This window comes from Dromaius novaehollandiae, chromosome 3, assembly GCF_036370855.1.
Source record: "Dromaius novaehollandiae isolate bDroNov1 chromosome 3, bDroNov1.hap1, whole genome shotgun sequence".
Lineage (NCBI taxonomy): Eukaryota > Metazoa > Chordata > Aves > Casuariiformes > Dromaiidae > Dromaius > Dromaius novaehollandiae.
Genome location: NC_088100.1, coordinates 58,945,597 through 59,233,954, shown reverse-complemented (window position 1 = coordinate 59,233,954; position 288,358 = coordinate 58,945,597). Strand labels below are relative to the sequence as shown.

General features: G+C 40.5%; 4 protein-coding genes, 2 long non-coding RNA genes and 1 other non-coding gene across 20 annotated transcripts; 3 read left to right on the top strand and 4 right to left on the bottom strand.

The window, feature by feature from the left end:
- Nucleotides 1-63,797: 63,797 nt before the first annotated feature.
- TRMT11 (tRNA methyltransferase 11 homolog) lies at nucleotides 63,798-97,064 on the bottom strand. 5 transcript variants are annotated; one of them, XR_010388361.1, is made up of 14 exons: nucleotides 93,826-94,003; nucleotides 90,141-90,206; nucleotides 89,329-89,402; nucleotides 86,932-87,013; nucleotides 86,745-86,837; nucleotides 85,458-85,592; nucleotides 83,595-83,751; nucleotides 79,389-79,469; nucleotides 78,481-78,645; nucleotides 76,721-76,793; nucleotides 75,900-76,031; nucleotides 73,348-73,468; nucleotides 70,751-70,822; nucleotides 64,245-64,376 (listed from the first exon to the last, which is right to left on the bottom strand). XR_010388361.1 is itself a non-coding variant. In XM_026105074.2 (13 exons), the coding sequence occupies exons 3-13, from the start codon at nucleotides 89,364-89,366 to the stop codon at nucleotides 64,245-64,247; spliced, it is 1,209 nt and encodes a 402-aa protein (XP_025960859.1). In that variant the 5' UTR covers nucleotides 89,367-89,402; nucleotides 90,141-90,206; nucleotides 97,045-97,064; the 3' UTR covers nucleotides 63,798-64,244. The 5 variants fall into 5 exon arrangements, 2 of the variants coding, with proteins under 2 accessions (XP_025960859.1, XP_064365017.1); XM_026105074.2 differs by lacking the exons at nucleotides 70,751-70,822; nucleotides 93,826-94,003 and adding an exon at nucleotides 97,045-97,064 and having other exon boundaries at nucleotides 63,798-64,376; XM_064508947.1 differs by lacking the exon at nucleotides 70,751-70,822 and having other exon boundaries at nucleotides 63,798-64,376; nucleotides 93,826-94,001.
- On the top strand, nucleotides 94,145-101,635 carry LOC112986029 (uncharacterized). The gene is made up of 2 exons (XR_003259900.2): nucleotides 94,145-97,578; nucleotides 97,857-101,635. It is a non-coding gene; the product is annotated as an uncharacterized LOC112986029 (long non-coding RNA).
- A 1,389-nt stretch (nucleotides 101,636-103,024) lies between these two features.
- On the bottom strand, nucleotides 103,025-111,127 carry HINT3 (histidine triad nucleotide binding protein 3). Of its 2 annotated transcripts, XM_026105023.2 has the most exons (5): nucleotides 110,821-111,116; nucleotides 109,532-109,649; nucleotides 108,007-108,076; nucleotides 106,949-107,075; nucleotides 103,025-104,852 (listed from the first exon to the last, which is right to left on the bottom strand). In XM_026105023.2, exons 1-5 carry the CDS (start codon nucleotides 111,013-111,015, stop codon nucleotides 104,805-104,807), a joined length of 558 nt encoding a protein of 185 aa, XP_025960808.2. In that variant the 5' UTR covers nucleotides 111,016-111,116; the 3' UTR covers nucleotides 103,025-104,804. The 2 variants fall into 2 exon arrangements, with proteins under 2 accessions (XP_025960808.2, XP_064365019.1); XM_064508949.1 differs by lacking the exon at nucleotides 106,949-107,075 and having other exon boundaries at nucleotides 110,821-111,127.
- A 2,087-nt stretch (nucleotides 111,128-113,214) lies between these two features.
- NCOA7 (nuclear receptor coactivator 7) lies at nucleotides 113,215-217,261 on the bottom strand. 8 transcript variants are annotated; one of them, XM_026105098.2, is made up of 17 exons: nucleotides 217,177-217,261; nucleotides 214,294-214,591; nucleotides 190,234-190,365; nucleotides 169,203-169,456; nucleotides 144,197-144,276; nucleotides 143,199-143,306; nucleotides 141,772-141,873; nucleotides 141,168-141,293; nucleotides 138,648-138,832; nucleotides 136,127-137,193; nucleotides 134,312-134,480; nucleotides 123,355-123,502; nucleotides 118,624-118,749; nucleotides 118,003-118,155; nucleotides 117,379-117,474; nucleotides 116,597-116,670; nucleotides 113,215-115,509 (listed from the first exon to the last, which is right to left on the bottom strand). In XM_026105098.2, the coding sequence occupies exons 3-17, from the start codon at nucleotides 190,281-190,283 to the stop codon at nucleotides 115,374-115,376; spliced, it is 2,874 nt and encodes a 957-aa protein (XP_025960883.1). In that variant the 5' UTR covers nucleotides 190,284-190,365; nucleotides 214,294-214,591; nucleotides 217,177-217,261; the 3' UTR covers nucleotides 113,215-115,373. The 8 variants fall into 8 exon arrangements, with proteins under 8 accessions (XP_025960883.1, XP_025960882.1, XP_025960889.1 ...); XM_026105097.2 differs by having other exon boundaries at nucleotides 214,397-214,591; XM_026105104.2 differs by having other exon boundaries at nucleotides 136,541-137,193; nucleotides 214,397-214,591.
- Nucleotides 217,262-217,348: 87 nt separating this feature from the next.
- TRNAE-CUC (transfer RNA glutamic acid (anticodon CUC)) lies at nucleotides 217,349-217,420 on the top strand. Its single transcript has one exon. It is a non-coding gene; the product is annotated as a tRNA-Glu (tRNA).
- An 11,481-nt stretch (nucleotides 217,421-228,901) lies between these two features.
- Nucleotides 228,902-240,524, bottom strand: HEY2 (hes related family bHLH transcription factor with YRPW motif 2). 2 transcript variants are annotated; one of them, XM_026105154.2, is made up of 5 exons: nucleotides 240,287-240,524; nucleotides 239,083-239,161; nucleotides 238,894-238,977; nucleotides 236,141-236,222; nucleotides 228,902-231,107 (listed from the first exon to the last, which is right to left on the bottom strand). In XM_026105154.2, the coding sequence occupies exons 1-5, from the start codon at nucleotides 240,367-240,369 to the stop codon at nucleotides 230,428-230,430; spliced, it is 1,008 nt and encodes a 335-aa protein (XP_025960939.1). In that variant the 5' UTR covers nucleotides 240,370-240,524; the 3' UTR covers nucleotides 228,902-230,427. The 2 variants fall into 2 exon arrangements, with proteins under 2 accessions (XP_025960939.1, XP_064365014.1); XM_064508944.1 differs by lacking the exon at nucleotides 240,287-240,524 and adding an exon at nucleotides 239,912-240,197.
- Nucleotides 240,525-241,729: 1,205 nt separating this feature from the next.
- On the top strand, nucleotides 241,730-277,906 carry LOC112985980 (uncharacterized). The gene is made up of 5 exons (XR_010388360.1): nucleotides 241,730-242,625; nucleotides 248,263-248,440; nucleotides 269,914-270,174; nucleotides 272,062-272,220; nucleotides 274,338-277,906. It is a non-coding gene; the product is annotated as an uncharacterized LOC112985980 (long non-coding RNA).
- Nucleotides 277,907-288,358: the final 10,452 nt, after the last annotated feature.

Here is a 288,358-nt window from a genome sequence, read left to right as displayed (position 1 = left end):
AGTCCAACGCTTAATGAAAACAAGTACCTTATGTGTATTGTTAAAGGTGACTTAATACAAAAACTTACCACCTTCTGTCTGCTCAGGCTCCTGTCATCCCTCTCTTGCAAGATCAAGGTGAAGCTTCACATCCTTCTGCTTTCTGTGGTCACCTGCATCTATGCAAAGCAGATGTAAAACCGAACCATTTTGAATACTGAAAAAATTAGGTATCCTGATAATATAAGGCTGTAAAAAAATGGGGTTAGAGAAAAATTAGATATTTTTCTTATTTCTTCTTCTGAAATCTTTTTCTCCAAAAGGCTTTAAATGGTTTAACTGCATGCAGAGAATCACACACAACCAAACTAAACTTACAGACTCAAAAAAGGAAACAAACTCCTGGGAAACCCTGTTGGAGACCAGAGTAACCAGGAAGTTCCCAACTGCTTTTGGCAAGAGCACATTACCTGTTTCTTGAGTTTTCTTTGTTTACTATGATCTGAAAGCAGAAACAAGATTTCAAAGTTTTCACGTTGTGAACATAGTATGGAAAATTTTAAAAGAGATGGTAGATCATATGGGAAAAATAGACCTTTACCTTCTTGCTGTTCTGCTGTTTTAAAGACTTTCACCCAATTTATACTAATTGTTTGACTCTTAAAAATTAAGGACCAGTTCCACAACAGCTAGTAAATTAGTGCAGCACTCCTGAAGTCAAGTCAAGTTCATTTACAGGAGTTCAGGACTGAATTCTTTGTTACCTTTGGGTATGTCTTTTGCAGTAAGCAATTCCCCCAATCTGATTAGTCACTTTAGAGTGTTAGGATGTTTTTGCACTCTATTAATGAGATTAGCTTTATTAGATTAATCTTAAGTTTCAAAAGATGATGTCATTTTAAATGACTATAGCAATAAAATCAAGGAAGTTTTTTAAAAAAAACCTAACAAGTTTTCCAGCATCATAAGGTGAAAAAGAAGCAGTCAAAACTGGCAAAAATTCAGTGTGGATAAGGCAAATTAAACAGGTTCTGATTGTGAAATACGGAAAATTTTTTGTCCAACTGCATAATGACTTAATAAAAATACGTATTTTACACAGTGCAGAGTACTATACCACCATTTATACTTGTAAAAACAATCTCCTTTTATCTCTCAAGGCTGTGAAACATCTGGTAAGCAGCTTCCACTCTGCATTTTTTGTTGCCCACTAAAACTTTAAGGTTTGAGGAAAACCCATTACACCACTTGCCCCTAAAAAGAAATACTTTAAGAGATCCACCAAAATGTCTGATGATAATTCACTTATTTATGGGCATGCTATTAACTTTATAGTCCAAGCCAGTTTTGCCTCAAAGGTTCTGCATCTGATAGCGGGAGGCCTGTTTTTCATGGTAGCTGGATGGGAGGAAGGACAGCTCATCTCAGAAGGAATGCTTTTAACAACTTTTTGGAACGGAGCTTTACGTGGCAATGCAATCAAATGTAGTAAGCAGGTCTGGAGCATGGGCTTGTTGAAAATATTTCTACCACAACTGTCATTGGAGGGGAATTTTCTCACAGGTGATGTCTCTCTACGTCATTTTTGCTCATTGAAAAACTAAATGCCTAAAATCCTCCTCTCTGGCCTGCCCTGTCAGTGTATCTCAGGATGACTGTCCTCATCCTCATTTCCTTCAGCTGATGGTGCTCCCTTCACCTCCTTTCTGCTCATACCTGGAAATGACACCAGGAGAGCTATAGGGCAACCAGGGAGCTGAGCTTCTGGTTGGAAACAGAGGGTCTCCCTAGGAGTTTATCCTAACCTTGTTAAAAAGTTGGACTTTATGGTGGAGGGCAGAGAAGTGGAAAAAATACTATCCAGCCTGTTCTAAATCAAACCTACCAGATTTAGTGTGCTCTATTACATAACCCCTCAATATTTTTACATTGCATTCACTCCAGAGCAGCAAGTTTTGAAACAGTCATATTTTTCCATGACTTGACATTTGCCCAACATGTTTCTAGTTCACAAAGGTGAGCTCAATGCCATGAGACAGCTGGAGCAAGGGACAGCTCTGCAACTCCACTGCTTTCCAGCCGTGCTGCTGTGGCTGTCACTCAGGGTCAGATTCCTCACCAGGCTCAGGAGGAGCTGAGCCCAGGGTACCTGCTGGGGGCTCAAGCAACATGGCACTCAGACCTACCCATGCCCAGCTCCTTCTAAAGCAGCCATACAAAAGCCCATATAGGGAATCTCAACAGGTTTGGGCTCTCCCCCACCTCTATAAATTTCTAGGGATGGGCCTGGCTCTGCACCAGCGCTAATTTCTAGTGGTAGCCTGAGAAAGAGGTATATGGGTTGATCTGACTGGAAAATGTCAGCATTGCTAACCATAAGGTTCTGTATAAAGAGCCTGGATGGGACAGGCCAAGCAACAGTATGGTCCTAAGGATGAAAGGCAATGGGGTTACATCACTTCTAGACATTGTAAAAGGACAGACACTAAAGCATGAATCTGAAAAGTTTCGCTTCAAATTAGCATTGAAAACATATGCACAGGGCCCAAATTGAGCTCTTATGGCTTGTACGATTTGTTATACTGGCGCTTCCCGCCCCTGGCTTTGTTTAATCTTACCCAGATGTGCAGTACTACTACAGAGACCCGCACATAAGACATGCACATTTTCTGTTCCACCCCACCCTTGCAAACTGTCCAACAGGTGGGACAGCTGAAGAGCTATATATTCTGGTGGTACTGAATGAAGAATAGAAGGGAGATGGTCTGGGTCAACAGGAAGATACGAGGCAGCGGAAGGAAGTTTTACTTGTTTTAACAATAAAGTGGTGGGGTTCACTGGAGGGAGCCCATAATGCCAAAGGGAAGGTACAACCCTCTCTCATGACCTCCCTCCATTCCCCCACCCCCACCTCAACTCCATCCTCCTCCCTGACTTTGAAGAGGAGAAAGGAAGATCTCTCTCTCGTTCTTCTCATGAAACAGAACTCTCCCTCTTCCTTCTGCCCTGCCCTGTGGATGAAAAGAGAGGAAGAACCCACAACATCCCCTCCTCTGGGGCTCCAGGGCAGGGCAGGGGGGCACGGCCGGCATGGATTTAGTTATTTAACTTTAGGCACATAGGATTGCATTTTTGTCCTTAAATTTTAGCCTGTTTCTTTTTAAGAGAACATACTGGATAAAAGTCATTGCTTAGGGCGAAAAAAGACACTGGGCTTTGAGTTTCATTCAACTTATTAGTCCAAGCTGACTTGTGGTATAATTGTAATTGTGCCAGCTATCTGGTAAAATGTCCAGCTTGCTCCAGTTCTGTGATTGTTTCTCCTCGGAGTAGCTTGTAGCCTTGCAAAAAGGATACAAGTCTTAGCATTCAGAATAGACAGTGAAAACTGTTACGGTTAAGTCACGGTTTTGGTATTTAAAGTGCATTTTGGGTTTTGTTTTTTTTCAATCTGCCTATGCTGTTCTTAAAAATCTCTCTTTTGCAATTATTCCTTCTAAATGACCTATTGAAATCTACACAATAAAAAAAGAAAAATCATCAGAGAACATCAACAACAGCAAAACACTTCCAGAGAAGTAACAATTTACTGGCATGAAACAAAAAAATAGAACACCAGAAAATGGGATTGAGATAAAAAAATAAAGTGAAGTATTAGCTCACATTTAGCATGAAACAATTCTACAAACTTAGAAGAAGGATTCTTGGTTTGTTAGCCTAGCTACTAAGAAAACAGCAGGTCTCTCTGCAGAGCGAGAACTAGGCCACTCCGTTTCCTTGCAGAGCCAGGGTGGAGCTGGTTTCCCTGTAGCACTGCTCTCCCTTCCCAAACCTCCAAGAGGGTTCTCTGTGAACTCAGATGGTGGTTTTCAGACTTTTCTCTATCTGCAGACCCTCTAAAATGTCATGCTGGAAAGGCAGAGTACATGATACTGCATTAAATCCTTGACACTAGGATTGTTTTTCTTAGTTACCCTTTACTGACCTTTTCAAAGCACTCTACAGACCAGAGGCTGAAAAACACTGCTTTTGGAGCCCTGCTTGTGGTAGTAAAGAAAGGCAGAGAAAGTGGTAAAACTAAGAAAGGACATGCATCCATCAAAAGCAAAAAATTCAGGATGTGCTAAAGCTTTCATAAAATCCGTGCAGAACTTGCCATACCCAGGAAGATTGGGGGAGTGTCCTGGAAGATGCATAGGCTGCTTTTATGCCAAGAGTCACTCTCTTAGGAAGAGCAGAAAGATGGTAGAGTCTGTAAGAAATGCCAAAAGACACCATACAGAGAGTCTTGTTTCTTCTTGATACTGGAGTTCTCTGAGGTATGAGGCTGAAAAAGCCTTACTGTAATGCAAGAAAAGATCTGCTCTCTTCTGATGACAGGAACCATGGACAGTTTTGCTCAATTTCAGCCCCTCCTGAGATAGAAAAGATTGGATTACCTGCACATATGTGGCATAACAAAGTACCCAGGAAACATAGGAAGTCAGAAAGGGTTCATTGCTCCTGAATTCAATGGAAGCCAATTCCACATTTTCAATGAAAGCAACAATAGCCCTCTTCAAAGCAGAAGTGTCTCTCCAAGTGCCCACAAGGATGTTCTGACCAGGCGAGATGACTTTGTGATTCCAGGATCAGGCCCTCTGGGAATGAAAAAATAAAAGATTACTTTATGCTGATAATATTCTTCTGTACATTTCAGTCTCCATAATGCTCTGGATGCAAAGCATTTAATTTAATTAGAGATGGAACAAGAAGGCCATGTTATGGTTTTGGTTTTGAAGAACTACATTAGTCAGGTTGTCATTTGCAAAACCCAGATCAGGGATGGTTTAAATCCAGGCTCCATTTTTAGCCAAACCACCAAAGTCCAGAGGGGATAGAGGGCCTAGATAAAAAGTTTTGAGTTTAGTCGCATGTCTGTAACAGACAAACTGGAGTGGTTTGGGTTTGAATTTTGCAAAACCTCATCACTCAGGTTTTGGTTTTGCAAAAAGCAAAAACAATATGAGGGTGGTTTGGATGTCATTCGATTTTATCTGAATCATTAAATTTGGGGGAGGGGATGGGGTTGGTTAAAGGCTCCGTTTATGTCCCATCTCCAGCTGTAAAATAATTTTTATGGATTTTTTGCTGTGATTTTTTCAGGAGACAAAGCAAACTAGCCAAAAAGAGTAGATTACGAAGCCAATTTAGGACTCAGGCTTTCAAGATGCTAAGCAGTTCTGTAAGGTGTCGGGCTAGCACAGCTGCCAGCAGCTTTAGACGATGTTAAAAGCACACAGCATTTGGTAGGGGACTAAGCCCACTGGCACTTTATGGGTCAGACCTTTGACTGGTAGAGCTGTCACAATGCCACTGAAGCTGTATTAGCCAAGGATCTGCTCCAGTGAACCAGATTTCACTGTTGTAATCAAGCATGTAAATCCCATTCATGAAATTAGGCCACTTGAGTAGATGGAATTGGAACCCTGAAAGGATAGAGATTTAGGAATTCAAATAACATTCAATACTGAAAATCCACATTCTCTGAACTGAAAGGTATATTAACACTGTCCAGTATAGGACATGTTTTGGGAGTGATTGGAAGAATGACGTCTGATTCAAAACTAAGAAAGAAGAATTCTTCAAGAAGTCAGAATGGTGAAATGCTTCCTCCTCTGACTGTGAACACATATTCCCTTTTCATTTAACAATACTATCCACAGCATAATTCAGTCATATTTTACTACTCTTTCTTGTTTTTACTCTGTGTTGATTTTTGTCAGATACAAATTCATATGTAATACAAATCTCAGTCTGACATTTTCAGTAACCAGTCCTACTTATGCATGCTAGACCAACTTCCCCTCCACCTTTTTGATCACATTATTTTCAGAAAATGAAAACATAAAATATAGAGATATACAAAAATATAAAAATATAAACACTGTAAGTATTATTAAGAATCAGACTCAAGCTGTTAAATCTAAAGTATTCTTTTCATTTGAAAAGGAACAAACCTCAGTACAAGGCTCATTGAAGACACCCTATTTGCTTGAATAGACTTTGGATCAGTCCCATAGTCACAATTACATATCTGTGGAGCACTATAAACAAGTTGGAAGGTGTTAATGAAGGGTAAAACATTGCTGTTTCTTTTTCAGTTCACATTTGATCACTGGATCCATCTTCCAGTACAGCTACATCCAAACCCTTCTTTCATATCTGAGCCCTGCCTCTTCATCTTCTCAAAATGAACGCTTCTTTTCCTGGTTCCAAAATGTGGTGATTAATGAACAAACTAAGTGGTAGAAATGGGCTGACAGAGACACCTACTTTCCAGAGTTTCCTGTCCAACCTCCTCAATTCATCCAGGTTGCTGAAATGCCAGGGTCTGTAACAGAGAGCTCTGAAAGATAGAAGAGATTGGAGGCACCTTTTACTCCATAGCTTATCATTCATTCCTGGTCACTGTTAATGACTAGGTAATTCATTAATCAGTCTTGTTCTTTTTTGTCTTATATGCTTTCCAACTTTTCTGTGTCTCTGTTGTCTATACTTTACTCTTTTTCTGCTCTGTATTTTCTTTCTCTTCTTCCATTTTGTCTTTTTCACTTTTTCAACTACCTTCAGTCTATGCCCTTTTCCCACCATCTCCCTCTGGCTCTCAGCCTCCTCTGTGAACTCAGTTCACAGCTCCCGTGTCCCTTCTCTCTCTACCCATCCATATACCTACATGCTGAACATCAAGTGCCCATCTCAACCCATTCACTTGGACCTGTGACCCCTACACCAGTGTACGATAATAACAACAAATTACCCTAAGGAATCTGATGCCCCCTCCCCCCCGAGAAACCAAGGATTAGTGCCTGTGGCTCCCAAATTTTTTGTTTTGTTTTACATGCTGCATTCATCCCTACAATCCCCAGCAGTATACTGTAGAGACTTCCCACCAAATGTGGCTTTAGTGCAGTTTTCAAAGATTGCAAGGCTAGTATGATTTCACAGTTCATACATGCATCTAAAAATGTTTAAAATAGAAACATAACCTTATGTCTTTCCTGAGTGCAAAATAACTTTGTACTGCAGTTGCAAGCCCTGAAAACACCCTGCTTTTGCTATGAATGCACTCCTACCATATGTGCACCTAGCCTGTAAACTACAACTTTGAGGATAATGGGTTATTAGGCACCCTACACACTTCAACCTGAGTTTTTTCTGCCTGTACAACCAACACTGTTCTGTAGGGGTGTTAACTGAGACCCTACAGTTCCTATTGAGGTCTTCTTCAAATACACATGGAACCTTACAGTGCATTTCTGAATACAACATTGTCTGTTGTTAATTCCTGTATTGTTATCTGCCCTGTGGAATGAGGTCCAGAGGGGAAGCAGATTAACTCAAAAGAGCTGTTCTGGCTGTACTGTGGTCAGCTTCTGCTCCAGCAACTGTTCTTTTATCAAAAAAAAAAAAAAGAAAAAGAACCAATTTCCTGTGGTTGCCTGTTGTCTTTAGGCCTGAGACCTTTTTACTTTCCTGCCAGATGGAGATGAAGAATGAATTGTAATTGGGGGGGTGCTGAAAGTTTCAGACACTTTCCAAAAATCTTTCTCATAGAGAGGCATTCCCAGATAAACAAAAACATGACTGTGATAACAGTAAACTCCTCTCCCACTTAATGTTGTGAGAATTGAAGAAATTCTCATGAGATACTGCTTAATCTCAGTGCACAGATAAGGGCATGAAACTTTTCAGTAGTATGCATGCTGGGGACTGTCTCATTGAACGAGAAGAAGAGGATCCTGATGAACGCCAGGCAACGTGTGCTAATGGGAAAGGGGAAGTGGGAGCTGAGGTGGGAGGAACCATAGGTTTCAAACAGAAAACTGTGATACTTTTCTGGGTGAAAAATTCTCCTTTGTAATTCCCAAAGCAGCCCTGATGTCTACATACTCTGGCATAACTGACTTACACAGAATAAATACTAACTTGCATTTTTTAATTCCTTACCTCAGCCTCATCCAGACTTCCAACAGCATTCTAGGCTCGCTATTGAGTAGATCCAGGAAAAAAACAGGGTCAATAAGCTGCAAAAGCTTCATTTTACAGAAAGCAAAATCAAAAAAATGGAAATCAAGGGAGTTGCTCAAGGTTGCCCAAAACTAGCAATAGATCCTAGCTTGTAGGGTTCTCACTCCGTATCCTGAACACAATTTCACCTTTCCAGAACTCATGTTGAACCAGTAGCAGTGGGAAAATGACAGTGGCTGGAAGGGCATTGCATTTCCTCAGACCTATCCAAAAGAAAGTTTTACTCTCATTGTAGTAAAAGGTGATACATGAGAGATTTGTTGGCAAAAAAGTGAAACAGAGCTTTAACATGAAGGGGTGTTTGTTTGGCAAATTTTGTCACAAGGAGTTGTGGGAATTCTCTTTTCTGTCTTTAACTAAGGAAATGAAATGTAAACAAGCCTCCTTTATAATTCATTTGAGATTTTTAAGCACAGAAAACTCAAGAATTTCATTAGTAACATTCCCATGGCATCTGTAACTTGTCCATACTGCAAATGTATATGGCACCATACAAACTAGCACTCCAGACAGTAATAGAAGATTTCCGAACAATACTTTTGTAATATGGCTGTTACTGCAGAAATTAAAATGCTGATTTCCATCATATATGCTGTGTCAAAATGTCAGCCAGAAGGCTGAATTAACATTGGAGAGGTTTCACTTAACTGTTAAGGCTCTCTTTTCCTGGATGAAATTCTCCTAACCTCTGCAGCAAGGAAATCCTTGAACCTTCCCTACCTTCACTGGTAGACACACTGCCCTTGGTCACACACTGCCATCACTCATGAGATGAGAACAAATGCAGATTCGTTGCATGCATGGGAGGACACAAAAGGCTGGTACTGCACCATCAGGGATTCATTCCTGACCCCACTTCACAGCAACAAATCAGTGTGAGGCAAAGAACAGGTCAAAACAGAGGTACCACCAATCACGTTGGCCAACTATTCAGTCCTTCTTGGATATTTGAGATGATAGATCATTCTGCTACTCGAAAAACAAAGCTTCCCAGCAGGCTATGAGGTCATTTCCTCTCTGCTATATATGAATCCAGCATTCAGGGAAGTTAACCAAAGTGCTAAGCTTTGATGTTTTTTTCACATGGTCTCAAAGTTATGCTTAGCTATCAGTCAAGAAGTCTTTAAAAAAAATTTTAAAAAAACTGTCCGTAAAATTCATAGTGTATAATAAGTGAGCTGTTGTGATATAGTCTTTCAGCTCTGTGATAGCAGCTACAATTGTGGAAGCCAAGCTGAGTCAGGAGAAGACGGCTTTATAGTTGTATCTGTCCAAGAAGCACCATCTGGCACCCACAGTTGGAGAACTGCTGCAAAGCTTATCTTGGTATTGCCACTTGTCATCTGTAGGCAGAACAACCATGAAACACGTTTAGGTGACTAATCATTGTGCATTGAGCAGGGGATCTTGCAGGAACAAGAAATGGGAACAGCTTTAGGTGCCAACAAGCAGCAGAGGAAGGTTTGCCGGTGGGTATGGTGCACAGCTAGCATGGCAGCCTGCTTTTCCTGCACCCACGTTTCCACTTTCTTTGCTTTCCTTTGTCTGGAGAGAAGGGCTGGGGATGAAGCGGAGAGCAATTCATTGGCCGAGCAAGTCATGGGGGTGAGGGAGCTGGCAGTCAAGACAAGTCGAGGACATTGGCTAGGGAGCAAATGGAAAGCTGAAAATATGGGAGACTCCTGCTTCAACTGCATTCTTGGCAGCTAGGGGACTGTCATTGGCTCAGAGCACAGTACATGACTGGCACAAATAGCTATTTGGAGGAATGAGGGAAAGGGAACACTCTATATTTCACATACAATTTGACCCACCATAATCAAATTTGTTAATAATAACCAGCAAATAGCTGAGTGGTAATGAAATGATACAGAACATGTTCTGTGGAAATTTCTAGACAGCACCAAAACTCTCATGCTGAGTTCTGTAGAACACTGCCTTTTTAAAGAGGAAAGAAGCTATTTGAAAAACAGCCTTCCCATCCACGCATCAGTCAGATGTAGCAGATGGATTCGGTTATGGCTAAATCAGTCAAAGAAAGAAAGGAAATAAAAATAATCAGGTAGCTGAGCACAAATACATCCAAGCACTAGAGTCTAGGCAGCAAAGGAGGAAGTATTGCCAATGATGGGGAGCAGAGCAGGGAAAAAGGTCTGAGGGAGGGACAGCATAAGGCAAAGAAGGAATTTGTGGGAGAAAAATAATGAAGCAGAGCCTAGAGACAGACTGCCAGCCTTGGAGCTTCCCCAAGCAGCGCAGTGCAGCTCTGTTCAGTGGTACCGCGCAGGCGCTTTACAGCTGCTCATATGGAGAAACAGGCTTAATCAGCCTTGGCCATGAAACATGCTTAGGCAGATTCCTCTGGGTAACTCTGCCTCGTAAGGTACTGGACAGACAGAAGACCTTTGGTCTGAAGGTACATCTATGCACAGGGAGGCAAGAGGCATATGTAGAAAGGATTGAGGAAGACAAGTCCACTGAAACCAAATAAAGATTGTAAGTGGTGAGGATGGAGAGTAAAGCACAGCCCTCTTTTATGTCCAGAAAGATATGTTGTGGCTCCAGCAGTGCTTTAATAGTGAGCTGCATGGGAGCCATATTAGGAGGGTAAAGTAATGAACAACCAGGCAGTGGGGCTATTGTAATCCCTTTTTATGCTACTATTTAGGAAAAATCTTAAAAGATTTCACAGTACTTTTTCAGGATGTGAAAAAAATGGCTGCAAGCTCCAGGTCTCAGCAAAGCCACTAGTATGGAGGCCTGCCTGGGAGACGGTGCTGGTCTGCATCTCGGCACTTCATGCCGCTCAGCACACAGAGCACCACACGCGTTTGTCAGTGTAGCGCTGTTTCCTGACCTGGACACTTCGTGAATCTTATCTGCTGTCAGTGCATCACGCGGAGAGGATTTTGTTTATATACACATATGCATATGTGACACAGAACTCACTGCAGCTGCGTGCATTACAACCTGCGCTTTAACCTTTTCCCTACGTTGGCTTTGATCAGAACATAAGAGTTTTGCTAAGGACTTTCTATATGCAAAGTTTTTAGGACAGCATGATAAGGATAAAGCGGTCAGATGCTAGTTGAACAAACAAACAAACAAACAAAAAAACCCCAAACCAATTCTAAAAATTGAGCTGTGCTATCACATGATCCTATTTTGGCTTCTGTTTGCAACATTTAATGATAACCACACTGGTGGCTGAACTTGAACTCTCCAGCTGCAAATGCCCCTCTTTCACTGTGCTGTGTTCTTCCAGTTCATACCATGACCCTCAGTTCTCTCCTTCACATTATCCCGCATGGATCATTACATTTGCAATCATAATATTTAAAATTGTAGACACTGAATTGTTCATCTGCCTTTGCTGGAAACAAAGCAAATGCAGCCACTCCATCTGTGTGTGTGCTTGCCTGCCATCCTTCCCATCCATGCTAAGCAACTTTTGAACCTATTTTCCAATTGCAGGCAGGTCTGAGTGAGCGCTGCCATGGAGAAGAACTTTCTGTGAGGGTCCTCGAGGCCTTGGAGACGTGCCTTGCGCGAGGGAAAGGTGGCAGCAGAATTGCCCCCCTCAGCAGAGGTCGGCAGGTCCGCACTGGAGCGAGGTCCCAGAAATGCTCTCACCTTAGGAAGGGTTTCAGGCAGGGCTGGTGCCTTCTCTGACATGCAAGCTGCTCAGCCACAGGACACAAACCATAGCTAATTAGGGTTCATTCATTCCCGTCTGCAGGAAGCCAGCTGTTTTTGAAGAGAAATCTGTAGATGCCAGTCCTGTGCGGAGCGGCAGCAGCCCCGGCCAGGGTCATTTAGGGTGTTATTAGGGATGCAGTCACAGTTTGGAAACCTATCCTGGGATGACCTGAGTGCAGAAGGGGCTACGGGGAAAGGGCACAGAAAGCCTTGGCAAGGCAGAGGAAGCTGAGCTCCTTCGCTCTGCCTATGGCCACCTTAGCGTATGCTTGTTATCAGTGTTGGTTTGCATTTCCCCTGTATTTAAGAGTCTTGGTCAGAAATTGGTTAATCTTGTCACAAAAGGTGTTGTACAAATAAAAGTGAATGTTCCTGCCCCTTGTATGCATCTTTGTCACTCATCTTTGAGGTAGAGGTAATCTTTCTGAGGTATGGGCTTCCTTTCGATATGGCTTTTTTTTTTTTGTACAATAACTTGCTCAAAAGGCTCCAAAGTTCCTCTTAAATCGAAACAACAAATTATACCTACTCTGAGAAAACTGTCCTTGTGCCTTCAGTTGATTTTGCAGTTAGAAACTGAACACAGAGACATACCATTACTTTCACATCTTTTATTATACATCTGAAAAAGCAGTGACTGTCCAACTTTTTAAAGATTATTTCTCCTGAATTTAATTCTCAAAATGTCATACCTTGAAAATGAAGGGAAAGTCTGACAGACACTTCGCTATGAGCTCTGAAGTGTCCATCAGCCGGGAGGGCTGCCTTCCAGTTAAGGACTCCTATCTGTAAGGGGTTATATCACTGGCAAGGATGTTTCCTCTGGACTAAAATCTTGGCAAAAGAAGTCTCATAGCTCACACTTAAAAACAATAGATCTGAGAAGGGGAGGGGTCAGATAGTATGTTTTTTAAAATCTCTGTTATATTCCTAACCTCTACAGGCTGGCCATCTCCTGAAAGGGGAGGATTTTCTTTCACAGGCCTGATTGATTTAGATGAGAATAGTTATTCGGTTTTCAAGAAAGAGTTATTGCTCCCATGTGCAGCGATATTTATATGGCCAACAAAGCTTTGCGATGTTTCTAGCATATGGCGTGAGTGCATTTACTTGACAGCTCACTTTATATTTAGTCCAGAAGCTTGGTTTAGAGGTGGAAAAACACAAGCAGTGATTAGAAACTCCTTAGCTCTCACCTGGCTCTTCTCATTGACTCCCTGTGTGGCTTGGGATGCAGGACTAGAACAATATCTTTTTTACAAAGAGCCACTGAGTGGGACTGCTAAGCTTCTGGATAGTGTGAGACACTTTAGGCCTTCTCCTTACGTTGCAGATGACTAGTTTTATAAAAAAAAAAAGTTTTTTTTTTTAAAGTGTTCACCTAACAACTTAAGGACCTAAATGGTACTGAACATAAATGTCCCTATCAATTTCCCCATTTCTAAATTTGTTATGCTTATATTAATCTGCTTCATCAACACGGACTGAAGATCAACTATAGTATCTATACAATCCTCTGATGTTCACTTTGAATCCATTCATATCTAGTCCCTCTCATTTCAGCAGAGAATTAAAGTCAGGTTGAATTGGAATGTGTGTGTCCTCTGTTCCATTGTTCTATAACGAGACCTTCCTTTACTGGCAATCCAAAAAGGTCTGATATCAGTCCAGTTGTAATGTCAATTGACTGGAGCATTTATTGCAAGTCCAACAAGTTGCAGATGCAAGACACCACCTGTAAATGTGCAGGCTGGCTCTACATTGTAAGTGCAGCAGAACCAGCCACTTTTAGGCAAAGTGGCTTTTTACACAAGATTTCTGGACTGCTGGCAAACCCAGGAGCTGGATATCTAGCCAAGCAAAGTGATAAGGCAATAGGGAATTGCTAAAAATCTGTGATCTACCACCAAAGCTTACAGAGCTGGCAGGGGTGTAATAACCCCTGACTATATCTGTAAAAGGAAATTCTTCCAGGATAAGATATCACTGAATAAAGACACATTCTGATCGTTTCTACAGACAGCTTTTTACTTGCACAAATCACAGGCATTTCACCTTATTTCAACCGCTGTTGCTCTGCTGTCTCCAGAACAATAACAGGTTCATAAAAGGGCTGGTCAGTTTTCTTAAAACAAAGTGTTAATTGTCCAGAATGAGACCATTTCAGAAACGTCTGTTGGAAAAGCAATCAGCAGCTCATGGGTGACCAGCCACATGGAAATGCTGGCTGCTCTAAAATACCTCAGGTGCTCCCCAAGGCCTGCTTCTCTATGTCCTTGTCTTGTGCCTGTTGGCTCTCAGGTGAGTGATATTTTGCCCTCCCTAGTTCAGGGCTTATTTTTATATGACTTAAATTTGTCTGATGAAGTCTCTAAGCCAGGTCAAGATAGCATAGCTGCATTTCTCCAGAGTGTAAGAGAAGAGTGAAAGTATATGAAACTTCCAAAGACCATCTTCATCGGCACTGGTTTAATACTGGGGGATTTTATTAATTCTTCCCTATTACTTTTAGTTCCTGGAGAGGGCATTGCTTGTCCCTCCCCATGAAAAAAGCATGGTACCACCCTTGCAATAGTTTCTGAGCACTGGGCTGCTACATGAAAGAGAGGAGGCCTCTCAGCATAGTTTGTGAGAAAGGGCTGTTGTAAGCCCGCAGCTGTAAATGATAGTGCAGCCCCTGCTTGGTGCCTATAGCGCTGCTCCCTGCTCTTCTACAGCTTTCTGTAAAACTTACCTATGCTGTGATGTCTGCACACAACTGCAGCCTTCTTCTGTGCCATACCCAGACTGTTTTAGCACCTCACCCCCCCGACACATCTTATTGCACACTTTGTCCAGTGCCTTCTGTGTTTCCAGCATTATCATTCTGTACCCTAAATGGCAACTGGATTGGGAGAACCCCAGGGCTGAAGCCTCCTTGCAAGTCATCATGTTGGACTCTGCTCCTTGACTGGGATTTTTGGTGGGCCTGAGATGAACTAAAGAGTCCTCGTCCTTGTCTGTGTCATTACACAAATTATACACTTTCCACAGAGGAATTTTTAAAGAAAATTCAAGCAGTAAACCTGTATATGAAGATGTTTCATCACATAATGTAGCATAAAGACAAATGCCAGATTGATTATCTGATGATATGCAGCTGCTTTAGCAAGTACCATGCTGTTACAGGCTGCCTGCTGTTGTATTCCTAAAATTGCGAGGATCTCCTTAAATGAGACATGGGTGCTTCACATACAATTGCCAGTTTCTGAGTAAAATTTTCAGAAGTGCCTCTGTTACTAAGCCCTGTTGACTTTGAGTGGTACTTAGAGATCAAACACATGGTCAGGTTATGGCAACTTGTCCAGCCAGAAGGTACCAGAGGTTGTGCACACTGAGTGGCAGTAAATGTCTGTGTGGATACAAATGCAATGTAATTTGACCTAATTTAAACCTCTCGTATTATGAGGTAAGTTCAGAGCTGCCACAGACTGAAAACAGATGCACAGAGAAGTATTGCTCTTTAGCTGACACATGGTAACCTATTATGCTGCAGTAGCTGAGAGGTTGAGCTGGGCTCTTAGGTTCTTAAACCCCTTTTGAAAATGGAACTTAGGCACTTCAAAAAATGTCACAAATCTCACTTGTATGTTGACAGTATAAACTCTGCACTGTGAGTGCCATGTAGTTTTGAAGACACTTTTAGAAATGGTTGCTACTAAAGATGATAGCGTTCTGGGGGGGAAAAAAAGCTTTAAAAAATAAAAAGCAACTCTGATTAAAGTCCTATAGGAATCTTGCAATGATGGCTTCTGACTCCCACACAGAACACGACAGTCTCCCTCAAATAGTTGCAGTGAGGAGATAACTTGGTAGTGGAAAACTGAGTTACCATGTACTTATAGCTTTATTTTCAAAGAGGTTTCTGATGAAGTTATCATGTAATTTCCATAACAAAGTGTGTAATTTTTCTCTTTTTTATTGTGGAAATTTAATATTGAATAGTAGCCTCAGGTCCATTGCTAAACCACATGCTACAGTAAAGCTGTTTTTTTGTTTGATTTTAATTCTTAGAGCTAACAAAAGGACACCCGAGTGGAGCTCATTTAAAGTGGAAAATTGGCTACATCCCTTGAAGCTCAAAGAAAATACAATTTATTATACAGGCTTCTCAATATCTTCATAAGCATTGTCCATTTTCTGGAAAACAGCATCAATAAATCAGCCGCTAATTGTTGTCTGAAGGTCAAGCTAAAGGTTTTGTTTTTCTTGCAGTTGACTTCTATAGGTGAAGAAACATTTGGCTTTATGGCTAGGCATTCTTGGAATTAATTTTCCACCAGCTCTTGTGCTACTGAATGTCAAATATTTCTGCCCTTGAAACTCTGTCACATCGTTCTGAGGAGCTAAATCTAATTGTCACCTCTGAAATATTTCTTTGAGCATTTATGTGGGTTTTAGCTTTCGTCTGTATTCTTTCCTTTTCTGCCTTGGGCACATTTTTCTTGATCCAAATACCCTTCTGAATCGAAGCGCCTCGTTAGGATCCAGGCTAAAAACATAAAAATTGCAAGTGAAGCATCATGGCTGTGTGCTGACCTCCTCACCGCCTCAGAGACAGGGCTGCCCTGCCCAGCAAGGCTGCGCAAGGCCATGCGGGATGCTGAGGGCAGCCACAAGGCTTTGCTTCATGGTTGCAAAAGTTTGCATGGGACGGGGTGCTGGGCCAGCTGGCTGTGCAGCTGCTGTCCTTGCGCTCCGCTGGGAGTCACGGCCGAAGGCCATTGCGTCGCTCCTGGCATGCCATGCCATCTTTTCCACTGCTGCCAGTGAGCCTCATCACACCTCCTATTAGATGTCAATAGATGTCTGCACCTGGACTAGTTGCCTGAACTCACTTTATAGTTAATGGGGAGAAACAGACACATCGAAAGTACAGTTGACCTCTTCCTAAGGCAGACATCTTAGACACGAAAAGCTCTCCCAACATAACTTTTTCTTTTCTTTGACTACATTGACTATATATTTGACTATATTGACTATATATGGTTGTGGACTCGGTAAGCCTCTAAAATTAGTTGAAATGAATCCACTCTGCATATCTATGAGAATTATTTCTAATTTTACAGTGTCCACATGGGCAATATATGTTGGATTTTTGCTTCTTTCTACTATTTGTTCTTTTCCAGACCACTAGCTCTGTTGCATATTTTAATCTGTTTGTCATTACTAAAGGTACTGTATATATTGTATGCATGTATTATACATATATTTCCACTATTTCTATTGCTTTCTTATTGCTTTGTTTGGCTACTTGATATCAGCAACATGATTAGGTGCCAGTTCCACCACAAAATGTTTGCTCTGACTTCACTGACCAAGCAAAAGTAGATCTCCCTTTAGCTGACATTTCTGCCCACTAAATTCTCAGATTTCAAGGGAAGAGGGGTGTAGAGACCATTTACAACTAACCATTTTACACAGACACTGAGTTTTCTTGCAGTACAATGGATCAAGCAAGTATGCCACTGTTCCACAGCTATATTTCAGAGCTTGCATTCAATGTCATTTCTATTTCAGCTGCTGAGGTAACAAAAGTTGCAGAACTGCAGTATATTGCCCCAATTGCAGAAGTGAAGCAATTGCCCCAGCAGAGCTATTTTCTGTAGCAACAACTTTTCATTCACATTGCTGCAGGTAATTTGATTACTTTGGGGTGACATTTCTCTTTATCTTCCCCAAAGTGCAATTGCTCATCATAGGAAAGCAGGGGCAGTTGTACCTGCTGCTACTGCCACTCTTTCTGTTACCATTGCAGAGACCTTCCCTGATGTAGAGCCATCCCTAGGGACTCCTGCCCACACGTACCTGTTTGCACCTCCTTGCATTTCAGGTTGGTGAACTCAGTATGGTAAGAAGCTATAGACATGGCATTAAACCTTGCCACTGGGGCAGTCATGTACCTTCTGCTCTTTAAAGCAAAAGCCCATACCAATGTGTCTGAAATAACAACGTGTCCTGTATACTCTAGGGTGTAATTCATCTCACTCAGCTTTAAACATTTACATTTGGCTGCTAACCTCAATCTTCATTCAAGAGAAACTGGCATTTGTGGGGCACAAGTTACCTCTCCCACTTAGATGTTTATTTTGAGATGAGATAAATCACTGCGTCAAAATGCCCATCTCTCTCGATTGAGCATGAGGAGTTGCCTCGCTGACTGGCTCAGCTGTTCATGGTGTAGATGTTGACATTTGGTCTGAGGAATCCTACCCTAGGTGAGATTTGTTACATGCAGAGCCTGGCCCTAGTGCAGTGCTTCATAAACATGCAGCAATTCCACATCTTTTCCTGAAGAACTAGTCTTCCAACTAAGAGAGACAATCAAAATAACAAGGACCGTGCCTGGGATTGGGAACAGATGGTTTTAGAACAAAGCTGAATTTTGGACAGGAGCACTGGGAGGTGTTGGATGGAAAAAAATATCTGGGTCCATTTTTCAAAGGAAGGAAATGCAATTGTTCCACAGAGACAGGAACAAAGACTAAAATGAGAGGGGGGGGGGGGAAAAAAAAAAAGAGCGTTAAGAATATGAGTGGGGGCAGCTTGGGGAGGGTACCTATAAATCTCTCTCATCTCCTGCTCCACTGCAATGAGACCTGATTTTAGAAATGCCTGGCAGCACATTTCTTCCTCCTGCCATATCTGCCCTCACCCAGCTCATGGTGTGGCCCCTGCCCACGTGGCTGAGGAGAGAACCTGGCCTGCAACAGCAGCCAAGGCTAAGGGCGAAGAGGGAAGGACTGCACAGCAAGATGTGAAGAAACTATTCAGCTCTGTTCAGATGGGAGGGTTTGGTACCCTACTAAGATCTAGAAAAACAAGTGGAAATTGTAGCCATAAGTTTTGAATAAATAAAATAAAATAAAAAAACCCCACTTCTGCAGTTCTAAGGAGAAAATAATATTTGATTAAAAGACAAAACATGTACAGGGTAACTTTTTCATTTCCTGTTCATGATGAAGGTATTACTGACATTATTTAAGCTGTTTTGAAGACATATAACGAGAGTTTAAGCAGATATAAATGTTCTTTTGGAATGTTATTTATAGTTCCTTGGTACCCAATGCCAAACATTAATAAGGTTTATGAGAAACCAGTGGAGACTGTAAATTGTTAGACTTCTAATTTAAATCATGATGCTGACTCCATTTGTTTCCTACACATCGATCTGACATTCAGATACAAATCTGATAAAATTCTCCAGGTTGGAGCGAGATTTGTTTTCTGTCAGTGGGAATCTAACTATTAGAAAGACAAGGAGTGAGCTTATTGGGAACAAAGCCACAGGCAGTAATATACCGCACTTGAATACTTCTTTTTTATTTATTTAAATGTTGCCGTATTTGATAAATTGCTTATGCAGCCATTTAACTGACTCTTCTGGAAAGTGTTTATTTGCAGTCACCTCAGTGTCAGCAGTGAAATGAGCTGGGACTGAAATTTCATTAAGAAAGTCATATTTCATTATTATGGCCCCAGAGATCATCACTCTGTGTACATTAAGCATAGAACCTATAGGATGTTTAAATAATAATATGGCTATGGCAAAAATTAGGCATGAGCCAGACAGGAAATTCACTGTTAACGCACTGGCCATACCAAGAGCTTGGGCATTTGTGGGACAAATAGCTGGAAGAGCATGTTGACCTTAAACTTTGAATTTCCTTTGATTTACCCATTTGAAATTGCAGCCTTAATTTTCCATTAATGCAAAGAAAACCTCAAGGTAGTCGCTCTGTGCCAAACTGAACCCTCCTGCTGTAAAATCTGAAGGAGGAGGCCAAAAAGGGAGGGAAAAGTTACTAGGATCCCTCGTAGGATGCCTACTCCAAATGCATCCCTCAGGACAGGAAGAGCTCTCCCTCCTGTTGAGAGGTGATAAGGTAGATCAGCCCTCCCCCCCCCCCCCCCAACCCCCCCCCCCCCATCCTCTGGATAACCCGAGAGCCACAGGAGTCGTGCCAGGAGTTAGGCAGCCCTGCTCAAAACACTGGGTCCTGAGCCTCGTCCACCTCTGCTCAGGCTTCTGATCGTCCCCTTCTGTTCACCCCAAAACCTTCTCATGAAAAAGGCCTCCACTATATAAAATGGAGGCGGAAGAAATGCACTGTGGCCCCAAAGAAACTGAGTGCAACTTGGAGGGTGATGGCTTGGGACTTTTGGAGGTTCAAAATCAATGCCTTGAGCTATCAAAGCATCCTTGTGTGCCTCTGAGTAACTTCAGTAACTCCCCTGTGCCCCAGTCTCAAAACAGGAACGATTCTGGTTTCTTACCTGATGGCCAAAAGGGAATATTAATGCCCGGTGTGGATGAAGCTGGTCCTGCCTGCTGATGTGTCACACACTGAGTGAGAAGAAAGCTGTGATATTTGCATCAGGCCATGTTATGAGGGTAACTATGGATTTAGAAGTCTCATCTTGAGAAAACAGTATCTGGAAACCTGGCCTGTTCTTTATATGTATTAAGATACCATCTAGAAGCCCAGTCAAGAATCAGGGCACGTAGCATTTTATAGGCATATTTTAAGACAGTCTGCATTAGAGAGATTAATGATCTGTGGAGTTTTATTCCTATTTTGCATCAGTGGGAAAAATCCTTAAGGAAACTAGGCACACAGAAATAAATACAGTTTAGATACAGTAAAAAATCTTAGAAGGTAGGCTTTTTGCTTTGTGCCTTTGAATATACCAGGATGAACCAAGTGAAGATCAAAATATCACAGAAAATGGAACCAAAGGGACCTGGAAAGACAAGCAGCTCTTAGACAGGTTATCTTCACCCTTCCTCCCAATGGTGTGATTCAAACCCTGCAGAAGTCAATGTGTGTCATAGGCTTCAGTGACTTTAACTCAGCTCCTCAGTGTTTTACAGTCCCTTTGGAGGATGAGAAATCTAGCTCACCTCCTCCCATACACCACATAAAGTTTCCAAAATGGCACCTCTGCCTTGCTGACTACACTCTTTTCTTTTTAATTGTGCACGTGTATCCCTGAGAAACTTCACTCCAAGTTCAGGATAAACTCATGTTTCGTCTGCTTGCCAGAAGAAAATGAAAAGTAAAGCCCCATCAATTTTATTGCTCATAATTGTGGATAAAATGCAATGTATTTGGCTCATATAAATTTGCTAGCAAATTATATTCAATAAAACCCTGGTGAGCAATTTAAAAGCATAAATCCCCCTATGCTGAAAAAAAGCTCATAAATTATACAAGAAAAAGGAGTGATTTCATCAAAGAGCCAAGCTCTGCCCCTGGAATGTTTCAATAGTACTGGATTTATAGTTTTCTAAGGGACGATTTATGATCCCTAATTTTCTGCAATAAAAAGCTCAGCAGGGATTCTATGAATGAAATATCTTTTAACAAAGAAATAAATTAAAAAATCCATGTGAGAGTGAATGCAGACAATGCCATTCTTGGAGAGCTGCCCCTTTCGTGTTCCTGTTCCAGAATTAATCATGGAAGACCCTAATAAAGATTGCATAGAGAGAAAGGAAAGGAAGGCCATTAGACTTTGAAATAAATGCATTGCACAGTTGGAGAGGGCATTTTTAGTAATAAATTCACCTGTGACACTTCAGAGCTGTTGCCTTTAAATAAAAATAAAATGATCAGATGGGTTTAAAGGAAAGGTTAAACATTTCTCAAACACACAGAGATGATTGTATTATATAAATAACCTAGAGGGGGAGGTTGTGTGTGAAGTCTGTGTGTGTACATGAAGCATAATCACAGCTAGATGCACAGAGAGATTCACTCACTTGCCCTATTTTAGGGCTCTGATTCACAGTCCTTGACAAATTTAGTGGCAGTGGCTGAAGAGGTTACCGTTCCCACGGGTCATCAGTCACCAGGCAGCAGAGACCATGAATCAAAGTATGCATCTGTCACAGGTCACAGACCAGGGCATTTAGGTAAAGTGAGAATGACATGTTTTAAGTTAATATGCCAGGCTGTGAATTATGACAGCTGAGGAGGAGACTTATTGTCTCTTCCACTGATAAAGGGATGGGATAGAAAAATCCTAAGTCACCTTTTAAAAACTCCCACATAAATCACCAAGGTTGTGACCAAGAACTTCTGTTTTGAGAATCTGCTCCTGGATGTTATCAGAGAGAAGCTAATAGGCTGGATGGACATTTGCTGTAGTACAGTATAGTTGTTTTTCAAGGTAAGATGTTACTATTCCCACTTTTTACAGATAAGAACTGAGGCATATGAAGAGTCAAGGTAAAGACCTGTGTGCAAGATTGCCCAGGTACACTGACAGAACTGAGGACTGAGCACATTATCTTACACACTGGATTGAGGACTGTCCTCCCTCAGTACCATATTGCTCACCCATACACAGTCCATGCCCCCAGTACATGGTGGCAACCAGGATGGGTGGGAGTGGTGTGAGCACCTACATGCTGAGCACCTGCATTGCTGGGCTCAGCAGCAAACAATCAAAAGCTGTCACTGTCGCTGCAGACTTCCAGAGCGTTCAAGAAGCAGAGAAATGATGAAGGTGTAGTTCAAACAGCCTTCCCATTTCTAACCACTGTATTCTTCTTGTTCTTCATTTCTCCTGCGTTAGGGCTCCAACCTCAGTTCCCAGGCTTTCAACTTCCGTGGCAAAAATACCCACACATGCAGATAGGGGGCTCATCCCATGCCCCCACAAGCCCATAAATGAAAGAAATCTATTGCCTTAGCTGAGCATTAGGTTGAGCCCTTGCCTAAACTCACTTAATACAAATGACAAGGAAATGCTCAACAACATTTTGTTTTAACAGCAAACAATAGGCAGAAAAGGCTGGTTAAGATATTTGACTGACCAGTCTTTTTCTCATCAAAGTTTATTATGAAATAGAACAAGAATTGCTGAGAATGCCTTAGTTCAACTAACTTTCTCTTCTAAAGCACAGCAGACTTAGTTAAAAGACCTTCAGGATAGAGGGATAAGAAAACTGCAGGAAAGAGCAGGACTTTTCAAGAAATTAATTTAAACTCATTGCAGCTCTGGAAGACTACCAGCTAAGAGTGCTGAGGCAGAACAGCTGGCTGAAAGGAAGAAAGTGTGTCTTTGGAAAGGTAATTTGTAAGTATTAAGCATGCAAGATTTGCTATCTATCATCTATTTCTGCTCCAAAACATTTTACAAGCATTGGGCATTTTGCCCATGTCTGTCCTGCAGGACCTGGGAGTGCTTCCTAGCTCCTCTGTGTAGGTATTCATGCCAGCTACATCCAACACTGTCGAGCACAGACCCAGTTGCAGAGCACAGACCCCATCCCGTGCAGTGGAAACCCGGGTTTAGGGCCCAGAAGCGAACTGCAAAGTGCCCCTAGAGTTCCCCTAAACTGGACAGGGAGTATGTGCCTGGAGCTAACTTGCCCCATACTCTGCAGACAATATTTGTGACTGAAGCAGACCAGGAGAAGGCATTTATAAATACTTCATTCATTCTTCTCCTAGAAAAAAGTAATCTGCACCTTGATTATTCATTACTTCTACAGTGTTGAAGCTTTTCTCTGATGATTCACTGCATTTCTGATCTGTCAAGAATGCAAAATAAGACTTTTTTGCAGGTATAAGTGTTCTAGATATCTATAGATATTCCAGTAAAGACAATTATAGTATTTTTATTCAATATTGATACAAGAACAGAGACTTCAGGAAACATATACATGTAGCCATATATACTTGGCATCCCAGTGTACCAAAAATGTAGCATTTTCTGATGCAGACAGTGGTATCTGGCTTCTACACCAAATAGCAATAACGTTTATTTGACATAAGTAGAAACATCCCTACAAAACAACAGCTCTCCACAAAATAAAGGCATTCAAAACTAGAGCTCTGCAATCCATTCAGTCAGCTGGCTAGATTAAATTTCATAGACAAAATGAAATGGCTTTTCTATAGATCTGTGAGAGAATTCTAACATTTCAGTAAATGAGACTTATCACTGATGTTGCAGTTTACTAGTCTCTCCTCTGAAATACATCAGCTGGCTTATGTAGGCAGGAGCTATTCCTACCATGTGATGAGGAGAAACACTTCTTCCTTTTAAGCACTACTTCTGTGGATCTAGCTAGGACTTTGGCACAAACAGAAAAAAAAAAAAAAAAAAAAAAAAAAAAAAAGCCATCTCAGTTATTTATCTCAGTCATTCTATGGGACAGTTACAAACCAACTTTCCAAAGTTCATATAGAGACTCAGCTGAATAAGGATGGTAGTTACTCATGGCATTACTATTCTTACTGCATTAATACAGGCTTCCCAATGATATGTAAGAATAAGCATAGGATTTTAAAACAATCCACCCATTATTATTGCCTAAAATAGCAAAGCTGGATCTCTGGATTAAGTTATATTCGGAAACATGAAGGAACCCTGCCTGAAAGCTTTCCCTTGTTCTTGTTCAGTATGATCTAACTGAGCTATAGTTGAGACCTCTCCATAATAAAAAAAGCAACTAAGGGATAAGATTCCTGGAATCAAAATATGTATGAGGACATCCAACAAGAAAGAGGACATCCAAACAAGAAAAGGAAATAAAATAAATAAAAGCAAAATGTGCAGTAGGCATAATGATTCAGAAGCATCTTGAGTTGAAGAACACTGCCAGCATGTATAGACTAGAAATGGTCAGGAGGAATATAGGGGTCCAGCTAGAACAAACAGCCTCACAAGCAACCTACATAAAAACCAGGGTAACATTTTTACACAGTGTGTTCATCCTAGTATAGTAAGATCATAAACATCCTAGAGGCTGGAAGGGATTTCAAGAAGTCATCTACTTCATCCTTTTGCTCTGAGGCAGGCTAAATACAGCTGAGAGTGGTCTAATCTGTTGTCTAATGTCTAATGTCTAAGCTGTTCTTAACACCTCTAATGCAGGTCCAGTCAAATGAATTCAAAACACACTACCTGCCTTACAAGAGGACAGATTTCCCAAGCTGACCTACATGTTATCTGTAAACTTGCTTTAATGAAGCAATGAACTACGCATTTATTGGCAATTACAATCAGAAGTACGGGGGTGTTGGGATCAGGTCTCCAGTGCTAACACTGGGTTCCCTTACTTTCTCCAGAGGAACTGGAAGAGGATAAGGAGGAAGTGGGAAATGGCCCCTTTGAAGGAGAAATATACTACTATTTGCACGAGAACAGGTGAAATATCTAGGTACGACAATGAGTTGAACCTAGATCCTGACGATTCTTCACTGTATCTGGGAACTTCCCAGAGTTATAGACCATGGCGCTGACCATAAACAACTCATGAGTTATGATCTTGAAGTCAACTTCATCATGGCCAAAATGTTCCCACATCATTCAATTAGATTTATCAAATGGATTATTTAAGAAAAGTTTAATAAATATAGGTTATTTTTGTTTGTGATTGCTTCTGAGAGCTGAAGATGTAGTAGGCTCTGCCCAAAATTTGTGAAGGTATGATCAACGATCCAAGTGGCATACAATCAAAATTCAGCAGGACTCAACCAGACAGGCTTGTGAGAGGAAAAGAGGGAGAGGAGAAGAGAGGAGAGGAGAGGAGAGGAGAGGAGAGGAGAGGAGAGGAGAGGAGAGGAGAGGAGAGGAGAGGAGAGGAGAGGAGAGGAGAGGAGAGGAGAGGAATTCCTGACAGTAAATCAGGTGCTTACTAAATAAGCCATGAATGAGCCAAGGGACCTCTAGCCTAAATATCTTGGTGTAGTTATTTCTTTGTCCATTATTTTTAGACATAAGAAGGCTGAAAAGGAAGACAGAGCAAGAGGGGACTGCATGGTCTAGTGAGGTTTACCTCTAGGATTCCTATGTATAGGAATTAACAGAAAGCAAGAGAAAAATACCTGGAAAGAGTGCACTAAGCTGCCTACATGTCCTCTGTGGCAATCAGATATCTCACGGTGATTCTGGATTACAGTGAGACAAATAAGTGCTGATGTTCATGCCAAGCCACAGATACCGTACTCAATTTGTTAGGCAATAATCCGTGGCCTTTCCAGCAAAATATTCACTCCTTCCCTATCCTGTCAGTGAGCAATATGGAAAAACTTCCATCTAATGGATGAGTGCTGTGTCCTAAAACAAGACTGGGAAATAGCAGCTTCTACTTCACGCATGAAAGTACTGGAAATTGAGAAACTCAGCTGGACCATCTAGATTGTCTGGTGATGAGGGTAGAAGCTTATTAAAAAAATGTGGAGGAATTTATGCTTTGAAGTTTACAGTTGTTGCCATTTCAACCATAAGGCCAAATTTACATCCGTGACAGCCATAAAACGCAGTACAGAATCCAGCTTACTAATTACATGACCATTTTCTACCTTTTTGAGGGAAGCTTTTTTTGTTTCTTTCTATTTTAGTGGCTTTTTCAGGGCAAAAGATGATTCGCTTGGCACCCCAGGAAAATGAAGCCTTTTGTTATCCCCCAAGAGGTGATAGCTGGGACAGGAGGAATGTCTTGGAGCAGTTTCAGTCTCATTTGGGTGGGAGGCCAGGTCATTTTCAATATGAGTGGGATTTCTACACTCTCCTTTCCATAATGCATTCCTCCCTCCACATTCACCATAAATCTATATTGAAAAAGTATTTCTGTCCCAGGGGAGGGCCTGAATGGGTATCAACTAGAGATGAAAGAGCACTTTAGTGTCTGTGCTTGTCTTCTTTCTGAGTTGCCTGTTAAGATCCAGCAAAGACTCTGGAGATGTGTTTTTCTTGTGATCTGGATACAAAGCTTATGCTCTCTAGCTTCTGCAATGAGACTGTAGCACAGTGCATTTCACACAGCCCATTGAACAGATGACAACTGCATTCCAGTACTTTGATTTTATATCCTTGATTAAGCTAAGCTGCCTATCTGTACTTTACCTCAGAGCTGGCTGAATTGTTCACTGTTGTTCCAAAATCAGTGAAACAAGATCAAAATCATCCAAGAATAAAACTTAACATTGCCACAGGTCCCCAGTTCAAATCCATTTAACAAAACCTTCCTGAAAACATCCTTGAACCTATAGATGGCTTAGTCTGAGCATAAGAGCATAGGTGTCAGGATAGGTGTTCTGTTCCTCTACATTAATCATGCTGTGCCATTATAAATATGATGTCCTACGGACAGCTAGATGTGTGATGGACAAGGAGTAACTTGTTGCATTTTTGGCTAGGTAGTGTGTAGGATAATGGACACTCTGCAATAATTTTAACAGTGTGCGTTGGACTAATAATTGTTTATTGCACAAATATTTTGGTAACTTTAATAACAGACTGTAAGGAAAACAATCAGAAGGGAAGAAAAATGGCTTGAACTCAGCCAGCCCTGCAGTTTATGCAGGACAATGGGAAAGTCATGGGCTTGGAGGAGTCCAGTTCAGCTTCCTGCAGGGCCTACTGAACTGGTTGGCGGAAACGGAGCCAAAAGTCTGACAACTGAGAAGAACAAAGGAGCTCTGGCTGCAGCAGCAGGACTCTCTTTTCAGAGCCATGGAGATCTTGGAGAGCTGTTCAGGGGCACCAGACTGAGACTCAGGCACTCATCGTAGTGTCTGCAGAAGCTAGAGCTGCCTTATTTGCCAAAAGGGCAGCGCTTTGGATAACTTGGAGGATGGGGGAGAGTTGCACATTTTCTAAGTGCTTATTGGAAAAGGTAACAGCACTGTGGTTTTTAGAAAGAGGTTTCATCATTTTCTGGGCACCATTTATCACAACATCCTTGAGGGAAAGCCCATGGGCATCCATACATGGCTGGACCTTTTGGTGAAACCTTTTCTCCTGTACTGCAGCCCCTGGCAACTCAAGGATAGAAGAGACCCAAACTCCTGAAATCTCTCCCAGCTGGGCAAGGCTCAGTGCCCAAGATGAGGGTCAAGACCCTGTTCCCAGCAGCAAACTCTGGTGGAACTGCCGATATAGCAGTCACCTTGTGAGCTCCACAGCCCAACTGGTCCTCGTTCACCTTGGTCCTGCTCTACCAGTTGGCTTCTCCATGTCTCTTCTTTCAAGAGCATCAGATACTGCCTAGTGTCTGAGCCAGCTGGTTTTCTTCCCCCGTTGTGGGCTTTGCCCGATAGCTGAGTGCACACCAAAGGGGCAGAGGCATTGCTAGCCTTGCAATCAGCATGAGTGGGTTCCAGTTCAAACAGACTCACAGCCCAGGCTTGTACATCATGAGATATCATTCACAATTGTTGCTGAAGTAGCCACCACATCTTGCTAGGACATAGGAACTCTTGTTGCACTGCAAAGTAAGTGAGGTTAGTTTAAGTCACCTGAAATCATGTATAATCTATTATCTTATTCATTATTTTGCAGCACATTTGCAATGCAGTAGGCGCCAGGCCTGGTCAGTTCCTGCCTTCCAGCTCCAGGGCAGCAACAATATGCACTAATGCATGTACTCCTTATGAACATTTGAGCGTATCCTCACAGTACTTTTCCATGCTACATTTTAGGACTAGCAGTTGTCCTCTTCCAAAACCAAACTGCTTGTTAAGACAAAATTTCATTGAGATTTCAGTGGACATTATAGCTGTGCATCAGTAAGAAGTACATAGTCCTTGCTGGACAACAGTGAGCGCTCACTGCCTTATGTATATAAGGACAAGTGACTGCTAGGTCATATTTAATTTACCCTTACCACACTGGCCATAATTCTATCTAACCAGAAGAAAACATTGCATGATAAGGCAAAAAGGCAGACCACAAACTAAGTATACACTATAAAATCCAGTACAGCATGTTGAGTAAGCAGATGCCATTGGAAAGAAAGTACAATACTGTAAGGTACGGAAAACTTCAACTGACATCTGCATTTCTTTATTTCTGTCTAAAGATCTCCTTTAATAGCTATTTTTTTATCCTAATTTTACTCTTTCAGATACACTAGATCATTCTAAAATTCTGGTAGCTTATATCTGTGATTTTTTAAAAGACACTTTTCAGCCATTCAGAAACTCAGATAGATAGACTTCTTGTTACGGTATGGATGAGTTAACATTACCTGTTAGGTGATTTCTGTTTAAGACTGCCGGGTTACTTTAGAAGAAGCCATATATGATCATTCATTAAGAAAACATTTAGCTGGAGAAAGAATCAGCAGCAAAAACATAAGGTTGTCAGCCTTAAAAAATCTAAACATCTTGTTACTTGGCTGTGAGCTGGTCTCGAAAAACAACAGTAACAAGGGGAGAACTTGCCTGTAAGAACGGCAGCCTTTCCTCTTCTGTCTGCAACTGTTGACAGAGACTAGAGCTCCAAATCTCAGCAGTGACTTGGATGCTGAGTACCTCATGCTTTGGATGCACAACTTGAGATATATTAAAGGAGTCCAATTTTAAGAAGTTCTCTCAAAAATCTGGCTTTGTTTTGGACATCATAAGCTACTTGACATCACTAGTCAGTTTTTAAGATCTTGGCTAGAAAGTATGTCTTCCCCTAAGCAGCATGCACATCTTCACAACAGGAACCCAATCTGCTATTTGTAATGCTTGGCATTCTAACCTCATGTAAATACACTAAGTAATCTGCAGGATATGTCTCCGAGCATGCTTACATGGTAATAATGATGTTAAAGTAGAATGTCTGTATGATTTATTATGCCTCGTGAAATAAAGCAAAGCCAATCTCTTCCCACCATGGGAAGTACCATCACAGCAGAAAATGGAAACAAGAAAAAATGAAATAACACCCAGGCCTGGTTCAAACATGCAAACTTTCTAATAAAATATCAGAACCAGATGCTGCTAAAGATGAGTGATAATTAAAGAAAATGAATTAAAGAAATGTTTTTCCAGGGAATGACTCTACTGCACACAAACTGTTTCAGCGTGGGGAAAAAATATAATAAAATTAGTGCTGTTGTCTGTTTTCAAATTTTTCCATTAATGAGTCAAGGCAGGTTCCCTGCTTAATTCCCTCATATATAAGCTCCCTCTTTGCCTCTGTTGGTTTAATCTCAGTGTGGTTTAGCAGAGTGAACACAGGACTGAGTGCCAGGAACTCCATTCCAATACTGACTCACTGTGTGGGCTCTTCTCTTATCTCATTTTCAGGGCAGGTCAGCCTTGGAAAGCAAATCTGTAAAAATGGTGTTGAAAGGTCCAAAGTCTGATGGTCTCCCCACTTTCCATATCAGATGAGAACTGTTCATAAGAGGTTTTCTCCTAACTGCCAACCCAGCAAAACTGATCTCAGGCTAAGCTGGTGTAATGCGATTTTTTCAGTCTGATGTCTCATCACAAGAAATGAGTACATTCAAAGCCAAATTATGCAGACACCTGTGCAAACTCACAGCGTAAAAAATGGCTAGAGCTCTATAGATGAAGGGTGGATGTAGCAGACCCTCTAAGACCACCCTGGAATTTTATGTTCCTGTGTATAAACTCATCTAAGTCCAGGTTGTTGTTAAGTTTCATCTTCACTAAACACAAGATGATGTTTAAGCCCCCAAGATGATGTTTAAGCCCCTTGAAAACTTTTAATATCTTTAGATTTCTCTCACACAGAAAAGTGCCTATCCAATTGCCATAGGCATTTTCATAGCAAATAAAATAACGTGCCACACAGGAAAAGAAAAAGAATAAAATGAAACCATGTAAATACATGGCCTAGTTCCCTTTCAACCACATGTGCCCCAGGCTCATAACCTCTGTAAATGCCTGTGAGGAATAATGTGGTTTGCAGTGTGCCTTAAAGGTCAACAAATCTGGCCTATTTCAGACTGAACAAGGGCTCACACACATGATCAGGTTCCCATTGCTTAATGGGTTACCCTGTGATGACTGTCTGTGTGAGCACTCTTCATACACGGCAAATGCAAGGTAAAACACAGTGGCTTTAACCACCTTCACTGAGGTTTAAATAAATTGATTTTTGTCTGACATTTCTCATGGGCTAAGAGCACATGTACAGCCAGTTACTGCAATTCAGCTGATGTATCCTAGCTCACTAAGCCAGAGTAACTGAACTGTGTATCTCAGATTCATGAAGAGCATCAGGCTGAATCTATGCACACACATGCGCGTGCGCATGCACACACACACAGACTGTGAAGAACAGAGAACAGTCTCTTGAGTGTTCAAGCTCCAAGCTATTTGCAGATGTTTTAGTTAAAGCAGAGAATTTACACTAGATTTGAGACTTGGTGCAAGCTCAAGCTGTCCACAGGCTGCTAGTACTAGTACATGATGCTTGGAGTCCAACTATCCACATGTAACATCAGCTGCATTCCGCACCTTCTTCTTCTGAACACTTCTAAGGTGTAGCCTCCTTTGAGCTCTCCACAGTAGTTCAGTCACAAGGTGACAAAAGCACAGATGACAGTAGCTAGCTCTGCTTCCAAAAAAAGAAAAAGAGACCACAATTCTCCCTTGATCCCCTGAAAGGTACCCCTTGCAGAGTTTCGAACTTGAAATCAGAAATTTTGGCCACACATCTTCTCGTAAAATAATCTCTCATAATCTCTCCTAGGTCTCTGATTCAGTCCCACATGCCACCAGCACTTTAGGGTATCTGCCCTGAAGTCAAGCTTCTCCTGTAGGCCAGTCTCACTCAAAGATACCCAGTGCAGGAGTCTGTGGAAAGGGAAGAGAGAAGGGAGAGAGAGAGAGAAGGAAGGGGTGAGGCAAGGAGCGAAGAGAAGGAGAAAGAGAAGGGAAGGGAATTAAGGAAAAATAAGGAAAATTAAGGAAAAGAAAAGAAAATTAAGGAAAAGAAATTAAGGGAAAGAAAAGAAAATTAAGGGAAAGAAAAGAAAAAAGGAGAAGAGAAGAGCAGAGCAGAGCAGAGCAGAGCAGAGCAGAGAAGAGAAGAGAAGAGAAGAGAGACATGGATCTGGGTGTGTAATTTATATATGAGAGAAAGTTTAAACCAGTGTGATTGGCAAGAATACAACGTTACTAAAAGCCACAGACATTCTAATTGGTGAGTCATTTTAAGTAAACCCTATTGATCTTGTGATTTTGCCAGCTTTCAATTTTCACTTTTGCTTGAAAACAGCTCAAAAAATAAGACTTAACCAGAAACTCATGATCGGTGATTTTTTAATCCAATTTTTTTAGCAAATGTAACCTATCCATCTTGAAGGGTGCTTTTGTTTGATCAACAAAACAGTTACAGAGTGCTTCCCTTCACTCACCTAAGCCTCTCCCAGAGAGAGATGGGGATGCCCCTTTAGGATAGGTCAGGTCCTATATGCTTTCCTCCTGCTGCTGCAAACTAGGATATTATTTTCAATGGTGATCTCCACTGCAGGCAACCAATTTTAGGTATATCAGCAATAGCCATCAGACACCTCAACCAGGTCACTGCTGAAGTGAGGTGAATCCGAATGGTCAAAACAATTCCATTTTCTGTGTAGGCTCTTATACCTGTGCTCAGCATGGGAGCTTTGAAGTCTTTCTTGCAGCATACTCAGAAATTTGATGGACATCATCTTCGTGCTGATAGTAATGAAAGTGATTGACATCTAAGATTCAAACATGAGTTTGGTATGACAACTCAAATCCTGTTCTCTCTTCTCAGATAATATCTAGCCCTAATCAGCACCCTCTAGGTTGCCGCTGACTGGACACGAAGAATCAAATATCTTCTTGTTCCCAGCTCTGAACACAGGAAGAGAGAACATCCTTAGTAATCTTGAATAGGTGGATTACCTGCTGTATTTTCTCTTAAAATATGGGGGACACAAACAAAGCATGTAAAAGAGAGAGAGGAAAAAAAAAGGAGACACTCATATTCCTTTATCCCACTCCTCCTTTATTATTTGGGCTGTAGCTGAGGCAAACTTAATGGAAATGGCTAAAGCAGATATCCCTGGTTGTCCACCCTGCTTGTCTGTCATGGGTTAGAAAGGTCTCATCCTCTCCACATTGACAGAAAATGGCACCAGTGTGTGCTTCAAAATGAAAACTATAAAAGCAACACATAAATACCTATGCCTTTTGGTCACTGCTGTCCCAGGGCAGGCACCACTGGCAGAGGGACGGGCTGGGCAGCTGAGGAACAGTCCATACTGTGGCTATAGCCTCCTTGAAACAAGTGCCAGGGTCTCCGAAGAGATGCTGCACTGCCATGATATGGGGAAGGGCTCTTTTGTTCCTGTCAGAGAAAGCATCATTAAGCAGGCACAGGCTTTCCACATTCTTAAGCAAAATATTTACTTTGAAAGTGCTGAAACAAAATTTGGAAAAGTGAAGAGTAATATGTATTTTGACAATGTTAAATCACATTAAAGTTTATAGTGAAAATTAGATGCATGCACATATACTGAGGGCATTATTCATTAATCACAGGAACATAAAAGAACTGGAAAATACCCACCACCACTGCCACTAGTAAAGCTGGTCTGGACTAAATTACAGGCCAAAAGTATAATTAAGCAAGCTATTATTATCCAGTGTCTTAGCAGATGCTGACCTCATTTATGATGATTTGGATAAGAATTCAACTGAGGTTTGATTTCACAGCTGTATCCATAATGTCTTGGACCTGTTAGACTGCCCCAGAAATTCTCAGAATGTTAGCACTGGTGTCTAAATGCTTACATATCCTCCTTCTCTGCTGATTGGGGAACTTTTCTTTAGCTCCTTAGGAAAGAGGAAAATGGTTTTACTGATCTGTCAGCCAGGCTTTATATTTGAAACCTGCATTTAATTACTTTGAAGATTCTTTAATATTCCACTAATACAAGGAGGGAGGACCTTCCATTGCTGTGTTATACTCTTATTTTTTGTAGGTGTATGCTTGTGGCTTGGTTATTGAAATAATAATTCTGTTTGAAATGTCATTGGCATGAGAGATGAGCTGCCAAACTGTTATGGGCTCAGTAATTTGTACATGGAAATGAGGATCCAAGGAACAACATGAACATCAGTGGCCCGAGGAGTTAATGATTAAAACATGATGCTGAGCTTTTATGATTTCTACAGCTAATTAGCAAGATTTACAAGCATCTAACAAAAAACAAGGCTGAATACAGTAATGATGCTTATTTTCCATTTGGAGCAGAAAACTACTGTGTCCTAAAACAGCAGGAAAAGGAAGAGAGAAGCAAACACTTACGTCTCTGCCCACTTTTTAGCCTAATTGCTTTCCTCTGTTTTTGTAGGATGAGTGAACATCTCTCAGGTGGCAAGCATCAAGTTCATGACTTATTCACATTGCTGACAATACCTCATTGATTTAATAGAGAAAAGATTTCTTGCTGCTTCTTTATGGCTTTAGACTAACACTGATTTTGTTTTCCAGCAGCATTTGGGGGAAAGTGAGATGGCTGGAGAAGCCACTTCCACCAACATATACTTGGTTTATTCAGTTCCTCAGAGAAGAAAAAGGAAAAGGAGAAAAAAGAAGAAGAAAAAGGACCAAGCTAGTCCCTGTAGGGATGAACTGCTTTCGTCTGCAACCTCAGAGCTGCGAGGGCTGCCAAGGTCCAGCCAGGATTCCCAGATGGCAGCCCGCACATGAGCTCTCCGCAAAGTGGGGGGTCCCCCACTCCTCAGGTGTGGCTATGGAGTTGTGTGTGACCCTTGCATTTCCCTCAAGCATTTCCAGAAGCCCAAGTGTCCCCACATAGTCACAGACTGGAAAACCCATGACCAGTGTGCAAAATCCTTAATTCTGTCTGGGCAAACCTACCAGATAGAAAAGGAGATGTACTCCGAAAAACTTGATTGCATGGAAAGCTCATTGCATAGGATGATCCTTGCTCAAGGTATAGACAAAACAGATTATTATTATTATTATTGTAGCCACTGACAGAAGAATAGCTCCAATACAGACCCCAAGCACCTGAAGCCAGATGTGAAACCAGCCAAAACTGGTTGTTTTGAGTAAAACCAGCTAATGCATACAGTACAGCCAAGATTTCACCCAGAATGCAGCTGGCTGTTTTGGCCAGGGTATCACTTGCTGTGTTTTGACTTTGGGAGGTGCTGTTCTGGTCACAGCAGGTACTATCCTTTTTCAGTAGCTGTAGATACTTCTCCCATCTGTAGCCAGGAAGGCAAGGAAGGCAAGTGGGTTGGTGCTCTCACGCTTGGAAATCATGCAGAGCCCCCAGCGGCCTGGGCAGTGTTGCTTTCCCAGCAGAGAGCCGGGTGGAGGAAATAGATGCCTTGCGCACAGCCAGCCTTAGCATACTGCCCGCCAACAGACCTCCTGTGGCAGGTTGAAGGAAATTGCTTAGTAGCAAAAACAGCCCCTGCAGGTATTAGCATCTTCTAGCTGATTAGAGCTCTTCCCCTTGGTCATGGAACCAAATATAACAAGCAAAGCTCAGATTCAGCATGTCCCAGCTCCACTCCATCATGAGGAAGAGGAAGGCACTTTCACCCTAGGGATGACTTTAGAGTAATGTGCTTTGTTTCTTATAGGCTGTAAACAGCTGGTGGCAGACACAGCATCTTCCTGTATGCATGGAAAGTGCTTTACTCATTCTGCATGTCACCACAATATAATAATTAAGAATACACTATCTTATTACAGTTAATATGACCACAAAAGTCCATTCATAAAGTTCCATTTATTTATACTGGAGCTGTGATTGCTCAGCTTAGAGATACACAAATACTGTTATGCCACGGTTAATAGTATTCTAGTATTTTATTATTTTTTAATGAGCCACTGTCATCACCTCCTCCACTATTTTTTTTTCTTGTTCCTGTACTCTTATGCAGTTGGCCTATGCTGAGAATAATGGGATAATTTCCACTCCAGCAATGGTTTGGCGCTTATGTCAAACACTGTCTATAGCTGGAGCATCCTTAAGACATAGAGTCTGCTGGAGCTTATGGTGAGATCGCTAGAGTGATGCCATATGCTTAATTTTCATCTCCAAAAACAGTCCATTTCTTGGTGAAATGGAATGGGAAAAATTACACAGGAATATTTTGTGGGAGTCTCAGGTCTAAGGGTAGATAGGGAGGTTTAGCCAGTAAGTTTCCACCGATACCATGAAGGACTGTACTAATATTATTGCATTAACACTGGAGAGTCACAGTGTGGCCCCATTTGCTCCTGGAAGGAGCAATGTTTGTATTTTCATGATAGAAAATCAGAGGTAACCCAGGAAGAAGAAAATGGGTTTAGTAGGCATTGGAAACACATGAAAAGGAGGCTGAGAGAGGAAAAGTTTTCAAACTCTTTCAACATAGTGAATAACAAATTCCCATCACCTTGCCTGTGAGGTGGCTGGTTCAGGATCTGCTGGAAGATGAAGGGAGCTCAGCAGGTCACTGAGGGGAGAGGACGGGACACGGCTGGCAGGGGATCAGCCTGAGGACGAGGGGCTCCCAAACAGTCTGTCACAGCCTGCCCAAGCAGGGCTACACATGAACCCGGCTTTCACAGGGTTAATCACAAGGATTAAGCCCTGTTGGAAAAAAGAAACTAGGACGAAGGCCTGGACTCGGTGAGCGACATGGGGCAGCCAGCAGAGCCAAGCCAGCCTGCCAGAGAGGCTGGCATGGGGCGCACTGGCAGGCATAGATTTATTTGCCAGGGAGAGGCAAATAATAAATTTTGCCTGTCCTCTTGCCCACTGGGCCCTGCGGGCATTGCACACAGCCCTGTGCTACACCTGCCTTGGCCATGGGGACACAAGCTTTCAGAGCACCCTCTTTTTTGCACATTGCCTCTGCCCCCTTTGCGTGGCATTTACCTTGTCGTTCAAGGGAAGGCAGTATGTCCTATAACCTAGGGAAGGGTAAAGCGGGCAGGGAGGCACGTGAACCCCTGCCCGGTTTGGGTCACGTACCCCCAGCTCAGGCTTTGTCCCCACCTCGCCCTCGGAGAACACGCAGCACAGGGACCTGCTGGGCCCCTTTTACAGGTGTGCAGGGAAACGGTGGGGACAAACAGGCTCCTGGTGCTTTCTTCCCAAGCATGTGTGCTCCAGATGTTCCAGGAGTGAAATCCAGCCAATAAGGAATATTATTTATAATAATAATAATAATAACAATATTAATAACATAAGAACATCTGGTAGTGTTTTTTTTCCATCTACCATTTGGCTTAAAAGCAGAGCATACGGGGGACATGACAATTGGTATTTCTGTTTCCAATTTAGCCCAAGTTCAGCTGCTGCAGTCACTCAGAGACAGGCACTTGCAGGGATGGGTCCCTGGCTCCAGGGCTCGCTGGCCTCAGCAGGTGTCACTGTCAGGCAACAGAGCCAAAGCCGACCATAGACTCACTTAAAATAGATGAGTTGGGGTTTTCTTTATCATTTATTTCATATAAGATTATTTTTTTACACTTTCCTGGCTTCTTTCCATCCCGTCCTGTGAGAAAGTTCACCTGCTACAATGGTGTACAGTTTCTAGACAGAAAGCAAAGGCTACCTATTTTGAAATCAAAACAAAAGTGGCCATATTGTACTCTTCAAGCTATTGAAATTATATTTGACTAAATACACATTTAAAACATTTTGGTATAGGTCTGAATTTTAAGGCTTTCAAATGTGTTCAGTAATTATATCATTTCCCACTACAAAGATTTCAGCTTTTACGTGCAACTAACATGTAGCCCAAAAAATTAACACTGCGATTAAACTATAGCACTCCAGCTTTTCTTTTCTAATTATACTGACAGCAAGCTAAAAGCAAAATGACCATGGCAGCTGCAGCTGCTGTACCTAAACTCTATATAGTTGTAGTATAAATCATTTTACCCACATTGTTCATCATTAGTTTCTCCCGGCAAGTTATAAACTTAGGAGTTTATTTCTGAAAGAACTAACGCATACAGGATTGATTCCATAATCATGGAACAGGCTTTCATTTCAAAGCAGATAACATATTATGTACCAGACTCTCATCTGCTATAAATTTATACAAGTTGATGATAAACTTAAAATGTGCACTATTAAAACTTCATGTTCGAGAATAATGTTCATTTAAGTATTTGAACATTCTCCCTAAAGTCATTAAAGACTGAGATTTATGTAGAGCAAATGAAGAGGCCCACTTATGCCTTTGGATATATATATCCTGTTTCTGTCCTTGGGGTCAGCCAGAACTGCATGTACACTCAAGGACAAACTAGGCCCCAACGCTCATTATATTATCAAATTTGCATATGAAGCAACAAATTTGCTGATAAACAGAAAATCTAGGCCTTTGGCTCAGCACTTGTCCAATTATTAAAATCAGATGCTTTACATCACATCTTATTTTAAATGAATCCATTTTTTCTAATGCAGTTTACACACCACTCTGAATTATAGGTTAGATTAGATGTAAATTATGCAGCTAGACTTCTTAGCTTATGCAGCTGAATTATATTGGATTTACAGGACAATTTTATTTGCAAGCCTGTTCCAACCACCTTTGATTTTTAGCTTAATGATTCTTCAAATATATAAGATATATATATATACACAGACTATATATATAGTATATATAATGTAATAGATATACTAGCAAAAGCCAGGAAATATAGTTGATTCTACCTCCAGCCTTATTCTAACCTCCAAGACAGACCCCTGTTGTCACAAATATTATTACCGTATTAAATTTGTTGACTGCTAAAGTTTGGGGAGTTACAGTAATTAAAGAACTTAAATACCTTTAAATCTGATATATTTTATGAAGCAGATGCATATTTTATGAAGCAGATGTATATTACTAAGCTCCTCCAGTTTCAGTGCTAACTTACAGTAGCTGACAATCATCTTTTTCAGGAGTGGTGAGCTCTAGCTTGCAAATACTGGGCCAGACTCTGATCTCTAGGTCTGGAGAATCAGAGGATTCAGGTCCTGGCAATAAACAGGCCAGTGGAGGGTTTGACCCTGGCTCCAAGCATGTGTCCTAATCATTGGGCTGCTCAGTTTTGGAACTGCTCTGCCATTTCTGAAAATCAGGGAGCCACACAATAGTTGGGGCTGGAAGGGGCCTCTGGAGAGTCTCAGGTCCAACCTCCTGCTCAGGCAGGGTCACCTAGAGGAGGCTGCCCAGGAGTTGCTATGTCATGGCTTAGTAATTCAGAAAGGTGCCCCTTTCATTCCAGTGCAAACAGAAATACTTGTCATAACCAGCTGTTTTATTTGCAGAACTGAATTCAGGCCCCTAACATTAATCTTCTCATTATTTATGATCTTATCGGAATGTCTTCTACAGAATTTTTACTCTACAGCTCTCTATTTATAAAACTGCAGGCAATAGCTTTGCCCTTCACAATGCTGTTTCTCAAAAAGCAGAGGGGACACTCCCTGTCACCCAAACAAAACCCAGCCTTTTCACTCACCACCCTTTCCCTGATGCATCAGTCAAGGGGCAATCTAGCCTTTGCCTTTCTCTCAGGATGTCACTGCCAGCCCTGCGTGCAGCGATTACACAGCAGCACACAAACAGTAAGGGCATGTTCACTGCACAGTCATACTGGCAAAAGTCTGGTCCTTCCTCAGGCTTCCTGCGGTCCAAGGCCGCAGTCCCTTTTCTCCTGGGAAGCTTAGATTCTGCCTTGGCAGAAGAAGGTACCATTTCCATGCCAGTAGGTAGGACTATGTCTACTTGTGCCAGCTGTTCATGTGGCCCAGAGATAGGAAACAGTAAAAGTCAGTTTGTTTGCTTACAAATCTGGAGCCAAGGAGTTCAGCGCATGCGCACAAACACACACACACACACACACACACAAAATAATTGGCAGTCAAATAGCCAGAAGAGAGGGGAAGAAGCTGAGTGGGAAGAAGCAGACATGGGAACAAGAAACTGGAAAGGAAAAAAGAGAGAGATGTAATCAAAAATAATCTGAAGCAATACTGTTAATATGTTGTGCGTAACAATGTCCTTGATGACAGTCCAGGACTCATAGCATGGGCCAGGGAACTGTCAACTAGAAAGGAGTAAGTTGTTATATAGGTTTATACTACTAATAATGACAGTGCTCAGTAAATCTTACCTTTTGCGCTATAAACAAGTTTTATTCCTGTGGCTCAGGATGAGTCCTTCCAAATCCAGAATTTATTTGTCTTCCAGCTACACAGACCAGGGGTCCAGCTTCACAAGCAGAACAGAAACACTACAACACTGAGCACTGCCTTGGTTGCATATATTTTTCAACATAAAAAGGTATGATTCACCTTTCTCCTGCAAGAAGTTAAGCATCTCAGTTCAACTTCTGCCCTTCATACCCTACCACTCAGAAACATGGCTTTCCCTCCATTCCATAGGGTATCCCCTCGTATAAAAGCTCTTTTGCTACACATGGACTAAAGAAGTATTTGCTGAGGAAAAGACACCTGGAAGGGTGACAGCTGGGTTCTTGTCTCTGTCTGAAAGATTTGGTGCAGGAGGAGATGGGACTCCAGCTCTCCACAGTCTCTGGAGAGGTCTAGCAGCCTGGTGAGACAGCTTTGCTTGTTCTGATATTTCCTCTGAATGTTATAATTAAACCCATTGAACCCAAACACAATAGCATCAACAGGAAGACTGATGTCCCCCACCACAAAGCTTTCTAACTCTCTTCTCCTAGAAGGCAGGGTAACTACCTACACCCCCACACCCCCCGGTCCCTCAAACAGGGTGTCCCACAGACTGGGTAAGCAGCTAGAGCTGGAAGTGCCTAAATCCCTTCTAAGTCCTTTTGGGTCTGTCTTACTTTACTCTTAAAGTAGAAGCCAGCTAAGCAAGAAGCCAGCCATTCTCTGAATCCTGAGTCTCTGTTCAGTGGATGACTGTATACCCTTATGCAGAGGTGGTCTTCTCCCCACACTGGCATTTCAACAGTCTATTACTGAGAAATCATGAATATTATCACTGTTTTTCTGGTAAGATTTTCCTTGTTTCTTAATATGCTAGTGTAGAAGGCTGATGAAAGTTCCCCAGAGCAATGTTTGTTATGGTGTCAACATGAGAAACCTAGTGAGAATACCAGTGATCCACTCTCATATTTCTGCAGGCATGTCTTCCGAAAGAAAAGCTTATTTATGGCTGAGTATCACGCTATTACAGAAGAACAGAGAAATCAAGTAACAGGAGAGGGCACACACACTCCTACCCACAATAAAAAATATTCTAAGAATAAATACCACAATTTATTAGATACTTTTGTTGTTTTATGCCTTCTTCAAAAGGTTGGCTTTGATCTTCAGTCAAAGCAAGGCACCTTCTTCTCCTTCTGTCAAAAAAGAAAATTCTTTCTACCACAAAAGGTCTGGAGGGGAGTAGATGGATTCAACCTGGCAATTAAAATTTGAGAGTCTGAGTACTTCAGAATCTTCCAAGCAGCAATGCATACAAATTTCCTTGAACATTCAGACTTGTTTTCCAGTAGAGAAAAAATGTTAAGTAGATTCAGTCTTGATTTTCAAGAAGAATTTGCAAGGTCTCTGAACAACTGTTCACACACTTGAATACTTGACACTTTGATGTAGGTACTTCTGTGTTTAGACTACAGGACCACAGATTACTATATCATCTCAAAGAGAACACTTCTAGCAGTGAAGCTCCTGCTTGACACTAGGTAAGTGTTGCTGTTACTGAGCTCTGGGGGCCTGTCCTGTGAGGCAAGGACAGTGAACAACTCTTGGATTCATAAAGAGAGGACCATGCGGAGTTAATTGGAGGCAGAAGTGGAGACAACTGGTGTCATGCTGATTGCTGTCAGCAAGCCACTTGGAACACAGGCTCTTCCACCTTCTTTACAAGAAAGGAAAAAAGACTAGAGCTGGGGAACAGGAGAATCCATCCAACCGAGTGAATCAAGAAGCGCAGTCCCTGTCAGCAATCGGTAAATGAGCTGGAGCTGGAGGTCTAAGCCCACCTAAATTTAACCAACTTCTACTAATGTGGGATCTTAAACCATACATTTTGATCAAGAAACAAGAGTGCTACTGGCTGAGTTACAATGAACAAAATGAGCAGTAAAGTGACTGCACATGGGTAATAAAAGTAATGGTTGGTGGGATGCATGAGGAATCATTTAAATGATGCAAGAGAAAGGATATACATCTGAGTGTATGTTTCATAGGCAAACAGATGAAAACTGAGTCCCCCAGCAAAGCAGGGGTAGAGCCAGGGACTTAGATGTTGCAATGTTTTAATTTGTAGATTTCCTGTTGCCTAGCAGACTCCTCAGCCAGGATTTAGACAGTCAAGATACAATTCCTGGGGAGAATTAGGTGCCTCAGAATAGTATTCCTAGCAACTAGCACACTGAGCATGAAGTTATTTACACTGGCCTGGAGAAACCACAGAAGAACAGAACAGGACCACAGTCAGAGACATCAAAAATCTCTCTCCCTCTGCTCACTCTTGAATCTGCTCCTGAAGCTAGATGCTCAAGCCCATCTAACCCCTTGTCACAAAAAGATACTTCATTCTTTTCTTTGCCTCCCATACTGTATCTTGGTAGTTAGATCACTCTCCACAAAGAAGGGAAAGCTGTTTCAGATCTCTATGCTGCCCAATCTGTAGCAAGGATTAAGTCCTGACTCTCCCACATCACATGCAAGCACCTGCATCAAAACAGGTCTACCTGCTCTCTCTCCCTCACTTATGAGGGGAGAGGACTTTGCAAAGTCCTGAGAAAGACTCATCTTAACACATCAGTTAAAGCAGTGAGCAGAATGCCTATGGCAGATATGAGAGTATGGCATTCAAATGTTTGTTCCAACCAGCTGCAGTGTGTGAGTCTGCAAACACATCCCTCTTCTCAGATCAGCCTTCTGTATATTGGGTAACATCTGTCTGATGCACCCTGAAAAATCTGACTTATGGCTGCCTTGCAAAAGGGAGATTCAGTTTGACGATAACTACAAAGGCAATCCTACAAAATCAGATTTGTTTGAGAATTCCTGCAAGGACTCAGATGTAGATGGTGCTCTGAAAAGATCAGCCACGTGAAGACTGAAGTTGTGGTAGGCATGACAAAAAAGAGAAGTTTAGGTAGACAGCATGGATTTTGAATTGTACCTATATATTAGGTGCTTAGATCCCCTAAGAAATCTACCATCTGATACTAACACAACATAGTTGCGCATACTACTCATAGTAATGTGAAGATGCAGATAAGCTTTGTAAATGCTTCATGTGGAAGAGTTTCACATCCAGCTGTTTGTCAGCATTTTGTCACCACTGTATTAGACACGGAAAACTGACAGACAAGCTTGGTGCTATCTTTCCTCGTTCATGCTGCATTGTGCAAGAAGGCTCTGCTCTCCCTGAGGAACAGAAATGCAGCTGTACATTTCTTTTATATTGCATGCAATATCTGTTGAATCCTGCCAGAAATTTAGCTCCTCCTTAGGATTCCTTATGAAGTGTGTAAGAGTAATATTTATGTGAAATCAGCTCTAGGAGCTACATCCAAATAAAAACTACTCCAAAGAATATTAACGTGATTTTATTCAGCTAATCGAAAAATGCTATAGCTTCTGCATGAGCAGAACATATTTAGGTAATATTTTATTATGGACAGCTGTATTGTGCTTGCAGGAATCTCTCCATTGATTTCAACAGGTTGGTGTGCAGACCTTAAGACACTGAAGAAGCCTGCTTTAAAATAATTAAAACTACTATCCTCATTGTCAAATATAGAATATTATTTACACTCTAACCTTGAAAAATTGTTCTGAAATAGGTTTGAGTTATATATGCTCCAGACCTGTATTATGGATTTTATTATATTTAAGATTAGTGAAATGTGCACTCCAGTTATACTAAGTCATTTTCATAATGATGTTTGCAGTATGGCATTACTCCCAGTCTTTGGTTCAGTGGATTTCTATTTCTGTGGTTGCCAGTGAAACTTTACTTCCTTCTGTAGGCAAGTAATTTTCACTATTTTCTTATCCACCTCCATAAGAAAGGTTTCTCAGCTAAATACACCATCACATTTGAAACCACAGGAAAGCAAACTGCAACCCCCTTTGCCCATAATGACTTGATGCTCTTGAATAAATGAAAGAGCCTTTGAGTTAATGATGACCCATGCCAATAGCCAACTTGATTTCTGATAAGAGAATATTCTGGAGTAAAAGGATTAAGATAAGCAGGATTTGAACAGCAATGTTGATATGGATGTTTGATTTGACCGGTAAATCAGTTGGGCTAGAGGAAACACACTGAGTCTGACCTGAGTAAGAAGAGTTAAAAAACAGCTGTTTTTTCTGACCATATGAGGCCATCTCCCACCCAATAATACCCCATACCACTCCATTCTTATAATTAAGGTTATGTGGGGTGTTATTGGTGGCAAAACTTTGTCCAATAAATACAGCCTATTTAGCAATCAACTGGACAAAACAATAGCGAATAAACCATGAAAGCAATAATCTTGTGCTGGCAGAGATGGACACTGGATGATCTAACTGACCTTCTGCATTTGAACCTTCTCATCTTATCACTGGCTATGGGCTGCAGAAGAATGAAAAATGTGTAAGATGAAAACAGATTTAACAATAGAAAAAGAAAACACAACATGCATTATGCAAATGCAGAATGCAATACGATTGCTCAAGATGCAAATTATAACCAGAGCCAGGGACAGATTAAGAAATGATGACTATAATCAGAGGGCTACACTCTAAATAGTGGGTTACTGTAATGCCTTCTTTTTAACCCCATGCAGTCCCTTAGCTAGCAGTAAACTTCATTTGCAGACTTCACATCCCCTCATGTTCAAGTAGATAGAAATGCACATTCAAAGCTTCAATTTTACTTAGCTCTTTGGCACATTAGAGACAACAACCTTGCCCCCCTTTTACAATGGGAACAGTCCTTGAAAGTAGTTCTCATATGAGGCAGCTCAAGGCTAGAAAAAAAATGTCTGTGAAAGATGGTATAATTCACACATCACCTCTGAATACAGCTCTATAAACTATTATTTCCCACTTTTTATACTAGAGGCTACGCCAGCTATAGTGCTGCAATTAGCTGGGGTGGGGGCGGGGGGGAAGAAAAGAAACAAAAAAACCCCTTGGATTTCTACTATAATCAGCTTGAAAATCTTTGGTTTGTAGAACAAGTTTATCTGCATTGCTTCTGTTTCTGCTGACTTTTTATAATTTCATGCACATATTGCAACCTGCCTCATAAAAGCTAGCTAAGGCCTAAGCACAACGGTATTTTAAGTCCTTCTAAATGCTTTTGCTCTCCTTCAAGATGTAAACAAGAAAGCATTCTCTATTTCCCCAGGCTCATGCCAATCATCCCATCAGGCAAAATACAGGAAAAGAGACTGTTCTTCTGTTCTAAAATTGGTCTCCTTCCTTTGTTTAAGAAATGCTGGATTTGCTTCCCAACTCTGGGTTAGGTAGCAATTGTAATGTATGCCCACTTTGTCCAGTTGAACTTCAAAAGCACAAATTTTATAAAAAAAGAAGAAAGAAGGAAGAGTGCTTGTATGTTGTTAGGGCCCACAGCTCTGCTATCTCTGATCTTTGATACTTAGCTTGAAGTCCACAGAAACCCTGGGGGTTCTACAGCATCAGGAGGTGGCTGGTAACATGGCTACGCATTTCTTTAAATATACTCAGAGCTTCCAAAGCAATTCACAGGGAAGTGTCATTGCCTGCTGGACAGTGGGTTGGCAAGACCTATCAGCAGGCATAAAGTCATTTTCCATTATTAACATTTTTAATCAAATTGATTACAAGATTAAGTTATGATTTTGCAAAATAATTAGTCAAAATGCCAAAGACTTTCTTACTATTACTGACCCTTTTATCCAATAGAGTGGGATACAAAAAGGTTCTTGGATTTTTTATATGACTACGTCATTCTTCAATTAAGAAAGGCTGAGAAAGCCTAACTTTATTCAAAATATTCAAAGAGATTACAATGCTCTCTGCCATGATTTTTTAAGATAGCATAAGAAGGGAAAAATATAACCTTAGAAAAAGACAGATCACCCCCTCCCAAAATCTTAGCTTCATTAGAAATGGAGTTGGAAACATCTGTATGATTGACCCTTTATTTTTCAGTTTCAAATTTCTTCTCTTGCAATTAGAACTAGTCTAGGTTCATTCTATTCCTCAAACTCTTTAAGGAAAACAATTTCTGTCCTCCATCTCTAACAAAAGGTCCCCAATCTCAGTATTACCTGAGTGTTTCTAATACACAGTTCAAGTCTTCACCAAACAATTTCTTTGCAAATCAGATTGACACAGAACAATTTCCTTGGCCAAGAAAGCCAAGAATTCGGCCAGAAAAAGACGAAAAAAATCTTTCCCCTCAATTTTCAGGCAAACATACAACTGTAATAATATTTGAACATATTTTAACATCAAAATCAGCTACTTGACTCTTAAACAGCTTGTACTCCTCAGCCAACCATCCAACTAAACTGTTGGTCTGTCCAAATAATTAGTCATATTTTAAACCAACGATAACAGGCAAGGTCATGGTTTCCATAATAAATAAAGTGATCTGTTTTAGCAGAAACCATACCTTGTATCTATTTCGCCTACATCTATGTTATAGTATATACATCGATGTAGTTAATATTCAGGTGACAACCAATGGAGAATAGAAAAGAAACCAAAGCTGGCGTAGATCTTACTTCATCCTGAGTTTCTGCTTCTGGGACAGGAGTCAGGAAAATGGAAGGTCTTGGTAAACTTCATTCTGTCATAAGTAATGAATAGGAAAGAGGAAGGTGAACCCACAAAGCCACTAGAACAAGATGAGACCTTGGGATTTCAAACTCTTCCAATTCATATAAACAGAGCCTATTTCCTTGGGGTTTTAGATCCCTACCCCACCTTATTGCTCTACTGAGCATTACAAATAGAGATTCTAGTCATTTGCCTGATTGAATTACCACAGTATGTTCCCAGAAGAAGAACCACAATCATTAGGAGAACTCAGACTGTCAGAGGCCAGCACAGGTCTGCCAAGGTCTGAGACTGGCTGGTTTGCCACCTGCAGACTGGTGGGTTGTTTTACTGGAATGAAGCAGCCACATTTGGAGCCAAGCACATGTCACATTTTGGTCCTTTTAAACCCTGTGCCTCAGGGCACAATGTAATATTTCAACAGGAAAGGCATGAACAGCACAAACTAAAACAACACAACAGACCAACTCTGGCTTCCATCCATGATGGGGGAGAAAAGGAAAATGTGTGTCTTTTATAGCCTATGACACCCAGGCACAGATTTCTTTCCCTTTTAACAGCCCACCTAGGCATGTGCTAAGAGGAAACCCTTCACCTTTTCTAGGCTGCTGCTGCTTCACCTTGACAAGGGCTGGCAGGGGAAGAAACCCCTTTCTCACAAGGACCAGCTGAACCAAAGTCTTAGGACTTTCAGAGCACAAAGCAAAGGTGTTTTTTCAGGCAGACATTTATGTAACAAGGCACACCTGAACTAACTAAAATCTAAGTAAAGATGTGGGGAAGGGAGAGGGGGAGGAATGGGAAAAGAGTGGCAAAGCTTGGTCATTAGTAATTCCTTATCTATAATAATTTCAAAAGCTGGCTAAGCACCTAAGCATGCGCAAAACTGCACACACTGAAGTCTCCCTCTGGCTTACCTCCAGGACATTAGTTAGACTACCCAGTTTCAAAATTAAAAAATTAATATATATAATCATAATTAATGAGATTTAGATTTCATGAGATTCCATAGTTTCCAGCTCAAAATAAGAACAATAATTTGGAGGGGTCAGTTGCCCTTTCTTATCCAAAGGACTTGCGCCAGTGTAAAATTACTAAGTGCAAGGAGAATTAAAGCATGTCCCTGGAAAATGGACAACTTAAATCTCTGGAGATATACATTTGGTTTTAGAGTTTATTCTTTGACATTTTTCTTTAAAAGTCAGAAAAAAGTACAAGCAATTGAATACCAATTAAGCTCTTACAGCTTAAGTAAGTTTTTTTTTCTTTGCATTACAGGTTCAATAACCTAAATGAGGCATTTCAGTTACTTCTATAGAGTTCAGATTTACAAAAACACACACACACACACACACACACACACACACACACAAAGCCTTCTAATAATGAGATACCTGGCAGACAAGAATACTTTCCCTTGTGTATTCCATCCATACTTCATATAATCATATATTAAGAACTGTTGGAATTCAGAAGAAACAATGCAAATATGTATCTCATAAGACAGCCACCAGATAGTAATCATTAGGAAGAAATGCACCCCCTTTGTCCCATACAGAACAATTATGTTTTTGACAGTGAGTCAAAGTGAAGTACATAAAGCCATTGTAACTACAGAGGTGTCCGACACCACCTCTACCGTTAAGGCAGTGATTACTGCAAAATTACAGCACTTGTGATTTGAGTTATAAACAAAACAACCTGCCAGACGGGTACTTAATGTTTGTGATTCAACAAATACTCTTCACCGCGTTTTCAGAATTTAGGTATTGGCACAACAGATTATTGGTTGGACACTGCAAAAACAGTCCTATCCAACTTTCCAAATGCTCCAAATATATGAAGCAAAAAGCAACTGGTACCATAATAAAAGCTTTGGGTACCAAGCATACAGACGGGCAAAATCTTAAGCCAAAGAGGAACAGTTAGATTTCCTTCTCTCTGCCCAAACTATACAGAGGATGTAATATTTCATCATAAAAGATTGCCATGGAAGATATTTGCCTGCATTTTTTTAATACAGTCTATTTGGCAGCTACAGGGGAATAGGCCATTAGGTATTTTTCCATCTCTAACGTCTATTATTCTAATTTCATCTAGAAATAGCAGTCCAGTATCCATCCATAGCAGTGAAGCTAGAAAGGTAGAGTTAAACACAGACATAAAAACACAGGCTGCTGGAATAGCCAATATGATCAGTTGTCCATATCTGATAGGAATCTGATAGTCTAACTTCTTACCTTTAAGCCCGAAAATATCCGTCATCATAGAGTGGGAATTCATTTCTAGAAACAAACAAAAAACTTTGAAAATAATCTTCCAGGCATATGTTGGAGTTACCTCACTACCCTGTCCTCTCTTTTTGTGCTGATGTGTCATATCCTGTGAATAAGGCAAGACAGACTCTCTGAAATGTTGCGATGGTTTTATCTTCACCTTGTCAGAGCTCTGCTGAGTGATAGAACAGGTTTTGAATGGTCTATTCTCTCTGGAGTGAGAGAATAGTGTCAACACTGCTCTAGATTTCAGATCTGGCAAAACGTGCCTGAAGGTCACATGGAAGAACAGTAAGTTTTAAATGACATATCAGTTCTCATACGACTCCTGTGAAGGATTGCCATCAATAAGATAAAGTTTTCTTAAAAATTAAATGTTATTCTTGCATCTCTTATTCTGAATAACTCATCACAGCACTGAGTTAAATAAGGCAGGCATCTCTTTTAGATGTGGAGTGATAAGCACCAATTACCTTCCATTTCTAATGAAATGCCATGAGTACATTTTAGTCCTAGCATCAGAGGTGCTCACAGGCTAGCAGAGCTCCATAGCTGAATAAGCCTTTCTTGACATTAGGAATCACGAACATTCAGTTTTTCTTTGGAAAACCTAATGCACTTGTGTCTGTTGTGGAAAAAATCTTGCAGACAAGCTTTGAAGATAACCACTGCAACAAAGGATTAATTCTCTTAATTTCCCAGGTGTCTTCTGTAGTTCAGTATAAAATAAAGAGTATCTTCCCTACAAATGACAAGTCAGAGTGAATGAAACCAATGGTGCAGGTTACAACCTTTCAAGTTTCTCCTGAAGATCATACTAACTGTCCAGAAAAAATTAACAATCATTTAAAAATTAGCTTGAATGTTGGCTTATGGTACCAAACAGTTTACATAACTTGTTCAATGTATTTTGTTCAAAAGAATGTGCAGTATATTGTGAACACATATTTTATAAGTCACTTGGAATTTCCTCATTAATTTACAAATCAGTTTTTCTTTCATGTATTTTCAGTACACTGAACCACTGGATCTTTCCCCTTAGAAAACGTGATCTTTCATCCCAATAGCTAATACATGGATGTAAACAGTGCCCATGAGCATTAAAATATTAAGTGCTGCAATGGAACCCTGTAAAATGACTCTCTTTACATCTAGATCCAGCTTTAGTTCTACAGATCCAGAATGTTTTGCTTCTCATATCTCCTACCATGGAAAAAAAAATCTCAGTGGACATACTACTATACTACACTGTGAGCTGGTTGTGGTCAACCCCAGAAAGAAAGGATGGTGGGGTTGTTTGGGAGCTAGTCTGAGACTTGGAATATCTTCATTTCTTTGTATCACCACAGCACTGGATAAAAGGAGTGTTCATCTTGAATTCTCAAAGGCAGATGTTCCACGTGGAAAGGTATTCTCAGTCTCATGGGTGAACATCTACTTGCATTTCACACACAGAAAATCCCTTCAGGCAGGATATAAAATCTGGGGTACCCACTGCAGTCAGAACTACTGTCCTGTCACTGTTCTACCACTTTATCATTTCAATATGGAGTGTACAACTATCCCCCAAAGTACACACATCGTGTCTCATTTCAAACACCCTCCAAAAGTCCCCTGTGGCCAGCTGCTTGCCTGCCAACTGACTTAATCTGCTACATAACACTGCTACCCCTATACTATCCAGGATGGGTTTACCGAGTCAATGATTTCATACATTGAGTCTGATCAACATCCTGGCTACTCAGATCTTACCAACACATGCAAGGACTGTCTCACCAAACCACTCAGAGAACAAAAATACCAACACATCCATTTCATCATGGCCCTCCATCTCCCTTTGCACCAGCCACTCAGGCATGCTGCTCTTCAAAATACCTGTTTCAAAAAGCTGCAGCATGCAAAGTAAAGGAATCCCAGACCACACCTCATTTTGACAGACTGAAAGAACTGATCAGAAGCCACTGAAATGAAAATGAGTGAGACTTGATTAAATTTGTTAAATATAAATAGGACAAAGACCAAATCACAAACACACTATGCTTCAAAAGGGTCAGATTCACAGGGTTGGAAACAATTACGAGCCAAATCATGGAGAGAAAATTTTGAAAAGAAAACAAAAGCAATAATTAGGGGCTGTTTAAAAACAGAGCTCTGAACACCTAAAGAGCCACAGTCACACACAGAAAAATGAAGTTTATGCTGGTGGCACACAGGGAATGTGGCTGAACTTTTCTACACCCTGCAAGCCACCAGAATCTGAAGACAGGCTAGAAGTACTTCTGGGTTGCAAATCTCTCCACATCTCCCTAAGGAGCTGAATCCCATGGACCAAAAGCCTAGCTGTGGTTTCTGATCCTCATGCTTCCTCTTGGCAACACCATCACTCCCTCTCCAAGGATGACAACAAACATACCCACCTACAAAGCTTTGAGCAGAGTTTGCTAACACAACATAGCCCTTCATTTCAAACAAAAACACAATAAAGTATAAGCCACATGTGACTAAATATCCCCCAAAATGCAATCTCCTCACTTCAGTTCATCTTTTCTTTTCCCAGAGACATGGTTGGTCTCTGTTTAGCAAGGCAGCTAATGGCTTCTCTTCTTTAGCCTTCCATAGTTTTATGTTTGAGCAAAGCCTACTGTGACACAAAACACTATCAGCTCCTTCCCTTTTCCTTGCAGAAGGTTCTCTGGTGATTCAGCAAGGAGCTGCAGAATCTCCAGTGTCTGCCCATGGTCTGGGAGTGATGTGACAGAGACTACAGTTTCACGGGTATCGTGGGCTGATCCAGCAGCTCACCTCTGATGGAAGTAGACTCACTCCCCAGTGGTAATCTATCGCAGCAAAAAAAATAGGGAGTTTTCTGCTGGCTTAGTAACTTGAAATGGCACAAGGAAAGGTCCCGTAAGAACCAGACCCAGCACAAGAGTGGACAACTCAGTGGAACATGGTGTGAAGAAAGAGAGGAATAGAGAAGGGAAAACAAACAAAACCATCCCTTTCAGCAGAGCTGAACTATCACATTAGCTCCCCTGCTTGTGAAACCACAGGCTGAGAACTTGCTACAGGGCAATAACTCATCTGCAGAACCTCTCATAAAATGTAATCTGATATTCTCAGGTAGAACTCATAAGTCACCCATTAGCTCCCCAAAATATCACACATATTAAATAACAGCCTAGCTAAAGGGAAAGTAAAATTAGCCATAAAAATATTTAGATAACTCATGAAAAAAAGAGAAGTAGGCAGCAACTCATAGAAATCATAAGCCAGAAAACGGAGAAGGAAGGCAACACGTCTGAGGGAGGCAAATTCTGTGACTACCTGAACACACTAAGAAAGGAGAGATTTTGCTCTTCGGATGTTTGCTCTGAATTTTTGGGGGGGAAGGGAGTGTTGAATTCTTGTCTTTTTGCTATATATCAAAACCAATACTGGTCCATTTTTGGATAGACAAAGCAGGTAATAATAAAGAGGCAGAAGTCTTTTACAAATAGTCTTATCCAGCATTACAGAAAAAGCAGCTGATATGCATAAATAAAATGAAGGTGAATTAACTGGCACTGGAAACAAAGAATACCAGCCAAAAAATATATATTACCAACTGGAGACATTCTTAAATGAGCAGGTCTAGGTTGTGCACATCCAAAGGTTGTAGAAGAGCAGACTGACAAGTACTCTGAACTTATTCCTCTTCATTGCCTTAACATGACTGATTTAGATAGAAATATCTAACATCTAAGATTAGATGAGACAAAGCTGAGTCTAAGTATTGATTGTCAGTAAATTTCAGTGTGCTGCAGAAATACAAGATGTCTGGAAGAATGCTAATGTTGTGCCAGTCTCCTAGAAGGACAAAGCATTGGCCTGCCAACCAGACTGGTCTTATCCATCTTGATATGAGACCCAGTTAACAAAAAATTAAAGGAGATTAAAATAATGAATACGAGTCAAAACAGGTATCTGGAAAGCAGGCCTCATCAAACTAATGATATTATGAAATTCCATACTGATGACAAAAGATTTCTCAAGAAAGCACTTGACGTGAGATGTTGTAATATCTTAATAAATCAATCATCAGAATGATACAAAAACCACCTAAAACTCATTGAAGAGAATAAAAATACATAGATGAGAAGGCACAAAGGATAAAAGCATGAATAAGAAATAACCAGTGAATATGTTTCTAGTGCAATCATTCAGGAATCAGTTCTCGATCCTCTGATATCTGGCCTTCTAATTGGACCTTCTTCAAGCCATGGAGCAAACAGTACCATCCACGTACCCCAAATGAGGTATTATATTAGAGAAAGCAGGAGGCTGTGGTGAAAGTACAAGTGAATTAATGAGTTAGCATGGCCAAAATAGCTAATAGCTTATTATTGGGTGCCTCCACAAAGAACACTGAGTTGGAGTACAGCCACTGTCATACCACCATACTTGGCACTGATATGACCAGTGATGAAATATTACAATAGCTAGCTGCTGTCTAGCGATGCTGTCCACAATTCTAGGGGGATGCTTGTAGAGCATTTGGAGAAGAGCCACAAGAGGCATCAGAAAACTGTAAAACATCTTATGGTGAAAGATTTAGGAAGATCAGCTGATCTCCTTAGCTTATAAAAAGTAAGTTTCAAAGAGAGTAAGAGTGATCTGTATGATGTACATGGAGAACATAAATCTGTTCATAGGAACTCTTAAATATAGCAGAGAAAAAAAAGATTCTAATGGCCAGAAGTTAAACATGTTCAGAGTAAAAAAAAAAAAAAATTATGGTGTATTCCATAGGTTTAAATTCACTAGTAAGGGGACATTTTTCCAGTGGAAAAATGTTAGGGGACTAGAAAAGGAAACAAACAAAACCCACTGCCTTAATGCAACCAGAGTTGTTGGACTTAAAGCACAAATTAGAACAGGGAAATCCTGTGGCACATACTAAGCACGAGGTCATACCAAACAACCACAACAGTTTAATCGCATCTAAAATCTATTAATTAATATTTTAGGTAATCAATTGCCCTGTTGAAACTGGATGCAAAATTATGATTAAAATTTTCAAAAGGCTTTATTAGCAGTTTCCTTGAAGGCATAGATAAATCCGCCAAAAGTTTTTCTAAAATTTCTTTCAAGAACTAGGTCCATAAAGCCTTTCACTTGCCTAAATATGCTTTCACATTTGAGAATCTTACTGGTTGCCTTTTTTTTGGCACTTCTTAATTCTTGGAAGCCTGCTATTTGAAATTCTAAAAATCAGGGTATTCTATGATCAAAACAATCCAAATTTTGGAAGTTTCATTTCACAAACACATCTGATTTCATAAATCAAGATAGAATGAAGTATCATGGAAAACAGTGAACCACTTTGTCCAGTTCACTGGTAGTGAATTAAATGGATATCTCTCTTTAATTAGGTATACATTTCAAAGGGACAAATGATCCTTAGCAAGATGAAAAATCAAAGGGAGGATTAAAAACTCTTCCATCTCTTGTTGTTCTTGTAGAGTTGAATGAGCTAAAAACTTTTATCATACTAAATTAAAATTTTATAAAACATATAATTTACTAGGTTACTCTATTAGAAGCTTTAGCTTTTTCAGGGAGTTAGTTTCAATCCATCACCACTATAAGGATTACACCAGCCTTACTTTCAACAAAGAACTTCCTATATTATCTTTTACTAAAATTCTATTCTCCAGTAGGCAAGCATTATTACCACTGAATACAATGGGAATTGTTTGTGCAAAAATGAATGCCCTTTGTGCTTTATGTTATGGATCTTTGCATCCTGATATGCCAGTTTAAGAGTTATAATTTGATGGAAAAGTATAGCAATCTATTAAAATACATTTTTACATTTCAAAATGGGAATTTGACACTTGTTGATTGTTGATAATTACAAGTCGATTAAACAACATATCTTTAAAAGGAACAATGTCCAAATTCATGCTTTGTTTATGCATTAATAATACAAACAGGAACTGTGGTGAATGTTTTCAAGGGCACAATCTGAAGATAATGCTTTTATACAGATCTTGTTAGGAGTATATATTATGCTGAATAACTCTTTCTACACATAATAGGATGTGGAATAGAACCACTTGCTGTGACAAAAGCCCAAGTGCATTTCCAAAGCTGGCAGTCAGGGAAGAAGTATTCCCCTCTCACAAACTGAGCATATTTAGTACGGAAATATACAAGATGACAGACAAAAGTAGCCTCAGTGCTGGCTCTCTTGACTGAAAGATAGGTTGGACTTCAGCCAAGAGACTTCACTTTCCTCTTTTTGCCTCCATGAGACTACCTTCATCCCTGCCTCAAGGTACTCTGAGAGGGGAGGAGGGGAGAGAGAGCTCTGTCATTGTGCATTTCCCTTGCTCCTTTAAAATGGCTGGAAGGCAAGTTGAGAGGGTCTGACAAGCACTACCCACACGTGCTGAACAGCGAATGGAGAAAAACAGCAAGTAATAGTGGCAAGGGGCACACCCTTCTGAAAAAAACAAAACAACCCAAAACCTCAGGCAAATGGAAATGAGCAGAAAGGTAAGTCTCCTACAGGAAATCAGACAAGTCTGCATGGCTTTCAGTGCTAGCACGCACAATCTGGAGACAGAAGATGCTGCTGCCCACACAGTCCCCTGTAACACTTTAACGGGTCTCAGAGCAGAGGCTCTTTCCTTCACAAGCTTCAGATTTGCCAGAAATTGTAACTGGTTTGTCTGGAAAAAGTGTCATTGTTATTGTTCATAATAACTTCTAGTTCATTGGTAGTATAAACCATAAAAGTAATGGATAGTATTCATATTCCTTCTCATGTGTATACAAGGTGCTCTAGATAGGCTAGCAAAACTCAGAGCACCTGCAGAACTTCTAAGCACATCTGAGGAGATTCTACCATGCTATCTGGTAACTAGTGTTGTGTTCTGAGCAGCAGATGAGCAAATAACTGGGAGACAGCAGCTCTTCATCTCAGATCTCACTGGGTCATAGTACAGAGGAGGAGAACAGTCAGCCTGAGGAGTTACAGCAGAATGGCAGCCCCTTTCACTTCAGAGGCTGAAGATGCAATTCAGCACGAGGGCTAAGCCAACAGTTTGCTGCTGCCCATAGAAGCAGTCCAGCTCATGCCTCTCTCTTCTCCTCCCAACCACACTTCCAGCTGCATGATCCTCCTGCTTCCCTGGAGCTGCCTCTGGTACTCAGCTGACCCTTTGGAGAGCTGACTCAGCTCTACAAGCTGGCAGAAAACTCACCCAGCAGGAAAAAAAGAAAAAAAGGCAAATAGACTTTTGCCAGGCTATTGCTGACAGAAAATCCTGAGGGATCAGATGAGTGCCAGAACCTGTTGTACCTCCAGGCCTGAGGAAGAGTGAGGGATGTGGAGAAGTAAGGGGGCAGGCCTGCTCTTTTCAGGGGCAGCGACTCAGACCTTAGACTGACTCAGACATCTACTCAAACCGCACCTGAAAAATATGTTTACACTGAGACTACAGTTTCCTGGTAGCCTAAGCTAATCTAACCAGTGGCTGCTGCAGTTTTGCCCTCCCTCATAGGCCCTGCTAGCCTTATACCGGCTTGGGCACTTACTAGACCCCTTGAGGGCCTTTTTCAGCAAGCTGACCTGATGGAAAACTAACCACTTTCCCTCTCCAATGGAGTAGTTTTCTGCTGAATTAACACATTGAAAGGGTGCCATAAGAGGTCCAACAAGCTCTACAACCCTGCAGCGGAGAGGGCAGGAATGTGCAATCTGGGCAGGGAGAAAGGCGGGAAGTCAGCAGGCAGTGGTTAGATTGGCTTTGGTTGGCAAGGAGCCAGAGGTATGACTGCAGCTCACAAAGACAGATCCAAGCCAACTTGAAGTGAACCATGTCAGGTGCTGATAGCAGCATAGGGGCAATACTACGTGTTTCAGTTGCCAAGAACTTCCACAGTGTCCCCTGAGAGGCAGTACAACCTGTTTTGAAGGTGACACCATCACTGGGTATCTAAGCTAACTTGTTCACAAGTAGTTTTGGTATGTCTTCAAGAGTTGCAACCTCATATCTGGTTGCTTTGGTGCAGTGGACAGCCTCTTAAAAGGCCTCTTCTCTGACAGCAACAGTCTGTCAGCGTCACAGGAGGACAGAGCACTGGCTGAATTTAAAACACTACTTTTTCTCAGCATGGTTGTGAAGAGAGAAACATACTGAACAAGGTCTTAGTAAGCTCACAAGCTTCCAGAAAACTCTCCTGGAGAGACAGAGGAGGGGAAAGGCCACTTGCCAGAGGTTGATCTGTCCAATTCAAAGAAATTAATTTGTTAGTTGCAGTAGGAGTGCTTGCAGCTGCTGCCTCCTCAGGCAGAAATCCTGAACAGTAAGAAAACACGGCATCAACTCTCCTAGAATTAAATGAGAGGTAAGTGCCCAGCAGTCAGGTCTCAGAAGATTCTGTGGCTTCAAATCAATTAGATAACAAACTTAACATTCCCATTTGCTATATTAAATAGTTACTGCTCATAATGGCAACTCTGTTTAAAATACACACTGCATGTTAACATACAGGGTAGTTGGCATGAGATACCAAAACACTCTCAAGCACTTAAAAAAACCCAAACCTGAAATCAAAACTTCACCTTGCTAAAATCATAGGTCTCTCCTACAAAGCGCAGTTAAAGCAGAGAGTTCAGGCTGGTAGGAGCCACTTGCTGTGTGTGCCATGGTGCTGCACACATACTCAGGATTCCCGAGCCCATGAAGGGGAAAGAGAGAGCGAGTGCTAACAACTGTGTGATTACAAAACTGTGTTTGCTTATTTTTTCTTTTTTGCCTCAGAAGATAAGAACAGTTGGAGAAGTATATACTGTGGGGCCTCAGCAAATCTACTGCCAGGATTTGCTGTTTGAGGCTTTCATCCATGGAGTTTAATCCAAATTAGTAGGAGCTTCAGAAAAGGATTCTGGCAGAGTCACAGCTGGGAAGATTTTAATCATTAATTCTGCCAAGCATATAAAAATACAATTAAAAAAAAAGAAAAGGGGGTGGGATATAATGGTTCTTGGCACAAACACGTTTTGTTTATCTTTTAAAGTAAAAACAAAAAACAAAAGAAATTCTATATTTTATTAAGAAATGTTCTATATCTTTGTCTACTTTGTTGTTTTTATGTAAAGCTTCAAAAGCTATTCTAAAATTAATTTTTTACTGAAGTAGAAATTTCTTTAATTTTAAAAAGAGGGGCAGGAGGTTCCACTTCCCTTGCCCCAAAGACACAGGCCTGTGCACTTTCTTGGCAGGTCATTCCCTGTAGCAAACAGAATAGTTTATCAAGTTCAAACTGCAGCTTGTCAGATTGCTCCAGAGCAAACCATAATACTGGAACAGAAAAAATTTACACAATACTTGGGAGCTTGTGAAAATTTGCCTCTCTCTGGATGCTGTTGTCACTCAGGCAGACAAAACTGAATGGCCAACCACTGTCCATACCAGCTGCTTTGAAATTACATGATTGAGCAGATTTATCATGTTACTGGGTAAGAATAAGCTGCTTCCAGTAACCACTATCAAAGAACCATACACAGGTGCACACATCCCTCTGTGACAGCTCTTGTCACGAGCAGCAGAGACTAAAACATGACATTTTCCAAATGCCAATTCTGACAAAAAGTTATTCTGATTAAGCAAACCAGCCCTTCTCTTCTCACATAATTTCATTACTTTTTTCTAAGGAATGTTGTGTAAAGGAGTGACGTTCAAACAAAAGCATACAAATACTATCTGCTGTATACACATTTGGAAAAGAGTGGACTCTCCTAAGCTTTCCTAAATTGTTATGGTTTTATTTTTTTGCAAGACAAGAGGTTCTCCCCAAGACAGAAGAGTGCCCTCAGTGGGACTGCTTGTGACTTAGTTATTCAAGGCACAGTTACTGTAATAAACATATCGCATCTGCCTAGCACTTCTAATCTCAGGATCTCACAGCTTTATACAAACAGTTGCAAAACAAACCTGTAGAGTAGAACGTTTTATAATGGCACGAACTGCAGCCAAAGAAGCATTATTCCACTCAATCATGTACACAAGTAATAGGACCACAATTTAGCGCAGAAGATTCTCTGTGTGTAAGGACCTATCCTTCCAGTTGACTAGACCCAACTACCAAGGGATTTCATCCACATAAACAAAAGCTATTTTTCATCTCTAGCCAAAAATCACAATATTTTATGAACCTTCCCTATTACTTGCTAAGAACTTTCATAGCTATCCTATACTGAAATTACCCACTTGTGTTTCTTCCAATGCTGCATGCAGTAGAAGAAAGACAGATCAAGGATTAGTCTTGCTCCAAAAGGCAATCATCAACATTCCCAGTCTTCAGTGGGAATCTCTCATATCAGGCTCAGGATAAAGCAAAGACACTATGGGCTGTCCAGTCCTGGCACTAAATATCTGTCCTTAGTCATCACTCAGAGACATCACATCTTTTGGGCCAGACTTTTACAGAAGGAAGTATTACGTTTAATTGCTATGTGCTTGTTTTGCCAATGGTATCTCCTTATGGAGATGAGATTGTTTAGTTAAGTTATGTATTTGACTAGAATTAATTACTAAGCCCATCACATACAATAATATATGGTTTTTTGAACTGCACTAGTGTGTGAATCAATCTATGAAGAATAAACCAAAGAGATACTGAATCACTGCTGGTGAAAGTTTTAAATTACACTTTTTTATAGCAAGTAGCATTTTCACTGAAAAAGAAATTTGAAAAACAAAGTTTTAATAAAAAATAGTTTTGGAAAGATACAAAACAGTGATAATATTATACTGTTTATACATTCTTGGAAGGGAAGGTATTTTATTTTAAGTATTTTTATTTAAAGCAACAGAAATTTGGGATTAGAATCCCAAATGATGACTGACAATCATTTCTTTGCACAAAATATTCTCTTTCCAGCACCCCAAAATTGAATTAAATAAATTAACATTTGTGGAATAACTTCTGTGGAATTTTAAATAAAATGAAATATCCTGTTGCTACCCAATCATACTCAGAATACTCTGTCAAACTTGACACATAGCATAGAAGCTTCCTGTGCTTAGGTCTGCTATGGTTTGTCAGAAATTTATAATATATTTCCTGGATACCTTACTGAGTGTAGAGATACTTAATAGAATGTGGTTGCAACTTGAACTGGTTCAGCTCTATCACAGCCACGATACTGAATACAGCACAACCTACTGTCAATGGATTTATTTATTTTTCATCTGTCTAACTTGTTTTAAGCAACATACAAGAATTTAAAATGATCTCCTACTTAGTAAACCTGTCTTCAGGTCCAATATCCTTAGTGCAGCCAGAGGGACTGTCCTTTCTCTGGGATCTTGGTTGATGAGATCTTCTAGCTGATTACATGTCTCTCTTGAGAGGTGTCCTACACATCCACAGGCTCAGGAAAACTGCAACTGATCAGAGGAACTGTACAAAATGACAGCAGCCATGATAGAAAATTATAATGAAAAATATTGCAAGTGTACATACATTAACAGACATTTCTACAGTCCTGTAGGCCAACAAAGAACATCAGAGAAATGTATTTAAAAGGGTAGCATGAAGGCAGATAAGATACCATATTCCACTGTTTTAACGATACCTAGGTATCACTGAAAGCTGACCAAAATCAATGAAATAAGAGAACAAAGTTAAAAAACTACTTTTTTTTTTCCAAATAGCAAACAAAACAGAAAGCAAGAGAGGGATACCAGGCTTTTCATCCTTCTGGGTATCCACAACTATTTACTTTTTCAGGAGCATGGAAGAAACTTCCAGACCTAAAAACACCCTTGTTCAACTCCGGACCTCATTTTAGACTCCAGACCAAACTGTGAAAGGGTGAAAAGAAGGGTAAGCAAAGAGAAACATGGTTGTGAAGGGAACTTAGCAAGCAGAGAACAACCTCTGCTTTTTGGAGACTTTATCAGTCTCCTGACAGCTAACTCCAGAGCTGCTCATCATCTGACAGGGAAAGTAGCAAGCACAGTATGCTCCAGTCTTGCCCTCTCACACAGGACATTATTGTCTCTGGAAAACCTGTGGTTAGAGGACAGTGCACAGTCACAGGGTCACCTTCTCTGTGACACCCTTTTGCTGGTGGCCAGAGGCTGTGGAGCTGTCCTGGAGATGGTGGAAATAACTATTAACGAAGAGATGTCAAAAAGCAGCAACAGAAAGAAAGAGAAGGTCCAGAATTATTAAGATACTTCCTCCCTTTAACAGTTCTGTAGTTTCCTGCAATACCAGAATAGCCTGAGAGAAAGCCTGTACTTTTAGCTTCTAAGTAGCAATTTTCAGTATTTTTGGACAGGTGAACCTTGACTGAGAATTCACAAAAATTTGACTACCTTTTGCCAACTTCCACCTCCATGGATACCAATGGCCCTCTTATGTCATAATTCTGAGCTAAAATACTGTAGATTAGGTGCAATGGAAAGAGAGAAGAGAAGCCAAACAATTAAGGACTTCCTCTTCAATTTTCTAGCCCCAGTGAACAGGTAGAGAGGAAGGAAGGGTGCTGTGGAAACAATGATCTTGTTTTACTAGAGAAGACCTAGAGTTAGATATTCTTCCAATAATGGACATCAGTTTCTTAGGCTGGAGATGTGCCGAGGCCTACACTCTCCTTGGGATTTTCAATAACCTGACACACCTGCTTCACTCCTGGCATTAAACGTGCTGAAGACAAACTACTGATTTTGAGTTTTTGTGAATTTGTGTCATAGCTTGAAGTAGAAGTGGAAAGCTCAGTTGGGACCTTTACGTTCCTTCTAAAAAAACTTTGTTAGTTTTTTATTTGGGTCTTCTTGTTTCAAAGAGAAGATCCAGAAGATGCAAGACCAGCATTGATTGTAGCAGCAGCAATAAAAATTGTTAGGATTTTTGCCTCAGCGTCTTTTTCCATGTGGGTTCTCTGATGTTTAACGAGAGCTGAGCTCACACTACAGCCTTTTACTTGGAAGAGAAAGGAACTAGATCTCTCTCCTCAACACTTCCGCTGCTTTGGACAAGATTTGTAGATCCTGGTTGTCTGTAAGACCTTGTCAAACCTTGACCTTTTGTCAGACTTGTTCAAGCTGGCCAAGAGGTAAAAAAAGATTATTAGAGAAGGACAGGCAGGGCACACAAGGAATGCAGAGCAAATGTTTCCTCTATTTTTCTATTTCCTCTCCCTATGGATAGGTGGGAGGCTTGGCAGCCACAAACACTCCCATCAGGTAAAGGGGACTCTTCCCCTTTATTGACTCAACAAATCGCTCACTAGAGCGAGACAGCCTCTGCCCATATGACCTTGCATCCATTTTCAGCTCCTCCCTCTATCCAATTTGCTTCAGTACAACAAAGCTCTCCAAAAATAACATTTATTTTTCAAAACTGGAAAATGGCACAAACCACCCCAAAGGAGAGAATGACAACAGAGTGAGTGCAGCGTGGGCTCATAAACTGACCCTCCCTGCCAAGGACAGGAAACTGGAACTTTAAGAAAAGAGACTGAATGGAACCAGATTGAATGAAAGTGCCAGCAACCGCTGCGATCAATGGCCAAATCCTGCCGAAACACTAATTCGCCTGCATACAAGAGGGACAAAACTTGCACAAATACGAGAATCCTTCGCTATACTTTATCACAGCTCTACAGTTATACCTCTCTGTTTTGCAAGTCTGTACACACAATAGTCTGGAGTATGCACATTATATTAGAAATGTAGCTATCAGAAGTATTTCCAAATGATAGTCTTAATGTTGGGGATCAGTATAGTTTGAACATCTGATTTCAATTCTATATCGTTTTTGATTAGTGGATGTTGATGCAGTACCCCAAATATGCTTACAGTTTCTGTTCAAAATGGTATTCTTCAGCAATTATAGAGCAGTTACACATGAACTGCTAACAGAGGCCACACACCACTGCTGAATGGACTGAAAATTGGACTAGGCAGAGCAGAAATAAACTAAATCATTCTTTTTGAACAAACAGAGCTAGATTTGCCACTACCTTACATCTTGCATAGCCATTTAGATCATGTCTATGTAGGGTAACTTCTACGAAAATTAAGTTAGAAATGTGTAAAAAATCCATCTACAAAAACTCCTTGCCCAGGAAGACCAGAAAGTAATTTTAATTTGTAAAGTAATAAATGCTGAATGCCAAATTGTAATGCTAAAATTGAAGTCATAAGTTACATGAAGACAATTGTGCAGAAGCAGTAATTTTTTTGATGTAATATTTGAAAGTGATCAATTCAAATTCAGCTTTTGAAAAATTTTCTGAGCTTTGATCTTGCTCCAAGTTTAGTCCAGAACAACTATTATACGGCTGACATTAAAAGTCTCAAAACAAAGTGATTTATAATGGAATGAGAGAAAATAAATCACTATCTGAGAACCTCCTAAGACACCACAGATTAGATCCAGAAGGTCAGACAAAGTTGTCATTGAGTATTTGAGCTCTCCCTGCTGCAGCTGAGGACCACAACACATGGAAAAGTGAATTTAGTTAATGAACTAAATCAGATACACACAATGACTTGTGCCTGCCTAGATATCACTGCAAAGACTGTAATACGACCACAGTCAATAACCTTCAGCAAATTAGGAAGAAAGGGTTTATCTGGCTGGAGGAAATTTCACCAGTGCCCTGCTGAAGTATATTTGACTATATTTGACCACCAAAATGAGAAAAGCCATTAACATCCTGAATTAATGGGCTTAGTGGTTTTCAAATAAGGTATTTTCATGATGGACATGGTGTGGATTCAGCAAAGTTTTCCCTTTAACAAATACAGCTTCAATTTCAAAGATTTGATTAGGCTTAATACCATTAGGGAACTATTACTGATTTTATGCTGTTGTTGTTACTGCTCTAACTATCAGTTTCTGAACCAAAAATTGCAGACAGTTGGCTTGACCAAGAGTCAAGGTTTAGGAATGCAAGAACAAATCCAAGGTACAGATGAGCTTCAGATGTGGACAGGCTTCATAGGGTTTAATAGGCTCTCCAGAGTTTGTCAGGTCACAGAGGCTTTTTTGTGTATGCATTTGTTTCTTTATGTTTTCTGTTTGTTTTAAGCACTGCTGGCTTCAGACAGAGCAATTGGAATTCATATGAGCAGTTATTGCATGCAACAATTAAAAAAAATAGCCTCACAACAAGCTTAGCTGTTTTTATTGTATACCATTTACAAAAAAACAAAACAAATGAAAATGATCTTCTTAATAAGCAATCCTTGATCACCACCATGTGTTTCTAAAACAGCCAGATGTTCACAGCTTAAGAAGCCAAATAATACTACTACTTTTTGTAAATGTTAACGGTGAAAGAACAATAATAATGGTTTTAGTCAATCATCATTAGTACTTGAAAGTACAAATATAAATTAAATAAGGCTCAAAAACTTGTACAATAAAATCTGCTATAAACAAAGCTAATTAAAAAAAAACTGCTCTCAACCTGTGTTGTGGGTTTCATCTTGTTTTAAAATCAAAAGCAGTATTTATTTTCTGAAGCATCCAGATGAATGTTCACATCCAGATGTCCTTACAAAGAAACACGATCTTCATTCTTTCCTCATTTTTTAATCTGTTTATATTATATTTTACTTCTGGTTGTCTTTTTCTTCCTTGGCAATCCTCTTTGTCACACCACTGAAATACTTCTCACGAAAAGAATTGTGTCCCCTGTACGGCATATACCGACCATCCAACGAGTAAGAATTCTGATCGTGATCCTGCATGGTATCAAAAGGCAAGTGTTAGAATTTATGGTAGTAAGTTCGGTGTGTATTGCCATTGTTTGTCCTCAAAACTTTTTCAAGCAACTGCAAGTAAAATTAAGTATTTGCCACTGAATTGCAAAAATTAAAGAATTCCAAAATGATTAAAGAATTAAGATTAATTAAAGAATTCCAAAAATACAATGATAAGGTTTTCATTAGGATTAAGAAGAACACAGACATCCTACTGCAAACTCTAATACTAAACATAAATGAGAACTCATATGCAATAGATAATATGGCCTGTAACATCGACAAATACAATCTGCAAGCAGACAAGTTTTTTTTTTTTTTTTTTTTTTTTTTTAAGTATTCAAATTTCCATTATTCTACTCTGTGCAAGTTGTCAATATCAGACATTTGAAACTTGAAATATGCTGAATCACTGGAAACATCTCAGCTACCATTAACACAATTCAACCCTTCCATGAATGAATGGGAGCATAGGTACTATGCCACACAAACTTCTGTAATGGAAAAATCTACAGATTAGTTTCTGGAAAAAATACCACCTGTAAAATCCAATCACTCAGAGGTTTGTGGAAAGCAGATACAAACAGGAGAGAAAAATGAATGACTAACATGAGTTCCTACAAATACCGAAGCACTACAGAGGATATTTTCCTTGTTTAGCTTTTACCTACCTCAAAGTTAAAACTGACATTGTAAATCCTTACACATAACACCTATTTGACATCAGTCAAGAATACAGTTTAGAAAACTTGAAGGATTTAGTTTGTCACATACAATGGTTTTATACAATTAAATATTGAGATACTTGTCAACTATTGTTATCAATATTCTAACATAAATGATACATCAAACTTAAATTTCAGTGCTAAAGAAAACCGATGGTGACGTTAAAAACAGCTTAGCACTTACGGTTGATGTCAGTTTATCGCACTCACTAACAAGACAGAACTGATATAAACAGTCTCTCAAGAAAAATCAAACTGGGCAAAGAAAAAGATAGAAACATAAAATAGAACTAGAACTCTTCTCTGAAAAGTGTTTCTTCTCGATACATACTCATGGCTTACTGCAAGTTTTTACTTTAAAAAATTCAGCAACATAACAGATTGGTTCATTACTTAAGTTTACAATTCAGGGTTATTCATTCATACTTGAAAATTAGGTTGCTGTAGAATGCTTTAGCACAAGTAGCAATAACCTGGAGGTAAATAAAGTCTGTATTTTCATACATTACCAAACTAGTAAATACAAGTGTGAACTGAACTCTAGTGAACATCTCTCCCTTCAGCTATTTTGTAGCCTTTCTAAGCTTTCACCTAGCCAGATCAACACCAGATCCTGTTTTGGAGCATACCTTAAGGCACATACTGAAGGAGTGAAACAAAAACTGGTAACACAGCAAGATATTTGTGTGCATGTACAAGTGCCCTCTTCTGGGCACAGTGAGATATTCCTATGGAAATAGTTTTCATCTGCTATCCTATAGGATACCAGTGGTGTGCCGCTGGCTTAAATTAACTAGCTAAATGTTTGGTTCCATGCGGAAACCTAATGTGTAAAACATGCACATCACCATGAGGAAATCAGTTCCATTTAAATACTGAGAAATTGGAAAGCAGTAAAAGAAAATGACCTCATTAAACCTATTACAAACATAGTATTATCTACTGTTTTTCGATCACCTGTGAAACCAGCTATCTCTAATACCCTTTTCAGGCTCATAATCAACAGGCTTTTAAAACAACCATGGGAAAAATTACTACTGGGAAACAGAAAACAAGGAGGACTTAAGACACAAAAGACATTCTCCTCTCAGCCAACCTGTACCCACTAGTTCTCCATTATACAGAATGACTCTGAGGAAAAGAGCACTTGTCCTTCCCCTGAATTTGCAGGTCAATAATCCTTCTTCAACCTTGTGGCAGACAGATGAGTGAACTTCTGCCTTAAACATTTCTTGGTACATAAGGTGCAAGCAAACCATAACCCCGAACAAGCCATCTGTCCCTGGCGGAAACAGGACTAAGCTGCTGTGACCCCCAAAATGGTCTCCCTGCGACCACCCAGGACACACCGAGCCTGCACTGAACGAGACCACAATCGGGCAGAGACTTTGGGACCTGGACTGTAAATTATTGCCGTTTTTAGCACAACTTCTATAAAACTTGCTTAGCATGAGTGGCTAAATTTGCTGAAGCCTTAGGCCGCACTCCCTAGTTCAGTGAGAAAGGGCCCCAGAGCTGGTGCAGGCGGGAATGACAAAGGAGTTACCAGCAGTTTGCATTCCTGTGCACTGCTGAAACAGTGCTAATTGCTGGAGTTACTACCTCTTTGTCAGGACCTTGAGAGATGATGGCGGGACCCGAGGAATGAAAACACACCTGTCTGCAGAAACTGCAACAGTAAAGATGAGGGAGAAAAAAAGCAGCCTGCCTAGGAACAACGATGAGACCCAATAAGGAGCAGGAGACCTCAGACCCAGAAATTACTATTGGTCTGAACTACCACGTGGAGGGGGGGAAACTTAATTTGAAAAAGGTGTAATTGCCCAGGGATCTCTTTGTTCGGGGTCCCTCTTCGGAGGCACCCAACTCAAGCTGTAACCACTGCACGCGTGTCATTACAATTTATTTATTTAATTTGCCTTGATTTTGGCTCCAAGCTTTTCAGCGGGAACCTAGGGTCGGACCCTGCTCGAGTTGTAATTACTGCACATGCATCGCCAAAACTTACACCCAGGGTGAAGAGGACCAACCCACCACCAGACGGCAGCCCCCCCCCCACTGCCGAGACTCCCAAAGGATGAGGACCAACGGGACACCACTGGATCCACGGGTGATGATATCTTTTCCTCTCTCTCTTTCTCCTCTCTCTTTTGTTGAATGTTGGTAAGATCTGTTCAAAACGTGTGGCACAGGACTTGTGTAGCTAGTTGCAGTAACCGCCATTGAATTATCCTATTTGACCACATGAGTTATTTTTTGTGTTAATAAATCATAAAACTGGTCAGCTGGTGTCGTTTCACCTTAATTCAGTCCAAGGGCATCACGAACTTGGTCGCTGGTCCCAAGGGGAGGGAAGTCATCCTAAATGACTCCTTTCAGGCCGCAACAAACCTTAACATAAATATTTAGATATCTTATTTGGTAGATTGAGTGGGAATTGTTTTAATGATAATCCTATGTAGTTTACATGTTTTGAGAAACGGATGGGATATTTGACCCTGAAGAATAATGATATATGAATTAACAGTATTTTAACATAAAAATTAAAGCGTATAACCTCTGAAAGGTCACACATCTGTATACCATTCATTTTGATTCCTTAACAAAACGCTGATTCAGGATGAAGGGAGGAAGGAAGAAAGGAACTACCCCCCACCCCACCTCCAAACTGGTTAGGGCAGAGAGAAGATGTGATATGTAAGAGAATAAACTTTAAGTTAAAACACGGCTATAAGAGGAGCATCTGTATTTGTCAAATGGAAAGAGGCTTGGTGCATCACACAACTGCAGAATCCGCTTTATAAGTCCATACGTTACCCAAAGCTGTGCTTGCTGGACCAGATGACATTTGCATTCAGGCAGTGACTTCTTTTGAGAGCTTACACGGAGAGCTCCTGGCCCACATCATAATTCCAGCCTTAAGAGCTTCCATTTCCTATCTCTCCCCTATACTGGCATGACTGCCCAATAAAGAAGGTAATGGTTTTAAAGAAAAGGCATAGATTGGGGAATGCTTCTTAAAAATGGAAAAGAAGAAATTCTGAACTATTTGGAAATGCCACTCAATGCTGACATGTAGTAATTGAAATAGTTTTACGGGGAATACAAGAACTGAAAATAAAAGTAATTCTTGGATTTCAGAGTCTAATAAATTCTGAACAAATTCTAATTTCGGTTATCCATTCTAGTTATTTTGTACCTACACAGGGAGCTGAATGTGTACAATCTGAACACTAGTGACAGGCAGCATTTAACTCTATAGAGACAAGAATGTGTCAAAAGTTCTTATTCATGAAACTGTTCTGACTAATTGGATTAGAATTTTCTTGGGCATCAGGCAACAGTTCATGTTAATAAGGAAGCCCATCAAATATTCTCAGTTAAATTCTATTTTGAGGAGCATAAACTGGTAGAATATGCATTCTAAAGAACTGGCAAGAATGTTTTGCAGTAAGAGGGTGGGCAGGACACAATAATGAATAAGTTGGACCAAGCCACAGAGATGATTTCAATTAAAGAGCATACCAGTGTCAGTTCTCCCTTAAGCCCATTAACTGTCCGATGCACTCAACATACAAGCTTTTCCTTTCCCTAGTTCTTGTTTGTTTATTCATTTTTTTAAGATTAAACTCAAGGAACAGAGCTGAATTGCAGTGCTTGAAGGGAGATAGTCCCTTTCTTCCTCTTAACATGACTCACTGGACGATGAAGAGAGAGTATTGCTTGTGCTGTACAGCTTTATGTAAGGATGAGTAGAAAGCATAAGGAAGCCTTTGTCACTTCATTTCCTTTGGAACAACTGTACAATGTCAGTTTTCAGGACAAAGTTTGTAACTGGTTATTCTGCATAAAATAGTGAAACTTCCCAAGAAGGCACTTCCTTCAGCCATGTGTAAAGATTGATCAGCAATAATCAGCTTACTTCGCAGTAAATCAGGTGTTTCTGCACTCTACCAGCACTACTGGAAAACAAAGATTTCTTTATTTGTAAAGGTCAGAACTGAAGATGTTCTTTACCCACTGGTCATTCATTTTTTAATCATCCTTGGTTTTTACTTTGAATACTTTGAGTTCTCAAAACAGCAGTCTAACCACAAACAACAGTCTTCACATAAAACTTATACTCCCAAATGTTTTACAATGACTCCTGTGACAATCCAAAACCATCAAATCTCTTCTCAAAAGTGAAAGCTACCAAACTGCTTTCAGCTAATTTGAGTTTTCAACTTAATGTTTTTTCTAAAGACAACACTAAAAAAGGTGTCACACGTTTCCAATAAATAATAACAGAAGTGGAAGAAAGAGGAGGGAGCTTACAGAAAACAAAAGTGAATTTTGTTTTTATTTAAACCTTTGCAGATATTAAGTGTAGTTCAAAAGGTTTTTATGAATCTACAGGCCTCAGTTCAGCCTTAGGGTAATTACCCACATTCAGCTTTTGTTTAAAAATCTTGCCTTATCACAACTCCCTACTACTCTACATCTGGTGCTGGACAGTAGCTACAGAAACCATTTGTACTAACACTCTACAGCTATAAACAACATCATGTAGTTTCCAAATCAAGGACAGAAGGATCACATCCAGGAACAGACATGGCTAATTTCAGTAGGAAAAACTCAACACCGATAGAGATTCTTAGTGTGACTGTGTGATGTGGAAATTTTAAACCCATTCAGCTTTGTGGATTTTTAAGCCCAATGTGCCAGAGCCCTTTCCTGGGTAGTTATTTGTTCAGAATTTGCCCTTCAGTCAAGTTTTCTTGCCATATAATTTTTCTAGGTGTCTTTCTCAATCCTTGTCAATTAGAGACCTCTCCTCCAACATTTTTAAGAAATCTCTATTAGAAACTTCAGAGTTAGGTAGCATTTACCAGCCAAATAGATATGATACACCTCTGTAAGACTGCCAGCAGAGGAGTGAAACAACTATCGAAGAGCTAGCAATTCTGCAATGGTCCAAAAAAACAAAACAAAACAAAACAAAAAAACCCCCCCCCACAAAAAAACATTATGGGGAAACCAACAAGCCTCAGAAAACAAAAAGCGAGATGCATCATTATAAAAAAAGAGAACACCAAACAATCCTAGCGTTAAAGATTGTTAGTAAGTCCACCCCTTCTGAAAATAGGGCACTGACCACCAAATACAGATTCCCAGGAATCCTTTTGGGTTACTTGGTAGTAACACTGTAAGTTGTTATATTCCAATTTTCTTAGTGACTAACCACTTACCAGTTTGACATTTAAATTAAAAAAAAAATCAGATATAGATAGAACAGATTAAGACTTTTCAGTCTTATATAAGTAGATTTTTAAAGGCTCTTGAAAAATAATCTGCCACAATGAAAAGTGCATTTTCACTTGGTTCAGTCCAGAAGAATTGGTTCAAACTGTCTCTGACCTAAATAAAAGACTGGAGTCCTAAAGCATAACAGTTCGCAGACCTTACAATAAAAAATCTGCTGAGCTAACAGCTATTCATATTCTTCCACTACCACTGCATTTCAGTTCTTAAATATGGATGCCCACAGTCCTTGGAGAGCTGAACTTCCATTTTTACTGCTTCAAAAACTCTCTCTACAGTTGAATGAGGCTAGACTAACATAGACCTACCTGCTCTAATATCACTTACCTTAGCGAGTTCTCTCTCAGGCTTATAGATATTGGGGAGATCCATAACCATTTAAAACCAGAAGAAGGGAAACTAAAATCCACAGAAAAAAAAGTAATACATCAGGCTAGTAAGCCCTCACCTCATATCATATCCTTTTTGTTCCTCCCCTATTATGTGATTCTGCTCTTCACTTCTCTAGTTCTTCTACCTTTTGAGTTTTAGAAAACTAGAAGTGGCTAGCTAGTTACTGTTAAGCACCCTCTACAACATCTGCCTTCATTCATTCATCTTTATTACTATTATCATCACAATATTTTAAGATGTGTGGCTTACTAATGATCATCATACTAGTCCAAAGTAAGCCTTAAATGCTTTCTTAAAAAAAAGAAAAAAAGAAAAAAGACAAAACGCAAAACAAAAAACCCACATCAACTCTTCTGCTTACATTGTGCACATGCTGGAAAAATCTATTCATTTCAACATTGTGTTCAGTAAGAAATCTTTTTCAGTTGGCACAATTTCATTGTAAACTTAAATACAGCAGACTGGACACTTAAAAGACGTAAGTTATACACCACCTTTTGTGATGTTTCTAATCCAACATATATGATCTTCATGCTTATGATTGATTTTGACAGATAACACTTCAACTAGACTTATTTTCAGTTTGCTCTCCTATACATTCTAAGCACAATAAAATTGTACCATCAATTTCATGTTGAGCACCTGATGAAATTCCTCTTCAGTTAGGAGTTTAGAGCGTTAATAATGGAGTGGAATTTACTGTGAAATTCATAATTCATTATGGGTGGAAAAGACTGGGGATACTGAAGGATGGCATAATGACCCTATATAGTTTGTAAAACCTTCCAGTCACTTGCGAATACTACACTAAGCTGAACTACAAGGGATACCTGAGTTCCTGTTATGAACCTGTTCAATAAAGCAAACAGGAACTGCCTGGAAACATAATACCTGCATATGAATAAAGATCCATCCTTTCATATGGGGGGGAGGGGGGAAAAGCCTGCGGAAGTATGATAAAATTCACTAGTTGGAGCTATCTCGTGAATCAGAACTAACTACCTCAAAAGCTTTTTCCTATCTTAATATCTCAAAAAACATGTCCTCAGGAGTGAAGAGAGTATGAAACTTGTCAGGTAAGGGACACTGGGGAGGGGAGGTATGAAGATAGTAAGATGCCAAACAACATGACTAAAACAAACAGGCACTAGCTAAGGAATCAACACGTATCTTGTTATCTGCACAAGTATTGCATCACCAGAAACAGTATATGGGCTTTTGGAAACTGTAAGTTTTCTAAAAGACTGCTGGTGTCCTGAGCAAAAGCACCTGCACCGTTTTATCTAAGCAGTAAGCCTGACCACTAGCATCAGGTGGTCAAATCTAACCATTTCCAGATATGAACCTGTCAAAGCATGTACTGAAGAACAGGCAATGCACAAAACAAAAGTAACAAATGATGAAAGCCTATTTATAGAAGGATTAATGTATTTTTTAAATTAGAACGTCTTATCCTATAACACTGGTAATCACACACATGCTGGCATACAAACAATCCCACAGAAAACCCCCATGAACACCCTGAGACATGCACATCAAAATGTTTCATAATTTACCTTCTTGGTTTGCTACTGACAAAGCTGGCGACTCTGGCTCCAAATTCCACACATCGTATTTTACAAAACTTCAGGTGTTACTTGAGAAGTTTAGCCATCATTCACATTATGAGTGTAGTACTGAAGTCCTGCTCTGTTATTAGTGCAAGAACCATGCAGACACAGCAGTCTGACTGTCTCCTGTCATTTAAAATAGCACTTCCATCTGACAAGGAAAAACACCTGCTCACCTTTTGTATTCATTTTCATTAAGAACTTGCTTCGCCTTGGTTTTGTATCTCTTAATATAAACGGGTGAGAGGACAAGGCAGAAAGAATGGGAAGGAGACTTGAAGGCAATACTCATGTCTCAGTGCCTCAGGAGAGGCACTTAGTGTTACAAAAAAGGGGGAGTGGGAGGCAAAAAACCCTGCTTTGCTTCGTTGTACTTACGTCACAGGTACAGTATTTTTTCCAAAAGCTACATTCCTCTTGGCCCTCTACTGACTTAAAGATCAAAAGTACCACTGTAAAAATGAAGCGACAGAATTGAATATGGTGCACCTATACTGCCAGATCCATAAAAGCATTTAGTGTTTATTTGGACACCTAATTATACTTTGGAATGAGTGGGAATTTAGGCATGTAAGCATCTTTGTGGATTTGATTCACACTGTCCAGTTTTCCAAGAAAAGCATATGCAATTTCTGCAAGCAAGCATAACTTCAAAGATCCTTTCACACTGTTACGCAGCTTGCCCAAAATGAAAAGTTTACCAAAAGCTGAGGAGAAAAAGACGACTAAAACCAGAACACTCTCTTCAATCACTACACAATTTATTTTAAAGAAATGTGTGGCAACTTTACAAAAGCTCTAACCCTCATCATAAAAATCTCAAGAACAATAGAAATGCAGATCAAATGTTCAATAGCAGACAAACCTTTCACGAATGTAATAGCTACCATTTTACATAATATAATCAGAGTTCAAGCTTACCTTGAATTCTTTCACCTTTTCCATGGTTATTAGGCGCCTTGATGTGTGGCTGGAAAGCATCTGCTCACAGTTACTAATAAGTTTCAGGCATGGGTGCCGGGGAATGATCTCTTCTGTATATCTGGAAGAAATAAACATTCAGAGAGTTGTAAGCTCATGCATAGGATCACTTGCACTGAAAACACAAAATTCATAAAGATTCTTTACAAAATGGCTTACCTAGGAAGTTGCTACACCTTTTAGTGTCTAAGTTACCAGATACCCAGGTATTTGTGCTCAAAGTTTTTCCACTATGTATTCCAATCATCTTCTCACATAGAACATGTAGAATAAAGGAAAATCTCACTGTAAACAGGAAGTAGGGTCCCCACCTCCACTTTCTACATGTATTTACATGTTTTTAATGTATGTGTGACTGTATCTTTTCAAGTGGAAAATATCTCAGGCAATCACAAGTAATAACTTATCCAGTCAGGAGCTACGGTTTTAAAAAAGTATCCCACAGACAACATATATAAAGGTGCAGCAATAGGAGACTTAACTCCTACTCCCTGAAGGGAGATTATGTTTGAATTCCAAACCATACTGAAACAGCTTCCAATAGACAGTGACGTTCCTGGAGTTCAGAAGTTGATGTTACAAATGTATCACAATGTAATGTCTTTGTTAGCTGAAGAAAAAAAATTTCTAAAGGAAAAGATACCAATTATCTCTTAACATCAGATGGTAGCAACACTGGCTAGCAATTAAATCCTGCCTGTATCAAGTCACAATGTTTTAAATACCTCCCATCTTATAAGCAGCTTAATTTCCGCAGACACAGCTTTCTCTGGATTATATATCCTCTTTCTACTTCTCCAGATGCTGAAAGTGGAATATTGGATTTAAGAGCTGTGTGTGAGAACAGGGGGAGAGAAGTACTGACCTAGCTAATAAGATAAATATGAGATCAGACATCCTTCCTATATACTGCAACATAGACCAGCTATTCAGGCTTAGTTTTTGTAATAAGCATATGCATATTTGTTCCCATGTTCCTCACTGCAGCTGAAAATAGTGATTATATTAATGTTCTGTGCTTACATAGTGACTTCAGCATTTCAACCTTCACTGCATAAAGTCAATTCATAGCACAATGTACAAATTTACTCTTTAAGAGACAACCAAACTAGAGTTTGAGAGCTTATTTCCCCAGAACACCAACTAAAGTAGAACCAGAATGTGTAGTTCATAGTCATCTAAACTGAACACTGTGTATTGCTGTACTGAGGAAACACACCCTTACCCATGGACAATGAATAGATAAAAAAACATTCTGGTATATTAACAAACAAAATGAACTCAGTAATTCCAAAGAGAGTTTACTGGCATGGAAATCACAAGCACACAAGGTCTATGAAGAGTTAAACACATACAGACAGGCATTTTGAACAACGAATTATATTACAGTCAATGGCATTTTTTGTCTGTGAACAGTTTTACAAGAAAAAAAGTCTAAAATATTAATTCTATCAATCAGAAAAAGAAAAAGACACGCAAGCTACAGAAGTGCATTCTTCTGTTATTGAAGATGATGCAGAGATCTGATGTAACAGTTTTCTGCTTTGCAATTCCCCAATTTTCAAAATAGCATGTGATATTATATGTAGGATTGTCACAAGCCATTTCCATGGTGAAACCTGGGTCAACAGCCAGTTATATAACAGTGTAGTCTGACTGTACATAGAAACACATGACAATGTTGAAGCTTTCTTCAGAGCCCATCTACATCTGGGAGTTATTTAGAAACAGCTACTAAACATCAGCTCCCCACTTTAATATAAAACAGTTTTCAAAAAGCAAAAAGACCCCTTAGATAAGAGTTGCAGAACCAAGGTATCTGAATAGATGTCTCTCCTCTTAAGACCTCCTCTGACTTCTTCAGACACTCTCCATCCCAACACTTGCCACTTGTTTGAGCACATTTACATTTCCTCATCCTCCCAGAGCATCACAGTCTTAATCCCAGGCTGTGCTCCTGAGCAGACACCACCACCTGGCCTCTCTCCTCTTTAACTGGGTTACTTTCCTGCACTTCCTGCCTCTCATACGCCATTTCTTAGTCACTGACTTTTGATTCCTCAAAAGAAAGTTAAGTTAGTGGTACCAAGCCCCAAAGTGCCAAGAATGTTCTCTTACAGAACCTGGTCTTGAACCTCTATCAACTACTCTAATAGAAACATATTAATAAGTACCTTTCTGCTACTATCTTAGAAACATACCTGCACTTTGAAAGTCTAATTTTCAAAGCTTAAACCTCAACCCACTGGACATGTGTTTACAAGGATACATGAAGGCTTTTCTTGTCGGAAATAGGCAGGAGTTATCTCCATTTGAAACCCTTATTTCAAAATCTGCTTTCCTCCATATGAAGTTTTAACACTGAAGTCTGAGGATGACTCTTCAGTGCTAGTACTATGTAAGTTCTAGCCGTATTACACCCCAGAAGAAATCATGGTTAGAATGTAAAATTCATTTTGACATACTACATACCAGAAATCAAGAATACATACTCAGGCCTGTATATTGGGAGCCAGTAAACTAATCTTCCTCCCATCACGAGATATTCTGCTGCAAACTTCAATAGGTCAAAAAAGATGTCACTCAGATGATAGCTGGATGAAATGAAGATGTGATTTTCTGTGCTAAACAAAAAAAAAATTACAAGTGTAAATATAAAAGTGCAGGTAACACCTGCATTTTTTAATTAAAGTACCACTATTTGAGATTTGCAAAACTACCTAGGACAATCTAGATGTACAATTTCTACTAAGAAGAGTAAGACTTTTCAAATTCCCCTACCAATTCCTTAAACTATCACCTTTAGTACTTGGAAAAGTCACTGAATCACAGACACGTTAGTTATTTTGCACAGCATCTTTCTCAAGGGCAATTTAGAGTAAAAGACAGAAGACAAGGAAGGCCATGCAGTGGAAAAGCCATGTGTTATTTGTGGAGAGAAAAGAGCAGTGGAAAACCAAGAGAGAAGGTTAAGGTAAAACAGAGGTATTCCACTTCAGACTGGCTTCCGCAACTTGCAGGAACTGAAGAGAACTTTAAGGATACGAAATACAGGGTAAAGGTGGTTCACAGAGGTGAAATATAGGACTTGATATCGGAACACATGCAAATGAAAAGCAGGGAGAACAAAACCAAGAGGATTTCTGGAAGTGACATAGTAGTGACACAGTAGTTTTGCAAACAGAACAGAAAGGGCTTTTCTGTTTTAATTATTATTTTATCTGCTGACAGCTAACCAAGAATAATAAAGATTGTAAAACTGTGACTGGCTTCCATTAAGACATTTACACGATCTGACAGATAGGTTACCTACCTTCTTTCAGCTGACTTAACTGTTTCCTTTTGTGAACCTGTCCGGCGAGTAGCTTCTCGGATACCATATGGTGCTATACAAAGCAAATAAATAACGCAGAGATGAGAAGTTCACTCTTTGAGCAAATAACATCATGAAATTATGTTCTACATACACAACAGTGTACAAACTGTGGCTGTCATGAAGTAAAACCTATAAGGGTAATTTCTTCAAGATCTGTTGAAAGTCTATTGCTCCAAAGGATTATTTTTAAAGCTGTTTCAAAGAATGCCCCTCAGTTGTAAGAGGCTTCTAGCATACTAGACATCAGCTACAATACAGAGGACAACACTTTGCTGTCTTCATAACAGGTTAGTTCATTAAAAGATGTTCCTTACATCCCCAACATACGACAGGTGATCCCATCCTCTTTTGTGCGACAGAAAAATGTCTCTGCTATAACACCTAGGAAATCTTTTTCAAAATGAAACTGCATATATTTGCAATTTCTTGCTAAAACATTACACAAATGGTAATTCTCATACAGGTAAGAAAAGACAGAGGTGGCTTTTCTCACGTATTTTTGCAAACTTCTAATGGCATAACATACTCATTTCATGTTTAACACACTTATTTTTGAAAGACTCATTTCAGCACCATGAAAGTACCAATATCTCCACTTTATATGTGCAGAAGCTACAACACAATTTATAAACTCAATTCTAAGTCATATTCATATTACACACTATTATAATTGACAAACAGGCCAAATGAATATCAACAGGCAACTCATGGAGAAGAGTCACACTCCCTATTCTTACCTCATATGAACATATGGTAAGAGCCAGCACTAGAGGTCAGATACTGCTGTGTCAGTGTCTTACACTCATTCCCCTAGTCTCTACTCCTTCACATGCATGACAATGGTGTTAAGTAAAGAGGTTTTTTTTAAAGAGTGGAGGACCCTTTCAAGCCCCTAGTACTTCTAGTAGTTAAGTGTACAGGAAATGCATTAAAATCTCTCTTTGGAAGAATTCCAGCAAGCACTTAAGAGAAGTCTGCAGAAGTCCATCACAGATTCATGGCAGACTCCAGTGTGCTGAAGCAACAAGCCCCAACAGCAACATAGACCATTCTGATAAGAAGTCTCCAGAAACAATAAATTTTTGCCTTTGCTGAATCAGACTTCTTCAAAGGATAATTTTCAGCCACACTGATTTCTACTGGCAAATTTAATAATTTCTCTGTAGAAATGTTTACATCTACTTTCATTTTTTAAAAAAATTAATACCCTAATAGAGATTTTCAACTTTGTTACACATTTATACACTTCCTTAAAATAAACACAGAGATGTCAAAATGCAGACTCAATTTTGACAGTGCTGCCCTCAATGGTCATGTTTTGTAACATGGAAGTCGCAGACCTGAGCGCTCATCAAGACATTAAATCTACTTTTTCCCATTTTAAATAAATTAAAAAGGCGAGTCCTATTTCCACTACTTTAATAATTGAGTAACATATATCTATGCCAAATACCATTTTATTCCCTGATTGGTCCTAACAAAGTTGATAGGATTATTCACATACCAAAGGTACAAGAATACAACAAAATCTGGCTTTCTGTACTACCTCTTAGAGCCTAGAGTTTACTAATTTGCCTTTTGGTTTAGGAAAGCTTTACTAATCTTCATTAGTCTAGATCTACATGAAATCAAGAAGGTACATAAGCAATACTCTTTTAGTCACTATTATTAGACAACAAAAATATTAACAAGCTTACGATCTGTAACGATGGCATCAAACAGCATCCCCTTTCGCCATATTGGTTTTGAAGAATCAGAAACTAGTGCATCAAGATAATATTTCTCTAAACCATACTGCCGGAGATTAGCTCTGATATTTTCATCTGGCCCCCTCCATTTCTGGTTCTTTCTGCTAGCCTTGCCTGGGTGGGATGAAGGGGTGGTGAGGAGAAAGAGGGGGAAAATAAATAAAAAGCATATCCCATGACAAACTGTTTTAGAGCAAAAGCTTTCTCATTCTATATCATTTATTTTAGAGGAAAATAATAAAATGTCACATACAAAATAGGAGTTTTACCTCCTGCCTTGTTCTACTCAGTCACGAGCAGTTATGATAAACTTTAGAAGTAAAAAGCCATATAACGCTAATACAAGAGGAGCCATTCCACTATACCATCTATATAGGATGTCATAAAACACTTATTTAAAAAAAAAAAAAAAGGTTCATTTGTAAGATGTCTGCTTTAGACTATAATTATTCATTAGGCTGTTATTACCCACCAGTCATAATCCTCTCCAGTAATTCAAATTTAATTTGCACTGCAATTTTTCAGAGAAGAAAGAATGGGATTAGACTTGCAGTGGTAGGTTACAAGAAAATAAACTTTTGCATCACAGAACAAAGAAGTGTACAGACATTGTCATCACTATTCAGGATTTTGTTTTCATTTTTTTTCTTATTCATTTTATTAAATATTTCCTGCTTATATATTACAAAAACAGTGTAGTTAGGATACATGTAAACTGGTCAATAAAAACAAGCATGAGAAAATAGACACTGTGAGGATGCATGTTGCTTTTATATCCACAGACTATCATCTGCTATCATCAATATTCTTAAATTCCAAAGAGTTAGGTTTCAATTGCTTAGAAATATGCAACATACCTAATCCATGGATTGTGTTGTAGTCTATATCGGTACCACATACATAAGCTCCAAAGTGTGCTGAGGAGATAAGAAGGCCACCTGTAAAGGACAGAAAAAGGTGAAGAGTATAAATCGCTGTCATGAACACTGTCTACTTCATTTTTTTCCCCCCCAGAACTTGAGGATTTTACACCAGCAGCACACTAGACTCAAATCTAGACGTGGGGGAAAAAAAAAAAATTAAACTACCAACTGTTTAGAATGACTACACAAGCATAATCAGAGATAACAACACTAAGTCCCTTGTCTGTTACAGCCAATTTTCCTTCAGTGTACAGTTAACTTGCTATGTTGGTCCTTATCTCTTAAGATCGTTCTTAAGAGTTTGTTTACAGTTTACTGTATTTCAAGGCAATAACACCCTCTAGTCATTACATGAATCAAAACTGTAATTTAACTTTGTATGCACTCCTGAAAAACCATTTGAAAAACCATCACCAAATAAATGGTAATTCTGCAGTGTCTCTTCACTATCTGTCTCCTTAACTGGGTCTAAAACCAAACTGGTTGCATTATGTGGCCATGCCCTGAGTAAGAAGCAATGGTCAGGTACCTCATAAATGTAAAGATCTCCAGTGTAAATGGCAATATCAAAAAAGTTGCCTTAATTACTTTGCAGTGTGAAAACAATTATATACAGATACATTTTTTTCTGTAAGTATGCCACCTATTTTGTCAGTACATTGATTAGCTTACTTATCTCGTAATAAAACCAGATTTTGCTTTTTACTGCTATTTTACTACTTCTATTGTCACCTGCTTTCTGCTTTTCAAATGTACTATCAGAAAAGCACATGCGACTTCCCCTTGAAACTGGGCAACAGTTGAATAGCCCATTGAAAAGAGCATCTCCATCACGTCTTTACGCGCTTCCAAAAAGAGAAAAGGATGGATTGCACAGGATTATCACCGAACTGCGTTGTCAAGTTGTTAATCAGGACATGTAGAGCTAATAGAATAGTTTAAAACAGAACAGTAACTGAGAACTAGGCTGTGAAACCCAGACTACTGATGCCAACTGCTTATGGATAGAAACAGTCCCGCTAAAATGAGGCGAGTGATTCCTGCAGGATGAGAGTTCATCAGCACAAGGAATGCACAAGCTGGCTGCATGGATGACACCAATTTTCACATTAACTGACAATCTGAATAGGGATGCGTCAGGCAGCTGCATTCCACTATGCCAACCACTCAGCACCGACAACTCTGTAGAACAGACTGCACATACAGGCCAAAGGTGCTGCACCAGAGCACTAGAAAACTCCCATATCATATGCTAATAAATTTAACTAAAACTGAAGGTGAGGGAGAAAAAAAAATTCTCTGCTTTTTCTTGTAAAATGGATCAGGGAAAAACAAGGCTACTCACCCCAGAGGAGTCACCCATTTCCCTTCTCGGCTGTAATCCCTCAGAACAGATGGGCAGTGCCTCCAGAGGGTCAAGACAAATTTAGCTAGCCCTGCCCCCAATTATGGGGGCAGGGCCCCCATACCACCCAGTCCTATGAAAAGAGTAAAAAGAAAGTACTTTGCCCATCTAAGAATATTTTTAAAACACAGAAGAAGAAAGGAGATAGGAAAACATAAACTTACAGCTTTCAATAAATCTCAGATGGTACTCAATTCAGTTGTGTTCACATATATGGTGCATGGACACTTAAATACTGTAATTTGGCTAGCCTTTTGGCCTAGTATACTAAATAGATGTATAGACAAGGTTAAGCAGAGAATCATACTGTCCCCTGATGACTCTATTAGCAGAATGATGATGGCACAGAACTTCATGCCCTTCTATTGGACAGTGTCTATTTCCCCCACCTCTTGAGCAAGCATGAGATTTTGGTTGTATAGCTATCCTCCAGGATGTCAAAAAAAAAATTCCTATCATTTGCAATTGTGCAGCATCATAAATTGGCAAAGGGAGAACAGGGACAAATGTTCTTCTGAGGTAAAAACAATAAGCTTATCAAGATAACAAGAGCAAATTTTCCAGAAGGACAATACAGAGTATTCAGACAAAAGACTTCATTTCTCCTTTCAGAACCTCCCTGGCTTCTTTCTGATCAACTTTGACAAAAAAATATTTTAAAAGTTTATGGAAATTACATTCTACAACTCAGAATCACAGCCATTCAGATTCTGATATATATATAATTTTTTAAAAAAGGGAACTAAATCTCTTAAATCAGCCTAGTCAAAAGCACTTTTCATTCCAAGAACAAATTCCAATTGTTCGCTGTTACATTAATGTAAAAGGCTTGTGATTTGACTCATCTAGTAAAAAGAGTTTGCTTGCTACAAGCAAGCACAATTTTGCAAAGCTGTTCCAATTTGGTAATATTTATCTGTTCAGCATAAAAACAGGAAGAACTCAAGCCAGGTATTAAACTCGTACCAATAAAGAATTCTGGATTACACTTTCTTCAAAGTGTTCCTCAAGTTCTGTATACATTGTTCTTTCCAAATCCATCATCTGAAATTCATTGTATCACTCTCAACTCTGAACCACCCTCTAGTGGTGGTGCATTGCTGCCTTGACAATCTTGAAAATCCTCTAAATGAGCTCATGGGACTAATGAAGTTCTTGTATTTTACTCACCAAGAATAGTTGCAAAAATAAAAGCTATCCAAGTAAGAACAACTGTATCCTTATAGATACACCTGACAAGTGGGGCGCTACCCAGCATCTCCAGTGTCCCTACATATCTTAAATTGCAAGCCTGTACATTATAGATATCTAGCGTAATAAAACCAAACACTTTTAATTCAAATTGTTAGGCCATTTGGCAAGAATTTTGTACATAACTTACACTTTAGAATTGAATCACGTAAGACTTCTAGTACTTATTTTGAATTTCCATAGCTCTACCACTACTACGTGATTCCTCTTCCTCCAACTTATCCCCTCCTATTTTTTTCCTCAATTTTCACTCCCAAGGGAATTCCCTCAGAGATTTTTTTTTGATTTAGGTTTAGCAGATTTTTGTAAAAAGAAAAAAACCCACAGATACTGAAGTTAAACTGCTTAGAGAATAACTAGAATTTCTCAATTTCTTCAACCTTTCAAAAAAGTCCTAACCATCTGCAGGAAACACAAGCACACGAAAGAAGAGTATTTTTCAAAAGAGATTATTATGCATGCCAAAACAGAAAAAGATGCATATTGGCAAAATTTAGAGATAAAACAGTTTACTGAAACTTGCATTTCTGAAAATATTATATCCCTGATCTATTTTCTGTGGCACAGAGAAGCCACATGATAATCAGAATTTGTCCTACTAGTGACCGTGTAATATTGCCTTCTCTTTCCCCAACATCTTTGGAATGATTTGCTCAATGAATTCTCTTCCTCCTTCCAACATTAATATAAATATCATTTAATTGTATGCAGCTCACATATGGCCTTATTAACGCTTCATCAAAGATTATAAAAAAAAAAAACAGGTCAGAAACAGCCTTTTTCAAGCCTTTGAAGAAATTCGTGAAGGTAGCTTAATATGATCTACTTTATATCATTAAATGACACAACGGAACTTCTATTTCAGTTACAAACCAGCCGCGTGTCCTTCAGCAGAGAAACACTTCTAAGCCACACAAAGGTAAGTACTATGTGGAATCAAAGCTCCCCCTGCTGGCTTAACTAAGAAAAACTCAGCTTGGATATGAACAATATTGTCCCAAAGACATGACAATACAAGGAACAGATCATTATTGAATGCTATGATCTGACAACTGCTATTTTGTGTTACATGCTCAGAAATGCCTTCAGTGCTGCTCTAAATAGTCTTCTCTAAAAATGCAGCTCCATGTAACATTTTGAAATTGGCTGAAGGGAATACTGCAGCCAAAATTTCATTTCTAAATCACTTTAGATCTTCAGCAGTCCATAACACACAGCAACTGGTATTTAAACCATGTTACATAAATAACTGATTAAGATAGTTTATTTTACATTTTTGACAAATCTGTTTACATTGCCTGAAGTTGATCACCTCCCTAAAAAGCCCTTACAAGATAAATAAACATTTCATTTTATAATCATTATTTTGCTTTCAGTAATTTCAAACCTCAGTCAAGCACTAGAAGCTGCTGTGTTCTGTAAAAGTGTGGTGCAAGCAGTAACACAATCTCTAACCTGAGTTTCTCCCTAAGAAGTAAAAATACCTGTTCCGACAAATGGATCAAACACAACATCATTGGGTTTTACTCTCCCATGGTTTGCCATAATAAAAGACAAGCAGGCATCCATGCTAGTATTTCCAATGAAGTGCCTCTTTTTTACACTGTAGGACTCAATAAGTTCTCTTTGGCCATCTGCAATCTGTGGAAACATTTAAAATCAGTCAGGTCTTAGATACAAGAGATATGCAGACAGGCTAAACAGACTTGCTTAGTGACACTGTCCAACAAACAGATAACTCTTCCTTTCATAATATGACACTTTGCTTTCTGCCTTCTGAAAATATGACACAGCTCTTTCCAAGCAAGAGTTATCTTGGTGCAATACTTAGGTATTTTTGACCTCTATCTTGAAAAAATTATCTAAGGAATTTGGAGTGAAAATTCTTCTAAGAAATAATAACCTTAGTAATACTGCTATTATTCTAGTTATCAGAGTATCAGTTGCTGGCAATTCAGAGTTAAAATAATTTCAAGATGTTAAGAAGTGGAAATGCATGTATATACAGGTGCACACACGCACACACATATACACCCAGAGGCTTAAGATCACATAGAAGTTCTGTCCTCATTGGCTTTCCTGTCATGCTTAAAATCTACATTTAAAATAGTGTTGACAGACGATAACTTATCGGAAAAACAAACATGGTTCAAATACTCAGCATCAAACTTCCAAAATATGTTGAAGAGCACCAAAGCGATTTGGAACAAACCACATTCAAAAGCTCCTCCAAAACTACCCCTCAGCTCTGGTCAACATCAGTCCTACTGACCGAACAATATATATATGCCTGGTTTTTTTCTGTTTTATTTTTTATTTTTTTTAAAACATTCCAGGAATCCAGCACAGATGGGACAATAGCTGCAATGTTTTGCAGCACTGCCAAAACTTAGCGCACTTTCACATTAAATCACAGGAATGGAGAATATTCACAGGCACTAAAAGGTAATTTAGATCTCTAACTTACATAGTTATCTGAACACAACCTCTGATCACAGTCATGCAACCTCAGTAGTGGTTCTCCTTCCTTCTGACTGCACTTGAACCAGGACATTCCAGAGCACATTCTCCCCATCAGTGGCTAGTGCCATTCTTCAAGGATGTCCACTGGGGACCCACTTTTTCCTCACAAGGTATAAAAGACCAGATTGCATTTTCTCAGAATGTCCTGATAAGGCATCAGGTTTGAAGTGTGCATGCTCAACAGGCAAGAACATTCGTAATAAATATCTCAGATGACATGTTACAGAAGGCTTTTATATATATATATATATATGTATTTTTACTGCAGAACAGAGCACTGCCAGCATGCTCCCACAAAAGCATCCACTTCTGGGCTGGACCTACCAAAGTCCAAATCTCAGAGATCAGTCTGAGCCCTCCTACTGAGATGGTTGTCAGGACCACTTTAAGCACTTATGGAAGGCTCCAGCAGGCTGATGCAACTTAGCACAAGCCATCTACAGTTCCTGTAAATCTTTTCTCATGTCTGAAACAAGCTACCGGTGCTTTTAGCTGCAACTCCATGTTGATCTAATAAAATACTGTAGCTGTGCAGAGACTCACTGCTTTGTTGAGTTCCCTCTGCAAAGGGCAAGAATAAGACACTCTCTCACCTACAATTTTAATTTTTTCCACCTCTGTTTAAACTGCTAAATTAACCTGCATTTTTCTATTCATAGTAAGGTTTTCCAGGACTTGCATCAGTGTATTATGCAATGACATATTCAGCTATAACTACATAATCAGTTTCCATTAAAATTTTACATAATTTTTTACAGTTAAATTGAAGAAGACTTTCCTGAAAATACCAGCTAGTAAAAACTGAAATAAGTGTACTCACGCACCCATCTACCAAAATACAGATCAAGAGGCTCTTCAAGCACATTATTAGGGTCCATTCCATAATCTTCCAAAATCCAGAAAACATGTTCTGGACTCTTTAAGTTCACTTTTCCATTGAACGGCAGAAATTCTAGGGCCTATATTAATAAAGCAAAAGAGAGTCTAGAAATTCTTAAACTTCTAACTTTTTTTAAATATATACCCCAAGAAAACAAAACAACAATAACAACAAAGTCCACTTGTGAGGAAAAACGAATTATTTCTAGAAGTGCATTCTCAGTTTTCCCTGGATTTTTAAAATGCCTTTCTTGTGACTAAAGATAGCCCAAATGATTCAGGTTTAAGAAATCTGGAACCATAACATTTATTATTAGCTCAATAGCATCTAACTTTCAAGGAAATAAACTCTGTATGTTAAAAATGCATTTCAAGTTCAAAAAAAACTCTTCTAATGGACAGCAAGATATAAAATTTCAGTGACGTGCTACGACACCAATTCACATATTCAGCATTATTTCATGAACACATTAAAACTATATAAACAAGAAAGGGTATCTCCTTCCCTCTTCATTCATCTCCCCTCATGCTTTCGTATATCCTTCAACACACACAAACAAAAAAAGCTAAAGAAATCTTGTCTGAAATTCCTCATGACAATCTAAATCCCATACAAAAACCTACTATTAATAGTTAATTTGAGTCTCCGTAAATGAATTAAACGGAATAAGTAACTGACAAAAATAAAACATGAAAAAGCAAACATTAACAATAGTTAAGAAATCTTTCTCAATTAAAATACTGTTATAGTTAGGAGGAGAGAGTAAGTGCAGACCAGAGCATCAGGACAGGAAACCAGCAAACAATCCACAGCTTGCAATTAAAGTCACTGGACTAGCTTGTTACATGTCCTACGACCACAAACATCTAATACGGAGATCAACTAGCAGATTTTCAAAAATTTAGCACCTAACTCTAGCTATTTGAATTTAACAATTTTGGGCCAAGTTTCTCCACCTGTGAAATCAGCACAAAGATATTTTGTGTCTTTTTTATATGCCTTACACAGTCTATTTAGAAAAAAGAAAAAAAAAAGTCAGGAATTTTGAAGGGAATGTTAAGTCAAACACAAAAATCACATTCAGAGTTGATAAGACATAGGGCGCAAACTGCTTTAAGACTTTCAGAAAATCCAAACTTAAATACATATTAGACAAAACTGATAGCACAGAATAAGAACAGCATGAATAGATGAAATCAAATGTTAAAGATTTCTTTAAACACCCACTTACATCTATCTTTTTTATTTTCTCTGCTTGGGTCAGTGTTTTGTTAAATGTATGAATATGTATTTTGTATGTAGAGTCTGACTGTAGATACGGAAGCTGAAAAAAAGGCAAGAATACTTCTGTTAGTATAGCTCCAGTGTCACCCAGTGTGATTATGGAAATACATTATCCAGATTCTTTATATGCATACCATCTTGTCCATTGGATAGCTCTTCAGAGATGCGTAAAGCTCCCCTGCAGATCTGCCATGACCCCACAACTCAAATATAGACCTGAAAACACCAAGATTTTTAGACTGTGGTCATATAAGTGGGAAAAAAATCATACCTTACAGACACTTACACCTTTTTACCAATCCTTCTTGTCCAATGTATTTAGGCTTTACTTCATGAAGTATTGAAGCACCTATTTAACTTTTAACACATGCTTAAGTTTTGTTCTGAACAGTGACTTTTTTTTTTAATCCTGATCTGTTATTCCAGTGATGCTTTCTTTGTTTGGTAACATATACTAAAAGCTAAATTTTGTTCTTAGTACTCTTCAATATCATCAGATTTTTTTCTGCTTTGCAACAGTGATACTTGCAAGTGTGACAAAAGTTCACTTGCGTCTAGCAGCTTGGTGTGGTAAGGGAAGGCTGAAAAAGGTCAACGACAGACTTTCAAAATGTCACACTATCCTGGAATAAAACAAATATGGAACTGTAACTGCTTACATATAATGATATCATCAGGTATCTCATTTTAAGATACTATGGTTTTGACATTTTAAGGTATTTAAATGTTATTCTGTCTTCTTATACTTTTCTGTTTGTTTCCATATTGCTGGCTTTTAAGAAAAGCACTGCCTTGGGAAGATGAGAGAATTGAATTACTACTGTAATAAAGGCACAGTGACACATAACACATCATAGACCTTTCTCCCAACACTCAAATATCTCAGTCTAGTGGCTTTTCCATGTTAAAAAAAAAAAGAAACCTCTACTACAGGCATCCTAGTGGCACTGCATGCGCTGTTAGACACTCAGTATACCGTACACAGAGACAGTCTTTCAGGATTAACAGTGGCATGTAGTACCTTTCAAAGATGATGGCTACCTCCAGAAGGAAAATCTTCAAAATGTTCAAAGGTTTAGCCCACCCAGGCAAACATGCAAGAGAACTACATTTTACTAAGTGACAATAGTAGACACATAGGTCCAATGGTAAGTCATTTTGTTAAGGTATTTCTTTCCTGAAGAAATTATTTAAGGCTACTTAACGCTCCTAATCTGTATTTGCCCTGAAAAAGAACACATTGTTGGCACTATGTAATTTCTTCTCAGAGCATCTGTTTGCATCTACTATGAGAATTTAAACTATATTTATAGATGGAACTATGGAAAAGCTGACAGCATAGGCTGTATGAGGCAGAAACAAATATTCATCTTGGATTTTATTCTAATGTTGGAGAAGCTCTTATAACACCTTCAGGCCCTCTTCTTACTTTTAGACTTTCACATCTACTGGAAAAGCCCCTTAAGTTCTGGGGTGCTTTTCTTTTGATAAATACATGCTTCACAGTTTTTAATACTTAGTAGCAGTGAAAAAGTAGAGTAAGGTTGCTGGTGCACCTTCAGCTAGCATGTGTCCTCACATTCAGTAGTAGATGGGAAGAACAGTGGACCAGTTTTATGCTTTCTACATAAATCCCTTACACATAGCATACATCATAGCATACATCAGTCGAAAGAGCATGGTATATAGATCACCTGCAAGCCGTTTTGTCATGTTTTAGTTCCTTAATTGCCTCCAATTCTTTTTTGAAGGGCAGTACAGTTCTTCCCCATTTGAAACATATTATCACAAGTACAATTTTGTATACGTGTGTTTATTTTGACAAGAACGGACAGCTGAAGTCAGTGTAGGTAAAACTGAATACATAGCACAATGAGCACTCAACAAGGCCTAACGAACACCCTGCAGAGATGCCCAGACAGCACAGACACCACAAACTGAAGTTAGCGTGGTCAGAGAGCCATACTGAAGCTATGCTGCTTCTGGTCCTGAACTACAACACAGAGGTATCCCTCAAACCTCAGTGAAAAGCTCATTATTCAGACCCTCAGTAAATGACATAAAGCAGCAGGAGTAATCACTTAACACTCTGGCACGTTCCTTCGCTCTCAAATTTTCTAGAAGGATCCCTCTCTGCTGCAGCACAGACTGATGACTCAGGTATCAGCACTAGGAGGGTGACACAGGGAATCACGATCATTCCCTTTTAAAAATCATTTTCCGTTTTTAACTATCACCATTTTCATCTTTCAATCCCATATACATTTTAAAATAAGTCACTAACTAATATTACTTAAGTCAGTAACACTTCAAGTACTGGCTCTGCAGTGAGGAACACTTTCAACATGCTGTGCTGATCTTACACAATGGAAAGACAGGCATTCTACATAGTCAGTCCTACAGATTTCAACAATGCCTCCTCATTTCTAAGTGACTGTGCGTTTTAAGACTCCATATAGAGATTTGCCACAGTACAGCGGAACAATTTTCCACAGCCTTCACTACCATATACAACATTTTTCACCTCTTACTTTGCGCATACTGTCCGTTTCATTAGTCCCCTTGCCATCTCTTCTGAAGGAATATTGAGAATCCAAAATGGAGACTGAAATAAAAAGAAGATATATGAGTGATCCAAATGCCTAATCAGAAGATATTACATGAGTTAAACAACACAATCCAAATTACCTCTATAAAAACAGAATATGCAAACTGAAGATAAAGAAAAATCTGTTAACTGTACTGAGAACATGAGGATGAAACATAATTTGAGGTAAAATTGTATATTTAGCTTGAATGGCTGAGAAATTTTATTACAGATTTCATTTCCCCACCATATCTTTGCCTTGCCAAATATTATTTGTTTATGCTTCTCTAGATTATTCATTCTCTAAAGAACTGTAACACCTAGCTACACATGATTACTAACTAAAACTGAATAATGTTCTCTGACTAAGCACTGAGACTGCAATTAGCTTCACTTAGCTTCACTTTTCTAGATATGCCAAACCACTGATTTAGAGGCAAATATCAAATTCAAAGAGATGCACAGCTACTAACTCATTCATGGTTCAACTATTTTGAAAACAAACAAAAGCCTTCCAGTAGATGGCACTATTTCTTTTCATATTATTAAATGGAGAAGCCCTCAACTGCATTTTGTGCATCTTTTACCAAACTGAAAATCTTTACGGAAATTCAGAATTACTCATTTTTGGAAGATGCCTTATTTTCCTAAGAAACTTCAAAGTTTATTCAGGTACCTACATGTAATAAAAGTATTATAAAGAACATATTTGTATACCATACACGCACCCAAGTAAAATATTTGGCCCACACTTACATTTACACGAATTTCCTGCTGACTGCTGAATTGTCCACCATAAAGCGAGAGCAAAGATGTTATTTCCTATAGTGAAAATGTAATAGGTCAGGCTTTACGAGCAGATAGTAATGTTTTTAAAGAAAAAAAGAGGTATTTTTCTAACGTCATAACTTCAGAGATAGTCTGCATTACAATTTATAGTATGCTGTTCTCTGACCTCCATAGAGACTGTAAGCACACCCTTAGACATAGCAACAGAAAAAAGAATTCTATTTACTACTGATTTATTGTGGGAACCAACAATGAAAAATTCTTAGAGTAATTGTGTAGCTGGGGTAAAAGTTTACAATGAAATTCAATTTTATGTACTGTTTATGAACTGAAAAAAATTAAGATTCTCCAGCTGTATAAATGCCTGATCAACCTGCCCAGAGTTCAGTTGAAAAAGAACTAGTTTTGATAGGTTATAAAAAGTTCTACAGTATATAATAAAATACGATGAAGTTAGCCAAATTGCAATACTCAAATCCTGCTGTTTTACAGTTTTATATTTAGCTTTTGCTGAAACCTCTACTGTTCAACCCTATGCTCTCACAATAATATTCCTTTTGGAATATTATTCTATAATATCCACTCATACATATTTTTCTGACTAACATTTAAAAGAGATGTACCACTAGTAACATTCTGGACTTTGGTTGGGTCCATCACTAAGCATTAATTTCTCTTCTATTACTTCCTCGCTTAGAGGTTTGTCAACAGTTTTCTTCAGTACATCTCTTCCATAGTAAACTGAATCAGAGGCAGTAAATTGAACAAGGGAGACAATCCGAGAAACTAACTAGTAAGTAATAATTAAAAGAACACCCACTAAAAGAGGCTTTTGAAATTAAACAACAGCATAAACATCAGGGATATTTCTAATGGAACCTTCACTAGAGATAACAAGCTGTAGCCTCACATTATTACTGTTAGTAGAACACAGAAATAAATTTTATATTGACTAATATTTGAAGTGAATGGATAAGTAAAAGGATTATCATAAAGTATGTCCCAAAAACATAGGAAAAATGCCTAGATAAGTCTAGCATATGGCTGTAGTGGGATGTTATCCCATTCATTTCCATCCCTCCATTTATGTACAAAGTACAGAAAGACTTCTGGAAAAAATAGGCTACTTTCTCCAGGAAAATAAAAGCTTATACATATTTCATTGCGTGGTCCTGGGACAGCACAAATACATGAGATTTTATACATGATTTGGCAACACCTTCACATATTACTGTAAGTATTGTTCAGAGGAAAGTGACAGGAATAGAAGGGACAAGAATCAGAAGTATAGAAAACATGGAAAACATGGCCTGTGAGGAAAGGCTTAAATAAAGAGAAACATAATCCTGATCTCTACACATGAAAAAGGCTACTGTGATAAAGGAAGGCAATGATCTGGTTTCGATTTTTATTGTGGAGAAGACAAAAGCAATGGGGTCCAGATCACAGCAGATTTCTGGATTACACATTAGGAGCACTTTCCAACAGTAAAGACAGTGAAGCACTGACACAGATTTGCCTGAAGAGGTTCTTAAGAACATGTTTCACAAGCACCTGTCCATTAATAGATGACCTGTGCTGGGATAACAAATAAGTTACATAATATTTCAGTATCTGATCTTAAAAAAAAAAAAAAAAAAAAAAGAGAGAGAGAGAGAGAGATTGAGAGAGAAAAATCCACCAGTATCAAGCTCAATTTCTTGTAGGCTAAGAAATATGAAACACATTTATTCTACAGATACTCACTAACAAACATAACTTTCAATGAACAGCTTCGGCTATTGTAATCCAGCACCACCAGAAGAAAAGTAGTCCTCTGTCTCCCATGTGCAAGCATGACAGAGATGCAATTAAGTGATTGATCTGACTGAAAGTTACGTGCTTGTTTTTTTCAGTGAGTTTATTTTCGAAAAATCAGTTCCCTAATGCAGCTCATCACATGTCCAAACACATGGTTGAACAGACACGAGTGTAAAGCAAAAGAGAAATATAACTACATCCTTTAGCAGCAGTATCAATGAAGAGTAACTACAAACTTGGGGGGAAAAAAATACAATTTTGTATGCTTTATACCTCTCTTTTTCTAATTTGCTCTGATGACCTGCCTAAAGAAATACTAATAATAATGGTGGATAACAAATAAATAGAAATAAATCCACGTACCAGTCCCACAAAGCAATTAATAAACAATAACACACACGAGCAAGTCTTAATAAAAAGAAGGAAAATAAATAAGGTGATGCAATGCTCATCATATATTTTATAACAGATGTACTGATGACCTACCAATTCTAATAAAACAATTTTGCATTACAGCACTATTTTAAACAACAGATATCTTAGATATCATACTACTAGCTCTTCAAGATGGTACCCAAAAGAATATGCACCAGATCAAAACATATTACAGTGTGCAGTCTCTCTAAGTCATCATTAAAAAAAGTCACAAATTAAGTTCACAAACAGAACTTTTTTTTAATAAACATGAAAAATTGAGTATATGCTTAACTATATATAGCAGGGGCTTATCAAAAATACCAGAGAGTTTCAGATAAATTAGAAGTGTTTTTTTATGTGGTCACGCATTATCATTTAATAAGAGAAAACCAATTTAGAATGAGAGAACAAAATCTGCACCCCAATTTTGCAACCAACTATACCTCTTGGGATTGTCAATGAAAAATACATCTGCAGTTCTTTAAGAATTACTTGTTTGCTCCCAAACTTCACATATAACGTGATCATTTTGATCCCATTTCAATCAATATGGCATGACCTGTCCTGATCACAGAGAAATAAGTGTTCCAAACTAAAAGTCAAAAGCAAGCAGTCCTCTGTGTCACTGGCACTGATGCAGAAGAGGAGGGAAGCGATGAGAACGCTGGCCTAGGTCTTGGAGGCCTCCATTCAATTCCTGTCTATGCTGCAGACCTTAGGACTTCAAAGAGGTCCCATCCTCTCTGTTCCTCAAATTTTCATCTAGAAAATGGAGATTTCACATTTTCTACCTCACACAGTTTCATAAATATGTCAGACAAAGACTCTGAATACCATGACAATAGTATGGACCATTTAAACATCTACATCACACAGGCAGGAACCACCATAGCATTTTAAATAAACAAAAAAAGCATCTGCCACCAAACTAGGACCTTAGATGCATTTCCATAAGCCACTTTTTTTCCTCCAAGTTTCCATTTCTAATATAGAGTCTCCAACTACTTTGATGACAACCTGTCCTCACTCTAAAGTCTCCTTAGAAAGGATTTGTGCTTCAGTCCCGTGTTCTTTCCAAGCAGACAAGACCTCATAAGGAAACACAGAATACACACGAACAGCAAAAAAGTACCTCCTTAAAAAAGGAAAAGAAAAAAGAGAAAAAAAGGAGAGACAGACTTTTCATGGTGGGGGGGAAAGAAGAAAAAGAAGGGGGAAAAAAAGCCCATGTTAAGGGTAAAGGAAAAAAAAGACAACAGAGCCCTAAGGAGTCATTCGCTACCGCACGAAGGGTAAGAAGTATCCACAGATTCGGCCGCCCCCCGCCCCGGCGCCGACTAACGGCCACTCCCCCCCCCAACGGCCGCAGCGGCCCAGCGGCCGCGCCGCGGCCCTGCCCCGCGGCGCGCTCCCGCCGTGCGGCCGCGGCCCTCACCGGCAGGCGAAACTCGAGGTGCTCCTGCGCCAGTAGCAGCAGGTACCGGCGCAGCGCCGGGGCCGCCACCGCCATGTCCGGCCACCCGCGGCGCCGCCTCCCCGCGCCGCATGCGCCGCCGGGCGGGCGCGGGCCGCCATGGGCCCGGCGGGGCGGGCCTAGCGCCGAGGCGGGCGGGCGCGTGGGGCGGGCTGAGGGGGCGGTGGGGCGCGCCGGGGGTGCCGCCGATCGCTGCCGCCCTGCGGGAGTAGGGTGTTGCCAGCCCTATCGGAGAGCTCTGGAAGGGATTCCGCTCCCCCTTCTCCCCCCCCCGCCCCTCTTTCCGTGCCCTCGCAAGGCGCCTAAGTGCAAGAAGGAGGTTGTGCGTCCTGTAAAAGTGGCTGCCCCAGGAGCTTCGGGAGAGATGCCCTGCCTCACGGGCTGGACGGGGAGGGGCGGCAACAGAAGTTTTCCTTTCATCCCAGAGCTTAAATTGGAGAGAGCGTGCACATCTAGGGCCATCTCTTTATCCCTGAGGCTAGTAAAGCCTATTCGCCCAGCTGCAGTTTGGGAGACAGCGTGTCTTGTCCCTCTTTCCCCGGCCCACCACCCCTCTGGGGAACCCAGCAGAAGGCTAGGTGTGAAATCTTGCCTCGAGCACCGCTTTGTGCTGCCAGGCCGTTGTTTGTGGTTGAAGTGTGCTGGGAGGAGGAAATGCTCCATTTATATACAGTGGGGAGGTTTGGAGCCGACAGCTGCCCTTGAGCAGGCCAGGGAGATGAGACTGCATGGGAAATGTGCTGGCCAAGCTGCTGGTGGGGAATAGCAGTGCAGGGCTGTCCTGAGGCGCAGCTGCAGAGGTGCCCTGGGGCATGCTGGAGACACTGCCAGCCCCCACAGGTGAGCCACCCACCTAATGTCTCCCTGCCCTCACACCTCTCCTGGCTCTGACAGCAGGAGACCACTGTACTGGTGGTAACACTGGCTTCTGGGGCTGGGGAGGCTGGCCCCAGTGGGGTCCACATATCCATTTCTCTCTTGCCAGAAGAAGGAAGGGCTCTCAGAGGCCGCGGGGGTGACGTCTGTGAGCAAAGCAGAGCTCTGCGCCACCGGGGAGAAGAGGTGGCTTCTCCTTCTGCCCCACTTTTGCATCCTTGGAGGGCACAGCTGTCTCGCACCTGTTATTTGCTCTTGGGTATTCTGCTTTGGGCTTTCTGGCTCTCGTGGCCTTTTTCTGGTAGTGTTTCTGTTAGTTTTGCTGTAAGGATTTTTAACTGAGAAAGATCTGAGAAAAGCTCCTGGGGCCAGGCAACCGTTTAAACTTCGGCTTCTACCCCTGGAAACAGCATACACAATTAGCGATTAGCAATGATAGGGCATATTTAGAAAGATAAAATAGTGTAAATGTGTCTGTCAAGTCTTTTTAGCAGAAAAGACCTTCTAAATTCCTTGTTCAGTATCAGTGACAGAGATGTTACTATCCAGCAGGAAAAAAAATGTATTGCAAGTTAATTTTTGTTGTGTTTTATTTTCTTAACATCTAGGCTTGATAACTAAAATCCTTTACTCACTGATCCCCCTGTTATGTTGATCTGAAAGGTTCAGCTTATCCAGATTTCAGTAAACCTTTTATTAGGACCAGGCCAGCTCAGCACTTAACTCACATTTTTTTGTTTCTGTGCTGATTTAGGATAGCTTTTTTCCTAGATGGTTAAGATTTTGCTCATGACCTGTAAGAGGCCACATTCTTTATATATCTCGATAATCTCATACTAGAGCTTCTCTAGTTTTCCGATCTTTTCCTGCAGTATTCAAAATTGAGGTTTGTTAAAACAATCTAAATGTGAACTGACATCTAATTGTGACTGTCCTAGATAGTCATTGAAGAGAGAGAGAAGTAGTAGATGTGGATTCATCTTCTTCACCTCAGCAGTTTAATGCTGAAACCTAGTAGTAAACATGTTGTTAAATTGCTGATAAATCCAGCTAGTCTGGGATTGTTTACAAAATCTTGGAATTGCAAAAAGAGATTTAGTAGAAGATGACTGCTTTTCATTTTCCAATCTGTTTTGCTTTAAATTCTTAGCTGTATAGCTTCCATTCTAGAAAGTTCTGTTGAGTTACTGGCACTTGTTCAAGCATAAGCTCTTTGAGACCGACATTCTTACTTTATCTGCATAGTGGATCACTATCAGTTCTCCAAAGGTGAATACTGTTTGTTTTCATACTTTCAAACTGAGGACCATGCAAGATCTCTTAACAGAGTCTCTATAAGGAGCGTACTGCTCAGCATAGTTTCAAAATGCATATACATTAATAAGTAAGAGTTGCAGAGTATTTGATCCTGACATAAAACTAAGTGCTTTTCAGACTCTGTATTTATAAACTTAACATAGGTCGCTTGATTCTTTTCAGTAACATTATAGCAGTTTTTTAGAGTGGGATTTGGTAGTCATCTTAAGTCAACAACATTACATAACTGTTTTAGGGAGGGAAAGGAAGAACAATTTATCCTTTTTAGACTTCAGGGGAATTTTAAGTACACAAAGTATAATTACTCTAATTGAAATTTATCCAGGAACCTAGAATTAACCACCCTTCTCTCAGGACAAATATAACAGGATCATGTGATGATCATGAGTTTCAATTTAAAAGTAAGTGAAAGACTGTGAATGAAAAGCCATTATTTAGTGTGCTGTTGTTTATCTCAGTTCTGTTTCACAGCCACTGTGTCGCTATCTTCTGTCCACCCTATGCACTATTTTAGAGCCAAACATAACAAAAGCTTTTTTTGACCGTGACTTACACGTTATGCTGGGGGATTTGGGGAACTATGACTTTTTGTGTTAATGGAGTTCATATGAAGCAGCATTAAAATTTATATATGGACCATAATACTAGTGAAACCTTATTTTTAAACAAAATAATTTAAATTTTAGAAATGCACAATCTATAATTTGATTATCAGTATTTCTGATCCCTCCCCCATAGAAAAGCCTGCAGTAATTATCTATTTTATCTACAAGTATCTGTCAGAAAAATATCAGTACTATTAATGTATTATTCTAGTTTGTATATTTTAACAGCTAAAGTATACATGATCTAGAAAAGATATGGTTATAACACAATCAGATCTCTATATAACAGTCTCTTCTTAATTCCTCAAAATAATTACATTCTGCACATAGAGTCCATATTTTATGTACATTTTATTTTATATATATAGGATAGCCTGTTTACCTGAATGAAACTGACATTTTCATCTCTCCCATGCAAACTTCCTTGTCTGCAGTGCCTGCTGTATAGGTTTTGCTAGGCAGACATTGCTGTGCAGCACAGCCTTTTAAGGGAGAAGTATCTGTTCTGTTTTTATGTTCTTTACTAAATACAGTGTTGTAGATGGTACCACAATAATTAACTGGAATTCTACTTCTTTTTGCAATGTTTGATGAGCAAAATCCCCCTGTTTCTACTGCATATCGCTGTTGCAGCTCCAAGATAATGTTTTCTGTGTATAATAACTATCATAATCTGTGGGAACCTTGTAAGCTTAGCTTTGTTTTGTCCACCTTTAAAAAGTGCACAGGCAGGGCAAAAGATCCCCACCCCTCTCTGTGGATTGGTGCACTGGCTCTTGAGGAATGGTTTGCTCTCTCCCTTGTCATTAAGCCTGTACTGAACAGGTCAACCAACACTGGATGAGATTATCTGGAAAGTGTACTGGGCTGCAGAACAGAAGGATAAAGTTCTTTAAAAGGCGTCATTGCATGAAAAGTAAGTAAATATTGCACTAAATTTATGTACAAAGGCTACAGGACATGTATTATAGATCTGTGTCTGAGAACTGGGGGGAATTATGTCTTAGAAGCTTGCAAGTTTAATTTAGTGACATATATTACTTACATGACTTCAGAATCCCTTCCTAAACAAAATGTTCAGCTATTTAATGTCTTTTTCAGTAGCCCAGCCTCTTCTCTTGTTCAGGACAAGCTTACAGAAATTATTAGAAGTTTTTTCTTGTATTGCTGATCTTAGTTTTTTTTCCTTCATAGCTGACAGTGCACACAACAACCATACTTAGAATCATTGATTTGGTTCCTGTTTGATTGCCATAAAACATTTTTAAGAAATGGAGGAAGATAAAGGGCAGAGTGCTAAAGCTACCAGTGCGGTGGGTGACCTAAGAAAAAGTTGGCAGACCTGGGCAGAGGATCAGATCGAGTATCAGAGAAAGAATCCGTTCAGCAACAAGGAGAGGCTTGCGTCTAAACCTGTGCATACCCACAGAGGAGATCCTACCTATGGGAGACCCCCTGAAGGGTCTAAAACAGAGCAGAGGGGGAAAGATGCCCACTCACATGTGGGGAAGGAAGTGGAAGAGCTGTGCTTGATCATAAGAAGCACCGGCGAGAGGGGAGAAGATGGACATGTGAGTGTGACATTTCGGCAGCTGTTTGAAACATATGTGACTATTTCCAATAAAGTAGTGGGGATCTTGTTGAGAGCCAGAAAACATGGTCTGGTTCATTTTGAAGGTGAAATGCTTTGGCAAGGAAAAGATGATGATGTGATCATCACTTTACTAGAATAAGGCTTTGTCATCTGATGAATTCTGCTGCATGTTTCCATTTGGAAAGAACATATCTAGATACCATCTTGAAAGAGGTTTTCCTTACAGAATTTCAACTCGGCAAATTAACGGGATATGAGCAGAAGAGAAAATTGGTAAGAAGGATGAAAGGTATTTTCATAAAAATGGTAGATATTGTGGACAGAAATCACAAATAGTCAACTAATCTATTACTCTCCCAATGGATTGTCCTTTCATTATTACCATCCCTTGCATGTCATTCTTTAAATGTCTCTGCTGGCTTATTGCTTTAGGTAGCTGAAAGTTTAAATTACTAATTTGCTACTGTACAACACTGATTCTTGCAGGCTGTGAAATATGCACTGTGTGGAGGATTTTTATGGCAAAACACAGAATTTAAATAAATATTTCTGTAGGAATTCATATACTTCTTCAAAAAAGAGCTTGATCTATAGCAACAGTTTAATTATTTTCACATGGTGAAGTTAAATAAATGGAAGTTTTACTGACTTCCAGGAAGTATATGAGAATTCCCAAGTTTACAGAAATATCACTTGCTTAAGAGTCTACAGAATATGCAGCAAGGATACTACATGGTTCCTAAATTATCTGCATCTTTCATGTATTCTGTAGAGCTGCACTAGTCTTGGTATTTAATAGTCTATTCCTATCATTATATCTTCTCCAAAGCTTTCCAGTGTCTGTTGTTCTTCTTCCTTTTTCTATCTCACACCATTTTTACCTGTTCTGTTCTTCTAATGCTACCTCATCCCCTAGAAGTTCAGAAAGCTTTGCAGCCTTTTGGGGGAATTTGACTATGTTTCTTCTCAGAAAGTAGGGTGCCACAACATAGAGATGTGAGAGAGATATTGGCACTTTGTGTATTGGTGAAAAGAAAAAAAAAACATCCTTCACTTCTTTCCACAAAATGTAGCAATGTTGTTTACAACAGGAGAGTAGAGATACTGGAGTGCCAAATGCATAAATAAAAATATTGCACTGGAGTCACATACCTCACTTGGTCAGGCAGAGTTGTGCTTTCAGTGCAGTTTTAATTTCTCGAAACTGGGAGAAAAAATGAGCTGCTGTTTAAAAATGGGCCTGAAAGATAAAGATGACAGATAACATTTCTTTTCCTAATTCTTCTGGGGAAACTTTTTTTAACTGAAAAAAAAAGATTGGTTATTGACAACAATTGTAATAGTGCCATTAGAAATATTCAGGAGCTACATAGGAGCTAATAGTTCCCATGAAGAAATCTGTATCCATTGGGAATAGCAAATTCTGTTTTTTACCAGCTTAAATAAAAGCTCTTATGTGGTGAAAGCTCTTATGTGGTGCTAACTGTTTTACTTAATGGGTTTTTAAAATAAGAATATTCTGTTGTCTCAAAAGGATGTTGAGACAATATAAATTACGAACATGTTAAATGTGATTAAATTCTTTTATACTAATTATATAAAACTTTTTTTGCAAAAAGCCTGATTTTTTTTATATTTCCATCAAATAGAGATTTGCATCAAAACACATTTTTTGTTTCATTGAACAAATAAAAATATAATTTATATTACCCCTTTGTCTCCTTTTCCTAGTGAAAAGGTAGGTAGAAGAGAAAATAGGGGAGAAAAGAAGGTGCCAAAGTAAGTATATCTGAGGGACAGGGAAACCAGAAAGCATGGAAGGGGAAACAAATGATGGGTTTTATAATCACATAATTTTACCATGTTGGAAACTGGGGGATGCATGCTGCACTAGATACCGCATTTAATACATTTAAAATGCTGTGTTTTTCAAAAAAATCCATTTCTTGCCAAAATGATATGAGCATGCCTCAGCAGATTTCAATTCCTACTAGATAAAGCCTGGGCACACATTGTATAAAAATTAATTTCAAAATCAATGTCAGGATTGTTAAAATACAGCTACAGGATGTGGTTTGTTTAATTTTAACTTAATTTTAAATCCAGTTGATTCTGCTGTAACATTAGTTCATAATTTGTAGGAAGCAGTATCAGGCAGTTCAAGTATCACTAACTAACAGGATGACAGCATCAAGAAAAATAATACATTATTCTCAGAAAATACAGAGGATGCTTAGGCTGCACACTGCCTAAACTAAGATGCAAGTGCAGCTCCTGCAGACTTACAAGTTCTTATTGTTATGGCTCAGAGAGTTAAACCACAGGAATATGGCCTTCAACTGCCATATATGCAGTCAATGTTAGGTACTTATATAGTCTCTGTTGCACTCTTTCCTGCTACTGCGGGATGCCTCTGCAAGAGCTGTACATATAACTAGGGTCCATCTACAAGAGCTGTGAACATACCTCTGATTAGTATCAAAACATAGAAAAACAGAGTAAGCCCCAATTAAATGGTCAGACCAATGCTGTAAGCAACTATAACAAGCTTGCCCTATCATATTTTGGATAAATCCAAGAATTAGTATTGGAGAAATGATTTATTTAGGGATAAACTTTTTTTTAAATAATCATAGGAAATTTGGCCCCATCTGCCAGCTATAGATGAGTATTCTGTAAAGAGTGACTGCTGTCTTTCTGTTATGCATATCTATGCAACTGTCATAAACACCAGAAAGCTGCCAAACTGGGTCAGCTCACAGGCTGACAAATCTGCTTTCAGCAATAGCTGTTACTCGAAAAGAAGTCTAAAGGATAAGTGCAATTGCTCGATCTGTGCACTGATACACTTAAGAATAAAAATGACTCCTGAAGCCTATACAGTCAGGTATACATCATATCTAGTGGACAAAACTGGACTTAGCTCCTAGTTTGCAAACTAGGGAAAATTTTCCTTCATCATCTGCAATGTAGAGAAAAGACTGACATCTGGAGATGAATCAGTTCTTAAACTTTTATGCAATGGGCCACCATTAAAGTAAATGGAACAGCTAATCTAATACATCATTTTCGCAAGAAGCGTTAAGACATGAGTTTATGTTAGTACTACAGATTATTTGTAGTAGTAAGTAAACTTTGACCTTCTAAAAGGTGTTCTTACTCCATCAAGTCACTTTCGGTTCTTCAGATCTCTCCTAAAAGGTCACTTTTTGTAGCAAACTTATCAGCTCCCTCAGTAGTCTTTCCTCTTCTTCCAGTTGAAGCCTGTCTATTCTACATGGGTTTTAGACTATAAATTGTACAGGGATTATCTGTATTTTGTCTTGTGAAACACTGAAAATGCTTTCAGCACTTCAATAAATATTGCACATCAGTTTGACATGACAGGAAGTGATTTTTTTTATGCAGGGTTTTACTGTTTCCTAGTCTGACAGATTTCAAATATGACTTTCATCATTTTATGCTCCCATTTTTATGCTTTTATTTGTAACCCATGCTTAAGAAGACTTCCGAATAGCCTGAAGATCTATTACCGACTTAATCACACTGAAAATACTATTCTTAGTTAAATGCTTCAAGACTTTTTATTTTTACATTTAACAATGTTGTATGTTTCTCTGCTTCACTCTTTCAAGGGGCAAGCAGTACTTCAGCATAAAAGCATTATTCTCTGGGCTTGCATTAGGTTGGTAGTTTATGTAAAACAATTGAGCAACAGAGTACAAATAAAGCTTGTACATGTAGTCCAAAAAGCTGCTTTTCCCAGGACTGCTATTACTGGATCAAAGAACAACAGACCCATGAGTAGTGGCTAAGCAACTTTACTCTGCTTCTCAGGCTCTTACACACATCCAAGAATAAAAACTGCTGAGAGGCAGTAAATTGACTCTCCAAGAAAAAGTCTTTTAAGTACCTTTGCTCATTGGAATGCTCCAGAAAAGATGGTGGCATTTTTAAAAACATGTTACAAGGCTGCTGTAGAAGAGGGCAAACATCATTAATGGAGTCTGCCGACTGTGTTTTCCAGAGGATGGCCAACAATTCTCACACATACTCAAAGTATTAGAACAGAACTTTCAGAAAATATTGCTTGGTCTAATTAAAAAAAAAAAAATCTTCAGGGCCCAGGAAGAACACTTGTCAATACAGAAGGGAAATGGAATGCAGTTCTTTGCTGGAAAGCACTAATGAGATACTGAGTACTACTGTTCATCTCAGTAATTAACATGGCTCCATTTATAATTGCACTTTCCTATTTGAGCTGGTTTGAGGGCTTTTTGCTAGCGTCAGAGACAATTTGAATGCTTTCCATCTTGTTCATCAACAAAAGCTTTGGAAGCTAGATTATATCCTGATCTTACCTTTATAGTCTTACAGTCATTAGTGGACTTTTCTCAAATGTAACAGAAATTTATGAAAGTAATAATATACAAGGTAGAGCTATAGCTTACCTTTATTTATATGCAGCAGTCCTTCAGAGCTAAAAGGAGTTGAAATGTAATTGATTTTAGTCAGAGATAAGGAGTCCAATACACACTGAAAACGGGGATAATTTGTGCATAATTCCTTCCCACCCCTAGTAAAATCATACTAACCTGCTGGACCCTGCATTTAATTCCCAGCAGCTCCCATAAAAGCTCCCACTTTTAACAGTGTCAACATACCAAAATTAGCTTGTTTTTGCACTTCAGTGGTTCTATAGAAGCTAAAAGATCTAAAAATTGACCTTCATGTTTCCTTTGGTTTACATTTGACAACAGTTCTAAGATTCCAAGATTAGTATTTGCTCTTTATTAATCCTTTTTGACAACAGTTCATTATGGTACCTTAAATATTACGTATCACAGTTAAGTACAGTTACATATATTAACTACAAATCAGAACACACATACATAGTATTAACTCTTGAAAGATCTTAATGTTCAAGTATTTCATCAAGTTAGGAGCCAATTCACACCTCCTAATCTATTGCACAGAATTAGTCAAAGTTTCGTGGCTTTAATTCACACTCCTCCTAGCTAAAGTTACAAATCAAACTCACAAAGTACTGCGAATTACACGTGAGTGTCCACTAATAAGAATATCAAAACATTAGGAACAAGGTCTTATGGAAAAGAGAGGTGTGAACTGCTGGGTAGAAAATGTTGTTGTTTAGAGTGGTGTGAACCTTCTGAAATATTATGTACAATTTGCTGTATGAATATTACAATACATTGTACCACTAAGGCAACAGGTGCTGGATCAGTGGAAAACACTGAGAAGATTATGTTCAGGGAAGCTTGCAGGTGCAGCAGACCATCATCACCTTAGCTGCATCTAAAAGTATCAGCCAAGGACACTTGATTATTTAGGCACCAAGAGATACACTCTGCAAACGAATAAAATCCACTCTATGTTTTCTGGAATTTCTGCTTTGCAAACAGCCTGCCTTAAGATGGTGTTGAAAAACAGAGCACTAACATCACTCGTTAGAATCATACTAAAGGCAAGTGTAAGCAAGTTCCTTAAGCAATTCAGAACACAATTCATAGATGTTCCAGTATTGGGCTGAGTCTCTGCTATTCCAAGTTCAAATCAGATGATAGCTATTATGCAAGCCTGCCACATACTCACTGCACTAAAGACCCATTTCTCTTGTGACTTCATTTAGAAATCAAATTTAGCCAGGATATTGGCACACTCCAAGTGGCTTCCAGTAAGACCATTATCAGCATAATCTCAAAATTTGATTTTCTCTTTTACTGTCATGCAGAAGATCAGTATATTAAATCAATTCTCTGAACTCTTCACATTCTTTGTAAACATACAGTAGCTAATTTAAAGTATTGTGCACATAAGAGGGAAACAGTCTTTTAAATCCAACATACGAACACTTACACATACATTTAAATCATATTCTATATTGTATAGCATGAACACATCTCGAACACATTGTATTAACATTTACTATGTCACTGTCATGCAAATAAGAGAGCTAATATATTAAAGTGGTTTAGCACCAGAAAAATCAGTAGTGCACTTTAGCAATGTATTTACTAACAGCTAGGCATAACTAACAAAGTAAATGGAAACGTAATGTTTTAAATGTTACTTGCAATCCCAGAACAATGTATTTTTAAAATAAAAATCTAGATTCCACAGCAAACATTCCCTTTGGTATTATGTACATGCCGCTAGGAGTAACTGTTGTTGCCTTAGTTACAAATACATTCTGCTGCTATACCCTGCGTTTTAATAGGAAAAGTAGTCTGCATTTGTGTATGTATATGCATGTGTGTATATGTACATGTATGTACACTACATGTATATAAATAAAAAATTATCATTAAAATACATTGCCTCACTGTCAGAGAGGTACATGGACTTCTTAAGTACACAGACTGCAAGAACTAGGTTGACAGTTACAAATTCTTTGTGTGCATTTCTTCATAAGGAATTAAAGCTTTTTTATCCTGTTATATTATTAGTAACATCAAACTGTGCAACCTTAAATCAGAGCTCAAAGACAAAGAACCAAACTTATTTGTCATGCAGAACTAGATGTGCTTTCAACCGGCAGCATTTTCAATTTGCAGTCGCTCGATCAGTTGTTCAGCCTATGAAAGAAAGCAAGCAATGCATTAACTACATAGTTACTGAGTTTACTGAAAATTCCAGTTTAAAAAAATACCAGTGATAAGGATGAAGAAAGCATATACTTCTCATTTTACACAGACAAAGCATAGAACAGAAGTAAAATACAACGACTGTTTTAAACTGCAGACTTTTTCACCATTTCTATCAAACTCTTATTAGCTGATCAGAAAAGGAAAAAGAAACTGTGAAAGCTGGAGTATGTTTGAGCAAAGAAACAGTAAGTCAAGAAGCATGATTTTAAAGACCTCGGAAGACAGCAGTGATCAGACCAACTGAGCTACGAGAACTGGAGGAGCACTTCGTGGGAAATTCCAGAACAGCGCATTGTGGCCTCTTCTCACACAGTGTGCTGCACACCAGTCACTTAACCAATTCACATTAGTGAGAGATGGAGTGTATTCATATATGTGGTTCATTAGATATGTGTATCATTATATACACACACATTTTATTATATACACATATAACGTGTATCATTAGATATACATCCATTCTTTGGTTACGTGACCATGCCCACACATACTTTTCTCATCATATGGCTATTTATGCATTCACCACGTAACTGGGGCAGTTACATTTTGCACATAGGACAGTACCAGCTGAGAGACCTCACAAAGGCTCAGGGTGGAAAGAAGTCATTGTTCTGGCAGACTAAATCCAGCATATGGGCACTAAGTTGGACATTTCTAAAATAAATCAGTTTAGATTACTCTCAACCTTTTTTGTCAAGTCTCACTGAATTAATCTTCTCACTTAAACTAGTCCTTGAGGTTTTATTAATATCTCCAAAGGAACCATCTTAAAAGGTGAGAAGCTTAAATCTAGTATTTTTTAATACACACATCAGACACACAATCAGCTACGTCAATAGGAACAACAGAGTTAAGTAGCTCTTGTGGTTTATTTGGAAATAAAGCTAGAAAAAGAATAAAGGAACTGAAAATGAAGTTGTTATATCAACCTTACTTTGCATTCTTAAACAAATACCACATTCAAGCCATTAAAAATAGTAAAAAAAAAAAAATCAAGAATAATTTCCAACTTGTTAACAGGATATTGTAAAATATCTCTTGAAGTACTTCTATATTGTATAACTAAACTTGGTACAGACATCCCTGACTAACCCAGAACAGTAAGCAGTGTAACTACACAGCTATACTAATCTGAGGGCCAAATACCTGTGTGATGTTATACAGCATAGACACATCTGCTTGTTTGGACCTGGATGACATCTCCAACAAGGTGCCACCAAGAAGCTTGCCTTTTTTTTTTCTTCCCCCTTCCCCCCCCCCCGCCTTTTTTTTTTTTTTTTGAGTAAGAGGCTCTCTAGATTCTTCTTGAAATGAGATACACCTCTTTTTCATTATATCTGTTTTGGGGCTGTCCAGTGACACCAGGATGGTGTAGCTGCATTGCAAGGATGGGTTCTTTGCTTTTTCAGCTAAGCAGTGAGAGTAAGCATTGATGCTCAAAGGAGAGAAAACTTTTCAAATAGTAATTTAGTCGGTTTGTGCCAGTTCAGTCTCACTTCTAATCTCTACTGACAGATAGCAGCGCTAGCAAAATGCTTTTTGTAAAGCAGACACTTGTTGCTGCTGTGATGAGATGAGATGAGACAAGATGAGAAAAGCTTCATGTGAACTGATATAAGCGCCATTAGGTGGCCATGTTTTTCACCTAAATTGGATTAACCAAGGTATATACAATACCTGTCCCATTATGTTCCAATGTATCCTTTTCCACAATAAATAACAAATACTTATAAAATGTACCTGAGTACAACTCAGTACAACATATTAACATAAGCCACACATTACATCCAAAACTGTTCGCTGTTAATGTTAATGTCACTCTATTCCCTTTAATAAGTATGAACAATAAAATTAAATTTTCCCATTACATTTTCTCAAATAGTTAATGCAATATTTACAAATTAATTATAGCAATAACAAAAATCATTGTTCTAAGAATTTTTGGACACAGTTAAACTCTTAGAAAGATAGCATATTTTCAGCTTGCAGTTTAAAAGCTACTGACTTATCTGCATTACACTCACCGTAATAAACCAGTAGGAATTGATTCTGTAAATCAGTCTGGATAAGAATCCTAGCTGACTGGCTGGAGCCAAGACATGAAGATGCAAGTGGGATATCGAGCAGAACGGAGGCCAGTGAAAACCCATTCTTCAGAAAAGGAAAATGAACAAGTTAAAATATTGATATTAATTCAGAAAGAAGCTGAACATCGTAAGTTATTTATCACGATCAACTGAGTTAAGAGCTTAGCTTTTAGCCTGGTATGTCAGAATCATTACATTTTATTTTTGTATAAGGGCATGAACAAAAGCATGTCCCTTCTTTTAATTGTGCTTTCCAGACACCTTTTTTAAAGTCCATTAATCTCTTCCTTCACATCTCAGCCCTTAAAATACACTTTTCTTTTTTTAAATCCTCTTTTTTAACACGATATACCTTAAACATACCAAATCTAGTTTTCAGCTAGAAAGTCAACTGTCACTAGATAAAAGTAGCTTCTACCTATATTTTAACCAGAATGGCCCATCTTCCTATACTATATTTAAATTATGTTTCAGTTTGCTTCACTTGCAAATGAATTTAGAAATAGCTTAAAATAGTTTAACTACTAAGTACACTGCCCTAAACTGTAGGGTGCAGCACTGTAATCAAACCAATGCAGATATCACTCTGAAATACAACGCAGTGCCCTAGTCAAATAGGACAAAGTTTACCTCTGTTATGGTATCTAGAACTTTGGAGCATACTTTCAGCATATAATTAATGAGCAGCCTTTTAGATATTTCGTTTGAAGTGCTATTCCATCCCCAACACACGGAGAAGAATCTCAGAGTTACAAGAAAATTTGCAAGGAAATTTGCACTAAAAACTCATCAGAAAAAACAAGTTTATACCCAACAGCAGCACATTCTACTTGAGAAGTCATGCAGTAAGTGAATCCAAACCCCCTTCCTTCAATAGATCATACTGCAGATGTTGCCAGTATCTCTAAAATACCATTTTGGAAAGTCAAGAAAGTATTCAGTATACACAGAAGAAAGACCATATTCAATATCCACAGACTGCTTCCTTTACATACCTTACATCATTCAAGTCACTAAAATTATTTCGTTGGAGGACAGTTTTTCCAACTTCCATCATTTTCTTCACTATTAAATACAAATAAATTTCATTTAGTGTTTAACATTTGCACCGTAGGTCTTTAGGTCAAGTAATTTGAAAAAGGTCTTTGCTCCTCAGAAACAAAATCTTCAAATATTAACTTCAATGAACTGATTACACTGAGAACACAAACTCATGCATTTTACAATAAAATACAAATACTGTAGCTAATCGGAATCAAACAAAGATTGTCAGATAGTTTACTACAATGAGCAACATGAAAAACAATGTCACTGATTTCCACAATCACAAGGCTTGTAAGTGTGGTATTATTCTAGCAACTGTGGCCAAAGCCATGGTATCACCTTACAGAAAAACTGCAAATATCAGTTGGTCAGAATGATAGAGTTTACATATATGACACACATTACAGTGTTTACCACCTCTAGACAGCAACATGACTTTCATCTCTAGGGACTGTGCAGCCTGATGTTTTTCTTTAAGCCTTTTTTAAGGTAGTACACAAAAACAAGGATTTCTAAGTTAGAATGTTTTACAGATGGTATACCAACTTAAACTAACATAATTAAAAAACCCTCAGTCCTATTAGTAAGGACAAACTTTTCATTATATCAGTAAAAAGAGAAGCAATTCTAAGATAAAATCTTCAAGGCAAAAGCCTAGAGGGATTGTTTTGAAGCCAAATACACACAAAAGCTGTTTCTGGAGAAAATTGCCCTACATTTAGAATAGAAACACAGTGATTGAAGAAGTTGCAACACACAACTGTAACTCTTTTCTTGCATCACCTATAATCTTCACTAAGGTGGAACCTGTTCATGCATTTATGGCTGCAGTTTTTTTCTGATACTCAACACATCAGCTAATCAAAACAATTCTTGTGAAATAAATAATCTCAGCACAATGTTAAAATAAGAAAGAAAAGCTCATCAACAATACATCATAGTTTCAATATTTTAGAGTTCTATCTTTAAAAAAAATTTTTTTTAGGTTTACTAGAACACCATTTCTCTCTTTCATTTTTCTTCCTTCCTGAAAGATAATGTAACATTTTATGAAAGGCAGTATAAACATATTTTATAGATTTTTAATATATAATTTAAGATTGCACATATACCTACAAAAACCTGATGAAGCGTCACATGTATATTTTAGAAAAATGAGGTAGTAGTACAAATAAATTGGAGAGGCTTCTCTACTCCACGGAAACAGAAGAGATTACATGCACTAATACACTGAACTGCTTACAATTTCACCCCAGAATTAAATAATTTATTCTAGAATAACATAAATATGCCATGGAAGTTTCCAGCAAGTAGTCCTTTCTTATACTCACTCACGCCATTCATATTCTAAGTTTCCATCCACAACTAAATGGTGTTCAAAGTTGTGATTTACTTGACAAAACACTGTAGCAACACAGAGTGCAAAATTATTTTCCTCCATGTTAAACGCATTCTAACAGGTGCTGGCAGCCTTACCTACAGGTATGTGTTCTTTCTTAAGTGTCTTGCAGTTTCCCATGTGCTCTACAGGCACCACCAGATAGTGGTGGGGTGCACCAGGTCTGATATCTCTGAAGCAAACAAGGTCTTCATACTGGGAGAGAACACAAACATATTAAATCGGTCAGGATGAGGATACTGACAAACATTAGGCAACAAAGTCCTTGCCCACACCAGTGCGATACTTAATATCACATCTGAAATAACTAGCAAAAATCTCAGAATTGCAACATATTTTTTTCCATAGTTACATCGAAGTAAATTATCTTGGAGGCTGTGTGCAAAAAGACTTACAAGCACCATTTGTTATTTCAGTTGCCTTTCTGCATTCTGGACTCTTCAATATCTAACATCAAAAACACCTGTTATATGACTACTTTAAGATTTCTTACTATTGTAGAAGCATTTAAAAGGACAAGATATTTCCTTCCTTCTGATGAATGTTTCACTGCTATCTGCATAAAAGACGACCTTCAAAACTATGTGATGACCCCAGAACTGCAGTCTTTTCAAGTGACATCCTTCATCAGTTGAAAACAGACACAGCCTGAGAGAGAGAACCCATATGACATGACCTCGGTGATTTACAGGTTTGATCTTTAATTCTTATAATTTAACCCCTTCCATCCTTTTCTGTTTTTCCTGAGCTCTGCCATCTGTGCACATCTTGGTGCTGACAACCTCAGATATAGGAATTCATATAAAGACTTTTATACAAGCATTGAGAGTCAGAATGTGGCTCTTAAAAATAATAAAAAAACTATTTCATACTCCATTATTATCAACATAAAGCAACATAAAGGTGATCACACAAAGATTTACAGACATTCTTAAAAATACAAGGAGCAAGGCGAGACGTGCAGGTGCCTACACCTTTGCAGCCACTAGGGCCTAGCTCTGTTTCAGCCTGACGCTATTGTCTACGCCCGCAGCCCCTCCAGCCGGGCCCCAGCCCCGCAGGCTTAGGGGTGTCTGTCCATTTCCACCAACTGAGCTTAACATTCGCCGCTCATTTATCGGGACGGCAACTGGCTTCTTCATTAACAAGTTTAAACAGCAACCGCGCATCAAAACGCCCTGGGGCGGCCCCGCAGCGCGATGACCTGCCGCCGGCGCCCGCAGGGGCAGCGCTAAAGGCACCGTCAGGACAGCAAGGGCGGCGGCAAACGACGGGAGCGGGGGCAGGCGTCTCCGCCGCGCCCGCCCCGCCGGCAGCACGCCGGAGAGAGGCCAGCGCCGCCGCGGCCCGAGCGCCCCTCACCCACCTGGCAGGGCAGCAGCGCGGTGCCCGGCTCCTCCCGGCGGGCGATCCTGCAGAACACGCACTTGCCGTCGTAGCCGCCGCCGTCGCCGTTACCGGCTTCTCCCCCGCCGGGGCGCGCCTCGACGGGGGGCTGCGCGGGCCCCGGGCCGGCCGCATCCGGGGCGTCGGCGGCAGCAGCGGCCTCCTCCCCCGCCATCGCCCCCTCCGCCTCCACGCCGCGCGCCACCAGCCCGGCAACGGCCGCCGCCGGTCACCGCCCAACAGCAGCGGGCCCACGCGCGCCCTCTGGCGGGCCCGCCACACCGAAGCGGGGGCGGCCGCGCGCGCTCGCAGCGCGACCCAACGGCCGCGCGTCCCCGCAGGGCCGGGCCAGCGCCAGGCTCCCCCGCCGCTCCCGCGCTGGGGGTGGAGCGGAGAGCCCGGGCGAACCGCCTCCCGCCTGGGAGGACGGAGGTCAGAGCTGCTGCTGCATGTTTTGCAAGCTAGATCCTTGCCAACTCCCCTCTGGCCTTCAGCTTAAGTCCTGCATCCGCCACGAACAGTTCTGCAGCTTGAGGAGGACTTTCACTGAAGATAAGCACAAAGCAAAACACCATGTTTTACAATGAAGATGCATACTACTAAGGCTTTTTTCCCCCCCTATCCATTTTCTATGCGCTCTTTCCTTTTGAGAACTGTATATCCATACAGAAGATCAACAGGTCAGAGAATGGTGACAAATGCAGGTTATTTAAGATGTATCAAAGCTGTTTCAAATGAATTATGAAAGCAATAACGTTCTTGAAGTTTCACACATCATCTCCAACTTGAGGTGTCTGTTCTTAATAAAAATTTGCCTCTGACACGTAAGTATTTCACTTGTTCAGAATTAAGGTAATTCCTTTGTTTGCAGCTTTCAAATAAACCTCTGGCCTCACACTGAATTACAGAGAAGCATCAGTAAAAGTACATGAACTCTGTTCACCATAACTTTTTGGTAAAAAAGTACCAACTGGGAATATTTTCCTGAGTGAATGCTTTCTGAGCCGATTCAAATCAACTATTTCCAAAGTTAAAAGACAGTAGTAGCTTTCTATATCTAAAACTGTCGTCTTAACTTGTATTTCAAATAGCTCATACTTTTAATTAAACTAGTTATACAGCTGCAGAACCACTGATCACAAGATTTTAGTGGTTTTGTTCTAGCTGATGTTCTTCCTGCAACTCAAATGGCACCAAGTAGTTGTCCTAAATATATTACTCCGCAGTATTTAAAGAGATACCAATTACAAAAGTTTAGCGCGAGAGAAGCCTCTACAGGTTTTCGGAAAATGTATTTATATTTCAGAACAAACAACTTGTGTTCAGCGCAAATAAGATGTGGTTAGTTATTCTACCTGAAAAAGCAATTACTGTACTGACTTGTGGAATGCAATGCAGCCCTTTTGAAACGAGCTAACCTACTCCTTTTCTCAGCTAGGAACAGGCAAGTGAAATTTTAAAGTTTACATATGAAGATTATTCTGACAGTAACTGGCTTCTACTTTGCTCTAAAGCTGGCGTCATACAAAATGTCCAGTGCAAAAATGGCACCAAAACCAGCATCAAATCAAACATTAGTGCTTTACTGGCCTTCTACATAGTCCGGAATCAAAAATCTTCATCTGAGTACCACCAAAGTACATGTGTTTGACGTACTATTCTAAAATAGTTCCCCCTCTGAGAGGAAAGTTACTAGTGACCATAATTATTCTTAGTTTATATTTTTATAAAAATGCTTACAACCATTACATTCCAAGTAACATAGATAGCATACTTGTTCTGAAATTTTTAGCATTTACTATATAACCAGTTTGTTTTTTCTTAATTCCATCTCCGTACACAACAAATGAATAAAACTAAGCCTGAATATATATATATTTTTTAAGTTGTATGTTTTGTCTTGCTTCAACAAAAGGAAAAATACATGAACAGCTTAGCAATATAAAACGGATGCATACAAAAAATAAGTACAGAGACTTTTGACTTTTAGGAACAGGTTGGTCAAAAAGATGAAATACATGTAATTCTCTACAGGTGATAGAAGCAAACAACAACAATTTGATGAGAACTACTGATCAACTGTTCAGCTAGAATAGAGTAACTGGTATTTCTTAGCCCTTTAGCACAGTCTGTCTTTGAGTGAACACAAACATAGCCCTATGCTGTATTAGCAGATGCCATATCATTAAAGAAAAAAAAAAAAAAAAGAAAAAAAAAAAGCTTCTTAGCTATTTTTCCAGAAGGGGAGATTGTCAGAATTCTCTTTTTGAGGAGACTTAGGTATTTCTGTCTGCATAATCTGTAACTTAAGCTGTATCCTTGCATCTTTAAAATGTACTGAAGTCTGAATAAAGGAGAAAACATCCATAACGAGTTTCTGAATGCATAAATTCCTTTATTGAAAATATTGTGATAGCACTGCATTACATATATTTAATATTCATATTTTCAAGGGTCACACTTTTGTTTGAACAACACTGTTTTGAATATAGAACACAGCGTTTAGATATCCTCTGACATGTATAATATAATGGAGTAAGTTGTAGGTAACTATAGTGAAATGTATGTAAAACATTGAGCTTGTGTGTTTTTTTTGTTTTTTTTTTTTTTTGAACTAGTAAGTGGTCTGCCACCAGTAAAAAGAGCAAACGGTATTAGATATTCCTGGTATCTTCAAAGCATTACCCTGTTAGCAGCTTCCAAAATATTTTACAGCATTACCAATAGCAACTGTATTCATGGCTGTAGTAGACCACCTGGAAGAAAAGTGTGAAAAGCTTATGTGCAGCGTGATACAGACTTACTGTATAGCATTGTTTTTAGACTGTGAAATTTATATGCAGGATTAAGATTTGTTAATGTTTTTCAAAGAAAGCTGCTTGTCTTCTTTACTTTTTTGAATGTATTATAAGGGGGGAAAGCAGTAACTAAATTAAGTAACTCAATTATTAATATTCCAAAATTAGACTGTACTGTTTAATGCACAGAAGCACATTACCATTTCTAAAATCTGCCTTTTTCAGGACAATGATACTTTTGGTTTTAAGGGCAGGATAGTATCCTAGTGTTGCCAGAAAGTCTATCTTGGCAGGCTTTGGATTGTTTAAACTTTTGTTTAAACTGTAGCTTAATTGCAAAGCAGAATTCTTTAGAAAACACTTCTGTTACGTTTTCTCTATTTGCTGAAAATTTCATAGCACTGACTTGTTTAGAGTTCAGCCTAGCTTTATAACATGGAGTCTTTTTAGTGTTGAGGGGCGAAGGGGAATAGCGACAAGTATTTCACGAAAAACAAAGAAAAATATTTAGTTGCCTGTCAAATCCTAAAGCAGCCTGTTACTTCAAGTCATTTTCAGGAAGGAAATCATATATTAGTTACTACAAAAACAGGTATTAAGCTAACATGACCTGGCCAGTTAGGGAAATAACATTCTTCTCTGTATCTCAAGATTATATTTTCTCCTTAACAAAACAGTTATTCTTCAATTTGTAAAGAAATGCTCATAAAAGCACAATGGGAGGTTCATTTTGAATCACATGGTGGTGATACAGAAAACCAATCTTCTCTTAGAAATGTCTTTAATAAACAGTTGAATAACACTAGGACAGATGCTCAGAGCATGCTGTCCCAATTCTGTTGACTGCAACAGAGCTGATACAGTCTATACCAGCCGGCAGTTTGCCCAGTGTCTCCATACACTGCCAAAATAATCTATTAACAGGATTGTTGCAGCAGAATTAATAAGAAGCATTAACCACCTTTTTCCTCATCTCTAAGAAAACCAGAATTATGCACTCAAGTGTTTCTGCCAGAAAACAAACCCTCTAATTAGGGTAAAGTGAAAACCAAATCTCATTTACAAAATAAAAATATAAAAATTAACTTCAGAAATCAAATAAATTGATTCAGAATAAATGCCAATGCATAAGAAACCTACCTGAAGAGCAATTGTTTATCGAATTGAGATTTGAAACACTAAAAGAAAAAACTCATAGCTAAGACATTTAAAAGAAATTGCTATACAATAACAATAAATAAGATGATCTTAAAAACATGTTCCCTTAAGTGCTGTGTACACCTTCAGATTTTTTTTCCATGGCAAACAGTATGCTGTAGATTTTGGTAACGTAATCTTTTATTTTTGGTTAGCATTTATATGTTGAACATAAATACACATGGAATGTACTAGATAGTTATAGTTTTCCCACAGTATCTTTTTCACAGTTACAGCAAAAGTTTTCAACTCATACACTGTGAATGTTCTCATAAACATCATATCTTCGATGGAGACGTGTTAGAGGAGGAAGTAAAAAACACCTCAAACTGACATCTTTTTGTTCTGTCTCTTACTGCCTCTCAAAACCAGATTTTCTTTTGCTTTTTTTTTTTTTTTTTTTTTTTTTTTTTTTTTTTTGCGTAGTCATGCTCTGGTACAATTTGAGAAAAAAAGCGTGTAACATTGTGAGGCAGCCTGCACCTTCTCTTTAGCTTTTTAGTGCCTAATGGATCCAGTCCTTAAGGCAGTCGGTATTTCATTCAAACGTCCATACTTCTACATCTTGTATTATGAAATCTTCTTTCTTAGACAAGATGTCATTATTGAAGGTGCTGCAGGAATTGCTTCGCCCATGATACAAATCTGCATCTAACCATAAACCAAACCGGCCACTAAAAAGGAAACATATCAAATTTCAAGTTTATATTCAACAGTTAAATCTACATCCATGTCCATTCTTTCTAATTACTCAGGCTGACAATATAATTTGTCAGTGTACACTCTTTGTTAGACTTTCAAAACAAAAAAACTCTCCCCTCTCCCCCGACCAAAACCACTTGGAGCAAGCATTCTGTTAAACAGAACAAAAATACTGGAAGCTTTAGAAACAACCAGAAGAGCAATGTGGAAAGATTTAGATAATTCTGAGAACAACTTAGACTAAACATGAAGGCAAAGTACTTGCAAGGTGATCTCCTTGCGTTTATTTATACCAGTAAATGAAACAACACAGGCTTGAGTGGGTGCCTGTACCATTTGGTTGTTAGCAAAGTCAGATTTGGCTGCTGCGAGCTAACAGTCTCTCAGATGCTGCTGAGGCATATCTCAAGGACCTTGGATGTTGGGGACCCTTCCCTGGCAGTTTGGCTGTAGCTACGGCCCCTTCTGTTTAGGGAGAGGCATATTTATTCATTATGCAAACCTGATGCAAACCATGCCCAGACATAAATGCTACAGCCTTTAGTCAGCTTTATTCAGTAGTATAAACTTAACCCTTGATTTCAGACCCACGGTCCTTTGAAATTTAGTACCTGACTAAGCACTGTATCATTGTTCTGTGTAACAACAGAATAATGACAGTTGAATAAAGACCGTGGGGGAAACCTTAGAAGTTGATGGCAAAACTGTCATTAGAGATTATCTTCCAGTTGCAAAACAATAACCCATGTATCCATTCAAAACATCTGCTTTTTCTACTAAAAAAACAAAAAAACAAAAAACAAAAAAACCAAAAAACAAAAACAAAACAACAACAACAACACTTGCCCAGCATCAGTTACTTTCTTTAGGCAATAGAAATTGCTGTGGGTCTGTAACAGTAATCAGATTACTGAGGTATCTGTCATAAACAGTTTACTGGAAAAGTACAGCCATTTTACTGATCAGTTTTTCTTGCAACTACCATTGTCCCCATTCTCATTAAAAAAAGGGGGGGGGGGGGAATCAGCTACATGATTTCAAAAGCAAACACTTGCTCACCCTCCACCTCCAAGTTCCAGAGAGCTCATGTCTCCATTGATGAAGTAGGTGTTCTCACCACTCCATTTAAACACCTGAGGGGGAAGAAAAATGTGTGTGTGTGTATATATATATATGTATATATGAATGAGTGATTGTGAGGATTCTACTACTCTAAAAGTAGTGAGTACTAATACCTCCTTAGGGGATAATTTTGGTGGGGATTTTCTTTTTTTTTTTCCTTGAAGGGGAAAGAAAAAGAGGTAATAGAAAGTAAACAAACAATACAAATCTAACATTACGAACAATCTTTCTAATCCTTTTTTAAATTTTACTTGCATCTTCAAATCAATCTATTCTGTTAAAAAGAAAGGATCAATGTATTCAATACTGAAAAAGACACAAGCTATTGACATTAAGGGGTATTTCAGTGGGACTCTTATCTCTGCTTTGTTGTCACTGTGATTCTAAGCATGCATAAAGTTGTACGGTACTTCTGATGTCAATCACTACTTTTCAAGATTAATCTTCGACAGTCTACTCATTACTCCTCTTGCCTCCCCCCCTCAATCAGCTTAAAACCTTCTCTGCACCCTTGCAGACTACCTTCTAAGCATGTCAAATAATTAAAACCATTTTTGCTTAAAGCAAAAATTGCACTGAAGCAATGAGGGATTAACTGCATTCATCAATGACTGACACACCTTCTAAACTTAAAAAATACAGAGACTGCATATTTTTCTCATAAATGTTTCAGAAATGGAATAAAAAATCTCATTTGAGAAAGACAACACACCACTTACCTTGAAATTTGGACTGAATGTGTAGAGGAATGTTTCACCTGTGCCATAGTAATGGTCACTAAACCTGAATGGATGTGTAGCATATGCTCCAAATATCTGTCAGAATAAAACAATTAAACTATTTTTGAAGACAGTGCAAAATTTAAAAGGAAAAAAAAAAACTCTCAAAATACTTTCTGAAGAATAACTGTGCTGGTGTTTCATACTAAGAGAACTGAGTATATCATATTAGCAAGTGTTCCTGCAAATCTTTTATATCCTTTAAGTTTAAAAGCCACATGATAATAGGAATGAGGACTCCAGGAGCTACTGGTACTACACCTCCAAAGAAGCATTATTTGTAACAGCTTTACATTTACAGATTTACATGAGGAAGATATTTTCTTGGACACAATTAAAACAAGCATTCATTGCTATGATGAAACTGTGGGAGTTCTATTAGTTCTCATATACTTTCCTACCTGTAAGTTTAGTTTAAACAGTAGAGAGAATAGAAGAAAATACAAATGTTTTATTTTGGCATTATTGTGATGTCTCTTCACAGTATGATTATCACTTCACAACACTTGCTGTTATTTAATGGTGCCCTTTCAGTCCAACCTCCGCAAAACAAGCATTCCTTACCTGGTTGTCCATATCCTTGATGACAAGGAGAACTGGACTGTCAAGAGATGCTGATTTACGGTACAGAGTCTTCAGGCTAGTTCCGTGCTCCAGCGTGCTGTATGCAAGCCGCCATGGATATCCCTGCACTCTTGCTGGCAAGCACTGGGCAAGCTAGACAATAAACAGGGGCAGTTAAATACATTCAAGAGGCCACAGGTGGTGACCGACAGACTGTTCCCTTTCTGCAGCGGCTTCTGAGCCAAAAAATGGCAGCTGGGTACTAGCTGATGCCTGCAGCTCAACAAGGTCATGCGCAGACGGCAGAGGTACACCCTGAGCCCTATCGACTGCATTCATATGATCTATAAAAGATTTTTAAACTGGCACCCCTTCTCCCAGCACTGAAAAAGATGACAGTTCTCAATTTCACTACTCAAACTCTCCAGAGTTACAAAAATAAGTTTTTCCAATAAGCAAGTGTTAAAGCAAACAGAACCTTGCACAAAGGCAGGCCAACAAACTAAGCATTTTCCAAGCTGTGAGAAAGCATCAGTATCATCTCCAGAAGGCAGACTGTTCCATACTTGGCTCAGACAGCGCAAGAGCAAATAAGGAAATTTGCGGTTTTTCTAGCCATACCTGCTCTATGTGCATATTCTCCAGGAGAGCACTGTGGTGCTTTAGGACAGGTAAAGTATCATCGTCATCATCTTCATAATAACTGCAAACGCTCTTTCGTCTTTTTGCTTCTTCTACAGTAATAATCTGAGGCAAGAGAACAAGAGTCCAACCTAAAGCATAGGTCTCATTCTGTCAATCCTCTACTGAAGCAAATTAATTTAAAACAACATACTCATTAGACAGCATACTGCATGAAACGCAAACACTGTGTGGAATGGAAATATCAAGCACAGGCAGTCTGAACTGAATATAGTTAAATTTTCAAATGGTGAGGTGTCTTTGAGATAGCACAGGCAGTGTGGTCAGAACTTCTTCACATCCTAGTGACTTCTGACAGCTGTTAAGTCCTTTGGGATTAATAAATATTGAGGAAGCGAGGCAACATGAGGTCAGTGATCCCAGACATAATTGTCCTGAGTCAGAAGACTCAAGTACACCTTCTCTGAAGGCATACTACACATCTTAACCAGATGTCTTATGGTAGTTTATATAATAAGGACACAAAAGCTTACTCATTTTCCTTCATGCAGCTAGTTGAATATATTAATCATTTTCTCAGCTACTAAGGCATAAGAGTATGAACAACTTTAAAATTTCACTTCCCATTTTTATTAAGATGGCAGCTTTTTTCTGGTTTTCTTTACCAACACAGACATGTTTTTGTATATACAAACTGAAACAGAAGCAATACACCAAAGAACTAAAAAAAATGTGAATCAATTTGAGCAATTATTTGGAAGTTTTACTCAGTAGCTTTCCTACATGATAAGATTTTGAGCATGCAATTTACGTAAGTTCTTTAAAGTACTCATTCTGAGAAAAGTAAAGGTCTTTAGAGAATATATTCTCAGCTGAAAATGATTAAACAGCTCTTTAGAAACTTTTTTTTTTTTTTTTTAAAGATTTTATAAAGCAGAGTACATTACAGTATTTTAAAAGGTGAGTCCATATAAATATTTCTAATTTAGGTTTGAAGTTAAATGATCATAAAACAAAGTAGAGAATTCTCTCCAGCAACTACAGGTAGACACTATCTTTTCCAACAAAGCTAAAACCAATGAGAACACAAGTCCATACATTTAATGCTTGTCTATAGAAGGGGTCTGCAGCCTACGACCTAGTAACAAAATCAGTGGACAAATTCTGAACCTCATACAGTTAAGGGCAGGAAACAGGAGCCAAATCATCTCCTGTCATGTCCCTTGAGACAGGAGCTCCCAAGCTGCCAGCACCCAGCATCCAGAGCTCAGTGAAAGCTGAGCTCAGCTACCCTGCAGGGGGCAAAATACCCTATCACTACTCGTGGCAGCAGCCTGCATTTTTAAGAGGCAGCATGTGCTGGCTCTCACCGCGTTGTTGCTGGTGTGCTCAAATACTAAGTTGGCAGAGAGAACAGTATGGCACAGCTGGAGAGCTGCTTCAGTTCAGCTATCGGTTCTTAACGAGTGACACAAGTTTCCGTATTATGGTAAACCAACATTAGAGATGAGGCAAAGCCTACAGCAGCAGGATTCTACCTTGGGCTCTATGTCACCAAGGCAAACAGGAAGCAACAGCAAGAGCTCAGAGATGGGGCTGGTGAGAAAGAAAAGAGGAAGCAAAGAGGCCTAGCTACAAAACAACTGGAAAATGTTAAACCACCTTCCTTCCATGAGCATATAACTACAAGGCTGTTATCTAGGAACAGGAACCTCAAAGCATCGCGGCAGAGCACTCTGCCCTGCTTCCACATCCATTCCTACAAATACAGCTTTAAAACACGTTCATGGTATATACACACAAAGCTTTGTGTAACTCACCTGCACCTTCATAATCATTGCTCAAACTTGCAGAAGCTGTCAACAGTCCAGGCAACTGCCAAGGAGTGCCTGGAGGTCCTACCCACCTGCTCCACAGGCTAGAAAGCAAAGTTACTGGACAGGTGTGGACTTAGCCACCACCAAGCACCACAAAGCACAGAAAGAACTTTTCATGAAGACCAAGAGTTGTGAAGAGGTCACTATGCACAGGAGAAAGCCTTAATAATGTCGGTCACACCTAGCATCTCCAGAAGGATAGGAGCAACATGTGCACTGCAATTGCATACGTCCAGCCCATGTTCATCTGCAGAAACTTAGAGCTGTGCCTGGGGCGGCAGTCCTGAGCAGGGAGCCAGGCACTAGCGCTCAAATGCATACAGTGGAGGTTAAGAGAAGACCACAGGGCAAAATCCAAACTGCAGAATTAATGTTATATGCTCCAGTGAATCCAGGCAGTATAGGTATTACTGCTGATGATGCAGTATCAGGTACACAGCTTCATCCTGTCTCTCCAGCAGAATCTAGCCCAGGCTCAATGGGATCTAGTCAAGGGTCTTCTGAGAGAGGAGGGAATCCTGTGTTAGAAAAATTTTCATATTGCCAATTTCAGGGAAGGTTTACACTGCAAAATTAAGTCCATTAAAAAAAATTTTTGAAAGGAACATGGGTTTTCTGCTTTTACCATTATTATTTTTCCACCTCCTGACTGATTTCACCTTCCCTCCTCCTCTCTCAGATTATTTTAGTTTTTTAATTGAATAAACATCTTTTTCAGCTTGAATCAAAAGTGCCTACTCTCCTTTCAAAGACTGTTCTCTAGGTTCCCCAGAAGGAAAGAAAAAAAAAAAAGTATCACAGTAAATCAACTAGCAACAGTTACCTGAAGCAAAATATAACTAAGTTTACAGACATCAGGAACTACAGAAAATCTATTAAAAACAGTCACAAATTTCAAATTGATTCCAAATGTAAACAAGTCCTTATTCGTCACCTAAAAGGGAGAAAGTTAACTAATTTTCTTCACTGCATGAATATCTGTTCAGTCTAAACTTTATAAATGCAACTCTTTTCATCATAACTGAAGCACATGTTTGAACCAACTTCAGATTCAAAAACTGCAGCAAAAGGATCTGCAAGGTAAAATATCTACATGCGCAAAATCAAAATCAAATTAAAAGAATCGGCTATGACAGAAACCAGAGCTATGAAATCTTGTAAATATTTTTAAGTATTTTCATCTACAGGAATGAAGAAGCAGTCTACCTGGGGCAGAAATATTCAACTTATTAAAATTAAAATTAAGTGCAGAGTTTCTTTTTTACTAGGAAGTGCTGTATCAGATATACGCTGTTCAAATAAGGACACAGTCCAACATACCTGCACACAAGGTTCCTGGTCAGGTCTGGCATAGTAAAGAATTCGAAAATTCAAAGGCATTTGTTGCCCTTTCATTATCTACCAGTTTATTCTGCACTATCTACTACACTTCTCTGCTCTAATGGCATGAGATCTTGCCCACAAGCAAGATTGGCAGCTACTGTTTGCAACTCGCTTTGATAACGTCCGTCCCTACAGTCACACTTTCTGTTTCCCCAGAAGAGAGAGTGAAACTTTCACAGTGATCATGCCCAAATTTGGCCTTTCAACAGAGATTTCCTTGCCGACCTACTTTAGATCTGTAAAGCCTGAATAATAAAATATGAGAGACACACGCCTTCATAAACATTTCCAGCTGTTTATTTTCCCAATACAAATTTAAATAAAGCAATGAGAGACAAGTTCCCTGTGTGGCTGGATCTCTCCCACCTCTGTTCTTTAGATCACTGGCCCTCCTCCCTCATTTTAAGTTTAAGAAAATAGCATGCAAATAACAACTGAATAGTGAAATCTAGTGTAATATATGACTGCAGTCAGCTCTGCACAAAATGAGCAATGAAGGCATTTTTTCATTCTGCAGTTCACATAGTACCAACATGAAGAAACTGCAACACTGTAAAAATAAAAGCTATTTAGGATTAGAGATGTCGTTGCTACATTTCAAATGAGGAGCCCCACTCTCGGCTTTTAAGCAGGGCAACATATTTCAAAGCTGGAAATGCTTAAAACTGACAGGAGAATTCTAAAAACAAGTATGTGCTTAAGATAAAAGATCAGATCAGTTTTAAAATCACCATCAAGTCATTTTCCATTTAAGGATTTATTTTTCATTTGCTTATGTATCTTCAGCACAGCAAGTACTTAAGAATTCAGAAATATAATTAAAAACTCACATGCAGGCTTGGGTTATTTTCCTTAGAAACAAGGCTTTATATGTATGAGAGACAGGGAGATAACAGAGACATGCAAGTACTTGCAACAGACTGCAAAAGCCCTAAAATGATGAAGTAATATATAACATAAAATATCCATCTTAACAGCTAATATTTTAAAAGTAGTACTGCATCCATCTGAGAAGTAAGGGCCTGACACAACACCACATACTGACCTATTTCAACCAGCACACAGGAGTCTCTCTTGGTGTTTATGTGTACATATATTTATATATACTAAGTTTTACTAGTAACATATAAATACAATGCAAATTTAGCAACACTGACAACATGCACCTGTATAGTTTTCCAAAAGGCTAACATCGCATAACCAGTATATTTACATAACTTATGCTGGTTGCAGACCAGAAAGCTCCCAGTTGTTTGCCTGCCCTTCTTAGGGAGGGAAGAAAGGAATACTACAGGTAAATAAGCACAGTTGTGAGACAGCTACAAGCCTTGAGAACACTTCTGTATAAGGCAGCAAACGTCATAAACACCAGAAGAGCAAACACTCAGATTATTAACAAAGAATGCACACTTGATGCAACATGCTCGATATAATGACAAAAAGCACTCACCTCCCAGCTTTTAGTAGTTGGCTCGCTGAAGAAGTTGTCTATCATATTAAGCTCCTCCTTTTCTACTACAACAAAACCTTGCTCTTTGGCATCTTTCCCATATATTTCTGGTGACCATTGAACAAAAAATGTGTATAAGTGATCCACCCTGCAAAAAGAAGAGGAGGAAAGAACAGTTGTTCAGTGATATATGAGTACAGCACTACCATACAGTGCATAGATTTTGCTCACTAACAAGGAAGGGACAACTACACAAATGCAGGCTGTCCACGAACCTACATCCTCGCATACCACACAGGGCAACAGCTCCTTCCATAAAGCACTTCAAGGTTTCTCTGCTTTCCATCCCCACAATATTTTTCCCCCTTTGCTCTCTCTATATATAATCAGAACAACACGGAAAGAGTAAGTGGCTTGTCCAGTCCTGCACTTGTTAAGGAGTAGCTTTAACAAGTCCAATTGCTTGCTATCAGATTGTGCTTACAGAGACTAAGTCCAGGAAAACAAACAAAAAAAATTCACTTTATTTAGTTTGACCTCTTGCATAAAACAAGCCACCAGATACCACCAATAAAGGAAACACCACGTTTCTAGATGCCCTCTAAAGCACAGCATTTATGAATACTGACCACAAGGCAATTCTTCATCCTGTTATCTTTGTGAAAATAATCAGTTACTGACAGTTTTGATAGTTTTAACAGCAGCAGTGTATGCATTTCCATAAAAGCAGTCAGTGCTGAATCACTTTCTATACAGACGTCTTTTGACAACATCCTTAACTAACAGTGACAATTTCTAAAGAAGAAATTTATTTAGCATTTTCCTTTATACTCAACATACAGACTAAATATTAAAACAAACACATGCAATTTCCAACAGGAATAAGCTAGCGGACCCACTATAGCTGCCAAAAGTCAAACCCTAATTAAAGGGAGCAAGTAGAAAGATAGTAAGTATTTATGACACTGGATCTTTCTCAAGTTACTCGCCAGAAAAATTTGCCTGGCAATTCTTTGATAGATATGAAATAAGTAAAGTTTCAGAGACTCCCAGGAGATATTTTCCCCCTGTATTGCAAGTTACTTGGATTTATAGTATACACACAAACACTGTGTTAGATTCTGTTCAGGGTCATTCCAGTGCAGAGTCTTTCCCAGTTTTTGCCCTACATTCCTACCAATATGGGTTAGAGTGTTGTCATTCCTAACTGCATAAACTGATAGTCCCCAAATTGTTGCCTGCTCACAACAGCTAGATTAGTTCCTAGTCAAAGTGAGAAATTGGGAGCGGGGGAAGGAGTTGACCCACTTCGGGCACAGGAAATTTGGCTCCAATTTCCACTGTCCTCAGAAAGAATAAAGGATTGACTTTGTTGCATCATGAAAATGTCCTTTTAACCACGAAAAAACAAATTAACATTGCCATTATTTCCTCTTTTCCTCTGTGCACGGCTAACAGATGACCTAGCTGAATTTTAAGCTTTTGTTATGAAATAAAAGCAGTACCTGCAAAACCTTAAGATATAACGCCAAATACAACTGTAGTACCATAGTCCTAAATTTGTGAACACCACCTAATTCTGGCTCCTAGGGTGTCAACAGCCTCTCTTCACATGCACGCACACATAGGTAGTAACGAGTAAGCAATCAGTCTTCAGGATAGTTCTCGCCAATAACTGCCTGGAAGAGGCTAAAAGAGGGTCACGCTCCAGTTGTCAAGGGTTCCCCCCTTCTCTGTGAGAAATCACATGACTGCCAGCTCACAAGTTTGCATAGATCTATAAATAGTGAACTATGGAAGAAGCTTCTGAAAGCCACATCTCATTTTATTCTAGATTTTTTTTTGTAATTGCAGAAGTTTTCCCACATCAGTAGCTGTCATTCAGCATGCCCTGCTCCTCTTCACTTGCTCACAGATGCTTCAGAAACAGCAGTACGATAATCTCTCTGCTAATTAAATTTTAGTTTTAATTGAAAAAACAGAACTTAAGTTAAATGTTTCATTTTATATGCAGTAGGTCAAGTTTTGAAAGATGACTCTTTTCTATTCCTACAAATCCCTGTGAAGGAACAATGAAACCAGAGGTAGCTGTTGTCGGGCTAAGACCAATTTTAAAGCACACTGGGTGGGTGGAGGTAGGGAAGCATTTTCTGATCTCATGACCACAGAACAAATTTTGGTTGTAAGGAATCTCTGGAGCTCATTCAGTCCAACTTCCTGCTCCAAGAGGAGCTAAATTCCAAATTAGAGCAGTTTGCTCAGGGTGCTGTCCATTTGAGTTCTGAAAATCAACAACAGAGATTCCACAACCTGTATAGGCAACCTGTTCCAATGCACAAGCAAACTCAGGGGGTTTTTTTGTTTGGTTGGTTTTTAAACATCTAATCGGAATTTCCTCTGCTGCAGCATGCGAACTCTTGTTCTTTCGCTGTGCACCCTCTGAGGAGAGTCTGATTCCATCTCACTGTAGCCTCCTTTAGATAGTGGAAGACTGCAGTTAGCTTTCATTAGCCTTAACCTTTTTTCCCCTCCAGGCTGAATAAGCCTATTTCTCTCAGTCTCTTCTCCCATGTCATGTACTGCAGCCCCCTAATAATCTTAGTGGCCTTCTCTTCAGTTCCTCAATACTCTGGGGGTTTTTTTGTTTTGTTTTGTTTTTTTAACCAGGGCTCACAACTGGAGACTGTACCACATGTGGCTTCAGAAGCACCCAAAAGGAGGGAAGCTCCCAAGCTGCTGGCTATGCTCTTGCCTATGTGAGCCAGCAAGCAGTGATGCCTGCACCACTGCAAGGGCACAGTGCTGACATGTTCAGTTTGCTGTGTATCACGTCCCCCAGCTCCTTTTCTGCACACCAGCTCCCTAGGCAGGCAGGCGCTCCCCAGACTGCACCGTTGCACAGGGCTACTCCATCCCCAGCTCAGAGTTTCCCAAGGCCTTGGTCGGCCCACTCCTCATGCTTGTCAAAGTCCCTCTGAACGAACAGCAGCCCTGCCCCCAGCCCGGTATCATCAACACACGCAAGGAAGATGCATTCTGTCCTGTCGCCCAGGTTGCTAATGAAGGTGTTAAACAGCATCAACCCACAAGAAGCACCACTTGTACCTGTCTGCCACTCTCACTTTTTACTATTGACCTGTTCAGCCCAATGGTTCAATCAGCTTTTCACCTGCCTTTTAATCTACCTATCCAGATCATATCTCTCCAATCTGACTATAAGGATACCATGGGAGACTGTGCTGAAAGGCTTACTAAAGTCATGGTAATAACATCCATTGCTCTCTCCTTGTTCAGAGAGCTAGTCCTTTCAGGAGAGAAAAGCTATCAGGTTGGTAAAACACAATTTGCCCTTGATAAATCTGCAATAGCTGTTCCCAGTCACTACTTGTTCTCCATGTGCTTGGAAATGGCTTCCATAAGGACTTGCTTCGTAATCAACCTGGGTGTTGAGGTGCAGCTGACAGGCCTATGGTCCCACAGATCCTTCTGTATTTTCTGAAGATGGCTGCAGGATCTGTCTTTCTGATCATTAAAGACCCCACCCAATTGTTCGTAACCTTTCAAAGGATTACAGAAAGGAGCCTTGCAACAACATCAGCCAGCTTCCTCAATACACTCTATTTCCTGTCTAGCTGCACTGACTTGTATATGTTCAGCTTACTTCAGTAGTCCATAACTACATTTTCCTCTGCCAAGGGCAGAAGTGAAACAAATCCAGACACTGCAGATTTAAGAAGCAGCAGCAGCATAAACTGAAAAGTAGGTAACTGTAGAAATAATGATTCTGAGAGGGCATGCAAAGCATCCTTTCTTTTTAATAAAATGTTAACATTACACTACAGTGCAATTCCCAAATTACTAAATTGCAAAAATTGGAGACAATTTTTAAACCAAAAAACAGTGCTTGAGGAATTCTTACAACCAACTTGACAGGTACAAAGAAATTTATCCTAGATCTCAATAGTTGTTTAGGTGACAACATGCTCGTGTGTGTCAGGAGCTAACAAAGAAAATCAATAAAATACAAAGTACTTGGAACAAACCAATTTCACAAACCTGAAGTTAGTCACTCCAGAAATAAATTATTCAAAAAAAAAGTTCTTTTTTAAGATAACAGGGAACATATTACAAAACACCTGAGAGCCACAATCCAAAAATGAAAGACAGAGTACTGATTAGAAAAAAGCAGAAAAAAAAAGGAAAAAAAGATATAAATAGCCAGGTTAGAAGGGAAGTGAATGCAGTTAAAAATATGTCCATAGCAACACACAGAGGGCACAAAATAAATGTAAAAAGAAAAGTTTATAGAAAAGTTTTAGAGATTTAAGCACTTCATGAACTTGAATCCTGAAAACTATATTTGCCATATTCAAGTAATAAAAGAACAAGTTACCAACAGTCATCTGAAACAGGCAAATGATTCAATAAATATTTCAATTTTATATTTAAGCAACCACCACACAAAATTTGTGAATCATGGTGATCATGAAATGCTTTATAGATCTTAAGTACTATAGGAACATATTAAGGAGACAGTATTACAATGAGTTGTTTTAAGTTATGCCTATCCAGGTAAGCTACGTTTAGAAGTTTTAAAAGAGTTGGATAGCTAATGCTGCTTTTCAATAAAACAAACTACTACAGTGGTTCTAAAAGCCTAGGAGAAAACTTGTATCGGGTCAACACTGCAAGAACAATGAGGATGAAAGACAGAACTACTGAAACCTGAGTATAACCCTAATAATAATGGAATAGCTGAAATACCACTTAATATGAATCTCACAAAATTAGTTATTTGTAGTTGTTTAAAAGAGATCCTTGTTCTGCTGATAAAGACTAACCAGGTATCAGTATTTTATACTTAGGTTTCCATAAGGTATTTGATATGAAATCACATCATAATTTGATTCATAAAACTATAATTTTTTTTTTTTAAAAAAATTGACTTCAGGTAAATCACAAGTGTGGGAGAATTATTTCCAGCAGTGCATATGTGTACGAGGGATCACACAAGTCCACTTCTTCCTCCCCAAACAGCAGATATGGTCTGAAACCATTACAGACAAGTGCCTAAATTGTTCTTTAGAGCTCTGATTCCACAACCTCCCTAAGCCAGAAGGGGTCTTACCTTGGAGACAGAAGGGTTCATCCCCACCAGAACTTTATAGCCCTCGAAAACTTTTTCTGTGTTTTATTTCCTCCCTCCTGTGCTGAGCATGGATGGTGCACATATGAAGTGCAATGCCACAGAGCACCGAACTAGTAGCAGAACTGGCAGCATAATGTGCCTGAGCAGTGGGGAGCTTTCAGGGAAGACCACTGAGGCAACTAATTCCAGTGCTTCAGTATTCTTGCTGAAAGGTTAAAAAAAAATGCTGATCACAATCAGCATTTTTAATTATTTATTTTACATTATTTTCATATAACTGGTAGTTACTAAGTGGTATTTCAGCTCTTCGAGAACTGGTATAGAATTAATCCCCCTGTGTCTCCCCCCCTACCCCCCCCCCCCCCAAAAAAAAAAAAAAGGAAAAAGACGACATTTCAAATACGAATGGATTGTTTGTTTTTCCTGTGACTGGAATTCTGTTCTGAAATTAAAAAGACTTAAACTTTTTTCTTTCCAAAATAAAATGTAAACAAATTGAATACTTTCCAATAGAAGAATATTCCCCCTGAAAAAATTCTGCTAGAAACAATAAAATTATTGCATATTAAATCAGTATAAGACAGAAGCATGGCGGTGGAACATTCATGACACTGGACTGCTCAGTAAATTGGACACAGTCAGATGCATATCTGAATGCAGCCAAACACAGGAACATGTATCTAAGAACAATAAGCAGAGGCCATGGTTGCAGGACGGTTACTTTATGTTTGGCAGAATGACCTAAAGGTCTCATTAATGGTTCTGGATTATGGAGCAAGAGCTCCACATTAACACACTGCTAACAATATTTAATGCAGTCTTTGGATGTAGTAAATAAGGTAACATTCAGTGCAAAGAATGATATTCTGTTAGCTTGTGATTTTGTCACAAGACAACCCTGAGAAGCTCAGAAAGAATGTCTGAAGTAGGTAGATTTGGATAACTTCTATCTTAGATAGAATTTGCTTAGCATGAGTAGCCGCACACTTGCTTATCATGAGTAGCTAAATTGCTGAAGCCTTAAGCCGCGCTCCTAGTTCGGTAAGAAAGGGCCCCAGAGCTGGTGCAGGCTGGAAAGATAGGGGAGTTACAAGCGGTCTGCATTCCTGTGCCCCACTCTCCGAAAGGGAGGATGTCAAGGCTGTGAAATAAGGCCTGCTTGGGCGCCAGGACCTTGGGAAGCAAAGCCTCCTCTCGCTGTTGAAACAGTGTTGATTAAGGGGTCTGGATTATGTCCTCTTCGTCAGGACCTTGGGAGATAACACCTACTGACCCAGCTGGGGCAGTGTTAATTGATCAGGACCTTGAGAGGCAGGGGTGGGACCCAGGGAATGAAGAAATCACTAACCAATCAGTGTAAAAGGGAAAGTCGCAAATCTGGCAATTTGTTTGTATAAACACTACTTGAAAAGTTGGGGGGGTGCGCTCAATTTGTGGGAAACCACCGAGCACCCAGGCTTGCTCAACTCTGAAATAAATAAACAAATGTCTCTGAGTGTGTAATTATTGGCTTATTGCACACTGGGCAACGAATCCGCTTTTCGGACAACAATTTGACACTTCGGTTACAGCTACTTGAATGTCCGTGCTTGGTGCACATGACTCAGGAATTATGGTCAAATCCTGCAGCTTAGAGAAGGAGACATAAAAATAACTGGCTTACAGTAAGAAGCAAAAAGAGCTGTTCAGGTTATAGAAATAATAGCCTGGCAATAGTTACAAGAGGAACTGAATCCTGGTAATAGATATAACCACATCCAGGGACTGGAAGCCAGAAAAATTTAAAGTAGATACACAGGGCACTGAAAAAGATTGTTTTTAAACAACAAAAGCAATCATCAATAAAATGTATTAGAAAACTTGTCAAGTTACAGTGGATTCTTGAGAGGGAATTGTAAATGATGTTTTTCTTCTAAAATAGTTACTTTAAATTAGGAGGTCTCACACTGACATCACCACAATCATTTCTATTGATATGGCAACAATATCTGACTTCTTTCAGGGGAGGCACACAAGTTTTCTATAACTGAATGACAGCAGGTCAGTCACGGGGCAGGGGGGAGGCAGGCTACTCCCAGGTGTATGGGTTTTGGGGGGGGGGGGGGAGGCAAGGTGAGGGGGGAGGGATTTGTAGCTCATACATGTACAAAGGCTCTTGTTCAACCACAGCTCCTGGCCCAGAAGCAGACATTAATTCAGAGGAGTCCTATGACTTTGTAACAAAGAGGTCAAACTAGATGATAATGATGATCCTTCATGAATCTTATATGGGCTACATATAAGATATCAAGCTATAGATACAAACAGGTTTTGCATATGTTCTACCTGTGCAGCTTGAGATCTTATTTATCAGGGGCCTAAGAGTACTCAAGGGTAATTCAAAAGGAGTCTAAATCTAAGTGTTATGCTACTTATCTGATTCCATAATAAGAGTGTGGAAAGGTGACTTGAGCATCAGAAACATCTTAATTATCACCCCTTTATGCATCACCCCATGTAAATGCAGAGAAGCAGCATGTACCTACTGACTCCAGCTACTAATGCAGTAAGTTCCTTCAAACCTCAACCTAGTAAACTTCAGTCAGCGTGTCACAGGCTAGATACTGCATAACAAGAGACACAACCAAGCAGCATCTTGCTCTACATTACAAAAACATGAGCGAACAAGAGTGGCATGAAGAAAAAGGGGGAGGGGTGTGAAGAGAAAGAAAAGAGGAGAGGGAGATAAAAGAAAGAATAACGAGAACTCCCCAAGCCAAGCCAAGGATCAATAGGACAGGAAGCTGAGACTGAAAAAGGGAACCAAGGCTCAAACTCTGCTAGTTCTCCTCCTTGAAAATCCACCTGCTTCCTCAAATTACACGCTTCTAAAAAAGTAGATGCCCTCTCAGCAGCATGATCTCATTGCAACATCTTTTATATCAGTATCAATGAAAAATGTAAATTTAGTCAACAGACCTGTTGACTAAATTTACATTATAGATAATCAGCAAGATTTGCTTCTTGACCAAGGAACTAGTCAATGATAAAATGAGGAAATTATGTCAGAACACATTTCTAAACAAAACCATTCTACATTAGCATCTCTGTAAGACCTTTAAGAAATCTTTAAGTGACATAATTACCAATCTACCTCTGCTCAAAAACAATTAGAAAATCTACATTCCACTTAAATACCCTTAAACACAACTTCATGTAGTAAAATCACATACAAACTTACCCTCCAACACTGTAAGCTACACCCATTGCAAGATTTTTCAGCAGAAGAATCTCTTCATCACTGTCCAAAAGCATGAGTGTCTCTCCACTCAAATGAACAGTTAACCTGACAAGAAGCTGCCCTGTACAGAGTAATCTTTATATAAGGCAACTACAGATGTCCATCCTTCCCATTACGTGCCAAAGGCAAGTGCTCCTGTGATTAAGCAAGCAGCACAAAGTGCTCTAGAGTCACTGATTAACTCAGCTCTGATGGTCGGGGTCTGGGAGCAACTTACTCCAGGCCACTCTCAGCGCCCTGCAAGTCACGTATGAAGAGAGAAGGATTGGGACAGCAGGCAGAAGGAAACAAGATTGAAGATTTATTAAGAGCCTTAAAAAAAAAAAAAACCTAAGTTTCCTCTCTGTATTAATAATGTCTGTATTAATAATGTTTCTGAAGCCTTCCACTAAAGAAAAAAAAAGTATGTATTTTAAAAAGTGAGGGGAAAAAAGTCCTCCTCCCCCTTGTGACTTTACCAAAGTCTGTCAAGGACATGAAAACATCAGGCTGTTTACACATGGAGCAGCAACTACGCTGGGAGCCGCCTGTTTAAGGGCCCAGGGTGAAAATGCAGCCACTTTCGCAACTGATTGCTGAAGCTGTTTTAACAGCACATGGTAGCAGTTCATGAAAAGATACAATTAAATGAAAATCAGAGTCAGATTTAACTAACATAATGATTATGGATATGCATACTAATTCCTTCACAATCTCACTTTTTAATTACTACAAAACAGTAAGAAGTTGCACAAGCTACTGTGACTGCATTGGACAGAAAGGGTTTTATTTATGCTGCCTTATGGTCAATGAGATGAGAGGTAGTCTGGTATTTTCATACATGAATATAATCTGCATTCAGAATGTTTTTAAACACAGTAAGTTATTTTGATAGACTGTATCAAAAATACATTGCAAAGCTATTGCAAATAGCCTGCAAATAGTTAGCCTTCTCAAGATGGAGCACTGATAACCCTGTGATTTCTGGTAAAAGTAGTGTCACCAGTGAGAAGGAAACGATACATTTTGTCTTGGGATGCATTGGAGAGATTAGAGAAAGCACTGATTTGTTACAGAAAGATGCATCTTGTAATAAAATGAAAGAATAGGTCACATCCTTAATTTCTGCCCTCTCCTCTGTGACTTTTTAATGCATCTCTATGATGTTAAAAAAGACATGTAAGAACAGCACCAAAATGACCCAATCTTACTACCTTCACCACTGAAATTTGACTTAAGATCTGAGTAACAGATTTGACAGCGAAGGTGCAGCCTGTCAGCCAACATGGTCAAGTACTGCTACAACAGCTCACTGCAGAAGTGATCTTTTCTCTTTCTAAAATCTAAAGTATTGAAAACTGGTTTAAACTTAAGTTCACAAATGAATTAGCTCCCATTACTAACCAGAACATTCCTGGTCATAAAATGACAAGTAGAGAAGTTAATTCCCAAGCGTTTGTTAAGAAATTTAACAGATTTGTCTGTTAAACAAAACAATGAATCAAAAACAACCTCAATTCAGTTCAATAGCTTTATTCAACATTGGATACACTATCCTCAAAGCAATGACTGGCCCCATATTATATTAGAGCATCATTCCAACTCCTATAAGTATTTGCTCACCCTTTAATCTAGAATTTCCTGAACCAACACTTTTGCAGTCTCTCAGGAGCCAAGGACTGGATTCAGCACATAGCAAGCAAACCAAAAGCTACCTTCAATTATACTCCTACCACCCTGTTCCAGCTGGATTAAACCTCCCCCGCCTCCCCTGGGCCAGCAGCTTCCACACTGCTCATCTGCTCAACACACTTACTTCTAAAACAAAAGAAATAAGCACATAAACCCATACACGCACTACAAATTAAAAACGAAAGAAGAAATATTCTGTAAAACTGTTAACAAGAAAAAACACAGATGAAAATTGACTGCATGTTAAAGAGACACCACTGAGTTATCACAAGTTCAGACTAATGCCTAATTCACCAAAAGTATGATCGCTGACTTCATATACAAGCATATAGATGTGCATAAAGCATCTAAATGTATTTTATCATCAAGGGAGGGATGAATTTTTTACATGGGCCTGAAGGCAGGAACAGCCACATCCGTTCAGTTAGGAGTGTCTCCCTTTGTTACGTTATGCCCTTTGCTCAGGTGAGGTATCAATTTTGGCACCGGCACCTTGCTAGATTCCTTGCCTCTCCTGCAAGCGCTCCACTTTTACCTCCCTCTTCACTCCCTAGAATATGGCCAAAATCCAGATGGTGCCTCAGTGCTTTTATGATGTATTAGCTGCACCTATATTCCTCTTTCCATCCTCCAAGTCACACCTGCTGCCTTTTTCCTTCGCACGAGGAGCCATACTGGACCAGCAACAAACGTTCTCTCTCTGGTGTGCAAGAAAATGAGGGCACCCTCTCTTTTCAACTCAGCCTCCTTGCTGCATTTGACACCTTCGACCAGGTAGAAAAAGTCAGATTCAACTCTAGAAAGCACTACACACTTAAAGAGACAAAAATGTTTTTACACGATGTGCTGCAGCTTACCTTTCCCGGGGAACAGCAAACCAGTACTCTGGTTGCTTTATCTTTTTACTGTACTGCTGAGACATGGTGGTGCTCTGAGATGCAAAGGATTTTCTCATGGGCTTGCCCACTTTAATGCACAGAAACATGGGAGGAGTCTTACTCTTCTCCTCTTTTGAAGGAAGCATATCTGAACAAGAGAGACAAAAGAAGTGGTCTGTTTACAGGACAGTATAATACTGCACCTGACAGAACAGCAGCACAAAGATCAATAACCGCGTGCAAAGGAATACTTAGAAGCACCACACATGCAGTTAAACTTGACACGTGGTTCTACAGTAAAATGGGCTGAATAATGGCCACGGTTTCAGAGCAGCAAGGATTTTACTTCCGTTTCATCACAGCCTATATCCCCCTTAGTTGTACAGCTGTTCACAGAACAGCCCTGTGAAGCTTAAAAGATGATGAGGGGTAAAAATTGGCAAAAAACAAAACACAGAACTGCAGTAGCCAGCTGGGAACAAACTGCAACGTGGAGCAGGCAAGGAAGGGGGACTGCGAAGAGAACACCATAAGCTGCTTTTGCCACCCCAGCTAGCTCAACCAACTGCACCACAGGCAAAAGGTAATGCAGTTCCTGTCTTGTCTCTCTCCAGATGGCTAATCTACCCAGGCATTTGAATCAGCCCAGGAAACTGATCCAGCTGAATAACAACTCTGTGCAAACACACACACATTCTGTTTATGCCAGATGAGTTCCCCAATTCTGATGGTCAGATAGACATACAAGCACCTTTTGCTTGAATGAGGTTTGCTTGAATAACAGCAATTTATATTCCTTAAACTGCCACCAAAAGTTTTTCATTGAAATATAGCCTCAGTCACACTGAATCTGCCACATTCATTTTAGGAGAATGCATACAACCATTTTTCCCCCCCCCACACACAAAGAAAGATCAACAAAAACAACCAGCAAGACATAAACCCTTCCAAAAAGAGAGGAAAAATCATTTTAAGAAAAACTGCTTCTGAAGTAAAGACTTGCACTCTAATTGTACTCCACTGCAATATGTCTGTGGCTGACTGAACTAGCAAGAGAGGAGCATCAGTGTTCTGGGATGTGCTAGTGCTCAGAGGCACTGGGCAGTGGTAGAAATAGTAGCATGTGAATATGCTATCTAAACTGAGATTTCGTTTTGTTTCATGTTTTCCAGTAACATCCTGAATTTTAACTATAATAATCCAATGGCCCAAAAAACAAGAAGGATCAGTCAGTAAGACTCTACATATATGCCCATTTATCACATCTTTAGGAGTACCCATAGCATGAAAGACACTAGGGTGATAGAAACGCAGTCAAGAATATTCTGGAACCCACTTTACAGCAGTGTACTACTTCTGATTCTGACTCTCAGAAATAAATTGACAGGCTTCACTGAAGAAACAGAACTTATCAATATGGACTAAAAATTCCCAGGTCATGATGTGTTCCTATCAGTACTACAACTAGATGACATTTTATTGTCCTTCTTACAAACAGTACATACAGGTAATGTATTTATAAACAGTAATCACTAAATATGGAAAGAGCAGGCAAGCTACTTGTCAAACTAGAAGCTTAGGAGATTTGAAGACTTTTTTTTCTTCTAAATAGTGGAAAATAAGAATATATATATAAAAAATATATATAATATATATATTATTTATTTATTTACAGGAGCAAAAAAGGACCAGATATTATAGAAAGAGTAGATTTAGAGCACAAGGATCAATTCAAAGGTTACCGTCATAATGCTGGCCAGCTCTCAGAGGAAACAAGGAAAACCAGAGACCTACCTTCAATTGGCACTTGAATTTTCTGCAGCAGCCACAGTCTGATTTCTGATTGATTGTCTAACTGTGTTTCTTGACAGGTCTTGTCTACAGCTGGTACTAATGAAGAGTCCACAGACTCTTTCAGATCCTTTTCCTCTGCTGCTGCTGAGCTGATTTCTAATAAAGGTGCTTTCCTTTCAACAGAGCAGGATTCAAGCTCCATACTTTTAACTGTATGGACTTCATTAGCTTGGGACTTTGAACTGCTAAGTGTAAGGTCTATGCCAATTGCTTTATTGTTTTCACCCTTCTGGATTTCAGCCTTGTGCAAGTCTTCAGATGACTGAGACCCATTCCCATCTTTATTGAGGTAAAATTCAATAAGTTTATCTTTCTCTAGCTCTTTCTTAGTGTCCAATGCAGTCTCCACCTTACCTGTTGGGGAACTGACACATTTGTTTACTTCTGGAATAACATCTTGCTTTTCACACAGCTCTAAGTCTAAGTCAGCTTTAGGTGCAATACTGTCCTTTTTTTCCAAGGAATCAACTGTCAAATGCTCCTGGACTTCTGTAGTGGGTTTGGTTACCTGCTGCTTAGTTCTCCCCAACTCCCTGGGGTCAGCCAGAAAGCCTTCCATTACTGAGCCTTTCCTGTCCAACCCTCTGTCCATACAAGATGAAGTCTCCTCCAGTTCAATGAAATCATCCTCTCCTCCTCCCAGAAGGGAGTTTTCTTTGGTTTTGATGGCTGAAACGTTTTTTTCCCCAGAAAGCTCCTTGGCACGTGGCTCCGCAGCAGACTTTTCCAAATGCTCAGTGGCACTGATGTTGTTAGGAAACTCCAGTGATTTTGATTTGATTGAGCCCGTACTCTCAGAAGACTGAAGAACTACAAAATCAGCAGACTTCTCTGTATCTGAAGGCTTTATTTGTTTGGCACCCAGAGCAGTGGATGAATCTCCATTCTGCTGCCTCTTTTCCTTGCTAAGAGATTTGAATTTGCTGAAAGGATTGATATCTTTCTCAGAAGAAAGGTCTTCCCATTCTCCTGGCCTGTACAGAGGACAAAGATCCTTTGGTATGTCACTGTCAGGGAAAATGATGGATGTACATGGGATGTTAAAAACGAAATGGAAAACAAACAAAACGGAAAAGAAAAATAATATATCAACTTAACTTAAGCTCTGAAACTCAACTAAAAATTATTTTCTCCAAAATAAACATACACCAATGGAAATAAGTGACATAAAAAAACAAAAAACAAATAACAAACAACAGATAAAAATGTGGGAAGGATAATACTTAAAAAATGAGTAAATCACTCTGCAGAATATGCCACCCAGGTGAAGAAATGGTACATATGTAAAGAACAACATGCAAGTCAGAAGTTCAGTAACTAAAAACCACAGGACATGTACTTAGCTCTTGAAACTTCATTCATGCCATACCAATAATGTTACTTCTCCCACTTGCAATGAGTCAAGCTCTCTAACCGTTCAGGCTCCTCTAGTCAGTACAAATGTGCTTTTGAGAAGAAAGCAGATCAGATATAAGCCGTACACTGTTTAAACACGTTTACTGCAAAGCAGTAACTGGCAATAAGAGGTTGAGGTTTTTTTAATTTTGTTTTTCTCCATCATGAAAATGTACTAATTGAATGCAGGCTTCCCCAAAGAGAACTGGAACAATGATAAAACATTTCAAAATAGAAAGTTCTCAAAAACGTAACAGCATACAACTTAGGCTTTGTTACTGATAAAAAGTTTAAGGTGGATAAGAATACAGTATTTTCTTCATTTAGAATTTAAAATACTCTAGTAATAAGCATAATACAGATACCTAGAAGTTTTTTTAAGGTGACACAACAGAGGGAAGCTAGCTGAACTTCACTGACCAAACAGGTGTTGCCTAAATTATGAAGACAAAATCTTGCATAGAACAAATACATAAGCAATGCTTACATTATGCATAAATGAAACTGTAACAAAAAAAAAAAAAAAAAAAAAAAGCCTATCATGTATTACAGCTTCTGACTATCAAAGTATTTCTGGTTCCAAAGTAGAAGTATTCTATAGACTGATATTTCCGCAAGTCCTGAAGATGGCAATTAACTTGCTGTTACGTTCAAAACTTTTTAATAATACTCTCAGTATGGTCCCAATAACAATACACAAGGGTCTAAATCTAAGACTCTTCACTTCCATTGAAACTATGACGCTTTCAGCAGAACCTCCCCATGAAATAACCCTAGAGACTGCAGAGTACATAAGCCTAACCTTGGCATGCCACCAATGCTTTTAATCACTTATTTTTACCTGTTGTCTTTGCACTTTGGTTTTCTTATTAATGACCCATTTCTCTTTTACTGCCAAAGAAGTGTTTTTAAAAGAACAGCACCAGTATTCCATCATTCCTTTGTTTGCATTTTCTTCCTCTGACATGTTTTATCCTCCTGTATTAAACCTCATTCTTATTTTTTCCATTTCCCTCTCCCTTAATGACAATTTGTAAACATAAGTTCAGAAAAGAACACTCCTTACGATGGCAATGCATCTTTAATCTTCATGTGAGAAATGTCATTATAGAGAGCTATAGAGACCACCTCCTCCATGGGGCAGATGAGCCCATATTCTTCACAGCCATTCTCAATCACCAGAGGATCAGACTTATGTGGGTCAAACATGATGTTGTTTGGAGTTACTATCATGACTCCTCCAACTACACCCTAAAATAGAAGTAGTAAGAGTTAGCACATCACATATAATCCATTTATCATTTGGTATTGGCTTTTAGGCCACTAGCCTAGAAAAATCTCTCATATGCCTCTTTGCAGCTCCTGTGAGGCAGTGCTTCCTAATGAAACATTTTGGTTTCCAATTGCATCAAATAAGACATTGCAAGAAGTGTGAAGAAAAAGACTTCTTAGTGACTCTCCAAATCCTGGCTAAAAAGTACAGAAGGAGGAACATCATCTGAACTATTCAACTTTCAGTGTTGGCTGCTAAAAGCTAAACCTGCAGTTTGTTAATCAACCTCAGACAAGATAGGAGAGGTGAGTTTAAAAAAAAAATAAGCACCATTTTAGTCTGACTACAGCCAACTTCATATGACATGTGAATTCATATGCAAATAGCACACCTGGTGGCAGTCTCACTTGTGGGAATGTCAGGGTCACCATTCTAACCTAAATTCTACATCCCCTTGATCTAGTCTTCAAGAGGTACATGCAAAAAGCATATATATAGCACTTTGCCTAATACGAAGCTGCTTCTCTGGTACCACTGACCCACAAGTATTATACACAGCTGCAGAAGATGCATTTAATTCTTCAAAATTTGCTTTAGCCATGGATTTGATCAGAGGCTGCATCAGCCATTATTCAACATTTACTTCAACCTGTGACATCTGACAACGTTTGAAGGTTTTCAAATGAGATTTTTAATTTGTTTTTCCTGCACCTTCTCTCCCCCAGATGAGGTGCAAAATTCACCAGACCAACCCAGAAGCTGTGCACAAATCATAAAATCTGACAAATAGGAGTCACAGGTCAACAAGACTGGCCTACACTGGAGATATTATTAGTTGTTAAAGGTCATCTGCAAGGCATGCAGAGGGGAAGCTAAGAAGTAGGCAGCTCTATGACCATGAAGTATTCATCTGGGAGAAAAACTAATAACTTGATGCTGGCAGGTGAGCACACGTCCACCTGCTCTCTTATAAAGCAATGTGTGCATGTGCTTCCCATATGCTTCCTCCGTATGACTCGTGTACAGGCAGCAGGTTTGCGTTCGGACAAAAGAACCTGATTCAAGTGCAGAGACTTCAACAACAGGTACATACTTGATTTAGGCAGGAGAACAATAGATGCTTCAGTAGGTTGCACTTCCTATCCAGTCACGAAAGGAAGAAAAGCAACAAGGGATTCTAACGACACAGGCAAAGAAGCTGTCCCACTTCTGACTGTCATGACTGCAGGTGAATTTTTCTATCCCAAAGCCATAAAACTGACACGATGCCTTCTGCACCTGGCAAACATCACCCAAATTACAGCAGTACTGTTGCTTTGTTATGTGCAGGAAATGAAGTAGCCCTCTGTTACTTTTTACAAAATAGCAGATTATAGAAATTGCAGAGTGGTTTTAAATGCAGTCTGCACCCACTCAATGCTAACAGAAGCCAAAAAATTTAAGTATATATGCATCCTTCTTAGCATGAAGGTCGTAGGACGAAGGAAAAAAATATATTTAAAGTACAATGATTAGCTTTTCCAGTGTTGTAGATTCCAGAGAGCTTGAAAACCCAAACATGCAAACCTCTGACTCCAGTGGGAATCAACAAGAGCTGATGTACAAAAGCACACAGTTTAAGACGACAAACTCTGAAATCTTTAGCAGAGACGGAGGCTGCCCAAGCTTTGTGCTTTCACTTCTAATACAGTTGCTCCCAATTAAAGGCTACAGTCCCAGTGGGAACACGTTACAAGAGGACTTGCAAAGGAAGGAAAAAAGAAAAAAGAAAAAAAGGCCATACAATGCAATGCTTATATTTGTATTGGGGGTTAAGTGACATTCATTTGCAAGAGCAGAAGCAACATGCACATATTCGGAAATACTGCTCTGGAATAGCTGAAATTTAACTTAAACTCATAAATGAATTAGATAGGCACATACTCATTTTATAAACCATTGCACAATTTGATGGAACCGGACAACTAATCCTGACACGTCTGAACTCTGAAATGCAATTTTTTTCTGTGCAAGGATTATCTAGCAAAACACTCTGAAGGAGATATTTCTAGTAAGACACTAAGGGAATGAAGATGGGCAGAAGAAAGAGCTAACCTTCCATAAAACAGTTATCAAAACAGATACAAGTAATTAACAAATAATATAGCATATTACCATGGCACCAATATAGCATCGATAGATAAAGCTGTCATGACATTTACATTCTTTACAGATGTGGTATATGTTTGGCTCCCCAGCTACTCATCTCTTACCCAAACTGATTTTGCTTTTAAAGGATCTCAAACAATGCCCGAAGGGCTAGGTTCCACCTACCTTGCCATCTGTGAAGTAACGACAATTCATTTTTAAAAACTTGACAACCACAGGCTCATCTTCTTCTGAAGTAGAAGACAGGACTCTCTCAACTGGTTTGAAGGCCTTTCTTGCCAAATCAGCATCCTTAAAAATGAAAAATGAAAAAGCTCAGTGCAGGGTTGGAGGACCAGTATCATATACTCTAAGATTTTGGGCAACTAAAAGAACAACTTCTACCAACTGTTTTCCTTTTGCTAAAGGAGAAAAAGTTGCGGCCATGCATGTATGTACAGACACTTCACACAGTATTCTGTATGTAAGAAAAGCTTGTAACATTAAAAAAAAAATTACACCTTTTTTAATTCTTCTGATGCACTCTGGGCCCACTTGAACTCACATTGGGTTTCCAAGATCAGACAGAGCCCTTTATTTGGAATAGTTTAAGCAATGGCATATTTTGTACTACAGCAGGTTAAAGTTAATATTAGTCAATATTAACAACATTATGAGGTCTGAACTGTAATCTCAAAACCAGCTATTTACACAGCCCAGAATCATAGCTTCAAAATCAGAGCAAAATTATTTAGAAAGCATAAGACCAGTAAACCAATGTTTCACTTACAGGGAGTTTATCATATTCTGCATCTGATGACGAAGGAGAAACAGGAGCACCAGGGCTGAAAGATGACAATCTCCCAGCTCTTGTTTCTGGCACAAAGAGAATCTTTAAAAAAAAAAAAACAAAAACAAAAAAAAAACCCATAAGTTGCAAAAAGTTACCGTAAACACCCATTTTCTACTACAGAGACAACCCAATATCCGTCACTCATGATTGCAATGCACTCTTCAACTTCTCACTCTAAAGTCCTCCTTCATTAGTGCTGGTGGTGGGGCAAATGCAGATTTCATTACAGGATATAGTCTTACATCTTGTGTGACAGGCAAGAAAATAAAATATTTTCCCCAGGGCAAGAACCTCCTTTTTTCCTAGGTTACACTCCCGATTTCTGTATTAGCCGTGCAACTATCACAGCTACAACACTAGTAATCATAAGATTACTAACTTTCACTAAGTTGTAACAGCAAATTTTGGAAGAAAAAAGTAAGACCACTCCTGAAAAAGGGGGGATTTTTCATGCTAGAAGCTTATAATGCTTCACTCTGGGCTGCCTGTTTCCAAAACCCAGCATTTTAGCATTTTTTACTTCATTTAAAAAAGCCCTTAATTAGTACAAGTGCATTCATACAAAAATATAATGCTTTGTTTGATTTTTTTACAATTCATCACAGTAGACGTCCCAATTTTTCAACTGTAGTACAGCTTTGAACATTCACCCCAAAGAAGATGTTTCAAAAGTTTAAGGAAAAAAAAGAAATCATAGACAGTTTAGTTTTAAACTAAACACATTGAGAAAAATAAAACCATTTAGTTTATCGCAGCCTTTGTCTGCTCGGTAATCTTAGGCAAGTCACACCACCTCTTTATGCCCTCAGTTTCCCCACCTGCAAATTAGCACACTTCACTCTCTTCATATCTATGAAGCAGAGGCAGAGATCTACTCTTTATAAATCAGGTGTTAGCCCTCATATTTCCATTTCCATTACTTGAATCTCCCCCAAACAGCCCATCATGTATCCATCTATTTCTCATCTTACAGGAGACTGACTCATTTCTAATATAAAGGCAAAGAGTCATTTCAATTACTGTGTCTAACTCTTTCATGCATTATCTAGCATTTATCTAGGCTTTTCAAGAAATCAGCTCTCTTGCAACAGATACATTCCTCTTGAGCTTCAGAGTAATCTTAAAGCTTTTGTGACAGCAAATAAATAACAAAAAATCAGACAACGCAATTACAAAGTCCCATTCCACCTCCCCACCCCACCTCCACCCAGGGAATGATCTAGTAAATTTCCATTTGAGGGATTTAAATTACTGTCCTTTCCCCCTGTATCCGTGTACCTATAAGATATGTGAAAGGAGTAAAAAGTCTTCAAATACGTAGCAAATAATCATGCTTCAGGTATTAAAAGCCATAAAAGATTTACCTGTCCTGGAACAATTGTGTGCGTAAAAAGCTTATTGAGTTCCACAAGCTTGTTTGGGGTGATGTTAAACTTTAATGCTATACTGTTTATGGTGTCCTGATTTCCAGCCTGAAGAAAGAGTTGAAGCTTAAGATATGGTAGTGATCACATACAGCAGAACAGCTGAACTAAAACCATTTAACAGACTGTTTTCAGGGAACAAATTTGATAATCTAACACATCTCCTGCTTAGTAGCCTTATTTTTTGTAGAAAGTGTGATAAGTCAATTATCAAGGGAAAAAAATTCTCTGATGCTATACAGTAGATAAAGCACAAATGTGTTAAAGATGCCACTCATTTTGTCATAAAACTTAGTTGCAATATCCCTTTAATGTAGCACCACCTTAATTAGAACTGGTATGGCAAGTGGGGAAAGGACACGTATGTTGAGAAGTTCATTGCACCTTCATCAGTCCCAGCAAGTAGGACATTTGCTTTGCTCCCAGCTAGGACACTAGTCCTTTACATTCACATTGTGTAGGGGAGCATCAGGGGCAACCTCTGTTCAGGGCCTCTGGACACCACAGATGTGACTTTCTGCACAGAGGTACTCCTTCGAGGTATGGCGACAGTACCTGGGGTTTCAGTTTAGAAAAAGTCATCTCTCAACCATGTTAAAGGTCATCACAGACCAAAGAATAGCTGTCCTAAGCAACATTGTGGAATATAAGTCTTTTTCAGAAAAAGAAAAGCAATTAGTCTATTAAAAGGCCATGTTGCAGATATAAAAACAGGACAGGCAATTTTGAGAAGAGACAGAACACCTGGGTTGAAAGTGGTTCTGGATTTGACCCTAGCTCTCCTCACCCAAGGATATTTGGAACAATGCCTACTAAGATACATACAAATTACAATCAGTATTCATTTGGTGGTTTCAGTTCTGTGTCATTTTGGCTATCAGTCTCTACAACTCCACTTTTGAAAAGCAGAAGTAAACAAACCACACACCAATACTTACAGTATATTCTATGGTGCCATGAGGTTTCTGAGAAACCATTTTTTTCTCCTTCTTTTCATTGGTTTTGTTTTGATTGTCATCTATAGAGGGGGAAAAAAATCATTCAAGCAACTCACTTTCAATACATTTGTCTATCAGTGTGTTTCAAAGGAGATTTACAGGATGTGCAAACTACATCTGTGGATAGGAACACAAAGACATGTCAAAAATATTAGGCCCTAAAATTGCATTGCAAGACCAACACAAATTTCAAATACAGCAGTTTTAGTAATCATTCAGGAACTCTGAAAGAGTAATTTACACATGCTACCGTATCAATACAGAACTGCTCCCATGTTTTTCTAGTTCAGCTGTTGAATGTAAGCACCCGCTGTGATAAGCTGCTAATAATGCTCAGGTGGAAACCAGCACACAAATACATGCACTGATCCTGCACCAGTATGACCACAGCACATACTGGTTAATCACCATTTCACCATCAGTACTTCATATTTAAATGCTATCTTAAACTTAAACCAAGTAGCATGAGCTGGGTAGTTATTTTTAATCCTTACCTTGGCAGAAGGTAAGCAAAGCCGAGGACTGGGAAGACCCCTTTGCCCCGCGGGTCCCAGCTCCCCGCAAGCAATCCCAGCCCCGCAGCGCCCACAGGGCTCACCCCCCAGCCCCGCGTACCTGGGGGAGGAGAGGGTGGCATGCAGCCCCAGCTCCAGGAGCAGGGCCAGGCAGCAGCAAGGCTGTGCATGGTGGACCTGCACACCACAGCAGGCCAGCTGCCGGCCCTGCTGCCCCTCACAGCCGGCCCCTTGGAAAGGGTGGAGGAGAGGTCCCTGCTGCCTCCCAGCTGGATCCTGCCGCCTGGCTGAGATGGGGAGAGGCAAGAAGGAAAGGCACAGCTGGGCCTAGCAAACAGAGCACCGGGGGCCAGAAAAGGGGAGACGCTGACCTCCTGAGGGGACTGATCCTGGGGTCCAAAGCAGAAGGACGTCAGGAAAGAAAGGACAGGGAAGAGTAACCTTGCTTTCTGGCTCACATTCAGAGTTTGCTGCAACCTTTGCTACTGCCAAAGAGGCAGACAGTAAAAAGAAGGGCGAGGACTCATATTCCCAACTGTAATGCATACAAAAAGAAAGGAGGAGCCCAGAAGTATGTCACACTTGATCCTTCCACCAGCTCATTTCCACAAATCAGATTAACGCTCAGGACTGCCTCAGCATTTTCTAAAGACTAGAGCTACACAGTCAGATGACTTTGCTTTCAGACAACAGAGATTCACACAAGCTCAGCCTGGTCTGCACATCAAGGTGTTATGCAGCCCTGAGAACTGCCATGGTTAGCAATATGACACATAGCAAAACAACTTTTCCCTTAGCATAATAGAGGGGGAAGACATGCAGGGACTAAATATGCACAATTTAAATGCCCAGGGACAGTACGTATGGCATCAAGGACAGAGAGATAAGAACAGGAATATTGCGATTAGGCTCGCTTTTTGCTACTAGCATTACGGAACAAAGTGTTATGCAAAGATTTCATCTCTGAGACTGGAGACCCCAGAGTAAATCTTTTAGTATCAGCATTCTTGCTGCCTCTTTCTGACCATTTGCATTTTCATCATTGTCATCATCTTCCTCAGATCAAAGTCAAATCAATCTATGGTGAAGGACAGAAAAGCAGGGTAATGACCACAGTTAGTGGAACACAGTATTAAACCACCAGCAACAGAATGCCAATAGGATGGACAGAGGAATGACAAATAGTGGATGTTGCTCTAATGCATTATTCATGTGCAATTGCTGATATGGACACAATCCCACAAGGAGAAACTCCTCTAAGAATGAGCTAAATTACACTACTCTGTGCTACTCAGGAGATACTACTTCTGTTACTCCAGGGTAACTAGAACTATGCAACACAAATATGAAGGCGAAATACCTAAGCTACATGTGACCTATCACTAGATTATGAGAGACAAAGCAAGATTTATAGATAGAGGCAATCTTCTATTAAATCAGTTGGTCTAGTCAGAAAAAGTAGGCAAGTTTTCAGATATTTTAGCTCTTCCTCAGCTCTGAAGCAGCACAAGGTATGGTAACAGTTAACAATTATTTGTAGCTAACTAAACATATATCAGAAGATATATGGATAAGGTACAGGTTCCCCTATACCTTAGGGGAACAACAAAACAAAAGTAATCCAAAGAGAGAGACAGAGAGAGCGAGAGAGACAACTTGTACGTGTTGAACGTGAAAAGGTTACATCTGTGTATGGATGGAAGGAATACCAGGGTGCAGTAAACAGTTTCTCTGTTGAGTCTACAGTGTTTAGTATTAGATAATGGGTTTCAGTTTTAAGATTTGGTCTTTGGAAGGTAGGAGAGGTGACAGAGCTGATCATGACAAAATATGGCACAACAGGACCCCAAAATACTACAGCAGTATGTTAACATTCAATATGTTAAATACTACAGCAGTATGTTAACTTTCAACACCACAGCTCCCTGCCTGGGAGGGGCTGTTTTCCCCTCTCTCACCTCCCTCCTGCTTTTAGAAGACTTAAATTTTCAGGTCTTCACAGTTGTCTTAGCTGCATAAATTTGGAGTTTATAACATTTTAATGGATAATATTTTATAACCCAAAATACCATGTTGGAAGGAGACATACGATACACTAGTTCTTGGCTGACAGAACTGTGTCCTCACACAACTGTGATGCAATACAGCAGTGTGAGCTAGGTGCCCATACTTAAATTAAAACCCCAAACTATATAGACAAGCAAAGAGAAGATGACAAACTAAGTTCTTACCAAATATATTACAGAGCTTCTTTTGTTCATAAAAGTCAATAAATCCTATGTATGCCCAATAGCTAGTTGGTTAATTTTTCTTCTACATCCACCACTTATGTTCAAGCAAGTAAGCTGTTTTTTGCAACTGCAATATTAATAGCATATGCAAATATGCTTGAATATGTTTAAAAACTTCTTAAAACAAAGTCAATTTAAAATAAAGTAGTTAAAGAAAACTTTCCTCTGCAAGTTGGAGATTTCAGAAAAGGATGTTATTTTTCTCTGTATCGAGCTCACAGTATTACAAATGCTGCCAATTTAACTCATTTTAAAGAAAATGAGGAATGCTTCATAAGATATCCACATTTACTTTCAGCAGTGATGATGGCTGTCTTTTAATACGTGGAAGTTTTTTGGGTAAGATTCTTAAAAATCAGATGTTTTTATAAAATCTAAGAAATGTTTCTTCAAGATCTTTGTTAGTTGATTTGACCCTGTGACAACTTTCATGTCATCTTCCCTCATCTTCATATTTTTGGAATTTTGTGAGTTTTCAGTGCATAATGAAAGAATGAGTATTTCTTAGAACTACTGCTTTAAGCTGAAGTTTTTCCCAGATGACATAATGCAAAGCATGTTTCCCCTCTGCCTTGCAGAATGAGGGCTGGGAGTTAAGTGCTGCATGCTCTGAAGCAATCTGCGATAAAAGGGAGTGAGGGAAGGGCTGCAACACTCACATGCATGTTGCAATGGCAGGAGATTCATGCCAGTGAAAGCCATGTTTTCTCTCTCACCAAAAGTAGTAAAAGCTGTTCCTTTCTATCCTCCTCCTCCTCTCCTAAAAAGGTATTTGCCATACCTTAGTCTCCTGGAAGCAGAATGCCTGCAGCTGCTGCTGTGTCAGGAAACCCCTACAGACTTATCCATAACAGGCTAAAAGGAGCCCTCACAGTCTGTGTATCTACCAGTCTACCAAAACCCAAACTAGACACCTTGTTTTTCTTTTTTGTTTAATCCCAACAATAAAGTATTGTGGATACCATCGTTACACTAGCCCTAACTATTTGACAGGGTACTGTTCCAAACCACATTGTATCACTTCAAATAGCAGAAATTTTTGACTTCTCCATGTTTCTAATTGTGCATATGAAGCTCTAAAACTGTACATGTAAACCTTATCAGCTCCTCAGAGGAAAAAAATCTAATGAATCCATTAAATCTGACAGATACTCCTCATCCCATTTACTGTATATGTATAGCTAGGCCAAGGTCACAAACTAAACTCTGCATGAATGGTTACAGAGAAAAATCCCAGCAAAGACAGCAGAACACCACAATGTACTATTTGTCCAGTTCCCTCATCCTCTCTCATTTCTCCTTCGGGAATCCAAATGTGTTCGGACGTGATCTGCAGGCAGTTTGCTCTGGTGGTAGTCCCAGGAGCACCCAGAGCACACCAATGTATGATGGACTCTAGCCAGACTGATCCTCTCAGTAACTACCTTCCTTTCAGACATAACTGGGTGGAAGGGAGATGCCTCCTCCCAAGCTTTAAAATAAAAGCAGCTAGCTACCTTCTGAACTCGAACGTTGCTTAGCGGTACAGTGACTGATGGTTCTGCCTCCCAAATTTTTCCTGCACTGTACATATGCTGAACAGGGGGTATTACAAATCTGAGAACTGAAGAGGTGGTCATGCAAATTTAATCCCACTGCATTTGCAAGAAAAGGGTGGAGTGGGTGGACTGAACCTCTCTGCATTTTCCAGAAACATGCAAAACAGGAATTATGTAAAAATAGTAATATTAATGAGCAATGAAAGTGAATACTAAGTGAGAACAGGCAAGAAAATACAAGCCTATTAAAGGTTGACAGGACTAGAATGGGTTGGGTTTTTTTTGCCCTTATCAATATATCAAACCCAATTCAGTTTTTTTAGTAGATTGTTCACATTTCTTTTTGCAATGCTATGGGAAACCTTACAAAAAAAGGAGTAGCATACCAATAATTTGGAAAGCAGCCACTGATGGAGTACGATAAAGAGGTCAACCAGTGCATCATCTAAGAGGCCTTGACATATGATAGGAGAATTACACCTCTGCAACTACGTAAACAGCTATATAAACAGAACAGAAAAAGAGGTCAAGAAGAGTTAACAGAATCTTGGGCTGCTCATACTGAGATACAACATCCCAGTGCAAGAGGATACCATAACCATTAACTTCATGGACTAACCTGCTGCCCTCTGAAATCAGCAGGAGGTTTTGCAGTACTAGCAGTGACAGCTGAACCATGCCAGACAGTTTCCAAACCATCAGTTTGGCTGATATCAGAAACACTAGTAGGAGTGTCGACATAAACAGGGAGCCACAGAACCGACTACTTTCCACAGCAGGCAAATAAACCCAGCAGCTGAAGAGAACAGAAGCACTGACATATTCAGTAAGACCAAAAGTTCATTTTTCTCATCAATATCTGTCTTCTACATAAACCCTTAAATAAATGCTTAAGAAGTGCAACAGCAGGATGCAAATACAGTAAGCAGCCTTTTCCCTGACTAGACTCCTTAACTCCCAGAAATGAAGGATTTCCTTAGCTAGAAAAGCATCCACTAACCTGCCCAGTCCCTTTTGGCCTCCACACTCTCCCATGAAAGTGGGCTCCAAAATGTCATTCTTCGCTACCGAAAGTGGTGCTTCCTTTCTTTTACTTTAAACATGATTAATTTCACTGACTACCCTAAGTAATGTTATTTTAAAGGTGAATGAACGATCATTCCTTATTCGCCTTCTGCTTACTGTTCATGACATCACAGACCTCTATATCTTCCCTTAGTTGCTTCATTTTTTCAGGCTAGTGCTAGCATACTTTAGACACTTCCCTACCTGTGATCCCACTGGCTGTCCTCCACCGAACTTTCTTCTTCTAATACATCCTTTTTGAGATGGAGGGAGGAAAACCGCACACAGTATTCAAAATGTTGAAAAAACATGAATTTATATGATGTAACAATGGTTTCCTTAAAACTGTAAGGATATATACTAGTCATCTTTTTCCACGTCACTGAGTACTTCACTGCGGTTTTAAGACATTACTGTCCCATGTTGCTGTGACTGATTTATTAGAGGAAATAAAAACAATGTAGCTACAGCCTAGCCAACCAGGACTAAGGAATGAAAACCTGAAGGTAGCTTGCAAGAATGTGGAATGAAATAAATTCAGGGGAGGTAGTAATCACTTCCAGTAATCTAATTACACACACACACAAAAGCGTACTGATACGGAACTAAGCAAACAAAGCTTCTTGGGGTAGTTACCTTCGTTATCAGCGAGTGAGGCCTGATACATCTCTATCATAATAGTCAGTAAGTAGCACAATAAGCATCACTTGAGTCATTCTAGAGAGACACAAATACCTCAAGAATGTGGAAGTCCTGCTTTGGCTGGTATAGGAGGGAGGGGGAAGATTAACGAGTTTATCTGAACTTTTTTTTTCTTCATCTCTACTTTTTTTTTTCATCTCTACTTTCTAGATTGACATTTTAACAACTTTCAGCAATGCTGCTGCGCAGAGTTCTTGAATCCATGTTGATTTCATTTTGCGTTGGTGCAGGCATCTTTCTGACTCTCCTAGTTACTCTCAATCTGAACTGCTGAATACCGTGTGTAATAAAATCATTATTTTTTATTAAAGGTCTTTCTTTCAGCTACCCTCAAGCCTGGGTGAACCCCACCACCACAGGGGCTAGATCTGGGACATCCCCCACTGAGTTCAGCATCCCAGCGCTACCCAGAGATAGCAGCAGCATCCTAGCAAGAGACCACATCCCCCCTTTACCCAAATGGATGCAGTGGCAGTAGCTAGGCGCATGTCCATAAAGAGGCCTTTGGCTTTTAGGCACCTGATCAGACCTCTCCGAGGAAAAGGCAGCAAGTTAGGCATAAACATCCCCCGGCCCAGGTCTGGGCATCAAACTGCTACCATTCTACAAGCAAGGCAAACTATCTTAGGTGTTTGTTGTCTGTTTTTCTGTTCTGATTTCCATTTCTCCCACACCCTCCTGCCAAGCGCTCACCATTATTCCTGCATATTTTTCCTCTACTGAATCACAATATTCCTTTGTTTTCCTCTTTCTCTATTGCTGGAGTCACCTGAAACAAAAAGTCAGCTGTCACTCATCATGACCATACCTGTGCTCCTTAGCCACAGAAACTTCCCCTGCTGAAGGGGAACAGCAATTCCCAGAGCAATAAAAACCCAGCCACGTGATTCTGAAACATCTACAGCTTGAGCAATTTTCCACTGTTTTCATTAACAACAAATGGTTGTGATTCTGCCCTATTTTCCAGTTAAGTCTTTTAAAGGAATGAAAAGATCACCAGAAAATACAGGGCCCCCCAAAATCACAACCTGTTCAGGGAACCAATATAAAAAAGGCTGCAACTCTTTCTGCTATAAATGAAGACCATATTTTAACATATTTGTAAATAAGAATTTGGCCGCTAATATTCCCTTCTACATGGAACATCCCAAACATTTGCAAGAGACTTAGACTTAAATCCCTTTCCTAATCAGTTATCTACCCCTTCCTTCAGAAAAATGTGTTTTTAGTTGCTCTGGTTTAAACTGAAAAGGCACAGAACAATTCTGTGTATTTTTAACAATTTATTATCATCTGAATGTGCTGCACCAAAATGTGAAATGATCACTTTCCATACTACTAAAGTCAATGCAACAGAGTACCCTTTGCCATCCTTCTCTTACAGCCTCTTAGTGCTTCATACCCATGCACAGGACTGGAGGAAAGACAGCACCTACACTTAGGCGGTGAGGTATTTTTAGGCACTGGGACACGCAGAGGTGCCTGCACACTGTGTTTTGAAAGGAATCAGTCAAGCTGAGGGATAGAGAAGGTCCGCTCCAACACGATTCCTCCCACCAGGCAGCCCTGTAAAGAGACACTGCCTGGGGCAGTGCCACAGTCCTCTTTTGCTGGCACTTCACACATCAGGCATGACAGACCTGCTGGAGTGACACAGAGCAAGAGACAAGAACTGTAAGGACAGTGCAGGGCACACGAGCAAAGGACACAAAGGAACTGAGCAGCTCTTACACTGAAGATGGCAAGATATGCACCACAACATTCAAAGTTTCCTTCATGGGAACTTGTCTAAAAAGCGAGAGGAGGAAGAAAAATCTAGTTAAAAAGGTCACTAAGGTTTGGGGGGGGGGGGGGGGGGGGAAACACACACAAACCCCTTAACTTCAGAGGGAGGCAGTTCATATGATACAACTACCAAGACAGTAATTTTGCACATTGAGAAAAAAAGAAAAACACACTGAAATGCAGCCAGGAGTCCAGTGCTTTAGCTCCACATCTAATCTGGAAAAAAAATATGGCAATAGTTGGAACATACTGAGACTAGGGTGTTGCCAAAGTGGCATGTCACCCAGAAGAAAGCACTAAAATGGAGTGGCTAGAAAATGATTTAAATTGAACACTACTGTCAGAAGAGAAGCTTAAAAGAGTAGATGTGCAGTGGGGATGTCCAGTAAAGGTAGGGGTAGAGGAGTGTTCCTTGTGGACTACATGTTGTCTGATGACATAGGAAGGATTCAGATCAACAGATAACTTCATTTCAGTCAGAAAACAGATGTACTACCTGTACATTGGGCAGATAGAGACCAGTTCTTGAGAAATAGGTCATGGTGATGTTTATCAAAGTGCAGCAAACCCATAAAGAAAGCCATTCTAGATGCACTCTTTTTGTTGATGGAGCCTGCACAACTGTTCGCTGCTAACAGGGAATGCTGATGGGCAGTGAGCTTCTGCCTCAACCTCCCATGAAGTCCATCCCCAGGAAAAAGAGATGGGCCATTCTCTGGGAGCTCTCTCCCACCTTTTCACAGGTGCAAAACAGCCCATTTGCAGTGTGAATATTTTGGGTCACAAGGAAGAAGGAAGGAGAGAACATGAGGAAATGAAGTCATCTTGTAGCCTGAAACAGGCAAAACAAGGTTGTAAGAGGTAGCAGGTTTCTGTTAAAGCAATTGATATAAGTGGAAAAATGTGAAACCTTCGCAATCACAAACCCACTTTTCAGGTCAGAGAAGCAGCGGGCTTTGCAGCTAAATACAAGTTAAGAACATTTGCTCAGGAGTTTGATTAGATAGTTATCAGCTGGATGGAGTTCTCTCCCAGCTGCAATGACCCTACCTGTCCCTCCTCATCCTGAAGTAAGCTGGTTACACATGCTTTTCTTCTGTGCTAGAGAAACAACATTTATTTGTTATTACGTGGTGCAGATGTTGGGTATCCCTAGTCTCTTTGAGATAGATTGATTACACTAACAAATACCTTCAGCTCTCTGTGGACTGAAACAAAGATCACATTCCCTTTCGCATTTGAGGCAGAACCTTAACACATGTTATGCTTATTTTTAAACGGTTGTTTAAATTTCATGAAATAATTTTGTATGCCCCTAGGGAACATGATGTAGATAAATATAATTATCCTGAACACCTTTTCAAAGGAGACAGAGATTCATGTTTAAAGATGGGAGAGGAAGACAGCTAAGAGAAAGCAATCTCATTTCTGCTAATCACATTTTAGGGAATAGTTCACACAATTCTTAAGACAAGTCCAAGCCAAACTGAACCACTTCCTTAAGCAAAATTCTTGAAGGCACAAATGTGTAATCCTCCTTTCACAAGGCTGAGCTACATTTGAGGCTGAACTGATTTAACAGCTCACTAGCTCCAAAAAAAGGAGAAGTTTGTTCTCCCTCCCCTCTCTCTCCCAGTAGAAGACTAACAGATGTGAGCTGTATTACTGAACCATACACAGACTTTGCTCTTGGAGAAGATGCAAGTGATGCCGAGATACTAGTCTCAGACTAGCAGATCTCAAACTTGTCCAAGACTGTAAGCTTGGGGGCTGGGCAAAGAACTCTACTGCAGAGGTAGTCTTGCTTCACATTATAAATCACTTTGGTATCTTGAAAACTACAGGAGGCATATTATTCCCAAATTTATATTTGTTTACTGCAGCTATATGAACAAAGGGCAGAAATAAAAGTGGTAAAGGGATCAGAAACTGAAACCGAGGAAAGTAGTTTTCCTTACATACTAGGTGAATACCTTAGAGGACAGGGGAAAAAAAAAATGCAGACAGCTCTTAAATTAAATGTTATGTAAAGCATTGTAAACAACTACAAAAGCTACCGAACAACATTCTGAGCTCAAAAGCAAATAGGACTGATAGTCAATTCGGATTAAGTAGAAGAATGCATTTATGGGATGAACCAAACTTGCCCATGTGCAAATATCTGAGAGAAAAGGAAAGCAGCAGATGTCAAAAACTATTTAATTTTTTGTTTAAGGAATGTAATGGAAATAAAACCCACACAGCTACCAAACTGACCTCAGCAAAACTGCAGTGGCCTAGAAAGCCTGTTTGATAGCTCACTTACTCATGATGTAGAAAATCCGTGTTTGCATAATGCGGTACAACTATACAAAGACATGCAGAATTTAAGTTTCAAAGGACTTACAAAGTCAAACCACAGAGAAGTATATGGTTTTTGTGCTCTGGATTCCTTGAATCTCACGTCATTTAACAAGTGATAGCCAATTCTTCAGTGCAAACACAAGGGTATGGTTTCATAAATCGGATTAACAGCTACTAATGGGGAGAGGACCTTTTTCTGTCCTCCCACTTCTGTTTACCTTGGGCTCTGGCTCTCATTTAACACTTCAGTGAGCCAATTCAACTGATTAAAACCGAAAACTAATTCAACAGAAAAAGAAAAGTGATTTTTTCTTCCTGTACTGGTCTTATGAATTGAGTCAACTTATCTTTCGATCACACGAACAGCACCAGTTCAGGGGGGAGGAGACAGTGCAGTCCAGAGCAGGGACAGAAGCACAATACCTCCCTTTTCAGTAGCACCAAGGTGTTGATTCACATTGTTAAACATCAAAGTCTGATATCACTTAGCTGTACAATGAAACCATTGCCTAAGAAAACTAAAATCACCAAGCATATGGAGCTAGTCTTTATCTAGCCTGGGCTACTTTAAGGAAGAAATTTAAAAAAAGAAAGCCATCTTCAACATATGGAACTTGTGTATTCCTCTTAAAGATTGTAAAGAACAACCAGAAAGATTCAGATAGCATAAACTGAATAAATTTTAGCACGAAATATGATGGTTGGCATGTCAGCAATAAGAAGGAGTAGCAGATATAGGAGGGGAGGAAGCCCTCTCTAGTTTTGAAATGAAGCTATAAGGAATTATATGAAACAATTATTATAGTAGAGAACTAGATTCAAGCACATAAGCAGCTCCTCTAGATCTATGAATAAACTGCTAATATTAGCATAATAGAATTGCAAATGAAATGTCCCAACGGCAGAGTTAATCCTTCTCACACTACGTTTTCATACCTTTTACGGACCACACTTTATCATGAGAGCCATTCGTAAGTGACATTGTGGACTGAGCAACACTACTTGAAAATACAACACTGCACAACTTGGAGATATCCACATTACTGTATAAAAACAAGTTTTGAATTCCTTGTTTTTGGACAGCTTAACTTCTTGACTCTGTTTTGAAAAGCAAGCAGCTTCCTGGCTTCAGTTTCTATTCATCTTCCATTGATATATGAACCACTGGCGACTCTCACTCCATCCCAACCAACCCTCCCTGGGCAAGGTGGCATTTAACCAAACTTGGTGTCAGTGCTGTGGGAGAAAGGAGGAGGGACAGAAGTGTCTGAAAAAAAGCTACCCACATCACATGTAAAAACACTTGGGTGGTAGTTCCAAGTCCTAACTCTGTTCTTTCCCCCAAGAATGAGCAATTGATTGTATTCTTTCTGCCTTATCAGTCCTATGTCTAATATATCTTATTACAATTTTTTTCCAAAGCTTCTCCTCAGTTCCCACTGATACTGCCTGGATGCAAACAGATCATAATTTTAGCCTTCCGACCCACTTCTGTGCGCGCCCACATCTAGATAAAGCAGTGGTGAAACAGAACGAGATCTTGTTACACAAAGTTTTAGGTGTGACAAGTACATTCAAATGGAAATCCACAGAAAATTTGGGATAGGAAAGTGTATGCTAGTGGTCTTCCCTCTTGTGTGTACACGATATAACTAGATTTACTCTGGAAGCACTTGTAACCATACATTTACTCAGGCCCTGGATAGCCACAGTGAAATACCAACGTAACTGTAACAGTAGGAAGCAATCATCGTTTCCATCACACACAAACCGACCTAGTTTCCGTTTGCCCCTAACAACTGTCTTTCCCCGCTGTTACGTCACCGAGCACTGACAGCCACTATAAGATGGACTTGGGAGCATGTTATTCACCTGAGCTATCCACAAGACAGACCAAAGTCCTACTCAATGTCGACACCACCACGTTAGATTAACTGTACTCAGCTGCCAAATACCACCTCTCCAGCTCAGCCTCCTTCAGAGCAAACATTTATCCACAAGCCACACAAAGAACAGCCTGTGAGCAATGGATGTCTACCACCTAAGGACAGATTAAATAGCTACTGGCTATGAGGTCCACAGCTATTAGGGAAGCAATTACAGATTGTACAGGTACACAGGGGCTATCTTTAACTTCAGAAGCATAGATAACAGCCAAAGCAAAGATACAGGAATAGAAACTTTAGCATGAGCTTCAACAAACTTGCTGGGTACACATGTGGTATGTGCATGGCAGGAGCCTCCAAAACTGCATTATTATATGCTCAGCACCATCTGGCAACAGTCTATTCTAGTCCCCCACTAGTCAGATTGGCATTACACAAACCAATACTAAACCAACCTTCCACAGAAGCATCAACTTGCATAAGACAATCACAAACTCAGCATCAAGAAACCTCCTCCCCTTCCACAGTTTGCCTTTACTGATATAAAAGAAAAGTGCAGACTCAACATTAGAACCTGTTCACATCACCTCTTTTCACTTCTTCCCATTCCTCGTTCAGGATCATTCAATCTACCCCAAGATCCCGTCTGTTTAAGAGTTTACCTCTAAAATGTCTAGTTCTCCCCTTGTATTTGTGTAGCATGAAAGGTCCCCTTAAATGAACTGATATAGTCAGATGAAGTCGCAGGATGAATTTTGTGCTTTGCCAGAATTATCAGCCAATAGAGGGTTTTAGTAATCTCAACACACTGCAAGAGTGATCACACACTTAAAAGACCGCTGTCAGAGAAGTCTACACCCCAAAAACTAGCAAGGTGAGTCACATGAAAAAATAGTACAGATTACTTGATTAACACTTTTTCTGCATGAATGTTCTAAGTTTATTTATAATCAAGAATAAAAATCCACATTTGCAATTTATTAAAGACATTAATAAAGAGTCTGTTAAGTACTGCCTTGGATATGGGGCACCCTGGGATACCATTTTTCTCATTATCAACTGCATGTGAAATAGCTTTTCTGGCTAAGCTAGTCAGCTGCAAGATGTATATTCCACACAGGGTGTGTGTGGTATCAACTCAAACCAGACCAAAAAAGCATAGTGTAGGTGACGTATCAATCTTTGAACACACTACAGAAATAGGCTGTGTTACTGGGAACTGCAAGAGGGGAACTACATTATCCTTAGATCAGATACAGAAGGCCTTTCTCATTTTCTGTCACATGCTTGACTGGCTCTTCAGACAATTGGTATCTATGTGGTCAGGAACCCAATTCTTATTCGAGTTCTACATCCTGTTTTCAGTTAGTGAAAATATACAGGTACAGGAAGGAAAGCTTTCATACTCACTGTCTTTCTCAGGGCTCTCCTGGTATTCATTCAAGTTTAGAAACAAAATGGAGAAGGAGGAATGAGAAAACGCAAAGACCTTCCTCAGCAAACACTCTTGGTACAAATCTCCAACAAAAATCCCCAAACCTAATTTCAGCTTGCAGGTTAAGTTTGAGTTTGTTTTTTAAGAAAAATACCAGATAAGCTTATAAGATGAAACAGTGCTTAGAATCTATCTCTTCATACATTTAATTTTTTCAAACACAAATACCTTGGCAATCAAAGGTTTAACGCATATGACTCTGTACAGCTCTTCTCTTAGAAGAGACTTCACCACCACTCTGCAGCAGTACTGGATTTGGACGCAGTCCCAAAAGCAGCTTAAATCAATCTATGACAAAGCTGCTGCCAAAAGGGGCGATTCCACCAGCCTTCCTCTCTGCCACCAGCCTTGCACTGGCAGAGGTCGCTACATATCAACCCTAGCAAAAGCAGCTCTGCTTTCAGCTCCTTAACTCTCAAGGCAAAGGCAGGGAGGGGGACCACGCAGCTGGGCTGATGAGAAGGAAGGGCAGGACATCCTCTTTTAGTAAGCCCAGGCTAAGGCCACACTGTTAAGCTCTTTAATAAAGCGCACTCTGGGAGGGATGCGGTAACAGCCAGAGCTAGTTCCAGGTTTCTTATACAAAAAGGGAGGTGGAAGGGGTCAGTGACTGTTTCAAGTATGGATGTAGTGGGGGGGAGGAGGAAAGGCTTAGTGAGGTTTTACGGAAGGCTTTGGGTATAGGAAAGCTATAGTGGGGTTTTGGAGATGAGTAGAAGAGAAGCTGCCCATTGGTCTCTCTCTGCTCTGACAGCCAGCATCTCAGTGAACCTACTGAGTTAAGTGTCAGAACCTAAATATATCCATCACAACACTATTGCTATAAAATTTCTGACTATCTATCTATTAAATCAGGATACAATATACAACATGAAAACTAATCTGCTAATAGATCAGGGCTGAGGGAATGCATACTTAGGCATCACAAAAGATGCACACATTTCAAAATAACTTAAACACTATACATGCTGTTTTTATTCATTTGCTTTGCTTCTTGAACACACAGCAGCTTGCCTGTGAAGGTTCTGCCATTTAAACGTACAGGGATATAAACTTCTTAAAAATGCCTGCTGTACTCCCTTGTTCATTCATTGGTAATTATGATGTTACAAGTTAAAAACATGCATGAAAATTAGAAAGACTCTAAATATACAGACATATATACCTGCTTTTGTGTTCAAAGATGACATCAGCATCTGATGCATTGCTGACTGCCAGCACTTCGTTACACAGACCTTCAGGAGCTATAGAAAAGAGCAACTCAGCTTACATAAGATACTGATCCCAAGAGCAGTCACATCACGGACACTGTGACAGACCGATGACACATTAGGAAACGTCAGCTTGGAAAGTTAGGTGCAAGAGCATTATGAAATAAAATAGATCTTGGACCTGTGTTTAAATAATGATGCAAGGTTAAGCCAGAAGAAGTTCTACTTTTCACAGCATATAGATTAATTTCCTACAGAGTATTTCAAGCACAGGAAGTGGTTTCAGAAGAAAAATTAAAAGCCTTGGGGATACCAGGTTTAAGTTACGTAGACTCCCTGAGAACAAGTGAAGGGAGCTGCCTATGTCTGGAGGCTGAAAGATTCACAATATGATTTGAAATGTAGTCTCATGTGTTCCTTATGTACTTGGACCATGAAGCAGTTAGGAATATTCCTCCTGTAAAAAAGATCAAATCTCATAAATGTAAACCTCATGCCTGAAACTACAAAGCATACGTTCTGCCTCTTCTCCGTGGGCAGAGACCCCACAGAGCCACCCGGCTCCATGGAAGAGGGAGGAGAGACTACAGTGTGGACATTTACCCCAGCACTGTGGGCGACGGCTCTGCAAGCGCCCAGAGTGCCGGCCCTGGAGGTCAGGGAGGGAAGGAGGATGAAGCATCCAGCCTGCGGGGTTTTACCAGTCCTCCAAGAAGGAGAGTACAGGTGAGTGGAAGCCACTGAACAGCTTTGCTGGTCCTGTGCAGCCTTAAGGAGTTCATTCACAGGGTACTGAATGCCTGGGTTTCCAGCAATGTCTGCTGTCTAGTCAGAAATACCCAGAATATAAGGATTTAAAGTACTTTTCTGGAAATTTATCTTATTCCAAGAAACATTGAAAAGCAAAGCTGCAAGAAGGTCCAATCCTTTCTCCCAGGCCAGGATACACCACTGAAATCACCCCGGATGAGACACTCGTGCCCTGCACACATTCAGGTTACCTGCACAGGACGCGCTCTCCAGCGGCACAAGACCCGCAGTCCCCGCACTGCATCAGCTGCTGGCACGCACCAAGAAGTTCAGACCACCCCATATTTGTCACATTTGCTGTGCACGCGCTGACTAGCCAGCACATCCTGGAAGCAAAGGACTTGCTAGCCATGTACACCTATTTCCCTTCATGATCCCAGCCAGAAATATGACAACTCTTCATTTATTCTTCAAACATGCTTCCCTCTCCCCTCCTGCACACATACACATGCCACAGCCTCTCCGTGTGCTCTGTCCAGTTGTTCTACCACTCTCCTCCCTTCCTGCAGGGGCCAATTTTCAGAGCTGTTAAGTGTCTCTATTTAAACATAATTAACAATGTAAGTGCTCCCTCTTCCAGAAAATTCAAGCCCCAGGTAAACAGCTCTTGAAAATGCATATCATTTGTTCAGCAGAGATTAGTTTTAGCTGATCAAACACCAGTCATGTCATGCTCTAACCTGACCTTTGCCGATAAGGTCACAAGACTCCACTATGTTAAAATCCTATTTTGAGTAACTGCTATGGTAGAATATAAACTTTAGAAAATATTAAATCCTGGTATTTTGCCCCAATGATGGAAATTCCACCATAACCCTTCATATTTTTTTCCCCCTCATTAATTAGTACCACTTAAAAAGGTGTTTCTGATTTCTTATCTGCACTTGTCTCTCTCCATCTCCTAGACTGCTTAGCCTGCTAAAGCTCACATTTCAATTACATACACAGGTAATTTAGGATAAGGCTCTGGATTTTTTCCTTAAAAAAATTTACAAATTAAGGAGTCCAATACAACTCCTTCCTGTCCACAAACATTTGCCTCCGCCCCCAGCTATGCTAAACAGGCTGGCATGGAGCTCCACAGTAAATCAAGTCAGAGAATCTGCGTAAACTGCAAAAACACCTCCCACTCCAATATCCCAGCTTCTGGAGGTTCAGACAAGGATGACAAGGATGAGCAAAGCTTCCACATGAGGCATGTCCGAGTTCTTCAGCCTGAAAAACAAATGGTGGAGAAAGGGTATCTTGCAGAGAGAAGACTACAAAAATTAAAGGAGGCTCGCAGAAGATGGGTAGGGATCGACTGTTCACAGTTCTTTCAGGAACAAGGACCAGGGGCCGCCAAACAAAGCTAGCAGGAGTGAGGCTGCTCTTTATGCAAATGGTAGCAAGCCTGTGGACTCTTTGTCACAGGATATTGCAGATCCAAGAAATCTGCATAGGCCCAGAGACAACACAAGCATTTGGAAGAGAAATCCCTAAATGCACAAGCTACAAGTATTTCAGAAGACTTCCCCCCGCCCCCCAGCTGAAAGCGGTTGGAGAATAGAAGAACATTAGCAGGGATAATTACATAAAATTCATCCTGTTCTTAATCTTCCTCCCAGACATCCAGCTGTGACCAGTTAGAGAATAAGGCTCTGGCCTGAAAGGCACAGCCGTTTCTGAGTCCCTCTCTAACGCTTCTGCACCCTGGAATCATGGACACCAAACTTAAACACTGTTTCAAGAGTGGTCACACCATAATTCCTGTTATTCCCTTAAATGCAACTTCCAAGTACCCATACTATTCCCTTCCACCAAAGTGACGTTCTGCAAGTTTACATTCAGTTCAATATTCCCATCATAAGCTCAAGTAATTTTTCAACGTTATAACAGTCCCCTCATCCACAAAATCATTGCTTTCAGCCTAGTTATAAAACATACATAATTTGTGTGTTCTCAAATTACCAACCAATTCACATAACCCAGTATGGGTAACTTGCTTTGTTTACAGTTCTTCCAACTTTGTACAAATTGGATAATTAGGTGTTTTTTCACATATAAAAGCATTAAATCGCATAGAACAAGCAAATGCTTCAGAACTAGAAGCATTTGTTCAGTCATCCTGCCCAAATGAGATACCACCCAAGTTTAGGGCTCTTGATGTTCTTGAATATAACCTTGATGGCCTCACAAAATACTAGTATGTAACATCTGCAACGTAATGCTTATAAAATAATTGGCTTTGATTGATACAAGATCCAGTATTCCTTTCTTTAATTATCAAATAGTCAACATTTTTTTCTAAGGCTTTCAGGTGGAGGGAGGGGGGAGAAAAGTGATCACGAATGTTATTCCATCAACTCTTAAAGCTCCTACATGAAAAGTAGATCTGCCAGTAAAAAAAAACAAAACAAAAAAACCCTCTATTAAGCTTTTTTTTTAAAATCATTTCTGTTTGAGTAGACAGATTCACATCAGAGAACGTGAATACCTCATGTTTTCCTCTCTTCCCTTCTTCCGAGAGGCACACCAAAACCAGAAAATTATTGAAAATTAAACCACTATAATGAGCCAAAATTGTTTCTAGTTTTTCTTTTGTTCTTAACAAAGGTAAGAAATCCTTCAACGTTACTGTGCAGAGTCTGTATCTTCTATTCTTTACATTCACATTCCCATCTCAGTTCCCTAGCTTCTCACTTGAAATTTACATTGGTTTAACAATTTATTAATGCCCAATTTTCCAATCTGGTTTTACAAAACCGTATAAACTTCACTTCAATCTAACAGCAGACTTAAAAAAACACCTCAGCCTTCCGTCTTAACTGTGGGTTTTCAGGCACCTTGTAGCATGTTGTTAGGTAATTCCTAAGGATTACATACAATGTAATGTAAGTTTTGCTCATTTACATCTTTTACTTAGGACTACACTAAATAGGAATTCATCCATCAAGACGTGGCTTAAAACAGGATTCCACACTTCGGAAGCTCAAGAAACATTAAGGTATTTTCATGTTATATTTTAGAAATTAACTGCTAGCAGTGTTATTTCTGGTACCTGCTGCTCAGATCAAATTCTCCTGTCTGTGGACAAGGCATTCCTTCTACCGTCTGATAGTTTCTAGTAAACACCAATTAACACCTCAGCTTAAACTTAAGGTCTTTACACCTTAACACTGATCCACTGCAATTCAAGATCATTTGTTCTTTATTCCAAAAGAGGTGATCTGAAATCGATAACCCTGCAGCTCCTTGTCCACCTCATCCTTTCTAAACGGTTTCAGCAAATGATGCTAATATACCAGCTATGTGACACCTCCCATCCAGCCCAATACCAACTACATCCTGTTCACCCTCATAAATAAGACATTCCAATTCCCTTGTTATTCTATCCATGCAGTTACAGCCAATTAAATAATCCCTTCCTCTATTGCTTTAGTTTTGAGATCTTGATTTTGGAAGAAAAAAAATTCTCCTTTCACTTTTCACCCCTCCTTACACATGCTCCTCATGCCACTTTTGCTGAAGCCAAACTGAAACATAAAGGTACAGCAAAGTGTCAAAACCTTAGGAAAATTCAGATCCTGTTCCTCTTATCATTATAATAAAGAAGGGTAAAATCAGTTTGTAAATTTGTGAGTAAATCACTTTGATTACTTACAACAAAGTACCTTTCAGATGTGGCCAAATCAAGCACCCAATAATTAGGGCTGATCAACATTAGACAGGTGCCAGCAAAAACTCAGATAGATTTATTTGTAAATGCATTTTTCCTTTTCAGGTTATAAGCAGCACCTTAATTAAGTCCTCAACTGCATCCTACTGTTGAATAACCATATTTAAAAACATAGTAGAGAAGGGAAAACTAGGACACACTAGCACAAGAAAGTCTTAATTTTCAACTCAATACATGCTGAAAATTCCTCTTCAGATTAACCTTATTTAGAAAATAAGCCAAGGATTAAAAACTGATATGCAAAGTAGGTTCCATATGTGCCCCACTTTTTTTATTAATTTAAACTCTCTCTAGATATTCACTGCCTTACAAGCAATTTTTAACTTTGAACCCAACAGCAGGCACTCCTGGACTGTATTGATTCTGTGCCAATCAGGGCAGATCTGGCCACATCATGAGTGTTGAAAATTGCAATATCCTCCCCATTTTATTTACTATCATTTGATCTTGGCCAGCTAACCAGAAGGCTCAGGGACTTGGTAACTGCACATGTGCTGTGCTGCCTCCAAATCCCCTCCTGCCTAAGCAACATCAGGGAAGACAAGTCAAAAGGGAAGTCAGAGGCAGAAAACAGTTACGGAAGATATGTTGGCACCCCCTGCTCACATGCAATATACTATCTCATTACATGGGTGCATTTTTCCTCCCTCCGGACTCTTGTCCCAGTGTTTAAGACCCCTGGCTTGTTTTGGACAAGAATTGCAGAGATGAAATAAAAGGAGGCTTTGTTAGTCTCACGTCCCCCTTACCTGCTACAGAACTTGAAATACATACAGTGAATGAGACAGAGGACTGCTTGAAGAGAAAGGATGGTTTTTGTGATTAAAGAGCAGAATGATAAGCTAGTAAACTGCATTTTATTCAGCTAGTAAGATAAAAATATCTGTGTGATGTGGGACAAGTCACTTAAACCAAACTTTTCTCTATGGTCCATTCTTCACTTCAGTAGTGACCAATTCCTCACATATGCTGATGGCTTGTGACTTCAAGGGAAAATGGTGAAATCTGGGGATACTCAGCATATCTGGTAAAAAGACATATTTTATTGTGCTGCAATAAATATACAGACAAAATTCAGAGGGTTGTGTTCAGCCCTAAGTTATACCACTGTTCCACTGTGTTTTTAGAAGGCCAGATTTTTATGCTTCAGGATCTTCACCAGCAAAACACAAAAAACAACCCTCATCCTGCTTGGCAATTCCTGACAGGAATCCTGGTTTCCTAGTCTCATGGCCCTCTCCCTAACAGGTCTAGCCCAGAAACGCGAGCTCTGCCCTTAGGCCAAGAAATTGGTGCTTCCAGTCTGCTATAGCTCCACGGCAGGGTTCCTGGAGCTCGGCCTCGGGTCTGTGAAAGTGTTTTGCAGACTGTGACATCAGGGAAAAAAAACAAAACCAAGAAAAATTGAAGCTTAGCAATTCAACATTTTCCAACAGGACTTCCCACAGAAAGCACATCTGAACTAAGCAGTCAAGTCCCAGAAGCAGGTCAAAACTTATCCCAAGAAGGGTATGGCATTCTTGACACCGGGTATAGCAGCCAAGTTGCCTTAACAAAGCATTGCACTGTGCCAGACAGATACACTTTCAGAAGTCTGAAAGAAGGTTACTGTAGCAATAATAGCAGAAAGGGTAAGATTAAGCTAAGAAGTGCACACCGCTTCACAAGCCAAGAGATGAGGCAAAATTAAGGAGGAGTGTTACTCCTATTGGCCCTCAGAAAAAAAGGACAAGCAGTATCTGTGCCTCTGTTGCTTTAAGGCAAGAAAAAAGGGCAAAATCTGAGTCTTATAGGATCAGATCTGGAGACTGAATGGCACAAGTTTATTCCAGAACTAGAGAGCCAGTGAAGAACAATACAGCACTAAGAGAAAAGATGAAATTACACAGGAGGAACCTTCTGGCAGCGGGATCTACTCAACCACTTAGCAGTGTCTCAAGAGACATGATCGGTACTGCATACCATTAGGATACTTGTAACAGTGCCATCATAGTGCTAGAAGATACATTGTACAGCACAATCTTGCATAGGCAGACAGATGCCGGAGGATTCCTTCCTGCAGGACGCAGAAGCCACAAGTCTTCCTCCTTGGTTCTGCGATGCCACCCACTGGTTGCAGACAAGAACACAACATGGCATTTCGTACAGACTCAGGGAGGAGCTTTTCACTCCATAGCTGCAGTTCCATCATCTTCTCCAAAAAAAAGAAAAATCTTTTAAACACTCTTTTCCACAAAATGTGGCAGGGAGCACTACAGCCTCCAGTTCTCCACAGCCTTCAGAAACTACATTATGATCATGCTACTAGAGAAGAGGGATTTACTGAGTCAACAAAATCCCTCTGACAGAAAATGACAGCTCTCGCATAAATCCATTGAAAGGAATGACATTCAAAGCGAAACAGCAAGGAAGTCACTGTCAGCATTTACAAATTCATAAAGGCAAACAGATTTACAAGCTTCTAATGAAGAGACATGGTGTGTTAGGAACAAATTATAGTGAGATGTAATGTTCTTCTCCTGTTTCTCTAATAACAATAAATAAAAAAGGACTTATGACCCTACAAAACATGAAAGGGAGATTATTCAGAGGACAGAGGTCTTCATTCTGTTAGACTGACAGATGTGACCTTTCTAGGCTAAAAGCAGCTTGTGACAGAACTTCCATTAAGCCAGGAAATAAATTATGTATGCATCATCATACTAACAGAGAGGAGAATCTGCAGGACTGTAGGTGTATCTAATGCATTTTTCTTTTCACTAGGAAAAGAAAGCATTTCAGCAAAGTGCAGAAAGCATTTAGAAAAATGCTAGTAACTCCAATATGAGATTTTCTTAAAATTCTAGGCATTAAGTCAAAGCTAAATAATTAGAAAGCAAAAAAAAAACAAAAACAAAAACAAAACAAAAAACCCTCAAGCCCCTGTGCAAACACACCCAGAAAAACGGTTAGCCATAAGTATTACAGGGGACACTATTTTAGTCAAAGCATCTCAGAAAAGTCAATAAAGGGACAACTCAGAGGGAAGAAATCATGTGGAAGAAGCGAGTTTTATGTATATGCACCTATAATCTTAAATAATGAAGACAGTACATTGCCTATGCACTGACAATTTATCCGAGCCACTTTCACACGGAGCTATATCAACATTGCAACGATAAAGCCTTCTCAGACTTGGCAGTATCTTTTCACCAATACAGCTAATGCATCTTCCATCGGGGAACTGCTGAATTCACACCTTCATGCACAACTCAGCTCAGCAAGACAGAGAGGTTTTGTCCTCTCCCCCATGCAGGTGCAGGCTGTTTAAACTAACTGAGTTCCAAGAGGCTGCAGTGGGCTTAGGAAGAGCTTGAAACTGCTTAGTCAGCATATTAGTGAAGCTGGCAACTTTCCAGAGAGCTGCAATAAGAAATGGCTAAGCATAGTAATCACTTTGGCCAGCACAGCTGCAGCAGGAATGCCAAGTAATACTATGGCAACTAATGTTTCAACCCAAATTACTCCATTTTGATAGTCACATAGGAAATATCTAGCTATTATGCTCATTTCACAATCAAGAACTTTCCATCTCTCTCTAAACTTTCACTTCCACAATTTTGACACTCCAGTTGGGTAAAAGTCTTTATTTAGGAACAACTGAAAACAGGATTTAAAAGCAAAGGGGTTTCTCTGTGGATTGTGTCAGTTAGGTCTGTGCTTAGCTCAATAACAGAACTAAATTCTTGGATTTCTTAAGGCACTAAAGAACCCAAAGGCCTCAAAATGTCTGCGAGACAGTTAAAAGCATTTCAAGTCACCCAACAACGTCAGTCTGCACTAGACATATTAACACTTACTAAACAAACATTAATGTTTGTTCAATAGTGATTGTTAGACCAGGGGTTCCCTCTGCAAAGACGACAGAGTACTTTATTTTTTCCCTTGGAAAGCTGAGAGGTACTCTTCAATGGGAGCCATGTAGGGAGAAGGCAGAGCAGGAGCCTTGCAGGGACAGGCAGAAGATGAGAAGCAACAGCATTCCCAGGCACTGCACTTGCACACTTCTGAGCTGCCTCTTGCTCCCTTCCCCCCCCCCCCCCACTTCTCCAAGGAAGTCCCAACTATCATTAAGTATTTTGCAAAACTATTGAAACACTATAAACAAAATTCAACTACCTCACAAAACTCTGAATTCCTTTAGGTACAAACGAGGAATAAATCACCGCTTTTAGTGGAAGCACTTTACTACCAGTACAGCAGAAGTTCATATTTGGATGTGTCTCAGTGACATGTTAATCATAAAAAAAAAAATAAAAAAAAAAAAAACACCACCACCACCACTAGCATACTAACAAGACAAGATTAGTTTACAGATTCATTCCTCAGTAAAACCCTTTCAGTTCTTGTTCTAAAGATTTTGTTCAAGAAGTCTGTGGTCAGAACTTGAGACAAAGGAGAAGCAAGTTTTCTTTTAGTTTCCAAATTATTGATCTTGTTAGATTCAAAGTTGCCAAAAATCATGCACTGATCGATAAATCACTAATCTCTTGTGCTTGCTAGGAGACATTACTCCAAGATTTGTTTATTTGTAAGGCATATATTGCCTCTTAAGAGAGATAATCTTAAGATGTGGACTAGTCTGCATGTGTCAGTCAATACAAAACATTTTATTGCTGATGCAGTTCCTTCTCCTAATGAGGAATCTTCCTCAGAAGTCAGCTGTCCACACACACTGGGTTAACAGGAATGAAGTCTGTTTCTATGATATCTACTGTATACCCTAAACCCCCCCTTTTTTTTCTTCTAAAAAAAGATTGCTTATAAGATAAAACTCATTCTCTTAAGATAAGGGTTTATTCCTATAAAATACCAAGAGAAAGTCTGGAAAGACTCTCATAAATCTCATCTAAAATAAATTTTTTGCTTAAACATCTGTGAGATGATTCCAAAACAGATCTATTTGCAGTTCTGGATTATAATTTCTTAAATAAGTTATTTTATCTGAATTACTTGCAAGAACAGAACTAATAAAAGTGCTTATGATTAATGGAGGTGCTGACACAGTTGAAAAAAAATCCTGAACTTTCCAGCACATGAGATTTTTGACATCTTGTTTAAAAATGTGTAGTTTATTCACTTTTTTGTTCACACTTCAATAGGCAAACAGAAGCTAAGTACTTAAAAAAGAAAGAAAACACTTATTTGGTGGTATCCAAAACTCAGTATGAACTAAGACTGAAAACTTAATCAGTACATACCAACTTGCAAAACAAAAAAACCTCCAAAAAACTTGACCTCCAATGCCATAAAACACTTAAAGACAGATCATCAAAAAAAAATCATTTGTCTGAAATACAAAACATAACTGTTGCCTGTAATAACACTGAGTTTTTGAAGTGACAAACAAAAAATGCATTTTTTAAGAATTGGCAGGATAGAGCTAGAAGCAGATGATGCATAGGACTGTATTTTTTTTTTGTCTGTTTTTAAGACAATCCAAAGGCAATTATCCTTTCAAGGAAAGCATATAAAATATACAAAAAGTACATTAACAAGTTATCGAAACAAACACATTTCAAAGTACTTTAGCATTAACATTACTCACCAGTACTATAGTATCTTTTAAGTTCTGTGCGCCTGATGTCTTTCAGCTGACTGTATTTTTTCTTTTTCTTTTCTTTGTCTGGAGCAGTTTCCTTTTCCCCAGCAAATCTACAGTTGTCTTCAGAAGAACTGATTTGCTCCAAAATGGCTTTACTTTCATCATCTTTCTCAGAAGTAGTTTTGGAAACAGGAGATCCAGGCGAATTGGCAGAGACAGTCTCAGTGTTTTGTTTGGCTTGCCTTTTCTTTTTCAAACTATGCGTGAAGAAAAAAAAAACGCACAACATTAGGATGTAGCTATCCTCTACAAACAGATTAACCCACTTGATAACTTCGATATAGAACTCATTTTTAAAAAACAAAATTCATTACAGCTCGAGAAACACACTTTTTTTCAACACTAACTCAGTAACTAACATTATCCCAGGGCATACTCTTCAATCATCATATCATTTCAAGGATATCTTCTCAAAAATAAAAAATAAAAAAAAAAAAGGAAGAAAACTTTGCAGTCATTTTCCCTGTTCTTCCTCCCCAGTAAAAGAAAAAAAAAGTCCAGAAGCTGATTTTTCCTTTTTTAAGCAAAACACCTAAACGTAGAAACAAGTTACTGAATAATGTTTTGAAGATGAGGCTTTGGATAAAGTTAAATAAATAAATAAATAAATAAATAATGTATTCTAATGCAACAACTAACATTGTAATTTCACAGTCAATGACTTCTGATACACAAACTACTTGTTTTCATATAAACTTGTTACTTATTTCTATTTTGACCAGGGTTATCTACCAGTGGCCACCCATTCTAATCTACATCTGCTCTTGCACAACTCTCATCACCTTGTATCCCAAGTGTCACCCTGCTCATTAAGCAACGTGGCTGCAAACTGTCCACAAACATTGCTCGGCTTTGCTGAGAGAAATATTAATGACCTGCCTTTAAATCTTCAAACCTATCACTATAGCAACCAGAGTATTTTCTTTTTAAAAAGCCGCCTTAAAATATAGCTCAAGTGTGAAAGATACCTCAGGAATCCTAACGCGCTGAGTTTTCTGTTAAATCACCATCTTTAGTATTGACGTTTTGCAAAAACAAAGGCTCACTTCAGAGGGTGACAGTCAGTCATTACAACAGTCCTCTGTTACCACTTGTTTAAGAATCATTGACACACATTGCACAAAACGAAAAACTAGTCTAATGATCCTTTTCTCTAGTACATTAACTTTTCAGTTACATGGTACCTAAAGGAAGGAGTAGTATATTAAAAGTTTTTTGATGCTAACAGTTTTGTTATGCACACAGCTGGAAAATACAGACAACCAAGGATTCACTGCAAACATGAAAAAAAATGACCTGACCTCATACAAGCGATTTAGGTAAGTAAGGGAAAACCTAATGTATACACAGGAATTTCAGAGCTGCTCCCTACCATCTCTTACATTTGTACTCTACAAGTATATTTTTGCAGGCTACAATGTAAAAATGAATACACAGAATACCTTGAGAATTACAGTAAGATGTGTCAAGTTACACACCAGTTTTTCCATCAAAAACCAAAACACTGAAATCAATTCCCAATTTTAGAATATCCAGCTTGAGATCTCTAAGAAGGGTCACTTTTGCAGACCACAAGCAACCAACATTTTCCAGTGAAACATTTCAAAAGATCATCTCACAAAAGCTGTGGCTATCACATACATACATTTCTTCAATGCTTCCCAAAATACGACTGCATGAGATCCACGTTCTGCGGCAAACTCGGTGAGGATGGGTCCTGCCCTGCCTCTGCTGTGGTTCCCCATTCATTCAAACCCACTGACTTCTAAGACTACTAGTAGTTCATGCTCTGCTCAGCAAAAGAGATTTAGTATGTGTAAAACTTCACAGATCGAGTCCTGACTACATGTGAAAACAACCTACAGGGATTTATAAAAGATAAAAGTGAATACATCTATATAACAAATGAAATTGTTCTGTTTAGACAAATGAAATTGTTCTGTTTAGACAAATGAAAACTTGGGTATACAAAGGAAGTTGCTTTTAGACTAATAACCCATAGTCTCGATCAAAGGCTGCTGTAACTGCAAAACGCTACAGTTTCATTGCAAACATATGTCTATATTCAGACCTCCTAGAAATCTCTGCAAAGCAGTTCTCTATGTTGGAATTTCATCATCTTACATCATGGTTGAACTTGTTTCCAGACTTGTAAGTAAGACACGTCCCCGACAGTTTACTCTGCTCAAAAAGTGACCTTCCTGCACACGCGCGTATTGCAGGATATTGAAATCATCTGGTTCAGTAGACTAGAATTGGTAAGCACCAGCTAGCAGCCTCTTTTCTACTCACATCTCAGAACCCACTTCTCTCAGTTCCTAATGTACCTGTTTTGATCACAAACCTCATTAAGCAAGTTTTCCATTGCATAAATGTAGTATCTCAAAACAAACAAAAACCCATAAACCTTAAAAAAAAATCAAAAACTCTCTCCACAAGTCAACAATCCTCATGACAACAACAACTTCCATCAGTATTTTTCTTAAAATGTACCTATCTGAATTATTCTTTTTGTTGCCTGGGGCAACTTTAAAAACTAAAGAGCCAAAATAGGACTGGTCCACTAGTGAGAGAAGAGGAAAGCAAAAACGACAGTCTAGACTGAGTAACTGCCACATAAACATGACACTGACTCATTCCCCTCACTGCAGTGTTTAACCTTGTCCCGATTCCCACGTCGCGCAGCCCACCAAGAGCTAATGACACATCCTACAGCAACTCTGGCACACAACTGCTGCTGCTGCAGATGGGCAAAGCGCCACAGGCATGCTCTTCAGATAAGAGCGACCAAAGAGCCGGTGCTCCATAATTTCTATTCTATATGCATGACGTGCATCAGACTTTCAGATAATGCTGAGCTTTCTCCTCCTGCCCACTGCTCTATTTCAAAGCGCCAATCATCCCTCTCTCAAAGTGGCAACCTCCACCCTAGAAAAAAAAATACTGGATGAGGACGTTCAGAGGTTCATCAGAGACCTCAGAGCTACTGCAACTCTACCTGGGGTTATGACCTCTACTTGGAAGATGCTGCTTTTAGAGGTCTCTTAAGCCTGGATAAAACTATAAAAAAAGAAAAAGAACAAGAAAAAAAAAATCTTTAGTCACCCTTGAAAAACCTTGACTACAGTATACTGAGGAACCAAAACAAGTCTTCAACATCACTTAACACTTGAAGACAGCATCTGATTTATCACGCTTTCTGACACTGTTTACTACATGCGTCCTCTTAGTCTAGCAAATACAAAGTCCCATACAAACACAAGGCAATTCATTACTACTATGCACTGCTGGTACAGCACAGCAGAGATTGGCCTGCAAATAGAGATGGAAGATGTACTGCACCTTAGCCACCACTGCGGCCCCTGAGGGCATCCCCGTCACTCTCGCCCTGCCCTGCAAGGCTGCCTGGGCACCCACGCATGCTGTCAGTCCCTCTTCTGCTCACCCCAGCTTACGGCAAGATTTCAAACCCATCATCTTCTGAAGAAGGAGGTAGCTGAAGGTCTCATCGGCTTTTCTCCCAGACCTCTGGTATTTCCCACCCTTCACAGCAGAGCTGCCATGGAAGATCTATTTAACAAAACCATTTGTAAAAATATTTCCTTTCTCGACATCTTTGGAAGATTTCTACTGCTTCAGTTCAGTTTTAAAAGACAATCTCTCCAAATAAAACTAAAATTCAATTTTGTCTTAATGATCAGAAGAGCAAAAGGGAGCTGAAGGAAAAACCACTACCCCCTAAATTTGACCACAGTGTCAGGTTTTGCAATAAGAACAGCCTTTCAAACCAAACAATGTATTTCTTTTTCAGCGAATGGACAAGCTGTTACTGCAGAAGAGATGTTTGTTTTGCAGTATCACAGCTAATGGCTATGTTGTGTTTCACTTGGGAAGGTTGTTGGGGAAGGAGAGAGAAAAGAGAGGGCAGGAGAAACAAACAGCTTATCTGCAAAAACATTCCATTTTCTGAACAAGCAGAGAGTCATACACATCTGTAACTTCATTTAAACACAAGATAAACTCTCTCAAGCTATTTGGTTCTGACAGGCAAAACATTTTTTTCTGTATTTATTTAGAGGCCTCTTTTTACTGTTCCTCAAAGGGTTTTCTGATCCACGATTGGTATTCTGTTTTCTAAGTCTGTCCTAATACATAGTTTTCCAGTAATGTCTTCAGCCTATTATTGTGAATGATGGACAACATGGGAGCCTTACTACTAAATCCCATGAAAGTCACGGAAACGAGCTCTTTCTGAACACTGTGAGCTGCCTACAGAGATTTTGCTGGGATCTACCCTACAGAAGGAAATACAGAGGGAAACAGAAACATTTTGCAATGCTAAGACCATTCTCATACTATTTAATAAAGACATTTCAGATTTCATCCAAAATGAGCATAATTCCAGATGAGGCAGAAAAAAATATTATGTCCGCAATGCTTTTTAAAAATAGTTTGCAACTGACTTTAAGAGTCCAGCTACTGACTTACAGGAAAATAGGTAGGAAATATTTTGAGAAATGACCTAGTTCAACTCCCAGACCCAAGTCTGACTGACTACCTACAAAAGGCAAATAAATATGCAATTTTAGGTGAAAAAGACTGCCTGAATTTCCCATGACTCTAAAAAAGAGATGTGGGGTTAGTGTAAACACAAAACTCATCGCACAAAGGAGGCGCGATCTTCTCTACCCAACTTCCACTAGAAGACTAAAAACAATTGGGGAATTGATGCATCCGAGAAAATAAAGAAATAGGAATCTGATAATAAAACATTTGTTTTCAATAAATTATATTTGGTTTTGATTAACACTCAAATGAATAGCAAACAATTGAACAAGAACTCATTTGGCAGATACTCAATAATTAATCAACAGATGTAAAGAACACCAGGTCCCCATCTTAAGACAAGGCTTGATTTTTATGATATATTAGATTAAAAACATCAGAGGGGCAGAGTACAGACAATCCTCTATTTAAAAACAAAAGCGTCCAACAAAGAGGCCCTCCAACAAATATATAAAAAGAAGAGGGAAGAGAGCAGAAATCTTCATTTTATCTTCAAGTTGACACAGTTTTCCCTTTAGGAAGTTTTCTACAATGTGCATCCTCTAAAATTTGCCTTGACATCTGGCATACAATCAGCATAACATCCTGGAGAGCACAAACACATGTTCCACAAAAGCAGTCATTTAAAATCAATTATATATCCATACATGCAATAAGATTAGCTAAAACAATAATAATAATTAGAAAAAGAAAAAAAAAATCTTTAAACCACTCGAAACACCTTGATCTGTTTTGTCCCCATGGAAGAGTCCTGTTAATTCACCTTATATACAGAATTGCATACAGTCCAATTATTTAATTCAGAATTAACTGTTTTATCTCAATTTTTCATCTCTTCATTTAGGGTAATACATCATAATTTCATCAAGTCTTTGTGCCCTACACACCCTTCTGCACCCATTCAGAAGACTAAATAAATCAGAATCATGTTCAAAAACTAAGTACAGAAACATTATAGTAAAGATCAATATTAGTAACGCACTGGTCTGATCCTAGCAGCTATCCTATTCCAACCTGCACAGATCATCGATCTCCCCTTCACCCAGCTCGGTGCCAGCACAGCTCAGCCTGCTCTGGGCACAGATGTGCTCCTATCTGATCTGATGTAACCTGATGAATAAGTGATCTCAGGCAAAATAAATCATTACTGCTTGCAAACCCAAAGACAGTCAGACTGCTTGCCAGAGCATCACGCCTTGCTCCTGACCTCCTCAGTGCAGCTACTTTCACTTCACAGCAGGAAAGGACACAAAACAACTCATCCTCAATGAGCAATCTTCATAAACCTAAACAGCAGCCATCCTGCCAGAAAGCACCCTCCATCAGACACCAGCCATTTCAGGCTGGGACGCATCCTGTTTTGGAAACAAGCAAGCCACAAGACTGCATGTTTACTATTAAAACAGACTATTAAGGCAAAGGAACGGCATATGTTTTTATGCTGGATTTAAATAATTAACTGAAAGGAAAAAAAAACAACCTACAAAACCAGTAACTCTGAAGTAGCTATTAAGGACAATGTGCATAGTTTTGACATACTGGAGTGTCCATACCCTGGTCATACTCTGCTAGCTATTCAAAATAATGATACACAGCAACTACAGAAGCCTCTGACATTAGTAGCACAGGTCAAAGCTGGAAACTTCGATGTTTTACCAAAACCTGTGTTACTGATTTACAACAAATAGCAGCTCCAGGTTTCACACATGGTCAGCCATCGGCAATGCTGAAGAAAGGTGGTATGCACCAAAGGATGAAGTGCTGTACTGATAATGAGGACATGCTCATTCGGCTACCAATACTACCATAAACTTACAATAACAGGTCACTCTACCTCTGTTTCACATGGAGGGAAGGATTTCTAGCAAAGCTGCTATGGAATTTTAACAACACTGTATGTACCTTCCAATGGAAAAAGTTCTTAGATTCAATGAAAATGTGATAATTTTTCCCACAGTCTTCTGATAGATACCAGAGAATTTTAAATATCCCGCTGAAGCTGTCTACATCTATTACGGGGGGGAAAAAATCTCAAGGGATAGGAATTCTAAAGAGTATTGAGCTGCCAAAACGTTTTTATTTTCTTAAATTTAGGAACATGATGTACCTACACATCTTAATAAACTTTCTATTTTCAAAGACAAAGTATCCCCATCTTTTCCGTTTGCTTAGGAAAGCAGGTTCTCATGTATTCAGCACTGCATTACCATGACAGCAGTTTAATAAAATCTTTTTTATGTACAAAGAATTCTGGAAACTTGCTTTACTTTGCTTTATATGTCTCCTTAATTACTATCTTTCCACAAATACAGACTTCACTCTTACAATATTCCCATCCTGCTCCTCCTCTTCTCCTTTGCTAACGATGCCAAATACTTCCACAATGATGTTTGTTAATCATCTCCAACTGCTCCTACACATGCAACAAATTCTTCCTAAGCTGGCTCAGCAAGCCACTTTCCCCTCACTCAGACCCCTTCAGCATGGAGGAATGGCCCGACTTTCTATCTCCAGCTAGTGCTCTCACAGCTCTAGCAGTTCGCTCATACTCAACTGCCAACTTGCTGAACTACCACTTAAATTGACATCAGCTTCTTGAAGCTAAAAAAAAACAGAGTTGCAGTTATATAGGTAAGCAGAATATTATGGGGAAGCTGCACAGCTTCTGCACAGGAAAGTCATACCTTAAGAAAAAATATATATATTAAAATTGTTTGATGAAGCCAATAAGCATGGGGTAATCAGGCTGACTGAAATACATTTCAATTTCCCCCAAAAATATTGATAAACCCCTCCCCCTCCATCAATTAAACACTATCTCATGAAAGTCAACTTAATTTAAAAGGAAGGTCCTTTCAAGATGAATAACTGATTAGAGTAGGGAAATAAAAGGGTAAGAAGGAAGAGTTTTCCAAAATAAGATGACAGGTAACAAGGAGACCTATGGGGACGTGTGCTGTTCAGTAGTCACCTCTATTCACCTACTCTCTCTGATCACCTAGGTGCCAAATTTTTCTGATGATATAAATCTAGTTTCAGTTTTGATTAACCTGCCAGAAAACAGCTGGAGAGAAATTTATTGCTGAGTGGCTAAAATGGCAATAAACATTTACAATGAAGCAATAAAGCAATAACACAGCAGATGAAATTCAATGGTCAATAAAAGCAAAGCCTATGAGAAAGAGAGCCCAGATGAGACCTACATCACACAATGATAAATATATCTGGAACCCATATCCAGGAATGAAAGAAAAAAGTCTTAGGGAATGATATTTCAGTATCTGTTGTAACAGAAGTATCAAGGGCACTAAATTATATTGTTTTAAGCACTACTGCTTGAAAAAGCAAAAAGCAGCTAAAAACAAATTGCTTTGTCATGTCGTGTATGCCAAAGATGTAAACAGGTACAAAAAGCAATCGCAAAAATCCATCATGGCAGTGCCTATGAAGGGCTAAGACCTCAGTGATGGTGAGGGCTCAGGAGGTGCTGCAGACTGCTGCAAGCCAATGTCTACCTGTGGGCATGTGCCTGTAGGCATACAAGGCTTTTTTTTTTTCTTTTTTTCTTTTTTTTCTTTTTTTCCTCCCCCTGCCCAATGTTTTTTCTTAAGCATCCCTGACTGGCCACTGTCAGAGACAGAATATGGTATGGGTGAAAAGCACAGCAAACCCCTAGGGTTCAGGATGAGCACAGCGCTATTAAAGGAAAAGGCTACTCAGCTCAAAGTTTATAGCTCAAAAAAACCCCCCAAAAAACAAAAAGAAACCCAAACCCCACATTTTAAGTCTCCTCATAAAAGAAGGAGCCTCTCTGCCCACTGCTGTTCCTGTCTCTGACTTGTCCTCACTCTCGCACGTGAGTATTTGTTGCAGCTTCACAGGGACCAGATATAGGGAAAATATTTAAGCTAAAGGTAAGCAAGCAAAAATGTTGATACATAAATTTAAAAAAAAACAAAAACCAAAAAACAAACAAAAAAAACAGATTACTTCCACATTAGATTCCCTAATCTAGCTTGGCTGCGCTAACATTTGTATCAACACAAAGTAAAGGCGAAAAGAGGGCATAGTGCTCTTTCAGGCAGCAATACCAGTTTAAAGGCACTTTGCCCAGACCGAAGAGCTCTTCAAATCATAGTCTTGCTTGCTCTTGTGCAACATTAGGCCAAGACCAGCAAAAACAGGAAACCAGAAAGCCAAACCAGACACAGGCTATATCATGTCCGACAAACCTCCGGACAGGAACAATTAAGTGGTTGTGGCAGCTTCTTCCAGCTCATCCAAAAAGACACTTCAATGACAGCAAACCTTCGTCAGCGGTTGGGCTGTGAGGGTTTGGAGACATGCAGCTTTCCCTGCTGCAGAAAGCAAGAAAGCAGTGACACTGCTGCCCCCTGACTGCAATGGGGAAAAGAAGAAATTGTTTGCGTCACGAAGAGGATCTTCTTGTTGATTAAGTTGACTCTACTTGATACGTGAAGTCATCTGTTGACTTTACTGATCAGCAAGATGAGGGGGATCAGAAAGTAACCATGGTCAAGGAGCCACTGGGAGAAGTAAAGTCAAAAGTTCTAGTTATTTCTTTACTTAAATGAGCACTAAAAGGGGTGTGTTGAGGAGGAGGGGGCTGGGATTTAAGGTACTTGTCTTTGCATTAAATTTTGCTTTTATTTAAAAAGCTTTTTTAAAATTAACTTTTAAATGCCAAGATTATCTACATCATTGCACCATTCTGTGCAATGGTATATGGTATGAAAATAAAGGTTGAATACAACAAAGAAAAGTATTTCTAAAAAGTTTTGTGAAGACATGCACCTTTTTGTATGAAGAGTGCACTAGGATGAAAAAGAGCACTGAACAGGAATACAAACTGATGGTTTTACATGCTGACTTTCAGGATGTTGCCAGAATTATTCAAACACCACCTTTACAGGGGTGAAATACATTTCTTAGGGATCCCGTTAATCACACCTGGAACTTGTAACGTAAGAGAGGCTGTACATATACTTACAAACAGACTGAAAACTCGTCTGGACAGGAACATATTGAAAGCAAGAAGTACCATGTCGTAAGTGGGGGGGGGGGGGGGGAAAAAAGCACTATTTAAAGTATTTCAGAGTAATTATCAAAACCAAATCTCAACCAGTCCACTGTGTCTACCCATTCTATTTTTACATTCATCGCCCCCAAACAACTTGAAACCCATTTAACAGGTTGAGCAGTTTAATTGGCTTCCTGAAAACGCTTCCAATTAACTGGCACTCACTTGGCACATAGGAGGAAACATGCAAACGCCCTGAAGGTCCTCAGTTACGCAGACTGAAGTTCAAAGAAACAACCAGCAAAATGCTGATAATGGGTGGGAAAAAAACAGGAATCTTTACAGTAGCTTCAGTGTTTGAATTATGAATGATATTGTTTCATAAAACTGATATTTCATAAGTACAAACGATAACATCCCTCAGAGGAGGTGTTCACATCAGCGCTGCTACACAAAATAATATGGCAACACCTTTTAGGTCAAAAGATCATTAACCATAAAGATGGCAAGGCAGAGTAGGCATTGTCCACATGGGCAGTTTTATGACGTACATATACCAGGGCAATTTGTCATATGGATATCTTTCCCTGAAATGAGTATTCAGCACAATGTTGATATTGAACAATAAGCATACCATTATAGCAGGGTAGTAGGTCTGCCATCAGATTTACACTCGTAAAAGATAAGATTTAAGTGTATTAAGAATTATGTCTTGTATTTTCTTTGTGGTTTTTATATCACAACATTTAAGTATTTGTGCTTCAATTTTTAGCTGAAAAGTAGTTTGGATGTTTTCATTTACCTTTTAACTGAAACTTTAAAACACCATCAAAATCCTTCCAGTGGGAAGGGGAAGAGGCAATTACCACAGGGGAAAAACAAAGGTGAAAAATGGCTTTGGACCATTTTAAGCACAAAGAAAAAAGGGGGAAAGGAGCACGTGAGCGGTTCTGCTCCATTTCCGCAGTCTCTGGGCTCAAACGCCACGAGCTCAGAAGGGCATACCACATCTCCCAGCAGACGCAGAACTAAGATAACAAACTGGGGAAAACAGAAAGTCGAAGTGCTGTTGCATTTGCTAAGGCAGCCCTTCTCCTCAACCCTGAGAGGCCTCAACCCCACGCACCCAGGCTGTGGCACGGCTGCAGGGCTGAGCTGCAAGGTTTGGTGCTGCCTCCTCCCTGCGGGAGCCTGGGGCAGCCACCGCCGTCACCATCCCTGATGGCCTCCCCCTAAACAGGGCTGGCAGGATCAGGGGGGACAGGTGCTCTGCAGTATCCTGCCTCCATCCCCCCCTTGCCCGTTCCCTTCTTGGCATGCTGGGTGGCCGCCCTGCTACGCCAGGCAGGTAGGGAGCTGCTGGCCGCCCCGCGCCGCGGCACAGCCATTTCACCTTGCAGCGGTGCCTCAGACCAGCTCCCACCACCCTTGTGGCAGCTCTGCCCACACGAACGGCTTGCAGCGTCCTATTAAATTTAACAACAGGATTCTTCATCTGCATAAAACCACCCAAATGCATCAGCTCATGGGAAAAGAGCCATATTCTGTAGCTTTAAGGCACCCTGCGGAATTACCGAAAAATGGGGTATATAGTATGAAACTCTTCTATAGAACAAAAAGCTCTTCTCAGCCTCAGGCAAGCAGAGCTGTTATATGCATCACCCATTGTGGTCCAGGTGGAAAAAGAAGGGGGCTTTTTGTTTGTTAAGTCAGGGATGTGGGACACAAGTCTTCTAAGGGGCTTTTTTATTTTTTTAATAAAAAAGATTGTCTGATTGAAACATATGATTAACAACTCAAAGCCAAGTATTTATAGAAGCATTATTAAAAGCAAAAATCCAGCAGCTGACAGAAATGCACTACTGTGCCAAAAAAGCAAAACAAACAAACAAACCAAATTTACCTGCAGCTGGCTACATGCAAAATTTAAGCGTACTGGGGAAAAGAAAAAGAAAAAACAAAAACAGCCTCTCTGGAAAAATCATGGTAAAAAACAGTAGTTTTTATCAGTAGGCTAAGTGCTATGCAAGACACATTCTCTGTGCCGGAGAGACCGCTGTCTGACAGGAAAACACTCAGCGCATTAAGGCACCCCAAGAGCTACTAGTTGATTTATGACTCATCTACATTACAAAGGTTTTGCAGCATAAGGACAAATCTTTCCCTCCCCCAAATTCCTAACCAACTCTGCTGCTCTCCTTGAGATTTTCTCCCACGCAAAGCAACAGGAAAAAATCCCACAGACCTTGGTGGAGTAGCAACACAGAGTTAAGATACATGCTTAAATTTCAGATGATCCTAGGAAACAGATCCTGCCCCAGACTACAGTGTGTGTGTGGAGGGGGGGGGGGGTGCGGGGGGGGGGGGGAGGGAAACCTACTGTGGAAAAAGAAAAAGGAAAAAAAAAAATCCACAAACCCACCACCATAATTCCTACGAATCTGACTACAGGAGAGTGAAAAAGTCCCTTCTGAATCAAACCTGGGAGCTGCATTAATGCTGAGGCACAGGAACATACCAGCTTGGCACCCCAGAGGGCCGGATGCCATCAGGAACAGCAGCGCAGCCTCTTACACTCTGACCAGTCCTCCAAAGCCCCAGGGAAGGGCAAAAAGCCAAAATTCCTGGGGGCAGGGAAGGCAGGAGGGGGGGACCTGATGCCCAGCGGCATACGGCGAAGGCAGACAGTCATCCAGTGTCCTTGTCGCAGGAGCCACAACATTTTGTATCTGCAGAATTCCCTTAGTTAGCTGTACAATCTCTTCTGACCGCCAAGACAGAGGGGAAAAAACTGCTTCTCCCCAAAGGTACATCCCTGTGGGTATCATCCATTACAAATGTGTTACCTTCTGCTTTAAAAAGGCAGCCCTTACTGGAAATACAGTCTCACTCGACAACCCAGCAATTGGATAATCGGACCTTTTTTGGCACATGCCAAAAAACACCCAAAAAACACCCAAAAAACACCCAAAAAGAACAGGAGGGCAAAATCTTGATTCACAACTGCAATTTCCCAAAGCAGGAACAAGAGATCTTCAGCAGCACCACAAACCCATCCCATGCTGCGGAGCACCCCTAAGGCACGGGGCTCCCAGGCATGTGGCAGCACCCCCGGCACCTCCCAGCGGCAGCGCTCCCACCCCTGGGACTGGGCTCGACAGCAGCCCCAGAGCGGCACCACCTCCTTCAGGAGCAGCCTGCTCTCAGTATCACTTCCAAGCGATGGGGAACCATGCATCTGCCATGTCTTAATGCTAAATTTCCAACAGCTGGTAGCTAGGCTTAATTTTAAAACACTTCACTGGGATTAAGCACAGTCCTAAAGAACATATTTCTGGGAGGCAAAGGACAAGGAAGGACAAGAAAAGTCCTTCCAAAGACAAGACCATACAAGCAGATACTACAGAAAAACTGCAGTTTAAAAAGGTAATCACCTCAATTTCCCAGGCAGCAGTAAAGTCTATCTGAGCTATCCAGAAAGTCATCTTTTGAAGGCCCCAAACCTTGATAGACACAACGTCCTTAAACTACTCCAAGAACAAAAAGGTATATCACGCTACATATAGTGGAAGTCTCCAGGACACCTCTCGGGCCCTGCAGAGCCAGCTGCAGGCAGTGCGGGTAGGGAAGGAGAGGAAGAGGAATTACATTATGACTATGTTAATAGCAACTCTTATCAAAACTGCACAGATTTCTACATCAAAAGGGATATCACATTACTATTCATGTCCAAAAAAAGCTAAACTTTTTTTTTAAAAAACGGTTTCTTTCTAAAGGCTGATAAGAGACACCCAAAAGGTCCCTTTCAGAAAAGCAAATATAATGCCATTGAACGCTTGCTGCCTAACAAACCAGCTGGTACGTATTTTGCAAGATAATTAGTAAAAAATCTGAAATTGCAGGTGTTAAACAGATTAAAATTAAATAAGTGGAATCTCTTTTCTCTGTATGTTCTGTTATATGGTCCTACAAGAAATCAAAAACTTTTGGAAAAAGAAGAAAGGGTAAGTTTCACAAATACGAAAATTAAAAAATCTCTTTATACAGAACCAATGCTGCTACCCAGTCTCCCTTCACGCATTGTGGAAAAGCGGCAAACAGGTGAGGAGCCAGACAGTATTTCCAGTCTTATGCAAGTTTTATCTCTACAAATAGCATTTCCTCCAGTACAGGAGAATTTCTAAAAACCCAGAAGAAAGGCTCAGGGCCCAATTAGATACTTTTGCTACCTCTGTTATCCCTGCAAAATTCTTCTGTAAATAACTCTACTACTTTTGAGGACAAAAGCATCACAAAAGAACCAAAACTGCACAAATCACTTTGCTACTTAAGCTTCCCAAAGGAAACTGTCACATTGGGTACAATTCAGTGACTCATGGGCCAAGCAGAGGACAATAATACATGCAGTTTTTTCACTGCCTCCTACCGTGCACCACAGAATTACAAGACTGCTAACACAAAATCCTCAGAATTCAGAAAGCAACAGCAACGTGAAACAAGGAAACGGATAAGCAGCTTTTCAACCTATCCTTCCCCTGTGAACTGCCATGTTCTACAATGCTCTTCAGGAAGAAAACAGGTTGCTTTTTTCCCAGCTCTCACTTTTCAGGTTTACAAATGCAATAAAAAGAAAACCTCAATATTTTAAATATAAACAAGAGTGTATGAGCAATAATAGCAAATGGCTCTCAAGCAAGGATCTCACTAACTTCACAAAGGCCTGTTCACAAACGTCTTACGCTGCCACCTGTGAAATTCTAGATGGTCTTTAACATCTCAAAACTAGAACTGTTGCAAAAGAGATCTGAAACACTAATCTACACAGCAGCAGGCAGAAAGTCTGCTAAAAACACTGAAACTCCTCTCTTAAGTAACTAGAGGCCAAATCACAATACTGTATGACCTGGAAAATATTTTATAACTTTTCCCAATATCTAACACAGAAAATCACTATCCCTCATCACCCACACCTGCAGCCCTATATTATAGAGCAAACAATATGCTATCCACCCTATAAATCTGAAGTTGTGATATCTTCAGCCATTTCTTAGAAAATGAAATGCCCCAGGCAAACATGCTATTGGTCAAAACAATGGGAGTAAAATGTAATACTGTTTTTAGTTTCAATAACAGGATTCTGAGGTAATGTTTATATGTCTGGAAGCAGAGCTAAGAAATTTCCATTATACAGATGAGCTGAAACAAAGTGTTATTTCCTAGAGTCCTTTATAAATTTTAAGCATCTCCAGGATCTTGGCTTGAATATTCCTCACACCCAAGATAAAGCTCCACGAAGGTTTGTTTTAAAAACAATGCTTGGAAAATTTTCCTTCTAAAAGCAAAAATAAATGATGCATGGTAACGGAAAGCTGAATAAATATCAACACTTTGTCTCAGCAGAGCAGTAACGACGGCAAGGGGATGATTGCTGGAGAAGTAACCTACGGAGCATCCAACATCTGAAGACTACTGCGTTGATATAATGAGTCCAGCCAACAAGAAGAGATCTCTAACAAAAAAGCCTATGATAAAGTCTCTTGAATGGGACATGCTCTCAAGAAAGTATGTTTGTGCATTTATTTCATACCTGGGCTTCCCTCCTTCCTAGGTATCATTGATATCCTCCCCCTCCCCCTTCCCTGTCTGTGCCCACTATGTTTTTCTCGTTTCACCATTTTCCTATGCCTTAACAGACACAGGAATTAAAAATATCAAGTGTATAAATACTGAATATGGGAATAAAATAGAAGAAAATGAGAAAAATTCCAAAGCTCTTTGGGAGGCTTGTAAACCTGCTGATTTGTAATATGCAAAAAACTGACCTAGGAGTAACTACACTGCATCAGACCATGTAGCTCAGCATCCCGCCTCCAACGGCAGCCAAAAGGCAAGTACCAAGGGAGGACTATAAGGGCATGAAAAGTATATATGATTCTTTCCCCAGCTAATCTTTCCAGACTCTAGCTGTTTACAGCTCAGCAACTACGTACTAATCATTGTAAATGTTTAAAAGTAAAGCTAAGGTTATGCTGTAAACAATTAACGTATACAAATGTTCAAATAAAACAAACAACACAACAAATTGTTATTTCTTTTAGGTAGTAAAAAATAAATAAGAAAAAAATTGCAAATAAAAGCCTGATGTCAAGTAAATAATAACTCTACCTAAGTGATCTATATCTTCATAAATCTTAAGTTTCATATACAAATCTTAACACGCATGAAGGTAAATTTAAGTATCAAAGCCATGAATCTAAATGAAATTAAAACATGATGTAAAATTATTTTCCTTAAATATTCACATCACAAGGCAGAATGAGGTGAGTATCAGGTTTTACAACTGACTTCAGGTTCTGACTGAGTAAAGTAGGCGCTAACGGGAGTCCCACCTACTCAAATGGACTTTGGAGCATGTCTCAGACATTTATATCATCTGTGAACTAAAACTTGCAATTCCCCCAAAAGCCTTAAAAAAGAAATTTGGTTCAACAGAAATGCCAGTTTTAATGTACATCTCAATATGTTCTTCTTCAGATTAAGGTCACCGCAAATTGGAGACACTAATTATTGTCCCCAATTATTAATTAATGTAAGAATCTCAGTCTACTTGTCAAAAAGTAGTATTTTTTTCAAATAAAGCATTTACTTGTTGTTCCCTGATAAGAAAGTAGTCGAGAGCTACTTGACATAGTGACAATAGACCATGGGAAATGCTGACTAACTCACAGTAAGGAAGGTTAAGAGATACAGAAAACTTTAAAAAGCCTCTTCTGTCATTCTTTCAGAAACCTACTCAAACTCTTCCCTCGTGACTTCTCATCTCCTAGAACCTCCTGTCCAAATAGAACTATGCATGCAAAACAATTCCAGTTTTAAACTGTACATTCAGTGTACTACTACTACCACCAGACTATCAATTTACATTCAAGGCAATTCTTTCCATATAACACATCACTCATTCTGGTAATTTCTTTTTAAATTTAGTTAAATTTTTAGTAGTTATTTATTTTAAACTTGCTTTAAAAACAGTTTCCGATGTGAAAGGAACTAGGTTTCTACAAGCAATAATCAGTATTACTAGAAGATATAACTAGAAAGGACACCAAGTTTGGGAGGGGAGGTTGTTTTGTTATGCCTTTTTACTGATGAAAATGTTCTTTTTCAGAAGACATAACAGGATAGCACTGTCACTGTAGCAATTACTTTGTTAATTAATTGCTTTCATACTGTTCCTCATTACACCAAAAAAAAAAAAAAAAAAGATTTGAAGTTTCAGCTTTTATTTCATTTACCAGAAATTACTTTTACATAATGCCCTCCCAAATCATACATGTGCGCAAGCTGAAATCCCCCCTGAATTCACACAGTATTATCACTGAATTTATGCTGCAATGGAGAACCTACATAACAGACGAGGGGAAGGCAGAGAGGTTCTCCATTCTGTGAGAACACAAGGAAGATAAAGGAAGCACAGATAAAGGAGAAGAACAAGTTGCATCAGGGTTCAGGGGAACATAACCACAATAAAAAAGAACCAAATGTCACAGTCAAGCAACAGTAAGTGGGTATCTAATACACATAGATGTGCCATTGTACATCTATATTACATTGTACCATTTATTTTCTGACTTGCTGGATACCAGGACAGACTTCAGAGCAAGAGGAGACAGAATTCTTTGCAAGAGCTGGAGTAATACTGGTCCATTTTGAAGCTAATGACACAGAAGTAAACAGAAGAGCCTGAAAACAAGGTTTGAAGAATTAGGCAAAAAAAATTAACTACACAGAACAGTCTTCAAATAGGAGTAACAGTCTCAGATAAGGACTTCTTTCATAAGAGAAGCTTATGCTTGCATGTTAACTCTTACACTCTTACTTCTTGCCTGTTAAACTCCCATGAGCTGTAACATCTTATCTGTACAAGGAATTCAAATTGGTCTTAAAAAAATTTTTGTAGACATTTCTATTTGAAAAGTTTCAAGTTGAATGAGCTGCCAGCCCATTCAGGCAAAAATAAGCCCTTTACCACAACACACTCAGGGCAGAGAAGTATTTGGTTAGAAAAAGAAATGAATGGTGAAGGTTTCATTTCAGATTCACTTCCCAGGAGGAGGGGTGGGGACCTGTGAGAAGAGCGCTGTTCCCCTAACGGAAAAAAGGGAGGCACTGAGAACTCAAGATCCCAAGTGGAAAGACGTGATGGCTAGGGAGATCTCATCTATGAGGAAAGTTTAAATAGTTCAAAAGGATAAGTGTTTAAACCAGCCTATTTGAAACACTGAAGTTGGGGAAAGGGGATGCAGACAGTCATTCCATGATAATTTTGCTTCCTCCCTAGCAATTTAAGAGCTGGTTTGTCAGCAGATTACTACTGCCATAGTAACTACTTCAAATATTTGGGGGTTCTCAAGTTGAGCCTTTCAAATGATTGCTACCATGATCCATCAGACGCTGAGTGTCACCCCTATCCAAAGCTTTCCTAGAGGGACCAAGGACAACATTAGTTTGAAGACCAAACGCTGCCTTCTGATAGGAAGTCAGCTGGCTTTGGATGCCAGCAGGGCAGCAAAGCAGATGCTTGTCCTGCTGTTGGTGCCCATGTGCTCCCTTGCTCTGCCAACAGAAAACTCAGGTTTCTGGTAGCAGCAGCTTAAGAGAAAAGAGCAGTATAGAGTATTACAGGTTTGAAGTAAAACTCCAGCAGGTGCACTCATTGCCCATTTTTCTGTTATTGTCTTTGTTCTTGTTAATAACACAATAACCTTCCCTGTTATGTGAGGTTTTCTATTAAAACTCATGTATTTTCGTGAATACAGCCCACGAGTTAGCTGTAAAACATTGTACATTCAGTGCTGCTGAGGTAAAAGTTTTGTCCTTTCTGTTCTAATCTAAGCAGAATCCTTCTCCTCAGCAGAGTGGAGCAGAGCCCTTTCCCCCTTTCTCCAGACATGGAGTCTGGTTTAGTCTCTTCTGCAAGCAAAGGGAGGGATCCTTTTTCCATTCCCTCTTTTGGCAAGCAGTAGTCTTCTCCTACAAGCATAAGCATCTGGGCTTTTTTTTCCCCCCTCCTTAATTTGATCACAGGTAGAAGTAACAAGATTAACATAAGAGGGAGAAAAATCTTTGTCCCATAACAGTATTTACTGTACATAAATTGAGATATTGTAAATACTGCTATTATCCTAGGCTCACAAAACATAATAGTAAAAACAGATAAGGGAAAAAACAGTAATGGAAGCAGTAGTAACGAAAATAGAGTGGTGCATGTGTTCGGCAATCAGCCAAGGTTGCTCCTGGCTTAAAAAAGATGAGACCAAGCTGGCATGACAAAGATATTTGAAGAAGCACACAAAGTAATATTAGGCAGGGCCAAAATTATCAAATCTGAGTGCTCAAACTTGAGGACAAAACAGGTGTCCTCAGATTCTGAAATGCTAAACATCCATTGACAGGGAAATCAAAATACACAATTAAAATATCTAGCTGTGCCACTATCAGGCACTTAAGTTTGAAACTTGTGCCTACATCTAATAGAAAGTTAAACTTTAAAAAGCTTAAAGACCCACTAGGGACATCGTTAGAACTGCCTTTGTATTACTACTATTTCCACTACTTGTATGATATTTGTACAGTGTCAAAGCATTTATTAGCAAGCTGCTGGGACACCTGTTTACTAGAGGAAGTAAGCTAGACTTAAGATGGTAGGCTAAAATCAAGGACATGTAGATTTGGTTCTGCTTCTGTCCCTGACCGCATACACAGACAATGTATGTGAATGTAAGCTGGGCATAGTATCTTCTGACTTATTTTAGTTTCTATCAAGACTTGCAAGTCTCTGGTAACATTCATGTAGAAACAATACACAGATTTGTTTAGAGCAGGGACTGCATTTAAGCCTCACAACCTAGATAAAGGAGACAGACATAAGCCAAGGGGAAAGAGATAGATGACTTCCTCAAAGGTGCATAGCAGGTAAATGTTAGATGCAGGTCTTCTCAACTCCTGCCTAGCGTCCCGGGCCTGTGTAGAACATGCTGCCTCTGTGAATTTTGGAAGAGACTAGCCAAAGATGAGACAAAATCTGTAAAAACAAATTAAATAAAATGTCAAGCAGCACTTTGCCGAAAGCCTTGCGGTAGTTTCAATTTGTTTAGCGGACAGCTTTTAGGAAGGATTACCGCTCAGCAGCTCAAAATATTCTGAATACCAAAGCATCTTACTCTAATGTCTCTTGAAGCCCAAGTCTTTCTTAACAAGAAATTACTTGTTCCTTAGTGCAATCTCTTTAGCTACTTCAGTTTTATCCTACTTGATATCTCCTCTGCTATAGGTGCCATTGTTTATTTCCCTTTCTCAAATACAAAAATCCTATTTCTTTCCATCAACGTAATAGCATTTCTCCAAATGAAAAGCAAGTTACCTGCCATTAACAGATGTCCTTCACTACAAAACTTTCAAGTCTTTAACCATCCTTATATGCTGAACAGCAATGGAGAAGTGCTCCAACTTTTCCCCTCACTAGTTTATCAAGGTGGGCACCTACCTCTCTGGATGACAGTAATGTACCTAGACTAGTGTTTTATTGTAGTTTCATTAACAGTTATTTCTCACAGAGTGAAGACAGCATGTGGTTTTCCTTCTCAATGCTGCAGAAACCATCTCTGAAATCCATTTTGAAAACAGCCAAGGAAGTTTTTTTTATACTAGGCTTCCCCCCATACCCTGTACAAAGAGTAAATGAGCTTTGGTTCCACTTGTACATCAGAGCTCAAAGATGGCTACAAAAATACTGAATTAACAAAAACAAGTTATTAAGAAAGCAACACCAGTTACTTCTTAAAAAAAATCACCAACCATGAATTCCAAATGATAGAAATGATTGACAGAAAAAACACTTTTTTATCCATATAGATGATAAAATTGAGGCAGCTTAGCCCATTATCACAGTTACTTTTTTTTTTTTAAAGCTCACTTATCTCTCCTGCGAGATAATACTATTTAGTCTGTGCTTTAATTTGAAATCGGATAAACTTTATCTAAGCACAAACATATCTAAACATATGTTTATAAACACTCTTCAGAAACTGGATGTCAGAAGCTCAAATTCAGTGCAGTTTGCAATTCACTACCCAGGAAGAGTTTTGTGTCATTTATAACACTTACAATTCGAGCTTATCTCTGTTACCCAAAGAGAACAAATCACCACTCCAACACTAGGGACAGGAACAAAGAAAGCTCTCTCCGGATTCATAATGCAGTAGTGTTTTAATTTTTATACATGCTTTAAAAATTATAAAGCCTCATGAAAAAGGCAGAGTGATGAATTTCATATTTTAATCAGCGTTGAAATAAAACCTGTAAGCTTACCGAGAAAAATAGCCTTGTCTTCGTTCCTTCTTCTCTTCCTTGGTCTCCATTATGTACAGTTAAACGGGCAAGGTGGGCAGCCAAGCGTTAGGCTCTTTTTCCCTTCAGTACCTCATACCCAGGCAGAGTCCCCTGTATACAACATTTTAAAAACAGGAAGTTCATAAATCAACGTGTCAACAACACTTACACACACTTAAAGGGTAGTGGGAATGCAAGTGACCTAGTGACAAAGCAAAGTAAAACTTTAACCGGTGAACGCTTGCCATGCAATATCAATTCAGTATACAATAAGACAAAAGACAATAAATGCACCTGAGACAGTTTCTCCAGCAGAGAAAGAGAGGCATACTGCAAAAGGACGTAATACAAAGACCACTAGCAAGTTTTAAAACCCTGGAAGGATTAAAGTCTTTTGCAAGCTGTTAAACAGTTTATATCAAAACTTCTTTCTATTTCGCCTGCATTATAGACAGGAAGATAAAAAGCAGGTTCAGAAGCATCCAGGACAAACACTAAAACCAGAGAAATATATAATGTTCACTTCACAACAATTTTGTTAAATAGTGAGAAATTAGAAAGTTTAAAATATTGAAAAAGAGTAATCTACATTCTGTGCACAGGTTTGATCGTTGTGAACCGTTAAACAAATACAGAGGGAGAAACATGATGGACCAACATCCTGCTTGCCAGGTGAATTGTAGCCACCCAGAAAAAGAGTGGAGTAGAGAACATTTTCTGAGAAGTTAAAAAACACCCAAAAGGAGACCTCAGTAACACTGGAAATGTAATGTAAAAACATCTTTAGATGAACACACAAAAATCTCAGTATTTATTTGCTTATGATGCCAGAATCATAGCAGCTTTGCAGAATTCAGCACAGAAGCACCTGTAAACCAAAAGGTGGAAGTTTCAGAACTGCTTGGCGATTACTGCAATTAATGCTGTGCCACACCAATTGTTCCCAAAGAATCCTACCAAGATCGTTTTATTCTCTTCCAGCCTCCAATATACATTCAATCTACGCCCATGGCCTGTGCCCATGCACAAAGCAAGTTAACTTCTTGAGAGTTCTTCTTCAGTACTCCAGATTTAAGTTTAAACCAGAAGTTACTACTGAATATTTTAGTCTATAACAAATAAATAGAAGCCACATAAACTATGTGTATAAAAAGCAGAAAAGTTACTTTGTGATATAATCAGTTCCCATTATTTTTCCTGTATTAAAAGATCATGAGCTACAAACTGTCAGATGTCACCAAAAGAGATAACATAGTAAAAACAGATTAACCTATTTGGAAAAGTCAGAGAATATATTATACTACACTCTACCTGTAATACATGCCATCATTTTCTCTCCAAATATATGGAGCATCAGCACATAGCAATCAAAGTCTATTGCTTCAAAATGCACTACTTCTTATTCATTAATTTTGAATACAATTAGTACATCATAAAGAATCTACTCTCTCTGATATCTATGCACCTACACAGAGTCTTACAGTAATGGTCACTGTGCAAAAGCACTCTTCGAATGGCAAATTTGCCTGCAACAACTTTGGATTTATAAATAGAGTACTATTTTATCCACCATCTTTGCAAGTTAATGCATATTGCAGTCTCCCACAGGACACAAATTTAGCTGATAGTAGGATAAGAATAGCACCAAAACAAATTACACTCTCCAGATGCCCAGTCTATGTGAAAGTACCACATGTTTCCTGAGAATTTCGGTGCATCCTCATCCCCCCTGTTTGGGTGGGCCCCCAGAACCTCAGAGGATCAGCAACCTTGACTTTGTTTGCACTCCATTTAGAGTTGTGATAAACCTTTCAAAAGCACATCACCTGTATAGCAAACTGAAAGAGTTCAAAGAAAGAGGAACCACTTTTTTCCCCTTAGTCTACTTTGCCTTTACTGAAGGTAAACACACTCTGTGGTGCATGCATGATGGACCATATTTGAGCCTCCTGACGCTGATACCAAGTAGTATCAAGTTACCGTACAGTACTGAGATACTATTAAACCCATGCACATGTGGACAGTGGGACCCGTGGGACACAGGGAAGTGAGAAAAGCAGGGGCTCTCCTCACCTCACTGAAATATGATCAGTCAGAAAGCATGGGATCAGGTGAGGGAAGTAAGATCTGCCCTTGGGGACCCCACCCTGCCGGAGAGGCAGTGGCTGCTCCTTCCATCCATTCTCTTCCCCCCCCCATAATCTACCACCCAAGGGTATACCAGCTCTGCCCTGGCACTATGCTGGCGATGAAAGGAGCACTGCTGAGCAGGGAGCCAGGAGGAGGAGAGCGGTAGAAGCGGCTGGGACACCACACAGGAACTGCAGATGCTGCAATGGGTGTCAGCACTGAACAATTTTGGCATTGTTTAGATTGCAAAGTTTGCTGTTTGTCTTCATTAATATGAAACAAAGCTTTAGCCACGAAAACGCAGGTATAAAGCCTACACTTCCCACATCAGCTGTATGCATATGGAACCCACTGAAATCCTTTCACAAAACAAAACAAACAAAAGCCACCCACCCCCAAACAAGAAGAACTACAAAAACAAAGCAAAATTCTGTTCAGAACAGATGGACACTCAAAAATTGAAATGTCACCATAGAACAAAAGTAACATAAAGGCACTCAGGTGAAAACTCAGAAAAAAAAGTGCACAGACATCTCACGTCCAATAACCAATCAATGAAAGTGTTCACAATAGAAGAGTATCTTAACATGAGTTGTCAACATCTGTTGACTTCTAAAACTTATTTATCTCATTTTCTTAGAAGAAACAAAAGAGCTATTCTAGGAAGGCATATTTGAGACTGAAAACTGTACTTTGAAAATGCTTTCTTTCAGTACTACTACAAAAAGCAAAATGATTAGGAGTGCAGACTTCATAACCTCCTGGTTATGCTTCTGTTGTTTGTAATTTTTCATGTATTAGCTTAAAAAAAAAATCCTGAAAGTTAGGAGGATCACAGAGCAACCTTCTGTAACTGCTACCAAAACTAGTATTTTGAAAAGCCCATTTCAGCTTCTAGGTCTTTAAGCAATAAAAGCAATGTTTACCTTCAAGGTTATTGGTGACATTTTAAAGTTACACCAAAATAAAACACACTCCCACCCACATAAATAAGAAATTCCAGTTATTCTTCAGTAGTAGCAACTCCTTAAAATATTGAGGATGTGTGATTAGAATGGATATTTAAAAATCTAGGTTTCATGGTTCCTCCTTTCTGCTGAAGTTTGAATCATGCCAGCTACTAAAAACATACATATTTGGGGGATATTCATATGTTGGGAGATAGATATGATACTCATATATCATGAGCACAGTCCAAGCTCAAATGATAAAGCTGATTTTATAAAAATTTCAGGCTCTGTCAATTCCCTTCTAAACTGAAGCTGTAATATACAATGAAAAGTTTGTATCACATGTCTACAGGAATGCTAGATTCTTTTATTAGGTTATTTCAAGAAGAAAGATCTTCCTGACAGGCATACATTTCTGGACCTGTTAAAATTTGTTGCTCTCAAAATCAAGCCAGTGTTCAGTGACACCTCACCTGATTACACCTAATTACACACACAAGAACAAAATAACACCAAAAAGCATATGGCATGTATTCATACAGTCTCATTGCTTTGGGCTTTTTCATTTATATTAGCATTTTGGGGGCGGGCGGTGGAGGGGAGGATATTTGCTCCTTCCTCTATTAAGGCACATTGCCAGGGAGCTACTGAGGATGACACTGGGAGTCGGTAAACAGGGTGGGAAAGCAAGGTCACAAAAACAAATAAACAAACAACAACAAAAAAAAAAATCACAGAAACGGACTGAGCTCCTGACTGTGGAGAGTCAAGCCACTGCGACCACAACCACTCTCCCAACACCTCCAGAAACGCTGCTTCCAGCCGTGCTGCCCACACTGCCACCTGACACCTTGCAGCAGCAGCCCCCCTGCCTCACCTGCTGCCTGCAGCTGCACCCCTCACCCCAGGGCAGACCCCAGGCATGGTACACACAAAGCAGCAGAAGAGGCAGATGTGCTAGGTGTAAGGCTAACCAAGGAGGAAGGGAAACTATGTTTCCAAGGGGAATGTTAAAAACAAGTAAATACATGAATAGAGCATTCTAAGTCCTCTAAAGAGTTTGATAATTTCATCTGTAATTTTCATTTGTTTTTCTCTCTCCTTTCTCAGGCACAAAGAATTGCTCCTTTCAGTTTAAGTAGTCTGCTTTCTTAGGAGACAACAAGGTACAAAGCATTATCTTTGCTTGCTGCACCCACGGGTAAGCATCCAGAACTGCTGCCTGCTGGCTCTACGGCCGCAATCTTCCAATTGTGAGCATTACTTCCAAAACCATGCACATGGACAATTGCACATTCAACAGCACTAGCAATGCAGAAGCCAGTAAAGTATCTGATTATTTTTAGAACATACAATGGACCTGACAGCTTGTCTCCGACTATGTGTGCCCAAAATATACAAGTCCTGGAAACACACACAGAGGAAAAAAAGTGGTTTAGACTGTGCAATTCATTCTCATTCTGTGCCTGTTTGTCATATTTATATATTTATATATGTGTGTGTATATATATATATATATATATATACACACACACACACACACATATATAAATTTTAGGACCCTGTAGTGCCAATGTCTCTCAACCTTCGATCAGGTAGAAAAATGCTGTAATTCTCTACTTCACAAATGGGGAACTGAAGTACAGGAAGTGCCTCCACACAGTCAAATGAGAAAGGAAGGGCAAAGTGCATAAGCATCCTCACTCTAGCTTTAATTCAATCAGTGCAGATAGCAAGCAGCAATAAGGATCAGGGAAGAGACTAATTTGTCAGGGAGCCCATTATTATTTTCTGCGTAAAATTTAAGCTGACACAAGCTATGCAAACTACGCACAGTCTCACATTTATTCGGCTATGCAGGCACTTGCATAGAAATTAATGCTCAGATCCACAGAAGAAAATAAAAAGCCTAAATTCCTCTCTGCATCTAGGTTTAAATGGCTCACTCAGCGCTCTCAGAAAGCATATAATATAGAGTGATGAATTGAACCCAAGTCCCAGGGTAGCATCCTGTATCATAGCAGAGGTCCCCAAAGGTGAACAACAGTGGGAGTGTGGAAACTGCAAAAAGAAAACAGAGGTGGTGAGAGGCCTGCACACATTTTCCATAGCTAGAAAGACTAAGTTGATATGATAGAAGACTCCATGTGGGACAGCCAAGCAGACACAGTCATGCCAAAAATGTAGCGGTGAAACCCCCCTATGTAGGGGGAACAGCATGTTGCCTAGACCTGCTGTGTAATCTGCACCTGCTCTCTGCTGTAGCATTTTACACAAAACTAGTTTTGTATTTTTGCTTCTGTTTTAACTCAGCCTCTGAGACTACAGGCAAATGACACACACATCTGCTCATACAACTACACATTTCCTTACCATCATCTGCTGCAATACAAGCATTCAAATGTTGCCACTCACCTTCTTCGAACATGAAGCATCACTAATGATTCTGCTTAGACCCGCAACTGGGAAGCAGCCAGAGCACCTTTGTGCAGTTCTAACAAGTCTGCTCTGTACACACACCAGTTCGGACCCCTAAAAAAGCACACCATCATAGACAGAGAGGACTATACCACCAGGTCAGTATTAAGACCAAAAAAGGAAAGATGATATAACACTGAAAACAATATTAAAAATTTGCATCTAGCTCGCAAAGGAAGTAATGGTAAAACTACAACAAGGCACACATTAAGGGGAAGTATTTTTAGTGTACTAGTTCTGAAACCAGGCACTTAGAATTGCTATATGTGCCTCTGGAAAGCCCAAAGCAGTTTCTAGAGCACTGCACAGATTCAAGTAGTTACCCACACCAACAAAGCTGCAGTACTAGGCCACACAACACATTTAAGCCTAAGGCAACAGAAACAGGAGGACATGGAACAGGAGAAGCATTTTAATTTGCTGCCAGGTCATACAGATGCATGTATTCTGAAGAAGGGTTTATTAGCACCTTACTTGAGAAATGATAAACTTTGCAGTATTTGGTTAATCTATGTCTCACTGACTGGATTAACCAGGTTAAGTTTTACTGCTTTTGTACTCTACTAGTGTACTCCATCTGGTGTAACAGTAAAAGGTTCAATTATATATTCACATTATAATTACCATATAAACGTAAGGGTATTTCCAAAACATGAATAAGCTCTTTGTTTACAAAGAGGTTCCAGGCCATTACATATAACTGCAGAGTCCTGAGCCAAACTAGGAGAGTTTCCCTACTGCGCTGAAGCTGGGGCTGGTCACTGAACCTTTGCTTAGATGAATAACCCTCTTTTATGAAAATAACTCCACTGACCTTTCGAGTATCACACCTGTCATGTTCCTTGTAAAAAGACTGCACTCTTAAAAGCCCTCAATCAAAAAGCAAAAATTAAAAAACTGAAAAGGACTTTGAAGACTGAAGGGATTTCTGGACTTCTTCAGATTAAACATAAACTAGTATCACAATCTCCTGATCTCCAAATGGAGAGAAAGACATGTTTGGTGTAGCTGTTCCATGCTGTGGCTCTCAGTAACATGATCAGAAATCCAGGACTGTAAAGATATGATCTGGAGAGAAGATACAAAAAGGAAACCAACACCCTTGCTCTTGAGGATTTAGCTGGAATAGTTCTGGTGGTTATTAAGCCCACTATAGAGATGTAGTGGCTAAGGGTCTGAGCATTTCAGTTCTCACACACACAGCAAAAAACCACACACACAGGCTAAGCTTAGATCACCACGCTAATTAGATCTGCAAAAGCCTGTCCACATGACCAGAGTGAAAAAGATAAACGAGAAGCCAAGTAACAGAACAACAGTAACAAAGGATTGATTCAGCTCCAGCAGACTCCCCAGCTGAATTACCTCTGGCTGACTTGGGAGGAGACTCTTACCATTAAGTCAGACTATCCTGTTTCACAGAAAATAAGAGGATGCAAAAGAGGTACCAGAAATTCCAGGTCATGAATGACAGTTGTCAAGAAATAAAGACATCTAGGAAGATTTAATCTTCCCTTTCTGACAGTTGAACACTACCAAATGTAGTTTCCGTAAGGAATAAATGCATTATATTGCATAATTCAACTGTTGTTGTTGGAAAGAAACAGGTTAAAAAGCACAGTATGGAAGAAAATTTTTAATGGGCGGAGTGCTACACCATACTGAATGTGGAAGGGCAGTGCTGTTTGAAATCAGGCCATTTTGGAAGGTTTTTATCTTTTAGTCATTAAGAACACTGCTGCAGAATTTCTTGCCCATAGAAGTTATAAAAGAATCAACATCTTCATTTTCTTGCATCCCCTGTTTTAATTCATCCTGGTTCACGTAAGTGTCAAGCCCCAGTCTTCTAAACCCAGCAGCCTTTCAGGTTTGCATTGTACAGGTTTGCATAACAAGCCAAATCGAAGTATCAAATCCTGTGCGCTTTATGGACTGCTGACAGAAAACACTGGTCTCTTCTTACCAAATACTGTAAAAAAAAAGATACAAGTCAGCAGCAAAACATTAAGATTCGTAAAAGCAGAATGAATTATGTAGATACTGAAGTACAGAAAACCACACACATGAAAGCAATGGAAGTGCCCATGAACTACTGGTTCCAGTTAGTTCTGAGATTCCAGTAGTTTTAGCAATTTTTATTTAATATACTAAGCCTTTCAACAGTCCTGAGCAAAAACATTACTTTCATTTACATATGAGAAAATAAGAGCCAGAAGGACCTCACAGTCATTCTGTAAAGTTATGACAAAACCACAGACCTCTCAACCGCCAGCCCAATGGCTTACCCATTGTGCCTGCCTTTCTCAGGACACCTTTTGAATTAAATCACCTCTGCTTATACCACATACTCAGGTGTTTCTATCACAGTTTGTATTGCATTTCTGAGATCAGATCCCAAATTGATATACAGCATCATAGTTTCATGGCCAGAGAACAAGAGAAGGATGCAGTTTGCCACATTCATAGAGGGTTAGACAAACATCACCGCTTTCCTACCCTAGAGCATGCACGCACACAAGGGACTTTCATCTATGTATTTAGTAGCACTCAACTACAACACTAAGTACTTGCAGTTTCCTAAAAAAATAAAAATTCATGAACATTCTACATCTACTACCATTTAGAAAATCCCCTTAGGACTATTTTGCTTATTTGGTAGTTGGTTGACACCTGCACGTTCTTTGCTTCCAACAACCCCTAGTTTTATGATCTGGTTTTAAAAACATTTCAAAGACAGCCTGCACAGGCATGTTTTGACCTTGTCAAAACATATGCATGCAGATGATGACAACACTGCCAGAGCTGATGACTTATGGGTTCTCTGTGAGGTCTTAAGGGATGCGACCAAGTCCTCCCTAGATTCCCCACTCTGAACCAAGCAAAGCAACGGAAGCAGCCAACAGACAGTCACTACATCCTTGCACCCCTAGGTAGCAGGCAATGAGAGTGAATCAGGTAGCAAACAAAATCAACCTACTGCCTCATGCCACCTCCCCTCCATGCCAGCTGAGCAGTCAGGAGACTTGTCCTAGGTCACATATGCAGCACATTAAGGACCACGGGATCCACAGTGTCACATATCCCAGGCCTGACTATACATCAGAGTTGTTCCTATGAATTAGCTTATACAGGACCTAAGTGAGATTTGCACTGGCAAAAAAAGCAGAATTCCTTATACAACAGCCCCACTACAGAGAGACGTACAGCAAATGTCCTTTCATGATCACGCAGACCTCAGTCAGCAGAAGTGCCAAGCCAAAGACACCAAGCTTTCGCTCCTCTCTCTCAAGCTGTTAAAATATGTCCACGCAGCACGCAGTTGCTGCGGATTGAAGTATTACTGCCCTTCACCTTCTCACTTTCACCTACTTCAGCTGTTTGTTACTGCTCTTTCACCAAAAATTACCACATAAGGTACTTACAACAGTCTTCTGCTAGTCAGCAGAAGAGATCCTATATCCGCATTTCAGTTTATATCCAACACGTCAGCCCAAAGCCACCTCCATCAGGCTCAGCCACTGGAAAAAGCACTGGGCTTCGCACTGCACAGCTAAATTGCAAGCATGCATTTACTTCTGCCAACTCCGCCATAAGACAGCGGAAAGCTAGGACAGGTGTTACAACTGTATGTGGCAACTCCTTCTGCAGTTATTTAGTTTGGTGGACCACAGCAACTGTAAAATTTAACACTTTAAAAGAGGAGTGATGATGAGACCTATGGCACCATTCACAAGATAAAAGAGACAGGCTAAAAAAGACCAACACGTTCTCAGTTTCACAGCAAACTTACTCTCTCCTCTCCATTCCTTCTTCGCCAATCCAATAAAGGTATTTATATGGAAAATGAATAAGTTAGAGATAGGGTAGAAAGAGATAGATGTTCTTACTTTGAAGAGTCAAAGAAATACAAACAACAATGGTGCGGCTCAATGCTTGGCCCAAATACATGCAAAATAAATTACCTTCTACTTGTAATTACTGCATGTCCTGTTCCCCAAATGCTTTAGCATAACGTCAAGCTTATATTTGCAAATATTGCCATTGTACTCAATAGGATTTAGTAAACACATTCTCAGTGCTTTACAGAATAAGGCCAAGCAACAAGAAATTGCTAAAATATGCATAACTCTACCAACTTAATGGAAGGTATTGGAACTGGTCAATGTTTCTTAGGTTGAGTAGGTTTTCCAAAAAAATTCACAATCATGCTGTGAAAATTACTGGAAACTTTTTAAAATTAAAATGTAGCTACCATGTTCAAGTTTTCAGAAAAAAATAAAACCTCAAATTAACAGCCCACCGAGACTAAACTGATTAACATTTAAATATTTCCTCAATTAAAAAAATGGGGTGGGGGGGCAGGATACAAGAGAGAACTCCAAAGGAAAATTATTTTTTTCAAGTCACACCCCAACATCCCTTTTTCAAATCAACCCTGGTTGCAAGGGCTCTTGATGATGCAAATCCTAGGTTATGGCTCTTTCACCCACCTCCCAACCAAGAAATAAAGCAGCTGAGAAAAGGGTGCAGGGGGAGAAAGGAGTCTCACAGTAATGCAATGCAAATGTTTTCCTATCTGAAACACAGTTAAGAGAACCAGAATGCCAAGTTTCCATAGCAACCTTAACTGTGCCACATTGCATACACTGTGTATTAAGAAACATATTGAACAGTTTAACTGTTCAGAAAAATCCTGTATGTTTGTAACCTGGAGAATTAACAGTGGAAACCTTCACTGTGCATTTCTTAACTCCTTAACCTGAGATCTTTATTGTATTACGGTGCTTTGAAAGCAACATTATATCACATCAACATACACAGTTTAACAGGTGCTCAGATATCACAGAGTTAGGTGCATTAAAGTTACAATGCTTTGACAGTACCATTTACCCACTGCACAGTCTGAAGTCTGTTTTAGAAGCAGCGATGTTTCTCATCATTTCATTCCTCCTTGCAAATTCCTTTAGGTACTGCATAATGAAGAATGACTTAGCTCTATCGCCCTTCTGCAACATCCTTTAAATCTTTATTATCTTACCATTTTTCCTTTCTCCATCTCAGGATTCCTGTAGAACACTACACAGCTTCTGGCCTTGTACTAGTAGAGAGCCAACTCATGCCACTTAGAAGGCAAAAAACCCCTAGCTGAAACTAAACTGACCTTGCCATGTAACACAGCACAGTTACATTTACCTGCGTAATTACAGAATCTCTCTGAATAGCTACTTGCTTCTTTCCAGTAAGATTTTTGTCTACTTTTCTGTGATCTACCAATTTGTGAAGAGCTAAGTCTACTTGCAATTATTCACATGAATAGTTAGCAACCTTAATATTAGTCAGAGAAAACATACCCACATCTGCAGTGACAGAATAGTTGCGCATCTTAATATAACTAATCACTAACACCTGTAAAAGCTGTCCTTGCCAAAAATCTGTGGAATGAAAGCCTTAAAGTAAATATAAACTGCCACATTTGCTTTTATCATCACTTTTTTTTTTTCCTTATCTTCCACTGCTCTCCCTCTCCAGTTCTCAGAAGGGTAACAAATCCTCAGTTCAGAAGGAAGGGGGGGAGAAAAGGAGGCTGTTTCTATGTAAGCAGAAAAGCCAGAACAAATGACCAGTTCATACAGACCAGCTATACACTATCCTTTCCTCAGCATAACTAATCTGGACTTCATTTGCTCAACTCTGGATGCGTTCACTCAGTGAGATGGTTCAGGGCTTGGTTAACAAAGAGGAAAAAGGAAGTTTGAATCAAGCTTGATTAGAGTTGAATTAAAACAGAAACATGGAAACTTTCTGGTAGAACAATAGCAGCAAACATTTTACCTTCAGATAACTCAAGTGTTTTAAAAGTTATTATTAAACTGAGGTACTCTTGTCGAACAAAGCAAGCTGACTTTGAAACTAAAATTCACAGCATCTTACATTGAAAGCACCAGCATAAAGTATCTCAGTGTTTCTGAAGCTAAACATTCCTTTTCCTTTTTGCTGGCCAAAGGAAAAGAAAGAAGAAAAATCACAAAATTTTACCTCATTTTACAAATAATTTCAATTCCTCCAGTGCTGCATTTTCACTGAAGAAATTTCAGCCACATTACTACAAACTCAATGTCGCTGAACTCTGTACTCGTGGAGAACTACATCAGCATCAAGTGCATTCAGAGGGACTACTCACTTATATGAGTTATACTTGTAATAAGTAAGTACGCATTTGCAGAAGTGGGAACTGAAGATGAAAGCTGTTAACTTCTCTTTCACTTCAAGTTACCTCTCATATGGTTGGTAATGGCGGCACTTCAGACTGCCTAACATGCTCCAGGAGAAAATTTTGTCTTCAGTTGTTTACAGCTACATCAAAGTAATTGCTTGGGCTGCCTCAAGTTGAAGTCAGCCGAAACAGTTAGCCTATGAAGGACAACATTTTTCTGTCCATGTTAAAGCCTCTTTTCTGAGGGACTATCATGCTTCCATGCTTGGTGTCAAAACCTTACAATTTGGCAGAAAGCAACATACCTTTTACTAGTCCCACTGAAAATTTGCCCAAATTAAGTACAGACACAAGCTTTTTATAAAGAGAGGAAAATGCAGCTCACACCTAACCAATCTGGATGTGTTCTCACTTTGCAGTTAAAAAGCACTGATATATTATCCATAGGAAGTGTATTATCCCAGACCTAGATACATGTACTTATCATTAACTATTAGAAGACTTTGGATAAAAAAGGTACACTGCAAATCTAGAATATGCTGCTGGACTAACCTAATGAACAAGCAATAAATACACGGCACTGGCTTTCTACAGGTCAGCATAGCTTTTTCTGAGGTATCTGCTTGCAGAACTTGCCAAAGTAAAAAAGGAAAAAGGGAAGAGAAACAAGAAGAAAGATGCATTTCAAGGCCAGATAATGTATCATCCTAAGGCCTTTCAATGAGAAAATTATCATCCACAGCTTTTTCATCACAGCAAGCATACAATTCACAATCATGTAACAATTCATTTATACTCACAATAGCAGCTAATCTGCGAAGGCTAAGGAAAAAAAAAAGAATTCAAAGCAAATGGAATGTGGAATGAAGAAGAAATCAGAACTTAAACAGTTATAAAACACTGTACCAGATAAAGCTTTTATTTTAAATATTATATAACGCTGACAGCAAAGCAGTTAAGAGTTAAAACTGTACTAAGCACTGAAGGTAAAGTCCTGATTTCAGGGACATTCACCAAAGTTTGACCACTGATTTCCCTGGGACAAAGATTCTAAATAGAAAAAAGCAAAAGAGCCACAGCCAAAAGAAATTACATCCAAAAGAGAAAATCTTTTTTAAAGGCCAGTTACCATTTACTGAGAGATGACAATCATTTTGCCAAAGAAATATATTTTCTAAATTATTTTTTCATTTTCTTCCTGTAAGGGCTTTAACATCATCCAAAATCTTATACTGGTCCACATGACATCAACATCACATTATAGTTACCCAAGTAAAAAGAAACACACACATCATCAGAACCACCTTAACATCAGGTTTATTGTTATAGGTGGCCCCTTCAGCTCTGCTGGCTTCTACTCTGTAGACCTCCTTGGCCTTCTCATGGTATTTTCCTGGGCTACCCACAGTGGTCCTCAGATTTGTCTCACTCCTATGGGAGTGAGGCCAGCTCTGCAAGGAGCTCTGCACAGAGTACTTCGCTACCAGCATGATTTGGGCCTGCATTTCCTTCCCAGAAGAGGAAAAAAAAGTAACAGAACGTGCCTTTCTTGCTTTTCTCACAAACTTAATCTGGAAAACATTCAGGGTTGACCAGAAGGACTAGGAACAGTTTTCTTCACAATATGCTTTTCCATAGCTCGCTATTTGTTGAACAGGGAAGAGGTTCTCCAATATGCATCACTGCAGCAGGTCTGGCTGTTTCCTGGGGTTCATGTTAGTTATTCTTCCCATCCTTTTTATAGAAGACTCCGGATTCCTTGAAATTATCATCCAAGCAGAACTCCAGGAGAAAGAGTCTGCACAGAGCTCATGAATCTTCCCAAACCAGAAACAAAATTTTGAGCCAGCCTGATTTCAAAAAAATTTTACATGCTCTTAAAGAGAAAGCTGTCGAATGGATTTTTTTCTTAAACCCAAATTAAAAATAGAATTCCAACAGCATTTGCAGTAGTAAAAGAAAAGTCAAAATACAAAAAGCCCCAGAAGTATTTATTGAGATTTCTCCTTCAATTTGCTGATGTTGTAAAGAGTGCTTTGATTGTTCCATCTTGCTTTTGAGACCAGTCTCCAGCCCTCTTCCTCTAAAACCTGCCTGTTATCTGCCAGGTTCAGCCTACAGACTGGGAACCACCACAACGGGGACAGGACATGGCTAGTTGACAAACAGTGAAGCTTAGTACTCTCACCGTAGTGTCAAGTGCACAATGTCAGCAGACTGGCAGAACAGAAAAACTAACCTCCAGTTCCTTAATCTCTTTTAATGACAATGCATGTGTTACTTTTGACAACGGAAATCACACGTTACAAAAGGAAGTATAGTTTTCAGAACAAATAATCCACTTTCAAGTTTATCCACTGAGTGATCAGTCAAGGGCAGAGGCTCATACTGACTCAATTTTTAAGGAATCCAGAATTCCTGTATTTAAGAAAATAAATTTGGCCCAATGAGGAAGAACATCAGCAGCAGCCCAGCAAGGGAGATTTTCATTTCAATCCTTAAGTGTGGCTGTGACAGAAGACAAACACAGATGACACTGCAAAGCCTCATCTAGCCTCTGTAAAGCAATGTAATGATGCTAGCCATCTCCCAACACATACTTGCCCCTAATAAGCACAACGGCTGCAGAACAGTTCACTGCACTAAGCAAAAGCCACCTTTGTCTTTCCCTTGTGGTTCATAATTCATCTCCCAACTAGTCTGATGATTAGTCACACTGCTTGCTACTTGACCCCTCACATTTTGGTAGCAAGAGAGCTTTCCTTATTAATCAGCTGTTACACCGCTGTTAATCACTTCGCCCATATCCGCAGAAGTGACAGACTTACACCAAGCCAAGTCAATCTTTCACCACATGCCTGGGCACAGTTCAGCAAAGTTTTCCATAGCAAAGTAAGAGTCAAAGTTTTAGCCATTTGGTTTTCTACCCATTGTCATCAGAATGCAATCACCCGCACCACACATCTACTCCAGGTTAAAAGCTTTAGGAGCTGAGACAAATGCAATTGCCTGGATTTCATGATACAGGTAATCAACTTATCCCTGACAGATCTGAGCTGCTACCTTTAGTCCTCAGTCTTCAGCTTTCCATCCTTTTCAGGATGGAAAAGAAAAAGTCAAACACTACGTATGTATTATAAAGGAAACAAATTATTTTTTAAATATGTATTCTAAATAACGTACAAATCACCACAATGTGTTCAGCCTACCCAGGTTCGACTGCACACAGCTAAACTCTTCAGCACTACTGCAAGTCAGGCAAACCTTTGTGAGGAAGTGTTAGGAAAAGCTTAGGCCATTCGCTGGCCTACAAAGGTTTGCAGGGCTCGGTACAGCTACAAAAACCTGCACAAAGTGCCACAGTATCTGGAATGACTACAACTACTTAAAAACATTACAGAAATGCCACTTTTTAAGTTGAGGGTAAAATAAAGCCCTTGCCACCACATCGGGACATTTCTTAACTAAGAGACAATAGACTAATGCTACCCACTGTGTTATTTAACCTACTTTTTTGCACAGTGACTGCTGACACAACATGCAAGCACTGCTGAGTCACTGACAATACCTGATTGCTCCTTGTAGCACCCCCTTCAAGTAACGTCCAAGGCAGATCCCAACCAGCGTCTGAAATCACAGAGCAACCTGGCCAGGCAGGAAGCCCTCCATACCTGTTACCCCCAGAAGAAGGTGGCAGCAACAATTTATAACTATTCATACTTCTTTTCTGTCAGGTGCATTTAAATTATTTAAAAAGCAAACAAACCAGAAAGTGAGACAGATGGCATATGGGACAGAGAGCAGAAGAAACAGAGAAGAGTAGCTGCAGAAAGAGAGAGCATTGTTAGAAAAGGTTACATTTAGTTGGAAAGTGAGTCAGAGAATAAATTACCTTTTCTTTAAGATAAGGTTGGGTTCAAGTAAATAGTAGCTCTCACTGAATTTCTGCAGAACAAGGCTGTGATTTCCCAAAACCGGTACACTGGGACAGCTTGTCATCTGCCCTTAAAGTCTTAGATTTTTGGGAAATGGCTCTCAGACATCTATGGAAAGACTAAGGGATGCTCCCCAAAACAGTCACTTCTGGATGAGACTACTGAAAGAAAAATACCCTTCTAGAAATCAGTAACTATTAAAAATGGCTTCTAAATCCTACTCAGTGGATAAGGAAATAAACATAAACATTCCTAACTTGACACTGTAAACAAAAAGTAAATGCAATAGTGGCTGTATAAACAGGCATAACTGCCTTGCTCAACTCTGATGTTTTCTGTTCTCATAAACAAGGTTGATACTACCATTATCTGAATATCATGGGTAGTCAAGACTCTATGTTTCAAAAAAAAAAAAAAAAAAAAAAAGTTGAAAAACTGTAAAACATACTAAGAGCAGTCATAACGATGGCAACAGAAGAAAAAAAATGGCATCTCAGTAGGATCTATATAATTCAATCCATTCAGTGCATCAAACAAGATGCCCAAGGTAAATTAACTACCACATGTGTGCTACAGAATAACTGAGAACAAGGACTAGCTTGATCTAGCTGACAAAGCCGTAAGACCACATGGAAGTTGAGGCACACAATTCAAACCAAAACCACTGCACACATTAAAACACACACACACGATAAATAATGACTAGAAAGGCTTAAGACTATGATGAATTTTCTATCCATTGAAAGCTCCAAGTCAAAACCAGAAGCCTTCCTGAAAGATAAGCTGTAGTTCAATAACAAGTTATTAAGTCTTAAATAACTATAGTATTTCTCCAGGACACTATGTGATGCCACATGGAGATACTGCCACTAGCTCTCAGAGCTTGGTCAGAGCCTGGGAGTGGCACAGGTGTGATAGCAAATCACTGCACCTGGAGTGACTCACCCTTCTTAATCACTTATTCCTAGCTTCTGTAGCACAACCCATCATGAACTACTGACAGACTCTACAAAACCTCCACATGTGTGAGTACTCCATCCTTGTAGTCAAGAAGAATGTAAGTTGCAGATTCATAATCAAAGACCTCTGGACCACTGCAGTATGCTCACAACTTCAAAACAGAGCAAACAGTTCATAACAGATATCCTTCAGTGGCAGCACAGCTGCTTGACATTTTCACCAAGAACAAAGTATAGTTTTCTGCTTACGATCAAAAGGTTTTGCAAAGAAAAGGGGGAAAAAGAAATACTACCATGTATATGTTTGCAAGGGAAATATAATCCCTCCAGTTTGCTGTGAATTTTGTTACTGCCTCACCATCTCATAATCAGGCTAGGTAAAAAAATCACTGGGGAATACAGAAACTACTCAGATTTCAAAAAAATTCATCTGAAAACTTGGTTCTACTGGTCTCCTACTCTTTTTTTCCTTGTCAAAGGTGACCACCTAAGTGAGTTTTCTGGATGCTGACTTCAACTCTTAACTGTCTATAGAGTTAACTGTCTTTTTTTGGAAGTGATATTAAACCATATGAAACGCTTGGGGCAGCAGTCTAATTAGAGCATCTCTCTCAGTGAGAAAAATCAATCGTGAGGCCTTGCTCTCCACAGCAGGGAGCAAGAAGTAACTAACCCAGTGGCAGACTGTCATTTCCACCCTCAATACTGAGCCAGCATGTGCATACTTCATTAAACAAGAACTGAGCCCGTAAAGCCTTAAACTTGTTTGGCTTATTGATGATGAGGAAAACGAGATTTGTCAGTCTTTCACGACTGCTGTGTTTGGCATCTGCTAAGCAACCCTATCATACAAAGGGAAAACTCGGGCACAAGACAGGACGTTTTACCATTCTTCTTATCGTTAGTTGTATTCCAACTTCCCTTCAACACCTACTGGAACGCAAAGGGAAATTGAGCTCCATTTGCTCTCTATTTACACCATACTTATCTTTTGTAAAAACCTGCAGCAGCAATACCTATAGCAGCAATTTGTTGGGTCAGATCATGCTCCAGGGGTTTATACTAATTTTCACCTTTGAAACACTCACCCAGACGGGTGTCTAAAGCGAGTCACTGTGGCTGCAGTTACTTATCTATAGGATTTTCACAAGTTTGTTACAATCCTTTCTGAAGAAACGTGATTCTCTAATCTCAATCACTCTCCAAATAAATTCACCTTTGTTTTGAATACAGAAGCTTATTCCCTACTACTATATGACATTTGCAAGCTGTCCATTGAAGAGGTCATGACCATAAATTAGCCAAATATTTATACAGCCAATTCCTAGCCAATTCTGCTCATATCTTCCAAAATCTTGAATACACAAAACAAAAAAAGTAGTATTCCTACACAAGGCACGGGTTGTTCCCATGAATTTTGGGTTACTTCAACTCCAGACAGAATGATTTATCATTTCAGCAGTAGAAACAATAAATCAAAGCCACAGAGAGTGGCCATAAACTCATATACATGCTTCTTTTTATAACATATTATGCAACAGGAAAAAAGGTACTCAATTCCCTTCCAAAAGGAAAAGGAGTTGAGAAAAGAAAAAAAAGAAAAAAAGCCTCTCAGACAACATTTTATGTCCGCAAGCAGTCCCATCAACTTCAATACAATTATTCACAAGACCAAAGTTACATGTTTTGGTCCTTCAAAATATTTTGTGTATATTTATGGACATTTTCCAGGTAAACAGAAAAATGAAAGATAAAGCAGCCTAAAACGCAAAGGATTTGTGTATTTTTTCATCTTGGCTTAAAGAGCTATATTCCTGCTAAAGTAATTCTCACCCAGAAACTATATAGGTACTTATTTGCATTAATTTTCTAAAGCATATTTGTATACATACATAAAACAGTACTAGCATTAACTGAATTTCCAAGTTATGCAAAAACCTGCTTCTGCAATAGGCTGAGAGAGTTCTTCAACATACATTTTAAGCCTCATCCAAATACAGGCCTTTAATCTGGATCACAGCAGCTTGCAGCAAGCCATAATTGATTAATAAGTTACTATCCATCTTAAAAGTCCACCATTATGCATTAATACAAAAAATATGTATGATGACTTACTGGAAACACAGTTGTGGCACACAGAGTAAACACACAGTAAAAGCGTATTAGCATATTATTAGGTGTAAGTGTTCGTCATCTTATTTCATCACCTAGAGGATGAACAGTTACTGCATCTTTTAGTACCATAATACTGCAGACACATCACTGACACACAGGCAAGCCCTTCCAACCCCCAAAATGACTCTGAAATAGCATATGAAGATATACCCAGGCGCAGGGAAGAAAGTCTGCTGCACAGATCAACAGGCAAGCTCGGTGCCTACCCCACCTCCTGCACCCAGCAGCACTTAGTCATGATAACCTGAGACGACAAATTCATATATAAAAGGCTGGAACCCTCCAGAAAGTCATCCAAGATCGGGGGTGGGGGGAGGGTAGATTTAGATTTAAAAACCTGAAGGCCAAGATAGCAATCCGTTCAAATACATCAGCTGCTCAAGAAAACAGCAGCACAAGCGAAGGTCCAGGCTGGCAGGCTTAATTCTACGGCACCGTCACTCGAGTCCGAAACACGCAATAGATTCCCCTTCTCCCTTGCAGACGAGTAACAAGACCCACTCTGCAGTAACCCGCTCGCTCGCAGCCATAAAAAAAGGCCAAGAAAACTGAAAGCCACATAACCCCTCACCTCCGCACGCCGCGCTGGTCCCGCAGTCCCGGCGGATGTTTGTAAACAAGCTAGCAGGCGGCCGGCTGCCTCCAGCAGCAGCGAACCAGCCACAGAGTTAACGCTGCAGGCGCCGGGCCGCCGCCGCCTGGGTGCTTCGGGGCGGCGCTGCGCCACCGCCCGCCGCCGGGGCGCCGCGGGGCCGGGGGGAAGGACCCGCCGCGGGCTCCCGCGCCCCACGGCAGCCGCCGAGCTCCCGCCCTCGGCCCGCCAGGTCCGCGCGCCGCCTCCTCCTCCAAGCACGGGGCCAGCCTCCCCCGACAGCCGGACGCGGCGCGGCCACAGACTCCCCCACCCCCCCGTTAAGCACCGCTAGCAAACGCGGGGCAAACACAGATGCAACGCCCGGCCGCCAGCACACCGCCGGGGCCGGCCGCGGCGCCCCCCCGCCGCTGCTGGCTCTTGCTAGCAAGAAAATAAGCCATCCTCCTCCGCGACACCCTCCAGAAACACCCCCGCGGGCGGCCGCGCCAGGGCAGGAGCTGCCCCCGCCCGGCCCCGCGCACCTGCGGAGCGGGAGGGGGGATGCGCCGGGCACCGCTCCCGCCTCGCCCGCAGAAGCGCCGGCCCCAGCGGCTCTCCCCCGGCCCGGCCCCTACCCGGCGCGGCGTCCCGCGGCGCTCCGGGTCGCCCCGCCGCGGGCAGGCGGAGGGAGGCCGCTCGCTTGGCTCGTGTGCGCGCAAGCGGGGCCGCATTTGAATATTACGTGGGGCCCGAAGGATGTATTTCTCCCTGGCTGCTTCTTGGAGGATGCGGCACCCCCCTCCTCCCCCCGCATAAATACCTATTGTATACACAAAGCGTATATCTACACAGATACATACACATGATGAAAGAGCATACAGCAAAAATACCAAGGGGTGTGCTGTCTTATCTCAAGATACGAATCTTTTTTTCTTAGTAGTTATTATTTTATGAATGAAACAAATTTTAAGTAATGTGTATTTGTCATACACTTATCATTTTTTTAATCTAATAGCTATTTAAAGAGCCATTTCAAAAAATGGATGTGTATATTTCAGGACTGAATACAACTCTAATAAGGACATGCAGCCATCTCCCACCACCACCATTACCCTACTCCTAGGGTACGCTTTCTACCACTCAGTGGCAATAACTGGGGCAATAACTGCCTTTGCTCCTCTACTAAATTTACCCCAGTACTTCCAGCTAAAAATGAGGTTTTAAAACACTGTGCTTCATTTTAGACCTAATAATGCTACACAAATACTAATTAAAAGATTTGTAACACTTTTGCTAATGCCTATATATAATTTTGAGCCTGCTTTTCCTGGAAAGCAGAATAGTAAATTATACAGTAAGTTATAAGAACCTAGAAAAGGCAGCTTGCTCTCCTTACTCATGTAGTTCTCTACTACAGCTGGTTTACAGTGTCGAAATACTCACTTCTGGGTGAAACTGGACTGTTCCACATTAGAAATGCAAAGCTTCTATCTTTTTTTTTTAACTGTTTACCTTATTTTTACAAGGTGCAGATTTTCTTTAAAACAGATCCTCTCGCTTAGCATATATTTTGATAGCATAGCGAAGCTACTGCATTTTATATCTACATTGTTACCTAGGCAAAAACGGTGGGCTAAACCAAAGTTACTCTGGTTAAAACACTCAAAAACCTCACCAGCACAAGGATTCTCTAACAGTATAGAGTTACTCCTTAGGCACTTCTTAGATAACAAAAATTGGAAGAAAAGAAAAAATCTGAAGACCTAAGATATTACCTCCCCCCTGACTTTTTTTGGATTTGCCACATTTCAATAGATGATATGCAGCCCTGTCCAATAAGTGGTGGAAAACCTTCTTATCTCTTAACTGAACTTAAATGACAATGACATCAACTAACACCTTATATTAGCTCCAGCGAAAGCTGTCTCTTTCTTGCTGTACAAGTTGACTACCCATCATTATTCCACGCATCTCACCTATAGCATTAGAATGTATTGCATAGAAAACTCTATGAAGACAATGTATAGATTCCATATCATAGACAAAGTAACTCCACATTTTTTTCAGTATTTAGATAGCCTCAGGCATTTCAAATGCATATTCAAGCCTCCTGGCACTGGGAGGAAATCTCAAACTCCTGTAACAGCAGCAGCAGAAGCACCCTAAGACTGGAACAGAAGCATCTTACAATTTCTGGTTACAGCGCTGTGGGATACTGCCTGGAGCTCAACCCCACACAGTCTGTGTCAGTGGAGGAAACTGTGAGAGTGCCTGAGGTCTAATATTCCATGTTATTTTACTGAGTCTGGAAGTAAGAGGTAGTACCTGACTGTCTGTTACAATAACGAATGTGATATGTACACATCACCTTTGAAATAAAACCTTTAAAATAAAATTCAGTTTTGGTGTCTCTCTAGCACACAAGATAGAAGACAGGGTGAATGGTTTTCTCATTCCTGTGGCAATATGTTCTTGTGGCAATTCATGTGAATACGCACAAGCTAACATTGTTTAACTCATAGTCTTGATGACATAAATGCTTGGAACATCTTTACCTAAGAAAATCTTAAATCCATCTAGTTCATTCATTTCAGGATCGGGCAAATTTGTTTTATCACTCATTGCACTATTTTGAAGGAGAGAAAAATGCATGATTGCTTTTTTAATCACTTTGAAATTGTGATTTTTGACCTTAGAAAAAGATTTTTCACATACACTCACATACACAACACATGGAAGATCAAATAGATGTGGGACGCTAAAGTACAGTATTTGAATGGGTTTTGATTTCCTACTGAATACTTATTTTAGTGTATATTAACAGAACGGCATACATTACAGAGACTAAAACCATAGATTTTTTTCTTCTGCCATGAGTACTGAAAGTACGTGTATGGCCTGCACACAGATCAACTTACACTAATATCAGAAAAAAAAATCGTATTGTTCATGTATGGCTTATGTAATTGTTTTAAACATCTGCACCTGTTACCTTAACATTTATTTATTAAAGACAACCTGCAGTAAAAGATTACATCGCAGAGCCTGAATGCCACAACAGTCCAGTTTTGAAAAGATATAAAAATAAAGTTCTTTTCCCATTAGCAATCGTTCTGTTTTTTTCCAATTATTCACTCCAAAATAGCCACAAAATACATTTCATACAGGCAGGCTTTTATGCATAATTAAGGCTCTGCTTGATCCAAACATGCACTTGGGGCTGACTTCTATAGCAACTCATTGCTATTTTTAGCCTGGTTTCTTAGGTTTATGTAATGAGAAATTTTGTGAGTCTCCCAGACAAAACCATAACTTTGAACTGATTGGCTGAATTTAACTCAATTTGACAAACAAAGTATTGAAAATGTGTACAAGTTTCATCAAAAAGAAACACAGAGACTAGAACTTGGAACTTCTATAAGAAGTTTTCTCCTAATAATTGATTCTGTTCACCAGTTTCAACCATCTACTAGAGCAATCCAGAAGTTGCTTCAAAACGCTCTGCAGAAAGATTGCGAAAGAAAAGGAATTTGTTCAGATACATAAGGAGTTAAAAAAAAGTCATACTTGTTTCAACTGAGCTCAGCGGACACTTGATGAAGACCCCTCCCCTCCCTCCCCACTATACTTTCTCCAAAACCCCAGAATCATATGGATTTTAATACAGGATAAGAGGAAAAGCTGACACAGTTATTCCTGGATCAAATACAGTGTTGGGGAAGAGGGGAAGATCAAGGAAAACAATAGTAGAACTTAAAAAATTATTTCTAAAAATACTGCAGATGAGTTTCTCCCTTCTTTTTCTTCTGAATCTTTAAAGGATTTTCTGTAAATAGTAAATATCCAGTCTACATAATATTAGGAAATGACACTGCAAATTTTCACATACTGCCCCCTAGCTCTAGTTAAACAAAACTACAAGAAGACGGAGCCAGTCACCTTACAGCTTGTAACATGGTATTTGAGCACGGAGTGTATAAACTGCTGTACCATTTGGACAACGCCTTTTGATGATCCTCCTTAAATTCTTTCCACAAAAACACTTTTATGCTACAAACACCTATAATAAATATAAACTACAATGGTATTTTTTTCCAGAAAATTATTATAGTCTAACGGTGATGTAACCATTCTGACTATACATGGAAACTAATCACAAAATAGCAAAAGGCTGTGCGTGGTCTTTTCCTTCCCACCCCTCTCTCTCCACCTCCTTAAAAACAGAATTATGTACATTTTAAACCAGGCTAACTGAAAGAAGAAAAGCTGATACAAAGACTTTCCAGATCAGACACATTGTTTGGGGAAAAGAGGAATGATGAATGCACACATTATACATAATTGTAAATATCATTTACAGCTTCTGTGCAAATCAAGGATTTTTACTACTACTGAAGTGGGTATTCCAGGTAATAAAGACAGTTCCTACTTACCATGATATAGCAAAAAGGCATCCAGATAAAATACTTTGAGTAAATTAGCACATCATTTTGATGCTATTCTTTCTTTTTCACCCAGTAAGCCTACTGTCACACAGCAATTAACATGGCAAATTGAAGCAATAATAACATACAATATATTCATATGGAACAGACAAGTTAATTGCATGTTGCTCAAAGCTTACCTAAAAAGTAAGTGCTCCCATTTTTCAGGTTCCAAAATTCAGCTTTGGGTACCTAACTCTGGAAGTTGGGGGGCATTGCCTCTAAGGCTGGAGCATTACTCACTTGGTTTTAGCGACACACAGCCATTTCGTTCCGGTGAGTGAAAAGAAACATCAGCCGCCTACGTTCCTTCTGTGGCGCTTTCGGGAAGATCGCTTTTCTCCCGCGAGCATCGCAAGGATGCAGGCACAGGCATAGGCTGCTTCTGCGCGGGCAGGAGGCTGAATCGCTGACAGTTTCACTGATGGGTTTCTCGCTCTAGATGGAGCAAGAGGCATAACCTTTTGTCAGTGCAAATGACTTGTGCCGAAAAGAAAGGTATTTCTAAAAATAACTAGACAGCATATGACTTTGAATGCTGCCCCCCTGGCGGTCCAGCGGCCAGCCCTCTCACCACTGCAACCAGTGTTCACATCCAGGAAAGGATTCCTTGTTTCGGTAAATCTTCTCTGGTACATACATTAGTTTTTACTGCCCTTGTGGCTGTAATTAAGAACCCTTTCATGGGTAAATAGAAATGTAACATCATATGTTACCTATTCTGAAAATAACTTGTGAATTGTGAATCATAACAGAGCAAGAGTGATCTATTTCTGCATTTAACAGTCTCCTAAAACATGGAAAAAAACAAGTTTGCCTACACTGCTGCCATTAGTCAGGAGATCTCATATTTCATAGTCCCAGTTACTTTTCTGAAATTGCCTGGGGGAATATTTTGTCTCTGTCACTCAGGCAGCTCAGTAATCAGGGAAATCACCGTTTTCTTCCTCTGCGCTCTCACAGCAGGGATGTACTCCAAGAACAAACACTGCAACAGTGGTCACGCCCCTTTTGTGAGGCAGCTCTTCAATACTGGAAACGCAGCTCCTGCGGACCTGCCCTGGTTTTAAACTAGCTGTCTCAAGTACTGCTAGCAACATAGGCGTGGAAGCACAGAATTCAGTCCCCTCTCCAAAACCCATCCGAGAGGCTAAGTCAGCACTGTGTGGGGTAGCCTATGCTGTTAGGCATGGTAGCGTGGAGTTACTAAGCATATAAACTCATTTATAGCTAGCTCTGTTTCTGCAGGGTCGGCCTACCTTAACATTTGGTTGGTGCGATTTCCTCACAGGTTCTGGAGTCAAAATGATCACTATATTTTATATTTTTATATTTATATTATGACAGAAATTTTCCCTCAGCTCAGATTTGCAGGTAACTGGGTCTCACTTTGCTTTTCTCTATAGCAAAGGGCACAGGCTGCCTGCTGGGTTCAGGTGAAGCTCCCCCATCTAACCATTCCCCATCTTTGCATGGGACTCAGGCCCTGGTGGTGCCTCAGTCTGTACTGTTCCCTACCTGCAGCTCCCCACAGTGGTGTCTCCTCAAGGACTGAAATGCCTTGCTCTAACCAAAGAAGCTGTTATCAATATACACTTGTGGCATGCAGTGCTTACAGTATACAGGACATCTGGCTATCTAATAGGGCCAGCCCATAGCCTTACATTTTATAAGAGATCTACATTGTTGCACACTAAAATCAATCAATTTGGACCCCAAAAAAATCTTCATCTCAATCAAAACACACCTTCTGTTGAAGCCTGCAAACTGAGAAGTTTTGGATGAAATGAACAATTGGACTCAACAGGGACTCTGATAAGACAGTGAAACCGTAGACCCAAAACTCCTGAGCACATCCCTGGGGAAACATGGGTTCCCTTAGTTTGCTTTCAGACTCCAAAGCCTTTAAGATAAGCTAAGTCATGTTTGCAGAATCCACAAACAAAGAGTCTGAAGCTGATCTATTTCAACATGGAAACGGTCTCTTATATAATTAATTACAGGGTCAGAGAATTTGAGAAGCGAAGATTTGCTTGTATAGAGCAAACCCTCTCATATTATGGACACTGCTTAGAGAAAATTACTTTTGCCAGTGTAGCTTACAGATTTATTTTGCTTATGAAATCAAGACCTATAGGCGCAAGATGGAAAATGCTGAGAATTTAAATTCCCTGTGTTTCTGGAGCCTGCCTGGTCTGAGCAGAGCTGACACAAGCAGTGGAGAGCCTGCTCAGCACGCCTCTCGTCCCTTCACCCCCGGGAGTCACTGCCCTGGATCTGCATCCTGGAGCTCTCACACCCAGCAGGATGACGGTCTTTTAAGGAACAGCATAAACAGGGACCATGAAATAAGGAAAAAAACAAAACAGCCCTGGTTTTGCACCCTGCAACTCTTTTTCTTTTTTTTAGTATTTTTGAACAGTTACCAACACTCTGATAAAGTTTTCCCTAGATTAAGGAAAACCATCGGGTTCAGCGTGGACGAGCTGTCACTGAGGAATATTATAAATATGCTATACACGGCACAGGGGGCTTGCAGTAAATAAAAGCCACCACAGACGGGTGGCCGCCACCAGCTGTCGAGTGCCCCGTGAAACAGCACGGCCATAAATGGTGTATAAATACAAATAAATAAACAAAAGAGCCCATTCTTGTGAAGGACGCGTTAATTATCCGGTGTTCCGGCGGCCGCCGCCGCCCCCGGGCGGCCCAGCCGCCTCCTCTCCGCGCCCTGCGGGGCGCCTCTCGCCGCGGCCGCTTCGCACCCCGCGGAGCCAGCGGCCGGCCGCCCTCACGGCCCGGCCCAGGGCTCGGCTCGGCGTGGCGGCCCGCCGCGGCCCTCCTCCGCCCCGCGATCCGCGCCACCGCCCACCCCCGCCGCCATCTCCCCTCGCACCCCCGGCGCCCTGCCGGCCCCCGCTGGCTTCGCAGCCCTCGGCCGCCTGGAGCGACGCGCCCCCACCCCCGCCGCCGCCCCCCTTCGGTGGGACAGAATGGAACGTCCCTCCCCTAGACATTTCTACCTCCGGGTCTTGGTACTGTCCGGAAAGGCGGGGGGAGAGGGGAGGCAGAAGGAAGGCGGGACGCAGCGGGGCCTGGCCACACGCAAGGGGCGGAGCTGCGGTAGCTGAGCTAGCGAGGCGGGCACGCCTCCTAAACACTTTTTATTGAACGCCGGGAAGAGGACAAGCGCGGTCCCTGGTGGTCTAGTGGTCAGGATTCGGCGCTCTCACCGCCGCGGCCCGGGTTCGATTCCCGGTCAGGGAAGCTGCTGTTTTAGTTGTTAAAAACCTCCGTCTGATTTTTAAAACTCTCTTTATCCGTCTCCCTGGGCTTCCGCAGTTCAAAGAACATCTGGCCGGCTCTTGTGCAAGCAGGAGGCGTCGTTTGCCGAGCAGCAAGCTTTAATGCACACTCCATATTTAAATCGACTCGTGTGAAGGACATTGCAAAGACTCAGCTCCCTGTGCACGTATGGGCAGGAAGGGGAAGCCTGACCAGGTGCATCCGCTGTCTGAAAGTCCAGCCATCATGAAACCACCTCTGGACGCTCGATTCCTACCCTTGGGTTGCTAGAAGTCAGTTGAGTGCTGCTGAGCAATGCCTGCCAGGAGGGGCTGCCAGGGTGCCGCGGCCCTGGGCCACAGGCATCGGCAGGGTGGGTGCCTGGTTAGGATGGTGATGGCTTGCAGACCCCTTTTATTTGCAGAACCCTTTCATCAGCTTCTCTCTCCCACCCTCCCACCTGCCTGTAATGAAGCTGTCACCAGCTCCATTGTGGGTCCAAGCCCAGGTTCGCAGTGGGTCCAAGCTGAGCTCTGCAGTAGGGGTGAGCCCAGCTCCATGGTAGGTCCAAGCCCAGCTCCATGGTGGGGGTGAGCCCAGCTTCGTGGTAGGTCCAAGCCCAGCTCCTTGGTGGGGGTGAGCCCAGTTCCATGGTGCATCTGAGCCCAGCTCCATGGTGGGCCCAAGCCCAGCTCTGTCCCATGACAGGGCACTTTAGTTGTGGACCCAAACATGGATCTTGGCTCTGGCAAGAGCTGCTCCCCTCTTTCCTCCCGTTGTCTGCCAGGGCATAATCCCCCACCTCCTGCCCCTGCCCATGATCTGTGGGATGAGAGAGGGGGCAGTGGGAGCACCTCTTCTCTCATGCTGGACAGTGCCTGCCACAGTTAAGACAAGAAATACCAGTCACAATAAAATTAGCTTAGACAGACGGCAAAGCTCTCCAGCTCTCTTAAAACAGGAGCGAGTGCACTCAGCAGACTGCGCTTAGCAGGGACCCTTCCTGCTGCCAGTAGCATGCCACAGCCCTTGCATCGCCCATATAGCTCCTTAATCTCGGCAGGCCGCACTTCATGCTGAAGGACTTTGCTGTGATGTGAAAGCCCCACTGGAAACAGCGGCTTTGGCTGTCTTCACCGGGGTGTGCGTCATGAGCATTGCAGCCTGGGCTACGCTCCAATTTCGATAGGAGCGTCTCGTGGGAACTCCCGAGGTCCTCTAGCATACTTTTTATGACAAAGAAGCACCAAGGGGGTGCAAAAGGAAGAGATCTCCTTTGCTTTAAGGCAGAACGCAAACAGGGAGAGGGGAGGTCACCATCCTTTAGATATTAAGAAAAGTTGTCTTTTCTTAAAGAAAAGAGGGACACAATGCCAGACTTCAAACTTGCCAAAGTACTTGGACAAAGTACAAAATCCACCTGGCAAGGAGTGGAAATGTGTGCTCTTGCTGATTTACTAACACTTCAGGTGGTTAAAAGCGATCTGGTTTGAACTGAAAAGACACCAGGACAAGTGTTCACCTTCAGCTTGGGTTAAACAGTTGTGCTAGTTTAAAGTTTGACTGCTGCTATTAACAGATGGGAGAGGCATCTCTGACAGAGTCTTTTATGTTGTTTTTGTTGTTTTAAATAAGAAGTAACTCACAACACTGTTACACTAGTGTCCCAGAAGAGATGAGCTCTTTTGCAGATGACAGGAGGTTCAATCAAATATAAGATCAATATGAGGTTTTTGTTATTTGAAGGGTCACATTCTCAAACTGTAGCTGAATTTGTTTCCAACTATGATATATTCTGAGATACTGGATTTCAAGTATTTTTAGAGACATTCAGATATCTTCCTTTCATTTATGTTTTTCCTCAAAAGCTTGTTCTGCTGCCTTCCATCTCAGAGCCAGGTTAACGGGATCACAGTGCGGTAGAATTAAGAAAGGAGAGGTAAGCAAAACAACACCTTTACAATAGATTCATTTAAACTAGCAGCTGAGAGTATCTGGTTAAGACTCTTAACTTTTACTTTTTATACTTTCTTGAAAAATTTGGGAGATAGGAGCTTTCACATACAAACTTAATTTTATATCTCTGGTATTAATTTTTCTTTGTTATAGCATTATATTAATTCTGCCTCTTAAGTTTTTCCAAGCTTATATAAAATATTTTCTCTGTGACTGAACGTAAAACTTTGCATGACTTTGAAAATGAACAGGATAATTAAAAATTGAATACTCCCAGCTTTTTTTCCAAAGGCATGTTTTCTGCTTGTCCTCATATAGCCTTTTTATCTGAAAGACATATTTAACTGACTATGTATTCACTGGATTTATGTTGTACCCATGAAATTCAGGTGGCAGTTTATCCACTTTTTTTTGTTTTTGCTGTGGCAATAAACACTGAGCTAAAACATTATTCTGCCCGCTAAAGGTAAACTAATCTCTGCTTCTTGATAAAAATACCATTTTCGTATACCACAAGGTGGCATCCTAGTCGCACGTCTTCCACTTACTCTCATTCTCTCAGACTGGTTGCTATTTAAAAGATTTCTAATTTAATTTCAAATGTTAACACTATTTGTTTAATTCTAATGAGCTGTACAGTAATGAAGGCTTTGCATTTGTTGATAAAACCTACTATAGGCACAGACGAAGCTGTTACTAAACCAGATTGCAAGCAACATGCTTTCTTAAGTATAAGAGTGTATGTATAAGCTTTACACATCTTTTTAACAGCCTTGATGTATCATTTACAAAAGAGATGTTACAAAGGATTATCAGGAGTATGCTGCAGATTCTTCTACACTTCAGTTTATCTAAGGAATTTATATATTGATTATATATACTGTTACTAGAGTGATGAAGATCCCTGTGGCCCTCAGGGCAATTAGCCTTGCAGCCACTCCAACAGGGCAGCAGTGTCTCTGTTTTACCTGTAGATTTTGAACTGAACATGGTGCAGAAAGTCTGCACCAGGGCAGAGGAGGGAACCAGAGTTTGTGCATCCCCGGTGAGCTAGCTGCCACATGAGCTAGCCAGGAGAGAGGGAAGACGGGCTTCTTGCCCCTCTGCACCACGGACTCACAAGGTTAGTGGAGCATGGGAGCGGTCTGGGCATTAGGAGGAGGCTGTTGTAGCTGTGGCAGCCAACACATACAAGCGAGGCAAAGTGTTTATTAGATAAACTGATGGAGGTGGAAGGCGGGGAAAAAAATTGGTTTTGGGCACACAATCCGTTCTCCAGACTTGTTTGTTTTTTGATTTTTTTTTCTTTTCCTCCTCCTATTCCCTCTCCTCAATGTTTCTATAAAATGCTATTTTTTAAAATGGTAGCTGTAAGTGTCTTTTTCTAGGCACAGAAGATCGATATAGAACACCTGGGACAGTAAGATAAACTAAAAGAAACAGCAAACCTCATTTCCAATCCTAGTATGGCTTTTGCTTAAGAACTGCGTGTAGAAAATTTATTCCAAATTGTATTTTAAGAGAGATGATTTTATCCCAAACACGGCATTTTATTTAAGATGATGGTAATGAAAGTCAAATAAAGATTTAATTGCTAAATAGATCTCAATAACACTCTCCAAGGACCATTTTCCACCAAGTTCTTTAACAGGAGCAATTGCCATATCTTATTAAGAAGTTCTCTGATCATGAAATCATGAAAGCTCTGATCTTTTTAAATGCCTGAACTTTTTCACTTGCACGTTGAAACTCTATTTTCTAGACCCCTTTTATTACTGCCTTGTAGTCAGTCAGTCATGACCTTCTGCTCTTCCATGCCTTGTTCCTCATGTGCTCTGTGGATTAATCACATTTTAGTAAACTATATTGATGATGCATTACGCTGTGGCTAATCTCTGGCTAGCTCGCAGAAAAACAGACCTGGGAGGTGTCTGCTTCCCTCCAAAGCAGGAAAATAACAACAAATGAAAAATTGATACTGCAGCATGTGCTCTGGCTCGTGGTGGTGCGTGTGACCCCAGGGAGTCTGATACAGCTGGCGGTGCGTGACCATGGCACGGTGCCTTCTGCACCTCTGCCGCTGACAGCCACTGCGCAAGCCTGGACTCCCCGAGCGGTCGCAGAATCCTTTACAAGGACTTTTTTGACATAAGTAAGTGACAATTCTGTATTGCATAAATTACATAAACTATATTGCATGGATGACAACTCAGCACAAGAGATCTGGCAAAATAAAGGAAGAAATAGGGATGATTTTCCCTCTGTTCAGAAAAGAGGTCACCTGTCTAATTATAACAGGGTGAAGTTTTGCAGCACATAACCTTCAGTTTGTTCCTCCTCTACCCCAACCTGGGTAGAGAGTTTCAGCTGGAGATTTATTTGGGTAGGGGTCCTGGATGAATCAAAATAGAGTGTCTTGATATATTCTTCCGGGTGGTTTTCATCCCTCCAGCATTACTGCACTGATGTTTCATTAAGCAAAGGTATTGGAGCTGAGGATGAAGCATGCATGACAGCACAAGTCCCTATCGCCATGAATTACCTGCCTTCTGCGAGGGTCACAGGGAGCGCTCATATGCATGCAAAACTCACTTTCTAAGTATTCATATTTGGGTTGCTTGCCATGACCTGTCCCAAGCTTGTGTTTCTCAAAGAAGTGAGTGAGAGGAGCTGCTGGTGGCTCTCACTGTGTCTGGAGGCAGTACGCGACGTGGGGTAGCTCACTGCAACATGCCAGGCTACCACACTTCTTTAGAAACTTAGAAATGCAGAGGAAGCCCTTATCAGCCCCCATTTGTCTGCTTTCTCGATGAATGTACCGAACTGCTGGGCCGCCTGGAGTCAGAAACTTTCTGCGGCGCGAGAGAAACACGCCAAACAGAGTGGGAGTGAGCAGCCGCCTGCCTACGGCAAGGCGAGAGTCAACTCACCCTGAGCGGCAGCAATTCCCCTGTGACAGCTTGGCACAACACACCCACGAGCAGTGTCCCCTGCTTGTTCACGCCTGTCATGCTGGTGCAGTCACAGCTACTCAGTGTTTTTGAAAACCAGGTGTCTTAAAGTCTTTTGCACCTACAATCTACTCTCTGGATCCTGCTTTAGGAATAAAAAAAAAGAGAATATTTAAAAATAATGTAGTAAATTCTGCTTCTCCTGGGGTCATCTAATTTGAAGGGGATTTTTCTTCCATGCCATCCACTATACCATCAGAAATTTGATCGCCTCACTAGCATCTTGCATCTGGGACAGCTACTACCTTCTATTAACAGGAGTCTTACATTAAGGGCCAGAGACCGTAGCTAGGGATGCTCACAATGTGCACATGCAGTTGGAGGCAATCTCTGCCCCAGAGCCTGAGATCGAAATAGGCAAGAGCAAGGACAAGAGAAATTAAATAATGCTATCCCCACTTTACAGGTGGGCAGCCGAGAAGCTGGCAGTCATATTTCTGACCTGTTTAAACATCACAGAAAATCAAAGGGAGCTTGACACCTAAATATTTTTGCAAATCAGACAAATGAGAGTGTATCCTCTGAGGTTTTTGTTCTGCAAGGGATTAAAGGCATGAATAACTTTATTCACATGAATAGTCTCACTGAAGTGGAATAGTTCCTTTGAATATGGCTACTTATGTCCTTAGTCCCTCTGCAGGATCAGTCCTTAAGTGAATGTTGCTTCTGAACCGTATGACTGCTTTAAAAAAGAAACAGGGAACCCCCCCTTTGGCTGAAAAAGTCATGCACATCAATGATAGCTAAAAAATTTCTCTCTAACATGCCCAGCTTTTCTTCTCTTAAAGGGTTATTCAGAGAAAATACAAGGGCTTTTTTCTCCTTTTTGTCTCCAGTCTCATCCACAGGCAAAGAAATTCCCTACTGCAAAAGCTGGGCATATGGGGAAGCAGGCTTTACATATTTATATTGAATTATTACTTCTCTATTGTTTTGTCGGTGGCTACTGCTATTGGGCATCCTCGGGTTTTGACGGTCACATCAAAGGAGCTGCTCTGGCGTGAGAACCGGTCAAAGTGAGCCAGATAATTCATGGATTTATTACTGAGGTCGGTTCCCATGATTGTCAGTGGGCAGCAGACACTGCTGTGTCGTAATCCTCATTCTCTTGGTAAAGCACATACTGCCTTAAAAAGGTTTAATGATCCAACAGTGATTTACTAATGGGAATCTTTCTTGTGGGTTTACCAGGCCTTGAAGTAGAACAGGGCAGCACATAAAGGTCATTTTTCAGCAGTATCAAGAAATGTTTTTATTTGTTTTGTTTTGTTTTCAGATTCCTGTTTATAATATTTTTATCTGCCGACTGCGGAGTGCGGTAAATTGACGGAAAAAAGTCATTGTAGCTGAGCAGGTACCAGACACATCATAACGTGGGGAGGGAAAGAAGCAGACTCCAACGACGGCAGATCAGGGTTGAATATCTGCGGTGATTATTAAAAAGACACACTCGAGCCATAATAATTACTGTAATGAAAAGTGAGCGCGAATGGAGAGAGGGACCTGGGCCAGGCTGGGGAAACTGCAGACCGACTGCTGGTACTCACCACGGCTGTTCTCCAGGAGGCTGGTTGGCAGGGCAGTTTTATTGTGGTTTCATCACATTGCCCTTTGCTTTTTGTCAGGAAGGGAGGGGAGGGGGCTGCCTGGTGGGACGGCTGCCCAAAAAGGGGAAGGGGAGGGGAAGGGAGAGGAAGCGATTTTGCCTAACCAAACTGAATGAGAGACTCGCAGCGCAGAGGGAGACTGCCTGCCTGACTGCCACTTCCTCTTGCCAGTGTGGTGCCTTTTCAGAAAAACAAAACCAAGAAAACCCAAACAAAATAAACTCCCTTCTCCTCCAGCAAAATACATTTAAAAAGCAACGGAGGCAGAGGGTGTAGGGGAGAGAAGCAGGGTTATTTAATTTTAAGGCTTGTATATTAAACCCAAGGGTTGTGCTGGGAAGTGTCATTAAAAACTATTTGGACTGTCTGCACACAACAGACGTCATTTTGTTAATCTAGTTGCAAACGTGTATCTTAAATGCATAATGTTTTGTTTTGAGCTCCCCAAGGGAGAGTTCTTCTCCTAAGGGAAAATAAAGTTATTTGGCTCTCTGATATATGAAAAAAAAAAAGCATTCAGAATTAAATCAAAACTCAGACCAAAAAAAGGGTAGGCCCTTAAGTAAGTGTAAATTTGTCTTCTCAGATTTATGGATTACCTTGTAGTCATGTATTAGATTTTCACATACCACAGAGTAATACAAAATACCAAGCATGAGTATTTTTTACAGGTAAAACACTTTTCTTTACATTTTCCAGTAATATATTCTTTCCTGGAGTAGTGGGCTGATTTAATAGAAGGAGGTCTTGCAATGTAATGTGTATGAAAACGTGGGCTGAGTTAGAAATTTCCCAACTGTTAGGTGACTGTAATCACATTTTTAATGTCGCACCAAGGTATTTTTTCCTCCTGAAAACTTTCCTTTGTAGAAGAGAAAAATGCTAAATATAGGCTGTGCGGAAAGCAAAATAAAATCAACACCTCAGCAGGAGTTTCCTGTAGAGTAAGTAGTAGCACTGTTCTGATAAGCATCATTAAAACATTCAATTTTGCTTCAATTCAGTATTGGCAGCTGTAGCTGTATAAAAATGAATCTGCATCTCCAGATCATCAATTAATTTCAACAGACACATTTCCTTTTATTTCCCATATTCATTTCCTTTTGCTTCTGATTTTTGAGCTTCTGGGCTACACCACTAATTCATATCACCATACTTTTTCACCAGAAATGCAGAAAAATAATCTTTTAAAAATAAATCATATTGACATCATCTTGTAATGACTGTCATTGCAGCAGCCAGAGCATCAGGAAAATGCTGACGTCCGTGTTGAGTGTGCCCATTGCAGGTGCTGACCGGCCTTAGTTTAGTAAGATCGACTGATAATATCATGTGATCATCAACTGATTTTGATAAACTATTCTGTTGCTTCTTTAGGCTGCTGAAGAGGAGGCTGATTCTTTGAAAAAAATTAAATCATCTTTGAAAATATTATTAAGATTCAAACCCCATCTCTCCACAGATGATGCAAGCTAAGACAGAGGAGAGATTCGGCTGCCTAGACATAGGCATTTAGTGACACTTTAAGCAGTCTAGGGTTTCCCAGACACCTGCATGGGGCCAACAGACGTGACACAGGACACAAGGGAGACCCGCACCCTCTAGATGGGTAGCTGGAGCCCACCTTAGGATGTCTCAAATATTTAGGCAACTGAATACCAACTAAGTGATCATATTTGCACGTTAATAGCATTTTACAACTTCCAGTTGTAGCAATTACCAGAGGAAACAAAACCTCCTTTCAGACAATTATCTGTCAAAATTTTGTTTTGTTTGTAAATCAGGAAAGACTGGGCTTACAATCAAGTTGAGATCCCAGCATTTCTGGCACCTGCCTAATGCTCCTCTGTTTATCATTTACTGCCAGGGTCAGGTGCGTATTTGCAGTCATTCCTTTTGAGACCTTTACACATTAGCTTCCAAAGGACAAGTCTTTGCCAGTGTGACATGGCAGAAGCAGAGGAAGAGAGCTCCACCAAAATCACAGCTTTGAGTAAAATTACACTCAGGCTCCTGCAGTGGCCTCACGCAAATGAGCCTTGCAACTATAAACCTTGCAAGCAAAGCCGTCATAATTCCTTTATCTTTTCTTGATGGTGGACGAAGTCACTTCTGACTATTAAACTCTCATCTGTGTGATCTTAGGCTATCTATGCTAATAGATTACTAAGGAGACTGGTGATTATAGAGCTGGTAACTATCCACTCTAAAACTTCATTAGTATTATCTTAATGTAGTGTTTTCTGATAAAAAGATGCTTTTGACTTTTTCAGTTTTCATGTTAGGACTTCATCCTAACAATTTGTCAATATCCACACCCTGTGCTTCAGTAAATGCTTTTACTCATCTCATGACATCCTGATTTAAGTATCATCTTTCAAAATAGCCGCAAACAAACATTTTGAAGGCTCATGCCTCAGGAGGCAGCAGCATAAACAGGGACTACCTGACAGTTGCTGAGCCAGATGCAACCACAGTCAGGGTATGATTATTCTGCTTTGAATATACCCATTCAGCCCTTGGTCAATTTTTCGTCTGGGACTATCCTTAATGCAGGAGTTCCTCCACTTGCAGCTGGATTAAGGGGACGACAGGCAGCACCCCCTCTCCATTTCATGTCTTGGGTCAGCCCTTTCTTCCTCTCTGGGGTAATAATCTTCTCTTGGTGCGATGTGACATAGTCCCATAGCTCCAGCAGCATGAATGCTTTTTACTTGCACTGCTGAGGGTTAAGGGTCCAGGCCTGCTAATGCTGAGTGACAGAATTGGTTTTTAGCTTTTTCCTAGAAAATTGCATAGCCTCCTTTGATCCTCTTGATAACTGAACTTTAAGGTTGCCAACCCACACATTGAAAAGTTAGTAAATGCCAGATTTACTGTTGACTAAGCAATCTTATTTGCTTTTTTGTGCTATGTGCTATGATCTAGTGTTAAATTATACAAATTACAGTCTCTCTTCTTCCTCCAGAACCATGCGTCATTGAATGCAGTATTAAAAACAGAAAGGAGTTAAAGTATGTTTGCATGCATAGTCATACATCCTACCTTTGGATCTCAGTTATGCCAAGTAAATAGCTCTCTCTTGCTCTCTCTTGTTTTAAAAATTGTGTAGACTCCTCCAGCCCTCACCTGTTGGCACTGCTACAACCACAGTCTTCAGAAGCCAGAAGCTATTGCTCTCTGATGTCTTTCCAACAGCATGTGTAGAATATGCTTGCTCTCTACCGTTCTCACTTGGAAAATCTGCCATCCCAGAGGTAACATTCTCAAAAAAGCACCAGGAGTAAATGGGCATGAAGGCCAAGCTCCTGCCTTGTCCAGTGCTGGTCCCTTCAGGTGACTGTATCAGAGGTGGTGCATAGCCCAGCAAAGCTGTTAGAGCATAGGCAATGCTACTGCTGTTACTTAATTAAAACAAACAAACAACCCCCCCCTAAACACACACACAAGAAAACAGAGGGGAAATTCAGTGTACATGAATTTGGCCTGTTTTCTGAGAGTGAAAATGGGATGAGGCCAAACACATGGGCTACACAAATCCATCCATAGTGCTTTGTTTCAGGATGTTAAAATAATTACACTTTCATCTGATTAGTCTCTTAAAAATGTAATTTCATACTACCCTTTTTTTAGAATGAGGCAATATGCTTCATTTGTAACTAACTGGGGCACACCGATAAGATTGAAGCCGCCAGGTGGAACCAAGTCAGTGCTGCCCATTTTTAACATGGTATGATACATAGGAGAACTCCTACCAGGATCTTAGAGGGCAGGTTAATACTTAACTGCTTAAAGTCAAGTACACTTGAAACCTACTCTTTTTCATGTAAATAAAGCTCTCTTTTTATCTACTTGTGGTTCACCAATGTAATCTTTATTCTTGAAATCGTTTATAGAGAAAACGAATGCTACCTGAACCAGATGCTGCTAAACATGCCAGTACACCAGTGCAGCATTTACGTCCTGAAACAAAAAAATGCTTAAGTCCCCTGCAAACAACAAAACTTCAAAGAATATCAAACACGATTTACAGCTCAGGGGTGGAGAGACTTCTTCCCCATCTTTTGTCTTTTTTCTTCAAGGGACAGCATGCTGTTCAGGCAAATCAAAATCCCTCCCTCCTGGGCACTGAAGACTAGTTCATGCAGATGGGGATTAGCTAAATTTTTACCACTTGGGAGAAAGTGATGAACAGGAGTGAGTCGTTGAGCTGAGGCTGTATTTTGACTACAGACGCTGTTTCACTCTGTGTGGCTGTAGGGTTGTCACCTCATTTTGGTGCCTCAGTCTTGGTATCTGTAATTTGGGCATAATAATTTTTAAGTGCTTTTCACATGGATGACAAGACTTTGTGCCCTTTCTTATGAACAAACAGAGCTTTATACATGTTCTACAGATTATCTTTGCAGATCTAAGATGAAATAATAAGAAACTCAGAGCAGTAGCTGCCTTAGTGAGAACTGGCAGATTAGAAAACCAGAACTGGTGGCAAAAACTATCCTCTCCCATTCTACACATTTAAGGATGCCATAGGGCTAAACTTCTCCCTTTCTAAACATGGACCCTTAGTAAGGCTCCAAGTGGAAGCTGAATCTGAAACCCTCAATGATTTTGGGGGCTCACTGGGACGAACATATGGGTCTGTATGGCTAAGTGTACCATCAACAGAGAATCAGTTTATAAGCCTGAAGAACAACACTGTTTCACTGGCAGTCTGTTTTGCTGCCTATTTCAAAGCATCCTGTATGAGATGGGCTTTCTGAATGAGCAAGGGGAGCAGAAGAGGAAGTAGCAGCTAGCAGACTTCTTACTAGTGGCAGAAGCGGTGACTTTGAATTGACAAGTATTCCTCAAAAGCAAACAAAAACTGCAACAAATCATCCATAAAACGCAGTCAAAAAGGACTTCGTTTAATTAGTGATATGTAAAGACTTTTGCATAGAAAAAAGGTTAACAAAGTAATGCATAAAAGACCGACTAGGTACAGTATTTTTAAAACAAATATTTTAAAGTATATTTTGCATAATGTTTAACATTCTCAATGCTTATTGCTTTCTCCACACAGCAGAGAAATCAAGTGCATAATAATACATGCTGTGTTTTATTTTTTATTTTTTACATAAAATCTCTAGTTCTTGTCTTGATGTATTAAAATACTTAGGTTATTTTAAGTCACTGTAATAAAAAATGAAAGCAAAACATTTTATGCAGCACTAGTTGTCTGGGTATTGACAAAATAATTTACTGACATCCCCTTTAATACATTCATTTGGTTTGGAATCAAACCCACATTACAATGTTGGCACGTTAATAGCCAATTTAAAAATTATCCCTACCGTAACTTCATTCATACCCAGAGAGATCGTTATCCCAGAAGTTGATAGTAAAGAAGAGGGATCTTGCACAGAATCGGCAAATGTAAATGTCCAAATGCAGCTAAATAAGTTAATTTGAACTCTTACAACATTGAATCTCTTATATTGGCACGAATCAATCATATCAAAGTGTGCACACTTTAAATAGGTGGTTACTTCTGGGTGCATGATAAATTCATTGTTTGTACAGATACAAGCTAGCACCATATTTAAGCCATAAAAAGGGTGCCTCAAGACTCACAGGCAGTGCTGAAACGTTCATTAGTCCAAGCACTGATAAGATAATTGCTTTTACCAATACTATGCTAGATGTCACAATTTGGCAAGTCTGTACAAAGAAAGTAAACTAAGAAAGCGAAAACTAGGCCTGTCAAATGGAACATTCTTTCTCAGCAATCTTTTGACTAAGTAAACCTGTCCGTTTAAAGAGTAACACTTTTTCCTGGAAACATATCAAAGTTCTGAAGTTTAAGGCAGGATTTCCCCTCTCTCCTTTGTCATTTCCATACCTGTGCAATGTTATTTGTTTTAGCAGAACACACATATATATACAGGGTTTTTTAAAATTATTTTTTAAATGTCAGGCACTTATGCAACTCAAACTTTTTGTCTAGCCTCAGGAGACTTGGTAGGTACCACCCCTCAGCTCTCTGCCAAATAAAGATGCATAGCTGGAGAATTATTAGTTCTAGTGTCTACATATTTCCCAGGAAACTTCTAAATGCTGGTATGGGCAAGATGTTGCTGAAAGCCACTGTTGCTCCCTCAAGGTGTCTTAAGCAAAACAAACTGAGTCAAATATATCACCCGTGTCCTCTTTGACGTCTGAGGTGGGACTAGCTTCACCGCTCCTTAATCGGCTTTCGGGCATCTGTAAGGCTATGTGTGTGCACACAGCCCTTGGCTGAAGAGGGAGGACACTGAGACGCGCACGGTCCAATGGAGGCGCACGTGTGTGTGTGTGCGTGTGTGTGCGCGTGCACACGTGTGCTTGGGGACAGGAGGGAGCCAGAAGTGGGCGGGAGAGGGGCTGGGGGGCCTTAGAAAGCTCCGACTTCAGTCCCCCAGGGCCGGTACGGTTTGCTACTCCCTCCGCTGCCGGTCTGCGGCGGACTGGATGTTGCGGCCACGGCTAGCGGCGGGCTGATGGCCGTGGCGGCCGCCACGGCAGCAGCAGCAGCGCTGGGGGGCAGCATGGGGAAGGCTCCCGTGAAGGACAGGGGGAAGCTCTGGGCGGCCGCCGTGGCCGCGGCGGCAGCAGCGTGAACAGTAGCCGAGAGAGACAAGAGAGAGGTAGAGAGAGGTGGGACGCAGGGAGCGACACTGCCAGCGGCGGGGACCCGAAGTGCGGCGTCAGTGTGGGCGAAGGTGGCCGTGAGGAAGGCTGAGCCGTGCGGGGGCACCTCGGAGGAGAGTCTGCACGGGGCCGCCTCGGAGGAGTGAAGTCCGCTCTGCTGCAGGAGCGCGGCCGGCAGGTGGTGGAAGGCAGCCGTCCAGTGGTGCGGGTGCAACGGGTGGTGGTGGTGGGCCATGGATGAGGTCATGGCGACAGCTTCCCGCTGAGAGGCACAGGTGCTCAGGTGAGAGACGAGCCTCACACGCAGTGGGTCGGACGTGTCGAGGCCTTCCACCGAGGTCAGGTACCTCGCTACTTCGGTCAAGCACTCCCGGAAACCGATGCTCATGAAATCCATGGCCAGCGAATGAGCGTCAAAATAACCTGCAAGGGGAGGGCAAAAGATGCATTCAGTGTCAAGCTGACTTCTCAGCCAATGTTAGGTGGCACCCAGCTAAGCTGATCCTCGCTCAGCTGCTGGAGCAGCTTCCATGTATGGGTTAAAATTTGCAGCAAGAGAAGTTTGTTCTCCGATCTGTAAATGATTTGTGTGACCATTCCTGTAATGCAATAGGCTACAGTTGTTTTCGCAAACAGTATACAAATGAAAAGAATTAAGACCATAAGTACTCAAGAATCTTCAAAAAGCTATATGATGCCTCTTTGGAAATTCCTCAGCAAGCTTTTGCAGTGTAGTACTGACCCCGTGTGCGTGTGTGTGAATGAGACATACACACAAAGAAATAGGCTGAAGATTAGAGAGCTTGCACATACTATGCTGCCTACGCTTTCATTCATAGGCACACTCTTAAAATCTACTTCTCAGCACTTTGAGATGGTTGTTTTAAATGCTGCTGGGGTCTCGTCTACTCTGTAGAGTCATTAAGACAGTATGACATACGGTGTTATTTAACTACAAACTGAAACCATCTTGTCATGACTCTGCACACACACAATAAAAAGCTGTACTAAGAAAACGTTTTATGTAATGCCATCGCAAATTTGGAGATGGAAGACTGACAGTCATGTGGCCCATGAGGTATTTCAACAAACAGCAACTGGAGCTCCACAGGCGTGGGACAAAAAAGCATTTGGAAACAAAAAGTATTATTAAATGCACATGAAAACATACTCACTTTCCGAAAGGGGTTAGCATCAAACCTAGTGTTTAAGCCATGGCTCTTCAACTACAAAAACCTATTCCACTTTAGTTTAAAGGTAGTCTCTTTAGACATTAATGTCCTATCCATTCTTAAGTAAGAATGGTGTTTTTTCCGCTTGACTTCAGTGAAAATATTTAAGTATGTGTGACTGTGATGTTTGTTAGCATACATAGATCAAGTCCTTTTATTATAGAGGATTCTGGCAACAATACTTGTATTTAAGCCTTGCACTTTCTGGAATTAAAAATATCTAATTCTTTTCGAAAAATTCTACCAGTTTAGATGGCTGTTTTCACATCCATCAACTCTCAAGCTAGAAAACAGCCTTTCTGTTGTCTGCCACATACAACTTCTTGCCAAATTCTGATGGTGCTTTTGATGTAAGCCACCTTGCTCATTTGACAGCATAAGACAAAACCCAGGAGAAACCATCACTCTGTTACCAGACTGATGAGCAAAACTGGTCAAGGATTTTTGTCAGAAAGCACTGATTCCTTGCAACTTTTTCCTATCAGATCCACTGCAACCAAATGGTATGTGAAATTGTACTGGTTTGAGTGAACTTCTGATAAAAAACAGGCAGGAAATCTCTGGTAAGCTAATAGGATACCTGCTTAGTTGCCTGACAGCTTGGCATAAAGTGAGCCTCAGTGTCAGAGACTCCGGGACTTCCTGTGACTTCAGCCAGCCTCATGCAAAGCCAAAAACCGAAGTCCCAGCTCCGGTGAGGACTCGGCTCCTGGCCGTGTCTCAGCAAACCTGGGCGTCCTGAGAGTGCTCCTCTCAAGCCAGGGCTTCCCAGCTTTTCCAGTGAGTCCTCCCTTGCACGAAACTGGAAATGTGGGAGATGTCATTGTCTCCAATTTTCCCTGAGTTTAAGCTTCTCCCTCTTTGGTAAAAAGTCCCAATGCCCTGACCATCCTCACTCCCTCCCTGTCAGTCTTCGACGAGGTGGCTGAGACATGACGTCGGGATGGGATGAGAGATGGGGCTACCATGCTCCATTTTGCTACAGTTCTGATGGCTATCTTTTCCAGGTTTCTCCCTTCCACAGGAGATTTGAAAATGACTGTGTTTCTTTCCAAAAACCAAGAGCATCTCCCCCCGCACACACTCACGCTCTGGAGTTTTGCAGAGCGTGGAAATTCTCAGGTGCCACTCAGCTGTACCAGCAACCCACCTTCTCGGCAGCCAGGACACAGGCTAAGCCACTCAAAAGCTGAAAATCTTCCTGCCGGTTATCAACAACCGTGATGAGACCAACCCAGGTGTCAATCATCTGAGTTTACTTCGCCACCAAGATGCAGTAAAACTATACCAAGGTCGCAGTGAGAGCTACTTGCTGTCAAGAGATTACTCTTCCTCTTTGCTTGCTTGCACCATCGGCAAAAAGTGCTGCCCCAGGCCAAAATAATAACTCCACGTCAACCAAAGACCATTGCCCACACCTGCGCTGGGGCAGCGGAGGCATATGCTCCACGGAGGACTTCAGAAACGGGTAGGCTGCCTGCTGCCATGGCTCTAAGAACAGCCCTGAGAAGGACAAAGCACCACACTGGCCTTTCTTCTGCTGTACTCGCCTCAGCTTGAGCTTGCTACAGATCGGCATATTCCTCCCCTGGCTTTCCTAGCCACTGGTCCTCCCCTGTACCGGGCATCCTCAGTTTCTGCAAGAAAGGGAAGGGGACAAGCTCTCCCCAGCTCTCAGCATCAAGGCGTAGAGGGCTATCGGCACCCATTTCTCCCTTCTAAGACAATAGCTGTTGTCTGTAGCCTAAAATGATGGGGATCCTTTTCTGCTGATCCAAGGAAGTTTCTGGCTTATAAGATGAGTTATGAAGTGGGAATAGCTATGCTTGCAAATAAAAGAAATGCCTGCCTTAAAAATACCCTAGGAGTTTGTTTTTAAAAGCTGTTACTTAGGTTGCAAAGTAAAACATTAAACAAGCAGGAAATGCAGATTTAAACTCTGCCTGATACTGATTTGCAAGCGTCTTTTTTTTTTTTTTTGAGTTCCTTAATCTGTACAGTGAGATTACTCTTATCTCTGGGTCAGAAGAAGATAAAGCCAGAGTATTTGTGAAACACTTGGATATTATTGTTGATGTGCCACCCACTACAGACCATGGAATAACAAGTAGGGCTTTGAAGGGCGTTGAATGAGGCTGTGGTTACCTAATTGGCAGCAGTAGGCTTGAGGTGGTATAAGCAGGCATCACCTCTCCCTGCACCTTCTTCCTTCCCCAGCACCACCCACCGGCAACCACAGAAATGCTTGTGTCAGCCAAGCGCCGGGAGAGGCATGAAGGAAGGAACCAGTGGCTAAAGAAGAATGTGTCCGCGTAGACTGGTGCTGCTGACAAAATCCTGTTTGTCCGAGTGCCGCCAGCGGCTGTGGCCCTGCAGATGCCTCTCCCAGGCCAGCAGCTCCCATCCCAGCCACATGCGTCTGTGACCCCAGCAGCTGAGCTAGCAGAACGGCCTGTGGGCCGCTGGGTCAGACCTAGGTGTAAAATAATCCCCCACGCACACCTTTTTAGGTGAGGAGACAGGGAGAGGAGGGTCACTTTTAAATCAGATGAGGCCTCTGACTGGGTTCATCTCCTGGCCCCACCAAGAGCGATATTGTTCAGTACCAACATCAGAGGAGTGGGAGCTGTTGAAGCCTTACAAGAAATGATGTGGAACCACGGCATAAAGCAGCGATCAGGAAGGGGTAACTGAGCTACACATCGGATGGTGAAGATAGAAAGAAACAGTAATCACTTTCCTCAGCATTTGACCACGGTTCATCCTGTGCACCAAACAAGACAGACCTTGTGGAAAACCAGCATGCAGTTGTGTAACAGAAGACTGCGCCATCACGTGCACATGCAAGAGGATCTGAATTAGAATTGCACAAGCACTGTAAATTCTGGCATTTCATAACTTTCAAGAGCTTGGCTTTACCAACTAATCATTATTCTTCAAATGAAGTTTCTTCCTGTATGTACTAATATAAAAATATATTTAATTTTGCATATTTTCCTAGGAATCAAGAGGTGTGTCTGTTAGATCAAAGCCAATAGAATTGCTTTCTCCTCTGACAGCATAAACTACCCATAAATGTTAAGCTTCCATGGACTGCTAGCAAAGGCCTGTTAACATCTAGAATATATGCAAATCAGCTGTGTATTAATTTAAAAAAATAACAGAACACCAGCCTTCTACACGCTTTCCTACATCTATTTGTTGTTAAATATATGCTAATCATAAATTGAATTCTATAATCACTGCAAGGTATAGAGAGGTGCAGTAATTCAGTTACAGGCTATAAATGTTCAAGATTTTTTTTAAAAAAAGGAGAGGAAAGAGAAAAATCCCATGTGGCATAATGGGGCAGTGAAAAATTGGTTGGTTGCATGACAACAATATAAACTGTATAGGTAATCAAGGCTAACTGCATGGGACATCGGACCGTGCTTACAGAAAGCTAGCAAGTTTTTCGCTCAAAATACGTTCTGAAATCATGACTATACAAAACACCTCATGGGTGGCTGAAATCATTTGGCCTCCAGCCTTGGGGCTGTCAGCTTGCACAAGTGAGGCACGCTGGATCCACGGCAGTCAGCTGATCTAATGGGTCAGCTAGTGCAGCCGCCGCGTCACTCCAGGACTGACTAATAAGGAACAGCGGACATACAACTATAGCATGTAAATACGCATGAAGACTGCACTGCTATCAGTCTACCCGCTTATTTCATCTGATATCTAGAGCTGCAAATAACAAGACTGGATTTTGTTCTGGCAAATGAGACAGTCTGATCTTGCATTTTAAAGTCTTTCCAGAACAAAGAAAATATATAAACAATATTGAAAGTTCCTCTCCATCCACTTCCTTTGGTATAGCTGCCGTATAATGAGTTTTAAGGTTGGTTTTGTGCTACACAATTGTTGCCACAAACCTCCTGTTTATGTTTGGTGTTTGTGTATTTGTTTTGTCTCCCTGTGCAGATTTCAGTGCTCTTTGGAAACCCCAAACAAATCTCTGACTGGGCTGCCTGTGAATGAAGCCTTTACTCCCACAGTGTTATGAAAGCAAACACAAGTCCAGGGTCAAGTGCTTCTTTTGTCCCAGTAGTTCTTTCCCACGAGTTCAATCCTGCCATTAGCATTGATTTCCACTCCTTTAATCTGGAAACGCCTATCACAGCCCGTCAAAGCACTTTGCGGAGGTTTCCCCAAAAACGAGAAAAGAAACCATCGGCTCCTTACCTTTACCTCCAGTCGCCTGAAGCATCTTCAGATGATCCACTGTCATTTGCAATATTTCCGCTTTTTCTAATTTGGCAGATCCCTTTGAGATAAGAAACTTGTATAAATAAAGGCTTACAAGTGTTAGAAGCTTTAATTTGATATATACTTTCCACTGAGATCAACCTTATGGTTTCAATTTCCCCTGTCACTAGGACTTTCTCAGCTTAATTCTTTTGTGAGCATCTGCATCCCAGACTTTGTCTAAGGACTGATGCTGTCCATGTCTGGTGATAAATGCATCAGCACGATAATTTTGCTTTATTAAGGCTATAGCTCAGAGTAACTCTGGCCTTGAAGCTTGAGTAGATACAGCGTCTTCCAGAAATGAAATAAATATGTAACTTTCAGCAATTTCCCCTTAAACAGAGAACCAAACAGAAATGGAACCATGGCATGGCAGGTCTGTATGGATATTGATAAAGACCCTTCTGTAACATTGTTTTCTGCTTTTACCAGTAGGTGTCCCTGTGGACACATCCCAAAAAGTATTCCTGTTTCTTAATAGCCCATTAATTTTTGACATGTCATTTGGCTGCTGGATACTGTATTCTCATTCTCCATTGAAAAAACAATCACATGGTCCAGTTTTTCAAATTCTTGAGAAGCCCAATTTGCAGGGATATGAAGCTCAACATTGTGAAAAGAAAAACCTTAACTCTTCCATCAGTAAGAATCTTCCATTACCAAGGCCAGCTCACAGTGCTATAGGTGCTCAAAAAATATTAAATGCAAGTCCGAAAGCAGTATTAATGTGTAAATAAAACTACTTTGTGTGGCAGCATTTCCTTGAATATACAGAGCATGCCCAAATGACTGAACTGAACACCAAAATATTATTCCAATGAAAGAGATAACCCGTTGGCATCTGTTAAAATAGCCTCCTCGGAGCCGCACAGGCTTGGGCCACCGGAGGATCGCACCCTGCGAGCCAAATCCTGCTCTTAGTTATCACCCATGTGACGTCAGCAGCTCCGAAACCTCAGCTGGCTTTGCCCAGGTGGCACGCTTGCAAATAAGGTGAGAATTACACACTCCTCCACAGCTCTGCTCCACAGTCTTTAATCCCCACGATGGGATCCTGGAGAGCAGAGCTGTGATTTAGGGGCAGGAGAGAGGGGAGGCGGAACTGAAACTAAACCTCCAACTTGGAAACTTCAGGGAGCTAAGTGTCAAGGAGATGAAAAAAACTTTGTCCTTGGCATGTTACAGAAAAATGGTGGCGTTTCTTGAACAAAATACACCACATGCTCATTTTTACATCAATACATTTTTTTAAATTCAGTTATTGCTTTCAGCATCTCATCATACAAATTTTCGTGCGCTTGTGAATTTCCAGGTAGAATTCTGCATTTTACACGCAATTACACTCTGCACTTTTCTCAGTCTCAGCCTTTTCCATAGACACAGTACAAGCTGTCTCAGTGAGAGTGACTAATAGCTAAAAACTGCATGTTGCTGGGTAATTTCCAAGGGCTTTGTAGGACTTGTTTTATAAAGTTTGTGGTTTTCAAGAAGTAAACAATAAAATGGGACAAACAACTGTTGTCTCTTGCCTCTATTTCATCTAGCTGAAAATACCTCTGTCATTCCATTTTGTCTGAACCTGTGGAATGGCACAGTTATGACTGCTAATTATTAAAAGTGTATTGCAGGTGACAAAAGCGATGCTTTGACCATGATTACTATGCTTAAAATTTCCTTTTGTTTAGCTTCTGTTCAAACCAGGGACGTAACAGGCTCCAATACCGTACGGTGCTAGCCACTCTTGGATACTACAGAAATTCAGCACCTCACAGGCCTGGTCTTAAAGTTTACTTTCTCTTTTCTATTTTTAATTACAAGGAAATTGGGTTCTTTATTTTCAGGTTCCTTTCACTGAAACTTACTGACAACCTTCAAATATATTCAGTAAAACAGGAACAATGTTAAATATTGAAGCAAAATCCAAAGAATAAAAGTCAAGGTATGAAAAAATAAATAAATAATGTAAATTACATGGCATAAGTAAGTGCCATACACTTTTTGTAGCACACTTGCATTCTAAGCTTTTGGTCTGTGATTTCATGACTATGGAGCTGAACCAAAGTTCACTGAAGTCAGCTGGATCCTTCCAGCCTTCCCATTGCATACTTTCTCACTGAAAGTCTTTGAAAGTACTGCTAACTACCCTAGCTCATGCTATATGGGCCTAGTCCCACTCCTAATGCACTATTTCTAAAAAGAGATTTACAAACTTGAATGATCTAGAATAATCGAGACAGTCTAGTCTCTTTTCTAGGACACTGGACTGCTGAGTGCACAACTGAAATTAAAAAATAAAGGTTCTTTAAAGAAGGGACAATGGTGGTTGTATTTAGACAGAAGAATAATTCACCTACAGGTTTATTGTTGTTGTTGTTTTTTTTAATAAGGAGTAAAGCACATTTTTAAACGAAACCACTACTGGAATTCATCAAAAGAACAGAGACAACATGAACACTGTTACCCTTAAGGGAAAAACAAGGCAGAGAATGGAAATGTTTTTCAGCTTTATGATGAATTATGTTTCTAATAGTTTTGCCACAACAAAGCGTTTTGTTGAAATGCCTGCTTTGTGCCAGATCAGGACACATACAATATTATTTTAATGAGCTATACAAGAGAACTAACATTGCCAGATGAGATACAGCATTTTAAAAAAAAAAGGAAAAAAAGAAAAAAAAAAGGCTTACTTGTTTTTCAAAAGCAGTTGGCACAAGCCTCCTCAGCTCAGATAAACTGTTATTTATACGATCACGGCGCCTTTTCTCTATAATCTATTCCCAAAAACAAAACATAGTAAGTTTATAAAAAGTGTTGAAGGCCAAAATCACAGCACACATGCAAATTGTCACAGGGGTAAATAGTTAAACAGAACATACCCCTCTCCTTTTCTTTCTGGCCATAATCTGAGATGTTGTTGTTGGGGAATTTGATCGAATCACAGAACTATTGCTTTGCCTGTGAAACAATAAAAGTATGTCAGGTGTTGCATAACTTGACACTGCTCTTTCAAGATACCTTAGGTCACCACATTAAGTATTCATAGTAATTCTGTTACTGTTTTAAATGCCTGGAAGATGTGCGTTGCTTTGCGCAGTACTTCTGATATCAAGAGAGAGATGATTCACATTTGATTGCCCCAGCACACATTCTGAATTGACAGACTACTGAAAATAAAGACCCTTTCTGAAAGCAGTTCACAGTCCAGCTCAGCTAATTTAGGTTTAATCACACATATGCCTATAAAATGTCTATGAAAAACAGTCTAAAGAACCGAGTCCAAAAAGAAGTCAATTATTTATGCATGGTAACAGCAACGGTAATTATATGTATTCGTATACATATAATGTCACAACCTCTGCCTGGCCTGCCAGGTTTTAACATCCCTGCCCATCACTGTGGTAGCCAATTTAACCTCGAATAAGTAAAAAGTCAGTTACCCAGCGTAAATCTGTTCCATAGTCCGGTGTCAGGAAAATAATTTAAAATCCACTTTGAGAACTATACTAACCGCAAGTATGAAAACGCTTTTACTTTATCATGAGTGAGCAAAAAAACCAGTAGCTTTTGACACTAATTCGCCCACTGATGTGGACAAGACTGGGCTCTGGGACATGTGCCTCTGAATTGGCGGGATCAGCTTTCAAAGCCAGCGCTGTTCCCGCAGAGGCTGCACCGAGCCCTCCTTCAGCAAACAAGAAATCTCACCCTCAGCTTACAGAACTTGCTGCAGTTGCCATTCAACCGCTGGATCACCGCTTACTCTCCTGAGGACGCTTCCGACCGGTGCTGATTTATTCCGGGTGCTCAGCCTGGCCAGCGACTATTTTTTGTCAGGATGCGGTGGGAAATGGCAAGTTTCGCGGAGCCACCGGGCGCTCGGGGCCGCGCTGCGGGGCCGCGCACGGGGGTCGCCTCGACCTGCGGAGGGGCAAAACCTTGCCGCGAAGCGGAGCGCGGCCGGGAGGCTGCAGCGCGGCCGCGGCCCGGCCCCCCGCTCCGCGCCGCTCCGCGGCCGCGCCGGACCCGCCGGGGAACGCAGGGGCGAGACTTGCGCCTGGGGGCCGGGGGGGACCCACTTACCCCGAGTAGTTATTCTCGCTCCCCACGTCTATAGTCTCGTCCATGTCGCTCTCTGAGGTAGTTTCCTCGCAAGGTCGCTTCATTGCGGGTCGAGGACGCGGCGCAGCCGACGGGGGGAGAAACCGGGCGGGGGGCAGAGAGATGAATAAATCCGGGGGGGCTGCGGCGCGGCACAGCTCCGCACCGCCAGCAGAGCAAGCCCTCTCTGAGGCGCTTTCCCACGCCGCCGCTCAGCCTCAAGCCCGACAGCCCGCCCCCGGCAGGGCCCGCCCCGTCGGGGGTGACGGGTGGGGGCCGCCCACCGGGGAGACGCGGGGGGCCGCGGCCGCCTGGGCCTCGGGGTGCGGGCTGGCTCCGGGGAGCGGAGCGGGGCAGATCCCCCCCAGCACGGGCCTGGCAGCACCCCCGGGCCGGGTGTCCTGGGCTCGGGGGCGGCCAAGGCGGGGGGCGCCCTCTAAAAGGAAAAAAACCCCAAACTTGTTCGAGGTGGCGGGGTAGGAGCGGTAGCGCGGCTTCCCAGCGCCGCGGGGGGAAGCTGCCCCGCTTTCTTGCTGCGGTATTTGGTGGGGGCGCTTTGCTGCTCCCGGAGCTGGGTCAGTCGCCCCTCCCCCCCCAGCCCGTCCTGCAGAGCCGCCGTCGGGTTTCCCCGGGCCGGGCTGCGGCTGCCCCGCAGGCATCGGGCGCGGGGCTGAGGGCCCCGTCCCCTCGGGAAGAGGGGTGCTGGGGGTCCCCTGCCCGCCCCTGCGAGCGGCGGGGCTTGCGCTTCGCTCGGCGCGGGGGCTGCGCGCCCACGGGGCACCCGGCGGGTCCCGGGCACCTGGAGGTGGTAGAAGCCAAGTATGGAAATAATCATGGTTGAAAAGGATTTGGAGGAAGCTCAGAGGCTCAGTTGCCGGCGGATCTGTAACAGGCGGGTTTCGTTTTACTTTTGTTTGGGGATTTTTTCCCCGCTTGTTTGTTTGTTTCGTGCTCTCTATTCCGGATTCCTGACAAAATACATTGGGGGTATCTTCTCCTCAGAAATTTGATCGGTGTCTTTAAACTTCGGTGACTCTCTCCCCCCCCCCCCCCCCCCCCACTTTGCTACCTTTCTAAGACACTTGTCTTCAGCCCCCGCTCCAGGGACGCCGGCGGAGGGGTGCCGGGGGCAGTCGGGGCGCTGCCGGCGGGCCGGGCACCGCCGCGTTGCCGTGGCTCTGGGGCAGGCACGGAGCAGCCGGGAGCATTTGCAGCCGGGCTTCGGCAGCCGCCGGGCGGCGGCGGGACGGCCGCAGCGGCCGGGAGGAACCGGCCGCCCGGGGCTGCGGGGGAAACTCGCAGTGGCCGCCAGACGAGGAAAGGCGACCCTCCCCGCGGCATCCGGGCCGGGGCCGCATGGGGTGCGCTCGGCTCCGCGGGCTCAGCCGCGCCTCAGCCCGGCGGGCTCCCTGCGCGGGGGCCGTGCCTGCTCCCCGCGGGCCGACTCCGCCGTCGGGGCCCCCGCGGGAGGGAGCCCGCTGCTCGCCTGGCTCCCGCAAGCCGCAGCCGCCGCCGAGCGACGGCCGCTGCCCACGCGCGGTGCCCTGCGTTTGCCCGGGCCGCCGCGGTCTGCCGTATATTTAGCATCCGAGGATGCCAGTGAGTCATTTTTCCACCCGGCTGAGTTCTGCTGAAGGTACAGGTGGTTTTGGTTGGTTGTGGGTGTGCGTGCGAGAAAGGACGATGTCGAAAGAGAAACCCGCGCCAGCTTCCCCCCCACACAGTAATACTCTCCGTATAAACAATTTTATTTGGTGGCACGTTGAGTGTTTGCTCTTTCATGTGGATGTTGCTACTATGTAAAGGAACAGCGGGATTTCATGCCTCATTGCCCTACCGGGACATCCTTTCCGTGCCCGTGTTTGCAGTGTTACTAAAAACTTCGCTGCTTCTTAGACACAACAGAAGCGAGAGCTCGCAGGGAAGACAAAGGGAGTTCCCGGGGACACTTTTCCCACAATGGACCGCTTGAAGGTATCAGACAAAAAAAAAAGAAAAAAAAAGAAAAGAAAAAAGAAAGCTGAAAAAGGTATTAGGGCCTTTGGGGAGAAATGGAATAGCAGGGAGGGAAGCATGCGGTGTCCCAGTTCAGTTGAAGCCGCGCTTTAGAAATACGGGAGCAGACTCAGCTTTTTTGCTGTTCGGGCTGAAGTTCTCTGGTTAAAAATAAATACATAAATAAAGGCAAACGCCTCCCTTTCTTCGTGCTCTGTAACGGCACGGAAGGACCCGCCGGGCCGGGCCGCGCTGCGGCGGCCCCGGGAGCGGCCGGGGGGGAAATGCCCCGCCGAAGGAGTCGCCTTCCTGAGGGGCGAGATTTAGTAAGTCTGAACTTTAATTCAGTGTACATTTTAAGTCAGTGTACCTCGCCTGGGCTGCAGCTGTTCTAGGGGCGCCTGGAAATACTTCTGAAAAGGGGCGGCAGGCGTAAGGAGCTGTTTCTGAGCCCTCGATAAAATATTTTGATCACCCTGGGATACTCGTGCATTTCCGATCCGTCTCGGGGTTTTGCACAGAAATCTTTAATGTCACGGGTCAGCGTCGCTGGATTTGTAATTTCTGCTCACTTTGGACATAGTTCTTGCAGCCTTTCGATTTTTTTTCCTCTAGGGCACAGCTCTCCCGTGCTTTGCTCCTACAGAAAACTTAGCTAGCCCATGTTTACCTGCCCAGGTAGGGTTTGTGCTGGCGTTGTTTGCTGTAGGTCCGACTACTCAATCCTCCTGGCACCTTGCTGAAGTCCTTCCTCTAGGAAGCTGCTAATCCGAGCGTGCTGTTAATGGCTTTGGTGTTAATGAGCGCAGCTCAAGTACAGCCTGCGCCTGAAACTCTTGCAAAAGAAAGAAAAAAAACCAACAAAAAGACAGGCTGTCACCCCGATTTTATTTATTATTATTATTATTATTTTGTCTAATCTACCTGCTCCTTAGGGAAGGAATTACGGGCTTTTCCGGGAGGCAGCCGGGAAGGCAGGGCGCTTGCCGGGCGCGTTGCCAGCACCCCCGCGGGTGCCGGCCTCGCCGGCCGCGGCAGGTGCGCTGCGGAGGAACAGGGCTCCGCGCCGCCGCCGTCGGGGCAGCCCGGGCCGCCGCCGGGGGCAGGAGGCCGGCGCCGCCCGGCACCGCGGGCGCCGGGCCGAGCCGGGCCGAGCCGAGCATGCCCGGGGAGGCGCCGCCGCCCGCGGCCGGGCGAAGCCCTCGTCCGGGTCACTGTTCCCGCAGTTTCTTCCCCCCCACAGGTCCCTGGGGGGAGAAATGTGATACCGGTCGCCTCTCTTTCTGCAGCGGCTCCGCGGAATATTTGTTACAGAGGGATCACCCACTCTGCTAGGAATAAGTATGCGCTTACAGCAGGACGCTGAAACGCTGAGAAATGTATTTTTCTGAGTTTCCCGATTTCCTACCAAAGTTTTTCTTTCTTTTTTTTTTAAAAAAAGGGCTGGCTGGCAATGACTCGTTTCGCACCGTCGAGGCCGCTCGCCGGCCAGCGCGCACCGTGCCCCGCGTTGAAGCGGGGAAGCAGCGAAGCCCGAGGGCCCCGGCTCGGTGGGAAAGGCGCCGGCCGGGGGGAAGCGGCGCCGCGTCTCCGCAGCGCCCCGGAGCAGCTCTGTCTCTCGCCTCCCGCCCAGGCAGCCCGAGGGCGGCTCGGCATCCTCGCCGGCCCCACCTGGCCCGGAGCACCCCGTCCCGCCGCCGGCAGGGAGGGTGCCTGTGGCCCGCGACAACCGCGGAAAGTGGCGTTTCCTAACCCAAAACCGACGGCGGGGCTGCCTCTGCCGCTCGCACGGTGCGTGTGTGAGCGCAGGCTGCGGCCATGCCCGCCGGGGAGCAGGGACCGAGCAGTGCAAGAGGGCAGGCGATTTTTCTTTCTTTCCCCCCTTTTTTTTCTTTTTTTCCTCTTTAAAAAATGTGGTGCGAAGAGCAGCTCGGTGCGGCTCCCGGGCCTGGAGGCGCGGAGGAGACGGTGGGTCACGCAGGGCCAAATCCTTCTCGCCGGGAGGCGCCGGCAGCGCTCTCGGAGCCCCTGTGAAGCCCCTGGCCCCAAGTCTGCGGTTGCACGATTAAGGCGTTTTTAAAATCGGCTTGCGAAATAAAGAAATTAGGACATTTCTCACCAAATCTATAAAGTCTGACTCCCGTAGAAAAGTAAAGCTCTTTGCGCCCCCTCGCCTCTTCCCTCCCCCCCGCCCCCCGGAAAATAAATACGACATTGACTTCGGTAGGAGCTTTGCCAACGATTTCAGGATATGCCATTTTATGTAGCAGTAAGCTGTTGAAGATTAAGTAGTTAGGAGATTTTTAATGAACTTTTAAAAATGAGTATGGCCTCCTCAAAGCGCAGCAGCCTTTACCAACAGCTCTCTCCGAGGGGGTTCAAGATTGTCCCGAGCTTCTTTGTTTGACAAAGAAGGCACTTAAACTTTTAGTCTCAGAGCTGTGGTTTGTACTTTACCATCTCCCTTTTAAATAAACCTTTACATCTCATTTCATTCTCTCAGTGAGCAGCCTCTTACTGATAACTGTTCTATTACCTTTAAGTTACTTTCTCTTATTAGGAAGCTTTAAGAACAGTAAAAAAAAGGCAACCAGCATTCAAAGACTATGGGCAATGAAAGTATTTTCTTCTTGGTTAATGAACTCACTAACTGCTAGAAAAAGCTGGAAAACAAGAGAGAAAAGCCCTTCCTAGTTTTGTCTCTGATGTGATCATAACTAATGTATTAAATTGATTTCTGGCTAAGTTCATACCAAGGCACTATTCACAGACTGGAGAAAGAGCAGAGAACAGAGGAAACCAAATACTAAGAATCCGAAGGAAATGATGGTTAAAGCAGCTGAAGAGACTTCAAAATGTGTGGCTTTGCCTAGACAGTGACCACATATATGGGTGGAAGTGGATACGCAGCATTCCACAAATTTTTGCATTATAGAGGAGTATTTGACTCTTAGTTGGGCTGTAGGACTCTTACCAACAGGTGAGAGCAAGGGCTGGTGGATAGGCAGCTACTGCAGTGCTACAGCAATAACTGCATAGATACTGATACAGCTGCACTGCCTCAAGGTGGATGGAGTCCCACCTGTAGATCATTTCAGCTTACTTCCTTCAGTTTCAAGAAGTATAAAAATTGCACAGAGACCTACTTTAAGAAACCGCAATTTCATGTTGAATAAGAGTAAAAAGAAATAGCAAGGAAGGGAAATGCAGTAGCTATTTATAGATCTTTCTCAGTGACACCTTTTAATGGCTATCGTTGAGTTACACCTCTGCAAATCTACTGATCTCACTGTTCTGTTTTCCCGCTCTGGTGGAGCAGACTATCGGGTTTTTAGGCTAATCAATGAAAACGCCACGTCCCCTTGCAGTATGTCACCCCATTTTCCTGCTTTCGGTGCCTACAAAGGCCCATGAATGTACCCTCCTGGGGACCTCAGTCAGTAGGTGCTGTATGTTTGTGCAGTCCTCCCGTTAAATGCATGAAATGCTCTCCCTGCCAGCTGTCACTACTTCATAGGTGACAGTGGAAAGACAGGAATACCTCCCTGGGTTATGCCGAATCGAGCATCCACTGCTGTGCAGCCTGGAGATAATAGGGAAGGCTGAGCAGCACCCGAAAGAAGATGGGCTGCAGGCAAGGATGAGCAATGCGGTTGAGAGCCTCACCCTTAACTCTCCACCTTTGCCAGCTTCCTACGTGAGCTCAGGCACTTTGGACAACTAATTCAATTAACAAAAGGTGTAAGTTAAAAATGACTGCGAACTGTATTGAACTTCAATTTACATGATCTTATTCACAACAGAAATGGTGTCAGTTTGATTTAAATTAATTCACTTTCAAAATAAAATAACACTAAATTGAATAAAAGCAACTTTAATTTTGAATGGATGTCTACATAGAATTGTTTGTGGTTTAACTAATCCACTTTAAAAATTAACTCTATTAATTTTCCTGGGCATTTTCATCTAGCCTAGCTTGCTTTGTCTCTCTATTTTAGTCCGCTATCAGTAAAACAGAAAGAGTAATTGCCTGCTAACATTCTTAAGTCATTGTGTTGAAGGGGCTTGATAATTGCAGCATTTTGACTGATATTCAGTGTACATGTTATGCAAAAGCAGGTCTTGATTTCCTACACACATGCAACATTTTAGCCTGGTAGTATTTTACAAGCTCTGTACGCAGCTGTACATGACCACACAGGACATACAGCAGTGGAGTATTAGGGCCTCATGGTGCATTTTAAACTTACTCTGAACATCTCCTTGGCTTTGGCTCTGTGTTTTCTTCAAAGACAGGGGGGCCCAAGATTTAAGAACTCTCTAACTTTAGTTGTCTAAATGAACAGCTTCAATGATGTTAATGGGAACTAGGGCACTTTCTTTATTAATGGAAATCAGGTCACTTAACTACCAAACACAAATGTACAGAACCTAGTCTCACAGTTTTCTGCACGACACTGACTATGAACTTCAATCTATTTTAGAGGTAGCTCTACTAAAATTGATAGAACTATAGCAAGGATAAAATTTTCCAATTATAATGGAAATAGAGTACTTAGTTGTAGAGATGAGCACACAAGCATGGCTTTCTCATTGAAAGTCATTTCTGTTTAAAAGAATTTTCAAAGTGGCATAGCATGGTTTGACTAGCGCATTCTGTTGATAACTACGGAAGGGCTAGCTAAACACACATGTTGAAAATACAGAGCTTGTAGAAAAATTTTTATCAAAACTTGTTGAGTTTTGGACTAAAGGAATTCTTTTCTTCCCTCTTTCTTTTCCTTTTTTTCCTATTGTCTGCTTTCTGCAACATTTTCATTTATTTCTTAAATGTTTTCACTCCAAATGGGACTTTCTTCATGCTTTTCAGTTGCCAAAAACTGGAGAATTGTAATTATTTGAGTTTCGTTGTTTTTTAAAATATTTTCCAGAGGGTTAGGAAGGAACCAATTTTCAGTGAGCTCTAAGGAAACAACCGTGATGTTAGCTGAGCATTTATTTCTGCAAGAAAACAAAGTATTATCTTCAGGCTTCAAATCTAGCTGTTAATAAAAAATTACGTCACCTACTGCTCTAAAAATACTCCTATATATAGACTATAGCTATAATAAGAATAAGCAACTCCAGATATTCCGGCTAGATACATGGTATTTTAATTCACTTCCTCAGCAACAGTAGTCATTGTTGGCACCTGGAAGTGACTGTGAAAATATAGATCCCTGTAAAACTAGGTAAATACAAAGACACACTACACATCTGTTTGTCAGTAGAAGAAGTAACAATCTGTAGAAAAAGAAAAATACCAATGAAAACATCTTCCAAAGCTATGCTATAAGACGTTAAAGACCAAAATGAGCACTCAAAGGAAATAATCAGGCATAGGTTCAGTGAAGAGCCAGAGTTTTCTACCACAGAAGAATCTGGATCACAGAAGAATCTGGATCAGGATCTTAAGCTGAAAAGGTAGCCTGTTTTTCCCCAAACTGCCAGGAATGTGAAGGAGAGGTGAACAGTTATTTTAAACTCTGTAAGCTCCCTTTTGTCAATCACTGTCATTTTCCTAGGGAGAGAAATTACCTTCTTTGTCTTGGTTATGTTCAGGTCAGTCTTGTGTCTTGCAACTACCTGTACTTAAACACATATTTCTGTGATTCTTTAGTTAATATCATACTTCATCCTGCTGAGCTTAATCAGGAAGGCCTGTGTTGACTGCATATGACTTTTGCCTCAATAAAGAAATTGAAGACCTTCTGTAAAAGCTGGGCCTAGTTCCAATTTTCTTCTCGCTTCTTAAAAGGATGCTGTCAAGGTATTTTTTATTTATGGAGATAGAGAAACTATTTTTCCATCCTTCAGAATATTTTATTCCTTTAGTACTATTCTAGTTTAAAATCTTTCTGATTAATTTTATTCTGTATATCCTTTGTACGAGGTTGAAAATAAATATGGTGTTTATATTACAGGAAAAAGAGATAAGACTTTCTCGTTGAGAGGAAAGCTCTATATCACTGAAGCTCTGAGTAGTTTGTCAGACCAATCATCAGTGACTTTAAAAGTGCTCACCAACCTTTGTGGTGCAAGACCTGTAAAGTGTGTACAGATTGAAGCCTTTCCAGAATATTAAATGCTTTCTCTTGCTTGGTAAGTTGTTTTATTGTGTGATTTGTTTTTTTCATGGAGTCTGTTAACTAAAGAATACTTAAGATACTGTTAGTGAGAGAATGCTTTGGTTTTGGTACTTATTGTTTCTACATGGCGTTTGGATCTCACCTTTGAAACAAAAAGAGGTTTCATTTTTGGACTCCACCTTATCCCATTTGCTGGACTCCATTGCAGGACTCCTTGAGACAGCCAACACCATGTCCTTGAGCCTGCAATGACTTTGGAACCACAGCAAATGAATGTTTCCACTTCCAAAACACCATGAGCTCCCCAAGTGTTTTTCTGCTGATCTAAAGAAACTTTCTTTTCTGACCGATTCTTTTGGTTCATTACTCCCCCTTGAAACATTGTCCTCCGTGACTTTCTGTAAAGTCCTACTCCTCAGTTTCTCTTTCTGCTTTTTTAATTTTCTGTCGCTCTTTGTGAGTTGTACTCAGGTCTCCAACTTTGTTCCTTCCTTTTCCCCTATCCATCTCTGCGTGAAGCCTTAGGTGATCTTAAGGGCAGTGGCTCACAGAACTTGCTTTGTAGTAATAACTTGTCCCCAGCCAGAGTTGCCTCTTACATTATATCTTTTTTGAGAGGATCTCCTTCTTCCTACATCCCTCTCCTGTCTTTGCCTTTACACAGCCAATGCTGAATGCTTCTTTACTTATCCTTAACACACTTGTTTCTGTTGCTTTTCTGATGAGGTGATGGTGTCAGTTCTTCCAGTTATGGTAAGAATGGTTTATAATGCTGGTGGCTTCTCTTTTGCTTAGTCATGAAGGCTGAATCCAAGTCTGACTACCAGGTCTTCCTCCAAAAGCATAGAATCAACTGACTTTTCTACTAGATAAACAAAACTTTTGTTCAGGCTTCTGTCTGGCTTCCCAAACACATCTGTCATGGCTTCTGGGCCATTGGGAAAGCTGCTCAGTTCATCTTTCTGGTTAACGGCTCTGGCCGCATCAGTCCTGTCACTCGCTCTGGCTCCTCATTTTTACTCTGCCTGAAATTCCCTATCTTCACCACATTAGCCCCTCCATAGCCCTGCCTCACCTCTGTCTTTTCTCATACTATATTGTCTCCTCACCTCTTGCTCTAATCCCACAAAGCCAGACTTGTCTGCCTTCCCTCTTCCTGTGCACGTGAAGTGTGGTTGTAGCATTTGTGATGGGTCTTCCAAATGACACTGAGTTTGAGGTGGTTGCGCAGGGCTCCAAAAGGCAAGGGCTCTAGGCAGTTGTCTGTATCACATACTCAGACGCACACTACTTATTTTACAGGCTCAGTAGCTGCTCCCCAGTGCAGACTAACGCTAATACTTTTCTGATTATATTATAGTAGCACTGTAGTATATCTTCTGTTTTACCTTTTTATTGTTTCTCAGCCTAAGCATAGGCTCTGTGAAAGCCTGATGCTCCCAGGGTTACTTGGCATGTCCATGTCTGTAAGCAGACCTCTGACCTTCAAGTCTCTCTTCCCATCAGCCTTGGAGCTCCTGAAGGCTGCGAGCCCCACACAGAGGCACTTCAGGGTGCTTGACTTTTTTGTGAGGAGACATTTTGGAGCAGTGGCACTCAGGCCCAATCATTTGTCCACCTCTGCGGATGACCTCGGTTTATGCAATCGGGGGGATTTTTCGTCCCCTGACAGGGGAATTCCAGGCATTGGCTGCAGCGTGGTTGGGTCTGTCAGGGAGGAGGTGAGAGGGACGAGCTCCAGAAACCTCCCCGCTGCTCTCCTCCCTGAGCTGTGGGTGGAGACGGGGATCTGTGGGGAAGGCGGGTGCATGGGAATGCGGAGGTCCAGGTTTCTAAACAGGGGGCATTGTCTGAGATGATGAAATGGGCAGGCAAATCTTCCTGCTCTGACAGAGAGCCTGTTAGCAATGGGAGCAAAAGAAAGTCTTCATTCAGGTATTGATTAAGGAGAGGGAGTCAGCCACAGCAAGTGCTATGCCAGGGACCACTGCTAAACACCTACCTGTCTGAAAGAAGCTATTACCCATGCGATGAGTACAAGGCACTTGGATGCTCTGCTTCCAAAGCTGGGTACCCAGTACCCTACTGGGGTAGGGCTCAGTTGCTCAGGTACAGTTTCATATCGTGTGCTGCTTTTGCTGTGATTTTGAAAAGGCCCAAATCCTTTGCTATATGAGTCCATGGGCTCACTTGAGAAGTCCATTTGAAGTCTGTCACTTGTGTGATTTTACTGATCAGTATTTCATTTGTTCCATACAATTAAATAGCATAAATAATATTTATTTGGATTTTCAATACCTGTCTTCCAAACTGGCGCTCTCCAGGAATCTTAACTATCTGCTCATTAAACTCATCTTAGATAAAACCATAGCTATAAAGAGAGAAAAGCAGCTAACAGACCAGATGCAAAAAGGAAATGCCAGCAATGTATTATGCGCTAGGGAGAAGCACCTGAGGGAATTGGTGTCTGGGCCGTTTATTTCTTCTGTATTGATCTTAAAATGGAAGTAAGCAGACTACTGTGAGGTGCTGAAGAGAGCATACAGGATTATTTAAAATTCAGACCTGCCAACAGCATTGAGGACAGGGCTGTGACAGCAAGGAACCTGGAAAGCTCAGAAAGCAGATTAAATTCATGTAAAATAAACAAACCAGTTCACCTGGTAAAATACAATCATAAGGTGAAACAGGAGAAATGGGGGGCCATTCTAGCATACAGAAGGTTGCTGGATATTTCTAATGTAGCCAGTCTATAAAATGGCTAATGCAGCTCAGTTGGTCAAATGGCCGTGCACCTATGGGTCAGGCCTATTCAGATATTTGAGAAATAATCCTCAAAATAGTGATAGGTGTACAACCTATCACTGTTTCTTCAGTGTAAGAAGATGACCATTTAGACTGCTATGAAAGTTTAGGAAGAAAGAGGACAGCAAAGACTGCTTTCCGTTGGGTGTTCCATGTTATTCTCCCCTCCATTATTTTCAATGGTTTAAGGTTGCTCTTGCACTTACCAAGAAAGCTTAATAACAGCTAGTGATGCAAATGCAGTGTTTGGCCCTAGGAAAAGGCCCTTCATTTTTCTTCACATACATAAGATTTATCCTTTCTACACGCACCCACTGTTCAGAATTCCAGGGCCTCAGGTACCAAAGCACACTTAAGAAATAGATCGAAGCCAGTAATGTTGCCATGTGACAAGGCCAATTTATAAATATATACACATATTGGAATGTGAAACTCCTTCCCTCTGCCAAAACCTTAACTTCAGTGTCTTCCTTTTGAGAGGACTGTGGTGCTGACAGAATCACACAGTCATGGTGCATATTAAACAGCTAAAGCAGGAGGTAGAGCATAAAGGGAATATGACATAGAGATACAGAGAACAGAACAGAGATGCAGGAGTAGAACCAAAATATTTCAGACAATATCTCTTTACAGGTCATGTTCTTTTAATGTAGGCAGCCTTTCAGAGGAGGGGAGAAACAGGTTTCTGCTGGACTTGCAAAGGTGCCAGAGACCCAGTGTGAGTCGCCACAAGCTCCCCTCCTTTCTGTCCCCCGGACTGCTACATGAGAAGATTTTCTCCTGCAAGTCATAGTCTTTCAGTTCAAAACATGCCTTATTATTAGAAGTTTTACATGCATCAGAGTCAAAATGGGAAATATATGTAGAGAAAACTTCTGTGTAGTAAGGGAACAGAGTTTCATTGGTGCAAACACTAGTAGCACAAACAACACGTGTCCACACACTTGGTGTTACTTGCTCCCTGACTTCCCCTTCATTTTGATTGTCAAGGGCATTTTTTTTCCCTCCAACACCCCTGTCCTTTTTCACATGTATGCCTGTGTGGATCTCTCTTGATCCAGGCTGTTAAAGTGGGGGGAGATTTTAAGTCCGTCAAAAGAAATGGAAGAACCTGTTGAGTTAATTTTCAGGGTAGTCAGTGTTTTAGTTTTGGGTTGGCTGGACTTCTGATGTTTCGCTGAGGTTTCATGGTTACTGGCAAAATGACTAGGGAAGTATTTGACAGAGTCATCTAAAGGAGAAAAGAAAACGTCCAAACAGAACACATTCCATCACTTGACTAGCTTTTAAAAATATCTTTTAATATTTATGCATGTAACTTTACATCATACACAAAATCATAACGGAAGAGAAACACATCACTGACATCCTTTTCCCTACATCATTAAGGATCTTGTCCAATAAAGATTTGTTGAAATATCTCTTGTAAGAGATATTATGACCCTGAGAGCATAAGGAGTGGTAAACACTTGTTCTTAAAAATGGTTTAACTGATCTGCTGCTGTTTTATACTTAAGTAAGTTTGAGCAGTCCATGGGATGTCTTAGCCAAAGTCCTCTGATATCTTAGCGACAGGAATTTTTTCACTGACTTTGGTATTAGCGCCACTGCATAGTCTAGTCATTAACCACTTCATTAACCATTAAGTAATGAAATTAATGACTAGTGCTTAAAAACTGCATCTTGTTCATATACAATAAGTCTGCTTTTGAGTATGGTAGCAATTTATGTTGAAATATTTTGCTTGTATTTTTTTTAATAGCTCAAGCACTCTTCCTAGACTCAAAATACTCAGACTTAGTGGCTCCAACATAAAAAAGAAAATAAAATTGTACAAATGGCAAAGCTGCAAAACTCCAGTTCCAAGGGTGAAAGTTTTGCAAAGTGATCCAGTAATAATAAATGTAAACTTTGTTATGACCACTTGGTGTCATCCAGTCAGAGCTGGTTAGTTAGCTTCTTTCTCTTGACTTGGTTTTAGTGTTAAAAAAAACCAAACACATTTAATCTTGATTATCTGAGACCTAGGGAACCAATACTAGCATTTATCCTCTCTAGCTGAGCTCCTCAGAGAGAGCATTGCAGAGTCACTGGAAGACCACCAACTTTAACAGCTGTATTCTCTCCTCAGAAAGCTTGCTCTGGGGGCAGACCCAAGCACGGGACTGAGGCTTTTTGCTCTGCCTGTAAAGTTATTATGCTGTCAATGCTGTTGCACAGGTGAGCAGAAAAGGTGACTATATCCTGCTTGCTACATCTGAAATCCAATGCAAGGATCCGGTGTTTGGAAGACAGCACTATTAGGGGATGCAAATGGAGCTCTCAACAGCTCCTGTGCATATCCTGTGTTAGCTAAGGAGGGCTCCTCACTCACTCTGCAGAATGAGCCCTCGACCTCTTCCCAGTCTGCTGGTGAGAAGAAAATACACAGCCCCTGACTGAGACGAACAACTCCAGGTCTCTTGGGGGAAGCACATTTTTCAAAAATTCCATGTGAGGTGAAACACTTGGAATATTTTTTTGCTTTGTAAAGAGCCGCCTCTGCTCTGCTCTCCAGTTGGGCGACCCTGCAGTGGGTTACACCCAGAAAATGGGCTATTTGCTTGGAACCTGGAACTGAGACTTGGAAAATCTGTTTGTGTTTAAATCTGTACCTAATCAAATATCTACTGGCTCTGTGAGAAGCAGGAACATAGAGCAGACAGGGAGAACATTTCACACCGGTGGAAATGAACGGCAATGTTTTGATTTGGTTGCTTGCTGCCGTTTAAATTCAGTTTACCAGGAGACTGGTTCAGAGAGAGGATGCTTTTGAAAGGACTTTAATTGCTTCATATATCAGAGTTCACTGTGTGTTAAGTATTTACCTCTGCTGCTTACAGACTAAGGAGTCCAATCGTGTCGGGTGCTGCTTACCACAAAAGGGTATGGAGAGGATAGTGGAACTGAGACAAAACAGAAATAGAATTAAGTGCAATTAATAAAATGTGGCAAATACATAGCTGATTACTTACCAAAAAGAAAACAGCCATACCTAGTCAGCACTCTGACAATCCAGTTATTCAGAGTATTCCAGATTGATGTTGACAAACTGGAGGGAATTCACATAACAGTAACTCAAACCACTGTTGGACTTTAAGGGCTGGTTTATGAGAAAGATTAAAACAGCTAGATAAGTCTGTCTGTCTAAGTACTTGCATAGCAGTAATGAATGTGATATATTATACTGCATGGTGAAGGACTCAATAGAAGTTGAGGGATCCTGTAACCACTTACACAGTTGTAGGCTGAAAGCATGAAGAAAGGAAAAAACTGGGTAAGGATTGCTGAAGGAGCACAAGTGCTAAGATGAAAAGGAGAAAAGCTCATGCCAAACACTAGGAAATATTACCTCCTGTGAGAACTGTTAGGCTGTGGTCAGGAGTTATACAAAACCCTTCAGTTGAGTCATTTAAACCAAATTGTAAAAAGCAGTCTAGAAAATATGCTGTATTGGCACAGGAAAAGCCTAGACTGGGAACAACCAGCCTAATCCCTGGTTTCCTTTTTCCCCGAGGGTCCTTTACAGCTGGTATGGTAGATATTAATTGACTTAGGAAGAAGTAGAACAGGGATGGCTGGAGGCAAAGAGGGAAAATTCAGTACATCAGTTTTCTGCGTCTTAGGAGCTTGGTGTGGCCTCTCTTACTCACATGCAGTAACCCCACTGGCATGGACCATTGCACTGACAGGCAGGAGTGAAGCACGCTTTGTCCAGTAATGAGCTACTATGTCAACTCAGATCTAATCTTCTCTGTATCACTGATCAAAGAAGTCTGCTCAGAAAGGAACTGCTTGAAGATAAAATGGGACAAGCTGGGGGATCTGTAACAACCACTCCTGTTTCATCTGTGTTCACAGCCATTTGTGGCTGTGGAAAGGGAGAGTGAGGAAGGAGACTTGCAAAGACACGTCACCTGTCTGCGCTTGTATATTTTTGTCTCTCTCTCTTACTATCACAGGTTTCTCACATTTTTAGTTAAGAAAAAAAACCCAGCTGAAACTGTCACTCCAAACATTTGATGTTTCCTTCCTTTCCTGTATTGATAGAGCAGTAGTTACAGTGACTTAGGAGGCAGCTCTATGGCAGTTGGAAACAGTCTGAGATAGAAGAATAATTGTTCTCTTGGGACCTTCAAGAGAAAGCTGTAAGGTGAAAGAAATTGTTGTCTGTTACATGGAAAATATGGGGCTGACTTACTTGGCCTGCTGAGGTCTGACAAGGCTGGTGGTGCCCAGCTGAACCCATCACACACACACAATCACCAGTGTTTGCTTTCCCAAGGAGTCTTCTGCCCATGGCTTTATCCCCATCACACCTATCACATTGTTCACCTGGCTGAAACTAATTTAAAATAATGTCTCTAGCATAAGTACTGTCTTTATTGTGAGGGAATGTTTATGGTATCTATAGGGGCTCAATTCTCAATTCATATTTGTTGGAGAATCTTGTTTTTCTGTTTCATTTACAGACGAAGGTCACCTATGTTGTGAAGGTGATGAGTTCATTTCATCTACAGCACCTCTCAATGCATCATAGCAAAATGGCCCCAAAGACCCAAAGAATTAAGCACCTCATGAACTTGAATGTATTACATATTCACAGTACTCCTTTGAGCTGCAGAAATATTTTGTCTTGTAAAGAATATTGTCCATATTGTTCAGATGGGCATGGGATGGGCTAAATACTAGATTCACAAGTAAATTTTGAAGTTTTGACTCTCAGTGTTGCCTGGAGAAACCCTTCGCTATGAGTTGGGCTCCCAAAGTCTGTCAGCACGTGATGAGGAGAGTGAAGTACTTCAGAACAGCAAGTCATGCTCTAGGCTGTGTAGTTGCATGTGTAGCAGGCATAAATGATGCTTACATGATGCTTAGCAGGCTGCTAAGAAACACTGTGGGTATGTTGCAAGTCCCAGCCCTTTCTGGTCTCAGCTACTGACACAGGGCTGCTGTGGGACATACTCTGAAACTCTTTCCTGGAGGTAGACCCTGAAGCAGTTTGTGCTCAAGGTTCTCAGCATTGAAGCCCATCTGATCCTAGGTGAGGAGGGCTGGGAAGACTGGACCTGGCCCAGAAGGAGAAGGAAGAGAAGGAGAGAGCAAATATGAGACAGAGAGCTGGGGAAGAGCCCTGCTGCTGCTCACGGTTGTGGGTGAATCTCTGGTGAAAGGAGGAGGGAGGAGCCCACCAGCAGGAGCTGGCCAAGCAAGGTCAAGCATTAAACCCAGCTTCTCAGGGCAGTGCCATCAGCAAAGCAGACCACAGGGCTGCTATCTTCAGCAGGCTATGACCCTTGTCAGCTTATTGTAATGCTAATCACTGTAATAGCTTGTCAGCTAATGTAATGCCTGGACAGTAGCCTGAACAAGACTCTGTGCCAGTCTACTCACAGCCTACAGTGAAAGGGGAAAGATTTGTGAATTAGAGATATATTGCCTCATGAGCAACCAGCTTCTGTGTTGGAGATGTTGATTCTTCTCTAAACACTTGGGCCTTCTGGTCTAAAGATCTCTTTCCTTGCCATGTATTACAGCAGGAGAGACCAATCTCAGCTGCAATCTTTGTTCATAAGGATGTGTGGGTTGTAAGACAGCAGGTGGTTCTTCCCATGATGTCCTCTGACAGGGCCTTCGATCTTCATACCTGAAGTTTGTTATATTTTGGCAAAGGACCATCCTTTCTCACTCCATCAGACATTGTAGGCTGGATAGTAAAAAATGGACTCAGCTATTTTTAAATGGTAGCTGGGTCTGTGGTCTGTTTGCCTGATAATGTGTTTTTAGCAGAATATGATAGGTGTCCTTTTATGGGGGAGAGAAAGGAGTAAAAACTCCAGTGAATAAATACATGTTTTTTGTGTTTTCATCACTCTCCTCCTGGATTCCTGCTGTCGAGAGACTGCAAAATTCAAAGAGATTATTTTGACGGTTCCAAAAATGCGTCAGACAGATCTGAGTTTTTTTCCTTGTATTTGTTTATGTGTGAGTAAGCACAAGTATTACAGGAAACATGGAAATGTTTGGTCTTTAAAGAATAGCTGTGGAAAAAGACCTCCTACTGATCAACAACTGCTATTTAATGCAATAATTTTTGGATGTCCAAATTGCTGATTGTTCTAGTGGGGGTTACATTCTGACCAGAAGGGATCCCACCAGTCCCATGTCATCAGTCAGAGCGCTCTGAGAAGAGTCTTTTCTGCAGCCATTTCCTGCTTCAGAACAATGACAAATGAGAGATGACCATCTTTGCTCTCCACAGTGCAGTGAAGTGTTTAGTGCAATCTCTACGGTGTCATCAAAAGGGAGAAAAGGATCTGAGTCCCTGGAGTACAAGGAAGTGTCTTTGTCTCAAAGACACAACCCACTGCTTGATTATGAAGGCCCAGCTAGAAGAGAAAAACAGAAGATGTCTCACACTTGCTGAAATATTAAGGGTCATTATGGGTGTATTGGAAACTAGTTGGAAGGAGACTGGAGGAAGCCAGGAACTTACTTAAAGTTCACCAGAAGTTCCTCTGTTATGAAGTTCTTGCTCAGAGGCAGGGTCCAGCCCAGCTGGCAGTTTGGAGGCTGTCTGTGTGCTTTCATCAGCAGTGCTGGCATGCAGGCCGCCCGCTGCACACCAAAGCCCTGGCACTTGGGCTGTTTTGTCATGACACATTGTGCAAATTCAGATGTTCAGCTTTTCTCTTATCTATGTTTTGTGTCATTTTCTACGTTGCTGCTAGGTGCAGGTCTCGTTCAATCTTCCTGTGAGGTAGCTGCAGAGTGCTGCCGGCTGGTCTTTTACATGTGATATGCACAAAGCTACAGCCAGACTCTTCAGTTTGAACTGTGGCCACATTTGTGTTAAGTCTGATACACCCATAGCAAGATGTGTTCCCTCTGCCTGCTTCTTAGTGGGTACAAAATAGGGTTTCAGCTCCATGCTGCTGTGTATTCTTAATCTAAATGGGGCTGAAGACAGTGAATCGACAAGACCTTTTCATTTCGTTTTACAAGGCAGCCAGCTGATGCCAGGAAGGACTGCTTATTGACATCGATCATTACCCTGTTGATAGCCCTGGGCAGACTGCTTTAACTAGCTAGAACTGAATCCAGTAATCATATCATGGAAAACGTACATCACGTTTATTTCAGTAGCACATCTGAATTACAGTAGTATGAGTTCCTGGCAAAATTCTCACTGACTGTATCAGAAGCAGGAGCAGAGACATTTTCTGCTAGCACACATGTAACTGAACTGTATTGCACAATCTGCTGTGTTTAGGCAGGACAGTGAGGCTATGATGTCATGAAAGCTGTAAAATTATCCTCTAAGATCCTTCAGTTCAAACGCTATTCAGACAAATAAAGATAAGCCCCTGTATGGTGTTTGTAAAATTGTATTTTGCATTGTTTTCTTGACATGACTTTCCCTTCAAAAAGCAGAAAAGTTCTAATAGGAATAAATAAAAGATACCATCCAAAAAGAGAGTAATTACAGAGGCATCTCCTTTTACCCAACTATCTATACAAAATGATAATTAGAAAAAACAGCTAAGAAAGAAAAGCAACAACAAAACACAGATTTGAGACTTAGATTGATCATTTTTTGCCTGGGAAAGAGAGAACAAGGAGTTAATCATAAAAAACATTGGTATAATGCTGACTAATGTGTTAATGAATCCAATTTTTGTTAAATAGCATCAACATGTTAGATATTACATTGAAAAAAAAATGAGAATGAATAGTTGGCCGAAATAGTCACTTGAGCCTTTTTTTTCCATGGTAAATGTAAAATCTGTGATCTTTGTTCAACAGAATGACTGAGGCATGAGGCTTGGGCCTATGTTAAGTTGCCATGAACAGCACAATCCAGGTGGAATAGAAGTGATTTGCTTTGGAGCTTTTCTCAAGTAGGATAGAACTGCCCACTTGCCCCATCCCTGCAGCATGCAGTGTAACAACTAAATATTAATGGCAATTAAATTATAATCTCAATTAAGATGCTGATTTGCAAAAATTTATAGCTTCAGGAGGAGGACACCGCCTATGTCTTAGGGTTCATCAGTGCAAATATATATCTGCTCACTTTGTACATTAACTTTTTGTATTTGTGGTTGTTATCCTAGTTCACTGATGTCAAAACTCTAAATGGCCAAAGTGTCACTCTTTGAATGGTCCCTTGCACATCAGTAGGACTGTGGACAGTATGCAAAATTTAACATGTGTGTAAATCTTGTTCAAAGCCTTTGTATGAAAATAAGACCTTATTTTACGTAAGAAAAATAAAGTACAAAAGACCTTATAGTGAGATTTGTAAGAAAGTCAATATTGAATACTTGAGCTCTGGATTTTCTGGATTTGGACAGATTGTTTCAGACACTGATATAATTCATTATTATGGGGTTGCAAAGCAATACCAATATGTTTGTAGGTAGCGTCTGCTCCCTTAAACTTTGCTGTATCTGAGAAAGGGGACAGAACACACTGGGAAGCAGAGGATACATATACAGTAATACATATATGTGTGTATTTAAAAGGTAAGTATCCATGAGTTAGATCATTGCCTCATTGTCATCATGATAATGCATAACATTAAAAACTAAACAAAACCCAGAATGCAACCTTTTTATTTCAGTTCTTCAGTAATAGAAGTACTGTAGCCTGTAAGACAAACTGATATTTAAAACAAATATAATTTCAGCTGACTGAAGTTCCTTATCCAGTCACATGCTACTACAGAGTTTGGAAACAGTGCAAATTTTAATGATGGAGAATCTCAGTTTTCAAACCTTATTATTAATAGCCGGAGAGAAATTGTAATGACATTTTCAATTATTGTTTAACCTGATCCTCACGGAATCACCTTAGAAAACTTGTGCCATGTAGATTAAGCACATCCTTGAGTGATTTGTTGTCTCAGGACCTCTGAGCCAAGGCTGAATGTGCCAGGAGGATCCTGTGATTTCCCCATTGCAAACTGTGCACCTTTGACAATGAAATGAGGAACTCAACACACTTGGAACCCTACCATGTCTTTGTGAATCTCTTCTCTGTATAGACCTGTGCTTTAAAGCACTGGTGAAAATGAACAAACAAACAAAAAAAAACCTGCAGCCTTCTCTACCTTCATCCTTTTCTAGAAAGGGACTGTTAGATCAACAAATTTTTCCTCTCAAGAGGAAAAATTAAAAGACTTGTGCTAACAAGACTAATTTTCATTTTCTTGTACTTCCAGAAAGTGCTAACTTACATTAATGATGGTTTTGTGGTTGAAGTTCCTGTGCCAAAGTTGTGGGGTCAATACGTGAAGGAGTTCCTGGAACTGAAATGCTCACCTAACTGGCTGAACTTCTGAATTTTCCTCTGTCAAAGTGCTCAGTAAATGTGCAAACTGGTTAAATTCACCTCTTTCTATTCAGATGCTTGGCCCAGGCTGTTCTTCCAACTGCCAAAACTTTGCTAGGAAAAAAAGAAGACCTAAAAGAATGTATTGTGATGCCATTTTTTGGAGGAGAAATGTTCTTTTTCTACCCTGGCATTAAACTGTTGAAGGTGAACAAAGAGGGAGACGTGTCTAGAAATGCACAAAGGAGCTGGGCTAATTAAGAGAGCTCCCATTGCCCCCCTTCATGAAAGCCATTATGCTTTTGAAACCCTGGAGATGGTTTCAGTGTGAATTTGTAAGGTTAGGAATACAGCTGGGATGCTGAGACTGTGGGCTGGGTGATATGTATAGAATGTGTTTGATCAGTTTCCCCGTTCGTATTAGAAAGAGATGGCAAGAAGAATGGGGTGGAAATACGCAGAAAGGACGAGCAGCTCCCTCTGGGATAAGTCTGTACTGATTTAGGTTGCAGGAAATCATTTTCTGTGTTGAACACATTTTTTCCTGGAGATTGCAATGACAAGATTTTTTTCCTAATCTATATCACTGTCACAGAAAAAATTTCAGTGCCTCTAGAAACACAGGACTCAAACCTGGTAGTTCATTTCTCCAGATGTTAACATGGTGTGGTACAGCACAGCTTGCTGTATACTAACATGCAAATAGCATGCCAATCTCTTGTCTTGCCCATGGTATTTTGCAGTATTTCTATCAGTCCCTGTTTGGCCTTTATCAGTGTTTGCTATTCAACCTAGAAAAATACTTTTCTTGCCTGAAGCATACCAGCTGAGGAGTTTCTCAAACATTGCTACCTCTGTGCTAAATGTATACGATCATAGCGTGCTGGACAGAGAGAACATGGGTGATGCAGAACACAGTGCCTCTCTCTAAAAGACACTGAAGATGAATAATGAATCTTCACTGTACCCCATTAAAACTATGAAAATTAAGGTTACCCAGGATGACACATTGGTAAGGAGATGCATATGCCATTCTTTCATTTCAGTCAAATTCACAGGCAATAACTCCTCAATTCCTCAGTGGGTAGAGTAAGAACAGATCCTTTACACTGTTCTGAAATATATCAGAATAGGTCCATCTCCTCTTCCTCCGCAAGCCGGGCTCTGATCACTTGATTCTAGTACCAGGGAGGAAGGATTTCCCTTCTCTAAGGGACTGTGGATAAACTTGGCAGAAAGTAAAGAGCATTAATAATAACAGATGTTGTGATGTTTTACTGTGTTTACAAGACCTCCATGTACTCCTTGTATCATTCAAAATTATATTGAAATGATTGATTCTCATTTAATTAATATGAGGTAAATTGTTTGTAGAACAGCTCAAAGCTCTGTAAAGATGCAAAGAAAGGAGTTGGAGTCTGTCTGAGGAATTCTGTGATCAGACCTGACTCCAGCCATTAAATATTGATATTCGATTAAATGGGAAACTATAATTTTGACTTGCAAACAAATACTCAGTTCTCTTTCTTTCCTCCTGGAAATAATATATTTTAAAGATATGAGCTCCACTGAGATTCTATTGGGAAAACAATACTGATTAAGGAAAAATAACCCATCAGAATGAAAGGAAACCCAATTTTAAAGTTGCTTTGCAAACAATATGCAGTCATTTATAACTGTCTAACCTTTTCTTTCAACATCTCTTCCCTTTGGCTTTTATTCAGCAAGTTACTTAAGCCTATGGCTTTCTTTAAGCAGGCAGCAGATTAAATTCCTTGTTGAACTGTGGTACGCACAGTTATATGTTCAGCTCAGAATAATAAATATTTGCTTGTATTAGCACTATTCAAAATTTAATCTTTAACCTCACAAGAACTCTGTGACAAGAGCAAAGGGCTTCGAGTTTCACATAAGCCTCTTCAGGAGAAGGTCCCCATGAGCACCATGCATGAAGGGCACCTTCGTGCAGAAGCAGCTATTGTTCTGTGGACAGTTCACTGAGTGATTTCTGGTGATCCTGGAAACCTGAATTTCCTGGGCTCATGCAGCAGAAGGAATACTAATACATTTGACAAAGGAATTGGACTAATTTTGCTTTTTCTGCCACACGGGGACATCACATTCCTCCTCATAGTGTCAGAAAAGAGATGAGTAGTCAACCTTTGAACGTAAGTTTCTTCCTGCTTTCCCACATGATGGTTAGTAGTAGAGGAATGATGGACGGCACTGGGCCAGTCATATCCGCAAGTGAAAATTGGTTGGGTTTCCAGTTTTCATGAAGTAAATTTATTCATTTCAACCTGAATTGTAAAGGAAAGTTGAGACATACTGAAACAATACAGTTTGCATATTCACTGAAAGACCTGGCTAAACCAACCCAGAGCTCTTACCATCTTTCTGACCTGAACACTTCACAGAATTAAGCAAGGAGAAAAGGCAAAAAGTCAGCTTATTTACCAGTAACTAGCATCCTCTGAAATAAGCAGATCCTATGTACATGCATTCAGTGGGCAGAAAGGAGATACACCATTCCAGTTCAGACCAGCACTTTTCTACATATGCATTAGAGAATTAGGAGTACCTGAGTCTCCCTCCACCTCCCCAGGCTTGCTACATGCACATAAACATGGCACCATCTCCACCACGATGTCACTAAACAAGCAGATTAAAAAGTCTCTGATGGAAGGGAAAGGAGTATGGAAAGTAACACACACTTAGACCATGATCCTTGAAATAGTTCGGTTGCTGTTGTTCCTGTCTTTGAGTCCATATACACCTTCACGTTGTGAGTAGCTATAAGCCCTAATGCCATATACTCACAATTATCCATGAATACTCGAGAAAGCAGGGAATAGGCTCCAAGTAGGTGCTCAGCTGTTGTCAGAGACATTGTCGAGCCTTCAGTGAAGCCACTGAGCTTACTTAGGGCTATGGTCAAATATGCTATTGGTAAGTGGCAACTGGTAAAAAGTTCAGATTCAGCATGTTGCCTTTTTGAATTCTGTGCATAGGGATGACTTTCTCCCTTGGTCTATCATCCAATAGCTGAAATGGCCTCAGAGATCATCCGGAAGGTCTAGTTCTGTATACTTAAAAGACCTTTGTAATATATGTGTATGTACAAAGCAGACAGCCCTTGAAGCATGAAGTTTTGGAGGGGTGGAGACCAACAAGTGAGCAAATCTCCTGTTTAAGATATTACTGAGTGACCGCAGGAGGGAGAAATACAGGGTACTGTGTCCTGCAAGAATATCATATAAAGGAGATAAACCATTATGTCTTTCCTCCTCTCCTATTGGAGTGCGAGGAATTATGCTGTCTCGTAACACTCAGATAAAGTCAGAAGGTTGTTCAAGGCTCAGCGGGTTGTCCCATGTGGGTACTGAGTACCACATTTGCGTCCTTCTGAGGATCCTGTAAAGGTAGGAACAGTCTAATCAGTCTATCGAGGAACCTCAGCACCACATCTGTGAACAGAGGGTGATAGTCAAAACCAGCATGTAGGTGCATCGAGAGGGAGGAAAAACCAGATGCCTTTGTCTGTAAAAGACAAAAGAAAAAAAAAAGCTGTCCAAGGTGCAGGGCCCAGAAGCACTTTGTGGCATTGCTGGCCTTACACATATAGCCTCAGGGAGCTATTTCATCATGGGGCAGAGCCTCCCAGCACCCACTCTATGAGAAACTGGAGTGACTGAGGTCCTCTCTGTGACCTCTGTAGCACCCGGGGGGGGGGGGGGGGGGCCGGCTGTACCAACCTTTAGCCAGGTGAATGAGTGCCACAACTACTTTACTGCCACTTGTAGCAAAAGGCAAGAAAACACAAGCCAATTAACAGTGAAAACCTGTGTCTTTCTGTCCATCATAGCTGAGTAGGCTCTTCCAGGTGGAGAACAACTCTGTGTCCCTTTCAAAGTATTCCCATCTAAGAGGCAGAAATCTACTCCTGTCTGAACTGGAAGATTAAAAAGTGCTTTCCTGGAATCCCTTTCTGAGCTGAATCATATTGCTTTAACCACATTTTTTATGGCACAAGAGATGTTCTTTTGGTTCTTTACCCTGTGCTGTAGCCCCTCATCCTTTCTTTTCTGTCCTCCCCATCCTGAACTCATTCTGTCACCATTACCAAAACTGTATTTTGCCTACAATACTAAGAAGCCTTGAGCTGGCTCTACATTCAAAAATATTGAAGTTAACTGGGCACTTAGAAATGTGGAGGCAGAGGAAAATTTGAGTCATATACAACTGTACTATTTGAGTGAGACTCTTTGTCTCACTTAGAAAGAAATACTCTGAAATTTTAGGTCTGGGGAAATTTCAAAAGTTAGTTTCTACCCATTGCTCTCTAAGTTGCAATTTTAAAGCTTAATCCTTCTGTCTCCCAAAATGCATATGCTGGTTTTTCACTCACAGCTGCATCACTCACAAGTGGCTGGGCTTGATGTATAAGTGGCACAGCACTCTGAAGTGCATTGATACAAACCTTGGCTATGGCAGCAACAGTGAGATGAAGCTATGCTGGCACATTCGGGGTCTGATGAGATACAAACCTTGGCTATGGCAGCAACAGTGAGATGAAGCTATGCTGGCACATTTGGGGTCTGATGAGTTGCTACTCTGAGCTTTGCGGGAACCTGAGACACAGCTTGTGGTGTTTTGGAATAAACATTTTAAATAGAAGGAACAATTTTCAGTAAACTGTAGGGAGGGTGGGAGAGAAGCTTTGCCGTTAGAGAGGAAGCTGGAAATAAAGGCTTTTGTTTCTTCCTGCTTGGAGGGGTCACTCAGTGTCTCTGAACTTCCAGTTACCTCCTATAAAAAATATTACAGCTGTTAATGTGAACCATTGTAGTGCCCAAGTACAAAACAGGACAAGCTGAATGGTAGAGCTGGTCTTTGTTTTTTTCTGGAAAGAAGAAGAAAAAATGAGGCAGAATAAAATGGGCGCAAGTTGTAAGGTCTTTTCTCTCCATTTTAAATTGCTGTAATAAAAAGGGCCAATATATTAACAGCCACACAGAAAATAACTCAGAGGAGGAAAGGAATGATAAGGTGGCCTTATGCCCTAAGAAACAGAGCTCATCTGGCTGGGTGCAGTATCGTATTAACACAGGACCGATACCTGCTCCCTGCGGTAGCTCACTCCAGCTCTCTGCGAGGTGTTACCTGCCCCATGCCCCAGGGGTACCCTTTCCCCGCAGCTGCACATCTGCTCCCAGGAGGTGCCAGCCAGGGCAGCTCCTCTATAACCCTGTGCCTGGAGCTGGGTGCACACCCTTTCCAGCTGACCTGCGTGTGCTCAGTGCTTCCCAAGGATCCCCAGCTTCCAAAAATGGTGGCCAAGAAAGCATATGTGCATATGGGACAACCCCTCAGTTCCTGGTTGCCCTCTCTTTTAAGGGCCCACTGGCAGCACGCTCTGGTCTGCCCATGCCCTGGCTCTGGTGAGAAACCCTCTGGTGGGTTGCAGCGAAGAGGAAGAGGGCAGCGGGAGCAGACTGCCACTTGCCAGCGACCCAGCTGGTTCACATTGGCTCTTAAGGCCCCCCTGGGAAACATGTGAAAATAGAGGAATATTAACTTGTTTTTTGCACATCCAGGCTCTCTGCACAAACTCACACACCTTAGTCAGTCGTGCCTTTGATAACTCCTCCAGGCTCCTCTCAAATTCTTAGGCAAAGCTGGCATTGACATTGCATTTACTGACAGCCAGCTGTGTCCTGCTTGGAAAGCAGCACTTTGCTTCCACTTCCCGGCTTCCTAGTCTGCCCTGGCTGCAGAAGAATCCTGTGGAAAAAAATTGAATACCAGGTCTGTGTCATAATGAATATAGACGAACGGCTCAAATTAACATCACACAGGGAAACTTATTTTTACACTTCCTAAATTTTAAGTGCCTGACTTTGCACCTTATCAATATTCATAGATATTTTTCTTCTTTTACATTTTGTTATTGTTAAGGGAATCTCTGACTGCCAATTAAGTACTATGAGCAGTCCCAAAGAAAGCTGCAGGTTATTGGGAAATATATTAATTTGTTCCAGATCTCACTTTATTTATCGCCATTGGTTTTGGAAGCCAGCAACTTTAAAGCAGGCTTGCAAATCATTTCAGCATGTTAAAACCCACAGTGGTGTGTAGCTTCGTCTGTGTATACTGTCTGCGTATGCCTTAAACAAAGATGAGCATTTTATGTCAAGCATTCAAAATGACCACTTAAGAACATGGGATTTTATTTAAATTTTGGCTGCCCAGTATGTGCTTGACTACATTTCCACTAAATAATAATGACATCAAGAGCTTTGTTAAATCGACCACAAGACCCGTATGTATTTCCTATGGCTTTCTCAGGGGACAGCCAGTACACTAATCCTGCCAAAAGGCAAGAGGCTAAAACGTTGCAGGGACTGAGTATGGTGCAAGACCAAGCTGACAAACTACTGTCAGGTATTAAAGTCCATCACAGACCTATGTAATTTAGGATTATTGCTGCTGTTCTTGAACATGAAATAAATACAACACAAATTTGATGTCAGCACTGTGGGTTGGATGATCACTTGAATATATAACTGAGGATGTTCTGTTGATGCTGGAACATCAACAAATGTGCTTTGCAGTGCATCCACTTTCCTAACTATTGTGTACCATTGAGTTTCAACACTGAAAACTGCTGCCACAGTCCATGCACGCAAGGAAATGTTGCCTGCTATTTTGTGTTTATGTGTGGAAATATATCTTTGCTCAAAGGTCCAGCAGAAGTGATTATTTCATTTCCACTATCTGTTGATTAAAGATTTCAGCCAGTTGATCTGGTACTAGAAATAACATAATGTAAGTTCAGTATAGCTTGAATAGCATATACTTCAACAGTTACAGTGAATTTCTTACAAGTAAAACAAACTGATAAAACAGAGCTTGAAAAGAGTTTATGAATGAGAAAAAGGGCTGCATTTGTTATGTTGATGGTTACAAACCATTTACCTAGCTCTGGTGCAGAATCAGGCAAGTAGGCTTTCTGGAGCTGTTACTCTAATTTCCAAATGGTGTCTGACTCCAGGAGCTGCAGAAGCTGTGCTGAAGGCAACGGCGGTTACGTAGAGCTTGATAGCGTCCTCCAGCATGTCCTTCCCCCAGGCACTGCAGACTGGGCTGCGTGCTCATAGTCTGTGCTCTGGGAACTAGGGTGCAGAGCTGCTTCTGCTTTTGGATAGGAACTGTCCTGGCCACAAAGTACAAAACACTGGAGACTTCCTTGGGAGCAGTCCTCCTTCATGCTCCAGAGACAGGTATCTGCAGTCCAAGGAAAAGCACCTGGCAGTGGTGTTTTGCTGGGAGACAGAGAAGCAGGAAGTAGGACAAAATTCTGCATGTCAGTTGGGGCACTTGGACAAGGAAAAATGGGAACTGAATGAAGAGAAAGGGAGGGAAAGCAGTGTAGACAAAGAAAGCTAACCTTCAGTGGTCAAGTGCTTCTTCCCTTTCTTGTTAACATTGATCTGATCCTTTCTTATCATGTCTACTCTGTTCATAGAAGGCTTTGTAACAGGATGTCAAGGAAGAACAAGGACAGAATCTCACTAGAAAATTATTATTTTAATTTTTGATTACAAATGACTAAAAATAATGCAAACATACACTGATGATGATAAGACACCTGAAAACACACGGAATGTCTAATATGCCAGTGCGGGGTTTGGAAAAACTAGGTTGTTGCATTGTATCCACTTAGTTTATCAGCTAGGTTCCCAGGGTATATCTCCCATAACCCAAAAGGCCCCTGCTTTTGGATTGCCATTCACTAGTCGCGTGAGTTATTTGAGTGCACAAAAGTAGTGTCTGTCTGTGTGGAGACACCTACCTCAGTGGTAAGTATTTACACTGGGGAGAATCAGCAGCTGCTGACGTTCCACCTGATAGAGTGGTCAATATATCAACAAAGTAGATACAGCACTGGCTGGGAATTGCTGCTTTAGGACAAGGCCTTGACGTGCATAAATCTGACTCCACACTCCTTTGTCAAACATCCAAGTGAGTCAGTTGTGTGGCACATTGTAGGAACCAGAGGCCCATTCTGATTATGTATTTATTATCACTCTCAGTGCATGGCAGTATTAATAAAGTAATCACTTTTTGGTGGTATTGGAAACGCAAGAGAATAAATCTGTTGTGTATGACCCAGTGACTCCTCTGTGGGAAAATGTTCAGAAGTAGCAAGGTGTACTCATTCCTAAGGTCTCAGGGGAGTGACCAGGGCAACTGCACTGTATTACAAGTTTATGCAAAAGATATTTTGTGAAATGTTTTTTTCATATTGCTTGGTTAGCCAGGGAATATCAGTCAAGTCGGAAATCAAATGATTACAAATAACTGGGGATGGAATTTTTACTGACTAGTGGCTGTTTCTGGTATTTGCCCACTAGATGGCTGTAACTGTTGAAGGTAAGTACCTTAAACTCCTGGAAGGGGCTTTAGATGACAAAATCTGCTTTCCGTTCTCTTCTGAGCTGCTGTCCTCACTTTTATTACATAGAGATCTTTAAGAACTCAAAGGCGGCAGAAGGATGGAATTCCTCAAATCAAAGGTGCAAAATCTACCTTCATCTTTGGCAAGGAGGAACTTCCAGGAAGGGGTTCAGGCCTAACCTGATGAATAGTTGCATCAAATAAGATATTATGAATGAAACTTGTAGGCTAGAAGGAATAGAAAAAAGACTTATCAGGAAATAAACTGTATCCTGGAGCTCAGAAAAAGTAGGGACAAATTGAGAATTTCCAGAAATAAAGTTCATGACTTAAAAAGAGAAATTACAGCAAATAACAATAGGTTAAGAAAATAACATAAAGGAAAAGAGAAAAAAAAGAAGCAGCACATTTACTATGCTGTAATAATATTACAGAGTTTAAGGATAATCTAAGTATTGTGTAAAAGTTAAATGAACACTCTGTCTCAGCTTTCAATAACAATGATCATGGAAATCATAATGATTATTTACCTTGAGGTAAAAAGGAGGAGAGTGAATGGGAATGTAAGTATGTTATCATGTCTGAGGTGGAAATAAGACTCAGGTAAGATACCCAGATAAGATGCAGTAGATAGCATAAAGACATAAGAACAGACTCACTGGGTTAGACTGAAAGTCCATCTATCCTGACTTCCCACTTAGTATAAGTCTCCGAGCCTCCGGCAGTTTGTGGCCCAGGGATTTCTGAGTCAGAGGAAGTGTGGGGAGGGTTGTAGTTATTAACCTTCAGTTGTTTCCTCTTTCACTGAGTTGTTCAAGCTTCTCTTTATCTCTTTTTAACTTAAAGCATCCACAGCATTTCAGGACAAGAAATTCCACAGGTGATTGTAGAAGCACCTCCTTTTTTTTGCTTTGAATATGTCTTCTTCAACTGGAAGAGACAGTGAGAAACTGATCCCCATTCGGGCTCTCCATGGCCTCTCCATGTACTCCAGTCAGGGGACTGGACAATCTCCATCTGTGAGACCAGCCAGGAAACTGCTCTTCTAGCAGCAAGGATTTTTAGCACAGCTTAAAGCTGAGACACAGAGCGATTAAGGAAATGGAGGTAAGTAGAAAACAGGATAAATGCTGCCTTGGTTGCTTAAAGCATTCTAGTTCAACATGAAATCTCTCTCTGAGAAAAATAACTGATCTTCTAACTAAAGGAATTATAGTAGATCCAATTTTCTAGGCTTCCAAAGAAGTATTTGGTACTATGCCACTTGAGAAATAGTTACACTGGGGAAGATGGAGGTTGGTACAAGTTACATCAGCTGCACATAGAGCTAGTTAAAAGGGAAGTAAAAACATGCTGGAACACCTGTCAGGCTGGAAGGAGATGCCTTAAGACCCCATCTTGGCAATGGTGCCACTTAATATGTTTGTTTCATGAGCTTTGCATAAAAAGCAGGAATAGCTGATGAAAATTGGCCATGATAAATGGGAGAGTGGGGGATCAAAGAACCAACTTATGACAGGAAAATAGAAGAGGTACATTAGCTTGGTGAGGGGTGGGGAGGGATATGATTACTCTCTGCAAACACACGGGGGGAGAAGATAAGCTAACTAAAACTAATGTTGAAAGAAACTAAATGCCAATGTAAGCACAGGAATAAGTGGCCATAACCTTATCATGACTAGGTATAAAACACAGTTTTTTTGATGGCATTTGACCAGTTCATAAAAGTTTACTTTCGTAAGACCATGAAGATCTTCATTTTGTCATTTGCTGTCATTGACTGATGAACCACTTGCTTCCAGCCCCTCAGAAGCTTGTACTGGCAATGCACGTTCCAGCTAAGGGCGCTGCCTGCTTGGTGATACCTTTCCTGGTACGGGTTATGTGCCAGCCTTGAGCAACTGCCAGCAAAATGTACAAGAGCCTTGGCACATTTGTTTGTGGTTTCACCAGTTTCCAGAACACAGTGTCCTTCCCACTCTTTCTTGGAGAGCCTTGTCTCAAGCTGCCTATTTTTAGCTCCTTTTTTGCCCACTCTCCATGGTGGGGGTTTTGCCTCCAGCCTCTTAAAATGCTCTTCATGTTCTCCTTGCATTTCTTTCATTTCTTTTTTTCACAATTCTCTCTTTTTCTCACTAATTGTAAAGCCTGCACAAGGCTTTCTTTGAGATATTTCAAAAGGACATAACACTCCCTAAACACAAGGTTTTCAAATCCCTTCCTCTTTTCTGTCCAGGGCCATACTGTCTGGTAACAGTCTATATTTTGTCAGATCAGCTTAGTTGTGTTTTCTGGTCATCCTATTAAGACCTGAGAAAGCTGTAGTGTAAGACATACCTGGGAAGGCATGTACATTAATTGCTTGGAAAAAAATTTTCCCACTGAGCTTAAATTTCAAGAATTCAGAGAGTCTTTTTTGTATGTTAATGTAGGGCTGGTTTGGATTTTTTTTTAACATCACTGTTAAAGAGAGACAAGCCTGACTACAGAGTCAGGTCTCTTCACTTGCTGCCCTGGTTCACTTGTTGATCAGATTTGGGATCTGTTGGAAAACACCGCAGCTCCCTCCAGCTAGCACATCTGTTTTTCCTTCCCACATGAACGAGGACATGAGGAATGGAAGGAGAGAGGCTATATATGTGGGTCCTATTTTGACTTTCCCCACTGTCACAGTGGGAATTTGGACGTGCCTGGGGCATGGCCCTGGACCAGGGAGCAGGCTCCAAGGTCCCACAGCATTCTCATAGCCTGGTGATACTTAGACTGTCACCTGTGAGTAGTATTAATTTATCCTGAGGTTGTTTAGGTTTGTAGTGTTCATTTTAAGGGAGAAGCAACAGAAGCATGGAGAAAGGACTTGTTTTGCCCAAAGCTGTGGCAGGCCTGGTGATAGAGTTTAGAAAACCTTATTCCCAGATCCAGAAACAAAATAGCATAGGTAATCAACATAATGTTTGCTATTTATTTATTTTTTTCATATTTTTACCTTTCTAGGACCAAGCATATTGACTCCCACTCCTGATTTATACACATCACCTCTGGTGAGATGAAAACACACTCATGGATTTCAGAAACAGAAAGGCTTACCGTGATTACAGAGGCATAGAAAGAGATGCCCTGGGATACAGTGCTGTTTCACATTTAGTCACATAGGTATATTATCTAATGTGATGTTTCAGCAGTAGAGGTGATGAAGGATATTTACGAAATGTAATAGATGACAAGCTGGTGAATGTCACTGTTATGCCATTGTTCTGTGACTTTCTTTACACATTGCACTTCAAATGACAAAGTGACAAGTGGTTATCTTTTACCAAATTATTCTATTTTCCATGCGAGATGTACAAATACAAATCAAATCAGTCTTTGGGAACACACCTCTTATTATCTGCTTTTCTTGCATAAAAGACCTGTCTCAAATGTCTGTGGTACATCTATTTCAGTATAAACGCACCGTGGTTAATGCTTGATTTGAAATCCATTATAGACATCTGAGAAAAGAATGTAGCCATCATTTCTTTCTTCCTCTTATGCCAGTTTGCTAAGAGCTCTCCCAACATTTTCATCTCTCTATTTCTCTTCCTCTTTTATATCACTGTTGCAGGAATCATTCTGAGAACTAGGACCTTTTCCCAGGCTTCTGACTATGTTGTAGGCTGCAGGGCACAGAGGGACAGCTCTGGATGTTTTGGTTTTAATGATATTTTCATGAAAATTGATAAGCAATGCTGCTGGGAAGAATCACAAATAAGAACAACTGCAGGAAGTTGGGAAAGAAGTAAGTGGACAGGGACTGGCCTAAGCTATCATCTGGCATCTCCAAAATGCATAGGGATCAGAGAAATATTTCTTGAATTATTTAAAGGAACCGAGGGACATTTTGAACATATGCCACCAACGCTTACTCAGCAGATAACCCTGGGTCACAGTGACCATATTAACATCAGAATGTGAATAAGAGATACTGGGGAGAGAGTGTTAAGGAGGACTGTTCTGGTTAGACATAGTTTGTATTTTTCCCCATCATGTGAAGATTATCGTGAATAGCCTTCCTGAAACTCTGTGTTGCTACTTTATATTTTTCAGAATAGGGCAATGGCTTTTCTAAGACTGATTTCTTGGACTGAACATCCTGCTTGACTTCCCTCAGCAAAGCTCCCCCCAGTGCCTCAGAGCACTGGCTAGTGCAATACTGGGCTCATGGCAAGGAAAATATCACTCCCTTTTTGTGACTGAGTCCTTTTAGGCTCCCCTTAGTGCATCTCCTGGCAATGATTAGGAACATCTACTAATTTTTTTAAAGGCTACTCCCCCTCCCATAGACGCCAATCCTGTGAAGTCCTGAGGAAACATACCAAGATCTGAAAAGCTATTGTTTGGTATTTCAAATCCTGGTCCCTTTATGTCCAGCTGGTGGGAAAAGAGGAGAGACAGACAGAAAGAAAATAGGAAGGCGGCAGCAGGGAATGGGGGGGAGGGTTAGAAGTTTAGCGCAAAATGGATAGAACTTGGGATAAACACATCCAAAAGATGGAGAAAAGTAGGACAAAAGTAGAGCAAGGCATGCTAAGTCCTGGTCCTGCTAGATGTTCCGTTAGGGGCTTTGTGCAGGCAGGGGGAGTTTTCCTCATATGAAGGGGGGGAATAATTAACAATATAAGCACCTCAGAAAAACATGCAAAAAGAATAGAAATCAAACAGAATACCAGCAAGAATGAGAAACAAAAAATATTTAAGAAGCATCTGGAGTATAAAGGCAGGAGAAAAAAACAAACAAAAAACAAGTAAAGCAAGTATTCTGTAAGTGGCTTCCTGCCAGGGGCAGATGATTTTGTCTGTCTATGCCACAGTTCTTCCCCTAGCAGAATGGAGCCATGGCTGCTCTTCCAGTTTTTCAAAAGCACTTGAAATCTAGGAGCTGCTTGGATTGCTATTAACAGTGGATAATGTAGAGTGAGAGAGAAACATGCTACAGAGATGGAGTCATTTAGGAAATACCAAGACAAAGGTGACTTTATAATAGCTACCAATATGTAATAGTGCTATTGAGACTTTGTGGGAGAAAACTAGGATGTGTTTAATGAAGATGAAAAGAGCGTCAAGAACACTTATTAAAAAAATCAGCAATATTAGTGTGCAAAGAGTTGACCTGACATAATTGTAACTTTAGGATTTTTCCCCATTATGTTTCCAGAAAGATTTTATTGTTTAAAGTTAAATACAAACTTTTCTGTTGGTCTGAGCTTATCCCCTCCCATTTCCATTTCCAGGCTGCAGGTCATCAGATTTGCTCACTAACTGTGATGGAAAAATCTTCAGAACAAAGTCTTCTCTTTGGATGACTGGGCCAAATACACAGAGTATTTACACAGTCTGATATCCTGCAGCAAATGCAATTATGGTCTGTCTGATAATCTGATGTGTTTCTGATAGACATGCATAAATGTACAGACTACATGGGAAGCTTTCTATGGGATTGCTTGACACATTTTTGGGTCTTTTCCTTGGATGAAATGGATTTCTAAAATGACTTGCACTGGTAACAGCTGAAAATTATAATAATCTCTTTCATCTTTGACATCACCGAAAAACACATGGCTATTCTCTGTTGCAAAATCCTGATGGTCTTTGTCAGTTGTTTGAAACTTCTGCATGTATCTTCCTTACCCATCCATGGAGCATCTAATTTCATCTGTATCTCATATATAGTTATATTATGCAAGCTGTTGGATGACACTTTATATTTGTTCAGCACCACTATGCCTTAAACTCCACTTGAGTCGTGGCAAAGTTTGGGCCATGCTTGGAAAAACAGTGTCAGAAGAAATCTGGATGAAGTTCAGACCTCTCATGTTTCAAATGGCATTTGCCTGCAAGACAGACAATAAATTGTGACAAAAAGATCATCTTTTTGGTGCTTAGAAATTTAAACAAGATATGACAGATAAAAAGAAGCATTAAAAACATAAGGTTATAGTTGCACTTGTATGTGAGGAGTAAGGCACACACCAATTCTTGCAGCAGAAATGCAAATCTGATTTTTTTGTCTCACAGATAAGTGTGTGCAGAACATTTAGGAATGATTAAGGATGGAGTCTCTTATGAACACCAGTCTCCTGGCTGCATAGAGAGACCTGCTGGTAGTTTCTTATAATGAAGAGAGCCTCAAAGAGTTTCTGTCTTCAAAATTCCGGGATTAAGAAATAAGAATGTAAAAGCTATGAATGGTGAAGAAACTAATGGCTTTCTTATTCCATTCATTTACAAACCATCTGTGGACTACCTATTGTCTGAAACTGGCCTATGGAACCATATCATCAGTGTCATGTTTTGAATTAAAAGCTTGATGAAAAGAGTGCCTGATGGTCTGCAGGTTGGCAGTGATCCACAGCTGCCTAGATTTTGAATCCACTCATTGATTCAACATAGATTTTTACATGTCACACATGGGGATAGACATCAAATTGTCTTCTAATAATGCCTTAATTGTGGCTATATGTAGCTGCAACATGTAGCTTGTTCTTTCTTCCATTTTTTTCCCCCAATATTCTAACTTAGGAAAGCTAGATGAAGGTTACCATACATTTCTAATGGATAAAGACAAGAATGTTCTTTTTTTCTCTGGAAGCATTAAGTTAGAACTTGAAGGCTGCCAACATAGCTACTAAGTGCTTTTAAATATCACTGTTGCCATAATGGAGAAATTGGGTCACGTCCCTGAGCTATGTTGTGAAGACTGAACAAACTTAACTGTTTTTATGAGCTCTGGGTTTCCTCCACAGAAATATAAGATTTAGTTCCGGCTTTGTGATCCCTGTGATCACTGTAATGTTATGGCTCACAACCAAACCAGAAATAATAGGGCTGCCAAGGAACAGAACTGAAGAAAATGTTTTCAGGTTTGACTGGGACTTCAGCATCTGTCCTCAGACTGTGGGGCTGCCCTTTAAGGATTACTATAATGTTACTATCAGTAAACTACATGCAACCCCATGGCCAGAGGCTTTAGGGAGGAAAAGCTATCTACGCCCTCTATTGAAGAAAAGGGTAAAATGCTGTCACACAAAGCTTCATTTGCTAAAGTCATCTACCCACAATTACCCTGGAGAAATACAGGAGTTAGTTTATTATAGCTGCACTTGGACTTTGGGAGTTTAATAGAGGTGTTATCTTGTAGCAAAGACTTCATTTCCATGTAGTCAAGACTTTCTGCTCAAGATTGCTGAGGAGTCTTGCTCTTGTCTAAGCAAACTCTACCATAAGAACTAGAGATCAACCTGCCAAGAGAAATATGGGCTATGGCACCACGTTGGCCTGGTCCCAAAACAGCTGGTATGGCTGCGGGACAGTCTTCACCACTAGAGAGAAGGGAATTAGAGAGGTGCCTACCAAAGGCTTTAGAAGGATGTGAGAGGGGTACTCTATTTACCTTAAACATTGTATTTCTGTTCCCCCCCCCCCCCAACATTCATGATTGTATTCCCCATCCTCTTCTAAAGACCTTGTTTCTACACAGTCTTAGAGAACTTTTGAATGTGGGTGGTAATGTGGGTGAATGCTACTAGGGAAGGAACACTGAATTTCCCCAGATTTCTATATTAGTCTTGAGCCAATCCAAATGCTTATTGCAACCCTCTTACCCTCTTACCCCACAGACTCTATCTTCTAAAAGATAAATGGCACCCAGAGGGTGATCAGCCTCCGACTGGTAGCGGTGCAGGTCCCAGGGGCCGGTGCAGAGCTGTTGGAGGTGGGAATGCACAGCATCATGCAGCTTCTCCAGTGATGTGACAGGTCAGGATAAAAAGGAGTCCCCTACTCCCCTTACGGCATATACAGAGCTCACAGGTCTTACAGGGACTGTAAGGCACAGAGGGAGTGTTTGGCCCCAGGACAGCAAGCAAAGAGCTGAACCTAAGCCTCCATCTCTCAGGCGGCTCATTCCCTTCCCACACTGTTCAGTGCGATGCATTTCCAAGACAGCTTCCCAGGGTTTATCTCGGGGACTGGCAATACCAGCCTTAGGACAGTGTTTCCTCCTTCAAAGTCATCTTCTGCTGTTTGGGTGAAACTTCACAAACTATCTAAAGACCAAAAGTGGAAATAGTCAACAACTCAGAAAATGTGCAGATTCTCTTTTTTCTCCCCATTTCCTTCCTCCCCTGTCAGCTTAGATGAGACCGGCTGACTGCTTTCTAGTGCCTTCATGCAGTGAGAGTGCTCTCTGTGCCACAGTAAACTTTGTCTCTGTTAAATCAACCCTAGAGGCTTAAAATACACTTCTAAAGGCCTTTTTGTCTGACTGGTGCAATGTCCTGTATCCCTGGTGCTGATCACATTATGTCAGTTTTACTTGCCACTTTTCAGCTATCTTTATGCGTTTTATTTCTGAAGACCTCTGTCAACGATCTAGTTGCACTGCTGCTTCCCTATCAGAACTGAGTCACAGCTGGGGAAATACATTTTAAAACTATTACTAATCTCTATTTAAACCCATAAGTTTCCGTAGTACTTGCAGAAGTGAACTGGAAGAGTCTAGTCATTTTAGTGAAGAACTTGCAGATTCTACCAGAGGTTCAATTGTGCAGGAAGCACAGCTAACTGGATATAAATATACATTACCACTGTAAGCACTGTATTTGTCTATCAACGTACAGGACATTGGAAGGGTTTATCTGCAATGTAAAACTATGGACTACTTCCATGACAGGATGATAAAGTATGGCTTCTCTTAAATTATATAAAAGATATAGATATAAAATTATATACAGACACACATCTATGTATGTCTTGATATATCTGTTCTTAACGACCACTTTCTGTGAGAGAAAATAAAAGCTCTATCTTTTTTAGAAAAACTCACCGCTCATGAAAAAATATTCTTCCTATTCTTCAGTGTATACTACGTATGCATATATGTGCTACATATATATATGAGATATATGTGTGTGTGTGTGTATGAATGAGATGCAACTACTCTACCCCCCCCCCCCCACACACACACCTTAAAGTTTAAAAAAACTTCCTTGTTTCTATAATCATGTGGGGAAACTCTACTGGCTGTCTCTTTAACAGCTGCAGAAGTTCATGTTCATTGCCCTCTCCCCTATTCCTTCTTGTAGACATTGTGATAATCTATTCTTTGAAGTTCAATGTGTCACACATTTCGAATGAATGCTGGAGGTATAGCCATAGGTCGGTGTGTGCCATTCGTGGCTTTAATTGTAATCTATGCCCCGGTTTCTCCAGGGATTGTTTGACCCTGACACTGCACTGAATTTATGAGAGTGAAATCCCTTCACAAAGGCAAGTACTGAAAATTTACTGCATATTTTTCACCTTCTGGGAAAATTATTTGGTTTACAGAAAATCTAGAAATGAAATGAAACCTCTCAACCTCCTAGAAGCAGGTAACTTCAGCTGTACTTGGAGTGTTTTCTTCTGGCACCTTGCAAACTGCACAGCAGCATGACTGCCCAAAATATAACCCTATGACTGAAAATAAAAGAAACTAGAAAGCACAGCCAAAGGAACAGAAAGGTAACTTAGGTTCAAAATTTAGTGCTGAAAATAAGAGCATCAGACAAAACAAGACACTGATTTAATCATTCAATGCATTTTTTTTTTTAAAACAGCCAATATCTTGTAAGCTGTCATTACAACTTCCTCGTCTGGTGTGGAGGACCTTGTGTAGCACAGTACTTCAACATGCATTCGTATATAGGCATCTTTCTAAAACCACTCATTTCTATTTTCCCCTCACTATCATTTAGAAAAACCTGCACCTAATGTTAGAGAGATGCTCATATATTCTGCCCAATCTGAACTGTGGAGAGATGAAAAGCTTGCACCGTTCCCTGCAGATGGAGCGCTGCAAGCCCTGGTCACCTGGTCCATCATGCTTTGTTTATGAGCAAGAGCTTCATCCAGCTCAGCACAGCTGAGCTGCCGGTTAAACAACAAACTACTACTCCATATGTGTTGCTATTATCATTACTACTATCAATTTGTTTCTGCTTTCACGGCTATTGCTGAGAGTGCTGGAAGAGTAGAAAAGGCTGCATGGAAGGGTGGATGGAGCTGGGTACTCCTGCTCAAGCTTAGAAGCATCTGCTCAGCTATATTTTGCCTCTCTGAGAGACAGAGTCATAGAGGATGAGACCATTTGTTTCAGAAAATGGCAACCTGGTGTGATTCAAAGAAAAAGTGTTTCTCTTCCTTCACCCCCAGTGCATATAGCACTGTATACCCTTGTCTGAGGTAACTGATCCAGTCTCTTCACAACCCCACTGCCTCTGAGCATAGCATGGACCAGAATCCCATCATGCTAGGTGCTGCACAGGCACAGCACAAGATTTTTAAAACATGTAGTTGCTTTCTCTCATGAGCTGAATTGTCTTCTGTGCTTAAGGCTGGCCATGCAGGGAGCTTGCAGAACAGCTGAGTTTAAGAAAAGCTGCATTATTTAGCTATTATTATTTGTACTAATGCTGAGTGCATTTCCTTCTGTTCTCAGTTCTTTACTGAACACTACTTTGTAATCCAGAGGCTCAGAGAACTCCCGTCTTGCAGATATGGAAACCCAAACCGGCTCTGCTGAGTCAACACCAGGTCTCAAAGCACTGTAGGCGCAGAGACCCTGAATGCAGAGACCTGGAAGTCTGATAGGTCCAGACATGGTACTGATGCAGCCATTCAGTACTAATAAGACATACCTGAAAAGAATTATTTTCACAATTCCAGTAATTATGTAATTATATAAATTACTGCTTCTACAGCTGTGCAGATAAGACTGCGTGGGATTACCTTACTATCTTCAGGACACATCACACTGGGTGGACTCTTGCACTAGGCTTTGTGCGCTGCTGTTTTGTACAGCAGAGGTGTGCCCCTCGGTCATCACAGCGAAGGCTGTGGCACAGGACTGCAAAGAGAACAGAAACAGAAGTGAAGCAGCATGACAACATGTCAATTCCAGTAATTGTACTGAGGGCTGAAGAATACATCAGGGATCAGGCCACCACCTGATCTCAAACAGCATGGAGGTATTGCTTCTGCTAAAGCTATGCTGAGTCAGACTAGTCAAGAACTTGACTCTGTATTTAATCTTTTTCAGTAATTCTAGATAGAATCAGTAGCAAAGTGATGTTACATTAAAATATAGACATTTGTACATACATATAACTTTTTTTACCATATCTCTTTGTAAGCAATTTTATATTTGGCTTTGAAACATTTGCACTCTTATCCATTTTTTATTGTGTATGGATAGCTAAATAAAGACATCTATCTGTCTGAAATGTAGGTGCATAAGATTCCTGTACAGAGGCTTCTGAAGACCACAGGAACCTAAATTCCTAAGGAATCTGCATTCCCACCAGCAAAATTCCCTAAATGCCTAAAATTCTGTGCAGTACCTGGGTGTGGACAGTAATGTGTGCCCTCACCACCTAGTATGTTCTGCAGGGCCTGCCCTGGTAGGTGTTTCCCACAGGAAGTGTACACAGTCAGCTGAACATCACATACCATGGGTCAGGACCAGAGGAAGAGTTGCTCAAAAAGAGGTGGCTTCGATGTGTACCACATCAAAAACTAAGAAAAAGAGAAAATTATGTGTATTCCCTGTAAGCTCCTGCTCAGGGAAGGTCTGAATGAAAAGCAGTATGCTTGCTGTATAAAGCTGGTTTTCGTCCTACACTGCTTTCAGCCTTTTCTCACCCTATGTGCCATCTCCGTCTCCCACCACACTGTGGCTCGCAGTTACCTGGCCTTATCCATCGAAGTGTCTGAGGGATCTATCTTCCCTCAAGCTGGTTGTTGCTTTTACTGTTCCTCATCTCTGACACCTATCTTTAGTGTTTCAAATTAGCTCAATAGAGTTACAGATGTGAATCCCAGTTTTAGATGCCGATCTTTCCTGCTGTAAGGAACTGAGGCATCTCCTCCACGGCTGTGGATTCAAAGCCGAGAGGGGTAGAGAGCTGGGTTAAATACTGTAATGACTCTTTTGGTGTAACCAGCCCTTCACCTCCTGAAAGCATCTGTCAACTTCAGAGTTTCTTAAAATAAATAATTCACCGATATCTTAGCATACATGCACTGACCCAGCTGACTGTAGAAGGAAGGTGACAAAGATTCATTCATGTGATTAAATTCTCTGCTTTGGTAGCCATCTTTGCATCTGTCTCCCTTTTTAATGAACAAAGTGGTTTCACAGAGAGTCCGAGGATTCAGATCCTTCTGCAAAGGGAGCAGTCACAAAAGCACAGGGCTCAAGTAGCTACTTGTGGGGCTGTGGCCTCCCTGGCCAGAGGGCTGAAAGAGTGACAAGGAAGCAGATGAACCGAGTCAGTTCCGCAGTGTGTAATGGAGCATAAGGAGCCAGAGGTGCTGCTCAGGGAATGTCCACCCCAAACACTTATAGGATGACATGGGAAGCCCACAGACGGGAGAAACCTCCTTTTCCTCTGACTGCTGTTTTGACTTTTCCTCAGGCTGTTCCTCTGCTCACAGAAAATGTATAGAGGTGATCCTTTGTTTCCCTTGACACCATGCCAGTATCCCTGAATCTCCCTTGCAAAAAAAGCCCTCTAATGGAGAGGAACTTCAGTTCCCATACCTTGAGTATTCTATTCAAGAGGTAAATGAAAATCAAAACTTTATTTAGAAATGTCTAACACATTAATGACAAATCTATACAGGGTCAGTGGTCAGTAATGGTAAGTAACCCGGGGTAGTAGGTAGTTTTGGAATGACCCATTGACTTTATTCCATCCACTTTTAGCCTGGTTTCTGTCCGCATGCCAGAGGGCTCACTTGCCTTATGAATACTCCATTGAACCTCTTGTGCTCTAGCTAGAGTGGTTTTCTTATGCTTGTACATGTCTGCTCCCCATCAGATCCTCCTCTGCTCTGAATGGCAATGAGATCAGAGGGCTCCCAGGAAGCTGTGTGAAAGGAGCCTTTTGCCTGCTATAGTCTCTGCCATGGATGTCCATTAGGCCTTCCTTCGTTGTTTTGTTATGGAAATAAAAATATGTTACCTAACACTGAGATTATATCTGCGTTATTCGAAGTGATATAATTTTGTGATGATTCTCCTTTATTATGCACATGTTTATTTTATACATGTAATGGCTATCTGCTGACATGCCGATATCCTTTTTCATTGTTTTATTTTGTTATTTTTCTGTTGATGGATACTGATATATAGAAAGCAGGGATGAAGGAGTCTCAGTAGATCTCCTAAGCCACCATCTGCTAAGAGATAGTACCTTCAGACAGCTGTTTATTTGAATTGTTCTATAAAAACTAAAATGATTTTAAATTATCACCACTGTTCTTCCATGCTCATAACTGTTCTTACTGTTAATATTTTTTTCTAATTCTTAAGATAAATCTCCACTGTAGTTATATAAACCCATCACTTCTTTGACAATGGATTTTAAGAGCCATTTATCCCCTTCACTTTTGCAACCACCTCTTGTTTATTCAAAGGCTGTTATTATGCACCACATTAGCAATAGCTTCTTTAGGCTAAACAACCTCAATTCTTTCAGTGTCTCCTGTGTCATGTTGTCAGAACCACTGTTTCCAATTTGTTTTTAGCTCCAGGACCATCTAGCCTTTTGAATCTTTTTCCTTCCCCACTCCCAGTTTAGATACTACTGTCCAGTGTCATGACAGTGTTTTCCTTTACAACCATAAAACAGTAGGTTAAATTTGAATATTCTTTTACTGCTCCTATTTGGCCCAATTTGGTTGTTTACTAGTTTACATATTTGGGAAAAGGTATGCATAGGTTTTGGCATTTTCTTAAACAATCATTTCACATGCCAGTTTTTGACGTCCTTCAGACCACCAGTGGCCTGTGCACTGCATACTAAGAAATCTTTGTAGACCCTGAATCATTTATTTTTGTTCTTCTTTGATCTCTTTCCAAATGATCTGTGACATTTTTGCAGTGTGATTCCCCAAACTGGACAGTACTTTAGCTGAGGCCTTCTGTGTGCTGCATAGTACAGAGGATTGTTTCATGTATCTTGCAAATAATATTGCCTATGTATGCATCTCAATATGATTGCTGTTTCTGCAGAATCAGGTCATATGTTGACTCTTCCGCACAATAATCATCAGATCCTCTGATGCAGATCTGCTGGGCGGATGACTGTTCCTATCTACATGGAATACCTCATGTCTGTCCTTGCTGAACTGTATCTTCTTCTTCAGACCATTTCTCCAGTTTATAGGAACATTCTGAATTAACACCTGCTCCTCTAATGTGCCTAAGGCCCTGCAATTGTGTTTCAGCAACCACACCAAACATATTCACAATTTAGAATCAGGTTATCAGACAAATTAATAATGAAGAAAAACATTAAATAGAACCAAAGCCAGGACAGTTTCCCGTCACCCCCAACTAGTATGTCTTTCTACTTTGTTAATGAATAATTGTTGTGTGTTCTGAATATGGCTTTTCAATCAGTTGTGCACTCACCTTGCAGCACTTTTATCATATTTCTCTAGTTTATGTGTGGAAAAATCAGTGTAAGATAGTGTCAAAAGCCATACCCATCTCAAGACATATGACATTTCTTCCCTCATTACCATCAAAGTCTACCACCTGGTCTTAAAACAAGCTTCATCAGACCTGATGTACTTTGATAAGTCCATGTTGACTGTCCTCCTTTTCTTGTTATCTTGTAGTAGCTCAAAAAGAGTGTATTCGATTCTTTGTTTTAGTATTTTTCCTACATTAAACATAAAATGACTTAATATATACTTCTCTAGCTCCTCCTCTTTCTAAAGGTATGAGTGCAATTCAGTTTACTTGTTATTAGATGTTGGTACATTAGCAATTTAAATAGTTATCACAGTTCCTTCTGTAATTACAGAAGAGTGATGGGCACTTCAAGAGAGCCATTTTAGGGACCATCTTAGGGACCATGAGAAAATTATCTTCTGCAGATGATGCTTGTCTCCTGCCAATGACTGTGCAACTTGGGCTATTAACTTAGCCTAGATGCATAACTTTCAGATGGTTTGCACTGGATGACAATGTCCATTCCTTGTTTGCCTGTTGATTGCCTTTGGATCCATGTTTAGAGCAATTCTCAGACACAACTCTTAATGGCCCCAAGATTGTTTCTTTAAACACCTCAAGATTAAATGAATCAGGAAGCTGATCTGAAAAAACACTAACCCATCAACAGCTTAGCTTTTCTTAATATTCTGTATCTTCTTCTTAGCTTATCTGAGATGAATTCTGATGTAAGTTGGTGTTAATTGTATGATTGCATGTGATCTTTGTAGTGAAGGCTGATGCAAAGATTTAATAATTTGCCTTCTGTGTGATCAAATGGTGCCATTCCTTCTACATTATGTGATCGTGCATCACTTTTCTCATCCTCTTCTTACTACTAATGTACTCAGAGTATGCTTTCTTGTTGCCCTTTATGTCTCTTGGTATATGTGCGTATATGGTAGAACTATAATTTCATCCATGCGGTGATCTATTTTGAATGATTACTGCACAGCTGTCCTTTAAATTCTGACATGTCAAATGTTTTAAGAACACAGACTGGGATTAACTCATGTTGTGGACTAATCAGCTGCAAATGTCCATTTAGAAAGTCTTTCTTTTATATTAGCCCTCAAAGGGGCATCAAGTAGTAGAAGAATAACACAAACAAGCAAAATTAAGAAGAAACGAGATTCTACTTAACTTTAAATGATGTTAATTGATTTTTTTCATATTCCTCGACTGACACTGTTTGGAATATACATTCCCAGAACAAATTTCTGCTGTGATCATGTGAGAAGGTTGTTTTGAGCTGAAAAACTAAGCCACATAATTTTTGGCTGCAATGTGGTGGTAGTTAACAGTGTGATTTTAAAAAAAGAACATAAATGTCTTTGTACAGGATCTATTGTCAGTCTTGCTAAACTGTTTGTAGGTGGTTGACATTGAAATAGCCTATCCATGTAGGAAAAATCTATACTGTCGAAACTACTTCTTGGGCTAATAGAGCTATATCTAGGTGCTGGAGGTTTTACCATACTATAATAGTCAAAACATTGTAACTTCTGTGTGAGGAAAGGACTGTACGTACTGGGATGCTCCTAGTGCTGTCAATGCCCTTGCCTTCCCAAGAAATGATCACTTGCATCTGATAGTGTTTCTGTGCATCTGCTATATGTTTGCTGAAAGTGAATGAGACAGATGTTATATACAAGGCAAAGCCCATAACCGTGAAACATACTGTGCTATCAATTTTTAAGCAGCTTTCTCCAAGCCAGTTGGAAGAGCTGTTGAAGAAGTGATGGCACAGAGTGGTTCTTAGAAATACGTGCAAAGGATTACTTGTCCTAAGTGGAAGGCAAAAAACAACAACAACAACAAAAATTTTCATGACATTTTCTGAACTGCTGGACAGTCTTTTCCCTACAGTCGTAACCAGACTGTGACACTCTTACAAGCTAAGCATGGCTTTGGGATGGGACATCTTGCATGAAAGCTAAATGCTGTAAAAGAAATAATACTGCACAAGAAATAATGCTGCCTTGGTAGTTCATCAAGGAAGTGGTCATTCTTCCCCGTGAGTAAAGAATGAATCAGTGTCCTGGCACGGAATTAAGGGCTCCAGACCTCCATGCTCGTTGTTAAAGCTCCAATAAGACTTTTTGTAATAGTTAGGGTCTCCTTTAAATTTCAAGCTGAGAAATTATATTCTGCTTGTCTGTTTTCCTACAGCTGTTTTATCTGGGCATGATATGCTCATTGTCTGTAACTGTTACAGTGTTGCTGTCCGTTGTTCTAACACACACAATGTTCCACCTTAGAAGTAGCTGCTTTTAAGGGCTAAATAATGCAAGCATATGTAGCACATAAAGTGCTTTAAGATTCTACACAATGAAAAGTCCTGTATTTTGAAGGATTGTGTTCTTGTTCTTTTAGGCCCCAAACAGGAAATATTTGAGCACATATTCAATTAAGCTGCATTGAAGTCAGTATAATTGAAGTCCATATTTTTAGCATGTGCTTCTCATTAAACACATCCATAGATGCTTTCCTGATCAGAGGTCTTCAAGTTCGTGGAAGCACAGAAACTGAATTGTTCTTTTTGGCTACGCTGGATGCTTGTTTGAGTATGTATGTTTGCAAGCAGTCATCGTATTTCCTCCTTCCTCAGTGCTGTTTCAGGGCACCACTGCTTCAACCCCGGACTGGGAACTGCAGGAGTACACTCGTGCCTAGAGAGTCCCAGCCTCAAGGGTATGAGCTGTTTATTGCAGCGCTGGAAGGTATTGTGCCAACATCTGTGCAGTACATAGAAGATAGCTGAACACACACATAAGAACCGTAAATAAAGAAGCACTGAAGATGAAGGAGGCCTAGAGCTCTGGTTCTGCAAGTGAACCTACATCTTCCTGACATGTTGATATGAAAGCATACACTAAGCTCTAGTCCTCTTCAGCACAACGATAGATAGCCTAGTTTAAGCTATCAGAAGTTTGCTCTGGCTGGAAACAGGGAAAAAAACTTGAACAAGAAAGCACCAATTTGAGCTGAACAATGGTAACCATATTTTTTCAGTGTGAAACACTGGTGCTTTACGCTAATCCATCCAGCTGTACATTAGAATGGAGGAGAGCAATGTGTTCACATGTTAGGCAATGGCTACAGCTATCTTTTTGCTGGAGTATTGGGACTCAGTTATACTCCTGTTGCATGAAGAAAGTATTTAGACTTTTTTAACTTGAGCTCTCTGAAAGAAAAATTGAATGATGTACTAGATCCATTAGACCATATACTATAAAGTATCTGGTTGGAAACAAATGTATATAAGTGCAAGCTACATGCCTGCTTTTCTCCTTTACAATAAAAATTAATAAACTTTTATTATTTTTTGCATCATGTCAAATAAGGAATGTGAGACTTTTTTTAGCCTTTTTTTTTCCTAGGGATGCAATTAAAAATACAGACAAACAGATTTATTTCAGAATCTATAGGAAATGACAGCAGCAATTCTTTTTCAAAAAGAAAGGCAGGATCTGGTTGTGATTTTACACAAACAACCTGACAGTCATTTGCCAGCTTCTTCTACTGTGCTCATCACATCATTTTTTTGAATAGCTCATCAACTCCTGAAGAACAACATGAGGAGATTTCTGCATCTTTCTCCGTCTCCTTGTTTTGTCAGAAATTTTATTTTGTGTTTTTTACTCTGAGCTCTAAGTGGATGCAGCATTCATGGTATGCTAGGTTTCTACACGTTCTTTCCAAAGGCTCTGAATGTTGATTTCTAAATTTTCCTGATCTCTTTGGTAAGCATGTGCTGCAGGTGAAGGCTGGCTGCTGAGGAGCCCCTGCCAGCCAGGCACAAGGTTTGGACTCTTGGATCTTGACAGCTCCATTGTCCCAAGGAATGAAATTATTTTGGAAAGCCTGGATCCTCCAGGTGTGGCCTGCAGCTAACTTTGCTAGATCTTACAGAGGATTTTGACCAGGAGGACAAAACCTATGGTCTTTTGAAGGATGTGCCTGTAAAACATCAAAGAATACAAAGACTGTAAAATGTGATAATAATACAATAAAGGGCATTAAGACAATCTTTGCACAATGATTGAGAAAACCAAACATTAAACCCATTTATCTTGACTCAGCAAAATATTATATGGCACCCATGACCTTGAGTGCTGGAGTAGGAGTGCACTGCAAGGTGTCTGACCATTCAAGCTTCAGGACACCCAGAGTACTGCCTTACCCTTGCTACAGCCCTTATGCTGCTGTCTCAGGGTGGTAACAGCCTTAGCTGATGTAGCTACTCTAGTTCCAGGCATGGTGCCTCCAGAGCTCCAGCTTTACCCTTTTCCAGTAACAGGGCTCACATGCAAACACTCCTCCACTGGCACTTGACATTCTAGTTCCAGCCTTTAGCACATTTCACCTTCCATCCTCAACTCCCTGGAAACTGGTTCTGTGATTTTAATCTCTCATTTTCCTTGCTGCCAGCTATAGACTTCAGCTCTCATTCCCCTCATCCATGGGTCCAGATAGCCAGACTAAAGCAACATGTATCTACTTAATTATAAGCAAACTCTTGGGAATACTCCAATATTTGTGATCTTGTTTGCAGCAGGAGGATCATACTTTGTTACATCTCCATTTCAGAGAAGCTTGTTTAATTTCCAGTGATTATGACATTGTCTTAAGCCTCTTAGGAGTTATATAATACTATATTTTTCTTACTAACACATGCCACAATGCTGCACTCATTTTTTAAAGCTT

What these genes read in the sequence shown, in the direction of transcription:
- HINT3 (XM_026105023.2), bottom strand. Translation starts at nt 111,015, where the DNA reads ATGGCGGGGGAGGAGGCCGCTGCTGCCGCCGACGCCCCGGATGCGGCC. An exon ending in GAAAGAACACATACCTGTAG is followed by an intron (nt 108,077 to 109,531) that starts GTAAGGCTGCCA and finishes TGTATTTAATAG; the next exon opens with TGAAGAAAATGATGGAAGTT. An exon ending in ATTCCTACTGGTTTATTACG is followed by an intron (nt 104,853 to 106,948) that starts GTGAGTGTAATG and finishes TTTCTTTCATAG; the next exon opens with GCTGAACAACTGATCGAGCG.
- NCOA7 (XM_026105098.2), bottom strand. Translation starts at nt 190,283, where the DNA reads ATGGAGACCAAGGAAGAGAAGAAGGAACGAAGACAAGGCTATTTTTCT. An exon ending in AGACAAGGCTATTTTTCTCG is followed by an intron (nt 169,457 to 190,233) that starts GTAAGCTTACAG and finishes CTTCACGCATAG; the next exon opens with TTTGAAAAAGAAAAGGCAAG. An exon ending in TCAAGGATATGGACAACCAG is followed by an intron (nt 117,475 to 118,002) that starts GTAAGGAATGCT and finishes TTATTCTGACAG; the next exon opens with ATATTTGGAGCATATGCTAC.
- HEY2 (XM_026105154.2), bottom strand. Translation starts at nt 240,369, where the DNA reads ATGAAGCGACCTTGCGAGGAAACTACCTCAGAGAGCGACATGGACGAG. An exon ending in AGCGAGAATAACTACTCGGG is followed by an intron (nt 239,162 to 240,286) that starts GTAAGTGGGTCC and finishes ATTGTTTCACAG; the next exon opens with GCAAAGCAATAGTTCTGTGA. An exon ending in CAACTGCTTTTGAAAAACAA is followed by an intron (nt 236,223 to 238,893) that starts GTAAGCCTTTTT and finishes CTTATCTCAAAG; the next exon opens with GGATCTGCCAAATTAGAAAA.
- TRMT11 (XM_064508947.1), bottom strand. Translation starts at nt 93,900, where the DNA reads ATGGCGGTGGCGGCCCCGGCGCTGCGCCGGTACCTGCTGCTACTGGCG. An exon ending in AGCAGGAAATTCGTGTAAAT is followed by an intron (nt 89,403 to 90,140) that starts GTAAGTGTGGGC and finishes TTTTTATTTCAG; the next exon opens with TCTCCATTTTGGATTCTCAA. An exon ending in ATCTGTATTTTGGTAGATGG is followed by an intron (nt 83,752 to 85,457) that starts GTGCGTGAGTAC and finishes ATGTTTCCACAG; the next exon opens with ATTGCAGATGGCCAAAGAGA.